This window comes from Bubalus kerabau, chromosome 5 (genome assembly GCF_029407905.1).
Source record: "Bubalus kerabau isolate K-KA32 ecotype Philippines breed swamp buffalo chromosome 5, PCC_UOA_SB_1v2, whole genome shotgun sequence".
NCBI lineage: Eukaryota > Metazoa > Chordata > Mammalia > Artiodactyla > Bovidae > Bubalus > Bubalus kerabau.
In genome coordinates, this window is record NC_073628.1 from 126,924,711 (window position 1) to 127,213,068 (window position 288,358).

The window sequence follows — 288,358 nt, forward strand, 5'->3', positions numbered from 1 at the left end:
CCCTAATACACTGGGACTGATGTCCACATCAGAGGAACGAGATGTCCAGGATGTGTTTTCACAGAGAACAGGCCATGGCAGGGTGCAGCGAGGAGATGAACATCTGCAGGTCAAAGAGAGAGGCCTCGGGAGGAATCAAACCAACTTTAATAACTCTAAGTCTTCTAATCCATGAGCGTGGTTGTCTTTCCATGTCATGCACATGAGTGCTCGTTCATTAAGTTGTGTCCAACTCTTATCGACTCCATGGACTGTAGCACACCAGGCTCCTCTGTTGGTGGGATTTTCCAGGCAAGAATACTGGAGCAGGTTGCCATGTTCTTCTCCAGGAGATCTTCTCAATCCAGAGGTTGAACCCACGTGTCCTGAGTCTCCTGCATTGACAGGCGGATTCTTTACCAGTGAGCCACCTGTGAAGCCATCCATGTTAATATTACAAAGAGAAATCATCAAATTTATCAAAGGTCTAGTTCTAGAAATTTTTCTTTGATTTTGCTCATTTTTAGAGTAAACATTTGTATATACCTAAATATAGATGCAAATACAAAATACATGTACCAAAAGATATACACACATATATATGTATATACACTTTTGTGTTTGTACACACACACATCTTTGTTTCAGCTTACTATTTCTTGAAACTTATTCCTCATGGATTCATTTTTCTTCTTTTTAGAATATGTCTTAATTTCAGAGGGGCTTCCCTGGTAGCTCAGATGGTAAAGAATCTGTATGCAATGCACGAGACCTGGGTTCAATCCCTGGGTTGGGAAGATCCGCTGGAGAAGGGAACAGCTGCCCACTCCAGTATGCTGGCCTGGAGAATTCCATGGACTATTTGAGAGAGAGTCTAGTTTGGCTGGACAAGGAATTCTAAGTTCTGTTATTTCCGCGTAACATCTTTTTTCGTCTTTGCAAACATCCTTGAAGGGAGGTACTGTTATCCCTACCCGACAGCTGTAGCTGCAGAGGCTTGGGTGAGCTAAGTAGTTTGCCCAAAGCCACATAGTTAAAGCAAGGCAACTGGGATTCAAACCCAACTCCTTCTTGTTCTAAGTTCACCTTTCAAAATACCAGGCGACCCTGTGAAAGTGGACAGAAGGCACTCAGCTGTTAACTTCCTTCTGTGCCATCTTCCTCCCGTCTCCAAAAATGGACAGAAATTTTTCTCCCCTCAGGTCAATCTATCAGCCAATGAATGAACTTTACTGTACTTAGACTTTTAAGAGTAGCAACAGGGGAAAGAGGAACTTTTCTCAGGAGAAAGTGGAAATGATGAATGGTCGTGAGTTCTGAGCCTGGAGATGGAAGACCCAAAGAGGGGCTGTTGGCTGTCTGGATTGCTGATTCTCTTGTCTGGCCCAGCATCTCCAGGGAGCTCCCTTTCGTCTGATCTCTGTTGCCAGTAACCCTGCACTCGTAGGATGTCTGATCTGGGACTGACCTGTGTCACAGAGCAAACCTGGCCGCCCCTGGCTCAGCCAGACACCCTCCATGAGGCCCTTGCAGCCTTACGAGCTGGTGGGTGCCTGGCAAAGCAACTAGAGCAGGCCCTGGGAGGTCAGCCGCTGGCAAGAACCCTGCAACCCTGCATGTGAGAAGGTAAGAAAGACTCCTGACTCCTGGGTACTTGGAGGTGGAACATTCTGCCTCACTAACTGTGATTTCCCTTCCCGCTTCCTTGGCAAAGTTAAATAATTAGGTGCATCTTGGCAGCAAAGTCAAAATTAATTTTACTTCCCTCAGCAGCGAGAAGTCCAGCTGAGTTGGGAAGGGAGGGGTCCTTGAAAGGTATTTCCACCTCGGCTTGATTTCTGAGTTTTGTAGAAATGGACTTTTTGTTCTTACTGGTAGGTTATTAAAAACCCTCAAGGAATGTGCAGAAGGCACATTGAGTTTGAGGAGCCCAGTAGGCCGAAGAGAAGCTGAATAAATAGTCTAGTTGTTTGGATAGCTGGAGAGTAGTTAAGAGGGAGCTTTAAACAGAGGGCTGCCCCAGGGCTGAGCATCCTGGCTCCCGGGGGGCGCCATCCTCAGAGGGTCTGCGGGCGGCATCTGCTCCCTGCTCAGCCCCCACATCTTCCTGGTGCCTAGCGGGCTCCTCGCCTACAGTCTGGAAGCCAGAGGGGTTCAGCTGGCCTCTCGACCCTTGGACGTGACCTCCACGGAAGTCTCTCCAGGCCGAGGAGTGCCCGAGGACCAGGAGGGGTGAGGCTGGGTGACGAGGGAGAGGGGAGAATGCCGGGGGCAGGCTCAGGGGCTTCCTGCAGCAGAGAGGTCTCAGCAGGGTGGTGGGAGGAGGCAGGGCCTCAACCTGTGTCTGTAAAGGGCTTGATTGAGCTGCTGACTCAGAAGCACAGGGCTGATTACCCATAATTACAGCCCCATGCAGTGTTGAGTCTTGTCAAAAAGCAGAGATCTCCTTAGTCCCAGAGCCCCTTGCTCCTTCTAAATGGAAGAGGCCTTTCTAGAAAGCAAATCCTCCTATCTCCCCACAAAGACAGGATTCAACTTTCTAGAAGGGGCGTTCTCCCCTCCTGGAGCCCAGGGCAGTTTTTCTAAACACTCTCGTGATCATGTCAGCGCTCCTCCAGATCTTTAGCAAGACCTGCAAGCCTGCCAGTCTGGCTCCTGCCCACCTCTCAGCCTCTTCTAGCACCTGTGACCTTCATACCTGGTCTCTAAATTAAGGCAACAAATAGCATCCAGTGCCTAGCATGAACTAGGCATTGCTCTAGGCTTTGAGCATATCCTTGTGAACCTTGCTTTCCTTGATTGTTTGAGCTGTGTGTGCAAAGGCCTAAAAGAAGACAAAGAAGGGACGTCAGACATACATGGAAGAAGGGCATGGAAGGAAGAGAGACTGGCAAGTGCAAATGTCCTGAGGCGGGACCACACTTTCCTTGCTCAAGGACAAGAAGGCCGGTGAGACTGGAACAGAATAGGAGCTAGAAGGTGGAAGCAAAGGAGCGCCAGAGCGTTTGCACTTTGACTTTTATTCTGAGTGACATGGAGTGTTTTGAGCTGAGTACTGTACTGTATGATCTGATTTCAGTTTTAAGCGGACGCTCTCACTACTTTCTTGAGAATAGAATGAAGGAGGGTGAGGACAAGATCAGTTAGGAAGTTGGAACCTTGACACCGTCCTAGAGCTGGAGGTGAGTGGTAGCCAGAGTCCAGACACACTTGACCGAGTTGTCAGGATTGTCTGACAGATTGGATGGGGTAGGAGAGAAACTGAGGAATCAGAGATGACTCCAAACTTTTGGCCCCAACAACTGAAAGGATGGATTTGCCACATAGAGAGATGGAAAGTACAGGAGAAACAGGTTTGGGGGCCCAGATCTGGAATTTGGTGTTGCGATATGTTGGACATTCCAGAGAAGGTATCAAATAGGTATTTGGGAGGAGGAGGTATTTGTAATTATTTACTTTAATTTATTTACTTTTCATTGGAGGATAATTGCTTTTCAACATTGTGTGGGTTTCTGCCGTACATCAGCATGCATCAGCCAAAGGCATACATGTGTCCTCACCCTCGTGAACCTGCCTCCCACCTCCCACCACCCCTCCCACCCCTCTAGGTCATCGCAGGGCACCAAGCTGAGCTTCCTGCATTACACAGCAACTTCCCATTAGCTATATTTTACACGTGGTAACGTACACATCTCAATGCTACTCTCTCAATTCGTCCCACCCTCTCCTTCCCCTGCTGTGTCCGTAAGTCTTTCTCTATGTCTCTTTTCCTGCCCTGCAAATAGGTACATCAGTACCATTTTTCTAGATTCCATATATATGTGTTAATATATAATATTTGTTTTTCTCTGTCTGACTTACTTCACTCTGTATAACAGGCTCTAGGTTCATCCACCTTGCAAGAACTGACTCAAATTTATTCCATTTTGTGGCTGAGTAATATCCATTGTATATATGCACCACAACTTCTTTATCCATTCCTCTGTCGATGGACATCCAGGTTGCTTCCATGCCCTAGCTATTGTAAATAGTGCTGCCGTGAACACTGGGGTACATGTGTCTTTTTCAATTATGATTATCTCAGGGTGTATGCCCAGTAGTGGCATTGCTGGGTCGCATATCAAACAGGTATTTTGATGTTCAAGTCTGGAATTCAGTGGAGTAATTCTGGCTGGAAAAAATAAATTTAGGAGTCGGCAGCTACAGGAGGTATTTAAAGCCATGAGCCTGGCTGAAAATCAGCCTAAATTAGAATCATGACCACAAATCTCAGTGGGCTCTTAAGGAGACAGAGGAGAGAAGGCCAAGGACAGAGCTCTGGGCCACTTCAGTGTTTGGGGTCAAGAGATGGAAAAGAACCAGTAAAAGACAGAGAGAAGGAGCAGCCAGTGAGGTAAGAGGGAGGTGGGGAGCACGTGGTGAGCTGGAGGCCACAGGGGAAAGCGTTTCAAGGAACGAATGCTCAGCGGGGTTAAAACGTCCTGAGAAGCCAAGTGAGATGGGAATTGAGACTCAGTTACCTGGCAAGGAATTGGCCACCTAGAGGTGTGTTTCGGGGAGAGGTGATGGGGACGAAGCCGATGAAAGAGGGATCAAGGGAGAGTGGAGGTTAGGAATCAAAGACAGTACAGGTGACTCTTCTGAAGAGTCTTGCTGTACAGTAAGGCAGAGAGATGGGGCGGCAGCTGGTAGGGTATGTGGGATTAGGAGAGAGCTGGGCTATTTTTGAAAGAGGAGAAATAGCAATATAGTCACAGGTTAACAGGAGTGATCTGGTAGAGGGCAAGAACTTGATGATGAAGGAGAGAGAAACTGTTGGAGTCCAAGGCCTTGGATAGATGAGAGAGGGTGGTTTCTAGTTTCCCCGGACTTTGGCTGCAGGCGGGAGCATAAACAGCTCATCCATAGCAATAGGAGGAAAAGCATAAAGGGGTCCAGACATGAGCCGGCAGACGTGGGGGGAGCACGTGGAAGTTTTCTTGTACTTTCTCAGTAAAATGGGAAGTGAAAGTGGCAGTTGAGAGTTGATGATAGAGAAGAAGGTGATGGAGGTTTTGGAAGAGAGGGGAACATAGAAAATAGTCCTCTTGAAGGATGGAAGAATGGATAGACCAGGGAAACGAGGTGGGAGTGCTCTGGAAGCAGCAAGCATCCACTTGACCTCAGTTGGCTGTGAATTTAAAGTAATGTCACTTATCAGCTGTTGGCAGGGCAGGTGTTGAAAAGATCGAGAGCTGGAATTAACCAAAGTTGGTGTTTTTCCGGAAGAGTACAGTGGAGGAAGAGAGGGGCAAGGGAGTTGAGGGTATATGCAAATGAGTGGTTATAACATTGAGTCGGTCATCTAAACTGGGTAAGAAGGGCATTGGAGAGATGAAAGAAAAAAGAAAGACGGGCAAGTCTCAGGAGACTGAAGCATTGTTGGAGGGACTTCCCTGGTGTCCAGTGATTAAGAATCTGCCTTCCAATGCAAGGGATATGGATTCTATCCCTGGTCAAGGAATTAGGATCCCACATGCTATGAGGCAAATAAGCCCATGCGCTGCAACAAAGAAGAGTGCCCGCCCTCTGCAATCAGAGAAAGCTTGCTCTCAGCAGTGAAGGCCCAGGGCAGCCAAAAAGAAATAACTAAAAAAAAAACAAAAAACAAAAAACCTTTGTGCTTGAAATACCTGGAAAAGTTTCTGGTTGCTTCCTTTCTTTGTTTTCTCTTTTTTCCTTTTCTTCTTCTTCTTTTTTTTTTTTTTTTTTTGTTGTTCTTTAATTCTTTAATTTACCAGATTCCTCTTACCAGAGGACTTTTGTACCTCTTGTCCCTCCTGTTTGAAATGCTCTGCCCAAATTTTCCACTTCTTACCCAGTTATACTTGAGCTCTGAGTCAACTGCTACTTCCTAATGGACATTGTTCCAATTATCTACTGCTGTATAACAAACGATCCCAAAATGTGATGTGAGCAGTCAACATTTTAGCAGGGTCAGGAATTTGGACAAGGCCGAGTGGGGATAATTGTCTCTGGTCCTCAGTCTGGAAGACTTGAACAGCTGGGGGGCGACTTGAATGGCTGAAGACTGGAATCGGCTGGAGACTTCCTTTTTGAAAAGTTACTTATTTTTAATTGGAGGATAATCGCTTTACAAAACTGCGTTGGCTTCTGCCATTCATCAACATGAATCAGCCATAGGTGTACATATAGCCTCTTCCTCTGAGACTTCTAAATGCATGTGTTTGTTGCCTGGACTAGAAAGGCTCACAAGCTGGGCTCAGCTGGGACTGTGGACCAGAGTGCCAACACACGGCCTCTTCCCATGGCTCAGGCTTCCTTATAGCATGGCGATGCCAGGGCAATTGGACTTCTTCCTTCCAGAGCTCAGGGCTCCAGAAGTGAGAGTTGCGGAGAATAAAGCAGAAGTGCCTGGGGCTTCCCTGGTGGCTCAGTGGCAAAGAATCTGCCTGCCAATGCAGGAGACACGGGTGTGATCCCTGGCCCAGGAAGATCTCATATGCCTTGGAGTAATTAAGTCCACGTGCCGCGGTGACTGAAGCCCGCTCCCTAGAGCCTGTGCTCCACTCCTTGCAAGAAGAAGCCTGAGTTTTGCAATGAAGAGGAGCCCCTGCTCCATGCAACTAGGGAAAAGCCTGTGCAGCCATGAAGCCCCAGCACAGCCAAAAATAAATAAGCAGGAGTGCATGGCCTTTTATGTTCTAACCTCTGAAGTCACACATCAATACTTCCACTGACTCTGTTGGCTAAAGCAGAGAGAAACCACTCAGATTCAAGGGAGGGACACAGACTTCACTTCTCCATGGATGGAATGTCACAGACTTAAAACAATCATCTCTTTCGGTATTGTTATCTTAGTTTCTATGTCCTCATTAGGCTGACAGCTTGAGTCTGGGCTTGCAAACTCAAATCAATGACTGCCACAGCCAGGCAAGGGAGTGAAGCTGGCCAGGAATCAGAGACCATAAGGGCTAGCAAACCAGAGAATAATCACTCTCTGAAGTAAGCAGCCACCTCTTGGCATGGCTAAGTGTTGTCCCAAGGAATGGCCTGCCCAGGACTGCCAGAGGCTTCCAATTTGTCAAGAAGTTCCAGAACTAAGGCTGTTTATGTAAAGCATTCCAATTTTTAAAAAACATTATGCAGACCAGCTGTCTGGCACACAGTAGGCTTAATAAATAATTGTGGAAGAAATAAAAATATTCCCAAAGTCTTTTCACGTGCTCAAACTGATGCCCACTGCCATTTATATCTTGGTGTCTGCTATCGAGGAGAAAAAGGAAAAAGACATCATAATGTGAGGCATGTGGGTGGGGCATTCCCGTCTCTGGTCAGGGTGCTGCAGGGGGTGAGACCAGAAAACTAGACCCCCACAGTGGGCCTGGCTGGATTCTAGCATGGTCCACACATTAGATTATCAGGCACATTGCTGTGCCCCTACTTTGCTTTATTTTTCTTCTAAATGCTTAAAATGATCCGAGATGCATAATTGACTGGCCCCTCCACACAAAAGATTAAGTCTCATTTGTCTCGTTTGCTCTGTGTCCAAGGCCTGGAGAAGTGCCTACCACAGAAGGGGCTCAGTGGATTCTTAAAGGAACGTCACATGGCCATTATGGGTGAGGCTGGGGGTGCTGAGCACCTGTGCCAGGGCCCACAGTCAGTGAGGCAGTTGGGTTTAAAATATACGTGCGCACACACACACATACACACACACAATTTGGTGCAAAAGTCTGACTACAGTTGATGCTTCGGTTCAGAAAATGTTCCTTGACATACTCTAGAGCCATATTTTTGAGAACGCTTGTGCAATTCAAAAATGCATTTGGCATAACCAGTTCCCCTATATGATATTATAAGAAAGAAGGGGATTAAGGGATTTTGCTAATCCCTGGGAGACATTACAAGCTTCATGATTCTCGGCTATTTCAGGCCAAACTGAATATTTAAGGATGTGATTTAAATGTAGATCCTGGGGATGGAGAGAGTGAGAAGCAGAGTTCTGGAAGCCAGGCAAGGATGGGGAAGGGCGGCTTGGCCTCCAGAACTTTGCCTGGAGGCTCATAGCCGCAGAGATTGTTCTTGCTTTTTTTCTGTTTTTGTTGTTTTAAAGACGTCTGGAAATGTTGATCTTCAGGCAGAGCTCACCTAGCTCAGCTAGCTGGGAAGTCGGAAGTTTCATAGCATAACCAAGGCGTGGAGTGTGGTGCCAGGAAGCACAGACAGAGCACAAAGGCACCTCTGCAAACGATGGTCTCAATGCCCAGTCACTCACTGGTGACCAGCCATCCTCCCAGCACTGCCCACGGATGTCAAAGATGCTGGGGACGCAGAGATGGCAGCCTACTGTGACACCATCACCAACGGCATGTTGATAAAAAGGTCTGGGGAGTGAAAGCAAGCCCTACCCAGAGAAGTGCGTATCCTTCCAGTCTTTCTTCCATGGAACTGAGGTTTGAACCAGAGTTGCCTGACCCCCAAACCCTTTCTCTCTCCATGGGTTTTGCAGATTACCCACACGTCTTTTTCTAGCCCCAGTTGGTACTGCCCCCTAGTAAATGTCATTCATTTCTCCAACATCAAGGAGTCAGGAGAGTTTCTGGTGGTCCTTCCCCACCATGCCACAATTCACACACACCGTGTCTTGCATTCGCTTGTCACCCAAGGCAGAATTCCAGCAGCCATTCTGGGCTGCAGCCTGTCGTCTTGATGCTGCCCATTAAGAGGGGAGCTTTCCCAGATGTATTTAACAGTGCTTGGCACACGGTGGACACCCAAGAAGTGGGCATTCATGAGAGTAGTAGCCATTACTAAAGACTTGTTAGGCACTGGGTGTAGCACTGGAGTCTCTGCAAACACAACCTCTTTAACCCTTACAACAACCCTAAGAGTTAGTCACTCAGCCATGTCTGACTCTTTGAGACTCAATGGACTGTAGCCCACCAGGCTCCTCTGTCCATGGGATTCTCCAGGCAAGAATACTGGAGTGGGTAGCCATTCCCTTCTCCAGGGGATCTTCCCCACCCAGGGATTGAATGCAGAGGTCTCCTGCATTGCAGGCAGATTCTTTACTGGCTGGGCCACTGGGAAAATCCCTTAAAACAACCCTAAGGGGCAGCAGCGATTCCCTCCCTACAGATGAAAGAAATAAGTAGACGCGTCCACGCTCACAGAGCTAGTTAGTGGTGGAGCTGGGATTTGCCTGGAATCAGTTGGCCTCCATTGCAGTTGCCGTGGTATCAGACGCTGCAGGGGTGTATGGGTGTGTGTACGTGTGTGTGGGTGTGGCAGTGTTTATGTTGCCTGTACCTGGTGCTGACGGCGTCCACATCAAACAGGTGTGCGTGTGCGTGGCACTTGAGAGGCAGCTCCCCATGACAGGGAGGTGTTTGGAGAAGCTATGAGGAGTGAGTGAGAGGAAGCAGGTTGGGGCGACAGATAGGGTGCACAACAGGCTGGGTGACAAGGGCAGGTGGGGTGACAAACTCCTCTGGGCCCCTCAGGCTCTGGCCAGGCAGGAGGGCAATGAGGGAGGGGCTGCTGGCAGAGGTCACAGAGCTCAGCCCAACCCGAGCAGTTGTTTTTAGCTGGACCAGCCAAACTCGCTCGCCCCAGCAGTTTCCTGGCTTTCTAAGACCTTCTCTTCCTTGTGCCTAAGTCACTGGGCTAAGAAAATACATTCTGTTTACCTGGCCAGCTTCCCAGATAAGCCTCATAAGGTTCTGACATGCAGAGAAGTGAAGGAGAAGAAAGGAATCATCTGGCTGGTAGGGTACCTAGCCCCTACGTACGCAAGGTACCATCATAGTTGCTTGGGATGTGGCGGAGAACTAAAAAGACGGAGAGCCTGCTCCCTGGCTGTTTCTGGTGGGCAATGAGGAGATTGTAGGTAATAACCGTGAGAAACAAGTCAACCAGGTCACAAAGGCTGTGACCAAAGACAAAAGGAAGCAGAAAAGGAGGGCCAGGAATGCATGTGTGACCGGGGCTGGGGTAGATCTGACTGCCATGGAAACGGGTGGCCAGCGAAGTAGAGAAGCTATCTCTTAGCTCCAGGGGAAGTGTGTTCCAGGCAGAGGGAACCACCAGGTTGAGCACTAAGGCAGGAGGCACAGGATTGTGTGTTTGAGCATCAGCAGGAGAGCAGGAGCTGGAGGTGGGGGGGTGATGGGCAGAATAGACAGAGATGAGGCAGGGACGGGGGATCCAGGGCTGGAAAGTGGAGGCCATTTCTGAGTAGAGAAGCGACCATCTCTCTATGTGACAAACTCCTCTGGGCCCCTCAGGCTCTGGACAGGCAGGAGGGCAACAAGGGAGGGGCCGCAGGCAGAGGTCACAGAGCTGATGTCTATGTATCAAAAGCCCTCTTTTTGGGAAAAAAAAAAAAAACTTTTTGTTTTATCTTGGGGTACAGCTGATCAACAATGTTGTGCCAGTTTCAGGTGAACAGTGAAGGGAATCAAGGGTACATATACAGGTATCCATTCTCCCCCAAACTCCCCTCCCATCCAGGCTGCCACATAACATCGAGTGGAGTTCCCGTGCTATAGTAGGTAAAAGACCCCCTCAATGTGGTGCAGGATGGAGGTGGAAACAGAGACCAGCTGTAACCTGGTGGGCTGTGCAGGTGAGAAATGAGAAGGGCTGGGAGATGGGCAGATGCCGTGGAGGTGGAGGAGAAGTTGATCCTTGATATAGCTAACAGAGGAGCCAATAGGACCTCCCAATAGATTGGATTGTAAGGAGAGTCACTTGGACAGCAAGGAGATCAAACCAGTCAATCCTAAAGGAAATCAGTCCTGAATATCCATTAGAAAGACTGATGCTGAAACTGAAGCTCCAATACTTTGGCCACCTGATGCGAAGAACTGACTCATTAGAAAAGACCCTGATGCTGGGCAAGATTGAGGGCAGGAGGAGAAGGGGACGACGGAGGACAAGATAGGTGGATGGCATTATCGAATCAATGGACTAGAGTTTGAGCAAACTCCGGGAGATGGTGAAGGACAGGGAAGCCAGGCGTGCTGCAGTCCAGTTCAGTTTGGTTCAGTCGCTCAGTTGTGTCCAACTCTTTGTGACCCCCTGGACTGCAGCACGCCAGGCTTCCCTGTTACAGTTCATGGGGTCACAGAGCGTTGGACACAACCGAGTGACTGAACAGCAACAGCAACTGTAGATTGGATTTAGGGAGTGAGAGAAAAACAGGAGGCAGAGAAAAACCTCAGGGCATTTACCTGAGCAATTGATGGAGCTTCCATCAACTGAGACAGGAAGATGAGGGAGGAGCAGGCTTGTTGGCAGGGGCAGGGAAGATAGGAGTCAATCTTAGAGATCCAGCCTAAGGGATATCTGTCACTCCTGCTGGACAAGGCAGACAGACAGTTGGGCTTAGGAGTCACGGCTGCAAATGCAAGTGTTGTCCCATAGATGGTGTTTAAAGCCATGAGCCTGAATGAGATCCTGGGGTGTGTGTGTGCAGACAGACAAAGAACAAGGGCTGACTCCAGTGCTGAGAAGCCCAGGAGAAGGGAACGAGCAACAGGAAAGTAGGAGGGAACCCAAGAAGACGGGTGTCCTTGAAGCCACGTGAAGAGAGAGCTTCAAGGCGGAGGGAGGGACCAGCTGTATCAAGTGGTGCTGAATCGAATCTCGCAGTTTTTGCTCTGCCCACAGCTGCCGTTCCCCTCCCTTGTAAGACAGGAGTTACAATGTCCACTCCCTAGGGGTGTGATGAAGATGAAATCATGTTCCGGCATCATAGGTACATTGAGAGCTCTTACCAAGGGGGAATTTCTTTTTGTGGGAGAGTTCATACACGTAATAATGATAATCTAAATAAAATAATAACATGATGATGATGCTGAAAAAAAAAATATCTAAGGCACGTCTTCCTTGTTGGGCAGCATCGCAGCATCTGGGGAGGATGCTTGTAGACCAACGGGCTTCCATCCATGCCTGCAGGGCACGGGCTGGAACTGAGGAGCCAGGGGACCAGTGAGGGCTTCCCAAGGTCGGAGGGTCCACAGAGGATGTGGAGAGTTAGATGGGCGGGAGGAACAGGACAATCCCATGAAGGGAAGGACGTCACAGAGGTCAGTGCACAGGGACCAATGGGACCAGCTTGATTAGAGAGCTGTGGACTGGGGTGTGGTTGGGGGCACAGGGACAGTGGGCAAGAGGTTGGCAAGATAGGTAGAGTGGGATCAGATTAAAACAGGAGGGAAGGGGGTAGGGCTCAACCGGTAAAAGCAAGACAGCCGGAGGACACGACATAAACTGATCAGAACCAGCTAGGTCCAAGAGGGCAGACGATTGATTTTCTCTAGACCTTGAACCTCAGTAAAACACACTGTAACTCATCGGCAAGCTAAAGGACGCTCTGATAGGTGCCATGACACTTCCAAGGCTGGCTATAAAGGTCCAAAAACTTTTAGACTCAGTGGGAGCAGGCGAGGGTGGGATGACATGAGAGAACAGCATTGAAACTTGTATATTACCGTATGTGAAATAGATGACCAGTGCAAGTTCGATGCATGAAGCAGGGCACCCAAAGCCGGTGCTCTGGGACAACCCAGAGGGATGGGGTGGGGAGGGAGGTGAGAGGGGGGTCAGGATGGGGGAACACATGTGCACCTGAGGCTGATTCATGTTGATGTATGGCAAAAACCATTGCAATATTGTAAAGTAATTGTCCTCCGATTAAAATGAATGAATTTTAAAAAATTGGGCAGTGGCCCAATTTCTGGAAATCTCTGCCCCCTTCCCCCAAATAGTTAGAATAACCCTCCCGCTCATTAGCTTATGAAATTACCCACCCTATAAAAACTGACCATCCTTTACCTCGGTGCTGCTCTCACCTTCTGAGATGGTCCGCACTCTGTCTGTGGGGGTGTTTCTAAGTAAATCCACTTCTTACCTACCACGCTGTGGCTCACTGAGTTCTTTCTGCAAGGAGACATCATGAACCTGAGCTTCATGAAGTCCTGAGACCAGATGTGTGATCTCGGTTAAAAGACCGTGCGTTTAAGTCCCAAATGGAGGAATGGAATGAATACGACGTGGACCCAGGTTTGACTGCTCTGAGAGCTGCCACGGGGTCCCTGGGGCCCATCATCTTGCAAACCCTGATTAGGAGCCTTGAGTCCAGGCTCCCAGGAGGTCCCACTGCTTTGAAGATCGGATTCCAGGCCCAGGCGGGGCGGGCCGGCTACAGGGTCCCACTCTAGGCACGCACCCAGGCGGCAGGTCCTTCACCCTCTCCTTGGGTCTCGGAATCCCTCCCGCTCTTTGGGCTCTGGCCCCTCTGAGGCTCAGATAAGGAACTATTTTTGCTCTCTACCCCTCCCCCACCTGCCCCTCCCATCCCCTAGCCTGAGGGTGGCTCTCTCAGCAAGGGACTCCTTAAAGGGCCAGTTGGAGGGGGCACCAGCTGCCAGGCCTGGAGAGGACAGAGGAGCCAGCGAGATGGAGCTGAGGGGCCGGAGGAGCAGGTGCGGGCAGGGGTGGAGGGGGGGTTGTGGGGTGCTGTGTGTCAGCAGGGCAAGACTGGACCTGCAGGGTCTGCGGGGGAGCTGGGCAGAGACAGGAGAAGAAGAGGCGAAGAGGGAGACAGCATGTGGGGCTGGCAGCAGCACCCCGGCTGAGCCCGGGACCCAGAAATCTGTGGGTGCCCAGCAAGTGCTCTTCTGATGCTCCCACTGACCCGGTGACGCGTCCAGAGGCGGCAGGGGGACGGGCCCAGCTAAAGGACGGGCCCAGCTAAAGGACTGTGCCCTTTAGCCCACCTGGGGAGCGGAGTTGGGTCTTCCCGCTCTGGATGTTCAGGGGTGTTGATGGGGCACAACAAGCAAGAAAGTTCTGGGCCAAGAGAGAAGGGGGAACAGAGGGACTCTGGGGTCCAGAAGGAGGCTGTGTAGAGGGTCAGGGCTGATCTTGACACAGGTGAACGTAGAGATCTTAAAAACTTCTGTGGTCCCCACTCATGGGAGCTCCTGAGTAGTAAACAACTTCTTCTACAGCATGTGCTCTGTGGGTTGGTCGAATTGTAGCTCATTTGTGAGCTGCTGACAGCAGAGGAAATCAGGGTGGGGGGGCGGGGTGAGGGTGTGAGTGTGTGAATGGGGGTGTGTGAGGGTGAAGCTGTGTGTGTGTGTGAGTGGTTGTGAGCCTGTGTTATTGTGTGTATGGCTGTGTGACTGTGTGTGTGAGGGTAATGCTGTGTGGGTGTGAGAGTTGAGGCTGTGTTATTGTGTGCATGTGAGGGTAAGGGTGTGAGTGTGTAAGGGTGACGGTGTGTGAATAAGTGGCTGTGTGTGCATGTGACTCCCTAGGGGAGCCATGGCAGGGATCCCCCATGCAGGGGCCCTAAGGCAGGATTTAGAGGTGTCTGGCTGGTGGCGCTGACCTATAGAAATTTTGCTCCGAGTTTCTGGAACCACTGTGGACAGGATTTACCCTAGCGAGGAGGCAGGGAAGGGGAGAAGTGACCTGCATCTCATCATAGAAGTGGACAGTGTAGTCTGATGCTATCTGAGCCCCAGAGGAAAAAAAACAAAAAACCAGGAAGACCATTTCTTTTTTTTTTAAACTTTAAACTTTTTATCTTATACTGGGGGTACAGCCCATTAACAGTGTTGTGAGAGTTTCAGGTACACAGCAAAGGAACTCAGCTATACATACACATGTATCCACTCTCCCCCAAACTCCTCTCCCATCCAGGCTGCCACATCACAATGAGCAGAGTTCCACATGCTATACAGTAGGTCCTTGCTGGTTATCCATTTAAAATGTTGCAGTGTGTACACAGGAAGACCATTTCCATGCAGACCCTGGCCCCTCCAATCAAGTGCAATTCCAAGGGGAGACATGTCCACCCTCACAGTCCAGATCCGCTGACACCCAAGCTCCAAGCAATAAGCAGCTGTGGCTGGTGACATCCAGCGGGGTACACTGGGGAGGCAGAAACCCTGGAGGAGGCATCCAGGGTCGGGGCAGGGGATGGGGGGTGTTGAGAGCTGGCAGGGGTTTGAGGCCTCGTGAAAGGAGGGGAGCGCAACAAGAGTGAGTCAGTGACATTATGGTCCACGTGCGCATGAAACACAGCGAGGACTGGGGGAAATTCAGGCACATAAAACAGCAACAATCAGCTTCCTGGTGGGCCAGTGGGTAAGAACCTGACTGTCAACGCAAGGGTCGCAGGTTTGATCTCTGGTCAGGGAACTCAGATCCCACATGTTTTGGGGCAACTAAGCAAAGCCCATGAACCGCAAGGAAGACCCAGCACAGCCAAAACAAAAAAAATAGGAAAGATCAAATACTGTCCTTCCTTTTCCTTAGACTAGCATTTGCTGAGCACACAATTGTTCATGGCAGACACTGGGGCCACTAAAATGAACTAAAACACAAGCCATAGGAATTCACCATTCCATGGGCAAGATGAACTTAGAAATGGGTCATCAGGTGCCATGTGCAGTAAATGATGACAAGGATAACGGCCAGCATGCTGAATGCTACAAGTCCTGGGCACCATTCTAGGCACTTTGCAGGTGCCAGCTCAGTGTTGGGATTGAGGGACTGATGGGGGCCTGGGAGACACCCACAGAAGGGCCCCTGTGCAGTCTGGGGCCCACAGGCAGGGTTCACTGTTCTCACTTTTGCCTCAGTCCTGCCAAGAAGCTCCCCAGAGAACAGTGTTCTCTGCAGGGTTCTAGGAAGGCTCAAGAAGGGCATTTGAGCTCCTAGCTGCCCTCATGTCTGCCTCCTGCTTGACCTGCCCTCCCTACTGGCCAGTGTCTGACCATCCCAGCTTGGGGCTGGCTGGATCAGACTTTTCTAGATCACAGCGAACACTAGCCCATCTCTCCAGCCCACCTCTGAGGTGGGTGCACTTCGGGCTTTCTTGAGCAAAGCAAACTTTGCGAAGATGGGGAGGCCACAGGGAAGTCAGCAGATGGAGCCTCAGGGGTGGTCGTGGGAAAGGAGGGAGGGGTCCTAGAGGACCCCCAGCAGAGGGAGGAGGAGCTGGCCAGCCCCTTTCTTCAGCCCCTCTGTGGGGCTCAGCTCTAGCAACCTAGAGGTGGGGGATGGGAAAGGCAGAGATGAGCGGTGTGCACTGGATTTTATGGGGCTCAGCGCGGAACAAAGTGTTCCCAGACTGCGGCCCACCTCCCTTCTCTTCCCTCTCCTGTCTCCATTTGTATCTCAAGGGGCCAGCAGTGGCCCTGGCACTGTAATAGGGAAGAACCTTTTGTATCCTACCCAGGAAAAACAGCTATCACAAACCTAGACAGCATATGAAAAAGCAGAGACATCACTTTGCCAACAAAGGTCCATATAGTCAAAGCTTCCCCACCTTCTGGCTGTGAGAACCTCCCTGGGTTTCATGTTCCTCGTCCACCTCGCGGGGCTGGTGGGAGGGTGAAGTGACAATGTGTCTGGTACAAGTGACAGCTGTTATTAGTGCCCCTGGCTGAGATCCCACAGCTAGAAGGTGACAGGCTGCCACTCACCCTCCAACCTCTGGGTCTGGGCTCCCAAGTCTTCTCAAGGACACTCAGCACCTGACTCAGATCCCAGCCGGCGAGGGCCCCTGGGCGGAGGCGCAGAGATGGCAGAAGGGACTGGGAGGGAAGTGGGTTCTGCTCTGGATATCCTGACTTCTCCAGCTGCTGGAGAGAGCGCACGGGAAGAACGGGGGAGGGGAGGAGCTGACACGTACTCTGCGCCTCGAGATGCCTGATATTTGTCATCTGATTTGCGTTGTTGTTGTGTAGGTCATTCAGTCGTGTCTGACTCTTTGTGACCCCCTGGACCGTAGTCCACCAGGCTCCTCTGTCCATGGAACTTTCCAGGTAAGAATACTGGAGTGGTTTGCCATTCCCTTCTCCAGTTATCTGATTTAATCCTCACTGAACATGGCATGTGGGTTTCCCTGGTGGCTCAGACGGTAAAGAATCCACCTGCAACACAGGAGACCCCAGGTTCGATCCCTGGGTGGGGAAGATCCCATGGAGAAGGGAATGGCAACCCGCTGCAGCATTCTTGCCTGGGAAATTCCATGGACAGAGGAGCCTGGCGGGCTTCGGTCCACGGGATCACAGAGTTGAACATGACTTGTCAACTAAACAACAACAACAGCAAATGAACCTGTGTAAAATGCTTCAATCAGTTCTGGGGGAAAGCAGGTGCTAAATAAGTACTAGTTATTACTATTGTTATCATTATTAATTCATTCAACAAAGATGCCCAAAGCTCTATTTTAGGCACGGGGACATGTCAGTAAACAAAACAGACTGGAAAGACCTGCTCTCGTGGAGCTTTCGTTCTGGAAGGAGGGCGGGGCCACCACTCCGTGTTCGGTGCAGTGGAGCCTGGCGGGCCACAGTCCAAAGGGTCGCAAAGAGCAGGATGCCGCTGAGGGCTCACACACACACACACACACACACACGCCTGCCGCTAATGATACTGCCACAGCAGCATAGGAGTTGCTGCTGCCACCGTCTGGACCCCTGCTCCTCCTGGCGCGGCTGTTTCTCACCTCCTTCGGGCCTCTGCTCACCTTCACCTTCCCACCTGGCCCTCCCTGACCACCACACCTAAGACAGAAAGCCTCCCCCAGGCCTGGGGGAACTCTCTGTTCCCCTTTTCTGCTGCTCTTTTCCCCTCAAAGCTCTTTCATCACCCAATTAAATAATGTGCTTCTTTTTGTCCCGCTCCTCTTCCAGAAGGTAAGCTCCATGAAAGCGGATCTTTCCAGTCTGTTTTATTGACATGTTCCCGTGCCTAAAAGAGAGCCTTGGGCATCTTTGTTGAATGAATTAATGATGATAACAAGAGTGACAACTAATACTTATTTAGCACCTACTTTGCCTCAGAGCACTCTACACAGGTTCATTTACATAGGCTGATCCTCACCACACCTCTGTGAGGTCCAGAACAGCAGAGGAGAGAGGGTAGGTAACTTGCCAAAGGTCGCACAGCTAGCAGGCAAAAGCTGCCATCTTGTCGATCTGGGTTCCCAGTGGACTGTCTTACACACTCCACAGGCGTCTTCTCTTCTCGTGCGTGTCATGCCCCACTCCTCAGTCACACTCTATTATGAGTGTCTCTTGGCCCATTTCTGGAGAAGGAAATGGCTACCCACTCCAGTACTCTTGACTGGAAAATTCTATGGATGGAGGAGCCTGATGGTCTACAGTCCATGGGGTCACAAAGAGTTGGACACGACTGAGCGACTTCACTTTCACCTTCACTTGCCCATTTACTGCTGATAATCTCTCTGAGGGCAGGAACCAGCATATTTCATCTTTATTTCTCAGCACCCTGTATGGTAGCCAGCCCACTGCAGGGCCTCCTCTCTGAGTCCCTGGTTGGCTTGTAAGACCACCCGGGGGAGGCGGGAAGCACCGGTGTGATCACAACCCAGTCCCATGTACCGGTGAGGGACCAAGCTCAGGGAAGAGACATGACGGGTTGCAGCTGGAGGAGCAGATGGTGACCAGACCCTCCTGAGTCAGCACTTTCTGGGCCACAGTGTGCCAGGGTGCAGACCCATGCTGTGTAACCCTCTGGGCTTACCCAAGGCTCTGGTGTGACCACCCCCCCCAACCTCTTAGAATGGAGCAAAGGGAAATACGAGCACAGGCTGGGGGTCAGGAGTGGACCCGAGGATCTCGTGGGCTCTTGCAGTGGAGGCCTGTGGGCTGCCTCTTGGAGCTGGAGTGGTGAGCGGGTGATGCGATTCCCAGCCTGTGATGCGTGTCTGCCAGGTGTGCTTCAAAGCAAACAGGATGCAAAACAGGGTATATTTAGCCTGTGGTTTCTGCTGCGGTAGCAATCGCTGCCCAGTCCCTCCTTGTGGGGGAACCCTTCAGAGCCTGTTCCTCGGGCTGGGGAATGTGTTCCTTGGGAGGATGGGGGAGATGCAAGGCTCAACCAAGAAAGGTCAGCAAGTTCCCATGAAGAAATAGACCTCAGCTGGAAGAGAAAGGCCTTTAAATCTGTCCTTCTCCTTGGCCCTTGAGGATGTTCTGTGGATAGATTCCTGCTAGGATCTGGGAATGGTGGGGAGAGACTATATTCATTCATTCATCACTCACTCACTCACTCATTCATTCATTTAACAAGTATTCATTACCCTTCTGCTGTGTACTACACACAGAGCTAAGAGTTGAGAATATACCAGGGAAAGCACAGTATCTGTCCTCATTGAACTTTCAGTTTCACAGGGGAGCCTTGCTTGTATTCAACTAGTTTTAGCTGTCAGTTCTCTGAAGGAGAACTACTGGATATCACAAGAGGGTTAAATAAGGAATTTCAGTCTGGGAAGTCTTCCTGGAGAAAGTGGTATTTAAGCTGAGTTTTGGAGGGTTCTGAGAGTTCCTTTGATGACTTGCTGGGAGTAGGGGATGAGACGGGCTGAGTGACAAGCATTCCAGGGCCAGGGAGTGGCACCTGCTAGATCTTGAGTTAGAAGGAGTGTGACTTTTGAAGATTATTGCATGGAAGACTCCAAAGGGGCTGGTGTCTGGATCCTAATCTGATCAAGAGACATGTCCCTGCCCACAGGCATCTTTTGTCTGATGGGCCAAACCATGGGAGTTCAACCATGAAGGCGGCATTGCACTGGGCAGAAGAGATGTGGAGGTCTGAAGTGGGATATTTGCCATGAAGGTACCAGTTAGTTCTGGGAGGCTTGCTGGAGAAAGTGTCTCAGGTTTCTAAGGTGGGAAGCATCCTGATTTGACAGAGGGTGTAGGAGTTTGAATTGCTGGATGCAAGGCTGGGGAAGTGGGACCAAGCCTGCTCTAGGCTGGAGTGGGAGGTGGGTGAAGGACTCCACCTGCATGCGAACCTTCTGTCTCTCCAGATACAGTCGACTCATAAACAATGTGGGAGTTAGAGGTGCCGACCCTCTGCGCATTTGAGCTAAAATTGAATATTACAGTTGGCACTCTGTAGCCCTGGTTCCTCTGTAGCCAAAGTTCTGCACCCACAGATTCAACCAACCATGGATTGTGCATGACTGTTGTGTTTACTATTGAAAAAACAATCTGCTCATTAGTGGATCCATGCAGTTCAAACCATGTTGTTCAGGGTCAACTGTAATTCAAATAACTACTATTTATTTCATGATAAATATATGCCTGCCCTTTGAGGTAGGTACGGCCACCCCATTTTTCAGAGGAGAAGAAGGAGACTCCGAGGATTAAATGACCTGCCTGCAATGACTCAGAGAAGAGGCAGTAGGACCAAGAGTGAATCAAAATGTGCCCGCTCTGCAGCTCTTCAACCTCCTATCACACCTTCCTCCCTGATGACCTGACGTGGTAGGGACTGTTCCTTCCTGATCTGGGGGTGTGACCCCACCTCACACCCCGGCTACAGCTGCCTCTAGCCATGTGCCAACACTGGCTGGTAACAACTGTTATCATCAGATCTCTTGGGACATGTCCCGTCCTCCTTTTCAGCCCACAGAGGAGCAGCTTCTGGTTCTCTATTGGAAAAGGTGTGGCCCAGGAGGATGTGAGGGCCCCCAGGATCTGTCTTTCCCCGTCACCACTGTCACAAGCCTTGATTAGTATCCCTAGAACTGGGATTTTTGTCAGTGTTACTGTTATATCCCCAGTCCCCAGAATAGTGCATAGTAGGCACCCCATACATTTGGTTGAAATAAATCTCTCTGTGGGTGGCACAGTGTTAAAGGGAATTTCACACATACCACCTCTGCCCTATAGCGGTGTAACTGAACATAATACACACACACACACATGCACACATTCACAGGAAACCAGTCTCTGACTCAGCCAAGACACTGGGGGAACACTTAGTCTCTCCCTGCGCCATAGATGATGAAATAGTGTCTATCTATTGTATAAAAAAAAATGGGCTTAGGTTTGACTTGAGACAACCAGTTAATTTTTCCCAACAGAAAATAATCAGAAACAAAGCCAAAAAAACAAACAAACAACAAAAAAAAACACCAAACTAAATCAAATCAAAATCATCCAGTATGCGTATTGCCTTCTTTTGGGGTGGTTGGTGGGTAGGTGGATAGACATAACCTATATAACAAGGTTTACAGGCCTCAAGTGTACAGCCAGATGGATTTTTAACATGTGTAATATATGTATATACTTGTGAAAACCAACCCAGATAAACATGGAGAGCATTTCCAGCACCCCCAGAAGCCTTCTCAAGAACTCTCCTAGAAAATACTCTTCTCCCAGGCAGAGGTTACAGCTATGTTTTATTTTGCCTGTTCCTGACCTTCACAGAAATGGAATCATATCACAAGCACTCTTTTATTTCTGGCTTCTGAGGTTTCATGTTTGTTGCCAAATGTAGCCGTTCATTTGCCCCCACTGCTCTACAGCATGTATTCAATTCATTTATCCATTCTCCTATTGATGGGCATCTGGGTTACTTTCAGTTTGGAGCTATTATGAAAAAAACTATGATGAGCACTCTTGTATATGTCTTTTAGTGAACATAAGTCCTAATTTCTGTTGATTATATACAAGAAATGACTTTGCTATGGTAGGCTTTTGTTTAGCTTTAGTAGATTTGTCAAAAAGATTTCCAGGTTCAACCCATTTATACCTCCACCAACAGTATGAGAGACTGGAGAGTTTTTAACAACAGGATTGATGCTTTATCCTCCTCCAACTTTCCTGGCCATTTCCCAGAAGATAGGACTGGAAATGTTGGGTATTTTTAAAATAACTTAAAAAAAAAGTATTTATTTATTTTGCTGCCTGCGTCTTGATTGTGGATGTTGGGATCTTTTTTAGTGTGGCATGCAAACTCTTAGTTGGGACATGTGGAATCTAGTTCCCTGACTAGGGGATCAAACCCAGGCCCTCTGCTTTTCAGAGTTCAGAGTTTTAGCCATGGACCACAAGGAAGTTCCTGTAAATATTGGGTATTCACCAAGGTCTCCATGTCTTGGTGAAACTCTGAACAAGAATCAAGGATTCCTTGTAGAGCCTGGAGGCCTGGGGGTGGGAGGCTGGGGGTTGCCAGTGGGCTGGGTGGGGGTCTGATGGACTGGCCTGTTGGAGAGCCCAGGTGCTCCTGAGACCCAGTGGGTTGTGCTGGTGTCAGGCTAACAGGTCCGATCTGCCTTGAAATAAAATGTGGGTAGAGTTATTTATTCTGGAATGAATTTATGTCTGGAAACCCACCTGCCACAGTAGAATCTGGTCTTGTTCCATCTTTCCTAATCCTCCTCTCAGCTCCTTACTTTTAGTACCTGCTAAATTGGTACCTGCTTTGAGCAGATGAGTCAAGCCCTGTGCTCCCAGGGAGAGGGGAGAGATGGGTGAGGTATTCCATAAAGTTCATTGCCCCATTGAAGAGGCTGAAGAGCTAAAAGTTTTAGACTCCTGGGAGAGGAAGCAGTAACCAGACAAGGAAGGTGGGGAGGGCTGAATGGAAGAGGGGACACTTGCCCTACTGTTGCCACTCACATGATGTGATGTTGTGAGGCCGAGATGGTGCCCACAGTCAAAAAAAGAAAAGGTCGGTATAAGTCCTTATTTGCTGGGCTCACTTCTGCCGCCATGATCTAGGAGCACCTGGGGAAAATGAGCCAAAGGGAGCCCAAAGTGGTCATTAGGGAGTCAGTCAAACCCCAGATTCTGGTTCCAGCTCACTCCTTTACTAACAGCAAAGCTTTGAGCAAGATTTCAGAACTTTCCAAGCCTTAATGTCCTTGTTCGTAAAATGTGACTGGTCACAGCACATACCTCCCAGGGATGTTCTGCTGATTAAACAGGTAAAGCACATAATGACATTAGCAAAGCTCAGTCCTGAGCACGTGACTTGCTTATGCTCTGCATGGGAGGATTCAGGTGTGGGCAGGCAGGTTTCCCTGGGATCCCCTGTCTGGGTTGATTCAGGAGTTGATCAGAGTGGGGCAAGAAGTCCACGTGCCTGATTTTATCAAGATCCCTTTCAGACTCAGCGTTCTCTTTCCTGAAAACAATGAGAAAAAAGAGACTTGTGGGATTTCCCTGGTGGACCAGTGGTTGAGAATCCACTTTCCAATGCAGGGTACGTGGGTTTGATCCTGGTCGAGGAATTGTGATCCCACAAGCCCGAGGGCAACTAAGCCCACACCATGACTAGGGAGCCCACAGCCCGCTCACTCTGGAGCCCGCACTCTGCAACTAGAGGCATGGCAGTGAATACTCAGCGCAGCATCCTCCCCCCCAGAAAGAAAAAAGGGGCTTGGACTGTAGCTGAAAGCACTACAGTGAGACATAAATCGAAGGCTGGACCCTGAGGTAGCTGCAGAGTCACTGTTCTAAAAGTCTTTGACACGGTGGAAAGATGCTTAACACTGCTAATCACCAGACAAACACAAATCAAAACCACAATGAGATATCACCTCACCCTTGTCAGAATGGCTATCATCAAAAAGACCACAAATAACAAGGGCTGGCAAGGATGTGGAGAAAATGAAACACTTGTACACCGTTGGTGGGAATGTAAATTGGTGCATTTACTGGGGAAAACAGTTCAGAGACTCCTCAAAAAATTAAAAATAGAACTATCATACTTTCCAGCAATTCCACTCCTGGGTATATATCAGAAGAAAATGAAAACACTAATATGAAAAAATTCATGCACCCCAGTGTTCATAGCAGCACTTTTTACAATAGCCAAGATAGGGAAGCAGCCTAAGTGCCCATTAACAGATGAGTGGATAAAGAAGATGTAGCATACAGATACAATGGAATACTGCATGTGTGCGGGCTTCTCTTGCGGCTCAGCTGGTAAAGAATCCCCCTGAAATGTGGGAGGCCTGGGTTCGATCCCTGGGTTAGGAAGATCCCCTGGAGAAGAGAAAGGCTACCCACTCCCGTATCCTGGCCTGGAGAATCCCATGGACTGTATATATAGTCCGTGGGGTCCCAAAGAGTTGGACACGACTGAGCAACCTTCACTTCACTTTCACTGCATGCATGCTCCGTTGCTTGGTCATGTCTGACCCTTTGTGACCCCATGATGGTAGCCCACTCAGCCATTAAAAAGACTACCATTTTGCTTTTTGGAACAACATGAATGGACCCTCGAGGGTCCTAGAGTGCTTAGTGAAGTCAGACAAAGACAAATACTACCTGTTATCACTCATATGTGGAACCTTAAAAATGAAACAAGGGAATGAGTATAACAGAAACAGAGTTACAGATTTAGGAAGCAAACTAGTGATTACCAGTGGGAAGAGGGAAGCAGGAAGGGGCAAGAGAGAGGTAGGGGATTAAGAGATACAAAGTGTTATGTTCATTTCTCAGTCTGTCCAACTCTTTGAAACCCCATGGACTTCAGCCTGCCAGGCTCTTCTGTCCGTGGGATTCTCCAGGCAAGAACACTGGAGTGGGTTGCCATTCCCTTCTCCAGGGGAGTTTTCCCAACTCAGGGATTGAACCTGATCTCCTGCATTGCAGGCAGATTCTCTACTGTCTGAGCCACAAGGGAAGCCCCAAGAGACACAAATTGCTATGTACAAAATAAATAAGCTACAAGGATGTATTGTACAGCATAGGAAACACAGCCAATATTTGATAATAACTGTAAATGGAGTATGCAGTCTATAAAAATATTGAATCACTATGATATACACCAGAAACTAATTTAATATTGTAAGTCCACTCTACTTCAATTTAAAAGTCCACTCTACCTCAATTTAAATAGACAAATAAGAGTCTGAATGGAGAAGAGAATTTCACCCTTTGGGGTTTGGGGATAGAGTACTACTTGGAGTCACAGGAATGATTCCCGAGGTGGAGTTGCTTACAGCCACCTGTCTCCTGACCCTGGAGGCCAGGCTGTGAAGCCATAGCCAGCGTGGCAGCTGCGGGTTCAATGGTTCATGAGCACTGGGTTCAAGGGCAGATCTAGTCCTCCTCTCAACTCCGTCTGGACTCTACAGCCTAGCCTCAGGCAGGCCCTGGGATCCTTTCCCCAAGGCGCCAGGCCTGGCATTCTCATTTATTCCCTACTCTGCATGGGCCTTGGTCTGCCCTTGGAATCCACCCTAAGTGGCTTCCTTCCCTCGGCTACGGAGCCTTTGAAACTGCTTGAAGTCTTTCCTGTCCTGGGCAGCGTCAGGCTAACAGGTCCTTAGGCTTCCTCCCTACCCCAGAGCTGTCGCCAGACCCAGTCTGAGTCTCAGCCAAACTTGGAAAGGCTGTGGTGTGAGGGCTCTTCTTCCAGTTCAGAGAAGAGGGTGGGGAGGAGGCAGGACAGGGGTCAGTCACGGACCAGGTGTGGGGGCAGAGGCACCTGCCCAGCCCGGTGGTTTGAGGACAGGGGCAGAGCTCCACTGCCGTCCCTTAAAAGCAGGCTGGGCCCCAGGCAGCTCACTAAAAGAACCTGTGCCTGTGAAACTACTCCAGGTAGCTGTTGAGTCACTAAGTTGTGTCCCACTCCTTGCGACCCCATGGACTGCAGCACACCAGGCTTCCCTGTCCTTCACTGTCTCCTGGAGCTTGCTCAGACTCATGGCCTTTGAGTCGATGATGCCATCCAACCATCTCATCCTTCTTCTCCTGCCTTCAATCTTTCCCAGCACCAGGGTCTTTTCCAATGAGTCGGCTCTTAGCATCGGGTGACCAAAGTGTTGGAGCTTCAGCATCAGTCCTTCCAAGGAATATTCAGGTGGCTTGAGGCAATTGTTTTACATTTAATTCTCCAAACGCTTAAGTTCTAAACTTGGCTGATTAGCTCAGCAGTTCAGGGATGATATCCAGCCCTCCTCCTCTCCTTGTCCAGTCCTCTCCTCCTCCTCCTTTTTTGACAACTAAACATTGTAAATATTTAAGGTGTACAAGGTTTATGCTGATATGTGTATATGCTGTGTAGCTATTATCACAATCCAACTTCACTCTGTTTCTTTTTTTTTTAATTAATTAATTCCTTTTTGGCTATGCTGAGTCTTGGTTTCTGCTCAGGCTTTTCTCTAGTTGGGGCAAGCAGGAGCCACTCTCTAGTCGTAGTATATGGGCTTACTATAGTGGTAGCTTCTCTTGCTTCCGAGCACAGGCTCTAGGAGCGTGTGGGCTTCAGCAGTTGTGGTGCAGAGTTGCCCCTGGTATGTGGAATCTTCCCAGATCAGGGATAAAACCTGTGTCCCCTGCATTGGCAGGTGGATTCTTAACCACTGGACCACCACTCTGCTTCTTTATCATGAACCCCACTCTCTGGGGTCCAGGGGCTTCCTCTTAATTATAAAATAGCAATAGCAGCAGTAATCATAATAAGAGGGGGTCTAGCCAGGTAAGAGGCAAAGCATACCCTTGCCAACCCCTACCTGGAGTTTTCGAACTTGAGCAAAGTCATGTACGGATGTGAGCATCGGACTGTAAAGATGGCTGAGCGCTGAAGAATTGATGCTTTTGAGCTGTGCTGTTGGAAGTCCCTTGGACTGTAAGGAGATCCAACCAGTCAATCCTAAAGGAAATCAGTCCTGAATTTCATTGGAAGGACTGATGCTGAAGCTGAAACTCCAATCCTTTGGCCACCTGATGCTAAGAATTGACTCATTGGAAAAGACCCTAATGCTGGGAAAGATCAAAGGCGGGAGGAGAAGGGGACGACAGAGGATGAGATGGTTGGATGGCATCATTGACTCAGTAGACATGACTTTGCGCAAATTCTGGGAGACAGTGAAGGACAGGGAAGCCTGGTGTGCTGCAGTCCATGGGGTTGCAAAGAGTCCAACACGACTGAGCAGCTGAACAACAAAGTGCCTGGCGGTCTGAAGCTAGGAATGGATTCCCCAGCAAGGCTCCTCCTCTCCTGCTCCATCCCATCACTGTTTTAGGGTCTGAACCCACAAAGAGGCCCCTCCTGAAGGTGCTACAGTCCAGGTGGCAAACACTGTGTTTCTCAAACTGCCAAAGGTCAGGTGTGGGGTGAGGATGAGGAACGGCTGGAGTTAGGGGTCGGGAGGGAGAGCAGAATAAAGGTCACTGAGGCTGTTAGGTGGGGAGGGTAAGAAAGCCTCTCTCTCCACGGTCTGAAGGGTGATGGGACCCTTGGGGCAGGAGGGGCACATTGAGGATGAATTGGTGGAAGATGTGCTGATTTGCATGCTATTTTTGCACCATATTTGCATGCTTTTCATGTACTGTCTAGAGTACGGCCCAGGGAGATTCCCCGCTGGGCCACACTCTCCCTGCCTGCCTTCTCGAGGTGCTGGGGCCCAAGAGCTCCAGTGTGGGGGTGGAGGGCACAGGGGGTGTGGGGAGGGGGCTGGGCTCCCCCTCCACCTCAGGCCTGCAGGGGTGAGGACCCTGTGTCCTGAGCCTGAGCAGAGAGTGGGCCCCCCCCCCCCACCCCACCCCCTGGTAGGGAAGCCAGGGGCCTGGTGGGAGAGGATGTATGGGGGAAAGGGAGGAGCCCCCCTGCTGGGAGGGTGGGGGGGTAGAGGAATGCAGGGTGTGCGGGGATGGGGAGCTTTATTCTAGACCAGGGCCCGGAAGGAAGGAAGCCAGATGAGGGGCCGGCCCCTGAATCCTTGTGAAGTTTTGTTTCCTGCTGCAAAGTAGGCTTTGACATCAAACGCCTTGCTTTGCCAGATGCCTTGCTCTTCCTGGCCCAGCCTTGCTCTGCTCCAGCCACAGCCCATCTCAGGGTTCATCTGGGGGGTCTCAGGGCAGGAGGGAGGGGGACCATCAAGGGTTGGGCCCAGGTCCCTTCCACAGCGATTCACAGGGGTTGCAGGGTTCCTGATCAAAAGAGAACGGGGCTCCTGAGTATGGGGGAGGAGGTGGGAGCTGACTGAAGCCCAGCTGGCTTCTGACTGGTCGAGAACACCCTGGGGCAGGACTCCCGGGAACCTGGAGAGCATTCAGCCCCACCCTGGCCTGTGGAGGTCCTACCTCTTTGCACTTCTTTCTTTCAGTTTTCTTTGTTCTCTTACCATCTTTTGTTGTTCAGTCGCCAGGTCCTGTCCGACTCTCTGACTCCATGGGCTGCAGCACATCAGTCCTCCCTGTCCTTCACTATTTCCCGGAGCCTGCTCAAATTCACATCCACTGAGTCAATGATGCCATCCAATTATCTCATCTGTTGTCCCCTTCTCCCACCTTCAATCTTTCCCAGCATCAGGGTCTTTTCTTGTGAGTCAGTTCTTGGGATCAGGTGGCCAAAGTATTCGAGCTTCAGCTTCAGCATCAGTCCTTCCAGTGAATATTCAGGGTTGATTTCCTTTAGGAAATCTATGTGACTTGTGCCCCCGAGCCCTGTTAGCATTTCCAGGGCAGTTTTCCACCAGCCTTCCCACTGCAGCTGACAGGCTCCCTGTCCTGGGTGCGGAGCGGTCAGTTTCGTGTTCTGCAGACAGAGACGCAGACTGCTGGGCGGTGGACAGCTGCAGGGGGTGGGGTGGGGGGAGCAGGAGGGCTGTGTGGGGCCTGGGAGGCCTGGCACGCTGGGGAGGCCTCTGCAGGGCCTGGAGAGCAGGACGGCCTGGCCGAACCTGGTGAGAGCAGCCCATGGCAGGATTCTTCTCCCCAGGAATGGCCAGAGTTCACCCCTCCTGGGGGCGGGTCAGTCTAGAAGGGGCAGGAGGCCATGTCAAGACAGACGCCAAATGCCCACAGGCCTGGCAGACTCAGGGGCTCTTGGCACACGCAGCCTGGAAAGCTCGGAGGCCCTGTGCACACTCCCTGAGACCCTAGATAGGTTCAAGTCCCAAGGTTGTTCGCCTTCAGGGTTGTAAGCTCCACCTTCTCCTAATCTGTATAATTACCCCACCACCACGCCACAGCCCACCTGGGGGTTCATATGATCCACCTCCCCACTCCCCGACCCCTGCTTTGCACTTGACCAAACTGAGACCCAGTGGGGTCAAATGTCTTATCTAGGATCACAATCTCATCTTTTGTGTGCAGAGTTTGAAATTTGAGATGACAGAGAAGTGGGCGACTTGAAGCCGGGAGCTGGCACAAATGGGAGAATGTCCTAAAGGCGTGAAAATGAAAGTCGCTCAGTTGTGTCCAACTCTTTGTGACCCCATAGACTATACAGTCCATGAAATTCTCCAGGCCAGGAGACTGGAGTAGGTAGCCTCTTCCTTCTCCAGTGGATCCTCCTGACCCAGAAATTGAACCGGGGTCTCCTGCATTGCAGGTGGATTCTTTAACAGCTGAGCCCTCCAGGAAGCAGTGAATTCCTGCCCAAACCGCGCCTCTTCCTTGAGCGTGTGTCCTTCGACAAGTTACTGAGCCTCTCTGAGCTCCAGCTGCCTTCTGCTTCAGGAAGGAGTGATTAAAACCACTCTGCAAGGTTGTAAGGCTTAGGAATGACACACGTTAGAGGCCTGGAGCACAGTCTAGGTACTTACCAAGTGGCTCTACATGTGAGATAAAACTCATATTTTATGGCAAAGACAAGAAAAATTTAAACAAAGAAAACTTCTCTGCTCTTTGCGCTCCCACCCGCAATGTGCACTGTGTTATCTGCATTACTCATGGACCAAACCACCCTATTGTCAGAAATATTGCTCAACCATATTGCTCAGCAAGATTCTCCCAGCATCACCAAGACAGCGTTTCAGCCTGCGCTTATAAGGGGTCACGTGACCCACCACGATGATGCTTAGATCCAGATTCTGTAAACTGTCAATAACACATCATTGGATGTACAGCCATCTGTCTCAAAAAACTTACCTAATGATGCCTTGTGGAGAAGGCAATGGCACCCCACTCCAGTACTCTTGCCTGGAAAATCTCATGAGAGGAGGAGCCTGGTAGGCTGCAGTCCACGGGGTCGTGAAGAGTCAGACACGACTGAGTGACTTCACTTTCACTTTTCACTTTCGTACATTGGAGAAGGAAATGGCAGCCCACTCCAGTGTTCTTGCCTGGAGAATCCCAGGGACGGGGGAGCCTGGTAGGCTAGCGTCTATGGGGTCGCACAGAGTCGGACATGACTGAAGCGACTTAGCAGCAGCAGCAGCAACGATGTCTTGACTTCTAATGGATGGAATATCTCTTAGAGCTTTCTGAGATGCTCTTCCCAGGTTATAATCCTCAAGTTTGGCTCACATAAAAATTTCCATTTCTCTCTTAGGTCGACTGATTGATTCTTTTTCAACATATAACTATCTGCTAAGGTGTTTAAGCAATGGACCACCGTGTTATTTGCTAATACCTACCGGGGGCCACACTCTGTGCTCGTTGCTGGGGAGACTAGGACAGACAGGGAGTCTGGGGAGGTGGAGGGTGGGATAAGGGCAGTCCTGCTGTGTCACGTGTCTGGTGTCACAGGGACACAGAGAGTCACTGACCCCAGGTGGTGGAGGGAGGTGGGGGTGGGGGGTGTGCTGGGGGCACTAGGGAAGACTGTCTTGAATTTGAAGGATGAATAAAACTTAACCAGGTGAAGAGGAAGGGTAAAGGAGATTCAAGCTGAGAGAAGAGCAAGGATAAAGACCCCAAGGTGAGGGAAAGTCTGACATGGTTGCTATGCATGGTTGCTAAGGATGACAGGAGGGGAGCCTGGGATGAGACGGGTGTGTAGAAAGGAGGGTTTGCTTAGACCTGAAGGGCTGGGATGGATCCTTTGAATACAGTCCTGCCAACACCCAAAGTTCTCAGCAGGAAAGCAAATTTAGAAAATAATGAACTTTGCTTCAGTTGACTCTTGTCCTCTCAAAAGTGTTGCTTCACTGTTTGCTAAAAAAACCTTTTACCTTTAATAAAGGTCACTGACAAATGCAAGTGTTGGCACAGATCTAGGCTCTCTGGTCTAAAGAACGATATTCAAACATATGTGAAAAATCTAAGTATCTATCTATTTACTGATGACTTCATTGACTTCTGCTTTAGGCCTTTAACTTGAAGGGTACCAGAGCCCCCAGCTAGAGATTCATGTTCATTATGTTATTAATGTACTTATACTGTAGTTGATAGTTGCCAAAGCTGGGTTTGTCTTGGTAAATGTCACACTGCACTTGAAAACATATGGTTTATTTTAAAATATCTTCAGATATTGATTTCTAACCGAATTACACAGTAATAAGAGCTGAGCTCCCTGTGGGAGCTTCCCACTAGCTATCTATTTTACACATGGTAGTGGATATATGTCAGCCCCAATCTCCCAATCTCCCTACCCTCCCCTTCCCCCTGTGTCCACACATCCACTGTTTTGAAGATTAAATGAAATGAAGGGATATGAAGAGCTTGGCACTAACATTGGTATGTAATAAAACTTCATCAATGATAACCACTGTATCTATGATTTGGGGGGACAAACTCAAAACTTAAGTGAGTGAATGGAAAAGAGATTTCAATATGGTGAAAATGTTGGTAATGAATTTAGGGGAAAATAGTCCAGATCACACTTCAAAACCACTGACAGGGAAGTTTCTCCAGGGCCAGGGTTGGGTTTCTTTCATTTTACCTCTCCAGTGTCTAAGCAGTAGACATTAATAATGAGCCCTGAGTGGTTCTTAGCCCTTAGCCAGGACCCAGGAGAGGGAGCTGGGTATCAAAACATTCCAGGGAGGCACGATTCCATGGGCTACTCTGGTCAAGCAAGGTCAGTAGAACCTGGGACATCCCCAAGAACTGGGCGGTTTGTGAAATAAGCAAACAGCATGGACGTCCAGCAACACATTTTTGGTAAGAGTTCAGAGAGAAAAGAGTTCAGGGGAGGGCAAGCCAGGGACAAGGAAGATAAAGGAAATGTTGGGGAAAGTGCCCTGGAGGGTCAGTGGCAAGAAGTATCTTTGTTTCCAGTTCACACCTTTGACCTTAATGTTCCTCATTGAATCTGCCTCACCATGGGCCAAGGCAGCTCATCATGCTTCCACTCTAACAGGGATGGGGGAGCTGGGGTTTTTCACTGAAGAATAGGAATCTGGAATACTTAGGATGGTCTATGATCTGACCAGGGAGGCGACAGCCAGGGTCACAACGAGAACATCCCAATGGCCAACCTAACAGAACCAAGAACATTCCCCAAACTGGGAAACTTTTTTCTTTGGCTTTGGTGGGGGTGAGGGGGGTGGGTGAGGTGAGGAGGATTCTGAGCTATTTGGGAAATACTTCATCCCCAAGCACAGAGCTTTGGTCCACCCTCATCAAACACTTGACCCTGGGTCCCAGAGGGGTCAGCGGTTTGATCCCTGAAGCACCATGAGTAAGATCAGAAGCCATCCCAGCTGGTGGTTCTGATGGGCCAGTGCACTCAGCCTGCAAATGACACAACGCTATCTCTGAGTTCCTGACTGAGACATCCTGACATCTCTTTTGGGACGTGTCAAATGTTCCTCCAGCTCAAGGTGTCTAAGACTGAGCACTTAAGTTTCTTCCCAGCCAGCTTTTCTTACAGCATTTCCTGGCTCGCTGACTGGTAGCTCTATCTGCCTAGCTGAGCCAGCCAGGACGAAATCCAGGAATCTCCCTTGGGACACACACACACACACACACACACACACACACACACACACTCTCTCTCTCTCTCTCTCTCTCTCTCTCTCTCTCTCTCTCTCTCTCCCCTCTGTATTTAGTTATCAAGTTCTGCTGATGTTACTTCCTAAATCCTTCTCCAGGGACTTCTCTGGAGGTCCAGTGATTGAGAATCCACCTTCCATTGCAGGATACGTGGGTTTGATACCCAGTCGGGGAACTAAGATCCCACATGCTGTGCAGAGAAACTAAACCCAAATGCCGTAACTACTGAGCTCGAGTGCCGCAGCTAGAGTCTGTGCTAGAAGACAATGAAAGATCCCGCGGGATGCAAGGAAACTCCTACGTGCTGCGACTAAGACCCAACGTGGCCACGTGAATATTAATTAATTAATAAATATTCAAAAATACATATTAATAAATATTAAAGAAATACTGCTCTGGTCTCCCCTCTTTACGCGTTTCCTTTTGCATTACCCTAGCACCCTGACCTTTTGCAACTTGATGATCACAACAGCCGTCTATCTGCTACACCTGAGCCCATTTTGGACCTGCCCAATCTCGTCCTCAGAGAAGGCAATGGCACCCCACTCCAGTACTCTTGCCTGGAAAATCCCATGGATGGAGGAGCCTGGTGGGCCGCAGCCCATGGGGTTGCTAAGAGTTGGACAAGACTCAGTGACTTCACTTTCACTTTTCACTTTCCTACATTGGAGAAGGCAATGGCAACCCGCTCCAGTGTTCTTGCCTGGAGAATCCCAGGGACAGGGGAGCTTCCTGGGCTGCTGTCTATGGGGTCGCACAGAGTCGGACATGACTGAAGCGACTTAGCAGCAGCAGCAGCAGCAATCTCGTCCTCACCAGGCCGTCGCACAGCCTTTCACAGAACACAGACAGACCTACTCATGTCACACACACCTGCTCGGGAAAAGTCCAGCAACTTCCCTTGGTTCTTAAAGATAAAGCTTATTGATGTGATTTTCAGGGTCCCACACCACCTGGCTCTGACTTCTCTCTGCTACCTATTCTGTGTCACGTGACACACCCTCTTGCTCCCTCCATTCCAGCCACACTGACTTTCACACACACTCGCCGCACTCTCTCCAGCTACGACACCCATCCTGTGCTGTTCCTCCTTGTGAAACTCTCGCCTCCCTCCCTTGGCCTGTCAACACCTTCCAGCCCAAAGCCTGCTTCCTCGGGAAAGCCTCCCTGAGGGGGTCCAATCCTCTCAAGGTATGTGCTTAGAGAGGCGGTCACAGCCCAAGTGTGGCACTTATTTGGCAAGTATTTGATGAATGGCTTTCCCTCACCCTCCGATAAGCTCCACAAGAAGAGAGACTATGTCTGGTTTTGCTCATCACACCCTGAGCATGTACATATTTCAGTGCCTGGCACACAGGAGGCACTGAAATATTTACAATTTCAGTTGAGTTCAGTTTAGTCGCTCAGTCGTGTCCAACTCTTTGCGACCCCATAGACTGCAGCACACCAGGCCTCCCAGTTCATCACCACTCCCAGAGTTTACTCAAATTCATGTCCATTGAGTTGGTGATGCCATCCAACCATCTCATCCTCTCTCATCCCCTTCTCCTCCTGCCTTCAGTCTTTCCCAGAACCAGGGTCTTTTCCAATGAGTCAGTTCTTAGCATCAGGTGGCCAAAGTATTGGAGTTTCAGCTTCAGTATCCGTCCTTCAGGACTGATTTCCTTTAGGATGGACCGGGTAGATCTCCTTGCAGCCCAAGGGACTCTCAAGAGTCTTCTCCAACACCACAGTTCAAAAGCATCAATTCTTCAGTGCTCAGCTTTCTTTATGGTCCAACTCTCACATCCATACATGACTACTGGAAAAACCAGAGCTTTGACTAGACGACCTTTGTTGGCAAAGTAATGTCTCTGCTTTTTAATATGCCATATAGGTTGGTCATAACTTTTCTTCCAAGGAGTAAGCGCCTTTTAATTTCATGGCTGCAGTCACCATCTGCAGTAATTTTGGAGCCCAAAAATATAGTCTCTCACTGTTTCCACTGTTTCCCCATCTAGGTGCCATGAAGTGATGAGACCAGATGCCATGATCTTAGTTTTCTAAATGTTGAACTCTAAGCCAACTTTTTCCTCTCTCCTCTTTCACATTCATCAAGAGGCTCTTGAGTTCTTCACTTTCTGCCATAAGGGTGGTGTCATCTGTATATCTGAGGTTATTGATATTCTCCCAGCAAACTTGATTCCAGCTTGTGCTTCCTCCAGCCCAGCGTTTCTCATGTACTCTGTATATAAGTTAAATAAGCAGGGTGACAATATACAGCCCTGATGTACTCCTTTCCCTATTTGGAACCAGTCTGTTGTTCCATGTCCAGTTCTAATTGTTGCTTCCTGACTTAGCAGCAGCAGCAGACCTGCATACAGGTTTTTCAAGAGGCAGGTCAGGTGGTCTGGTATTCCCATCTTTCAGAATTTTCCACAGTTTGTAGTGATCCACACAGTAAAAGCTTTGGCATAGTCAATAAAGCAGAAGTAGATGTTTTTCTGGACCTCTCTTGCTTTTTCGATGATCCAACGGATGTTGGTAATTTGATCTCTGGTTCCTCTGCCTTTCCTAAAACCAGCTTGAACATCTGGAAGTTCATGGTTCACATACTGTTGAAGCCTGGCTTGGAGAATTTTGAGCATTACTTTACTAGCATGTGAGATGAGTGCAATTGTGCAGTAGTTTGAGCATTCTTTGGCATTTACACTTTGGATGAGTGAATTAATGAATACTATTCCATCTGCAAGGCAAGAGACACGGGCTTGATCCCTGGGTTGAAAAGATCCCCTGAAGGAGGGAATAGTAGCCCACTCCTTTCTTTCCTGGAGAATCCCAAGGACAGAGGAGCCTGGTGAGCTACATGGGTTGCAAACAGTCAGACACAACTGAGCGATAATATTTGGATTTGAATTTTGTGGTTTTTAGACCTCTTTGAAGGTGACATGGTGGAAAAAAATCACCACTTTTTGTCCACAGAGGGCCTCCTGTGTCCCTTCCTGCAACAAAATGGGAGGCTAGGGGATAAGGTGTTTGTGGGTTCAGTCGCACCATGAAACTTGCCTCCTAGTGGTTTCTTTTTGTGTTCCTGAAGATCCCCATGTTCTGTTAGGTGAGGAGTGATATACTAAATAGACTAAAGTGATATGTGCAGTATGACCCTACTATCATTTTTAAACACTTAGAAAAAATAATAACAATGGCCTACAATGGACCATCCTTTTTTTTTTTTTTTTTGCTGTTGTTAAATTTTTCTTTATGAATATATATTGCTTGGTAGAGAAATCAAAAGTATAAGAACTCTTCTGAGTGTATACTTCACTCACACAAAGGTTTAAAAATGAAAGATCATGTGTTCAGAGACCCAGAAAGCAAACCATATTTTCTCGTAGCCTGGGACCTTTCTGAAGGTAGAAACCACTTCACTTCCTCTCTTCATTTTTCCCTACACCCTCCTCTCTTTCAGCTCCAAGTGACAGAAAATTCAACTTGAATTAACCAAAAGGAAACGTAGATGCTGGACAGTTTTAGGCTCGGTCGCTTTAGGACCTCAAGGGAATTAGTCTCTCTTGATTCCCTGCCTTGGCTCTCCTCCCATGGTGGCAAGATGCCCACCAGCGATCCCGGTTTCATAAGTCCTACCAGCAGATAGAGTTTTCCCCCTACTAGTTTCAGCAAAAACCTTGATGCCGATATCTGTGCTGATTGCTACAGCCGGTGGGGTGGAGGGGGTGGGGGATGTTACATCTGGTACTGGCCGGGCCTGTGCCATGTGCTTCCTCCCAGCAATGAGACTTACAGGAACCCTAACAGACTACAGGGAGTGAGTCAGAACTGGAATGCTTTTGCCAGAATTAAGGGGAAGGGATGATGGGCAGCAGCAGGAAAAGTGATTTCCACACACTGAGTACCCAGCTCTGCACACAGTAGGTGCCCAACCCCCTGAGCTGACTGGCTGACCACTGGCTGGAACTATCTGGGGAGCAAGGGGTGGGAAGAGCAAGGCAGCAGGACCTTGCTGGGTCCCCCATCAGCTGCAGGACCTCCACCTACTTCTGTCTATGCCAACAGGCTCACCGGAACATCCTGAGAGAGGGATTCTGGTCCACATACATCCCAGAAGGTGATGAGGAGGTGGACAGGGATGTTTGACCAGCTGCACGGAAGATGGCCATGTGCTTCACCCAGCACTGTGTGCCCAGGAGGCTGAGCTTGATAACTGGCACAAGGGGGGCCCAGACTGGCTTGGTGAGCCATTCAGGATGCTCGGGAGCACCTGGCACCCTGCCTGCTCTCCAGCAGGCCTGGCCCACGGACTGGCAGGTGCTCAGTGAGCACTGATCAAACTCCAAGGGCGGAGGGTGTGAGATGAAGAGGGAAGATGGCCTCACGTTTGGGAAATTCCCAGCCCGTTGGGAGAAACCTAACAAGACAAGGTCAAGTCTGTGCTCCGGGGCATCAGACTGATTGCCAGCCTCTGTCAGAGGAAGCCTGCTGACCACCCAGAAGCGCAGATGAGGCCAGCCTCCCCTGACTGTTCCCTTACCTCGGCCTTCCTGGTCCCAGCCCGTTTTGACCACGTGGCCTGGTCCACCACCCACTGTGCCCAGGGTCCCAGCCCAGAACCTGCACGGATGACTGGACCCCACCCTCTGGCCCCAGCCCAGCCCCTCATCTGCCTGGAAGGACCAACCATCAGGCCAGGCTGGTCCAGGCACTCTTGGTGGAGTCTCTGTCACAGGGAGAGGCCCCAGGAGAGTGGACCAGAAGTGAGGAGCCTGGGCCGGAAGTGAGGAGTAAGCTGGTTCCCTCTGGGCTTCTTGACGGTTTCTCGGCAGGCTTCTCCATTTCCAAACCCACCTTGCTGAGGCTGGGAGGAGACAGGTAAAGGAGAAAGTGATGATGAGGCTGGGGGTGAGAAAGTGAGAGCAAGTAGAGGCGGGGACAGAGAAGATGGTGCTGAGAGGTCTGAGAGCAGGCTGAGCAGACATGGGCAGTCACGTCACACCCAGCTAGACAATTCCCACAACCTGCTTGGGGCAACTGGGTGGGCCTTGCTGGAACCAGCAGCTCTACTGGGATTGGTGAGCTCACAGCTTCCTCCCCATCACCCGCCTCCTTCTTCCTCCAGCCTTGCAGACACTCCTCCCTGCTCCCTCCCCCTCCTCCTCCCTGAGAAGGCCTCCACAGGGTTTGAGGAAGGCTGGTGCTGAGTCTATATGCACACATGCCAGGGTTTGATTTTTTTTTTTAACTTTTTGTTTTATATTGGAATATAACTGAGAGTGGAAAAGCTGGCTCAAAACTCAACATTCGAAAAACTAAGATTGTGGCATCCAGTCCCATCACTTCATGGCAAAGAGATGGGGAAACAATGGAAACAGTAACAGATTTTATTTTCTTGGGCTCCAAAATCACATCAGATGGTGACTGCAGCCATGAAATTAAAAGATGCTTGCTCCTTGGAAGAAAAGCTATGACAAACCTAGACAGAGTATTAAAAAGCAGAGACGCTATTTTGCCAACAAAAGTCTGTATAAATCAAAGCAATGGTTTTTCCAGTAGTCATGTACAGATGTGAGAGTTGGACCATAAAGAAGGCTGAGCACTGAAGAATTGATGCTTTTGAACTGTGGGGCTGGAGAAGAGTCTTGAGAGTCCCTTAGACAGCAAGGAGAGCAAACCAGTCAATCATAAAATAAATCAACCCTGAATATTTATTGGAAAGGCTGATGCTGAAGCAGTAGCTCCAATACCTTGGCCACCTGATACAAAAAGTTGATTCATTGGAAAAGACCCTGATGCTGGGAAAGATTGAGGTCAGGAGGAGAAGGGGGCAACAGAGGATGAGATGGTTAGATAGCATCACAGACTCAATGGATATGAATTTGAGCAAGCTTCAGGAGATGGTGAAGGACAGGGAAGCCTGGCATGCTGCAGTCCACAGGGTCACAGACAGTTGGACACAACTTAGCGGCTGAGCAACAATAGCTGATTAACAATGTTTTGATAGTTTCAAGTAGATAGCAAAGGAACTCAGACATACATATACATGTATCCATTCTCTCCCAGACTCCCCTTCCAGGGTTTGGTGTTTAAGCTGCCACAGGCAGGGGGTTCCTCTAAATCTTTCTGCTGCCACTAGAAAGACTGATTTTCATGTTCCCAAAAAGTTCTTTTTTTTTTCGCTTTACTGTGAAGCATGTAGGATCTTTGTTCCCTGACCAGGGATCAAACCCGCACACCCTGCATTGGAAGCACAGATTCTTAACCACTGGACCACCAGGGAAGTTCAAGGCATTTTCTTAACAAACAATAAATGAACAGATTAATGAATGACATTGATTATCTGATTTGCACCCTATAGCAACCTTTGGAGGCAGACCAGACGGTTATCATTAATGGCATTTACAACTGGGAAAACTGAGGCACAGAAACTACACGTCATCACACAAGTTTGCAGCGACCAACCAGGGTCAGAGCCCTGTTCCCCCAGCCCCCCGACCCAGTGCTGCACCGACGCCCACTGCTTGCCCCTTTCACCCACCTGCACCCTCTCAGCTACCCCTTGGGGTTCAGCGGGTCAGACTGGGGGAAAGCACAGGGATCACATGGGCAGATTTGCCCCCCACAGGCTCAGGAGTGTGGGGACAGTCATGGGCTGGTCTGTCCGGTTGCTGCTGTGGCCTCGTCCCTGGGATCACAGCCTTCTGCGGGGCCTCTCCCATTTCACTCCACTCCACGCAGTGCAGGGACAGCACCAAGGGTCAGAAGTCACATCAGAGCCTCCACTGCAGGTAAGGTAAGACCTGTGGGACAGGCACAGTGACCTTTCACCTGCGGCAGGTTCAGTTCAGTTCAGTTCCGTCACTCAGTCGTGCCCGAATGTTTGTGACCCCATGGACTGTAGCATGCCAGGCTTCCCTGTCCATCACCAACTCCTGAAGCTTGCTCAAACTCATATCCACTGAGTCGGTGATGCCATCCAACCATCTCATCTTCTGTCGTCCCCTTCTCCTCCTGTCTTTAATACTTCCCAGCATCAGGGTCTTTTCCATTGAGACAGTTCTTGGTATCAGGTGGCCAAAGTATTGGAGTTTCAGCTTCAGCATCCGTCCTTCCAATGAATATTCAGGACTGATTTCCTTTAGGATGGACTAGTTGGATCTCCTTGCTGTCCAAAGGACTTGGACTGTGGGGGCAAATCTGCCCACGTGATCCCTGAGCTTTCCCCTGGTCTGACCCGTTGAACCCTAAGGGGCAGGTGAGTGGGCGTTGGTGGAGCACTGGAGTCGGGGAGCTGGGGGAACGGGCTGGCAGGTAGGGCCCACATTAAATGTTAAGTGCCCTCCTTGACCTCGTGACTGGGGAATTCGAGAAAGGACAATTCCCTGGGATTTGGAGATGGGATACACCGAAATTCTGAAGCATCTCCATTGATAGTCTGATGATCAGAATTGGGGGAGCTCTCCTGACACCCATGAAGGCTTTAACCTCAGGAGGGGTTTCAAAGCCTTGAGATACTGGGAGAGCGCCCTGCCCCCTGAACCCTACTACCAGTCTCTGTGCAGCTGTTGCTTTAGCGTGAAGTCCTGACCCCGAGGAGGAAGGGCAGTGCTCTTTTGTCGTATATTAGTTGTCGTTCAGTCGCTCAGTCACATCTGACTTTGCAACCCCATGGACTGCAGCATGCTAGGTTACCCTGTCCTTCACCATCTCTGGGAGCTTGCTCAAACTCATTTCCATTGAGCCGGTGATGCCATCCAACCATCTAATCCTCTGTCATCCCCTTCTCCTTCTGCCTTCAGTCTTTCCTAGCATCAGAGTCTTTTCAAATGAGTTGGCTCTTTGAATCAGGTGGCCAAAGTATTGGAGTTTCAGCTTCAGCATCAGTCCTTCTAATGAATATTCAGGGTTGATTTCCTTTAGGATGGACTGGCTTGATCTACTCGCAGTCCAAGGGACTCTCCAGAGTCTTCTCCAACACCACAGTTCAAAAGCATCAATTCTTCAGTGCTCAGCCTTATTTATGGTCCAACTCTCACATCTGTGCATGACTACTGGAAAAACCATAGCTTTGACAATACAGACCTTTGTCGGTAAAGTAATGTCTCATCTTTTTAATATGCTGTCTAGGTTTGTCATAGCTTCTCTTTCAAGGAGCAAGCATCTTTTAATTTTGTGGCTACAGTCACCATCTGCGGTGATTTTGGAGCCCAGATTTTTGGAGCCCACCAAAAAGAGGCTTGTAACCACATGTTAGTTACACACCTCTTATTATCCTTAATTTAACTGATCTTTCCCAGAACAATTTGTTTTTGGGGGAGGGGCTAATGGAGGAGTGATGGGGGCATGCCTAGAGCTACTAGCCACCTGTGGTTATTTAAATTTCAGTTCAGAGAATTCCCTGGAGATGCAGTGGTTAGGATCCCTCACTTCCATGGCTGGGGCCCCAGGTTCCATCCCTGGTTGGGGAGCTAAGTTCCCGCAAGTCACTGTTGTGGCCAAATAAATAAATTAAGGTTTATAAAAATAAGATGAAATTTAAAAATTCCTCAGTTTCACAAGTTAAATACTTGGAGTGCTCCCTAGCTACTGCATGGGGCCTCACAGATATGGGACATTTCCATCATCACAGAGAGTTCCACTTTCTGGAAGGCAAGAGGCTGACCTTCTCTACCTCCTGACCTCGGTGAAACTGGGCAGGTTCAGGACAGGAAATGGGCTGTGTGTGTGTGGGGGGGTGACTCTGAGGTGGCCCAGTCTTCTCAGTGGGGAGGGTTATGGTTTGGGGGAAGTTGTCACCTTCTCACTCACTCACATCTCACAGCATCGCAGGCCCTGCACCCAGGGCCCAAGGAGCCACAGACACATGGGAAGCATCTAGGGGTGAGGGGTGCAGAGGATGCTGGGGGCCCAGGGCAGTGAGCCAGTGGCTGGGGGGGAGGTCACTGTAGGGGGGACTGCAGAGGCCACAGTGACTTAACACCCAGCACCAGCACCCTGCCAGCACAGTGCAGAGTGGGGAGCTGCAGGGGGTGGCCTGTGCCCCTCTCCCTCCCCCACCCTGGGGTCACCTGGACTGGGGGCAGCGCCCCACTGCCTCTGCACCCACCTGCTCCATTAACCTGGTGGTTAATAATTAATTTCTCCTCCTGTCACACAGGATGCAGACAGGGAGGCAGCTGGGAGGTGCATCCAGCTGCTCCTTCTGCCAGGGTAGGTGAGGACAGGGCAGGGAAGGTCAGGGGTGCCCGCCTGGGTAGGGGTGGGTGTGTGGAATGGGAGGTGGGGGGATTGGGAGGATGGGAGGGATGGGGGTGGGGAGGGAACCATTCACTGCTGGATGCCTCATAGCACCTCCCTCCTGGGCGCCCTCCCAGCCTGGCATCCGGGTGCCACATGCTGGCCTCCTCTGTCCCGGAGCTCATCCAGGGCCCCCTCCCTATGCCAGACTCTGCAGGACACTTTCATGTAAATGACTGGTTTCACCCCAACCCCATTTTCCGGATGAACAAACTCAGTCTATCGGAGGTAAGGTGCCCCAGGCTCGCAGTACAGACGCAGGGCCAGGAACGAAACCCAGAACTTTCAGACACAAGCCCAGTGCGAATTTATTTCCCAACAACCGCCCAGCTCCGGAAATCCTTACACCCCAGTCTACCGGGTTAGCAGCTACCAGAGCAGAGGAAATACGGTGGGCACTACCCAGGCCTACAGGCTCTCTTCTCCACCCACTCACGAGTCATTATTGCAGCTTTAATCAGTTAGGAGATCCTGCCAAAGACCCATGCCAAGCTTCCAGGGATATTTATAGCTCGTGTCATAAAATGCTCCTTTGGGCTGAAAGCGATTGTTCAGTGAGGCATTTCATTTCAGAAGTCAGTCTCCCAACACCGGAGCCATCCCATGTGTGGCCGAGACTTCAGTTTGTGGGTTCGTGGGCTTTGGCCTTTGGCCTTTGGCCTTTGGAGAGTAGAAAGACCAAGGGAAAATTTTATTGACAAAAAATCAAGATGGAAGTAATTTGAAATGAAGTTGAAAGTTCCAAGAAACAAGATTAGGCCTCCCCGTCTCTAGGGTAAAATGAGGCATTCAGTGTCCAGCCGGCTCTGGAGCAAGGAGTGGGCCTACCGGCGTCTATGGGGCGGGCCTCACCATCCTGGACCCAAGGGCACTGCCGGGGCTGAGGTTCAGGGCAGGCAAGGTTCGTTCCCATCCTCACCACAAGATGTCGCTGCCGCTCAAATTAGAGGGCACTGGACTGGACCAGTCCATCCTAAAGGAGATCAGTCCTGCGTGTTCATTGGAGGGACTGATGTTGAAGCTGAAACTCCAATACTTTGGCCACCTGATGTGGAGAGCTGACTCATTTGAAAAGACCCTGATGCTGGGAAAGATTGAGGGTAGGAGGAGAAGGGGACGACAGAGGATGAGATGGCTGGATGGCATCAGTGACTGGATGGACATGAGTTTGGGTGAACTCCGGGATTTGGTGATGGACAGGGAGGCCTGGCGTGCTGCGGTTCATGGGGTCGCAAAGAGTCGGACACGACTGAGTGACTGAACTGAACTGAACTGGACTGGACCAGCTTTTGGTCCCAACGACAGAAGCTCTGGGGGTGGGCCCAGCAATCTGGGTTTTTGACAAGCCCTCTAGCGGATTCTGAGGCAAGCTAAGTTTGAGAACTGTCGGTATAGGTTCTGACCCTCTGCCAGCCAGCAGGGCTCCCCGCCCTGCGCCCCCCGCCAGCCCAACAAACGGTGCTCTTCCTTTAGTTTTTTTTTTTTTTTTTTTTTTACGACCCCATGCAGCCCTCCAGGCTCCTCTGTCCATGAGATTTCCCAGGCGATTCTGGGGATCTTCCCAACACAGGGATCAAATCTGCGTCTCTTACATTGGCAGGCAGATTCTTTACTGCTAAGCCACCAGGGAAGCCCTCTTTCTTTAGTTCTAATTCAGCTCTGACCTGAAGCTTCTGTTTACCTAAACAAGTGCCCCCCATGCCTTTCCTTGCAACTCCTATAGAGGTGTGTGAATTCCTGACATGCCCTGACTCCCCGCAAAGAGACTCACCCCTGCACCAACGATGCAGCTTTCCATCCTTTGCATGAATCTGTCCAGATTCAAAGTCCGTGGAAAGCGTATGTCCAATTGTCCAGCTGTGGTTTTGGGGACAGCCTTGGCTGGTGAAGAGCAGGATACCACATTGACTCTTGTCAATAATGACTGTATTCACAGGGGAAAGAGGTCATTGTCCAACAGAAGATAAATCCCAATTGATTTTTTTTTTAAGTACATCATGGAAGGAGGAGCATTTATACTTATTCATGAACTCTAAGCTCTGGTTGTGGCAGACAAGACTCCAGGTGGACCCCTGCCTTGTCCCCACCTCCTGTGTTCACACCTGGAGCCCCGAGGGGAGCGCTGTTTGTTTTGGGGGACACCCACCCTGAAGTACTTAAGGGTAACGGGGCATTTTTGTCTGAAGATTGTTCTCAAATGACATAGGAAAAAGACCAATGACAATGGATTATATGGAAAACTAGAAAAATGGAGAAAGTGAGCAAATGAAATGTTAGCAGTTGTGGAAATCTGGGTGAGAAGGAAGGATATGGAGTTCTTTTACCACTCTTGCAACTTTTCTTTAAATTTGAAATTATTTAAAAAAATTATGAGCAAAAGAAACCATATGCAAAAGAGAGCACACTGTATGATTTCATTTGTATCAGTTTCTAGAAGAGGCAGGACTAATCTATGGAGATAGAAATCGAAACAGTTGTTGCCTCTGGGGAGGGTGGGGAGTTAACTAGAAGAGGAAAGAGGGAACTTTCTGGGGTGATAAATGTTTCTATATATTGACTCAGAATGTTGGGCATACAGTGTAAATACAACTATTAAAACTCAGAGAATGGTACACTTAAAGTTTGTGCACTTTATTATGTATAAATTATGCTTTGATTAAAAAGGATGCAGGGAAAATACATATATGAGAGGACAAACAAATCTAGAAATTGGTCCTTGAAAAAACCAGTAAAAATGACAAACTTCTGTTGATGCCGATTAAGGTAAATAAGTCCAACCTCAAACTGACAGCCAATATCAAGAATGAAAAGGAGCATTCTTACAGATAAAGCTAACCTCAGATACGCAGATGATACCACACTTACGGCAGAAAGCGAAGAAGAACTAAAGAAGTCTTTTGATGAAAGTGAAAGAAGAAAGTGAAAAATTTGGCTTAAAATTCAACATTCAGAAAACTAAGATCATGGCATCCGGTCCCATCACTTCATGGCAAATAGATGGGGAAACAATGGAAACAGTAAGAGACTTTATTTTCTTGGGCTCCAAAATCACTGAAAATGGTGACTGCAGCCATGAAATTAAAAGATGCTTGCTCCTTGGAAGAAAAGCCATGACAAATCTAGACAGCATATTAAAAAGCAAAGACAAAATAAATAAATTTAAAAAGCAGAGACATTACTTTACCAACAAAGGTCCATCTAGTCAAAGCTATGGTTTTTCCAGTAGTCATGTATAGATGTGAGAGTTGGACTATAAAGAAAGCTGAGTGCCAAAGAACTGATGCTTTTGAACTGTGGTGTTGGAGAAGACTCTTAAGAGTCCCTTGAACTGCAAGGTGATCCAACCAGTTAATCCTAAAGGAAATCAACTGAGTGATGTTTTCGCTTTGGTCCTGTCTCTTCATTCTTTCTGGAATTATTTCTCTACCCTTCTCCAGTAACATATTGGGTACCTACTGACTTGGGGTGTTTGTCTTTCGGTGTCCTATCTTTTTGCCTTTTCATACTGTTCATGGGGCTCTCAAGGGAAGAATACTGAAGTGGCTTGCCATTCCTTTCTTCAATGGACCATGTTTTGTCAGAACTCTCCACCATGACCCGTCCGTCTTGGGTGGCCCTACACGGCATGGCTCATAGTTTCACTGAGTTAGACAAGGCTGTGGTCCATGTGATCAGATTGGTTAGTTTTCTGTGATTGTGGTAGTCATTCTGTCTGCCCTTTGATGGATGAGAGGCTTATGGAAGCTTCCTGATGGGAGAGACTGACTGTGGGGGAAACTGGGTCTTGTTCTGATGGGCGGGGCCATGCTCAATAAATCTTTAATCCAATTTTCTGTTGATGGGTGGGGTTGTATTCCCCACCTGTTGTTTGACCTGAGGCCAACTATGGTGGATGTAATGAGGATAATGGCCACCTCCTTCCAAAGGTCTCAGGCACGCACTGCTGCACTCAGTGCCCCCAGCCCTGCAGCAGGCCACTGCCAACCCACGCCTCTCCAGAGACTTCTGGACACTCACAGGCAAGTCTGGGTCACTCTCTTGCGGGGTCACTGCACCTTTCTCCTGGGTCCTGGTGCACACAAGGTTTTGTTTGTGCCCTCCAAGAGTCTGTTTCCCCAGTCCTGTGTAAGTTCTGGTGGCTCTATGGTGACCTCCTCCAAGAGGGCTTGTGCCATACCCAGGTCTACTGCACTCAGAGCCCCTGCCATTGGGGCAGGCCACTGCTGACCCGTACCTCTGCAGGAGACGCTCACACTCAAAGGCAGGTCTGGCTCAGACTCTGTGGCATCCCCTGATGAGCACAATGTTTTGCTTGAGCCCTCCGAGTGTCTCTGGCAGGTATGGGGTTTGATTCTAAACGTGATTTTGCCTCTCCTACCGTCTTGCTGGTCTTCTCCTTTGTCCCTGGACATGGGGTATCATTTTTTGTTGGGATCCAACATTCTCCTGTCAACAGTTGTTCAAAGCAAAAACAACACCCAGTTGTGGACGTGACTGGTGATAGAAGCAAGGTCTGATGCTGTAAAGAGCAATATTGCATAGGAACCTGAAATGTTAGGTCCATGAATCAAGGCAAATTGGAAGTGGTCAAACAGGAGATGGCAAGAGTGAACGTTGATGTTCTAGGCATCAGTGAACTAAAATGGACTAGAATGGGTGAATTTAACTCAGATGACCATTATATCTACTACTGTGGGCAAGAATCCCTTAGAAGAAATGGAGTAACCCTCAGAGTCAACAAAAGAGTCTGAAATGCAGTACTTGGGGTGCAATCTCAAAAATGACAGAATGATCTCTGTTCGTTTCCAAGGCAAACCATTCAATATCACAGTAATCCAAGTCTATGCCCCAAAAAGTAATGCTGAAGAAGCTGAAGTTGAATGGTTCTATGAAGACCTACAAGACCTTCTAGAACTAACACCCAAAAAAGATGTCCTTTTCATTATAGGGGACTGGAATGCAAAAGTAGGAAGTCAGGAATTGGACATGGAACAACAGACTGGTTCCAAATCAGGAAGTGAGTATGTCGAGGCTGCATATTGTCACCCTGCTTACCTAACTTATATGCAAAGTACATCATGAGAAATGCTGGGCTGGATGAAGCACAAGCTGGAATCAAGATTGCCAGGAGAAATATCAATAACCTCAGATATGCAGATGACACCACCCTTATGGCAGAAAGTGAAGAGGAACTAAACAGACTCTTGATGAAGGTGAAAGAGGAGAGTGAAAAGCTGGCCTAAAACTCAATATTCAGAAAACTAAGATCATGACATCCAGGTCCATCACTTCATGGCAAATAGATGGGGAATCAATGGAAACAGTGAGAGACTTTATTTTGGGGGGCTCCAAAATCACTGCAGATGGTGACTGCAGCCATGAAATTAAAAGACACTCACTCCTTGGAAGAAAAGTTATGACCAATCTAGAAAGCATATTAAAAAGAAAAGGCATTACTTTGCCAACAAAGGTCCATCTTGTCAAAGCTCTGGTTTTTCCAGTAGCCATGTATGGATGTGAGAGTTGAACTATAAAGAAAGCTGAGCACTGAAGAATTGATGCTTTTGAACTGTGGTGTGGGAGAAGACTCTTGAGAGTCCCTTGGACTGCAAGGAGATCCAACCAGTCCATTCTAAAGGAAATCAGTCCTGAATATTCATTGGAAGGACTGATGCTGAAGCTGAAACTCCAATCCTTTGGCCACCTGATACCAAAACGGACTCATTTGAAAACACCCTGATGCTGGGAAAGATTGAAGGCAGGAGGAGAAGGGGATGACAGAGGATGAGATGGTTGGATGGCATCACTGACTCGATGGACATGAATTTGAGTAAGCCCCATGAGTTGGTGATGGACAGGGAGGCCTGGTGTGATGCAGTCCATGGGTTCACAAAGAGTCGGACACTGAGCGACTGAACTGAACTGAGGGCAGAACAGCAGGACCAAAGAAGAAACAAAAGTAGGGGAAAAATAAAAGATAAAGCCAAGAGAGAGGATAGCTAGCAGAGCAAGAAAGCGTTTGTTGTTAAAAGTTGGTGTGCTGTTGGTTTGAGGCTGAAAAAGTTATATTTATTGTTTGTTCTGTGCCAGGCTCTTTGTGCTAATCTCTTTTAATTCTCATAGTAACCTACAAGGTAGGTAGTTTTATTATGATTTTGTTTTACAGATGAAGAAATTTAGGTTTATGGAATTCCCTACCATCCCAGTGGTTAGGGCCCTGCACGTCCCTCCTGGTCAGGGAACTAAGATCCTGAACGCCTTGGGGCACAGAAACATTGCCCCCGTCCCTGCTCCCCAGCCGCCACACCCCTCTCCCTGCCAAAAAAAAAAAAAAAAACCCAAACACCAAAAAAACCCAAAAAAACAAAAACGAAAGATCACAAAGGTAGGAAGAGACAGACCCGGGTTTCAAACAGTTGGGCTCAGAGCCTATGAAATAACCCCTAGGCCAAGTGTGCAGGGCTGAGAGGTGGCCCTGCCAGCGTTAGTGTGCTTCCAACGAGATACCATGACATCAGAAGCACTAGAATGGTACTACATTGATTAAGAGCTCATTCATTCAACAAATAATTATTGGAGGCTTGCATTGTGATGCATGCTCAGGGAAATAACCATGAAGGAGACAGATAAGGCTTGAGTTTGCATTCTAGTGGGACAAGTAGGGACAGATAATAGCAAAAAGAATACATAGCCGCTTCAGATGGTAGTGTTGTGACGAAAATAAAACATGGTCGTAGAGCTATCTTCGGAGGGGGCCACGACTGGGTACGTGCATTAGAGAGTGTCAGGGAGGAAGTGGCCTTGTTTTTCTTTTTGGAGCAGAGAAGCAAGATCAGCTGTGAACGTCTGGTGGAAGGATGCCCCAGGCTACAGGAAGAGAAAGGGTGGAGGCACACCCCAGGGGCAGGAGATAGAGGCTGGGGGGAGCCTCACTCAGCTTCCTCATCCCCACCCCCTCCTGCGGATTTTGGGATTCTCTACATTTCATGACTCTTTCCCCATCTTTCCCCAGTTTGTCCAGAAAAGCTACAAGTGAGTGGCCTTGGCAGTCTTGCCTTGGAGAAGGGGGAGGCGCTGCCCCATGTCACAGGCGCACGGTCTGTCCTGGTCTGGTCCAGCTGCTCATCTCCAGGCAGCCCCTGGCTTCTTCCTGTGTTCCTGTGAGGAACTATTCTGCTGCCTGTCTGTCTAGAGAGGCTGTGGCAGGTTGGCTAGCCTCCTGCAGGGAGGGGGAGACATAAGCATCGTCTCATCTCCTCCGCAGTTCCTGGGTCCAAGCCGCCATGGTCCTCAGTGTTCACCTAGCTGGGAATACGTGTACTGGGACAAGGGTAGGTGGGGGAAGGGGTGTGCTGCCTTCCCTACCTGTGGCCTGGGACTGAAATGGAAAACTGTACTAGTGTTCTTTTGCCGTGTAACAGTAGTACCACAAACTTAGCTGGGTCCTCAGCTTAGAATCTCCAGGCTACCATCCAGGTGTCAGCTGGGATGTGTTCTCATCTGAAAATGTGACTGGGGAAGACTCTGCTTCCAGGCTCAATCAAGTTGCTGACAGAAGCACTTCTTTGAGGTTCTGAGACTGAGGGCCCTGGTTTCTTGCTGGCTGGAGGCCCCCATCAGCTCCTAGAGGCTGCCAACATTTATGAGAGTCTGCCCACAGGTCCTTGCCATGTGCATCTCCCTAACATGGCTGGGTACTTCATAAAACCACTTAGATCCAACATTACCATCCAGTCTGTAGACCCTAGCCACCTTTGATTGTTTCCTTGCTATGTACTCTACAAAGTTCCGGTTTCATTTGTATGTTTCCTGTCCAGACCTTTACTTTGGTGGCTCAGATGGTAAAGAATCTGCCTGCAATGAGGGAGACCCAGGAGAAGGAAATGGCAACCAACTCCAGTATTCTTGCCTGGAGAATCCCATGGATGGAGGAGCCTGGTAGGCTACAGTCCACGGGGTTGCAAAGAGTCAGACACGACTGAACGACTTCACTTTCACTTTGCCCAGACCTGGAATCAGCTTCTTTCCAAGAAACCATTAGTTTCAAGGATAAATGTAATTTTAAGACCATGGTCTGGGTCTAAGAACTGTCCTTTTTTTTTTTTTTTTTTTTTTTGGCCACATCACACAGGTTGCAGTATCTTAGTTCCCCAAAGGGGTTAAACCCATGCCCCCTACAATGGAAGCCCAGAATCAACCACTGGACCACCAGGGAAGTCTCTAGTCTGGGTCTTAGTATCAATTTTTTTAAAATTTAGTTTGATTTTCTATTGCATATAATTATGAAAATGAAAGTGAAAGTTGCTCAGTCATGTCTGACTCTTTGCAACCCTATGGACTATACAGTTCATGGAATTCTCCAGGCCAGAATACTGGAGTGGGTAGCCTATCCCTTCTCCAATGAATCTTCCTGATCCAGGAATCGAACCAGGGTCTCCTGCATTGCAGGCTGATTCTTCACTGAGAATATCAGGGAAGCCATAATTAGATCAGATCAGATCAGATCAGTCGCTCAGTCGTGTCCGACTCTTTGCGACCCCATGAATCGCAGCACGCCAGGCCTCCCTGTCCATCACCGACTCCTGGAGTTCACTCAGACTCACGTCCATCGAGTCAGTGATGCCATCCAGCCATCTCATCCTCTGTCGTCCCCTTCTCCTCTTGCCCCCAATCCCTCCCAGCATCAGAGTCTTTTCCAATGAGTCAACTCTTCGCATGAGGTGGCCAAAGTACTGGAGTTTCAGCTTTAGCATCATTCCTTCCAAAGAAATCCCAGGGCTGATCTCCTTCAGAATGGACTGGTTGGATCTCCTTGCCGTCCAAGGGACTCTCAAGAGTCTTCTCCAACACCACAGTTCAAAAGCTATTAACCAATGTGTGTAGTGCCTACTATGTATGAGGCAGTCTTTGGCAGAGGATGCATTATCAACAAGCATCATTTTGATAGCACCAAATTTCAAGATCCCAAAGTGGGAAGCTGCCCTAGGACCCTGGGGTGCTGGGGCCTCAGTGAACCCCTGGGGACAGAGTGGCCCTGCGTGTGATGAGTACAATAGCCTGGTCACCCAGCTGGAGCCCGGGCTTGAGCGCCTCTGTGTTTGCTCAGCTGTGGGGGAGGGTGGTCTGAGTGCAGGATGATGCCAGGTAATGGGGGCAGGTGGCTCTGGTTGCCATATGCACTGGCTCAGATGCCCCGGGCACTGATGCAGGCCGGAGGAGCTCCGCTGAGCTCTCTGAGCAGCTTCTCAGGTGTGGCACCTGACTTCTGTGTTAACAGGTAGTAGTTGCCTCAGGGTTCAGCGGGGAATTCTGAGCACTGCAGTTCAGGGCATCCCTTTTCTGTTCCCTCAGACAAGGGAGCTGGGGGTGGTTGAGTTTGCCCCCGTGAATAAGGGTTGAGAAGAAGGAGGCAAGGAGGGTGACTGGGGCCAGCTTGCTGGACAGTTCTGTGGACCTGGGGCTCTGGGTGAGGTTGCATGGAGGCGGGGGGGATGGCGGTCATGTCTAGTGTTGGCTCCTTGTCTCACAAGTCATGAGAATGAGGCCCTGGCCACAGGTCCAGCCCCCTTAGGAACCAGGCTCCATCCCTGATCCTTCACCTCGAGCAGGCCTGTGGCTCAGTGCGGCCACTGCCGGAACCACGGGTCACAGCTCCAGCCCCTGGTGTAACACAAAGGCTCTGGCCTTCAGAGCTGGCCAGTTTCAGCTCTGAAACTTTCAACAGCCATCCTCTGAGCTTTCGTTTTCTCACTGGCAAAATGGGGAACAAAGAACACCATCGTGGGGCCACTGTGAGAATGAGGTTGCCTGAAACGTCCATGGCCTTGCAGAGGCCAGTCATGATAGTGATAAGAACAGAATGAAGGGACAAAATAGGTGATCCAGTAGTTCATCCCACCTGGAGATTCTAAGTAGAAAAATACGGGAGACCCCTGTAAGTTAATGATTACTTGAAAAAGCAGTCTTGTGTAGCAACAAAACCATGCAACAGAAGCACGGGACATGCCCCCCAAAAATAAAACAATAGTAGAAAATAAGGCCTACAACCTGCCAATGGTGTCATCAAGTAAATGACCCCCCAAAACGGGCTCTGTGCACACAAAAAGCAGTCACTTATGAAAAATGACTTTTCAAAATGAAAGTCCTTCATTATACTGAGACCCGAAAGTATTTTCCCCAAGTGCTATGACATTCTTGGCCTGACCATCTAGGGAGGGGTAAGTAAGCTTCCCTGCCCTTCCTGGTGGAGGAACTGATGGTGGAAACATGACGTCTCCTCAAGAAAGACAAGGAGGGTCTTCCCCCTCTGCACCCCCTACTTTTCCTTTGATTATAAAACTAGCCCACTAAGTTCTCAGGGCTTGGCATTTCTTACCCGTCCACTTGTAAGCCTCACAAGCATCCTACTCTAATAAATCACTTATCTACCTCTTTGCTCTTGTTGCATCTCCTCTGCTCTGAGACATAAAGGACCACGGTACTGGAGCTCTTCGGAGCTCCCCTGAAATGACACCAATTGGTTTCACTAGGGTCTCAAAAAGGGCCCGGCCCTTCCTCCTGTTATAGTGTTAAAGACACTGAGCATCATGTGAGCAGCCTTGGGTCTCTGCAGGAATTGTAAAGTCAGACAGCTCTGGGAGCAGGCAAATACCCCATGTGTGTGATGCAGCAGCCACAAGAAGGTGGGGGAACGGAGTGGTGGGAGCCTGACTAGAGGCATCCAGGATGTGGCTGCCAGTCGCACTTCATTGTAACGTCTGAGTTGGCACAAATAAACACCAGCCAGAGTGATGGTTCTCCAAGATTCAGGAGGACACTGAGCCTCCCCCTCCCCCGAGTCTCACAGAGCCCCTGGGCTTCCCTGGTGGCTCAGATGGTAAAGAATCTGCCTGCATTGCAGGAGACCTGGGTTCAATCCCTGGGTTGGGAAGATCCCCTGGAGAAGAAAATGGCAACCTGTTTCAGTACTATTGGCTGGAGAATTCCATGGACGCAGGAGCCTGGTGAGCTACAGTCCATGGGGTCTCAAAGAGTTGGACATGACTGACTAACACTTTCACTTTCCCAAATAAACACGGTCCAGAGATGAGTTTGAGTAAGCTCCAGGAGTTGGTGATGAACAGGGAAGCCTGGTGTGCTGCAGTCCATGGGGTTGCAAAGAGTCGGATATGACTGAGTGACTGAACTGAACTGAACTGAGAGTGATGGTTCCCAAGATTCAAGGAGGACTCTGAGCCTCCCCACCCCAAGTCTCACAGAGACCCTAGGTCAGGCCCTGAAAACAGCCCAGGGAGCAAAGCCTCTTTCTGTATATAGTCTGGGACCTCAGGGGTTGGCCTAGGAGTTTAGTGGGAGACAACGGGACCCTGGCTGAGTCCTCTCCAGCCAGAAGCTGCCCCTGGGGACAGGTCTGAGTTCTCTCCAGTGGCACCTCGCTGTCTCGAGGGCTCCGGCAGAGTCTGGGGAGGGGGCTGGGAACAAGGGAGCCAGTTCACTGCCCTGCTGCTCCCCCAGAACTAAGGTCTGTACTGTTGGGGTGTAAGTTGTTAGAGTTAAGGAGATGGGCTGAGGACTGCTCCTCAACATGCCAGTGCAGTGATGCAGAAACTGATCTGTGGCAGGCAGGACCTCCCCAACCAGGGATTGAACTCGTGCCCCTGAATTGCAAGTGTGGAGTCTTAATCTCTGGACCACCAGGGAAGTTCTAGCTGCTGTTTACTGAGGAGCTATTCTAGCAATGCAGAAGATGCTTTTCATACACATTTCCTTTTAATCCTCACAGCAGCTCTACAGGGAAAGTACCAATGATTCCCAATTCTAGTTGAGGCTCAGAGAAGTTGAGACACAAAGCTAGGCTCACACAGCCAACAAGTGCTCAGCCTTGGTTTGAACCTAGAGAGAAAGAGACTTTGAACAGGCCCCCATGGCTCACCGGAGGATATCCCAGGAGAATGAGAATGGTTCTGGGTGATTCATCCCAGACACCAGGGAGCAAATGGTTACTGAGACTTCTTAAACTCAGAGGGTGAGCCCTGAGAGTTCCTGATGGCTCCAGCACGCAGGACTCTGTCTGCCCTCCTCATCAGGCTCTGTGAGAGGGGAGCAGTATTTGTTAGTAAAATGAGACTGAGGACGGGGAAGTGTTTTGTAAATTTCCAGGTGCAATGCAAATTGCAAGATGATTGCAACTTATTTTCCCTCATGGGCATTATTACTCTAACAATGAATTATGAGATTGGATTTCTCTTTTTTAAATATTTATTTATTTACTTGGCTGCCTCCCGAACAGGGATCAAACCCACATTTCCTGTGTTGGGAGGTGGATTCCCAACCACTGGACTACCAGGGAAGTCCCTGAGGTTGGATGTCTATGTTTAGTCCTTCTTTGGTGAAGTCACAAAACAAATAAGTCCCGTAATCGTGGTCTTGTGCAATTTGTTTTCACCCTGTATAGTGTAGTCCAGATAGTTGGCAGTACACATTCCCCAAGAGAGGTTTCCTGAGTTTAAATACAGGAAGAGGCTTCAGTTCTTACCAGTTGAACGATTATGTGCATGTCCCTTTTCAGCCTGCTGAGAAAACCAAGAAAGGCAGGCAGTCTGAATTCAACTACCCTTTGAAGAAATGAGCAGGCTCAAAAGAAGCTCTTCAGTTTTCTCTGAGCTTCATGTATGTCAATAAAATAGGTGAACTCAGTGGAAACAGAGAAGCTACCGGCTAGGAAATAAATGGATAAAGTTCTTTTTTGCTTCAAGAGTCCTTTTTTATATAATACTCCGGGCCTGCAATTTGCATCTTCTGAAAAGAACTCCAGCACATGCGCAGTCCCTATCTTCACCCAGGCTAATAATGTAATTCCACCTTGACACGGGTGTCTCTTCCACGCTCTTTACCTCCTTGCTCCATCCCTGGGCATGCCCACCGTGATCAGGTCTGCTGTTTCTCACAGGGTGGGAACCTAGAAGCATGTTTTGTCATCATGACTATCATGACTGGATCAAGCCTGGAGTACGGAGGCACCTTAATTTGTATGTAGCCCCTGCCCCGGCAATTGTTGGACAGCTAGATTGCTTCCACTGCGGTCAATGCAAGAGTCTAAATCTTAACTTTTCCAATCCTTGTTTCCGGTTTCCTCTCCATGAAGTGTCCAGAGACTCTAGGCATCTGGCAGCTTCAACAAGGCCCTTGGCCTCCACCCAGAAGAGAAAGCGGCCTCTCAGCCCAGCGAGGAGCATGCTGGTGCCTCAACACACAGTTGCCGCTCACTTTGCTTCTCTTGGGGTGGATTGGGTGGCTCTGGTCTTTCTGCTTTCCTGACTGCTTGTTTGGCAGCAGGAGGTTAAAGCATCTTTGGCTTACCTTCTGGAAAAAGATCCCTGAGCACTGGAGAGCCTGCTGCTGCCTTCTGGCAACTTCCAGCAGCCAGCACCGGGTCTGCTACAAGACGGGTGCTCAGCCTCAGCTCACAGTGATACCACATGTCCTGGCTCCTTCATCAGCCCCAGATTTCAGGTTCTATCCCACCCCTCCCGTCTCTAGGGGCCCTCCTTCATCAGCCCAATGAGTAAATCTATAACTGGGAGATGGCTGAAATATTTCCTCTTCCAAGCAGGCTTCCAGGATTATGAGAAGAGTAAGTAACATGGATTTCCCTGGTGGCTCAGACAGTAAGGGAACTGCCTGCAATGTGGTAGACCCAGGTTCAATCCCTGAGTTGGGAAGATCCCCTGGAGTAGGGCATGGCAACCCTCTCCAGTATTCTTGCCTAGAGAACTCCCTGGACAGAGGAGCCTGGTGGGCTACAGTTCAGGGGGTCACAAAGAGTCAGACACGACTGAGCAACGAACATTTTCACGTAATATGGAATTCCAGTCCACACACATACCACCTCACCCTCTCTAGATAAACACACTTGTTACACACAGAAAATGAGACGCGTCCGGTGGCCATGGCTGAGGCTTAAGGTCTACATGCACACAGGCTTCTGCCTGATTTGTGGATACACCAAGGCGGCAGCGGGCAGGGCAATGGTTTGGAAGAGAAGAGCCTGGTTGTTTGCGGGATTTGCTTTGTTACTCACTTGCTGTGCTGTCTGAATTAGTCGCTTGCCCTTTCTGAACTCAGTAGGTGTGGGAGTAAAGGGCAGCCAAGCCCCCTGCTGCTCTGGGATTCTCAGGAGAGCAGCCCAGGCTCAAGAGTGAGGTGTGGATGATATGGGAGAGGCAAGGGAGCCGGGAAGCCAGGGGTTGCTCTAGGGGCAGGAGGTATATCTCTGAGTCTCTGCAGCACCCCAGCCCAGCAGCACATGGCCTGGCTCCCTTCTCTGGCTGGGGGCCCCTGAGGACACAGATGAGCCTGCCTACTGCACCTCCACCCTTGGCACCCAGCTCTGGTGCCAAGTCATCCTTTGTTGGGAAAGTGGATGAGGGCTGGGATGTGCAGGGAGGGGCAGAAGTGGTGAAGAAGAAACCGAGTGCTTGGAGTTCCTAGAGGGATTTCTAGCCATTTATGAGTCTATCGGAGAACATCTCGGGGGAAAGTCTTCCAGAGAGAACTATTCTCAGCCCTTCAAGAGCAATGGCAAGGCGTCCACTCTGATGGGCAGGGAAGATTGTATTAGATCAGCCTTAATCTTGTCCTTGGCATGTCTTCTCTATAAAAAGCTGCTGTGGGAGGAGACGCATCACTGATGTGGGAACCCCAGGAGGACAGGGTCACTCAGTGCCTCAAGCCTCACACTGGGCTTACCTCCCAGCATCCCTGGATATGTGAGCCCAGCCCTCCCAGAAGCGGCTCCTGAGAGAGGCAGCCTGGCCGTGTGGAGGTGGGGTGTCCAGGATTCGGAGACAGGATCCAGCAGAAAGGGGTGCACTGTTGGTGGCTGGAAAGACAGGCTGAGCAGAGTCAGTGTCCAAAGGAAACTGACAGAGTTTGCAGTGCAAGACACAATGAAAACTCCCTGATTCGTCTTGTCTATAGAATCTTCTATAAAGAAGACTATAAAGAGAGCAGTCCAGGCTCGATGCACGATACTGGATGCTTGGGGCTGGTGCACTGGGATGACCCAGAGGGATGGTATGGGGAGGGAGGAGGGAGGAGGGTTCAGGATGGGGAACACATGTATACCTGTGGCAGATTCATTTTGATATATGGCAAAACCAATACAATATTGTAAAGTTAAATAAAATAAAATTAAAAAAAAAGAAAATATTCTAAAACTGATTGTGGTGATAGTTACACAATCTTGTGAACACACTAAAACCATTAATTGTACACTTTTAATAGGTGAATCATGTGATATGTTAATTGTATCTCAATAAAGCTGTTAAAGAATTAAAAAAAAAAAAAAAGCTGAATGCCGAAGAAGTGATGCTTTTGAACTGTGGTGTTGGAGAAGACTCTTGCGAGTCCCTTGGACTTCAAGGAGATCCAACCAGTCCATCCTAAAGGAGATCGGTCCTGGGTGTTCATTGGAAGGACTTATGCTGAAGCTGAAACTCCAATGGCCAAAATACTTGGGCCACCTGATGCAAAGCACTGACTCATTTGAAAAGACCCTAATGCTGCAAAAGATTGAAGGTGGGAGGAGAAGGGGACGACAGAGGATGAGATGGTTGGATGGCATCACTGACTCGATGGACATGAGTTTGAGTAAACTCTGGGAGTTGGTGATGGACAGGGAGGCCCGGAGTGCTGCAGCCCATGGGGTTGCAAAGAGTCAAACATGACTGAGCCACTGAAGGAACTGATAGAATCTTCAGTAAACTCTGGTTTAGAAGTTTAGCTTCTTCCTGGAGACTGAGGGAGGCACTGAGCCCTGGGTTGAAGCTCTCACGGAGCAAGAACAGCCTCTGCACCCTGGGGTGGCAGCTCCGGGGGTACTGCTCCCAGCCCAGTGCTCCAATGGCAGCGTCCCCCAGTGACCTGTGCCACCTCCCTGCTGCTAATGCTTCTTCCTTGGCATCATTCTGCTTGAAGTCTTGGTGGCATTTAACGTCACAAACCACACCTCCATTCTTGGCTTTTCCTCTGGGGCCATCCTGGAAGCAGAGCCTGAGATCTGGGTGCAGAGCCCAGGATTTGGGAGGTGACTTGGGAAACAGGAGTGAGGAGGGCACAAGGAGAGTGAGACAGGAAGGCGGAGAAACCACCTAAGAGTGTGTTTTCAGGGCCAATCCTGAGGACAACAGGGTGCGAGCCCCAGGAAGACCCGGGACTTGGGACAGCCTGCCTTCCAAGGACCGTCCCCCTGGTGGGTGGGGATGTGGAATGTTTCTTTGCCCGCTTGCATCCCCACTGGTTGAAAATCATCCCCAGTGATACTGAGCGCCTCACACTTGGGAACAACACTTGTTGGTGGGCTCAGTGTGCTTCCCAGGCCTCAGGGGCTTGTGAGCCTGGGCTGGGGCCTTGTCAATTAAAGGAACCTCTGAGTTCAAACAGAACTGCCTGCCAGAACTGCCCTCTGAGTGGATGGGGCCCAGGGGGACGCAATGTGGATGCGGTCTGCAGAGGACCGACACTGACCTCGACCTCCCATCCTCAATCTCTCTGGGGTGTTTCCCCTGACCTCCTGTCAGTAGGCACCTGCTAACTCTGCATGATCAGCACTTTCTTTCTTTCCTTCTTCTTCTTCTCCTTTTATTTATTTTTTAAAATTATTTATTTATTTGGCTATATTGGGTCTTGGTTGTGACATGCGAGATCTTTGATATTCCTCGCAGCATGTGTGATCTTTAGTTGTGGCGTGTGGGATCTAATTCCTCGACTAGGGATTGAACCCAGGGCCCCTGCCTTGGGAGCGCAGAGTCTTAGTTGCTGGATCACTAGGGAAGTCCCCACACTTCTAAAAATCCACAGACTTCCTATCACTTGGGCCATCACAGGATCATGACTGGACACTAGGGAGACACATGGGAGAAGGCAATGGCACCCTACTCCAGTACTCTTGCCTGTAAAATCCCATGGATGGAGGAGACTGGTAGGCTGCAGTCCATGGGGTCACTAAGAGTCAGATACAACTGAGCGTCTTCACTTTCAATTTTTACTTTCATGCATTGGAGAAGGAAATGGCAACCCACTCCAGTGTTCTTGCCTGGAGAATCCCAGGGACGGGGGAGCCTGGTGAGCTGCCGTCTATGGGGTTGCACAGAGTCGGACACGACTGAAGTGACTTAGCAGCAGCAGCAGCAGCAGCAGCAGCAAGGAGACACATTACCAAACAATGCCCACTTAGCTCCCCTTGGCTCCTTAGAGCCGACTGCGGTGGGAATGCAGTGGAAACAAGTGCATAGGGTTAGGTTTAGGTTTCCAAGCCCTTCTCAGCCCGCCCCTCTGCTGGGCCTGTAAGTCAATCCCAGGCTCTCTTCCAGTCCCATGTGAGCTGAGTCAGTCCCCTGTGTCCAACATCGAACGTCTCCCTTGAGGCAGACGACCCCCAGATCTTTATCTTCAGCCAAACCCATCCTCCCTTGTGGCTCAGTTGGTAAAGAATCTGCCTGCAATGCAGGAGACTTGGGTTCGATCCCTGGGTTGGGAACTTCCTCCGGAGAAGGGAAAGGCTACCCATTCCAGTATTCTGGCCTGGAAAATTCCATGGACTGTATAGTCCAAGGGGTCTCAAAGAGTCGGACACGACTGAGCAACTTTCACTTTTTCACTAAACCCATCCTCCATGTGTGGGGCTGGTTAGTGGGTCTGTCCTCCTGGGAGTCATGAAGACACTTCGCCCTCCCCATCCACACCGCCAAGGGACCCCCAGTCAGTTTCCCCTCCTTTCTGCTCCTCCCCTAGGGTGTTGTGACTCCCCACCATCAAGTCAGGATTCCCAGACAATTCCACCCTCTCTGTCATCCTCCACACCAGTCAGGGCACTATCCCGGGAGCCAGGCAGTGTACTAAGTACCAAGCTGCTACTATTGGTCTGGACTCACCAGCATTCTTCTTTGGAAACTGATTTCAGAATCTACATTCAGATCCACATGTGACAATTTGTTTCACCCTGCGCATCACAGCTGCTCCTTGTCTTTCACTAACACCATCTCTTTTCCTTCCTGGGCCCGAGGAATCCCTTCAGGCCCCGAGTCAGTACCCACCCAGAGGGCCTGCACCAGCTCGTGCCATTTCAAGTTTTATCTCTCTAACGCAGGACACATCCTGGCTCCCCTCTCCTGTTGATTTGCTGGTACTCAGCCTCCTCCCAGAAGCATTTCCGGGTTGAGCAGAAGTGGCTTTCCTGCTTTCTTACCCTGGACCTGGACTGGCTTCCCACACTGTCGAGTGCCCAGGCTCCCAGACCACCCTCCCACAGCCCCCACATCACCTGCTTCCGCTGGCCTCTGCACATTCCCACCTGTGGGTGACCTCAGCCCCTCACAGTCCACTTCTGTCTACTTATGTCTGTGGTCTGTGGGTCCTCGAACCTGCGACAGCTCGTCTCAGGCTCAGGAGGACAGAGGCAGGTCCAGGGCGTTTGCTGGGTGCAGACAGCAGGCTCAGGGTGCTCTGGCTGCCACCTTCTCTAAATGCATTGACCTCTCACCACACGCTGGGGCTTGGGCTCCTAGCCCTCGAGCAGTCCTTATTCTGCAGGGAAGTTCAGCCAACAATGTGATGCTCCACTGATTCTCATTATTTGCAGTCGTCATGTTCTGAATGTCACTGCCAGCCCTGAACCACAGCTTCTAGGGGAAACACACGGTTAGGTTCCTGTGAGCCTCTGGTCAGGACATTTTCATCAGCCAGTCAGTACACAACCTTATCTTCTGTGTATTTCTGTTCAAAGACTCCTTATTTTTGTGCATTGTTGATTCATTAACATTGAACTCACAGCCAACAGCAATATAACTTGCAACTTAATGCCTAAATGAAGTGCATCTAAGCCATGCATTCTCTCCTTCTTGTACTTGGTAATGGCAGACAGCACTTCAGCACTGCACCTGGGGACCATTTTAGACAGTGAAATCACCAGCAAAAGGCACAAAGTGGACACTAAATAGGCCAGGGGAAGGATATTTATTGACCGTCTGAGAGCCAAAACAGGAAGACAGGAGATGGCCTCGTTTCACTTCAGTTGGGAATGTCGAATTTTTAACACTTTGCACATGTCCAGAATGGCCACAAAAGTGCCTCGAGTATTGATTTGGGGATTACAAATACATTTTAGTGAGTAGACAGGTTTGCAACTGTGAGTAATGAGGATTGATTGTATACACAGAGAGAAGAATGAAGCTTTGGAGACTGGAAAGGAGGGGGCAGCTGGGCAGACAAGAGGTTCACTGAGGCTCACCACTGGGGTAGATTTTCAGGGATGAGTAAGACAGCCCCCCGGACCCCCAGCGTTTGGAACAGAGTGTGCACTGTGCACAAAGGCATGAGACAAGATGGGGTAGAGTAATTGGTTCTTTGTGATGAAGATGGAGAAACCAGAGGGGACCCATCAAGAAGATCTCTGATGTCCAGGAACCAAGGAAGGCAGAAAGTTTCCACATCCATCTCTTCCTACAGGGTTTGCACTAATCATGAGAGGGCCAGTCACTGTGAGACAGAAACCCAAAGTCTTAGTGTTTGACCCGATACACTGTTTGCACATAGTAGAGCTCAACATGGATGACTGATGGGTGGCCTGCCACATAGTAATTTAGGGACCTGGGCTGTTTCAAAATTGGGGCTCTACCACCCTCCAGGGCCTCAGAGTCCTTAGCAACCATCAGCAAGTGGGAGAAAGAGGGGCGGTGGAAAATTGCACAGAGTGTTTCATAAGTCAGGCCTTCCATCCACATTTCATTGTCACATGGTCCTGTATGGATGTGCGGGAGGCTGGGTAATGGGGTCCCTGGTTGGATGGACAGCAGCTTCCCCAAAGCATGTCTCACTCTGGAAGAGGGGCATGAATCTTTGATGGACAGCCAGTTTTACCCAGGCTCTCAAGATCAGTCAAACCATAGGGCAGAACCTAAAAGAAGTCAGTGGTGAGTGAATTCCATAGAAATCGGGCATCAAGGTACTGTCTAGCACAGGGTAGATGGTCAACAGACACCTAGTGAATAAATGAATGAGAGATGTATTATGTCTCTCTCCTTAGTTCCCTTTCATTATTTTAGATAAATAGATGATACAGATTAAGGAAAAAAAAACAACAACAGTGTGAGGCTAGATGGAGAAGAGGGGCAAGAAGGAGAGAGTAAGGAAGCAGGGACTTAAGCAAGCCAGCTGGGAGAAGGTGAGGTTCTCATTTTCCTGTAGTCATCCACAATGCTTCCTCTGGCTGGAGAAGGAAATGTGGCCACAGGAGTGGAAAGAGGGCTGCCCAGAGGGAGGAAAGTGAAAGTGTTAGCTGCTCAGTTGTGTCCGACTCTGCGACCCCATGGACTGTAGCCCACCAGGCTCCTCTGTCCATGGGATTCTCCAGGCAGGAATACTGGAGTGGGTCGCCATTCCCAGGGAGGCACAGGTAAATGTGCGTCTGGTCTGTGCCTGTGACTACTATGTCACTTTTATCCCTCTGTTGGCTCTGAAAACCCAATGCGTGACAGAGCGCATAGAAATGGTTTGGACTGGCGCCCACCGCCTGGAAGGAAGCCAGGGAGGAGGGAATGAGAAGAGCAGCCCACGGCACAGCCTGACATCTGGGATCAGCGCTCTCCTCCAATCTCCTTGCAGGTTTTAATCCAGTCCTGCACCCAATGGCTTTGTAATTCCACATCTCCAATTTATTAATCAAGTGCCATCTGTGAGGCAATGTCACAGCCCCGCTGGTGTTTCTCCATTTCAATGGTTGCTGAATATTTAACTACACTTCAGCGACTTCGAGGGATGCCAAATGAGAAAAAAAACCACCACCACTTTCTCTCCCCAGTCAAACTCACACTCAGCGTGGATAATCACAAAGCCTCCACAGGCTAACGGGTGAAAAGAGATGAGCAGTCGGCACAAACACCAAGCTGTCTTTGAGTTATGGTGTCAGGGCGGTGGGCGAGGGACAGAAGTAGGAAAGCATAACCCCCCTCCTCTGGGCCTATGCCTATGTCACTGAGAAGTAGAGGGAAGCGGTCAGCTGTGTTGGGAGGGGAGGACGCTGAGAAACTAGTCATCTGTGTGTGCGTTCCCCAGCGTCACAGGTCGGGAGTCCTTAGCACACCGCTGCAGACGGATCTTCCTTTAATGGCTCAGAGCTGGCATGATCTCATTTACATTAATTGTGTGCATGTGTATATGTGTGTGTGTGTGTGAGGGTGAGGTTTTAAGCCTAATCCATGGGATGAATTTTTTCATTCAAATAGAATGGTCTTTAGTTGACCCAAGATTACACAGCAGGAAGAAAAAGGCATTTAGCGCCGAACTCTAATTCTGTCCCTGCTCTGCACTCTCCTGTAAGAATTCTATGTTCTTCTTCTTTTAAATAATTCTTTTTTTTTTTTTTTTTTTTTTTTTGGCTGTGCCTCAAGGCTTGAAGAATCTTAGTTCCCCAACTAGGGATTAAACACATGCCCTCAGCAGTGGAAGTGGAGAGTCCTAACAACCAGGGAAATCCCAAGAATTCCATTTTCTCCTCATCTGACCCAGCCTCAAGGGGCCTTGGCTGGGAAGTGTGGAGTGAGAGGGGTGAGGAAGGGAATTGTGAACCCTCAGCTAGCATCTGTATCCTGGCTGCATAGAAGAGTGCTCTGGACATCCATGCTGCATGAACGAATTTGTGACTTAGTCACTGGCCTCTTCTTACCACTTCTAGCAACTTTTCCGAAGAGAAAGCAGAGCCTTCTCATCCTGCTGGTCCCCTCCCCACCAGCATGGAAACGCCTTGGAATTTTTGCCCTTGTGTCAGCATAGTGGTGGGATGTTCAGAGGTGGGGACTCCTGGTTACCTGCCCCAGGTTGCTCTGGCTGTGGCTTATCCTGGGTGTGGAGGCCACCATGGATCTGTGAGTGTGAGGAGGTCAACTTAAGCTCCTCAAAGTGTGGGAGTGTCCTATCCCCAAGGGACCTTCCCCATCACTGGGACTGTTGTGCTGTGAACTGGTCAAGAGAGGTGTATGACCCAGCTCCTGACTCCAGAGCCCTGCTTGAGCAGCTGGAGAGAGGGGAAGGCAGATCTATCTAATGGATCCAGCCACAAAGGAAGAGCAAAGCAGCCTAGCACTCAGGGACACAGACAAAACACGCAGGCAGGCGAGTGGAGTGAGGTGATTCATCCGGCATGGCTTGGTTTCTTCTTGGTGACACTTTCTGCTTTATTTTCGATACACTCAGGACTAGACATATCCAGAAGTCACTCTACTGCCTGGTACCTGGTAGTACCTGGTACGGCATCACTTGAGATCTATTACAAGGCAGCTTAGTGCCCACTAGGGCACCCCGGACAGGGGGCGGGCATCGGTTTCTAATTCTGATGGGGGCAGGCTGGCCCACACAGGGACCATAGCTTGAAAAGTCTGCACGTGACAATGCGCAGGGCACAGAGACAGGCAGGAGGCCCAGAGGCGAGTGTGGGACTCGGAAGAATATCAACAGGAGGAATAGCAACAGGCCCACTCCTGCCAGCCCCCATCTTATCTCAAAGTCAATAATCACAGTCTACCCTCCCTCCTCTGCTGGGATTATTTCCTCAGCCTTGCCCCTCCTCCAGAGCATCAGAAGAAGAACTCTGTGTACTTGAGCTTGCCTTGAGGGAAGGAGAGAATTTTCATGAGCCAAGAGGGGGGCAGGTGAGGGGGTGGTGATTAAAGGTGAGAGTTCCTGCCCTCGGCACCTGAATCACTCCTCTGCTGGCAGAGGGAGTGGGTGGAAAGAGTGTGCTCTGGCCAGGAACCATCCAGCTGGTAGCTGGAAACATCTGCTCTGAGCAGGTCCTCCTAGGGCTCTACAGAGGGTGCAGCGAGCATGCCCTGGCTCCCCAGCTTGTGCCATCCTGAGTGCCAGCTGGGGGAGGCCGGGGCGGAGAAGGCCATCTGGACACAGGCCCGCTCTCACCCCCTGGGTCTTCTCAGGTGACTCTCAGGTCAGATAGACTCCCTCTTCAGATAATACAGCTCAGGTGGAAGAGGCTTAGGTGGGTCTCCACGGCAACCACCAATCAGGAGCTGGGTTGCCTTGGGGTTCATCTGAGGAGCTGTGTGGTTCCAGCCTCTGGAGACACACACACACACATATTGCAAACACCAGCCCAGGGTGGATCCCTCCTCTGATCAGCATTGTTTTCTCTCAGCACAACTTCTGAGAGATAGAGGAGGAAGAAGCACGAGGCAGCACAAGAGGAAGAGGAGGGAGGCTTTTGGATGTAGTTTCCCTTGACCCTGTCCTCCTGTGGCCGATGAACTTTCTGTCTTTCCCTGAAAGGATCCAGACGCTCTCGTCTCCCAGACAGGGAAGCAGAATCAGGACCCCCTGAGACCTTCACCTCCACAGAGCCTGATCTCAGAAAGCCAGGTAAGAGGGTCACCTCCCCAGGGGACAGAAGTTACAGCAGTGGCCGGCTGAGCTGAGCTGGGTAGATGGGGACAGTCCACCGCACTGTCTGAGCGTAGGACCCCAATGGCCACAGGGAAGCCCCGACTGTCTTCGTCTGTCCCACAAGAGGCGGCAGACTCTGCAGCATCCTCCGTGCCATGGCCTGGTCCCTGCTTCACAGACTCACAGGAAGTCATGGCTTCTGTCTACTCTGGAGGCAGCAAGCCTGTCAGGGAGGACCCAGCCCAAGGCTTTTCCCTTCTGCCTTTACGGAGAGGATCCACCTAGGGGGAAGCAAGTGTGTCAGTTGCTCAGTCGTGTCCGACTCTTTGCAACCCCTGGACTGTAGCCCACCAGGCTCCTCTGTCCATGGGACTCTCCAGCCAAGAATGCTGGAGTAGGATCTTCCCAACTCAGGGGGTCAAATGGGTCTCCTGCATTGCAGGAAGAGTCTTTACCATTTGAGCCACCAGAGAAGCTCAAGAGGGAAGCAAGGGGAAATGCAGATTAGAGTTTCTCTCCTTGATTTGAGCCTGTGACTTGAGAACCACAAAGTGTGAGGCTCGGAGCAGACTCTCAGGACACGACAGTGACCAAGGTGATGTGGGCGATGTGTGGGCCTCAGTTCCTTTGACTGCTGAGCTGCCCGTGAGTCCCCAAGATATGTTTGGGAGAACAGGCCTGGATGGGGCTTCAGGGACAGGATCAGGCTTGGGAAGGAGCATCCGCTATGGGACCAGCCCTCTCCTACGAGTTGGAGGGAGATTTCTATCATATAAAGAGCAGGGCCCTCCCCTCAGGCAGAGTCTGGGGAGCAGAGCGTCCCCCAAGACAGTGCCCAGGGCGTCTCCCCTGGGACAGTCACCAGGGTGACTCTTCACAGAAAAAGCAAAGGGCTTCTCTCCTAAGACAGGGACCAGGGCGTCTCCCTTCAGCCAGGGAGCAGAGTTACTTCTCTAAGAAAAAGACCTGGGTTCTCCCTTCAGATAGAGATCAGGGCAACTTGTCTCAGAAAAAGACCAGGGCATCTCCTCTCAGAAAGGGACCACAGTGACTTCTCTTAGAAAAAGGCCCGGACTGTCCCTTCAGACGGACACCAGAGTGTCTCCCCTCAGATAAGGACTGTGAATTCTCCTCTCAGACAGAGACCACAACAGCTTGTCTCAGAAGAAGACTAAGGTATCTCCTCTCAGACAAAGACCAGGGTACTACTATTATATAAAGACCAGGGCTTTCCCCTCAGACAGAGTCCAGGAACCTCCCCTAAGACTGAGAGAGCATGACGTCTCTCCTCAGAAAGGGACCAAGTCATCTCCCCTCAGATGGACACTAGAGCCCCTCCCCTCAGATGAGGACCATGGATGGCATATCCTCTCAGATAGAGACCAGGGCAGTTTCTCTCAGAAAGAGACCAGGGTGTTTCCCCTCTGACAAAGACCTCCAAGGGGCGAGCTGGACCTGAGCACTCATCCCTCTCCTGTTTTCACTCCTGCCTCAGTCTGAGGAGGACGGACTGCCTCATTCCTTCATTTGTTCATTCATTCACTCAGGAACCACTCATTAGGGCCTACTGCCTCCCAGAAGATTCAACAGACACAGCTCTTCTCCTCATAGAGCTCATAGCCGAGTCAGGGAACGAGAAATACAACCAAAGAAGAGAGACGTACATTTGTTAGAGATGCTGCGATGAGAGATCTGCTAGCCTCTGTGGGGCAGTGAGGGGCAGGCTGTAGCATCTTAAAAGATGAGCGGATGTTTCTCGGGTGGGCAGAGGCCCACAGGACTGGCTGAGTCCCGCCTGGCCTGGTGGATTACAGGCTATTTTTCTATGACGCCAAAGAGAAATAAGGTAATTTGTACTCTGTGAAGTTGGTCTTGGCAAAAATAAGGCTGGGAGGAAGGTGGGTCGGCAGAGGGAACACAGACTCTCTGCACGTGCTTCTTGGAGGCCTCTGCCCCACCCTCGGGGCCGGCTTCCACAGAGCCTTGCGGCCTACACTCTGGAGCTGCTGCTCTGGGCTCATGTTTTGGGGGGTGCACAGGGCAGCCCCTGCCCCAGCCAGCAGACGCCCAGCTCAGCTGTTAGGGCCCAGCTTTAGAGACGGGGCCTGGGTGGGCAGTTTTGTCCAGAGAAAACAGCTTCCCGGCAGAAAGTGCATGGTCCTTCCCTGGATGGTGAGAGCCTGGGGGCCTCGGTCCCCACCAGAGGCAGATGGTCTCTTACACCTCTGGTGGGGGGCGAGGGTGTGTCAGAGCCTTGCTCCCTGTTCCACGGGCACACCCCGCATTGTTCCCACCTCAGAGACACCCCTGGTCCCCTCCTGTGCTAACTGCCAGGAACCAGACTCCTCCTGCCCTCGAGGGATGGGGCTCCTTTCTCCAGCGTATCAACAAGCTACAGCTGGTGCCAGTGTCTCCCAGGGAGCCACGGAAAAGACATTATCCTCAGGGATGTTCAAAAATAGGCTGAAGGGAAGGCTCAGAGCTTGTGAGGTGGGAGGATAATGAAGCAGAAAGGAAGGGAAAGGAAGAGCAGAGAATGGAAGACAAAGGACTTGGGGAGCGCAGCCCCAGAACAGGTGAGAGGTTGCTGGGACACGAGACTCCACCCCTGAGTTCTCCCTTCAACAGCTCTCCCAGTGCCAAGGCCCAGCAAGTCAGGAGCTGGACTGGGGTCGGGTTTGCCCCAAGCCAAGGGTCCTTGACCCTTTGGAAGTGTGTGAAGCCTGTGGACGCACTCTCAGCGAAATGTACCTCAATGCATACAATTAAGTTCTCGCAATTACAAAAGAAACCGTTGTATTGAAATGCAGCTATTGAACATTTTTTCCCTGCAACCAGACTCCTATTGAAATATTTTTAAGCAATTTGAGATACAGTAATATATGTGCCTCTGTGAAAGTCACTCAGTCATGTCCAACTCTTTGAGACCCCATGGACTATACAGTCCATGGAATTCTTCAGGCCAGAATACTGGAGTAGGTAGCCTTTCCTTTCTCCAGGGCATCTTCCCAACCCAGGGATTGAACCCAGGTCTCCTGCATTGTGGGTGGATTCTTTACCAGCTGAGCCACCAGGGAAGCCCACAGATACTGGAGTGGGTAGCCTATCCCTTCTCCAGCGGATCTTCCTGACCCAGGAATCAAACCTGGGTCTCCTGCATTTCAGGCAGATTCTTTACCAACTGAGCTATCAGGGAAGCCCTGTAGCCACACGTAAAATAGTAAACTCTAGTGGCAGGGCTAATGAGTATGATTTCATAGCCCTGAAAAGCACAAACCATATTTCAAGAATAACAGCTTTAAAGTTTTATGAAAAAAGAATCTGGCCTCTGAGGGAGATAAAGCTGCCACAGGTGTACTGACGCTGCCGTACCGGGGGCCGGCATTCATAACTGACACAAATATCACATTTCAGTTAAAGATAGAGGAGATGAAGATTTTTTTTTTTCTATCCAAGTTTTGAAACTCTGACTTCTCCTGAAGCCCTTGCACCAAGGGACAGTCATAGACACAGACCAACCAACTTCTTGTTAGTTTACAAAGCACTTAAAGGGACACTACCTTGCTTTTTTTAATTGGTTGTGAGAACTTTTACATTTGTTTATTTTCGACGGCACTGGGCCTTTATTGTTGCACGCAGGCTTTCTCCAGTTGTGCCGAGCGGGGGCTACTCTTCATGGTGGGGGCTTCTCACGGCAGTGGCTTCTCTGGTCGCTGAGCCTGAGTTCTAGGTGTGTGAGTCTCAGCAGTTGTAGCACACGGGCTTAGTTGCTCCAAGGCATGTGGAATCTTCTGGACCAGGGATGGAACACACGTCCCCTGTCTTGGCAGGCAGGTTCTTATCCACTGTATCACCAGGGAAGTCCATATTACCTTATTTAGTCTTCACAGTAACTTGAAGTAGGTACCTTATTACCCCATCTTACAGATGGGGAAACTTGGAGCAATGAAGGTAACTTGGGAAGGCAGCATAGAGTGGGAGCGGAAGGGCATAGGAGTGGAATTTAGGATTTCTCTGCTAAAACCTTGGCTCTCCTCACTACACCAGCCTGCCTCACCTGAGCTGGGGAGGAACCAAAGGGCAGTGGCCTGTCCCTTACTGGATGGCAGCACCCTTCCAGACAGCACAGAGATGGCTTGTCTCCTTGGGCCCACTCCTGCCTTGAATGCACGCTCCTGGAGGGAGCCCCAGACCTGCATCGGGACAGGTACACTGCACGCACCCCCACCCGTGTTTACTGAGTGGCGAGCGCGTCATGAGTCAGAATTCAGGCCCGGGCTTTGGTCTCGCCCACCCAGAGCCTCCCAGTACATGCCACCGTTCACTACCTAACACCACCCCCAGCTGTGGAGAAACACCACAGCGCTACTCACGAGTCAGGTCTAAACTGTGGGCAGAGGTGCTGAGGGGCAAGTCAACCGCTAGATAGAATAGACTGAGAAGGCTTCCTGCAAGAAGTGAGCTTTGAGCCAGATGTATTCCAACTTGTAAATTATGAATTGCTCAAACACGCAATAATATCGGAATAATAGTGCAAAAAAACAGTCATAAATTCCCCCTGGACAGAGTGATTGTTAGTATTTTACCCTACCTGAATGCACGTGTGTACCTGGACATGTGGCATCCTCTGAATGACTGGAATGTGAGACCTTGTAGACAATCATTGACACTCAGCCAGGAACACTCCAGCATTGCCTCCCAAGATTGCACTATTTGTCAAGATTCCCCTAGAACCATAATTACCATTTTTTTTTCCTTCCTGCTGGGAGGTGCCATGTCATTTATCGAAAACAAAACAAAAACAAAACAGGGCAAACACATTTCTTAGTAAGTGCCGTTTGTTAAAAGTTCTGTTAAAACATATGGGTCAAGGGGAAGCAAAAATAATCAGAGGAGCACTGTAGGAAAAACCTTTAGGTCTGGCACTGGGAGACCTCTGGAGAGGAGCAGTGGGAGAAACTTCATGTTCTGAAGGGTCGGAGCCCCCCGTCTCCCTTCTTCCCTCTCACCTGCTTAATCCCACCAGAAACTACCAAAATGCCCGGAATAAAAGGTTTCAAGTTCAATAGTCACACTCTCTCCAAATACAAAAAGCAGGTACAATTCAACTCAACACAGAAGCTTGTGTGCAAAGTTGCAGGAAACTGAGACATTGTATAAAAAGTTAGGTTAAAGATGATTCTGTGGTTTTGTTTTGTGTGTGTTTTGAGGGTGTGGCTCTTCCTCTGTCACCTGAACTCAGCAAAGAAATGGTTATCCTGATGAAATATCAATAGCTGACCCACAGTAAAAACGGACAAGTTCTAAAAATAAAAATAAAAAAGCATAATTACCAAAAAAAATCTGTCACTGCTTCCTCTGTCTGCATTTTGCTTTTTAAAACTTGTGTTTTTTTAAGTTTTTGACTTTTTTTTTTTTAAATCCTGAAAAGTAGACAGTAAAACAGCTCCTGGAAGAATTTACAACCAACTGCATGAGAGTCTGGGAAGCTGAGGGGCTAATTACCATTTTTATACCCTAGAAAAGCAACACCCATTCCCTAACATACAGTTCATACTCAGATTTTCCCAGATGTCCTAATGTTTTTAAAACACAGATTCAAACAATGCTTGTGTGCTGGATGCAGATTGAAGGTGCTGTTGCCTGAACAGGAAGCAGATATTCCTCATGGGAAGGTTCTGGAGTCACTTGGCAGGATTTGAGCGGGAGCGAGGGCTTTAGCTGGGAGTTTGGCTCTGCCGTGTGGGTTAATCCAACGCAAGGGAGGGGCAGAATCCAACTGGGCAAGACCACCTAACAGCAGTTCTGATGAACCTTCTGGGTGTCTTTAGTCTTAATCCGACCACAACCTGCCGTCACAGACTCAGGTCCCGGGGAGGCCCGGGGATAAGCCAACCAGCCACCTCTGGCATTGTCTAGTCTGCCTGCCTCTCTGTTTCTGCATTCCCTCCTTCCCTCTACCTCTCCACCTCTCCCTTATGTCTTTCCTCCTTCCCTTCATCTCCCCCCCCCTCCATCCTCTGCCCTTAAGAGCTTAATCAGACCTGCTGGAGAGCCTCCAGGAGAACAGCTGGCATCAGTGACAGATATAGCTCCAGCAGAAGTCTTGTCTCTGTCGCAGCCTCCAGCCTGGGCTGGGAGGCAGGGACTGGGGGGAGGAGAAAATTCAAAACACCCCACCCCTCTCCACCCTCTGAGAGCCCAGACCCTGGGCCAGAGAAACTGAGAGCCCACCGAGCCTGGGACTCAGGCGGGATCCCCACCCAGGCTCTGCCATCTGCCGTGAGCTGAGCACCCCATCTCTGGCAGCCGACTCGAGTCAGGGGCACAGACTTCCACCCGGGAAGAGGGCACCCGCCCCATCCTGGTCTGCACTCTGGCTTCCCCAACCCAGGGCAAGGAGTCTGGGGGAGCCCAGAGATGTGCCCACCCTGAGGTCACATCCCCTCCAGGTCAGGCCTTAGGTGCTGAGATCCAGAAATCCTTGCCTGGACAGTCACCTGCCCACGTCCAGAGCTGGAGCAGGACCCCTCCCTGGTGGGAGCAATATCACCGTGGGAGCAACCCTAGGTCTGAGGGAGGCTAAGAGGCCCTGTTGGCAGGGATGTAGGTGGGCCTGGACATGAAGCTCGGCATCTCCCTGCATGTATGCAAGGCCCCTTGGGCTGAGACTAGAAAGAGGGGACCGGCTAAGGGCCAAGAACTGGCTCAACCCACATCTCCATGTACCAGTAAAGAACTCCACAGAGTCCAAGAATTCTCAGCTTGAATCAGACCCTCCCAGTTGTTATGAAGGTTTATTTGACAAGGAAGGAAGAGAATGTATTTTATTGAATAGTTCATTAGCTTAATTTGTAATTTGCGAATATTTAAACATATGGTATGCAAGCCTCTATCTGCAGCACTGCCCCAAGGCCATTGCACATGGGAGCCATGGGCCTACTGCTCAAGCCTGGTGCCCTTACCAGGCCTGGAGTAGATGTTAAGAGGCCAGTTTTCCTGGAGACATAAGTTATCTCCAGGGTTTTCTCACCTCCTCTTTCTGTATGCTTCTCCCTGCTGCAGGAAGACCTTCTAAGACCAAACCATTCTCCTTTCAACTTAAATGTAATTCCAGACTAAGAAGAAAAAAAAATGCCCTTAAGGACGGCAGTGCTTGACCCAAAAATGAATCCTTCAAAATGGGCCTTAGGAAGGGGGAGAAATTTTGGAATGGGAAGGGATTGTCTAGGTAGATTTCTAGCCCAGCTGCACACACACACACACACACACACACACACACACACACACACAGCAAGGACTAAAACCCCACAGGGCAACTCTATCCATTACTCTGGTATTTATTCAAACAAGTTAGAAAGCAAGTATCACTCCATTTATTATGGATGTCTGTTGAACACTGGGGCTTCCCAGTGCTACTGGCAAAGAACCCACCTGCTAATGCAGGACATGTGGGTTCGATCCCTGGGTCAGGAAGATCCCCTGGAGGAGGACATGGCAACCCACTCCAGTATTCCTGCCTGGAGAATTCCAAGGACAGAGGAGCCCGGCAGGCTCCAGTCCATGGAGCTGCAAAGAGTAGAAAAGGACCGAAGCGACTGAGCACACACTGAACACTTGCTACAGGCCAGACCCTGTGCCTGGCTCTGGGGCCTGGGTAAGATGATGCTCAAGACCTGGGTCCTCGCTCTGGCTGGAGAGGGACACAGAGGCCATCATGGTTCGCTGCACCGTGCTGGGCTATGCCATGACGGGGTAAGCACGGAATACTGGGAGCCTGGTCGGGGAGGATGGGGGAGGCTCCTAAAGGAAACAGAGTATGAGCTAAGAGCTGCGGTGGGGCTCATTCAGGAATTGAGGATGTGCAAAGCCCTAAAAGCAAGAGGCAGCAGGGTGCATTCAGTGAATGGAGGGTGGGGTTGGGGAGGGTGTTAGGGGAGCATAGGGGTAAGGAGAGGTTTGGTGAGTCATGAAGCTGAAGACGTAAATAGGAACCACCTGATAAAGGGCCTTGAAGCCACTTAAGGGGTCTGAATCTAATCTTGAGGATAATCAGGAATTGTTGAAAGCCTTTAAGCACCCCAGGGTTTAAATCTAGGATGATGCGAAGATCTTCAATCTAGACCCCTTTGCTATTGAAGGCCTCGCTCCACATCACCTCAAATATCATCAAATGAATTCACATTATAATTATTTTTTAATAAAAATGTGGAAAGGAGTTTCATTACTTAAATTTGAAATTTTTTTTAATTTCAATTTTGTAGATCTCTACTTACATTTTGAGGCCAGTGACATTTTGGGGGGATGGGGCAGACAGGTCCTCATACAGCTCAGAGACCCCATGCACGGGGTTATGGTATCTAATTGATCTCAGGTGGCCTCGGCCTGCAGTGACTTGAAGCAAGGCTTCGGCTCCTGGCCAGAGACTGAAGTCAGGCCGCAGAGATGAAAGCACCAAATTCTAGCCACTAGACTAGTGGTCAGTGACAAGGCCGTGGTTCTTCAGCTTTGCAGAAAAGAACTCCCTCAAAGATGGAAAGTAGTGTAATAAGTATTTATTAGGAGGAAAAGAGTATAGTACATATGTATAGACACAGGGACAGACTCAGAGAGAGTCACTGAGGCGCACCCTTGTGGTAGTTTCAACCACTTTTATGGGGCATTTCTTCCAAGTTTCCTTTGGCCAGTCATTTTGGTTTGCCTAGTTCAGAGTCCATATTTAGTATATCTCAGGATCCTCCCAACCAGGGATCAAAGCTATGCCCCCTGCAGTGAAGGCGCAGCCTCTTAATCACTGGACCATCAGGGAAGTCTTGCGTTCTTTTAAAAACACAAGCACTCCAGGAAAAAATTACACATTCAGTTACAACATCGCTGCCTGCCTGACCAGATCCCCTGGCAGAGATTCCTGGGGCCTCAGGGCTCTCAGGACAGAGCAGAACCCACCCCCATCTCTCAGCCCCTTCCCCACACTATTGCCCAACTACATGATTCTGGACATATAAAGCAGTGAAGACCAAGAAGAAAAAGTGCTAACTGCCCCTGATCCCAATAGCACAGTCTGATGGTCTCTTCTTCCCTCCCAGGCTCCCAGAAAGGCATCAGGATATGTAATCTGAGGCCTCCATGATGGTGATACACTCAGACTAAGTGGAGGATGAACACTATTATATTTCTTAATTACGATGGTTGCTGAGAGAAGTCGTTTTCTCCATGGGCAAATAGGAAGCTTGATTTGTGCCACTCTTGGAAGCTACTGATACCCCACAATAATTTTCCCATTTGTGTTTGATTCCCCAACGTCAACAATTCATTTCTTTGGGCTAACCCTCTCTGGTGCAGGGTGGCAGGAAGGCTGCCTAAAAAAAAAAGATGTGAGTCTTCAGGAGGTGACGCGTGCCTCATCACCATGTTGTTGTGAGTTCATTGAACCTCTTTTGTCTGCATCTAGAGGGTCTAGGCAGGAATAAGACCATTGCTGCATGCAAGGGGGAGCTCCTCGGAGGGGAGAAGGGCATAGGAAGGGGAGGTGAGCCTCCTCAAAGACCCAGTTCAGATTCTAGCCCAGGAATGGAGCTCACCTTCACTGTTGTCAGAGGCATGAACCCACTTCCAGCAGGCAGCAGGGCATGCCTGAGATGGCAGTCCATTCACTCATTCACGTGTTCATCCACCATTCACTTATCCATCCATCTAGTCATTCAGTCATTCACCACACCTATACTGAGCAAGACCCTGTGGGAATATGATGAGTTAGGATTCCCTGTCACACCTGATGCTTCTTGCACACATCTCACCTTGTACCATGGCAGGATCCTCTATCTGGGATATCTGCTCCATCAGTCCATGTGTCTGAAGGCTGCACTCACCATTCAGCATTCTCTCATCCACAAGGCTTTTCAAAACCCCTTTCATCATCCAGAGTCACTCCTTCCCCATCCCTACCCTAGCAATACTGACTCCATGCTTCACCAGTCACATTTACCTCTTTCCACTTAAATTATGACTTTTACTCATCAAGTCTTGTATCTGCTGGAGAGCAGGGTCCAGACATGCTATCGTGCTTGTGTTCCTCCGCAGATGTGTACACTGTGCTTGATTAATGCTTTTTCCTGATGAATGATGAATAAATGAATGAATGGTGGGTAAGTTGTATCATTTACAGGACAATATCAGTCCCATACAATCTTCAGCTTTTTTCAGCAACATATTGGGGGCATTTCCTGTTATGAAAACATCTGTTCTGAATGTGTGTGTTTATTTCCCCTTAAACTGTAGGGATAAGATTATGCTCAGCCATACAGCATTGTTAAAAGGTAAACTGAGGCATATTAATTTTTTTTTAAAGTTTATTTGAGCAAAAAAAAGTCTGTTCACATCTCGCAAATATCAAGGAGCTCTGAGGAGCTGTACAAAATGAAACACTTTTATAGTCAGAAGGGAGCGGGAACAAGGATGTTAAAGCAAAAAAAGCAAATTGGTTGCTGCAAAGTTATTATCCTTTAGGGCTGGCAGAGGGCTATCAGGCAGATTATTTAACTAGTGCTGATCAAGTGATTCCTGTGAGAGGTGAAACTAAGTCTTGGTTTGGTGACGTGGGGGTTAGCATAAGGACTCCATTTGGGGCCTGATGCCTTATTTTTAACAGTATGTTTCCATCTTTGTTTGGATTGACCAAGGATCTGGAAGCTCAATCATCTGGACGCTTTAGAGACTTTTATGGCCATGAGATTATCTTACTTTTATGCGGTGCTTGGAGCTTCCCAAGTTAATTCACAACTGCTTCTTACAACACCACGACTTTGTCTTACAGACTTAGAAACGATTGCTCAGAGAGGTTAAGCGTCTTACGTCTTACCCGAGGCCGCCCAGCTGTGAAGGGGGAGGTCTTCTCACTCGGGCATCAGCTCTCCCCGCCTCATCCCGTTCTCCCCACCTTGGCTGACAGAGGGGCTGAGGAAGACGCACTCCTGCCCCGCCCCGGCAGGGCCTGGGGGCCATGTCCCTGCTCCCGTGGCTCCGGGGGAACGAGGCGCCGCCACGGCCGTCGCCGCGGAGCCCGGCGGAGATGGTGCTGGAGACGCTCATGGTGGAGCTGGCGGGGCAGATGCGCGAGGCTGAGCGGCAGCAGCGGGAGCGCAGCCACGCGGTGAGGAAGGTCTGCACCCGCGTGGACTATAGCTGGCTGGCCAGCGCGCCGCGGCCCGCATACGACCTCAGCCCCGGAGAGAGGCTGCAGCTGGAGGACGTCTGCGCCAAGATCCACCCGGCCTACTGTGGGCCCGCCATCCTCAGGTAACTCCCGCCGTCCTCGGGAAACTCCCCACCATCCTCAGGTAACTCCAGACATCCTCAGGTAACTCAGGTAACTCCCTGCCGTCCTCAGGTAACTCCCACCACCCTCAGGCAACTCCAGACATCCTCAGGTAACTCAGGTAACTCCCCACCATCCTCGGGTAACTCCAGACATCCTCAGGTAACTCAGGTAACTCCCCACCATCCTCAGGTAACTCGCCAACATCCTCAGGTAACTCCCCTCAAGGCACCGGGCAGGGACACTCCCAGGCTCCGGAGGTGCGCGGCCTGGAGCCCCAGGAACTAATAATCGCACGGAAATGGAGCCCGGGGCCTGGATGAGCAGGGATCCGTTAGAAGGAGCAAGGCAGGAGGAAGAAAGAGGCCATGGTTGCCAGGTCAGTGCTAGAGGCTGAGGGAGGTAGGAGCAGCTCCCAGAGACACGTGAGCTTTTGAGGTGTTTTTCGGAAAAGAACCCACATTTATTTGCAATAGAAACCACGGTCTGGAAAAAAAAAAACAAAAAACTATTAGCAAATGTAGAGTCTGTGTTCTGTTCGGGGTCACACCAAGAAACCAGGTATTACATGAACTTGCTAGCGGTGGTTCTTTCTGGAGCTCCAAGCCAGAGACCTTGGAGACAGAGGAAACAGCTTGGGAACACACTCAGGAATCTCGGAGAACCTGGGGCCCTGGGGAACCGCACTCCTGGCTGCAGCGCAGACAGGAAGTAGCCAGGAGACTGATAAGCAGAACCAAACAGCTCGCACCCTCAGCCAGGAGGTGGCGGGGAGCTATGGAAGGACCATCACACGGCGGTGAAACCATCGGATGTACATTTCAGGAAGATCACGCTGGCCAGTGAGGCCAGAAAAACCCCAGTGGGCTCCTCTCACTACATCGATAACCCGAAGCAGCTACCAGTATCTTTCCCTATGTTAGTGCATTAATCTCACACACACACACAAAAAAGTAGCTGTGACCCCAGTTTACAGATGGGGAATCTGAGTCTCATGGAGGCCAGGAGTGGCAGAGGTGGACCTCAGTATGGGCTGGAGCGTTAGGAGGTGGGGTGGATTTCTGATTCAGAAGAAGTGGGCAAGTGGAGAAGCTGGGAATTTCCCACTGTGGGGGGTGGAGGGGGGCGCGCAAGGACGCCCTTGGGGTCGCGCGCTGCCGCACCCACCGCAACCCTGCCTTGTATTCCGGCCCCCCGCACCCAGGTTCCGGCAGCTGGTGGCGGAGCAGGAGCCTGAGGTGCAGGAGGTGTCCCGGCTCTTCCGCTCGGTGCTGCAGGAGGTCCTGGAGAGGATGGAGGAGGAGGAGGAGGCGCAACGGCTGACGCGCCAGTGGAGCCTGCGGGCCCCCCGAGGCACCCTGACCACCTTCAGGAGCCGTGCGCGCATCGCCCCCTTTGCCAGCGACATCCACACCATCTCTGAGGACGTGGAGCGGGACACGCCGCCGCCGCGGGCCTGGAGCTTGCCCGAGTTCCGGGCACGGAAGGAGGACTGATCCTGCCTCCCCTGTCCGGGGCGGGGCCCCCTCTGGGAGGGTATGATAGACCTGGACCATCCCGCGTCCTGGAACCTCCCCACTCTGCCCCGACCCCGACGTGGGGCCAAAATGACTGCCCATCCCAAGATATGCCTGTAAGACAGAGCAACCCCTCCCTGCCCGGCCTCTCCCACTGACCACTAGGCCTAGAGTCAGGGATTAGAGCTGCACCCAGAGCCCCCTGCTCCCCTGCGCAAGTCGGCTGGAGCAGCCCTTTCCCTGCCCCGCAGAGATTTTTGAGGGTCTCAGCAGACAGACCACCACCTCTTCCCCATCTCCTGTTTCTGTCTAGAACGGAAGAGTGGCCCTGCCTTTTGCCAAGTCATGAGTTCTCACTCCAATTTAAGGATGTCCCATCACCCCCACTCCCTGGATAGTGATGAGGGATGACCCGTTGGCTGGTGGTTATTCTCTGCTGGTGTCTGTCGTGCACCCCACCACAGCCAGTGGGTCCCAGCCTGGTGGGTGGGCAGAGCTGGAAGGGACCACCGGTCCACTCTCCTCAACTAGTGAGTGAGGAAACAGGCTCAGAAGCGGGCGGGATTCCGCCATCGTTAACTGCAGCCTGATCCCCTTGGGCCTTGAGCTTGCTCCCTTACACAGGTATCTCTGCCCCACATCTGTGAGTCCTGGGCTATAATGCGACAAGCCCAAAGGCTGATCTCAACCTGCCTGTGGTCTGACCCATCTCTTACCTTGGCACTGGTGTGGGAGTCTGAAGTAGCTGGGGGCAGAGGTGGGTTGCTATTACCCCACCCCACAGTGTCATCACGTGGGAGGGGCCAGTCCCCAGCAGAAACTTCTGGAAGCTAAGCTTCAAGGCCTTTGGACTTGCTGCTCCAGAATGTCAGGTGTTTGACTCCAGGGTCCCTTCTCTACCTGGCTTTGTCTGCTCTTTGACTTTCTTCAGAGAAGTGATGTCCAGACTTGTAACTGACCTCAAGGTACCCAAGTGAAATATTCCAGAACCTCCCCACAGGCTTCACTGTCCTTCCATTTCTAACCCAGTTAGATCTTGGTGATGGGCATATGATTATCCAGTGTGTGGATCAACAGTGGCAGACGTGGAAGTCCAGGCAGCCTCCCCACATACTCTGGGCTGAAGTTGGGTGGGTGGGGGATGGGTGGGGAACATGTCTGGCCCCAATTATCAGTGTGTGCTCAGAAAATCCAAGTGGGTTTTAATACTGTGTGCACTAAGTCACTGCAGTCGTGTCTGACTCTCTGCCACCTTATGGACTGCAGCCTGCTAGGCTCCTCTGACCAAGGGATTCTCCAGGCAAGAATACTGGAGTGCATTGCCATGCACTTCTACAGGGGATCTGCCTGACTCAGGGATTGAACCTGTGTCTCTTTTGTCTCCTGTAATGGCAGGCAGGTTCTTTACCACTAGTGCCAACTGGGAAGCCCAGGTCTAAATAAAATGCCAGAAGGAGACAATTCAACAGCAGGGGGAAATCTGTATATTCCCTGACCAAACTTAGTGGGAAAAAAGTTCTTTTTATGATCTGGTTTTGGATATTTTCACTCAGATCTGGACAAGAGAATTATAGGATGGTGGACAACCTCTCATCCAACGCTAATAGGATGAAAGAGTTAATTGACTTATGAACACAATTGGTGAAAGTTGAGAATCACTTAAATAACATACACATCTAAAATATCTTACATATTCTAAGACATAAAGATGTTCGTTCAATTGCTAAACTTTTAACGTAGACCGAAGCTGCATTCACTTTTTTGGTGACATGTGTGGGTTGTCTGATGGGAGTTCTGCACTTACGTTTTATTTTTTGTGTGTACTTTAATCATAACAACAAGAACAACTGGTATAAACAGATTTTGGCCTCTCATGAAAACCCTCCCTGCCCACCTCAATCAAGACAGACTGACCCCCACCAGCTTCAGACCCCAGTCACCTACTGGAGGAAGTCCCAGCTGGCAGCACTCAGACCCACAAGTTACTCCTCTGGATTCAGGTCATTAAATGGAGTAGTGAGACCTAAATTTCTGGTTTTATAAACCCAGTGACAACAAATGAAGGAACAAAATAGTTTGAGAATCTCCTTGTGAGTGTGGTATCCGGAGGAGATGGGTTGAGTCTGCTCCAGACTGGGTAGTTTCTTTGCACTCAGCTCAACACCACTGGCCACTAGAGGGAGTCAGTGGGTGTGGGAACCACTTCCTGATAACATTTTCTTTTGCTGAGCTGTTTGTTTCTGTTTTTCACTTGTTTCGCCTTATGAACATTTTCAGATACAGAAATGTAGAGAGGAAAGTGTATGGAGTTTCCATATGCCCATCACCAAGGCTTAAAAATTAATAACATGTTGCCATATTTGCTTTTCTACTTTTTGGTGAAGTATTTAAAAGTAAATCCTAGACATCATATTTTACCCCTGAATACTTCAGGATGCACTGCAAAGGAATAAGAAAAATTTCCTGTGTAACTACAGTAGAATACTATCACTCTTCCCCAGATTAACAGTAATTCTTTAGTATTATCTAATGCCCAAACCACATTGAAATTTCTCTAGCTTTTCCCAACCAATGATCTTTGCAGTTTATTTCTTTGAATGAGGATCTGATTTGTTTTATTCTTGGTCATTTAGTGTTTATTTAATTCCACAATAAAGTGTTGGTTAAAAAGAGTGCTTATGAAGCATGAGTGTTAGTGTGTGGTAAGTTAATGACGGCACATAAATGATAACAATTCTGCAAATTAGCCTAAGGATGCTCTTTACTCAGATCCTGTTTTATTCTTCTGATTAAAGTTCTTCCAGAGCAACCAAGATTTTCTAATATCTTGAAAAATAACATCAAAAATAATAATGACAATAATTTGTCAAAAGTAATTTGACTTTCATTTGGTGAAAATACTCTTCACATTTATGTATCTTATTTTTTGAGACATTCATGCAAATGGCAACTGTAAACCTTATCCTCTTTTCTTGCCATTTAGAAGCAAAACACTAAAATTTGTCAAAATAACTCGAGGGAAATCTCAAGAATTCTAATAATAGGTAATGAAAAAACTATCTTTTGATGCCATCAACACATAGTGAAATTCAGTCTGTCATTTTTTTTTTCAGGATAAAGAACTATTTGTATATTTATTTAAGAAATTCTTGTATAGCTAAATATTGTCAGTATATCTTATATTCGTGTGTTTCTCTAACAAAACACAATATGTTATTTGAAAATTCATTCAACCTAAATGACAAATCATTTTTAGACAGTTCTTTAAAATCAGTTTAACACCTTGCATCATTTGTTAAAATAGAGAAACTGGCATCTGTTTCCTTATGAGTATTATTACATATTATATCAAGTTTGCCTTATTATATTTAGTAAGATGCTAATCTAAAAATAAAAACCATGACTTTATCATAATCAAGGCAGAAATAGCAAGATTATTTTTTAAAGTTTCTAAAAATGTCCAACGGTTTTTTTTACAAAGAAAGGCATTCACGAGCTGACCAAAGTTGGGGAGTGTTCTCTAGCACATCTGATTGTGTTGCATTCCAGTTCCAGTTCCCTTGCTGGAACAAATGCAGCATTCCCAGAGCCCAGCAGTTGGCAGTCCTCCAGCCGTCTCCCCTCCCAGCTAGCATTTGGTGCGGGGAGGATTCCACTCCAGGAACAAGCCATTCCTCTCCACGTAGCCAGAATCCTGAGGCTAACAGTTTAGAACTGCTTTCGGCTTGGGCTTGCTGGTAGGGGGCTGGGGGCCTCTGAGAGGCTCTCACAAAGTATCCAGGATCCAGAACACAGGGCAGCGTGGATTGAGGTCAGCCTTTCCTGGGTAGAAAAGAAATCAAGCCAGTAGGCAAAGAAGCTGTTCCAACATGTGGCTTCATGGATGTGAGAAATACATCTTTTACCCAAATGAGCCAGTCCAACAATATTGCTATGAATAGAAATGGCTTCTTCATCAAGAAAATTCCTTTATTAACCTTTGAATAAAGGTTAATCCAGGGCTTCCCTGTAGCTCAGATGGTAAAGAATCTGCCTGAAACGCAGGAGACCCACGTTCCATCCCTGGGTTGGGAAGATCCCCTGGAGAAGGGAATGGCAACCTATCCAGTATTCTTGCCTGGAGAATCCCATGAACAGAGGAGCCTGGTGGGTACAGTCCATGGGGTCGCAAACAGTCAGACACGACTGCGACTAACACCACTACTACTAGTAAGCTTTGAATGGTTTACCTTTACCATTTACCCACCTTATCTCATTTGTCTGTGACCCTGAGAGGAAGAGTGTTATATTTTGTCGCAGGTTACAGGCAAGTGGCCCACCTGGAATGGAAGCCAGAGTCCTCAGGATTACAGATCCTATGTGCGCCTAGCTCCAGCTGATGGTATTATGGATGAGAAAACTAGAATGTTCCTTCAATTATCTAACCTTCTGTTGCCATATCAATATTTTGCCCTATATACACAGGAGAAAATAAAACAATAACCACTGCTCTTTGTCCCTAGTAGGAAGACAGCTCCTTGTTAATCTGCTTTCTGAGGAACTTTCCATTTTGGTTGGTTTTCTCTCCGTCACTTCATCTTCTCTTAAAATAAGATTTCCTACCTTTTACCCATGAACAGATTTTGCTGTGCCTCAGAGAGGACAAAGGCATTCAATAGTGCAAATGAACTCATTGGGACTTTTGGGCTGCTGGAAACTGGATGATGTTTCTCCCAAAGTGATTCTCCCATTTATGTCTTTGCAAATCCCTCAGCTCTCTGAGGCTCTTGTTTCTCATCTAAGCATGTTGTCCTGTCTGCTTCCCAGAATTGTGGCGAGGTTAAAATAAGATCAAATACTTTGCCAACTATAAAAGAACTTTCAAATGTAAGATCCGCCAGTTGCTCATGACAGTCCTCCCTTCAGTTAGCACAGATTCCAGACAGTTGATGGAACACACACCGAGGAGTGGTTGTCATCGTCCTTCCTCTGAAATAACCACACCCGGCCCTTTAATCATTGTTCCTGAGCCCGATTTCCCTATTCATCTAGATCTCTGGTTCTCAAGCTTGGCTGCACGTTAGCCCACTGCAAAAGCTTTTAAATATTCTGGCACCAGCTGCCCTCCAAGGCAAGTAAATCAGGAATTCGGGGTGAGACCCAGGCGTCCATCTAAAGCTCTCCAGGTGATTCCATCATGCAGCCAGAGCTGTGAACCCTGGCTGTTGTTAGGTTACTCTTTCTGGGGGTCTCAGGACATTCTCTGTTGTCACATCTTGAATCTATCTGAATCTACCACATGCCTGAATGGTTTCATCTCAACAGGAGATGGAGGCACTTTGGAGCAATTGTTATTGCTAAGACCACGTGTTATCTTATGTTTGAGACGGATGGTTGCAAGTTGCTTATCACATAGATGTCTCTCATCTTTGCTTAGTAGTATCAGGAGATACTTGGAGGTGAGATGAGATGTCTCTTGTACAGAGTGCTGCAAGTACCATTTTATCGCAGCTGGAAAGATGCAGAAGATGATGGAATCAGTGCTGTTTCTTACCAACCAGAAAGAATATAATCCTGTAGGATGACAATTATCTGGTGTCTGTTGTAGAAACTATTCATGAGGTTGTATGAGAGAGACACAGAGAGACAGGGTGACAGAGAGACAAAGAGTTAGAATCCACTGTGTGGAAGGGTGGTGGGGAGAGACGCTACTCACCCTTTCTTCCCTTCTTGTGCCTAGTGTCTTGACCATGAGGCAGCTGGCCAAGGTGAGCGAGCGGGGAGAGGTGCTGTCACCGGGTCACGCTTTCATCCCAGGGCCATCTTCGCACACAAGCCAGTGCTGGAAACCAAGCCCCTCATCTGCAGAAGGCCCCCTGGTGGTCACGGTGGGGCTCAGCTAGAGAGTCCATCAGCTGGCTGCAGGGTCCCCAGGGGTGAGCCCCGCAAAGGTCGTCCTCAGCCCCAAGCAGCCAGCACCCCCCACCCCCATTAGCAAGTCTGCTCGGAAGGACAGGAGGCCTGGGCAGCAGCTGCTGCAGCCCAGCTACCCAAGTGGGGCATCTGATCTGTCATCTACAAGCTGTGTGACCTTGGCCAGCTATTTAACCTTGTGGAGTCTGTTTTCTCATTTGAGTAGTAATATTTTCATGACGCTGGGGTGGCAGGGATGAGCTGGGACGAAGGCACGTGAATGAAGCACTGCAGCCCAAGGGCCTTATTTCCTGCCTCCCTCCCCACGTGTTCAGAGGCCTCTGGCTGGGGCAAGAGGCACGTGTGTTGCTCTGCACCTGCTCACCTGCCCTCTAGATGGCCAGGGGCCTGTCCCCTTGGCATCGGCTCTGTGCCCCAGGCTCTGTTCTGGGCACCTTCCCTTAAGAGCACATCACACTTCCTCCCTTCCGCCTGTTTTCTCACTTGACCTCCACACTAACCGTGGGAGGTAGATGAGGCAACAGCGCTGTGTCCAATGTACATCCAGGAGCTCAGTGACTTGGCCAACTTCACACGGCAAAGCACTGCCCAGAGCAGCGAGAAAACCACCTACCGTCTCGGAACACCCACACCGTGCACCAGGCCCTGGCAGCTCACTGACCCTCACAAACGATACAGCCAGGCAGGCACTTTTCTCCCCACTTCAGAGATAAGGAGGCAAAGGTCTAGATCATTCGTGGCTTTCCCCAGGTTGCACCAGAACTTGAGCCCCTCTCTCATCCGCTGCAGAGGCCGCCCTGCCTCTGTGACAGACTTGAACCTACTTCTCTGGATTTCTGGAAAACTGCTTTCTTCCCAGAACAGTCCTATCCACCAAGCACAGCCTAGCAAGCTCAGAGCCGCGGCCAGAAGCACAGCCCTGGACATTTCAGTAACGCCTTCTCTTTGTCTGGAGATTTTTCTGCCTAAGATAACGCATTGCCTGATGCCAAACAACCCAGTTTGGCATCAGGCTCATGATGCCTCATGACTCAGTCCTTTGATGGTCATAATCAGTTAATCATCAGAAAACTAGCAACCCAGCCATGTTTCCAAAGGAGTGCTTCAAGGGAGGAGAAACATAAGACTCCCTCTTCCCTTGACCCTTCCTCTTCATGTGTATAGTTATCAGCCCTGGAAATCTATATTTTTATGTGTTTTTCAAGTGGTTCTAATGCTCAGCCAGGATTTTCAGACTTCAGGACTATTGAGTGGTTCATGGAATCAATGTGTTAGATGGTGACCAGGAACTTTTAGAAGAAAAACAACTGAGCAGAAAATAGTATGCAGACACAACTGAGCACGCACACACACACACACAAATAAGAATTACTTCATGAAACTTTGGCCTTGATTATGCATCTGTGTATATATGTATATGCACATGTATATGTTTACTGGCCCACAACGTAAACTGTATTTCTGTGGGTCACCAAAGGCATTTGGAAAATTCCAGCTATTTGGTGTTCATAATCTGTTTGCCATTGGGATTGATTATATTAACAGTTCTCCTAGGACACTTTACACTGTTAAAAATCTATTAAAGAGCCCAAAGAGCTGTTTATGTGGATTATGTCTATCAATATTTACTTTATTCGATACTAAATGGAAAAAAAAAAACCTAATTCCTTTAAAATAACAACTAGAAATCCATTACATATTAGCATAATAAGTTTTTAATTACACGTTTTAAAAAGGAAGAAGAGTGCTATTATTTTTTATATGTCTGTACGTATCCTTAATGTCTGGGATGGTGGGCACACCCTGAGGTGACCCAAATGAATCAAATGAATGAGGGAGAAACTGTTACTTGCTGCTGCTTCTTTTTTTTTTAATTACGGTATAGTTGGACTTCTCTGGTGGCTCAGTGATCACCAGAGAACCTACCTGCCAGTCACAAGACACAAAAGATGTGAGTTTGATCCCTGGGTTGGGAAGATCCCCTGGAGTGGGAAATGGCAGCACACTCCAATATTCTTGCCTGGGAAATCCCATGGACAGAGGAGCCTGGCAGGCTACAGCCTGTGGGCTCGCATAGAGTCAGACACGAGTGCACACACAATGGGAAGCTAATACAGATTACTTCTTATACCAGCTTCTGCATTCACTCTGCTGTGGTAAGTTGTTTTCATTGAAGTATATGAAGAAAATCCATCCTCACACAGACATTTAGATAGAAAAAGGAACCATATTTTAATAGCTTCTTCAGATCCTCTCCTGTGGAAGAGGGGACTAGAGAATTATTTTTTCATGGGAACAGTTTCAGTATGAGATGACAAAAAAGTTCTGGAGATACAGAGTGGTGATAATTGCATAACTAATGTAAATGTACTTCATGCCACTCAACTACGCACTTAATAATGGTTAACAAATTTCATGTTGTGCATATTTTACCACAGTTAAAGATATAAATAAATTGCCCATGATTCAGAGACCAAAAAAGAGTTAGTTGCAATGTGGAATCTGAAATCTTTTCCATTTTCATATTCTGTCATGCTAAAATCCATTAGTCTATCTTGTACTTTAAATGGCTCTTTTGGGACTTCCCCAGTGGTCCAGTGGTTAAGAATCTGCCTTGCAATACAGGGGACTCGGATTCAACCTCTGGTCAGGGAACAGAGATCCCATGTGCCAAGGAGCAACTAAGCCCGTGTGCTGCAACTACTGAGCCCAGGCACATGCACTCTGGAGCCTTCGTGCCACAACTAGAGAGCCCGCCTGCTGCAACGAAGACCCAGAGCAGCCAAATAAACAAGCATTTAAATGGCTCTTTTACCCATGCATGACTTTGTAACATCACGAGTTGGTAATCTGAAAAGTACTAGTTTACTGAATCAGGCAGATCTTCAAAAAGTTAATTATACACTATAAAAAGCTCATATTTGTTAATATCACTAGTAATCTCATCAGGAAAGTCATTAAGTCTGGAGAAACTGTCAAACTCATAGTGTAAGAAAAAAACGAGGAAAATGAGTAGCGGATACAGGTTTTCCAAAATCCTCATTTTTTCCTGAGTACTCAAATTTTGTCATTGGCAACATTACAGTCAGATTATATCCTTGAAGTGACAAGCTCACTTCATTTATTTTAGAGAAAACATCCGCCAAATACTCAAGTCTGGATAATCATATTTGTCAGTCCTCTTTCTTCAAATAACAGTAGTGTTCTGTGAAAAAAAGCAGCTACTTCAGCTCAAAACTCCCAACAACCACATGGGGCTTTTCCCTGAAAAACTATTGTACTTCAGTACACAGTACACTGTGCGCAGTTCCTATTTTGTCACACAGAATACTAGAGATGAATACTCAAGGGTTGAGTTTAGTAAAATGAATGATTTTTACTGCCTCACCAAGAGCATTCTTTTTGAAACCGGCTGGCTTTTCTTCCTTCCTTTCTTCCTTCCGTCTTTTTCTTTTAGTGCATGACGGAGAACACATTAGAGCACTGTTTGGTGCCACTGCATTGATTCATGCTAAGGTATCAGCAGAAAACTGCTGGTAAATAAAAACCCACCATTACTTTTGTACCATCAGTGCAAATGTTAACACAGTGAAAAAGGAAAATAACCTTAGTATTTTTATGGAAGCATGTTTGATCTCTCAGACCCCCTGAAGATGCCTTGGGCCCTGGAAGTCCAGACCACACTGTATAGAGCTCAGCTTTTTTGCATGAACCACAGCTGTTCCTCCACCCCAGCAGCAGTGCCCACCCCCAGAGGAAGTGCTCCAAAAAGGGACCCATGCATTATGTTTCGCAGATTAACCTCTGATGGGGCTCTAGCAGCAAATATTCTTTAGCTATCTCTTGCCGTACTCTTTCTCTTGCAGTTCAGTTCAGTTGCTCAGTCATGACTGACTCTTTGAGACCCCATGGACTGCAGCATGCCAGGCTTCCCTGTCCATCACCAACAGCAACTCCTGGAGCTTACTCAAACTTATGTCCATCAAGTCAGTGATGCCATCCAATCTTCTCATCCTGTGTTATCCCCTTCTCTTCCCACCTTCAATCTTTCCCAGCATCAGGGTCTTTTCTAGTGAGTCAGTTCTTCGCATCAGGTGGCCAAAGTATTGGAGTTTTAGTTTCAGCATTGGTCCTTCCAATAAACCTTCAGGACTGACCTCTTTAGGATGGACTGGTTGGATCTCCTTGCAGTCCAAGGGACTCTCAAGAGTCTTCTCCAACACCACAGTTCAAAAGCATCAATTCTTCAGCACTCAGCTTTCTTTACAGTCCAATTCTCACATCCATACATGACTACTGGAAAAACCACAGCTTTGACTAGATGTAGATGGATCTTTGTTGGCAAAGTAATGTCTCTGCTTCTTAATATGCTATCTAGGTTGGTCATAGCTTTCCTTCCAAGGAGCAAGCATTTGAATTTCATGGCTGCAATCATCATCTACAGTGATTCTAGAGGCCCCCAAAATAAAGTCTATCACTGTTTCCATTGTTTCCGTACCTATTTGCCATGAAGTGATTGGACCGGATGCCATGATCTTAGTTTTCTGAATGTTGAGTTTTAAGCCAACTCTTGAGTACTCTTTCTAAAACATAGATTGGTTGTTCTCATGATTCAAAACCTCTAAACAGTGTAAGATAAAGAGGGCATCTTAAATCAACGGGAAAGGCTGGATTATTTGGTAAACAGGATACTTGGGTAAACATTTGGGAAAGTTTTAAAAAATTATCTTTCATATATATCAAAATAAGTCCAAACTGATTATTGCTCTAAATATTAAAAATTAAATCATAAACTAAGAAAAAAGATAATATGTATCTGAGCAGAGGATGCAAAATGTTTTTCTACCTAAATATACCCAAGTAGAATCCAATGGGAAGACGTAGCTTCCAAAGGCCATAGCCAAAGTCCATTGAGAAGAGGGTGAGGAAATGGGAGGGGCAAAAAAGTACTTTACCTTGTTACCCATCCCAAGTCCCCCAGGAATAAAAGGATAGAGCTGAGGGGGGCACCTCAACCTGACCATTAGTTTTCTTTGATGTCATAGACTTCGGTCTGCAAACATTCTCCTTTGTGGCCTTGGCTGGGTGCAGGCCATATTTCCTATTTGCTCTGCTGCTGGCTCTTAGCTCAAGTATGAAAGACCAATTCTTCAAACAAACAGTGATTAGGGCTGCATAACATGAAATGTCAGATCGTAGGAAAACTGAATGCTGCTATGCTCTAAGTTGCTAACAGTGACTGGTTTTTATTAGACAGTGAGATGCTTTTTATTTTCTATGCGTTTTTAAGTTGGTTAATCCATCACACATTTATTGAGGCCCCAATGGCACCCCCACTCCAGTACTCTTGCTTGAAAAATCCCATGGATGGAGGAGCCTGGTAGGCTGCAATCCATGGGGTCGCCAAGAGTCGGACACGACTGAGCGACTTCCCTTTCACTTTTTACTTTCACGCATTGGAGAAGGAAATGGCAACCCACTCCAGTGTTCTTGCCTGGAGAATCCCAGGGAAGGGGGAGCCTGGTGGGCTGCCGTCTCTGGGGTTGCACAGTCGGACACGACTGAAGCGACTTAGAGCAGAGCACTGTACCAGGTGCGCAGTCCCTGTGCCTATGACAGCATCTGAAAGTGAAAGTGAAGTCTCTCAGTCGTGTCCGACTCTTTGCAACCCCAAGGACTGTAGCCTGCCAGGCTCCTCTGTCCACGGGATTCTCCAGGCAAGAATACCGGAGTGGGTTGCCATTTCCTTCTCCAGGGGAACTTCCTGATCCAGGGATCGAACCTGGGTCTCCCGCATTGTAGGCAGACGCTTTACCATCTGAGCCATAAGGGAAGCCCAAGGAAGCATAAGCACATAGTAAAACTCAACATTCAAAAAACAAAACTGATTGCATTTGGTAACATCACTTCATGGCAAACAGGAGGGGAAAAAGAGGAAGCAGTGACCGATTTTCTTTTCTTGGGACTAGAGAATCACTACGGACAGTGACTGTAGTCATGAAATTAAAAGACGCTCATTCCTTGGAAGAAAAGCTATGACAAATATAGACAGTGTATTAAAAGCAGAGACATCATTTTGCTGACAAAGTTCTGTATAGTCAAAGCTATGGATTTTCCAGTACTTATGTACAGATGTGAGAGTTGGAGCATAAAGAAGACTGAGCACCAAAGAAATGATACTTTTGTACTGTGGTGTTGGAGAAGACTCTTGAGAGTCCCTTGGACTGCAAGGAGATACAACCAGTCCATCCTAAAGGAGATCAACTCTGAATATTCATTGGAAGAACTGATGCTGAAGCTGAAGCTCCAATACTTTGGCCACCTGATATGAAGAGCCAACTCACTAGAAAAGACCCTGATGCTGGGAAAGACTGAAGGCAGGAGGAGAAGGGGGCGACAGAGGCCAAGATGGTTGGATGGCATCACCAACTCAATGTACATGAGTTTGAGCAAACTCTGGGAGATGGTGAAGGACAGGGAAGTGCTCATGGGGTCGCAGAGAGTGGGACAGGACTTAGCAAATGAACTACAGTAACAGAGCACATGGTCAGTCAGTCAGTCAGTTCAGTTGCTCAGTCGTGTCCGACTCTTTGCGACCCCATGAGCTGCAGCACGCCAGGCCTCCCTGTCCAACACCAACTCCCAGAGCCCACCCAAACTCATGCCCATTGAAACGGTGATGCCATCCAACCATCTCATCCTCTCTCATCCCCTTCTCCTCCTGCCCTCAATCTTAACCAGCATCAGTGTCTTTACAAATGAGTCAGCCCTTAGCATCAGGTGGCCAAAGTATTGGAGTTTCAGCTTCAACATTAGACCTTCCAATGAACACCTAGGACTGATCTCCTTTAGGATGGACTGGTTGGATCTCCTTGCAGTCCAAGGGACTCTCAATAGTCTTCTCCAACACCACAGTTCAAAAGCATCAGATCAAAGGAGAAATAACATAAGAAAGAATGAAGGGATGGTGCCAAAGCAAAAACAACACTCGGTTGTGGATGTGACTGGTGATAGAAACAAGGTCCAATGCTGTAAAGAGCAATATTGCATAGGAACCTGGAATGTTAGGTCCATGAATCAAGGCAAATTGGAAGTGGTCAAACAGGAGATGGCAAGAGTGAACGTCGACATTCTAGGAATCAGTGAACTAAAATGGACTAGAATGGGTGAATTTAACTCAGATGACCATTTTATGTACTACTGTGGGCAGGAATCCCTTAGAAGAAATGGAGTAGCCATCATGGTCAACAAAAGAGTCCAAAATGCAGTCTAACGTCTAAGTCACTTCAGTCATGTCCAACTCTGTGCGACTCCATAGATGGCAGCCCACCAGGCTCCCCCATCCCTGAGATTCTCCAGGCAAGAACACTAGAGTGGGTTGCCATTTCCTTCTCCAATGCATGAAAGTGAAAAGTGAAAGTAAAATCGGTCAGTCGTATCTGACGCTTAGCGACCCCATGGACTGCAGCCTACCAGGCTCCTCCATCCATGGGATTTTCCAGGCAAGAGTACTGGAGTGGGGTGCCATGGCTTGGATGCAATCTCAAAAACGACAGAATGATTTCTGTTCATTTCCAAGGCAAACCATTCAATATAATGGTGATCCAAGCCTATGCCCCAACCAGTAATGCTGAAGAAGCTTAAGTTGAATGGTTCTATGAAGACCTACAAGACCTTTTAGAACCAACACCCAAAAAAGATGTCCTTTTCATTATAGGAGACTGGAATGCAAAAGTAGGAAGTCAGGAAACACCTGGAGTAACAGGCAAATTTGGCCTTGGGAGTACAGAATGAAGCAGAGCAAAGGCTAATACAGTTTTGCCAAGAAAACGCACTGGTCATAGCAAACACCCTCTTCCAACAACACAAGAGAAGACTCTACACATGGACATCACCAGATGGCCAACACGAAAATCAGACTGATTGTATTCTTTGCAGCCAAAGATGGAGAAGCTCTATACAGTCAGCAAAAACAAGACCGGGAGCTGACTGTGGCTCAGATCATGAACTCCTTATCGCCAAATTGAGACTTAAATTGAAGAAAGTGGGGTAAGCCACTAAACCATTCAGGTATGACCTAAATCAAATCCCTTCTGATTATACAGTGGAAGTGACAAATAGATTTAAGGGACTAGATCTGATAGACAGAGTGCCTGATGAACTATGGACAGAGGTTCATGACATTGTTATGAACAGGAGACAGGGATCAAGACCATCCCCAAGAAAAAGAAATGCAAAAAGGCAAATTGGCTGTCTGAGGAGGCCTTACAAATAGCTGTGAAAAGAAGGGAAGCGAAAAGCAAAGGAGAAAAGGCAAGATATACCCATTTGAATGCAGAGTTCCAAAGAACAGCAAGGAGAGACAGGAAAGCCTTTCTCAGCAATCAATGCAAAGGAATAGAGGAAAACAATAGAATGGGAAAGACTAGAGATCTCTTCAAGAAAATCAGAGATACCAAGGGAATATTTCATGCAAAGATGGGCACAATAAAGGACAGAAATGGTATGGACCTGACAGAAGAAGAAGATATTAAGAAGAGGTGGCAAGAATACACAGAAGAACTGTACAAAAAAGATCTTCACTACCCAGTTAATCACGATGGTGTGATCACTCACCTAGAGACAGACATCCTGGGATGTGAAGTCAAGTGGGCCTTAGAAAGCATCACTACAAACAAAGCTAGTGGAGGTGATGGAATTTCAGTTGAGCTGTTTCAAATCCTGAAAGATGATGCTGTAAAAGTGCTGCACTCAATATGCCAGCCAATTTGGAAAACTCAGCAGTGGCCACAGGACTGGAAAAGGTCAGTTTTCATTCCAATCCCAAAGAAAGGCAATGCCAAAGAATGCTCAAACTACCGCACAATTGCACTCATCTCACATGCTAGTAAAGTAATGCTCAAAATTCTCCAAGCACATGGTGGGGATGCAAAATATTACTAAGCTCAGAGTCTAGATGCCTGATAAAATGGAACACTCAAGGGTCTGCCTGAGGAGAAGCTCTGAAAAAGTTCTTAAAGGTCACATTTCCATAAACAGGGACCTTTTAGAATTCAGAAAAAATTCTCAGGAGAAGCAACTAAAGGGAGAAGGATCAGGATTTGTGAAAGAGGAAGGGGTGAGTCCAACAGCTTTGGAGCCAGCTACACAATGGATTCAGATTTCAACCCCAGGCAAACTGTTACCTAGAGCAAATTAAGTTTCCTATGCCTCAGTTTCCTCTTCCTCAGTTTCCATCGCATCCTATTTGCGATGATTAAAAAAAGAACGCCTGTTAAACACACAGATCAGTGGCTCTTAAGACATTCTTTTCGTTAATTGTTGCGATTATATAAAAAGGAAGGGGTTTTTTAGAGGGGCTCAGCGCTGAGAAGGCTGGTCCCTTGGTAACCGATTTAGTTAGAAAACGGGAAGATTTTGAAACACAAAGTAAGATCGCATTCCCCGGGGCAAGTAGGGGTAGAAGTGATGGTGGGAGCATTCCCACGCTGTATAAGCAGGACGAGGAAGGGCTGAGACGAGTGTGCACAAAGAACACACCCTCCAGAATACAAGTGAGAGGCTGGCGACCGTTTCAGATCACCGAAGAGCTCACGGAAAAGGACACAGCTTCTGGGGAAACCTCGAGGGCTGGGAGTGGCGGCAGACAGACCTGGAGGGGCCCAGACGCCAGGGAGGGACTTCACAGGGAGGTGATGGAGGGGGAACCTGCGGCCTCTTTCCCGCCGCAGCTCCGACTGGGACAGTCACGTACTGGAAACTGCAGGCGGCGGGAAACGACCTTTCCGGGCGGGAAGGGCGGCCGCGACGTAATAAAGCTGAGGAAGCAGGGCGGCGGCGCCGCGCCGTGCGAGGTGCGGCCCGCGGCGTCTGGGGCGCGCACGCGTCAGCCGGCAGGAAGCGCCCCGCCCACCACGCGGAGCGCGGCGGAGACAAAGGGCCTCTTCCGGCCTCTGGGCCCTCCGCGGGGGCTGCTCGCGGGCTGATGCAGACTGTTTGCCCAAGCGTCAGGAACCTCAAACCAGGGGCGGGTTCTGCCACAGGTTGTCACCAAACGGCAACGTTTCCCCGGAACTTGCTTGGGATTCCGTTTCAAATCTGTAATAGACTGTCGCCAGATGACAAAGTTTTCGGTAGATTTGCCCGGATACGGTACTTGTATAATATGGAGACGTACCATTGAGAAAGGTGGGGTTATTTCTCCGGGAATTCAAGGCTTCCCTTGTTATTCTGGTTAGTCTTAGTATGTTAGTCTTAGGTTTTGAAGAACTGATGTTTAAAGTCATCAAGATGTGACTTTTTAAGGGATACGTTTGGGTCCCCCCCCCCTTCCCAGGAAAGTACCCATTTCATCGGCATTTTCAAACAGTATTAAATTGTCTATGATATTAAAATTTTTGATCTCATATTGTTCTTAATTCATTCTTACATATTGAAGTCTTTTTTTCTTTATCAGGTTTATTGAATCAACTATTTTATTGATAACCTCTATCGTAGAATATTTTCCTCTTTCATTAATGTGCTTTCTTTAAGTTCTTCCATCTTATTTCTTTGGTTTATTTGGTTCTTTGTAGAAAGCTCATGTCTTTATAATGTTTAATATGAAATGTTACAAACATGTATAAAGTTACAGGGAATAATATAATGAACACTTATATACCAGCCACCTAACTACTGTATTTTAGCACTTTTCCATATTTGCTTCAGATTTTATATTACCTATTCAGTTAGAGCCTCCTGGGAACCTTTCTGCAATCTCATTCTCCCTTTCTTCCTCTCCAAAGGACTTGTATCTGTCATTCCCATGAAAGCTTATATTCATATATATGAATATAACATATAGTATTGTATGGGAAAAGCAAGAGAGTTCCAGAAAAGCATCTATTTCTGCTTTATTGACTATGCCAAAGCCTTTGACTGCGTGGATCACAATAAACTGTGGAAAATTCTGAAAGAGATGGGAATACCAGACCACCTGATCTGCCTCTTGAGAAATGTGTATGCAGGTCAGGAAGCAACAGTTAGAACTGGACCTGGAACAACAGACTGGTTCCAAATAGGAAAAGGAGTTCGTCAAGGCTGTATATTGTCACCCTGTTTATTTAACTTATATGCAGAGTACATCATGAGAAACGCTGGACTGGAAGAAACAAGCTGGAATCAAGATTGCCGGGAGAAATATCAATAACCTCAGATATGCAGATGACACCACCCTTATGGCAGAAAGTGAAGAGGAACTAAAAAGCCTCTTGATGAAAGTGAAAGTGGAGAGTGAAAAAGTTGGCTTAAAGCTCAACATTCAGAAAACGAAGATCATGGCATCCGGTCCCACCACTTCATGGGAAATAGATGGGGAAACAGTGGAAACAGTGTCAGACTTTATTTTTCTGGGCTCCAAAATCACTACAGATGGTGACTGCAGCCATGAAATTAAAAGACGCTTTCTCCTTGGAAGGAAAGTTATGACCAACCTATATGGCATATTGAAAAGCAGAGACATTACTTTGCCAACAAAGGTCCGTCTAGTCAAGGCTATGGTTTTTCCTGTGGTCACGTATGGATGTGAGAGTTGGACTATGAAGAAGGGTGAGTGCCGAAGAATTGATGCTTTTGAACTGTGGTGTTGGGGAAGACTCTTGAGAGCCCCTTGGACTGCAAGGAGATCCAACCAGTCCATTCTGAAGGAGATCAGCCCTGGGATTTCTTTGGAAGGAATGATGGTAAAGCTGAAACTCCAGTACTTTGGCCACCTCATACGAAGAGTTGACTCATTGGAAAAGACTCTGATGCTGGGAGGGATTGGGGGCAAGAGGAGAAGGGGATGGCAGAGGATGAGATGGCCGGATGGCATCACTGACTCGAATGTGAGTCTGGGTGAACTCCTGGAGTTGGTGATGGACAGGGAGGCCTGGCGTGCTGCGATTCATGGGGTCACAAAGACACGACTGAGCGACTGATCTGATCTAATCTGATCTGATTATTTCATATGTTTTTTAAACCTAACATAAATGATACCATTGTGTAAATTTTGTTACATTTGTGAAAGTTATTCATGTTGATTCATGTGTTCCTAGTTTTTTTTATCTTAAGTGCTGAGCATCATAGGACTATAAAGCAATTTATCCATTCTCCTGTTGCTAGTAATTTAATGATTCCTGATTTATGCCATTATGGTATGAATTAATGGCCATACTTGTACACATCTTACTGGGCCCATGGCAAGAATTTTTTGGTACATGTTTAGAAATGAAATTGTACAATTCAACTTTCTTTGCAATTGCCATATCGTTCTCCAGCACTAGCACCAGTTTACCCTTCCACCAGCCATGTGATGCTCCACGCCCACGGCATCCCTTGTTTGCTGGGAGCTTTACCTCCCCCTTGTTCTTTGCTATTATAGACAATCCTGGAGGAAACTCTTATATGTGGCTTCTGGGCTTGTGCAAGAGCATCTCTGAATATATGCCTAGTTGTTCTGCTTTGTTTTAGATGAATGTTTAAAAGCATATACCTGTGTCCCCCATGTTTGAGATATTTCCTCTTTTAATAGTAAAACTTCACTCGTTCTTATTTATGTGTTTGGGTTTAATTCTAACTTGTTTTTTCTGTGTATCATACTTCCTGTTGTGTTCATCTCTTCTGTGTTTGGTTTGATGTTTCTTTTTCCAGTTTTGTTTTGTTTTTTTTCTTTAATGGTTTGGAAGTTAAACATTCAGTCTTTATCCCAGTGGTTATTCTTATTATATTTTAACTCATTTAATTTTATATATTTTTAGAAGCATGTAGAGTTAATCAGTACCCATATGAGGCAGCCTTGCATAGTAAGAGTGGAGCCTCTGAAGTCAGACTGCCTGGATTCAGATCCTGGCTTTACCATTTGTTAGCTGTGTAAACTAGAGTTTATTACATAACTTCTCTGTGCCCATTGCCTCATCTGTAAGCAAGGATAAAATTGCATATACCCCATAAGATTGCTGAGAGGATTTGCATGTTAATACATATTGGGTGTGTAAAATTCTTAGGACAGTACATAGCACATAGCTCTCTCTAATCATCAGTTTTTTTCAACTATGAAATGGGCATTATACCTGCCTAACAGATTTGTTACAAAGATTCTGTGCATTAGTGTTTATGCACAATTCTGTGTAATACCCTGAGCACTTTTCATGCACTTGAAATAGACATGGTGTTTGCCTTCAAGGAGTTTGTGATCTAGGAAGGGCACAGACTTGTGAAAGGAACTGCGGTATGGTGTAACCTTAATACTTTCCCTGTGACCTCTGTGTCCCCTTCTTATCTGTGCTCTACACAGAGCAGTTTTTTAGAACATGTCAATCAGATCATGCCTTCCCCAGCCCAAATCAGGTCAACTTTCACTGCACTTCACATAAACCACAACCTCCTCACCATGACTTCAGCACTAGGTTCTGGGCCCTGCCTCCTCTTCTAACCTTGTCAGGTGTCACCCTTCCCTCTTCTAATGGGCTCCCACCACACTGGCCTCGTCTCAGCTCCTTAAAACAATTCTTTATTTATTCCTTGGTGCCCTCTGCCCTGAATTCTCATCCCATCTGCTCCCCCCAGGGCTCACTCATTTTTCAGGTCTCAGCTTGATTCAGTCAGGGTTAGTTACAAACCACAGGATCCATTCTGAACGTGACAGGGCCTTCCTTAACATTATGTTGCCCACAGAAGCTCCAGGAAGACCACAGAGGCCGGCTGTGAATATAGCACAGCCAGGTATGACACCAAGACACACAAGAGGCAATAGCAAAAGTCCATCACAGTGGCCACCGTCACTTGACAGCAACACCACAGCTTCTAGAAACACAACCTACAGAAGTAAGGACGAGCTTCCAGAAACTCTGCCTCCAGTCCACTCACCACTGGGAAGTCAGAGTCTGGCACGTTTCTTCTTCATCTTGCAAACCTTCTTAAAAAAAGAAGTTGAGTCTTTCCAACTTCATCTTTCAAGTTGAAGTTTTGCCTGACTGCCTGATGGCTGGGACCTGGGCCACATTCCTGCTGCAAAGGAGGTCAAGGAGGCCAGCTTCCTCACAGGAAATTGCTCAGATTTTATAAGGGTGTTCCACAGTGCTGAGCAGCCAGGAAACATGTCACCTGAGCACTGACTATCACCTTACCTTCCCTGACAACCCAGCGTGTGTACATATCCTCCCATCCAGCACATTACTCCTTCACTGTAGTCTGTCATTTTCTTGAAGGCATTTATCACAACTTGTATTGTTCTATACTTATCCTGGAGCCAGAGTCTTAAGGTCTAAGGAGTTGTATTCAAGCAAGTGTGACTCAAACAGCCAAAATAACTTAAACATGTATTTTCAGTTCAGTTCAGTTTAGTCACTCAGTCATGTCCGACTCTCTGCGACCCCATGAATTGCAGCATGCCAGGCCTCCCTGTCCATCACCAACTCCCAGAGTTCACTCAAACTCACGTCCATCGAGTCAGTGATGCCATCCAGCCATCTCATCCTCTGTCATCCCCTTCTCCTCCTGCCCCCAATCCCTCCCAGCATCAGAGTCTTAACATGTATTTTAGTCTTTTTTTTAAAGTTAAATTTTATTGGAGTATAGTTGCTTACAATGTGCTGTTAGTTTCTGCTTTATAGTAAAGTGACTCCATTATGTGTGTACACATATCCACTCTTTTCAGATTTCCTTCCTATTCAGGTCACCGCACTGAGTAGGGTTCCCTGTGCTCTACAGTAGGTTCTCATCGTGCTGTGCTTAGTTGCTCAGTCGTGTCTGACTCTTTGTGACCCTGTGGACTGTAGCCCGCCAGGCTCCTCTGTCCATGGGGATTCTCCAGGCAAGAATACTGGAGTGGGATGCCATGCCCTCCTCCAGGGGATTTTCCCAACCCAGGGATTGAACCCAGGCCTCTTGCAGGTGGATTCTTTATCCTCTGACCCACCAGGGAAACCCAGGTTCTCATCAGTTGTTTTATACATAGTAGTGTATATGTGTCAATCCCAATTTCCCAATTTGTCCCATCCCTCCTGTCCCCCTTTGTAACCATAAGTTTGTTCTCTACATCTGTGACTCTATTTCTGCTTTGCAAACAAGTTCATCAGTACCATCTTTCTAGATTCCACATATAAGCGATATTACACAATACTTGTTTTTCTCTTTCTGACTTACTTTACTCTGTATAACAATCTCTAGATCCATCCACACTGCAAATGGCACTATTTCATTGCTTTTTATGGCTAAGTAACATTCCATTGTATATATACCACATCTTCTTTATCCATTCCTCTGCTGATGGACATTTAGGTTGCTTCCATGCCCTTGCTATTGTAAATAGTGCTGTGATGAACACTGGGGTGCATGCATGTGTTTGAATAATGGTTTTCTCCAGATACACACCTAGAAGTGGGATTGCTAAGTCATATGGTAGTTCTATTTTTTTTTTTTCAGGTATCTCCATTCTGTTCTCCATAGTGGTTGTAACCAATTTATATTCCTGCTAACAGTGCAAGAGTGTTCCCTTTTCTCCACATCCTGTCCAGCATTTATTGTTTGTAGATTTTTTGATGATGGCCATTTTGACTGGTATGAGGTGATATATCATTGTAGTTTTGATTTGTATTTCTCTAATAATTAGTGATGTTGAACATCTTTTCATGTGTTTGTTGGCCATCTGTATGTCTTCTTTGGTGAAATGTCTATTTAGGTCTTGTACCCATTTTTGATTGGGTTGTTGTTTTGATATCGAGCTGCATGAGCTGCTTGTATGTTTTGGAGATTAATCACTTGTCAGTTGCTTCCTTTGCAAATATTTTCTCCCATTCTGAGGGTTGTCTTTTCGTTTTATGGTTTCCTTTGCTGTGCGAAAGCTTTTAAGTTTAATTAAGTCCGATTTGTTAATTTTTGTTTTTATTTTCATTATTGTAGAAGGTGGATTGGAAAAGGTCTTGCTATGATTTATGTCAAAGAGTGTTCTGCCTATATTTTCCTCTGAGAGTTTTTTAGTATCCAGCCTTACATTTTGGTCTTTAATCCATTTTGATAAACATGTATTCTAGTCTTTAACATGGGTCTCTTGGAAGAATAAAAGCATCAATTCCCATTGAACTGTTCTTTAATTCTCCCCAGTCCCACTTAAGTGGGCTGCTTTGGCTTTTCTTTATAAATTTCACCTTGGGCTCTCCCTTCAAGTGTTTTCTGCCTATTCTCTTATTTAGCATCATAAATATGCAGAATGGTCTGGCAGTGAGTGGAGGCGGGGGAGGTTAGGAGGCCAAGTCTGTCGGGACAACTGGGAACATGCACACAGCGGGCATTTCACTGCTGTGATGACGCCAGGTTATGTTTTATGAGGACAAGGACGACATCTGTTTTACTTGCAGCTAAAGTAAAATCTGACAAAAATATAGTCAGTTAACATTTGTTTTCTGGGAAAAAAGACAAGTACAGGAAGTGAGTTATAGACAAGGAGGTATACAGCTCAGAGCAAGGGCTCCTGGCCTAGTGGAGGGTAGGGGTTGAGTGCAAGGGAGTAAGGGCTAGTTTGAGAAGGCATCTTGGAGAGGTAAGGCCAAAGCAGAATCTTAAAGAGCAAGAATCCACCAGGCAATGGAGGAGGTGAGGATGGGAGAAGAATATTCTAGATAGAAATGAGCACAAGCACAGACAAATGTCAAAATGGCTTAGTATGCTGTTGCTAAATGCAAGGCAGAACGGTCAGGAGGTGAAGCTGGAGAGGCTGAAGCAGGTATGCAGGGCCTTGCCTGCCAGGCCAGGGAGGCTGGAGTCCTGTGGGTGATGGAGCCACAGTGGGTAGGTGAGGTGGGGAGTCACCCTTGAATTTTCATGTTAGAGATTATTGGGTGTCAATGTGAGGCTGGATCTGAAAGAGGCAAAAGTAAATATAGCGAGAACAGTTGTGAAGCAAAAACTGTAGGCCAGCAAACAGGGCAGTAGTAGACAGGAGGGATATGGAATAGTAGAAATAGTTTTAAGACATTGTTTGGAGGTTCAGTTGGCACACTGGCTGGGCGACTGGATGGGGAAAGTGAGGGGGAATCCACAGTGTCCAAGCTCTGGCATGGATGCTTACGTCACTCCCCAAGGGAGAACACACATGGGAGTCATGGGTTGGTGGTGGTGGAGAGTGTGGAGACCTCCCATTCAGTTTTGGTGAAGTGTACTTGAAGGTACCCGAGGGACTTCTGTGCTTAGATATTCAGCAGGTACTTGGACAGAGAAGTCTTAAGGGAGATGAGGAGTTCAAGGATGCTGTGGAGTGCCCTGGAAGCGACTGCTGTTCTCAGCGGGGATTTGGCCCTGCTGACATTCAGTTCTCTTCCCATCTCCCTTGGTATCTAACCTCTGATCTCTGACCTCTTCTCCAAGTGCTTGGCAGGCTGCTCTTCCTCCTCCCTAAAATGTGATGTTTCCAGGGAATTTCACCACCCAAGTCCTCTCTTCTGCATCCATCAAAGCTTTCTCAGAATTCTTATGTAAGGTGAAGGCCCATGTCTGCAACCACTTTCAAGAGAAAAGAGGTTGTTGCAGCGTGGACTGATTGTCCAAGGGCCTCCACAAAGGGTTCGTGGCACTCTGTCCCATTTGTGTGTGTTCAAGATAGGTGCTGGGAATGGACCCTGTGACTATTTCTTGTTTCTCTGAAATCATCACGTTTGGAGACCAAGCGTCAGAATTCAGATCTGTCGAGGTGTGTGAGTGTGTACTCCACCTCCATACCCTCCTTGAATCCTGCACGCACCTTTCTCAAAGTTGTTAACTCCCCGTTTATGCCTGCTGTGTCGTTTTCTTTTCATCAGAAACTGAATCAGGCCAAAGTAGAATAAATTTAAACCTTACAGATATAGAATAAAAATAACTGTTTGGATGATAAAAATGGAAAAATAATTTCTGTGGATCGATTTCCTTACAACAAAATTCACAACTCTTATTTTGTGAGAAAGAAGTGTTTTTTTATTATAGAATACCTTGTTCTGTGTTCACTGTTTGAATGATGAAGGGACTCTGAGATTATAAGCAAACCATGCCATAAGTTATACTTTTCATGTAGAGAAGTTGGTTAAAACACAAAATCAGTGTTTTGATAAATTCACTTTGAAATGTTTTTCACATCAAAGGCTTAAAACTAGTCACAACAGTGTGCTCTCCTGCTCCTCAGAACACAAGGATGACTTTGGACCAGATGAGAAACACTGCGGACCAGCACACAGAACCACCAGCATCCAGCTGTGTGGTCTAGAGAAAGACTTGCTGACTTTGCCTGAGAGGATGGGCTGACCGCCAGCTGCACCCGAGTTTACCAGCACCTGCAGGGTGGTTCTCTACCAGATTTCTTCTGTGAACTCAGGTCTTTGAATTTAACCCTTTGGGAAGATTTGTGTAGTATGAATCTTTGATATCTTGAAAATTTCACAGAGAGAGAGGAAGAAAGTTCCAACTATTCCAGAAGTCACTGGTATCAATCATGCTGCTTCTGTAAGGTCAACTGATCAAGATTTGTAACGTGTGTGCTTGCCCGTACATGCTCAAGGGAACCAGCCTAGTGTGGGTAGTGCTCAACGGCATAACAAGAGTGAGGGCCCAGGAAAACTGGGTAGTTTTGGGTTAAGCTCAGGCTTATCAAGAGTCTAGGCTTCCCTGGTTGCTCAGGCGGTAAAGAGTCTGCCTGCAGTGCGGGAGACCCAGGTTCGATCCCTGGTTCGGGAACAGCCCCTGAATAAAGGAATGGCAACCCACTCCAGTATGCTTGCCTAGAAAATCCCATGGATGGGAGCCTGGCAGGCTACGGTCCACGTGGTTGCAAAGGTCAGACATGACTGAGTGACTTCACTTCCGGCTTATCAAGAGTCAGGGCTTCCCTGGTGGCTCGGTCACTAAAGAATCCGCCTGCCAATGCAGGAGACGCTGATTTGATCCCTGGGTCAGGAAGATCCCCTGAAGAAGGAAATGGCAAGATACTCCAGTATTCTTGCCTGGGCAATCCCACGGACAGAGGAGCCTAGCAGACTCCGGTCCATGGAGTTGCAAGAGTTGGACACGACTAAACTACCACCACCATGTCAAGAGTCAGGAGGACTTTGTATAGACTTGTATTTACACTCTCAGACCCATACAGATAGATATAGAAGAACATGTTCTTTCTGTTCTTCACAAAGTACTCAGGACTTTGACAAGAAACATCATAAGTTTACATAAATGCCAATTTTCAAACCAATTTATGAACTCAAAATTCTACTCAAAAAGAAAAAGAGACACTCTTCTTAGCCATCAATTTCAGATGGGAGTTCTGATTTCCAGAGGAAATTTTAATGGTGTTCTCCCTAGGTTTTAATTCCTCTTATCCATATATGACACTTTCTCCATCATATACTAAATTCTGCCCATCCTAATATTAATTTGCTATAATTACCAAAATATCTGTAAACTATGTTTAAACATGTATGTATATATTAAGTTGAATCTTATGAAATTGCTAACATTTGATCATTTTGTTTGTAAATAGTTTTTTCATGTGGTTTGACCTAATAACTTTAGCTGGATGGCTGTATCTCCTTATATATATATACTATGCAGTGTTTTCTGCTTTACTTCAGCAGGAAGAATGAAAATACTTACTCTATTCACAAGTTCTTATGCAGCCTTGCAAAACTGTGCTTGTGACTACTGGTAAATTTCATGAAAATATTAAAAGTGTAGTAGCTTCCACAATACAGTTTTTAACCCCAAAAAGTCTGATCCAAACTGGGTATACTGACTTTGAAGTACACTACCCATCTACTTGGGCTTCCCTGGAGGCACAGGTAAAAAAATCTGCCTGCCAAGCAGGAGACACAGGTTCAATCCCTGTGTTGGGAAGATCGCCTGGAGGAGGAAATAGCAACCCATTCCAGTATTCTTGCCTGGAGAATTCCACAAACAGAGGACCCCAGTGGGCTGTAGTCCACAGGGTTGCAAAAAGTCGGACACGACATAGTGACTAAATAACAACAACCACCCTACTTAACTACTTAACTGAAATAGCCTACCCTAAAAGATAGCTTTTGTAGGCTTAAGGTCAGTTCTAGAATCCACAGGCCAAATATCAAAATACCAAAGCACTTTCGACTGAAGTTCTATTAGTCCATCTGTGTCCTCAAAGACATTTAATATTATAGAAGACTGAGACCCCGAGACCCCACACTAAGCACCAGTTCAAGAGGTATGCGTCACTCCTTACGTTTAAGGAAGTTAACGTCTTTCAAGAGATATAAAAATATAAATAATGAGAAGATAGTCTGAATATTATAAGTTTCAAACTGGGACAATAAAATGTAAAAAGAAGATAGCACTTGAGAAACCTTAAAATGACTTCATACGTTACGGACAAAAAGCCAAGTACAAATATGTACTGAGCCCAGATTCAGTCCCTACATTAACCACAGGTTCTGGATTCAAGGAGTCCTTTTATCCCTCCGGAAGCAATGATTAGAGATCCTCCAGGTCAGTTAAGTCCACAGCCACTTTCAAGAAGAGGGTATCATCCTTAATGTAGGTGTTCTTGGCATTCTCCAGAGTGGAATGAGCCACAAAGCGAGGACAGCCGGAGGCGATGTTCATCTCCCCGTCGGGTCTCTTAAAGCTGCTGCTGTTGGGGTCCGCCTTGAAGGTCTCCATAATGTGGTTCTTTTTGCCACTCTGGTCCAGAAGCATCAGAGTTACCCTCTGCCTGAACGGCCACTGCAACAGTGAGTCAAACTCCCCTCGCATCACCACAAAGTATAAAGACAGGTGCGTCCCCTTCCCAGACCCGTCCCCGTTCAGGTAGGCTCTAGCGCAGAGGCGGTAGCCACACCGGCTGGTGTAGAAGGGTTGGCTGAAGATGGATACTGTGTGTCCGTCCAGCGCCTCCTTCTTCTTCAGCTTGTAGTCTGTCACCTTCCAGATGAGCTTTCCGTTATAGCAGGCGCTTTCTAGCAGTTTAAATCGCTCTTCGTTTTTATTCAGCTGTGCTTTATGAATATTAATGTGGGCATCATGTTTGTTAGTCTCCCCTTCCAAAACAACTGGAAAGAAAAAAAGATTCTGAAGGCCTTAAAGCTGTCTTTCAAATATGCCCAAAATGAAATTTGGCTATCCAAAGAGAATCAATAGAATTCTGACATTCCCAAAACGAACTGAATTCAGTGTCCACCAATGTGACATCCATATTAATAATACCGACTCCATGATTCTCATGTCTTGGAAAGACTGGCCCCAAGAAAACCCCAATGCGTCCTCTTGAACTGAAGCTCCCTGAAGTGTAGAGAAGACCCACTCAGCACGCGTCTAGCAGACTTTGGCATGGTAAGCCCCACTACATTCCAACTGGGATGCTTCCAAATAGCCAAACGTGTCTCTGCTTTTCTATACTTGAAACAATGTTCCCCACCACATCTTTCCCCTAGCCTTTTCATTGTCTGCTCTCCTTAACAAACCATCATTCCCTATTCTTGGAATTTCCTGGCCTGTTTCCACCCTGTCCTTGTTCCAGTTCCCACTCAGGGCCCTTCATCATTTTTGTCTGAGTGCCCAGAACCTCATATTGTTCTGCTTCACAAATACCAGACTCAGCACTATTGACCCTGGACGGCTGTGCCTCTCCACTGGCCCATTTTCTTGTTTCCGTGAACACATGCAGAAGTCATGAAGCACCAGAAGAGAAGCAGAAGACATTAGACATACCTAGTCTTTGGTCATTGGTTTCCAACAGGGTGATTTTCTGTTTCACTGTATCAATTGCTTCCACCAAAGGCTTCAGATCAAATTTACTCTGTTGCTGGTTAGCCATTTGTAATAACTGACGCACCTGAACTTCTAGCCAAGCGGACTTGTCAATGTGACTGGCAAGAACCTTTCAGTACAAAATAGATCAACATGTCAAAAAAACATGAATGATTCTTTGAGATCACATTTTTTCAACTCAAACATTTCACCTTGAATTAACCAATTAATGCAGTGAAAAAAATGCACGGATTAGGAGAGACGATAGAATGTCAGAGAGATGAATCACCTAATACCTTCCTCCCCGCTCTGCAGTATCTTGGCTCCTGTTTCAAATCTTTGAACTGTTCTTCACCTGAGTCTTATTTCTCCCTTGGATTTTCCCCTCTTGGTTCTTTAGCCTATCTTTATATTTATGTTCTCCCTGTCTGTCCTCTTGCCTTATCACTTCCTTCTCTGTCACAACGCTTCTGATTCACTCCCGCTCTGCGAGAGGGCAGAGAATGTGCTGGAAGAAGGCCCATCTGTTCTGGTCTGGGCACGGCAGGTAGTACTCAGTGCCCCAAGATAAGGCCTGAACACTTGGTTTCTCTCTTTAGATGGAAGGGATTAAATAAAACTATATTTCTCCTGCCCTCAGTGTCTTCACTCTTGACTGGTTTTTGTGTTAGAAAAAGGTCAGAATTAAGATAACAACAATTGATGGATTTCCTTTTTGCTATACACAAACACACACATACACATCCATACAGTATGCGGACAAAGTATGGAAATGATATGGCCTACATTTTCTGGTATAATCCTCAAAAAGATTGCCCATATCACATTATGAAATATTTTGCACTATATATTTTATAATCACAATAAAGACATTATTCTTTAGAAATCTGTTTATGGTTACTTAACATTCATGATTTACAAAGTAATTTTTGCTCTATTTTAGTGATGTGTAAAGCATTTTCTTCCCAAGGGAATGAATAGTTTCACTTTGTTGACTGCAAAATGCAGAACTACAGATGCACTCCATAAATCTGAAGTCAAGTGACAAATATTGGGTCAATAGTGACAACCCTCATTGCCATAAATTGTGTAGAAGTACTGTACCAGTGCCAACGTGTACTGACATGGCTAAGTGTCCTGGGTTATATAAAAGATCTCTAGTCTTAGGAAATACATTGCGAAGCGTGTAGGGGTAAAGGGCTATAATAGACGGCTTACTCTCAAAGGGTTCAGAAAGAACACCCACAGAGAGAGAGAGAGACAGGGACAGGATGCGGGCTAAGGACAGGGTTGGGATGAGGCGGGGGAGACAGGATGAAGGAAGCAAACGGGACAGAACACTGTCCACGAGCGAATCTGGGTGCGGAACACACAGGTGTTCTTTGTACTGTCTTAGCTTTGCACCTTTGAAATTATCTCCGTTAAAAAAGTTAGTTTTTCCATTTAAAAAGTTAGTTAAAAAGCTAACTGGCTGTGAGGTTAAATCTTGGTCATGAATAGAAAGGCCATTTCTCACCTGCATATTTGAAAGGAAGCTTCCATTTTTGCCAAACAACTGCGCAAATTGCTTGAACTCCTTTTCGAATTTCTTTACCATTTCTGCTAGCTGCTGGATTTTGCTTTCTTTTTGTTCTAGGCTCTTATATAAGTCAGAAATCTAATAACAGGAATATGAATGAAGTAATTTAAATGCATGCAGACAAGTTAAAATAATTTGAACATAGTTCTAGGAAAAGACTACAGGTAAAGTATTTTAAGGAAAAATATATACACATATTTATAGAAAATATTTACAGGTAGATTACTATATAATTCTAAGAAAATGTTTGAAGGTACTTCAAAAAGAGATCCACAGATTTCTCGCCAGCCTTTGCTGTGTGTAACCCATTTTGAGGGATCATCTCATGCTAGTGACATCACTTGATTAAATTTGCTGAACTGGTTCTTGTCTTTCATTTAGTACGTACTTACTAAACACCTAGGACTTTCCTGTAGCTCAAATGGTAAAGAATCTGCCTGCAATGCAGGAGACCTGGGTTCAATCCCTGTGTTGGGGAGATCCTCCAGAGAAGGGAATGGCAACCCACTGCAGTATTCTTGCCTGGAGAATCCCACGGACAGGGGAGCCTGGTGAGCTACAGTCCATGGGGTTGCAAAGAGTCAGACATGACTGACTACTACCACTAAACAACCAGAGTTCGGATCACCACGCCACATTAGATGCTGTCTGCACCGTGTCAACAGTAATAGCTGCAATTTACTATCCAGTTATTATATTCATTAGCTCTTTTAATGCTCAAAGAACCCCATGAGTTGGATACAAGGGTCAGCCTCATTTCATAGATAAGGAAACAGAGGCAGAGAGTTTAACCTGCCTAGTATACTGCTGGCAAGTGGTAGGCAAAACACACCGCCTCTCAGAATTTGTAATCCCTTTGAGGGAAATAACTAAAAACCTCTGAGTGATCCTAGACAGCCTTCTCTTACCCCTACATCCATTCAATCAGCAATACCTGCCAACTTTAACTCCTAACACAAAACGAAACAACTCTTACAACCACTTCTCACTGTACCTGTTTCAGCCTGGACTGTTTCTCACCTGGGCTGCTATGATAGCCTCTTAGCCAGTCATACACTGTCCCTCACACACACACACCTGAAGAGAAGCTCTACGGAGCTGGACTGGCATGGGTCCTATAGTCCACTGGAACTCCAGCAACTGGTTTGGTGCCTGGCACCAGTAGGTGCTTGGTAAATATTTATTAAATGAATGAATAAACATTCCCCCCTGTCTTTAGCCTTGTTTGCCTCCAAATCATACTTCATACTGTGACCAGAAGAATACGAAGTGACAAATCTGGTCTTGTCATCCCTCCTACTTAAGCATCTCTAGTGGACTTCTTTACAGCCATACAGGGCCCTGTACAATCTGCCCAGGTCACCTTTTCAGCCTCATTCCCGTTCACATACTACACACCCTCTATTTCAGGCCGTGTGCTCAGTCACTTCCTCCTTCATCTAGAAACGACCACTTTTTAAGCACCACTCAAGGGGATAACCTCCCAGAAAGCATTTCCACACTAGTACCACCTACCTAGGCCACCTCTTAAGTTACATGACATCCTGACCATATTCTAGTATATAACTTACGCCTCATGATTCCTATTGCCTTTTTGGTTATTTTGGTCATTTTTTTCTCCACTAAATTGTGGAGGCTACATGTCACCAAAGCCCCTCACAGTGGCTGGCACACAGCAGGCATTTGATACGTGTTTTATAAATGAATGCACAAATGGCCACGACAGCCATCTGGTCTCTGGCTCCAGAGTCTTTTGCTTATAATCTCCGCCCTCATCCCATGCGCACCAGACCGTCCAGACCAGAAGCGAGCTCAGTGTCTCCTCCTCGCCTCTCCTCCCCTACTTCTAACCCACTCCTGTTTGTAGGGCCCATCTTGGTTAATAACACTGCTGCGTTCCCTGACTTAGCTACAGCACGTGACTCCAACCTGCGAATGTCTCTTAGCCCTCCCTCTCTCTACCCACTGACAGAGTTGTGGTCATGCCTTCACCTTCACCTTCACCCCCACCCACCACCACCTCCAGTACCTTGCTTCCACCTAATACTGAACTGCTTATTATGTGCCAGGCACTGTGCTAAGAGCATATAAATATATGTTCTTGTCCAAAAACATATATAATATATGTTACATGTTATATAACATATATATGTAATATATAATATAGCATATATTATATATATAAAATTTGATCCTCACTACAACCCCATTTTACAAATGAGGACACTGTGGAAGAGAGAGGTTAAGTACCTTGCCCAAACTCATATATGCTGAAGCAGGTCTCAAACCCAGGCATTCTGGCTCCAGGGCCCTCACTCAGCAATTGCCAGGCTCTTCTGCTACACCGTCTAGTTTACTGCAGCATCTTTCTGCCTGCTTCTCTGTCTTCATTCTCTTCTCTCCTTCTATCCATCTTCCTTGCTACCAGCAGCTGTCTTATTCTTAACCAAACAATTAACTGGCCAAGTATCTTCCTACTTAAAAATACCTGTTGACTCCTTATACTGGCAAACATTAGTTCCAACTCTGGCCCTTAAATCCTTTCTGAAATAGGGCAGAATATGAATAAATTTTTCAAACCATTGAATGTATAGTTTTCTAAACTTCTTGGCTTACGTGGAAGGCCATTTCAGTCTGGACCCAGCACACCCAGCCTCCAGCCCTTCCCTCTCTTACGCTCCGGTGTCTCTCCACCCCCTGAACCGCATTTCCTTGAACCATCATGTCTCTCTGCCTTCACATAAACTTTCCCCTTCTGGACTATCCACTTTCCACAACATTTTAACTGATAGACCTTCTCTTTCTTCAAGTCAGTACAGCTCGGATGTGTTACCTTGAAAAGCCTTCCACACTCCCACAGGGCAAACTGCTACAGCCTCTGTACCCCAACACAGGGCACCCCCATCGCATGTGCTATGGGGACAGCACCTTATACATTTACATTTTGGTGAGATCTTCAAGGGTAGGTGCTGGGTCTCCCCTGACCCAGTGTCCGCAGCAACTAGCCTTGTACCTGACACATGGCGCGTGTTTGTTGAATGAACGGATAGGTGAAGGAGGCACCTGTTACAGAAAGAACTTGGGAATGGCTCAAGGCAGCATGCCTTCTACCAAAGCTACAGTTTAATCAGGCTTTCTGTTTTTCTCCACCATCTGACTCTGAAACGCATATACCTACGTTAATATGGGATCAGATAACATAAAATAACCTGTAGCAATAAAATTCAGCGCCCTCTATGCAGATGGACGGTTTCCTTCCCTACCAGGGTTTTAAAAGTCTGATCCTCTGTGATGCCCTAACAAAATGATGAACTGTTGGAATAATTACTCAATTGAATCAGCATTGAATGTTGTCCACTATGAACATACCAGGGACTACAGCTGGCATTTGCATACATAATTTCACTTAATAATCATAATTCAGTGAAATAAATACGTACGTATGCATTGATTAGGTTGCAAAGTTAGTAAGTTAAGACTTATTACAAAATGTATAATATCCACAGTGCCCAGAACAGATAGTCAAACGTTGCTTCAGGGTAATACTGATTTCATTTAAAAATGCCAAACACCTACTAGGTTCCTACTAGGGAATAACCAAGAGGTGTGTGGGTAGGCTGCAGAGAGGCAGTGTGGAGTACCCCGGGGAACACTGGACTGACAATCAGGGGACATGGGTTTGAGATTGAATTCTGCCCCTTAAAGTCATAAACACATCAAAATTTCTTTGAATTTAGTTATTTCATCTGTTGGTTGAGGGGGCTGGACTCAAAGATCTAAGGCACTTTCCAGCTTGATGTGCTCTAATCCCAGGAGTCTGTCTGGTCATTTAGTAGAAAAACACCTACCTCCAGTGGACTTCCACTTAAACAGAGGAGACTATAAAAATGCCAACAAGTACAAATCCCAGCAATTCTGTTGCCTCCCTTTATAGTTGAACCCTTGATTACCTGCTCCTCTAATTGGAAGTTCTTTTCTAAAACCAGAAGCATGTGGTCCCGTAAGGCCGAACGCTCATGTTCCTGCAGGTTCCCCCGTTTATCCTTTAAGACAAAGAGAAACGTGAGTCAGGTGGTTGAAAGCCTTCCAACATGAGGGTGGTGGCAGGACATTCTGCTAAAGCAGAACTTTAACAACTTTGCTGACTTGTCTCAAGGTGGGTTTCAGGGAAAAGGATCCCTCCCAGGCCCCTTTTACATCTTTACGATTCTTTGGTACCCAGAAGACACAGAGAGTCAGGCCTCTATCAAAATTCTCAGTGCTGCTTTCCTTCCTTGCCCTGTGCTGTGTTCAGACATTCAGTCATGTCTGACTCTTTGTGACCTGATGGACTGTAGCCCGCCTGGCTCCTCTGTCCATGGAATTCTCCAGGCAAGAACACTGGAGTGGGTTGCCATTTCCTCCTCCAGGGATCTTCCCAACCCAGGAATTGAACCCAAGTCCTTGTATCTTCTGCGCTGGCAGGCAGATTCATTACACCAGTGCCACCTGGGAAGCCTTTCCTTGCTCTAGGAGCATATGATTGAGGGCTAAGGGTAGTTATCATCACCTCTCAACTATTCCCATATAAAACCTATCTCCTTGGTGGTGGGTTACCTACTGATCAGCCTACCGAGCAAACTTCTCTACCACTTTTTATCACTGTCTTGCTATTATGGGCAGAAGGTGAACTGAACTGTAGTTTCAGCCCATGCAAATTTGTTGCCCTCAAAATAAAATTATATGTTTGCAAGAACAAATGGTTACTTTTCCCCTGATCCTTAAAATTTCATTGCAGGTTGCCTCTATAACTAATAAAAGCAAATGGTATGGGTGACCCATAGAGTCTAAGTAAACATTTATCATCAATTTCCCTTCAGTTGAGGGTTGGCCCTCTTCCAGAGCACAACTCCCCCAGCCATCCCCAGCTCTGGCACTGAGGTAAGTCCTCAAATAGAATCCAAATGGGAGATTGACCCTAACTGTAGGGAAGAATCCTTTTAGAGCTGGAAAGCAATTCTGTGTTTCATGTGTGAGGAAGATAAACCCTACCCTTTCTGCAGCTGAGACAATTGTGGTTTGATATGTGACACATTTATGGACTCTTCACTGATTTTTTAAAGGTGTTTTTCAAATAGCTTTAAAAAAAATAAGAGAAACATATGCTGGGGTCAAGGGCTTCTCCAGTGGCTCTGTGGTAAAGAATCCACCTGCAGTGCAGGAGACACAGGAGTCATGGGTTCGTTCCCTGGGTTGGGAAGATACCCTAGAGGAAGGAGGGCATGGCAACCCACTCCAGTATTCTTGCCCGGAGAATCCCAGGGACAGAGGAGGCTGGCAGCTACAGTCCATGGGGTCACAAAGAGTTGGACAGGACTGAAGCTAATGAGCATGGTGCAGCATGCTTGTGTCAAACAACACAGCAAGCAGCAGAATGAAAAGTAGAAGTCCCCTTTTCTCTGTCCCCACATCCAGTTCCCTAGTCTCACTCACCAGAGTCAGCGAAGATACATATACATTTTCAACACAGTGAGGTCATAGTGTAAGTAATTTAAAAAATATATACCTCATGCTTTTTATCAGATGCATAGTATTCTAAAATATGAATATACATATATATATATATTTCACTTTTGTGGATTTTTTTTGCTAAATACAGTAGTTCCAGCTTAGCCACAGTTTTGATATCTGTGGTTTCAGTTACCCATGGTTAATCATGGTCCAAAAATATGAAATAGACAATTTTAGAAAATAATTCATACTTTAAATTGTGAGCTGTTCTGAGTAGCATGATGCAATCTTGTTTCTTCTTGCTGTATCCTGCCCCAGAGGTGAGTGATCCCACTGTCCAGGTATCCAAACTATACATACTACCCACCTATTAGTCACTTAGTCATCTCGGTTATCAGATTAACTGTTGCAGTATCAAAGTGCTGTGGTCAAGTAATCCTTATTTATTCAATAATGGCCCCAAATGATGCTGGCAATTCAGGTATCCTCTTGCTGTGCCTAATTTATAAATGTGTAACTTTATCATATGTATGTTATACGGAAAAAAACATAGTGTATATAAGGTTTGGTACTATGGTTTCAGACATCCATCGAGGCTCTTGGAATCTATCCTTCATAGACAAGATATATTTGTTGTGTATGTGTGTTTGTGTACGTGTGTGATCATTGCATACTTATGAAAGGATATCTGTGAAATAAATTCCTAGCAGTAAAATTGCAAGGTCAATGTGTCAGGTCATATTTTTATTTTCACAGATATAAGCAAACCTCAAAAAGTAGGTATTATAAATTTTATGTATATATAAACTAATTGTTGTGTTTCTCTGGAGAACCCTAATACAATTGCCAGTCTTTTTTTTTTATTCCATATATAGTTATTATAAAACATTGGCTATATTCCTTGTGTGCATTATATATATACTTGTAGCTTATTAATTTTATACATAGTAGCTTGTATTTCTTAATTCCCTACTCTCATCTTCCCTCTCCCTACTGGTAACCACTAGTTATTGCCAGTCTTACAGTTTCACAGACACTGAATGTCCTGCATCCTGAATGGAATCAGAGTAAAATGAACTCGACAAATGAATAATACAGCAGAAGGTAGACAGACACAGTCACTCCATACCTTTACAGCACAGCCATAGTTCTTAAAAGGACAGTCTTGTTCAGCTTCAGGACACACGGCCAGGTGTTCATCCACCTGTGAAATAGACAGCCTCAGGCTGTAGAAATGCATCCTGACTCTCCAGCTACCTGGTATAACTGCAGTCAGCAGGGAGCCAAGGGTAGCTTGAGGAGAAAACAGGAAACAGAAGGCAAAAAAGCCAAGCTGAGGCTGCGGCCAGGAGAGCTAACATGGAAACGGAGAATTCTCAGGGAGAAGAATCCTCAGGGAGAAGGTGAGGGAAGACAAAACCATGGTCATCACGAGGATAAGGTAAGCCTCGGGCCCCCACCTATGGGATTTTATCAAACACACACTGTAATGATTACTGAAACTTTATCTTACATAAAATCACTGAGAGAATTATTTACACTTACCTCAGTTCTTGGAATGGTCTGCAAACACTTGTTGGGACAAGATACTGGGTAGTCAGGACACAAGTTCTCCTCGTGATTCTGAAGCAATGAAAGGGTGCTGAAATAAAGCCAACCTGGCTTCGAAAGGCTCCCTGTATGCCCTCAGAGTGTGTGCACATATAACCCCTTGGGGACCTATGCAATGTGGCTCATCCTCTACAAGAAGGTACAGCCTAGCAGCAAAAAGGTTCCTGATGGTTGTTTTCTCAGTATAAATGAATTCAGTTTTCCAATTATTCCAAAGAAGGTCAGAGGTCATGGGGCTGACAGAGGACAGACGATGCACGTCACTGACATGGCTCCTTGGGCACATGTAAAAGGTACCCACACTTTCTTCTTACGCCTGCATCCTGCCTCGCCAGTTGTCAGAGCATCCTGAGGACAAAGAGTGTGGTCCCCTCCTTGTGACTCAGCTAATAGTGTCGCTCCTGGCCCACTCACACTCAGCAGGTAATCAAACAGCATTTTTGCCAATGATACATGAAAAGAGTCCTACCAAGAAGGCTTTCAGCTTTTTATAGAGCCCTCAGATAAGTTATTCTTTAGGCCTCTTTCTGCACAAAAATAAATTCAGAAAAGTGCTTCTGGTACCCCATCTGATTCACTGTGACCACTCAGGCAGATTTCAGTCCCATAAAGATGCCTTTTTTTTTTTTTACCTGTAGATTGATGACTACCACATCCTTTTTGCAATAAAGGCATTTTTCCTCTCGAAACTGGCAGTATGCGCTCAGATGCTCTTTCAGATCTTTGCGAAGGACTGGCTCCCGACAGTTTTCATTAGAGCACTGCACAGGCTGGAACAGGCAGTGCTGAAGGTGGTCCTGCAACAGGCAACCACAGGCCAGTGGGGCACTGAGCAGGGCACTGGGAAGGGGAGCAGCTGCGAGGCCTGGGGAGGGTGGAGGTGGGGAGGACCTCGGGGCAGCAGGAGGACAGCTGGGAGGGCTGGCGGGGGAACCACCTGCTGCCTCTGCTGAGGACAGGGCATGGAGAGGGCTGTCTGCATGGAGGCTGCGAAAGCCAGCCTGGTCTGGAGGACAGGGCTTCGAATACGGGTGATGAAGTAAGCATGCTGAGTTTATCTTAGATCATCTACTAACCTGCTCACGTTCTCAGGTTAGTCCTTGAACATCCTCCTTAGCGCTGCCAATTAATTTACCAGCTCCTCAAGGTCATTTCTTTTTTCGCCCTCCATGCCCACCCCCAGCACCAAGTCCAAATCTCTGCACTCTGTTGTTGTTTAGTCACTCAGTTGTGTCCAACTCTTTGCGACCCTGTGGCCTGTAGCCGGCCAGGCTCCTCTGCCCATGGGGATTCTCCAGGCAAGAACACTGGAGTGGGTTGCCATGCCCTTCTCCAGGGGATCTTCCCTATCCAGGGATCAAACCTGCATCCCGAGCATTGGTAGGTGTTTTCTTTACTGCTGAGCCAACAGGGAAGCACCGGGTGGTAAAAGCTGAAACAGAGGGCTGAGAGGGAAGAAGAGAAGGCCAGCTCCTAAGTAAGTGAAGGAAGGGGAAGGACTGGAGGAAGGAAAGAGAGGGACAGGGAGCTGTCCCAGAAGCAGTAAAGCAGAGCAGTGAGAGGAATTCAGGAATCAGAATCCCAGGCCCAGGAGAAGCTTGGGTCAGCCTTGTCAAGTGGGGAGACATTCTTAACCAGCACTTTAGAAAATGATGACATGGACAACGTTCGGTCCAGTGTTGTTCATGTTACAGACTTTTACAAGCAGGCAAGTCTTAACAAGACCTGGGGATAACACTGCAAGTTCCTGTGATGCTGACAAGGTGTGAAAATCCTAGTGGGCTTGTTCCCTATCACAAGATCCTTTAAAACAGGGCTGACAAGCTACAGCCCTTGGGCCAAACCTGGCCCACTACTTGTTTCTGTAAATAAGGTGTAACTGAGAACACCAACAAGTATTTCTTCCCATGTTGGCTATGGCTGCTTTCCCTCCAAGATGGGAGAGTCAGGCAGCTGTGACAGACACTGGCTGGCAAAGTTTAAAATATTTTCTATCTGGCTCCTGAGAGAAAGTTTGCTGACCCCTCTTCTGAAAGAAAAAAAAAGGGGGGGGGGCACATAGTTTTTCTACAGGAGGTAAATAAACATTATGGCTATTCTCCTTTGCCTCTAGTAATGACAGTGACAGCTGAACTCTACATCTTCTCCAAAATTCACGGGTGCTACCCCTCTGCTGTCACCAAAACAGTCAACATTCATCAAGACTCTGCACCCTGTGAAATCCTACAGCTTACCACACAGGTGACGGAGAACAGGGAGTAAAAGGAAATATTAATATGAAAGAAACAGGTGAAGAGAAACCATCCACTATTCTCCAGAAGGTGATGATCTGGTCACGAGAGCTGACCAATGGCCATTTGAGCCTCATTTCCTTCTCAGGCTTAATGACAACCAAGTTGGTCAAGGGACCCTACTATTGGACCTGACTATCAAAACAAGTGGTGAGGGACTGTCTCAGGAAAACGCAAAAACCTTTCGAGAACTTCCAAAGAAATTCTTGGGTTAACAGGGAAATCATCTACATATTTCTGAGCTCAGTGCCTGGGGGGTTGGAGGAATGCTGGGGAAAGGACTGAATCACTAGAAATACATTCCACAGCGTGGTATGGGAGGGTGGGAGGGGAAACTTGCCGCAGTCTCCAAGCAGTTCCCTGGAAGCTAGAGATGTCTGCCTCACATTCATTCATGGCGTGACGGAACCTGACCTGGGCCTGCTCTGGCAAAGCTGTGTTTCCTGCTTCCCGTTTAACGGCTTTCTGCTGATGGATGGGAGAGTAACAGAGGGCAGTTTCATCTGAAAGGAACTTGACAACCCGTCACCTCCCCTATACCTTGCTTGTCCACATCTCTTACCCACGCTTCACCTTCACACTGCATCCCAGCTCTGTTCTGGTCTGCGTCATCTTCCTTTAGATCATAACTTCTAAGAGAGCAGGGCCCATAGCAGCCAGGAAACACCCACCCCAGCACCTGCAATGCTTCCAGGCAGGGGACTCCTTACAACTATGTCTTTCTGCAGTCATGCCCTGGAATCCCAAGTCCTTCACAGTTTTCCAAAATGACGTGTCCTTGGCTTGACCATTTCTTTTGCCCAGCATGTGCAATTCTCTTTTGAATCAATGAACCCTGACCTGTAATTCAAGGTCTAGCACACATTGGTATGTTCTCCATGTGTTCCATACAAAATGAATCTCTTCTTGTAGCCCTTGGCATGCTACACTGTAGCCAACTGTATTGCTAGACAAAAATTTTCTGAGGGCCACCCACCAAAACCATGTACCACGCTTAGCCCAGGAACTGACACATAAAAATGTGTTCAGTACATGACACTGGAAAATGGCAGACACTGTTCATGAGTAATACCAACCTGGTATCGTCCCAGAATAATCTTGGCATTACATCTGGGAGCATTTTTGCAAAACACATACAAATTGAGGACTTCCCTTTTGCAGCAATTGTCTTTAAACACCTAAAAGATAAACATGATAGATTCACACACTCCAAAGCTTTAGAGCAACATGAAGGAATCTATTATTAATTTGGTCTTCAGTTCATCTCAAAAGTTGGGTGGAAACTTCCAGTCAGTGGTTGGAATGGAAATACCAGATTCGCCACCATATAAGAAAAGACCATCTCAGATACATCTGACAGGCCACCAGACATACAAGCCAGGTAATTCAATGCTTACTGCAGTAGGCTGAAGCTGGGGGAAATCTGGTGGTGAACTTGACCCCACATGCTCAAAGGTCAGGAGGTGGGGCTGTGGATGGGGGCGATGCTTTCCGCTTCCTGTCCCAGGGTAAACGTTGTATTAGTCATCAGGTGGTATCACTGAAGCTCTGCTGACTTATGTTTCAGCACAAGCCAGGGGCTGGCAAACTTTCTCCATAAAGGGTCAGGGAGTAAATTATTTTCAGCTTTGTCAGCCACATTGCGATGTCCTCTGTTGACACTATTCAGCCTGCTATACACAATACTTAAGTGAATGGGCATGCCTGTGTTCCGATAAGATGTTATTTACGGGCACAAATGTGAATTTCATATGATTTTCACATGTTACAGAACATTGTTCTTTTGATTTATAAATTTTTACTTTGAAATAGACTCACAAGAAGTTGCAAAAAATAGTACAGAGTTCCTGTGTACCTTTCTTTTGATTTTTTTCAATGATTTAAAAATATAAAAGCCATTCTTAGCTCACAGGCCATACAAAAACAGGTGGCAGGCTGGATCAGTCCCAACAAATCCCACATTGTAGTATGCCAAGCCCTGGCTAGTGGGTGAGGCAGACACAAGTACAGCTAGGCTTATGGAAAATGAATTATAAGAGCAAAGAGAAGGCACACATACCTTTACTAAAAAGACAAATAACCCACTTAAAAAAATGGGCAAAGGATTTGAATAGAAATCTCTACAAAGAAGTTATCCAATCAGCCAAGCACATGAAATAATGCTCCATGTCATCAAATACTAGAGCATCAAAACCACGAGGTATCTCTTCATAACCACTGCTGCTGCTGCTGCTGCTAAGTCGCTTCAGTCGTGTCCGACTCTGTGTGACCCCATAGACGGCAGCCCACCAGGCTTCCCTGACCCTGGGATTCTCCAGGCAAGAACACTGGAGTGGGCTGCCATTTCCTTCTCCTTATAACCACTAGGAAGGCTATAATAAAAAAGATGGATCACAACAAATTTTGTCAGGGATTTAGAGAAATTAGGAACTCTCACACCTTGCTGGAAAGAATACTGCTTTGGAAAACAACCTAGCAGTTCCTCAGAATGTTAAACATAGAGTTATCACGTGACCCAGTCATTCCGCTCCTAGGCACACACCCCAGAAACATGCACACTTTAAAGGCAAATTTTACGGCATATGCATTGTATCTCAATAAAGCTATTGTTACACTTAATAAAAGAAAGTTTGAGAGACTAAACAGATGAGAAAGTGAATTGCAGGAAATAGGATGTTTCATTTCTGCAAGCAACTCACAGTAACTGGAGCTCGGATAGAAAGAGGGTAAAGAGGATGTGGGTAAAAAGACCTGGGGATTCAGTAAGGACCCAAAACTCCTCTCTCGAACAGGGGTGGGAGTAGGGTCCAACCTGACCACACAACAGAAGAATCTGGACTCCAAGGAAGGGTCCCCCTCCTGCTCTCTTGCTCCAACTCCTCTGTCCAGTTCAACCCAGGACACTGACTACTCCATCCCAAACCAGGGATCGTCTTACCTCCTGAGACTTGATCACCTCCTTATCTACAGGGCAGAGTGGGACTGCGTCCAGTTCTCTGTAAAGAAAAGTCAAAATGAAGCCAGAGTTAAGGGTTGACCTCAACAACCTTTCTAAGAGCAGCCCCAGCACTCCAGCCACACTTGACCCCTTGAAGTTCCCCCTGAGCAGGCCAGGCCCCATCTTTACTCATGCTGTTCCCTCTTTCCAGAAGGGGCCCTCTAGTACCTCAACTTCAGCACCTCCTCAGTGAAAGTCCTGAAAGTCCCATTCATCCTGCAGGATGTGAGTCCAAGAGGGAGTCCCGCAGACAGTCAAGTGTTCTCTGCCAACGTTCCCTTGGCGGTCCTATGCTATCACACTGTACCACCACCTGTCTCCTCCACTAGAATAGAAGATTCTAGAGGGTCCTGTTTCACACTGAACCTCTAACTCTTCACCTCTGTGCCCTGCCTCAAGGCAGGGGAAGGTCAGGGCGCCTACAAGAAAGACCCTCTTGGGAGACAGGTCCTTCCCCGTGTAGACTGTGCACCGAGGTTGGCCCTCGCGTGCAAAACAGGTGTGGTCTGAATTTTAAGAAAAGGTGACGATCAATAGGATAGTGGGAGAAAATGAAGGTTATACTCCTCAGGCTCTCAGAGAAGGGCCCTGGGAAAGCCCGTCCCCATATTTGTGGTTCTGTGGGCAACCACAGCAATTCCCGAAACCCTGATCTTAGTTGAGTGGCCACAGATGGACACTCCTGGGAACACCCTGGCCGCTTCTGGCCGGAGCGGAGGCCCCGCCGGCTCACCTCAGGGACAGGATGCATTGGTGGCAGAAGCGGTGCCCACAGCCCGTCTGGTGGGGGTTGTGAAGCACTGAGTGGCAGAAGGCACACTTGTAGCGCTCTTCCAACCGCTCCACAAACTGGTACTCCGCGTCGGGCTCGAAGTCCAAGGAAATGGAGTTGCCAGAATTCTGGCGGGTGAAACCACAGGGCACTCCTCCTTGCTCCTCAAAATAGGCCATCCTGGGGGTCAGAAGAGAAGGAAAACTCAGTGTACGAGCCATCAAAACCACCAGAGCCATCGGGTGTTTTAATTATTTGTTCCCTAATTGGTGAACATCACCCACAGGGTCCTTCTGTCGTGACTGTGGAACAGTGACAACCTCCTGCCACTGGAGGGCTCCCACAGAAGGGAGCTAGATGGCTTTGGGGTGCTCGGGTGGGAGTCTAAACCAGATGACTTCGAGCAGGGTTGTAAGAGACTTCAGCTCTTTGTCCATCACAGAGCTAAATTATCCTTCCATGGGGCTACATGCTTGGACAAAATATAGCCAAGTGTTAACTACATTCTGAATAAACTCATTATGGATTTTGCTTCCACTCAGTTGAGAAAACTGAAACAAATGTTGTGTTAACAAGCAAGAACCTTGCATGCCAATATATTTCTTGCAAAATATATAGATATATCACCACCACCAAGCCATACCGTTTCTCACCTGAGCTGAATAAAAGCCCATTAACTGCTTTTCCTTCCAATCTATTCTCCATACTATAGCCAGGGTGATAGTTTCCCAAAAACACTATGAGGGAAGGTTATCTCTTTTCATCATTCTGTAGCTTCCCAGGGCTTTTACGTTAAAGCCCACAATGCAAAGCATACTCCTCACTCAGTAGCTTCCTGGGTGTTCCCTCCCCTTGCTTCATGACTCCAGCCACACAGGCTTTCTTTCTAATATATCATGCTGTCTCTAGGCCCAGGGCCTTTGCACAAGCTGTTGCCTCTGTGCGTCCCCCCATCCCCTTCCATTCCTCTTCACTTAGTTAACTCACATTCGTGTTTCAAATTTCATTTCAAGTTTCATATTCTCAGGTAAGCTTTCTCTTCTTCCCCTAATCTGTTAGGAGGCCAATTCACTAGGCTGTAAAACACTTAAAGCTTCCATGGAGTAGCTGGAGGTATGAGTAAAGGTATGTGTGAGGGGTGGAATTCTTGCTATATAATCCTACTGAATTTTTGAACATGAATATATTACCTATCCAAAAATTTAAAAATATACAAAACCAAAACGCTATTCACCCACTGTTGTATCTATCATAGAACTAGGTTCTTTCCCTTCAGAGCAATGCTTGATTTGAGACTGGATATGCATTTGTGTGGTTATTTTATTTATATCTATGGTCCTCTGTGACAAACAGATAGCATCTGGTCTTGCTCACTGTTGCATTTCCAGCCCATAGCACCAAGCCAGGCGTGGAGAACAACTCAGCTATTTGCTGAGTTAATATTATTGCATAGAATTTTTTTCAAAACCTTCAACAGGGCAGCTATAAGCAGTGTCGGCCTCTAACACAGTGATTCTTTTTTTTGGTGGGGTGGGGGAGTAATAGAGGAGGGAAATTAAGAGGTACAAACTTCCAGTTACAAAAATAAATGAGTCATATCACAGTGATTCTTAACCTTTTCTGAGCAAGGACTCCCCCCACCTTTGAAAATCTGATGAAAACTCTAGACCCTTCTACCTATGAAATAGCACAGACACCTCACACCTGGACCTTTAAGGACCCTGGGGACCCCCACTTGTGGTCCCCAGGTTGACAAGAGCTCTGCCTGCCCGGCATGCTGCTCCACTTGGCCCAGTGCCAGGAGTGATGCTCTCTGCGTCTGCAAATGGTGAGAGTACGGGTGGTCCTTGGTGAAAGGACAGGAGTGACGTCCTTCTGTGCGGTTGTGGTACAGGAAGGCCTGGCCTTCAGGCTTGCTTGCTTTGGCCTGTTCTCGGGATCCCTCATGAGTCTCCTTTAGCGGATGAGGTCAGCTGGGCCTGGGAGCAGCTGTGTGTGGCCTGACCACATCGGTGGGAGAGGAGCAGCCCTACTCAACCTTCAGCTCTGCCCAGGTCAGCCACGGGCCTGTCCCACAGCTGCCGTGGTCTGAAGTTGGGCTGTGGCCCCGCCAAATGGAGCAGAGAAAGCAACTGACCTCTTTCAGCAAATCAAGCTTTCTCTCTGGACAAGCTTGGCAGACCAGGGGATTTTTTTTTTTTTTCTCCCACTTATCCTGGGGTTTAAGACCAAAGTTCCACCTTTCTCCTCTCTGTATGTGTTTCCTACAGAACTTCAAGGGTGGCAGGTGAGCAGACCAAGATGTGGTTGTTCCCCTTTTAACGTGGTTTACTCTTGAGATTTAACAAAATTTTAGTTATGAAGATAAAGAAGCACAGACCTTGATCTACACACATGACCTGATAACCAAGACTGGAGAACCTATCCCAACTGCCCTGACCTGCCCTGGGTCATCTAGTCCCAAGCAGGAGGACAGCTCGCATTCTCTGCCCCTGGAGGACACTCTCTCAAGACCAGACTCATGTCTGAGTCACAAAGCATCTAAATTTGGGCCCTCACAGAGATACCCTAGAGCAGCAGGCCTGTTTAACTCCAGAACAAGGCAGGAGGATGTACAAAACACAGTTAGGGTTCCCCTCCACCACATTCTCTCCTCTTTCTTAGCACAAGAATCTAATGCACTCATCTGTGTGTCTGTCCATCTTTCTCTATTTTCCACTCAATTTTGTTAGGAACCCAAAGCCACTCCACAAAATAAAATCCCTTAAGAAATTTGAAGACACCAAAGAGATTTTGCTTATGTGGGTTATATATATTAATATTTACCATATTTGAGCTTAAAATTGAGAAACTAAAAAAAACTCTTTATTAATTAATTCACTTTAAGATAACACATGTATACCTGTGGCAGATTCATTTTGATATTTGGCAAAACTAATACAACTATGTAAAGTTTAAAAATAAAATAAAATTTAAAATTTAAAAAAATTAAAAAAAATAAAATAAAGACTGTGTTTTTTCCAAAAAAAAAAAAAAAAAGATAACAGTGGGATTTCCCTGTTGGCTCAGATGGTAAAGAATCCGCCTGCAATGCAGGAGACCTGGGTTCAATCCCTGGGTGGGGAAGATCCCCTGGAGAAGGGAATGGCTTCCCTGGTGGCTCAGTGGTATAGAACTTGCCTGCTAATGCAGGAGACATAAGAGATGTGGGTTTGATCCCTGGGTTGGGAAGATCCCCTGGAGGAGGGCATGGCAACCCACTCCAGTATTCTTGCCTTGAGAACCCCATGGACAGAGAGACCTGGCGGGCTGCAGTCCACAGGGTCACAAAGAGTTGGACACGACTGAAGTGACTTAGCACCCAAGCACACAAGATAATAATGAGCCAGCTACATGTTAACATAAATCATATTTTTATGAAAAATAATCATTTTCCAAAAGAAAAAAATTAGAAGAGTGGCATTTAAAAAAATATATTTTTGCACATCTCTGTTTGGGCTTAAGAGAAGATAGCTGGATATTCATATCTACTCTGCATTCAGTGTTGCATTATCACATGTCACGTAGCTTCTGCACACTCATAAAAGGAGAGTAAAAATGGAAAATGACATCTTAGTATTATTATGCAGACAATTTGCCTATGCAGATCCCCTGAAAGGGTCTCAGGGAGCTCCAGGCAATGGTGTAAATGCCAAACATCTGCTCTCCGTGGGGTAAAGTTGCAAGTGAAAGTTGTCAATTCTATGCCAAAACATACCTGAATGAGGTACGAGCCCATTGGCTGTAGGAAGCCCACGTCGTAGGAACAGCCGCTCCAGCACCCTCAGGGCCCCTGAAATCCACTTTGGGGACCACTGCTCTATCAGGCTGCCCGGTGGCCTGCCCCTTGTCAGTCTTTATTCCGACAGGCCCAGCATGTGACGCTCACAGATAGTCTCCTTCCACCTGCTGAATGGCCCACAGAGGACCACACTCACCCTACCACTGTGTGTCTGGCCCGGCCCTGGTCAGTATGCCTAGGTCATCCACTGACCTTGTTCACTTTCCAAGATGTTGTCTTGTCCAATATATGTCCTTAAGCAATCAAATTTTCATCTCATTAGACACACAAAAAAATAAGCACTTGTGTTCTGCTATACAATAAGGACTTGCGATGTTTCAGGGCAATGTTCTTAGCCAAGCAGAACCAAGCAGTAAATTTTCCCAGGGCAGGGTCTGTCTCCTTCCTCTGAAGCTCCATCAGGCCTGTGACTCAGCTCCAAAAATGGAACCGATGCACTGTGCTCGCTGACGTTAGAGAGCCCCAGTAATAGAACTATAAAGGCTGATGTTTCTTTGTCTAACAAATACATTTCTCTCACCACTTCAACATTTCCAGCTGGTACTCTGTTATTCCTAGGAGGTTATTTAGTGGAAATGAGTAAGAGCTCCGTTTTATTAAAATCTTTCCCCTCTGGGTATAATAGCTTATGTAACAGGAACAGCCAAAGATTTCAGTTCTTATAAATAAGAAAAAAAAATCATCAAAATTACTTTTAGAGCTTGTATATCTCCTTACTGCAGTAAACAGTGCCTTATTCCTGCCATCAATGGAATTATAATGGTCCTCCTACTAAAGAGTTATTAACTCAAACCAAAAAAGAGAAGCGAAAATGACACCCCATCTGCTCCCTAAGAACTCATACTGAGTTCCTTTTAAATGTTATTTTCAAGCTTCATAAACTGATGCATCTTTTAGATGAGAATTTTCTAGAAATTCCAAAGAACGTCTGTGATGTCGCTGTTTAAATTATTTCCTCCCTCTTCCCCTTCCTCCCTTCCCTCCTTTCTTCCTTTCTTAAAACACTTTGTCATGCACTTTAATATCTGGTAGATCCCGGGCCTCAACTTGACCCCACTGTTCTTCTTCACTTAGATATTTCTTCTTATTCATTTTTGGGGAACACATAATAAATAAACTAACATTCTGAAACAGCATTTGGCTTTTAGTTAGAATCAAAAGGGCACAAGTCTAGCAGAATTCAGTCTCCGGTGTAACAAAAAAATAGGAAGGCTGTGTCTGTCCACACTATCTCCACACTCTCCCAGCATATCATATAGATTAATGAAGGTTTGGAAAACTCAGGAATGCTTCTATATATCATGTTTTACTTCGTAATACATAAGCCCAGGAACTGTCTTCAGGGTTTTCAATTTCTGATCATTGAAAATTCAAGATCAAATCCCAGAGTGAAAAGGGCACTGGACCAGAGACCTGGGCTCAAGCCCTGCTCCGCCACTCACTTGCTGTGACACGCGGGGAGACATCCCAGGGCTTCCTTGTTTGTACATGCCTGCATGGACTCAGCACCTACGTGCCCCAGAACACGTAGACCTGTGACAACACGTCTGCCCTTGAGGGTCTCCAAGAGGAGCAGCGGAAATCAGACCCGGGAATGATACATGACAACACTTTGGAGGCAAGTCCCATCAAGAGAGATTTAAACAAGCTGCTGGAGCCCAGGTAAGGGGTAGCCCATGTGAGTGATGTGGCATCACACACCACTTTCTGAGGTGTGTGATGATTCCAGAGAGAAGAAAACATCCCCACTGGTCTTGCAGGAGGAGGAGGCATTTTCTAAAACGAAGTAGATAGAACCATTTCCCAGAGGGTATCACAAAGTTTTGGAGCAGTTTAATGATTAACTGTAGCTGAACTTGGAATCAGGGGAACACACCATTCACCTGCCTGTTGGCTCTCAGATCCACCCTCTGCCCTGGTCTGCACTGTGAAGAGAGCTGGCCCCCCAAAACACTGTTTGCAGGGTTCCCTGGCTTCTGGCTCGGTTCAGCCAAGGCGAGACACTGGCAGGAGACTGCAGGGTGGGAGGAATGGAGACGTAGACGGTTGTCCCCTCATGCCTCGGTGCTGGGCAGCATCTCAACAGTGACTGGGCTCCTCCGCGGCTTTCATCCCCACCAATGGCCGCCCTCTCTGTGGACGAGCTCCAGCAGGCAGGTCCCCAGCTCCTAAGCTCTGGAAACACCATCTCCTCTCTTCGTCCCGTCCGTTCTAGAGCGGGTGGGCAGCTTCCCGCCGTGAGTCCTCTTAGAGGGGCCTCACTCCAGGCTCCGTGTGGCTTCCCAGTTTCGCCGTCCTCCTTTGTGGAGCCGTTTCCTGTGTAACCAAATCCCCTTCCGGGAGCGCGTCGCGAGTCGCCTGTGAGAGGCGTGTGGTGAGGGGCCAGGGCACGCCGTGAAGGCTGAGGGCGTGCCGGTAAGGAGTCCGGGTTTTCACTCTTTGAGGCGATGACAGACACAGAAGACAGGCCCAGGCGGGGAGCTGAGGGGAAGAAGCACCACCACAAGCCAAAGGAGGATGACGATGGCCTGATCTAAGGCAGGGGCGGAGAGGAGCCATGTTCGTGAAGCGTTTCTGAGAGAAAATGCTAGATTCCGAAACGGGTCTGATGGAAGGGCTGCGGGAGAGGACACGGAGGAGGACCCGCGGGTTCCAGTGTGGAGGACCAAGTGACGAGGGCACCAATGAGACAGGATGCCGGACGGAAGCAGAGCAAGTGGAGAATGTGGGGAGAGGCAGAGCCAGGGCCAGCCTCAGGGCAACGGGGATGACTCAGACCAGCCGACCGCTAACGTCTCTTCCACCATCAACTACATGGTTCCGAGGAATGGCCACATTTTCTTTGGGCTAAGGATAATTGTTTTAGAATTGCACAAGGCTATATATATATATATATATATATATACACACACATACACCTTTGGTTTCTTTTTTTTTTTTTTTTTATCTTGGCTGTCATTTTTGTCATGACATTTGACATAACAGGTTTATAACTATGTCAGGAACACAGGATCTGGAGAGATAAGACATCCCAGAGCAATAGCCGTGGGGGAGCTCCAGGAAGCTAGTGCGGGAGTCTGCAGTCTGGTCCTGCCCAAGCACAGCCCCTGCTCCCTACTTGGGACCGTTTATTTATTATTCTTGGCTGTGCTGGGTCTTTGTCGCTGCATGGAGGTCTCTCTGCCCATGGAGGCAACTGCTCCATAAAGGGCTTTTCTTCTTCCTCTTTTGCCGCCTCCTCCTTCCTCCTCCTCTTCCTCTTCTTTTTCCTTTGGTTTTTAGTTCTTGTCGTTTAATTTCCCTGCTAGTCACTCTTCTTCCTGGAAGAGCAGCATCTCAGAACACAAGGGCCAGAAAGTGGGGCTACTCTTCAGTCGTGATGTGCGGGCTTCTCATTGCCAGGGCTCCTCTTGTCATGGAGCACAGGCTCTAGCTTGCGGCTCCCGGGCCCTCGAGCACAGGCTCAGTAGTTCGGGTGCACGGGCTTAGTTGCTCTGCGCCATGTGGGATCTTTCCAGATGGAGGATGGAACCTATGTCTCCGGCATTGGCAGGCAGATTCTTCACCACTGAGCCAGCAGGGAAGCCCCCTGTTTGAGATTTAATAGGTGCTGCTTCCCCCCAAGATAACCCCCATTCAGCTGGTGTGACCCCCCCCCCACCTCTCTTTGAGATCCCTAGAACCAATGACTGGATTTGACAACAATTCCCAGGGGCCAGGGATGGTTGTTAAATGTACCTCGGTGCCTCGGGGAGCGGGGTGGTCTGGGGAAGGTGGGAGAGGCCTGCAGCCCCTCCTGAGGCCCCTTTGTAAGACAGGGTTCTGAGAGTTGAGACACTGCTTCCTGTGGGAGGTGAGACCTGCAGGCCTGGGTGACAAGATGGGGGCACAAAGGCTGGCCAGGAGCCAGGGTGGTCCCTGAACCGTGGGCAGCAGATGGTAGCACCACACTAGCCCATGAAGCTGCCAGTCACAGGATGGGCTGCTGGACAGCAAACTGCCCGTTTCTCAGCTCTGCTCAGGCCTCCCCGTGACCATGAGAAGCCAACCCTCTGAGGGGCACATTTGGCAACAGGGGGCAGGTGCAAATAAATACCTTATTTCCCCAAACCCACCCGAGACCCAGCGACGGGTCCTGGGCTTAAGTTAAGGGAGGGGAGATGGCGGTTAGTGCTGAGGAAAAGTTAAAATGTGGACTCCCAAGATGGGGTGACTCAGGGACATGCCAGAACTTGTGCCCTGGACAGTGATCTAATAGAATATAGCCACAGCAGGGACAGCCAGACACCCACCCGTGGGAGGACAGGCGGTCCGCTTTCTCAACGCCACATCTGACCCTTGAATTCTGAGATACTGCTCTTCCAGGAAGAAGGGTGACAAGCAGGAAAATTAAAACAACAACAATAACTAAAAACCAAACAAAAAAGAAGAGGAAGAGGAGGAGGGAGGAGGAGGCGGCAAAAGAGGAAGACGAAAAAGAAAAGCCCTTATGGAGCATGCTGCCTCCACGGGGACGGAACCGAGATGGGCCCCAAGCTGTCCCCAAAGCCTCTGTCTGCAACGGCCCAGAAATCTGCTTCTTCTGAAGGCAAAAGCCCTCAAGACTACCGCCAGGTCTCTGCTCCAACCTGCCACCTTCTCTGCCTCTCCGCTGTTCCCACAACTTAACACAACTGCACCACCACCGTGTGACCTCTGGGACAGACTGGGTTTCTTTGTTTTTAAAGATTTATCTATTCATCTATTTATGGGTGTGCTGCATCTTCAATGTTATGTGCAGGCTTTTCTCTAGTTGCGGTGGGTGGGGGCTACTCTCTAGCTGTGGTGTGTGGGCTTCTCATTGTGGTGGCTTCTTTTGTGGAACTCAGGTTCTAGGGCTTGAGGGCTTCAGTAGTTGTAGCTTCCAGGGTCTAGAGCACAGGCTCAATAGTTGTGGCTCACGTATGAGCTTAGTTGCTCCCAGGCATGTGGGAATCTTCCTGGACCAGGGATGGAAGCCATGTCCCCTGCATTGGTAGGAAGACTCTTAACCACTGGACCACCAGGGAAGCCCAGACTGGGTTTATTTTCATTAACCTTGAACCATGAAGGTTAGACCCAGAAGAACAGCCTTGGAGAAATGCAGGCAAAGCGAGGTCTTTTTCCATCAGGTCTAACAGGATGGGAAACCACACAGGAGACCACATAGGAAGCAGGTGACTCCTGCCTGATGACACATGACAACTGGTCCCCAACCCGAGCCGTCCACCCACAGGATGGCCGGCTCTGATGTCACAGAGGCAGAAGGACAGTGTCTTTTCTTTTCCTTATACTTTTGCAGAAGAGGCTTTTCTTGGATGCAGGATGAAGGATGACGTGGGCACAGTTTTAATTCCTTTGAAGAGAAGTGTGATTTCTCTCCAAGTTGTCAGGAAACCTCTGGTTCCTTATTTTCCTGGCAGAGCAGCAGAGCACCGTTGGTGGAGAGAAGCGGGTGGTCAGGGGCTGAAGGGCACTCCCACCTGGCTCCTGGTTCTAAGGCAGCTGCTGCTTTCATATCAAGTCTCTCTCAGGGAAGCCTTGAAGGGAACTCTCTCTCCTGCTCAGAACCATCCAGAGTCTACCTGCTCCAGGTGATGCTGCAGGAGACCTTTGGGATGTGCTTGCTCAGAAGTTAGAACAAGAGGAGAAAGGACCGCTGATCTTCCCACAAGAGCTTCCTTTAGAAGAAACTTTGACTCAGGGATCCTCAGCTTCAGCTCCATGTCCATTGCTGTCCCCACTTCTAGGTCTGGGGTCCGCTTGATGAGCTGCTGGGGGAGGGGGCTGTCCTCATTAGTCTCCAGGCCCCAGAGTCAGCCAAGAGAGCACACAGAGCCCTCCATCAATGGTTCCTTTTCTGAAGGCACGCCTTCCTTCAGGTGAGAAGACAACTACCTCAGCCCATGGAGACTTGCCTAAATATTCCCCAAACCTTCCTATGTTCTTCTCCTCTTCTCACGTTTCCTTACTCACCTGTTTGCTGTGAATGGACTTGGCTTTTTCCCTTGTAGCTCAAGTCGGTAAAGAGTCTGCCTGCAATGCAGGAGACCCGGGTTCGATCCCTGGGTTGAGATGATCTCCTGGAGAAGGAAAGGCAATCCACTCCAGCATTCTTGCCTGGAGAATCCCATGGACAGAGGAGCCTGGCAGGCTACAGTTCATGGGGTTGCAAGAGTCGGACACAATTTAGCGATTCCACCACAAGTACCCACATTACTACCCCCATGCGCTCACCCAGAAGTGAAAGTGATTAGTATAAGTCTGACGACAGAGTCCTGTGAGCCCACCTCTCCCCCCATGTCCTCTACTCTCCCCCCACACCCCGCTTCAGTCAGCCCTCTTACTAAGACCTTGATAATCTTGTGGGTGGGCACAGCTCATTGCTGACTCACCTTCCCATGCATGCACCAAGGTGGGTTTTCCAGAGACCACACCCCCCCTCCCACCCCACAGGGTGCTGCCCCTTCTCCTCTGGGACCCTTGACTAAGCTCACTGCTTCTCCTCTACCCTTTCTGTTGCAATTTTCTCATGTCTCCATTTCATCCTCCAAACACATTTTCCTCCTCACTTCACCCAATGCACCCTTTTGAATTCCTGGTTACACTGGAAGATCTCCCACTAAACACGGTCAATCAGTCACTTGTAAATCATGCTTTTGCTGAGAAACCACTACATGCAGACACTGATGGGGAAAAAGAAATGTAGCATGGGGCGGGGAGGAATCCTCACACCAGCACCACCACCTCATGGCAGGGAGCGGTCTCCAGGCTACTCAGCAACCAGCCCAGCAACACCAGCACCAGCCACCTTCTCCCCTCCCTTCCCCTCCCAACTCCAGAGCCGTCCCTTCAGACCCGTGTCCCTCCTCAGACCTCATCCACCCACTACCCTCCCTCTGCTCTTGAACAAGCGGGGGGCCCAAATCACCCGGGTGTCGGGCCCTACTACGTAAGCGGTTTGGAAAAGCACGTTGTGTTCAGTTGGTGATCTAAACTCTAAACCATAACCACAGAATCAGACCTGCCACCTGGCCTCTCCCAACCTGGAGCCCTCTTGCCCTTTATGTGGCATTTGGCACTTCCTTCTCAGAACTCCCCTGGGGACACTGTATTTTTGCTTCCCCTCCCACCCCAGACCACACCTCCGGGTGGCTCCCTGCAGGGCTCACCCTCCGCCCTTAGTTCCTGCCACAACTCCCACCTCTCCTCATTTGAAAGGCTCCCCCATCCTCAGCCAGACTGTACTTCCGAGTGTGGGTGAGGGTCCCTGCTTCAGCGAGTCACTGGGCTACCATCTCAGACTTAGCTCTCTCTCTCTCCCTTCCTGATGGTCCTTTTTCTCCTAAAGACAGGCAGGCAGAGCACATGCTCTCAGAAAGTGATGGAGACTTCCAGCGGCCCCACGAGCGAAGCGACACGGGAGCTTGGGAACAAAGCCAAAGAAGAGCAGTTCAGATTTTAGCGTGGGACTTCAAAGCATGTTGAAGTGAGGACTGGGACAGGTCCTACCCTCCATGGCCTAAGGGTTCTCTAAGGAAAGAGGAGAGACTGGGACCACGGCTCGTCAGGCTACAGAACAGACATGCCAAGAAGGATCCAGAAACCCTGACCTGACCTTTCAGTGACTTTTAGCTACCAAAGGCCAACCTCATTTGAGCTGGGCCTCAGCTTCCCACAAAGCTCACGCACATCTGCCATTGTGTTCAGTTCGTATCTCCAAAGCTGACCACAGACCAGTGACATTCTGTCAGCTGCCAAAAGCGCCCAGAGCTCTGGGAGAGTCTGTGGCTGGGGCATGAGTCAATGGCCTGGGAGAGGCAGACAGGCAATCCCCGCCTGACCAGTGGTCTGGGGAGGAAGCAGATGGGACCAAAGGTGGTCCTCTTGGCCCAGCTCCAGGGAGAGAAGCTTCCCGAGGCCCACTACCCCAGGTGCTCAGCCCATACATGGGCAGGCAGCCTAGAGTCCCCTCAGTTCAATGCTTGATGTCAGGCTATTGGGACCTATGGGCTTGATCAGGACGACAGAGAGGGGAAGTGGGTGGGGAGCCTGGAAAGGGGACCCAAGAGAAGAAGACAGAATCTGAAGAGTGTCTTCCCACAACTGAGCCAGTCAGCTGTGGAGGGTACTTAAGGGTTATCAGATGAACAAAAGTGTCACAGTTTTTCAGAAACAGCGAACCTGTCGAACCAAATGTCAGGAAGAAACATCGATACATAAAGGATGGTATAGAGGAACTGGTCTGGTTAAACAAGGCATGTTGGGTTTCCTACAGTCTACACCCCTCTGACAGCTCTTTCTGTAATCAGTCGTAGGGGTTCCACAGTTTGATCTTTTTTTCAAGTTAATAATACCTTACCTGCACAAGGACTTTGCAGTTTGTACTTTCACAAACAAGATCACACCCAGTCCTCATACGAACCCCATGGGGGAAATCACAGTCATGTTTCTGATGAAGTACTTGAGGCCCCAAGTTGTGAAGTACCTATGCCCCCAAATTACACAGCCAACATGTGATGCAGTGAGAATCTGAATCTAGGCTTTCTGCCTCCAAATCCAGTGCTGTTTACTTCATGTCATGGCTGGAAGAAAAGGTATCACATCCCACCTGGTACCAAAAAGGAGGTGTGGAATGACAGGCAGTGCAGCCTGATGGTTAGAGACCAGCTCTGGAATCAGACCACTGGGGTCCAACCTCTTCTGCCATTCACTTACCTATGTCACCTTTTCTTCATCTAGAAAATAGGACACTAAAGGCACCTGCCGTTAAGGCTAACTCTAATCCTGAGTTAGGATTAGATGTGTTGATCCACATAAATTACCAGCACACAGTGTCTGGCACAAAAATAAACACTTCATATCCATGTCTGTCCATTCTTCACTCCTGGCCAGCATTTATTCAGTGCCTGCTGCATGCAGAGGTCTGAATCTCATTCTATTGTGGGGAAGGGTGCAGTGGGACAGGACCCCAAGTTCCTATTTCCAAGGGGTTTTCAATTCAGTGGGGAGCATACCTAGGTGCAAAGCATAGCAACAGTTTCCAGAGTGGCTCGGTCCCTGGATGCTCTGCTAAGAATGTGCCCTGGGACATGATCAAAATGTTGGCTTGGGGAATTCCCTGGTGGTCCTGTGGCTAAGACTCCGTGCTCCCAATGCAGAAGGCCTGGGTTCGATCCCCGGTCAGGGAACTAGATCCCACATGCTACAACTAAGACCCAGCACAACCAAATAAATAAAATATTAAAAAAAATACTGGCTTGGACACCATACCCCAGAGAAACAGACCTTTGTTTCGGGGGCCCATTTGTTACAATAATTTGTGCTGTGTTTAATCGCTCAGTCATGTCCAACTCTTTGCAATCCCACGGACTGTAGCCCACCAGGCTCCTCTGTCCACAGGGATTCTCCAGGCAAGAACAGGGTTGCCATGCCCTCCTCCAAGGAATCTTCCCAACCCAGGGATCAAGCCCAGGTCTCCCGCATTGCAGGCGGATTCTTTACTGTCTGAGCAGCCAGGGAAGCCCAAGAATACTGAAGTGGGATTCTCCAAGGGGAAATTCAGGGATTGAACCATCATCTCTTATGTCTCCTGCATTGGCAGGCAGGTTCTTTACCACTAGCGCCACCTAAGGAAATCCACAGTAGTTTAGAGTTCCCTAACATGTTTCAGAATCAGGATCCCTCCGTAGTACCCAGAAGTCTGTCTTTTTGACAAGTTCCCGGGCTCGATTCTAGCTCATTACAGTGTGACATGTGCCGGCTTCCAGATCACCTTCTCCTTGCTGGCCCTGCCTCACTGCCCCACCTCTCGGGCAGCTGGCCTGGTGCTGTCCCTCTCCATCTACACTGGTGCTCTTGTGAGCTCATCGGGGCTCAGAGGTCATCTAAGGCTGACAATTTCCTGGTTCCTATCTGCAGGCTGGGTCCCCGTCCTGAATATGAGTCATCCCGAATGCCTAGTCCAGAGCTCCACATTTATTCATTAAGCATCTCAAACGTGAGACATCTGGCCTTCCTCCGTCCCCATCCAGCTGGCTCCTCCCACTACCTTCCCCCAGCTCAGTACGGGCACCACCAATCCCCCTGAAGCTTGGACCAAGAGCTGTGAAGTCATCCTTGGCTCCTCCCACTCTCCATCCCACAACACCAAATCCTATTGGCTGTTCCTCCAAACGTATCTACCCATGTCGCATTACTGTCAGCATAACCATCCCGGTCTAAGTCACCGTCATCCCCACTGGATACAGCCCTTGTCCCCTGGCTGGTCTCTTCCTCTGCCTCTGTCCCTTCACAGTGTGTTCACAACCCAGCAGTCAGAGTCAGATATATGTCCCTCCTCTGCCCCAAGGACTCCATCTCACTCAGGGTGTGAGCCGGTGTCCTCAGAGTCCTGTGACCTGGTCTCCATTCTCCGTCTCCATTTCCCAGGACACACTCCAGTCGCATGAGCCTGGCTCTCTCTTGACTGGCAGATGCGCCTCCTGCATGCTATCCCCCTGCTGGAACACTTGCACCCCCGACCCCTGAATAGCGCATTCCTCACTTCCCTGCTCGAACATGAGCTCACAGGAAAGGACTTCGCAACCCACCTGGAATCATAACATCCCAGCAGCCCCCTAGCCTGCTGCATTCCTCCCCAAAGCACTTATTACCATGCAGCATGCCAGGTGCTTGCTCCTTTACTACCTTCCTGCCAGAATATAAGCTCTGTGAGGGCGGGAATGTTTCTTCTGCCTCCGGGAATGTTTCTTCTGCTTCTGAAGGTAAGCAATACTTAGAACAAGGCACATGTTGGGCGATCAGTAAGAACTCACGGGAAGACTGAACAACAGCCTCAAGAGTTTCTGGAGGAGGCAGGACAGGCTCTCTCCCACTGAGCATGCTTCCCAGGGCCTGACACTCCGTTCTGAGTCCTGGCAGTCTACCGGTCACAGCTGGAGAAGGCAAAGCTGGCCGATGATGGGCACTTGGTGGGCAGTGGGGTAGTGGGAATGAGGAGGTGGGTGGAAGATTAGAGCCTCAATGGTGCTCCTCGGTCCCACCAGCATGAAGCAGCCCCTGGGTAGGCAGACAGGTACGTGGGACGGAGGGAAAATGCTGAGAAGGACGTTCTTGTTTTTGTTTATTCAAAAAATAGGTATGGGGTCCTCACCGAGGCATCTCACAAGGTTCTAGAGATTCAAAATCACGTTGGCTTGAGTCCTTCACCAGAGACTTCTTTCAGGAGAACAGGTCACAGGGCTCTGGGCCAGCTTGCCTTTCAGCTCACTCTCTTGTTTCCAACATCTGTTGCAAACCTCTCTTCTCTCCAAAGACCTTGATCACATCTCCCTCCATCTCACCGGGAAACTTCCCTTCCTACTGCACAGAAAACAGACGTCTTCCGACCAGAGCTACCTCCACTTCCTGCCACTGAGCAGAGCCTGCACACTCTGTCCCCCTGTGTGGGTGGAGGGGGGCTGCTCCGCGGCCCACACACCCTCGCAGAGGCGGCGTCTGCACCAGGCTCTCCTCATGCCCGAGACTTCAGCCTCCTCCCTTCAGCCTCTCTTGTTCAGCTGCCTCCTTCCTTAGCACTCACACAAGCACAGGTCTCTTCTCAGAGGCAAGCCACCCTCCAAGTTCCCACTCTCACATTTGCCTAAGAAGCTCGAGCTTGCCTTCCCCTCCCAGCCAAACCTCCTGACACTGCCCCCGCCCACCCTACCTCATGCAGTGGAGTGACCATCCCCACTGGCCTCTGGTCAAACAGATCCATCCAATCCTCAGCCCACTCGGGCCTGGCTTACACCCCCACCAAGCACACCAAGCTGCTCTCACCCAGGGCCCAGGGACTTCCGGGTCACTTAAGCCAGTAGTCAATTTCCCATCTTTATCTCAGCTGGCTTCCCAGCTACATCAGATATTAGTGACCCCAACCCCCACCCTCACCCCAAATGCACACTTTAAAACACTCTTTCCCTTTAGCATCCCCGAAACCACAGTGTCCTGCCATCAAAGACCACAAACAAACTAACCACTCCCCAGTGTCCCCACTGCGTCTGGACCCACATGGGTTACTGCCCACCTGGCGTCTCCTTTGCAGTGTTTCACAGGCACCCCAGCGCCAACACACCTAAAATGGTACCGATGTCTCCTCTCTGCAGGGCTCCGTCTCCATGAAGGGCCACTTTTTATCCTGCTGTTGTGGCCAGACAACTGGAATCATCCCTGGCAGCGCCTTCTCTCCTCCTCCAACACCCAGTTCACACCACCCTCCCATCTGCACCGGTCTCCTGCTATGGGCCTCCCCTCGTAAAGCGGGTCTACCCTACTTACCGCTCCCCGCCCCCCGCCCCCAGGTATCCCCCACACAGCAGCCTGACTGGCCTTTGAAAAAGTCAAGGTGTTCTTACTCCCACAGACTTTCCACCGACTCCCATCACTCTCACGGTTCCAAACCCTTCATGGAGCTAACCACGGCCCCGCCCACTTCTCCAGGGCATCTCCCTCCCCACCCCTTATTCTCCAGCCTCTCTGGCTTTTTTTTTTTTTTTTTTGCCATTCCTCACAGGAGTGGAGACCCTTCTTTCCCCCAGCCCTCATCCTAAGACTGGTCTCCCTTCGCTCACGCTCTTGCCTCTGCTCTGGAAACATCCCTTCCCCGACCCCCACCTCTCACTGAACTCGAGTCATCCGAGCCCAGCTTAAGCCTCGCTATGCAGCGAAGCCTCACAGGCCCCTTCAGCCAGCTTGGCCCCCTTCTTCCTCAGCACAAGCCCATCATCACACTGTACTTCTCCTTCATAGCACTTCTGAGTATGCTCATTTTTAAGGTGATTATCTGTTCAATATCAGTTTGTATCCATACACGGAAAGCAGGGCTGGGACTGTGTCTCGAGCAAGCACTCGAATATCTGAGTAAATGAACAGCTGCCCCTTTGGGTGCCTGCAATGTGCTAGATACTGTGGCTAGCTGCTTCCTTTGGGTTGTTGCACGTACTCTGCACAGCAGCCCGGTGAAGGATAGGGCACTACTTTCATGACTCATGCTCACCTTTTACAGATCAGGTCCTGAAGCTCAGGGAGCTCGAAGAGCGTGATCAGGGTGACACAGCTGCCGACTGCCGGGCCGGGACTCAACCTCAGGCTTGTCTCCTATCAAAGCCACTGCTCCACGCTTCCCACCGTGGTCACTCACAGCCCTGGACATAGCAGGCGCTCAACCAAGCAGGGTGGATACCTACTAAGTCATCGCACTTGATGACACCCTCAGCAGAGGGAAAAGGCACCTGGGCACTCTCCACAGATCAAGGTCTGTGGAGAGAAGAGAGGTTTGCAACACTCACAGTCACCCTGGAAATCTACAAACAAGAACTACGACTCTCCTTTTCCAGATAGGAAAATGAAGTTTGCGGGATCCAAAGGGTCACCCAGCAGTAGGTGGCCATGTTGGGCTCAAACCCAGGTCTTCTGGCCCCTCACATAGGGGGATTCTCTCTGTAGCATAATTATAGTTAGGCACTGAGGTGGGATTAGTTAGGGACTGATGCTGAAGCTGAAACTCCAGAACTTTGGCCACCTAAAGCAAAGACCTGACTCCTTGGAAGAGACCCTGATGCTGGGAAATATTGAAGGCAGGAGGAGAAGCGGACAACAGAGGATGAGATGGTCAGATGGCATCACCTACTCAATGCACATGAATTTGAGTAAGCTTCGGGAGTTGGTGATGGACAGGGAAGCCTGGCATGCTACAGTCCATGGTATCGCAAAGAGTTGGACAAAACTAAGTGACTGAACTGACTGAGGTGGGATTGTGCAGGGAAGCTGGGCAGGAAGGGGTTAAGATAGTAGGGCTGCAACTGCCACCCCTAGAGAGCCCTTGCCTGATGTCTGGGAAGGTGGATTTGGGGTGGGCTCTCCGCACCCTGAGTTGCTCGTGGTACCTAAACTGTGCAAACAATATGGTTTGGGTTGAACATCTGCTGTTTTTGTTGCTGTGTTTTTTGTTTTTTCCTGGAAGTCTGGGATTTTCAGTGTATGCTATGCAGAAGGTGCCTATATGACCAGTCTCCAGTAAAATCGAGGGATGCTGAGTCTCCAATGAGCTTTCCCAATAGATGACATTTCACAGGTGTTACCACAATTCACAGTCCAGGATGAATTAAGCATGTCCTGTGTGACTTCACTGGGGGAGGACACTTGGAAGCACACACCTAGTCTTCTCCAGACTTTGTCCCAGGTGCCTTTTCCCTCTGCTGATTTTGTTTTGCATCCTTTCAATGTGAAAAGCCTTAGCTGTATGACTATTCGCTGAATCCTGTGAGTCCTCCTATTATATTATTGAACCTGGGCATGGTCTTGGGGGCCAGCCTTTCTAATGAGAAACAAATTTTGAGTTTTCTTTGAAAAGAGTGAAAGAGGCATGAAATAGTAGATTAAAACAGGAGGCATTCCAGGCAGGAGAAATGATATGAAGAAAGTTAGGAACAGATAAGTCAGGTATAGAAGGCTGTCAACTACAAACAGGTGCTTGCCAAGGGCATTTGCCATCTACCTCTGCGGAGTCTGAACCTTGTGCTGCTGCAGCTGTTGACCTTCACCACACCCTGAAGGCAGATCAGGGTGGAGAGTGAAGCACTCTGTGCTCCAGGGAAACTGGTGGAACAGATCTTTGGTTACTGTTCAGTCTCTAAAGTCCCATCTAACTCTTTGTGACCCCGTGGACTGTCGCATGCCAGGCTTCCCTGTCCTTCACTATCTCCCAGAGTTGGCTCAAATTTATATCTTTTGAGTCGGTGATGCTATCTAACCATCTCATCTTCTGCCGCCCCCTCCCTCCTCTTGCACTCAATCTTTCCCAGCATCAGGGTCTTTTCCAATGAGTCAGTTCTTCACATCAGGTGGCCACAGTACTGGAGTTTCAGCTTCAACATCAATCCTTCCAATGAATATTCAGGGTTGATTTTCTTTAGGATTGACTGATTTGATCTCCTGGTTGTCCAAGGGACTCTCAAGTGTCTTCACCAGCACCACAATTTGAAAGCATCAATTCTTTGGTGCTCAGCCTTCTTTATGGCCCAACTCTCACATCTGTACATGATAACTGGAAAAACCATACCTTTGACTAGATGGACCTTTGTTGGCAAAGTGATGACTTTGTTTTTTAATACATTGTCTACGTTTGTCATAGCTTTCCTTCCAAGGAGCAACTGTCTTTTAATTTTGTGGCTGCAGCCTCTGTCTGCAGTGATTTTGGAGCCCAAGAAAATAAAGTCTGTCCCTGTTTGCACTGTTTTCCCTTCTATTTGCCATGAAGTGATGGGACCAGATGTCATGATCTTAGTTTTTTTTTGATATTGAGTTTTAAGCCAGTTTTTTCACCCTTCTTTCTCACCTTCATCAAGAGGAACTAAAGTTCCTCTTCTCTTTCTACCATTAGAGTGGTATCATCTGCATATCTGAGGTTATTGATATTTCTCCTGGCAATCTTCATTCCAGCTTGTGATTCATCCAGCCCGGCATTTCGCATGATGTACTCTGCATATAAGTTAAATAAACAGGGTGACAATATACAGCCTTGACGTACTCCTTTCCCAATTTGGAACCAGTCCATTTGTCCCATGTCCAGATCTAACTGTTGCTTCTTGACCTACATTCAGGAGGCAGGTAAGGTGGTTTGGTATTCCCATCACTTTAAGAATTTTCCAGTTTGTTGTGATCCACACAGTCAAAGGCTTTAGTGTAGTCAATGAAGCAGAAGTACATGTTTTTCTGGGAATCCCTTGCTATCTACAATCCAACAGATGTTGGCAATTTGATCTCTGGTTCCTCTGCCTTTTCTAAACCCAGCTTGTACATCTAGAAGTTCTCTGTTCACATACTGTTGAAACCTAGCTTGAAGGATTTTGAGCATAACCTTACTAGCATGCAAAATGAGAGCAACTGTATGATACTTTGAACATTCTTTGGCATTGTCCTTCTTTGGAATTGGAATTAAAACCGACCTTTTCCAGTCTTGTGGCCACTGCTGACTATTCCAAATTTGCTGGCATATTGAGTGCAGTATTTCAACAGACTCATCTTTTAGGATTTTAAATAGCTCAGCTGGAATTCCATCACCTCCACTAGCTTTGTTTGTAGTAATGCTTCCTAAAGCCCACTTGACTTCACACTCCAGGACATCTGGCTCTAAGTGAGTGATCACACCATTGTGGTTATTCTGGTCATTAAGACCTTTTTCATATAGTTTTTCTGTGTATTCTTGCCACCTCTTCTTAATCTCTTCTGCTTATGTTAGGTTCTTATCATCTCTGTCCTTTATTGTGCCCATCCTTACATGAAATGTTCCCTTGATAGCTCTAATTTTCTTGAAGACATCTCGAGTCATTCCCATTCTATTGCTTTCCTCTATTTCTTTGTATTGTTCATTTGTGAAGGCTTTCTTATCTCTTCTTCCTATTGTCTGGAACTCTGCATTCAGTTGGGTATATCTTTCCCTTTCTCCCTTGCTTTTTGCTTCTCTTCTTTTCTCAGCTATTTGTAAAGCCTCCTCAGACAACCACTTTGCCTTCTTGCATTTCTTTTTCTTTGGGATGGTTTTGGGAACAGGTCTTTAGATAGTTAGATATTTTCAGGAACTGATTTCATAATCCCAAATCCTTGCCTCTCTTCATATCTAGAAAAGCACTAAATCCCTTCATGATGACAACTCCTTGTGACTAGCAGAAAGCCTCTTGTAAAGCAAACATTTGATTGCATTGAACTTCCCCTTCACCAAAATCTTATATATTGACCTTCCCCCACTACCTCTTTGCAGCAGTCTCTCAGAACTATCAGAGGTGCTGTCTCCCAGGCTGCAGTCCTCAATTTGCCCCAAATAAAAGGGAAGTCACAACTCTCAGCTTGTGCGTCTTTTTTTTTAGTCGACAAGGCCTTGCAGCTGTTCAACCCAGCATAACCAGAGTTGATGTAACCCAGCAATATAGTCACAAGGTGGACGAGATAGGGGCTATAGAAGTCACACTTGTTAGACAGATCCAGTGTCGGTCAGTGAACCACTGAACTCATATATATGGAATTTTTGTCAGCATCGAGGAAAGATTGAAAGAATGTACCATCTGCCCATCCAAAGCAAAGACATGGCACTGGACATTTTGGAGGAAGGTCTGTGGGAATGCTATGGAGAGGTTGAAGCAAATCCCAAATTATTGGGTGTTTTTCTATAACAACTAGCTCAATATCAATTCATTCTAGAATAATCTACTTTCCATCCATTAAGAACAACTATTCACCTGGCTCCCTAGGTGGCTTGGTGGTAAAGAATCTGCCTGCCAATGCAGCAGATGCAGGAAATGGAGACAAGGGTTTGATCCCTGGGTTGGGAAGATCCTCAGGAAGAGGAAATGGCAACTGACTCCAGTATTCTTGCCTGAGAAATACCATGGAGAGAGGAGCCTGGAGGGCTACAGTCCATGGGGTCGCAGAGAGTCAGATCCACGGAGCACACACACATTCCTTCCTTCGTATGTCCTGCAGAGACGCCTTTGCCCACAGCCCAGTATTCCCCAGCCTCCTCCCAACTCTCCGTCCTCCCATTCCTCAGGAGGGGCTTCCTGGAATGATCCCACCAGCTTGGTCATTTCTTTTACTCTGCATCTACTTAGCATTCAAGCCTTCACTTTTTTGCCTTTAACCCAGGGAAGCATGGGACGTTATCTTAGGTTGTATCAGGGATACCTGCCCAGTCTCTTCCTCAGAGTCCCCACATCCTGAAGGCAAAAGACAGACTTTCATGACTGGTTCAGCTTAACTCCATGCCCACCCCCACCTCCATCCTCCAGCATCAAGGGCTCCTCTAATGGAGGCTTAGGGCACAGATGGGGCTGTCCCGAGCCACCCCCTTAGGAAGGGAGCACAGAGAGGGCTCTGGCTGGCAGCTTGGCCCCAAGTCGACTCACTCCTCATTCTGCTCTGACCTCACAGTTGATTCCACCGAAATGACGGCTCTGTTTCTGGTGACCAAGCCAGTGCCTGTATTTGGCTTCCCAAATCCATTTTCTTTCTTCTGCTGGGTCCCCATGCTGCCTCGCTGCCCAGCACTATTATTCTTCCAAAGCTGCACTGCTCCGCCCACGAGTCTTCCTCAAGGACTGGAAATCTCCCTTTGACACCCACCCCCTGGAGCTGGGCCTCCTTTTATCTGGGATTGTTAGCCCCCCTCTCTGCCCTCTGCCTGCTGTGGGCTCAGCACAACTTATCTGCACCATGCCCTGCACTGTGCCAGTTCACCTACTCTGGCCCTTGAGGTTGGCCTGGTCTAGAGATTGCAGAGTGGAAGCAATAGGCTAGTTTAAATGATGGTCTACCCTGGTATGTGGCAGGTCTTGTGCTTGTCTGTTTTTAATTTAAATTTGAATGCTTTCAGGCTAGACAAACATTTTCCACCTCCCCAGAGACCCCACAAATCCCTATGCTGTCAAAAACATAAAAGAAGAAAGCCAGCTTTGTTGAATACTTGCCAGACACTAGGCTCTGTGTATATAGTTGGCTCATTTAATCCTTCCAGCAGCCCCAAGTGGGTGACATTACTATCTCTGTTCACCTGTGGGAATACAGAAACTCATGGAAGTTGGGCAACTTGCCCCAACCATACAACGACAACTGGCAAGTCATAAATAACAGATCTGAAGTCCACACTATTTCTACCACACCATGAGTGGAAGGAGTAGGTCTTGATTAGACTCTGCAGTAAGGAGGTCCCCCCTGCAGCAGTGTGGAGAGAAGAGAGACGAGCAGGGAAGTGAGTGAACACACAGCTCAGGGAGTACAGGAAGGAGGGGGCTGGATGGGGGAACTCAGGCAGCAGCCCCGGGGAAAGACAGCAGGTCAGGACCAGCTGAAGACGGGGCAGAGATGATGAGGACGCAGCAGGGATGTTTGTCAGTATCAGGGAGAACGCTTGGGTGAGTGTCTAAGGGGCTCCTATGAAAGTGAAAGTTGCTCAGTCGTGTCCAACTCTTTGCAACCCCGTGGACTACACAGTCCGTGGAATTCTCCAGGCCAGAATACTGGAGTGGGGAGCCTTTCCCTTCTACAGGGGATCTTCCCAACCCAGGGATCGAACCCAGATCTCCCACATTGCGGGCAGATTCTTTACCAGCTGAGCCACAAGGGAAGCCCAAGGGGCTCCTGAAACATCACAAATCAGACTGGCCAAGAAGAGAGCTGGTTGAGAGGCAGATACTTGATCAGCCTTTGCCTAGGAGTGCTGGTTAACCTTGGCTGCACCGCAGGGCTGCAGGGGAGCCCGAGGACACAGCCCTAGCCCTGCTCAGGGTGGGAAGAGGACGAGGAGCGCCAGGTCAAGGAAGGAAACATCAGTGGGGATGGTGTGGCCCCCTTCCAGGAGCCGAGCAGCAGCTGCAGAGCAGGCTGGCGACTGAGGATTAGCAGCCCTGGAAGCCTGCAAAGGGCAACACGGGCAGCGGGGCAGGTGCATGGAGCCGACGAGGAAGAGAACGCCAAGGGCAAGGGCGAGTGCCAGCTGCTCTTTCCAGAATCTGGTCGGTGAAAGGGTGAGGAAGCTGGGGTCTTGTTTAACAGAGATGGAGCATGTGGTGGAGGGGAAGGAGTCAGTGGCCAGGGAATTATGAAGGGAATGGGTCTGTCTCCAAGAGAGGAGAGGGCGGGATCGGGGGTGTAGATGGAGAAGGTGCCCTCCCGCTGGTCAAGAGAGCTCCTTTTCCTCGAGAGAGAGAGAAAAGCTGCAGAGGAGACCTCGGGGATGCTCTGGCTTGGAGAGGAGAAGTGATGATGGAGTGTGGGTCAAGGAAAAAGGTGTGAGGCTCTCCTGGAAGGAAGTGAGCTGGGTACTCCTTCCTGCAAACGCGAACCCTGGGGCGGGGCGCTCCCCGGGCTCCCTCAGTCACCCCCGGGGCCACAGGACTTGCGCCAACACTTGGCTGCATGCTGCTCTCTCTACAGCCCCGTCCCCGCCTGTATGTACCACTGCCTGCCTCCAGGTGCCAATGGGCAGAAAGGACTTATCACTGTCACCGCAAAGGGACTTTGAATTTTTCTATGAGGACCGCTGAGTGTTTTCACTTTTATTTTCCCCCTGGCCCTCCAGCCCACTTCCTCACAAAACAGGGCCTGCTGGGGACCCAAGGGGAACGGCTGCTGTCTGGCCCTCCAAATGCAGTTTCGCTCTGAGCAAAGCAGCAAACTCTGTAGCCTGGCTCTGTCCTCAGCAGCCCTGGGGGTGACTCTGCCCTGCAGCTTGTTCCCCGACACACACACACACACATATGCGCACACATACCCTACCTACAACACTACTGGGGTGAGAGCTCCTGCCCCAGAGGAACGTCGGGAAAAGTCACCATCTGAACAGGCATCGCTATTCAGAGGAGGCCTCAGCCGCTGCCTTCCTCTCCCTGGTCTCCTGACTCTCATTAAAGAATCCAGATGGGTGACAGAGGTGTCAGGCAACCTTTGATGAACGCCCTTCGGGTCCCCCCACCCTCCTGCCCAGAATCCTGATTTCCTCTAGCCACAAAACTATCAGAGCTCATGAACTGGAGTCAGAAGACATGCGCTGGGGTCCTGGCCAATCCCCACGCGCTGTGAGATATTTGAAGTCAAGTCTGAGGCCCAGCTTGCAGCCCAGTAATGTGCAAGAACAGCAGCTGCCTCTCCCTGCTCTCGGGGAGGCGGTGAGAAGTTCAGCAGATGAGACAGCTATTTGTCAACTGGACGGTGCTATGCTGACTTTGGGGTGCAGATGAGTCCTGCTGGCAGCGCAGTGTCTCCAGAGCCCCACCCAGGATGCGTTTCCCAGCCATCGGGCCCCGACCGCTCGAAGCCCAAGGGAGACACACTTCCAGTGAATTCAACACCAGCATCTGTTTAGTTCTCCTCCGTGCCAGACGCCAGGCTACAAACAAGACCAGATACCCTGATTCTCACCCTGAGTTTGCTAGCGGAGGTGGAACTAACACAGGGGGTGTCTGTTCATGCCGTGGCCAGAGTCTCCAGGAGAACTTGCTCTGTGTTACTGGGAACAGATCATCCAGGCATGATCAGAGTCTGAGTCCACTTGTTAGTTGCTCAGTCATGTCTGACTCCTTACCTGCCAGGCTCCTCTGTCCCTGGGATTCTCCAGGCAAGAATACTGGAGTGGGTTGCCATTCCCTTCTCCAGAATATCTTCCGAAACCAGAGATCGAACCTGAACCTCCTACACTGCAGGCAGATTCTTTGCCATCTGAGCCAACAGGGAAGCCCTGGTGGCCCAGCAGTAAAGAATCCACCTACAATGCAGGAGACTTGGGTAGATGTGGGTTTGATCCCTGGGTTGGGAAGATCCTCTGGAGGAGGAAATGTACTCCAGTATTCTTGCCTGGAGAATCCCATGGACAGAGGAGCCTGGCGGGCTACAGTCCATAGGCTATAATTGCAAAGAGTCGGAGGCAACCAAGCATGACAGGCATGCAGGCACCTCCCCTTGTTCACCCCTCGCTGAGCTTGAGGTGGGTGGATGTAGCCCTGAGAAACCAAGGTGAGGGGCCTGGGGCAAAGGAACCACAGTCCTTGGAGACCCAGGCCTGGCCCAGCAGTGGTGCCCAAAGGGTTATTTCACTCTCAGTGCTTCCCCCTCCCCATCTGGGCCATGTGGACAATAATCCTGCTTTGGGCTGACTCTCAAGGGTATCGTGGAGGACAAAATGAGAACAAAATGTCCAGAGTAATGGGAAAAATGCTTTGAAAGGGGAAGGGCTTTATGAACAAGGCTTTAATATTTTCTTCTTCAGGGTCCTCTCCAGTAAAGCTGAGATAATCACAGGAGGTCTGTTTCCCAGGCTAGCCTGATGGGACTGACTCAGAGACATCCAGCCCCCTCTCTCTGCAATTATTCCAGTGGCGACAGCGAGTACTTCCAGTGGATGGGACCCCATTGCCTTTCCATAGTTTTTCCACTACTCTGCCACCCAGGGCGGGTGGATGATGCTTGTGGATCAATGGAAACCCTGCTTGTCCTCAGACCTCAGCCCAGAGGACCCGAGAAAGTCTCCCCCTCCACCACCAACCCTCTGGCAGGGCTTCCACAGTTTGGCTCAGACAGAAGGCTTTCTTCTCCCAGTGTCTAGAACCCAGAGAGAGAGAGATTCCAGCATCTGAGGGTCAGCCCATTCCACTGAGTCCAAAACAAGAACCAAAACAGTAACAACAACAACCTTGATAAATAAAGGTTGGACATTTTCTGCCTCCAATGCACCTTCATCTCTTCAGAAGCAACGTCTGTCTTTCTTGTTTAAATTGAAGTTGGAGGTGAGAGTGTTCAGATGATAAGGTTTTCACCCAAACCATCAATCGCGCTAACACCCCTGTCTTCAGCTGTCTGTGGGAAAGGCAAGGCAGGCAGCTGCATGCTCCATTTGAGAGGTTCTAGCCCAGGCTTTCCCTGCCTAAAATTATCTCACCCCCCTCCCCCAGAACTGTTCTATACCCAGAAGCACTTCAACCAATTTTCATTTTATGTCTCCTTTTAAAATGCAAGTATCTCTGAAAGAAGGAAAGTATTCCACTGGCCCTTCCCCACTTCTCACCCAGCACTGGTGCCCAATAAATATTTACTGAATTCAGTTGGTTACTAGAGGCCTGTCCGGAAGGGACACGGGTCAGAGCCCAGGGCTGTGGAGGGTGGGGTGCGCAGGGGACAGTCCCGGCCGGGAGCCACGCCTCCTTTCACTAACCCCACCGCGAGCGCATAGCAGCCCTGCCTGTCACTGCGAGGTAACCGACTTCTTATGAAAGTAAATCTGAAATAGCCAAATATGGAAACTCTGCAGGAGGGGGCAGAAACAGCCCAGAAAGTCAGAGGAGACTCTGCCCGGGGGTTAGTAGCAAGAGCAGTGGCCCCAGAATTCACTGAGAATTCTCAGAACTGCCAAAACCCTGCAGAGCAGTAACAAGGGCGAGGCCATCTGCTGTGGAGAAGCCAGTTTCCACCAATTCTCTGGGTGTTCCCTGGACAACTCGTTCCTACCTGAGTCTTGGGCAAGACCCCTTTGAGCTCTCCTTGGCTGGGGGTGAGGGTGGTTCTAAATGAGGACGCCCAATCGAACGGCTCCCCTGAGGTTCCATGCATGCCAGTATTTAAGCTTTATTCTAGAATATTCTGGCTGGAAAGTCCTGCAAAAGTGTAAAGAGGGGATGCCTCACGGCGCGATGGGGAAAGACAGGGGTTTGCAGGCGCGCGTGCCAGGCACGCCTAAAGTCCTTCCCCGGCCCGCACACCCCGACCTGCCTCTGGTCCGCGGAGTGGACACCCTCGCCCTGGAGGCGCTCCCCAGCTCGGGACCCCCAGTCTCCATTCTCGGAATACCCCTTCTCTGCTCAGAAAACTAGCTCCGGGGCCCGGAACCCAACGGCCCCCCGCCCATACACACCGCACCCACTCGCCCGCATCAGGGGCCACCTGCCCCGCCGGCTTCTCCCGACCCGGGGTCCGGGCCCCGGGGCCTCCTCGCGTGCACCCCACTCTCCCACTCGCGGCCTTCGGGGACTCGCCGGGAGCGAGCGGGGAACAGGCGGCTGGGCCGGGCTGCGGGGAGGCAGCTGCGGGGCTCCTGCCGCCGACGTGTTTTCGGTTTCAAAGTCAACGCGACGCGCTGAGAAGCGGTGCTCGGTGCGCTCCCTCCGACCCCACGCGACGATCCACCCGGACTCACCTGGGCTCGGCGCGCTGGCGCTCGCAGGGCGCCTGGCTGCTCCGAGGCAGCGGCTGTGAAGCAGGGGCTCGGCTCTCAGCCGCGGGGCCCCTCCCGCCGAGGGAAGGGGGCGGGCCCGGCCCCGGAGAGGCGGGGCCTGGGAGGGGGCCAGGGAGCGAGCGCGGGGAGGGGCGCCGGGCCCCCAGCGAGGGCGGACGCGCCGGCAGGTGCTGGACGGGATGCTGAGAGACAGGTAGAAAACCGGGCAGTTGGAGACCTAACCGACCCTCCCTCGAATTTTGAGTATCTACAAAGAGAAATCATCCCTGATTTCCTTGGCTGCATTTGAACTGTACCCGTCTTACCCTTCAATCAGGGACAACTAGGCTCAGCCAGCCCTTTCATATTTTGACGCAATGGCAACCCACTCCAGTACTCTTGCCTGGAAAATTCCATGGACGGAGGAGCCCGGTAGGCTACAGCCCATGGGCTCGCAAAGAGTCGGACACGACTGAGTGACTTCTCTTTCCTTTCCTGAAGGTGTGTTAGTCGCTCAGTCGTGTCCCACTCTTTGAGACCCCACAAACTTTAGCCTGCCAGGCTCCTCTGTCCGTGGGATTTTCTAGGCAAGAATACTGGAGTGGGTTGCCATTCCCTTCTCCAAGGGAATCTTCCCAGCCTAGGGATCAAACCCGGGTCTCCTGCATTGCAGGCTGATTCTTTAACATCTCAGCCACCAGAGGTCTGGTTCAAATCAAGCCCTCCTGACCTTCCTTTACAGCAGGACCAATTTGCCAGCCCCCTCCTTGCTGGCCTAGCAATCCCTTCGAGTTGTAGGGCTTGCCATTGTACCTAGGACTCTCCAGACATCTCCTGTGATCTTAAAAACCTTGTGAAGTAGACCTGGGCATGCCCATTTTACACATGAGCCATCTGATGCCCAGAGAGGTGACATGAAATAATGTGCCCAAGGTGTAACACCCAGCAAGTGCCAGAACTTCCTCTTGAGTCCAGGTCTCCCTACTCCCAAATATCGGACTCTTTCTTACACCACTTCTCTCCATGAGTTTATGTTCTAACTGATATTTGTATTCCACATAAATCTCCTCTGTGAAGGTTGATGGAGCATGAAGATCATGGATTTTAGAATATAATGGGCCAAAATTCCAATTCTAGTTCCTTCACTTTCAGTTAGGCAACCTTGGGAAATTTACTCAACTGCCTGGGCTTCAATTACTCATCAGAGAGGGTTAATAATAACATGCACTATTCAGATATGCACAGGAGCCAGGCAGGAAACACACAGGAGAGGTGAAAGTTGTAGTCACGGGGAAGGGGAGGGATGCCGCTGCACTGAAGACCATGTGTAGAGTCCAGAGGAGCAGCCAGGCTCCCTGCCAGCCTGTCCTTATCTGATTGCTTCTTTTTCAACAAGAGCCAGAAATCCAGATTCAAACCTTTTGGTTGGCAAGTCAGATTAACGATTTCATGGAGAGACAGGGCCTGTGGTCACCTTCACTTACGCTTGCCTACACGCACCTCCTTTCTCATGGTCCACCCTTCACCCCCACACTCCCCAGGATGCTTACAAATCAATATGCTTTTGTAAGCTTATATCTCCTTTCACTGGCTAAAATCACAATGTCTTGAATGCATACATGCAGGTATGCTCAGGGCCCTGATACTGTTACTAAATATGATTCAATTGTCTCTCTCCATCCCTCTTGCCCATCAATCGAATAAAGCAGCCTATTTGTCTCAAGAATGATATCCAAGCTTTAAATATGATGAGATCAGATTGTGGGATAGAAAGTGAATCTTTTAGTGATGGGAAGGGGATGTCACATAACTCCAGGGCTGGGAGTCTCAGTGTGAAGATAGAGGAATTTCAGATAGGTGGTAGTCAAAACTCAAGGACATGTTCCCAGTTCCCCTTGTTGATCACATAGCCCTGGGCAAGGTGTCTGGGAGAAGAGAGAAAACCAATCCTGGGACATAGCTGATGAAGGAGACATTATCTCTCTCCTCAAGGACCTTGAAGATGGATGGGAAGAAGAGGACATAAATACACTTTAAATAGCAGAAACACACATTAAACATTAGAAGATGATAGCTCATATTAAGTTTTATTATACACCAGGTACTGTGCTCAGTATTTTATCTATATTTACCCATTTAATCATCAGCCCTATTTTACAGTTTGAAAAGCTCATCTCTTGAACACTTTGCCCCAAATTGTAAAATTCTTAGTTTTGGGGGAGGTGGGATTTGAATATGGGGAGTCTGGTTTTTGTGGGCTTTTGGCACAGATGGTAAAGAATCCATCTGCAATGCAGGAGACCTGGGTTCAATCCCTGGGTTGGGAAGATCCCCTGGCAAAGAGAACGGCTACCCACTCCAGTATTCTGGCCTGGAGAACTCCATGGACAGAGAAGCCTGTTAGGGTTGCAGTCGGACATGACTGAGTGACTTTCACTTCACTTCAGTCACTACACCACATTGCCCCTCAAAAAAATGGTTGATGTGACATCAGACAAAACAGCTGAGGAGATGAATTTTGGCGGTTTTAGTGTTCTCAAAATATTTGCAGTATTCTAAACAGAATCCAGTTTTCAAGCTAAATTCATCTACAAAAATAAGGGCAGGATTGGACTATACACTTAATTTTTGCACAGAAGGGATAAACTTTTAGTCTGGGTAGGTTCTAAACACCCTAAGATTACTTCCCTACTTCAGACCAGGCCTTCAGCTGTTTAATTTGCTGGGTAAATTGGTAAGGATACGAGATGGCAGCCTTGGCGGTCAGCGGAATGAGGATGGAGTGGAGAGGGCGCCACCTGCTGGAATGATGGATGGATGCATTATTTTCCTCAGGCTGCCCCTTTCTGCAGAGGGATCAATATTGTGGGTTAGTTCAGTTCAGTTCAGCTGAGTTCAGTCGCTCAGTCATGTCCGACTCTTTGCGACTCCATGAATCGCAGCACGCCAGGCCTCCCTGTCCATCTCCAACTCCCGGAGTTCACCCAGACTCACGTCCATCGAGTCAGTGATGTCATCCAGCCATCTCATCCTCTGTCGTCCCCTTCTCCTCCTGCCCCCAATCCCTCCCAGCATCAGAGTCTTTTCCAATGAGTCAACTCTTCGCATGAGGTGGCCAAAGTACTGGAGTTTCAGCTTTACCATCATTCCTTCCAAAGAAATCCCAGGGCTGATCTCCTTCAGAATGGACTGGTTGGATCTCCTTGCAGTCCAAGGGACTCTCAAGAGTCTTCTCCAACACCACAGTTCAAAAGCATCAATTCTTCGGTGCTCAGCCTTCTTCACAGTCCAACTCTCACATCCATACATGACCACAGGAAAACCCATAGCCTTGACTAGACGAACCTTCGTTGGCAAAGTAATGTCTCTGCCTCTGAATATGCTATCTAAGTTGCTCATAACTTTCCTTCCAAGGAGTAAGCGTCTTTTAATTTCATGGCTGATCACCATCTGCAGTGATTTTGGAGCCCCAAAAAATAAAGTCTGACACTGTTTCCACTGTTTCCCCATCTATTTCCCATGAAGTGATGGGACCCCATGCCATGATCTTCGTTTTCTGAATGTTGAGCTTTAAGCCAACTTTTTCACTCTCCAACTTTCACTTTCATCAAGAGGCTTTTTAGTTTCTCTTCACTTTCTGCCATAAGGGTGGTGTCATCTGCATATCTTGAGATTATTGATATTTCTCCCGGCAATCTTAATTCCAGCTTGTGCTTCTTCCAGTCCAGCGTTTCTCATGATGTACTCTGCATATAAGTTAAATAAGCAGGGTGACAATATACAGCCTTGATGTACTCCTTTTCCTATTTGGAACCAGTCTGTTGTTCCATGTCCAGTTCTAACTGTTGCTTCCTGACCTGCATACAAATTTCTCAAGAGGCAGATCAGGTGGTCTGGTATTCCCATCTCTTTCAGAATTTTCCACAGTTTATTGTGATCCACACAGTGAAAGGCTTTGGCATAGTCAATAAAGCAGAAATAGATGTTTTTCTGGAATTCTCTTGCTTTTTCCATGATCCAGCGGATGTTGGCAATTTGATCTCTGGTTCTTCTGCCTTTTCTAAAACCAGCTTGAACATCAGGAAGTTCACGGTTCACATATTGCTGAAGCCTGGCTTGGAGAATTTTGAGCATTACTTTACTAGCGTGTGAGATGAGTGCAATTGTGCTGTAGTTTGAGCATTCTTTGGCATTGCCTTTCTTTGGGATTGGAATGAAAACGGACCTTTTCCAGTCCTGTGGCCACTGCTGAGTTTTCCAAATTGGCTGGCATATTGAGTGCAGCACTTTCACAGCATCATCTTTCAGGATTTGAAATAGCTCAACTGGAATTCCATCACCTCCACTAGCTTTGTTTGTAGTGATGCTTTCTAAGGCCCACTTGACTTCACATTCCAGGATGTCTGGCTCTAGGTCAGTGATCACACCATCGTGATTATCTGGGTCGTGAAGATCTTTTTTGTACAGTTCTTCTGTGTATTCTTGCCATCTCTTCTTAATATCTTCTGCTTCTGTTAGGTCCATACCATTTCTGTCCTTTATCGAGCCCATCTTTGCGTGAAATGTTCCCTTGGTATCTCTAATTTTCTTGAAGAAAGCTCTAGTCTTTCCCATTCTGTTGTTTTCCTCTATTTCTTTGCATTGATCGCTGAAGAAGGCTTTCTTATCTCTCCTTGCTATTCTTTGGAACTCTGCATTCAGATGCTTATATCTTTCCTTTTCTCCTTTGCTTTTTGCTTCTCTTCTTTTCACAGCTATTTGTAAGGCCTCCCCAGACAGCCATTTTGCTTTTTTGCATTTCTTTTCCATAGGGATGGTCTTGATCCCTGTCTCCTGTACAATGTCACGAACCTGATTCTATAGTTTATCAGGCACTCTATCAGATCTAGTCCCTTAAATCTATTTCTCACTTCCACTGTATAATCAGAAGGGATTTGATTTAGGTCATACCTGAATGGTCTAGTGGTTTTCCCTACTTTCTTCAATTTAAGTCTGAATTTGGCAATAAGGAGTTCATGATCTGAGCCACAGTCAGCTCCTGGTCTTGTTTTTGCTGACTGTATAGAGCTTCTCCATCTTTGGCTGCAAAGAATATAATCAATCTGATTTTGGTGTTGGACATCTGGTGATGTCCATGTGTAGAGTCTTCTCTTGTGTTGTTGGAAGAGGGTGTTTGTTATGACCAGTGCATTTTCTTGGCAAAACTCTATTAGTCTTTGCCCTGCTTCATTCCGTATTCCAAGGCCAAATTTGCCTGTTACTCCAGGTGTTTCTTGACTTCCTACTTTTGCATTCCAGTCCCCTATAATGAAAAGGACATCTTTTTTGGGCGTTGGTTCTAAAAGGTCTTGTAGGTCTTCGTAGAACCATTCAACTTCAGCTTCTTCAGCATTGCTGGTTGGGGCCTAGACTTGGATTACTGTGATATTGAATGGTTTGTTTGCCTTGGAAACGAACAGAGATCATTCTGTTGTTTTTGAGATTGCATCCAAGTACTGCATTTCAGACTCTTTTGTTGACCATGATGGCTACTCCATTTCTTCTGAGGGATTCCTGCCCGCAGTAGTAGATATAATGGTCATCTGAGTTAAATTCACCCATTCCAGTCCATTTCAGTTCACTGATTCCTAGAATGTCGACATTCACTCTTGCCATCTCTTGTTTGACCACTTCTAATTTGCCTTGATTCATGGACCTGACATTCCAGGTTCCTATGCAATATTGCTCTTTACAGCATCAGACCTTGCTTCTATCACCAGTCACATCCACAGCTGGGTATTCTTTTTGCTTTGGCTCCATCCCTTCATTCTTTCTGGAGTTATTTCTCCACTGATCTCCAGTAGCATATTGGGCACCTACTGACCTGGGGAGTTCCTCTTTCAGTATCCTATCATTTTGCCTTTTCCTACTGTTCATGGGGTTCTCAAGGTGAGAATACTGAAGTGGTTTGCCATTCCCTTCTCCAGTGGACCACATTCTGTCAGATCTCTCCACCACGACCCACACATCTTGGGTTGCCCCATGGGCATGGCTTAGTTTCATTGAGTTAGACAAGGCTGTGGTCCTAGTGTGATTAGATTGACTAGTTTTCTGTGAGTATGGTTTCAGTGTGTCTGCCCTCTGATGCCCTCTTGCAACACCTACTGTCTTACTTGGGTTTCTCTTACCTTGGGCGTGGGGTATCTCTTCATGGCTGCTCCAGCAAAGCGCAGCCACTGCTCCTTACCTGGACGAGGGGTATCTCCTCACAGCCGCCCTTCCTGACCTTCAAAGTGGGATGGCTCCTCTAGGCCCTCCTGTACCTGTGCAGCACGGCTCCTTGGACGTGGGGTTGGGTTACTTAGAGTAGGGTAAAATGTCCTATCTTCTATCATGGAGAGATCGGTAAGATAAGATAAGGAGGAAAAATCCTCTCTTTGGGCCATAGATTGCACGTCTGACATCATTTGCAAGCTACAATGGAAAGTTCTTGCCCACAACGGAACCACATGTGGAAAGCGTGATACAGCAGCAAAACACCTCCCAGGCAAAGAGCAAAACCGCAGGGTCCTAAGCATATAGAATGCTTCCCTGCTCTTTAAACAAGTCCTGCCTTGAGACAATAAGTGAATGCATGCCTGTGGATTTTCTGTGTTTAATTTCTTGATCCAGTGATACGTGGTCCCTTTGCTTTCATCTGGAGAAGGCAATGGCAACCCACTCCAGTGCTCTTGCCTGGAAAATCCCATGGATGGAGGGGCCTGGTGGGCTGCAGTCCATGGGGTCACTAGGAGTTGGACACGACTGAGCAACTTCACTTTATTTTTTCACTTTCATGCATTGGAGAAGGAAATGGCAACCCACTCCAGTGTTCTTGCCTGGAGAATCCCAGGGGCGTGGGAGCCTGGTGGGCTGCCATCTCTGGGGTCACACAGAGTCGGACATGACTGAAGCGACTTAGCAGCAGCAGTTACTTTCATCAAATAAACTTTACCCACTGACTCTGCTTGTCAGTGTGCTGAGCACCACAGGGAGAGAGGCAGGGAGTGCTGGGGGTGGGGGCTTCAACCAGGACCAGTGTAATTGTTTTAAAAAACTCCTTTCCCAAATGTACATCCGTTGTCTGGATGTATCACAGTTTGTTTATTCATTCACTTACTGAAAGAACATCTTGGTTGCTCCCTGATATCTCAGTTGGTAAAGTATCTGCCTGCAGTGCAGGAGACCCCAATTCAATTCCTGGGTCAGGAAGATCTGCTGGAGAAGACAGCAGAAGACAGGCTACCCACGACAGTATTCTTGGGCTTTTCTTGTGGCTCAGCTGGTAAAGAATCTGCCCACCATGCAGGAGACCTGGGTTCGATCCCTGGGTTGGGAAGATCCCCCCAGAAATGATTTGATTTCCCAGTCCTGATGGTTGTTCCCAGGTTTGGGCAATTATGAATAAAAGCTGCTATAATAATTCATGTGCAGGTTTGGTATGAACACACATCTCCTAAATACATGCATCCAGCAGCTGCTCTTTTAGCTTAGTAGCTCAAGAAAGGCCCATACTTCTTTTGTTCTACTTGCTTCACTCAGTTCTCATCTAGGTTCACTACCAACTTAAGGAAAACAGACTTATACTGTACCTGTATGTTCTGTCTTTGTTCCAGGGGGTCTCCACTCAGTACACACACTGACCCACTCCCCTCTCTGTTCTGTAGGAGAAATGAGATTTTTATTATTTTAAAATTAGGCCTGCTGTCTTCATCATTGTTGTTTGCTGGTTAGTTGCTCGGTCGTGTCTGACTCTTTGCAACGCCATGGACTGCAGCTCGCCAGGCTTCTCTGTCCATGGGATTTCCCAGGCAAGAATACTGGAGTGGGTTGCCATTCCCTTCTCCAGTCTTCATCATATGCTTGGCTAAATGTGGATTCTGTCCATTTTGACAGTTCCTTTAATAAGATTCACACATACAAATTCCCATAAGTGCTTAGAAAGACATTTTAATGTATTAATTCTGCCTAATCCCTGTAAGACATTAAACTATAGGTTTTAAGGTTATTATTTAACACTTAGGAAGTATGAAGTAAGATCAGGGGTTTGATTGGCATGATTTGGTTTTGTTAGACTTTGTAATAAGTTAGTAACAAGGAAGACTTTTTTAAAACATATTTCTTCTTTCTGAGAATTGTGGCTACTCTATGTGAAGAGATTTTAAACAACACTTGTGTAAACTCTGTGACCATATCCTCTGTTTTATAGAAAACAGGACAGAAGAATTAATAAGGAAAGGCAGAAGCTGAGGAAGGGGGTTATCCTGGGAAAATTTGACAAAGTTCAAATATCTTTGATTCCAGCCACACCTCAGTATTCTGTGACCTGCCCCTGTGTCCTGAGAAATCCCATGCGATCTTCTGTGGGCCCGATGGGGCCTCTCACTATGGAAGCACTGGGATCCCTGCACATACTTTTGTTTTGTACTTTTCCCATTTTTAAACAACTTTACTGTTGTATTTTCAATATCATTCACCCAATGAATTTCATTAGTTGTATACAGTTATGCAATCATAACCATCATGAAATTTTAGAACAAATCCATCACCCCTGTGTCCTCTTGGGGGGTCAGTCCCTGCTCCCAGCCCTGGACTAAGGCAAGGAAAATCTGCTTCCTGTTTCTAGAGGTTTGTATTTTCCGGAAATTTTCTGTAAATAAACAGATTGCACTTTGTGCCAGCTGGCATCGTGTTTCTGAGGTTCATCATTTTGTCGCATTTATCAGTAGTTTCTTCATTTTAATTGTTGCGTAGTATGCCGTTGTAGAGATACACTGCATTTTGTTTATCCGTTCACCAACTGATTGATATTTGGATTATTTTCAGCTTTGTGCTATTATAAATAATGCTGCTATGAATAAAAGAAAAAAAAAGAATGCCACCGTGAATATTTGAATACTAGTTTTTGTGTGGACATAAATTTTCTTTCTCTTTAGGCAGACCTAGGAATAAAATTACTGGGTTGCATTGTACTTGAACATTTAATCTGTGGGAAATTGCCAAACAGTTTTGCAAAGTGGCTTATCACTGCAGCATATTACATTTCTACCAGCTCTGTGAGGGGGTTCCAGTTTCTCCACATCCGTGACAACAGTTGGTATCATCAGTCTTTTTAATGAGCCGTTCTCGTGGGTGTTATACGTACCTTGTGGCTTTACTTTGCATTTCCCTTGTGACTAACAACATCTTTGCAGGTGTTCATTTTCCATTTGCATATCTTCTTTGGCAAATGTCTATTCAAATCTTCTGCCTCTATTTTTTGTTCTCTTATTATTGACTTGTAAGAGTTATTATTGTTTAGTTCCGAGTTCATATGTATTCTAGGTACAAATCTTTTAAACTTTATGTTTTGTAAGTATTTTCTCGTGGTCAAATGACTTCCCTTTTTAATTTCTTAGTTGCATCCTTTGAAAAGATCTTTTAAAATCTTGAAGAATCCAGTTTGTCAGTTTTTTTTCTATTATAGATCATGCTTTTGGTTACATATTTTCTCCTAAAAGTTTATAGTTTTAGGCTATACACTCTGGCATATAATCAGTTTCAAGTTAATTTTTATGCACAACTTTTTTTTTTCTTTCCATACAGATATTCTACCCTTTCTGCCATTGAATTACCCTGGCACTTTCACTGAAAATCAACTGATCAAACATTTGTGAGTGATTTCTGGACTCTATTCTGTTCCATTGATCTATGTTTCCATCGTTATACCAATTTCACATTGTCTTCATTACTATAACTTTATAACAAGTATGGAAATCACTTAGGGTTAAGTCACTCCATTTTTTTCCTTGTTTTTCAAAAATTTTTCGGCTAGTCTAAGTTCCAGGTTGCCATTTCGTTTTGTAAATAAAGTTTCATTGACATATGGCAATACCTGTCCATTGTGAATTTTCTATGACTGTTTTTGAACTACATTGGTAAAGATGAATAGTTGCAACAAGGATAGTGGAGACTGAAAAGCCTAAAATATTTACTGTCTGGCCATTTAGAGAAAAAGTTTCCTGGCTCCTGGCTTAGCTCCTTGCATTACTATATAAATTTTGGAATTAGCTTATTAATTTGTACACAACAAGTCTACTACAATTTTGATAGGGATTGGGTTGAAGATATAAGTCAATTTGAGAAGAACGGCCACCTTAACAATATTAAGTCTTCCAATTCATGAATATGGTATGTGGTTCCCCCTCCCATTTATTTAGATCCTCTCTAATTTGACTCAGGACTACTTAATGTACTTCAGTGAACAGGTTGTTCCCATTTGTGGTAAAATTTATTCTTAGATATTTTATTCTTTTTAATCACTTCAGTTCAGTTGCTCAGTCGTGTCCGACTCTTTGTGACCCCATGGACTGCAGCATGCCAGGTCTCCCTGTTATTAATACTATTGTAAATAAAATTGTTTTCTTAATTCTATTTTCAGATCATTCATTGCTAGTACATAAAAATATAACTGATTTTCTATTAATCTTGTATCTTGTGACCTTCTTGAATTCATTATTCTTTAAGTGCTTTAGAGGTTTATTAGTATGTCATCTACATGTCGGATCCAGTACTCTTGCCTGGAGAATCCCATGGATGGAGGAGCCTGGTAGGCTGCAGTCCATGGGGTCGCGAAGAGTCAGACGCGACTGAGCAACTTCACTTTCACTTTTCACTTCATGCATTGGAGAAAGAAATGGCAACCCACTCCAGTGTTCTTGCCTGGGGAATCCCAAGGACGGCAGAGCCTGGTAGGCTGCTGTCTATGGGGTCGCACAGAGTCGGACACGACTGAAGCGACTTAGCAGCAGCAGCAGCATCTACATGTCATCATGTCATCTACAAATAAAGACAATTTTTGTTCTGCCTTTCCAATCTGTAAGCCTTTATTTTTCTTGCCTTATTGAATTGGCTTAACAGTAAAATGTTTATTAGAAATGATGAGAGCAGTCATCCTTAGCGGATTCCAATCCTAGGGTAAAGCATTCAGTTAAGTGTGCTATTACTTACAGGCTTCTTGTGGATTTTTCTTTTTTCTTTTTTTTTTTTAAATCAGGTTGAGAAGTTCTCTTGTATTTCTAGTTCTTTGGGAGCTAGTTCTTTTTTTTTTTTTTTTTTTATCATGAATGGGAGTTGGATTAGTCAAATGTCTTTTCTGTGTCCATTGTTATGATCATTTGCCTTTTCCCTTTATTATTATAATTTATCACAATGATTCTCAACTGAGGGGTTTGCTCCCAGAGACATTTGGTAATGGCTGGAGACATTCTGGTGGCTTCCCAGGGGTGCTAGTGGTAAAAAACCTGCCTGCCAATGCTGGAGATGTAAGAGGCGTGGGTTCTATCCCTGGGTCGGGAAGACCCCCCTGGAGGAGGACATGGCAGGCCACTCCCGTATTCTTGCCTGGAGAATCCCATGGACAGAGGAGCCTGGCAGGCTACGGTCCACAGGGTCACACAGAGTCGGACACAACTGAAGTGACTGAGCAGGAGCATTGTGATGTTTTCTGCCTTACCACAATTTTCTTCTTGATCTAATGCATTTTCTGTCTGAAGGATTTTTTATTTTGTTGATCTTTTCAAGAAGCAAGTACTGGTTTCAGGGATTTTTTTTTCTATTATTTTCCTGGTATTTATTTCATTTAACTATTTTTATTTCCTCTTTTGTGTTATATATACTCTTTTCTTTCTAGCTTTAAAAGAAGAAACTGTAGACGATTGACTTTTTCTTCCTGTATAATATAAACATTTAAAGTTATCAACTTCCTTCTAGGCACAACTTTGCTGTAGCCAATGATTTTTATATAGTTTTTACTCATATTCAAGATATCTCCTAATTTCTCTTGTAACTTATTTTCTGACCCATAACTTATTTAAAAATCAGTTAATTTCCAAAGATTTAAGATTTTCCAGATTTCTGTTGGTGATTTCCAGTTCCATTGTACCTAGAGAACATATTCTGGATAATTTGAACACTTTTTCATTTATTAAAACTTATTTATGGCACACAATATGGTCTGTTCTTGGAAATATTTCATGTGTACATGAACAGAATGTTTATTCTGGTGCTGTTGGGTGGAATATTCTATAAATTTCAATTTCATAAAAGTGGTTGATAGTGTTGTTCAAATCATCTATATTCTTACTCATTTTTGGTTTTCATGTTCAATCATCTCTTAAGAGATGGGTATTAAAGTCAAATCCATTGACTTTAACGGATTTGCCTTTTTCTTCTTGCAGTTCTATCAGGGATCCTCCTGATGAATTGGCATCTTTATCATTATTCAGTGAATATCTCTATCTTTGACAATGTTCTTTGCTTTGAAGTCTGACATTTAGTTACTCCAACTTTCTTTTCATCGTTAAGATGGTGTATCTTTGTCCATTGTATTAGTTTCTATTGCTGCATAGAAACAGAGTTTGTCTGGTAGCTCAGATAGTGAAGAATCTGCCTGCAATGCAGGAGACCCAGGTTCGATCTTTGGGTCGGAAAGATCCCCTGGAGAAGGACATGGCAACCCACTCCAGTATTCTTGCCTGGAGAATTCCATAGACAGAGGAGCCTGACAGGCTACAGACCAGGGGATAAAAAAGAGTCGGACACAACTGAAGTGACTTAGCCCCCACCCCCCCCCCCACACACACACAGCTGCATAAAAAATTACCCCCAAAGTTAGCAGCTCACAACACTTTACACTGTTGTCACAGTTTCTGTTAAGAAATTTAGACACAGCTTAGCTGAAGTTCTCTGCTTCAAGGCCTCTCAGACTGCAACCAAGGCGTTGGCTGAACTCTAGTTATCCCAAGGTCCAACTGGGGAAGGATCCACTTTTAAGTAGACATAATTGTTGGTAGGGTTCAGTTCCTGGCAGATTGTTATTCTGAGAGTTTTGTGCCATCTATTGGCACCAGGCTTGCCTCAGATCCTTGCCCCAAGGGCCTCTCCAACATGGAAGCTTGCTCCATCGAAGCATGCAGGCAGAGAAGTCTAACACAGAAGTCCCCGTTTTTTAGCCTAACCATCACTTTTGTTGTATTCTGTTGGTCGGAAGTTGAGTCACTAAGCCTGGTCCACACTGAGTCCAGCCCTGTCACAATGACATGAACACCAGGAAGTATGAATCCTTGGAGTCTGCTCTGTATATCTGCCTTGAACTTGAGGTATTTATGGATCCTTTTGGGAATGTCAGTGTTTTCCTGCTCTTTTGCCTTTGTGGAGCTGAGAGGTTCTTTGATTCTGTGAGATTTTGGTCTCCATCTGCTGGTGGCACCTTCTCTTGCTTCCTGGCACTGGTCATTTCACCAAAATTTAGGGAAGAAAATAACTAAACTGAGGCACAGAGGTGAAGTAACTTTCAGTGGAGTTGGAAAAAATGTCACCACGGTAGAGGGAGAAATCTTTTTATATGTAAGTGACAAATCCCTCAACAATTCTGATTGTTTTCAAATTCTCTTTTGGAAAGGCACAGCATGTGAACTGAAACAGTCTTGAGAATAAAGGCCTTTTTAAGTCAAATTCTGCCAATTATGAAAACTGCTCTGGACAGTGATAGATACCTTGTATTGTATTATTCAGATTTTCTTAGTTACTGGTAGTTGTACCTTATCTATTTAAGTAAGATTAAGTTAGACTTTAAACCTTTCTTAAAATGACTCAGAAAAAAAAATACATTATATAAAGCATTCTGAAGATTACCTTTATGCCATTTACAGTGTGAAGACCACTCCTAGGTATCTTCACTTTACTTTCCAACATCTTTTCCTGAGCCTACTCATTCAAATTCTAGCTTTAGGATTATAAAATTCCGATCATCACTCAGCAAAGATCCATTCCCTATCACTATCCTACTTTAAATCTGGCAACGACAATTTGCAAACATCTCAATCCAACACTAATTTCTGGTCTTCATCGTTTCTGCCTTAAATGTTCTTCTGAAAACATCAAAAGGGAAGATAATGCCACATGGCCTTTTAGACACAGCCCCAGTGGCTCAGTGGTAGAGTCCACCTGCAATGCAATGCAGGAGGAGCCACAGCAGACATGGGTTTGACCCCTGGGTTGGGAAGATCCCCTAAAGGAGGGCACAGCAACCCACTCCAGTATTCTTGCCTGGAGAATCCTATGGACAGAGGAGCCTGGTGGGCTACAATCCACAGGGTTGCCAAGACTTAAGACACGACTGAAGCGACTTAGCATGCATACGTATAGAAGCACTCCTCTTAATGTTTACCCCCAAACCAGTTACTAAAATTTACTGTTGCTGAACATCCCTTCACTAAGGCAACTAATCAAGATTTAAGCTGGTAGGAGTTACATGGACCAACTTTTTCCCTGAGAGCAGTGATGTACTACCACAAACACATTAAAAAATGAGGTAGTTTCTTGTAGACATTATATAATATAGCATGGTTTCACAAACTTTTCTGTATTCACTTACTCTGTAATCTTATGAATGATGTATCTATAATGAATGTCAAAGTTAAAAAATACACATTTTCTTGTGTTTCCTAGAATCAGAATGTATTTGTCGTTTATTTTGGGAAAGCAAAAAGAGAGAGATCCTCCTTTGAGTTCTAAGTCAGATTATTCTTTTTGAGAAGACGCTGCCACCCCGGTGTTAAAGTGATCAGCAATTAGTAATATTCATGGATAACATTCTTTTCATAGCAGGAAGAAACATTAAAAGAATACAATGTGTTTAATAACTAAACCTGGTACTTTAACCAAAGTACTTTCGAGATTCTTCATACAGCTGAAGATCACTACGGTCAGGGTTTTTTTTTTTTTTCGCTTATTCTCTGCATCTATTTCTAAAAAGAATGTAGGCCTATATTAAGACAAAATTTGACATTCTTTCATTTTTATTTTACATTATATTTTACTCACTTTATTGTAAGATTATTCAGAAAACGTTTCGATAGTAACCTATCTTTACCTCCATCAATATTACACTGGAATTAACTCATATAGAAAAAATATTTTTTCATGAATATTAACAGATGTGTCAACAGCATGATTTATTTTTAGTAGGTAATGAAAAAATACTTGGGTGTAGATTTTTTTTAAACTGATAAAACTTGAAATTAATGAAATGGTCATTAAAAGATTTTTAGGTTTTGCTTTTTTTTTTTTATAAAAATCAGTATTTAGAATTTCACAGTGAAGAGGTCCTAAATTTCTCATACAACATGAAATTATATAAAAATAGAAGACATAGACATCTTTAACTCTTTAATCCTTTGATTAAGCAGCAAGCATATCACTCTTCCAGGCCAAACACTGCTTAAACAAAAAAGAAAAATAAGGACGTGCAAAATATTTACAAAATATGCAAAGCACACAATAAAGACATCTCACTATATACATGTGTCATATTACTAATGAAGCTAAGAATTTTCTACTGTGTGCTCTAGTGTACGGAAATAAAATCACAGCACAGCCCTCAGATACAGCACCTTTGCTCATGGTTGGGATAGAACGGATTTTAAATGAACCACAATATACTCAACAGCTGGACAGATGCTGGTGCTGACCAACTTGACTCACATATCCCACACACCATATACTGAAGGTCTACTGACAAGAGACAAGACAATAGAAGCTGTATAGTATGCACATATGCAAGACAATCTAAATACTTTTAAAAATGCTTTAGATATTTTAAGATATATAACTGTCCCCATGGCTATTAAAGTAAAAATAAGTATAAATTCTTGAATATTAAGAATTTTAAATCAAGATGATCCAGTGAGAAAGAACACATCCTGAAAAAAGTTTTTAGATTATGCTAGAACTTAAAGTCCTTATGGAAATAAATGGTCTGAACTTCAAAAGGAAAACCAATTAAGGGATGTAAGTCAATAGTTCTTTAACGCTTTACAGCCAAAGGTAGGGACTATTTTTCTAACATCTGGAGAATATATCACATCTCAAAATATAAACTAGGGCCTCCGATGTTGATCATTTTGTGAAATAGCTCTAAATGTGAGACTGTGAATGTGCAAACATTTATCTTTAGTTCCACTAGTATAGCAATCTAAGCAATCTGTCCCTTTGCACAGGCAGGTCATGATTCCAATATGAAATCATTGTATCAAAAATATTAGTAATACATTGTTGAAATACTATCACTTGTAAAATATTCTTTGTAACTGCTTAATGATTATGTGTTGAATTGAGAAGACTTGAAATTTTTGTTTCTTTATAAAAAGGGTCTCAGCACTTTAACAGCACAATTGTGACAATATACTGATGTATCTTTGGATAACACAGAACAAATCCTTAAATTTATTTTATGAAATAATGATGATTTAACCCTAAACCAAACCCATGAGTACAGGTTGGCTGCAAGGAATACATAAATGTATCCAAATAGTACAATAGAGACTGATCAAGAAAACATCTTTTATATTAAATGCAGACCATATTAATAAGTATGAGGGCAATTTAAAGTTCATAACATAAACACAAAAAGGGTATAGTAAATAAATGCTTCCAGAACCACTATTTCCACATAACTGACAAAATATAATTCTCTTCTAAAGTCCCCAAATGGAGGCAACTACTAGTTAAAAGCTGATAGCATTTAGAAACATTAAAAAAAACCAACAAAAAAACTAACATTAACTCCATTTTTAAGGAACTTAAAGACACTGTACTTTAACAAATGAAGTCCTCATTGTAATTATTCCCATCCTCTTACTACTGAAAGATGGCAAGTCAATGACCTTTAAGCAAGGACTTTGCACTAGGACCCTAGACTGTATGTTAAAGGGTTAGCAGGTTCAGTACATTCTTTGTGGTTTCATATAATTGCTTTGCAATTGATAAAATTGCTTTCTTTTAAAGGAATATATTTAAATTCCTTTAGAAAAAAAAGCAAGTCTTTGAAAAAAGGGATATGCAGCTATAATTTCTTAAATATGCATTAAATGAACATACGTCAAAATCTGAAATGCAGGTTATCTATTCTTGCACTCCTAACATAGGAAAATGTTGTTAAAAATTAAATTAAAGAAAAAGAGAGAAATAGTTGAACATCCTTAACTTATGAAACTTAAGGAGTTTTCACAATTCCTAAGTCAATATTCCTGTACTAAGAGCCTTGACTATGAAGAGGCAGGAATATAAAGATTCTCAATAAAATAAATACAGTAAAAACAAAACAAAAAAACCTCGGTATATAGAATACTTAAATCTCTTTTCCTTTAACGAGATCATGTCGCTGAATGTATACTCTAGAAAGGAGGCTAACTGTAGGCCTTCTGTTGTATAACATTTTAGTTGTGTGAACTAAAAAATTCCTTAGACATCCACTTATGAGAGCCCACTGGCCACAGAACTAGTTTGCAGCCTCAGTATCGAGAAGGATTATTCTTCCCTCTTTTGTATCAACAGTCAGAGGAGCACTGGTGTGGTGATGGGGTGAAAAGTTACTGCAGCTCTGTCCAAGTTAACTTTAGTGCAGTGAGGACTGTGAATCTGTCTGGATTCCGATAAGTGATGGGGGCTGCTGGCCACCAACCGCGGACAACACTGGTCTTGGATTTAGACGGGGTGGCATGGAATTAGCGGGGCGGATGAGAGGTGGCGGAGGCTGATTTAAAGTTGGCCGGGGCTGGATGAACCGAGCCTGCTGCTGGAGTGGAGGAGGCTGCCGGTGAAGAGCCGGGGCAGCAGGCAGTGTTGGACGAAGAAGTGGTGGTGGCTGGTTCAGAGCGGCCATGGGGGCTGTTGGCGTTGGAGTGGATGATGGGGCAGGAGGTGATGGACCCAGAGTCCGAGGAGCCTGTGGGGTCTGTGCCTAGAGGTGAGGAAACAAAAATAAACGTATGAGATGACAGTTCCTAATGGACGTTAGTACAATATAGTTTGGGCTGTCACAGGAAAAACAAAACAAATCAAAACAAAACAAAAACATAACACCAGTGTTTTTTGGAAGCACAAGCTTCTTTTATTTTAAACAAAACAAACCAAAAAAAGCAACGAAGCTACCAAACAGGCATCTTTATTAGTAAACAGCTTAACACTGGAAATAAAAATAAATTTATGAAAGAACAATACACTCTCCATTCTTCTAGGATCAGAACTTAGCGTGTCATTATGACTTAAGAGTCACGAGAGAGGCACCACTGAGTAAGTGTATTGTCAACCTTTCATGCTCGTTTAGCTAGTCCTCTGACAAATTAGCCTTACAGAACACCACACGAAATGGTGATTCCTCAGCTCATATTAGCTCAAATTCCATACACAAACACACCTCCTCTTCTTCATCAGTGCTCTTCCCTGATGGCACATTAGAAGCACTTTTTGTCTCCTCCCCTAAAGTAGAAGCATCACCATTAGAAGCCTGGGTTCCTTGTTCTGCTTCCCACTCCTGCAATACCTCCTCTAAGTTAAACCGACGCCTGTAGTTTACAAAGAAGTTCTTCACTTGGCCAACAGTCTTGTTGCCAATTACATCTGCAATAGCTTGAAAATCTTTACCATATTTGCGGACACCTGGAAGGCAAAGTAAATAATACACCTGTGAAGGATCAGTAAGGAGAGCTGTGTGTACTATACATCACGCACACACACAACATACCAGCAATGAAAATCCTTTCCGATAAACTCGGCTCATGTCTCAATTCTGAGATAGAGACTAAGATATCAGGGTCACAGATGGAAACTATCAATTATGTCATTTCATCGAGCCAGCCACTTGCCTTCAACTGAACAATCAGAAACTTACCATTTTTTACATACTCAGTTATTTTCTCCAATCCTCTCTTGAACTCTCAAATACAGTCCATTTATTGTAAAGCATTGAATTCTTTGTTCCATCCTCAATTCCACATTCATTTATTTCCCTAGTAGCCAGTCACCTAAATTTGAGCAACATCGTTTGTAAACAAAACTGGATGGGAATGAGCCATCTCTTTTATCCCCTCAATGGACTGGGTGAGTCGTCTTAGGGTTCCCCCGTTAAGAAAAGCATTGTGATTTTGATCTTAATACCAACTTCTACATAGTTATTTGCCTATCCGTACCAGGTACCAACAAACAGAACCAAGATAAGAAATTAAACATAAAAAACAGGAGAAATACCACAATCTGATGGACGAAAAAAGGAAAGCTATTTTTCAGAGTTTGTTGGATTTTAACTCATCTAATAGTTCTAAGGTCTGTATATGTGACAGATTCCTAGTTATGCTCTGTAGCCTAAAGAATTATAGCGGTGACTACTTGTAGATACTGTGCTTATCATTGCTACCTTAAATTTAAGAAGGATTGTACATTCAGTTATATAAAAAGACCTAACATATAAAATTATGGAAGTTTCTTTAAATGTAGGATAATATTTGATTTATGAACTTGAGACAGTCAATTATGCTACAGAATTTAAAGTGACTACATAATCAGATGGATAATAATTTGCTCTTAGGGAGTTTTAAAGGAAATCCATCCTACTCATTCTAGAAAGAGATATACCTAGCTTAAAATATAAGAGCTGTCAAAATTTTGATTTTACAATTTGATAACTGCTTTTTAAAATACCAGAAAACAGTAACTCATTAATTAGAGATGAGAAAGGAGAATAAAAATACTGATGTCTATATGATAATTGAAGCAGCCAGAAATAGAGGGATTTAGATAAACTTAACATGTATACAATCACACATAAGAGGATAACATAAGGGCACATTAATACACCGGCAGAAATACAAGACATATTCTTACTGATACCTATTTGGATGCTATACCTATTATCTTAAAGAACCAGCATAAATACAATTCATATTTTTAAATTCTGCACTTATTTTATATTGAAAACTTGGGAATAAGTATCTCTTGCTGCATTCAATTTGCTAGACTTGACTCTATGGGGAGTTTCTTCCTCTTAGAACATTCTGGGTAGGAGGCCTGACATATTAAACTATAATCCCATTGTTAATAAAGAATTCGGGATTTGTAAACTATGCTCATTTGCTCCATTCTCAAAGAGAAAGACACGTGCATGACAACAGAGTAATAATGATACTTAAACTTTGTTTACAATATTTTATTTTATATTCATTTAAAACATAAATGAATTTATATTCTCTTAAATCCATGAGCTGATTTCCAGTTAGAACTTTATAACTGAGTATAAATTCTAATGGTGACTAGGCTCCAGTGAGGGTTTATCTGACAATAAGAACCCAAGGTCATTTCATATTAAAAGTACACATATACAAAAGCTACATATTCAAGTATTTCTCTACTATTTGTACTTTAGAAAACAGCAACTCAACTTGAGACAGTTGCACTGAGAAGCAAATACTAATTGGAAATCACACACAGTGTTCTATCAGTGTACTAATTTTCATAACAGATTTAATTTACATTCTAGAAACGACCAAAGCTACTAAATACATGAATTTAGAAATGAAAACTTAAATCTAGGATTAGGTCTATATTCTTAACAAGAAGTCATATTAAGAGTAACTCTGACTCTAAGTCTGCCAATATTACAACCCTCCAAACACTCATTTGTTCAGCAAAATATACTCCAAAACATACCACTTAGTTGCCCCCATGTCTAGCTCCATTATCTAACTGTCCCCTCTTCTGACCCTATGTTTTTTTTTTTTTGGCCTTCCACTTTATTTTCCCTTGCTCAGTGGACTTCACCTTGTCACTAATATTGTTGCATTTCCAGAATTACATGTCCCAAACCAAAACTACTTCCTATAGGAACTTTAGTTTATTCGGACACTTTGGATTTTCCTCAACTCACCTAGGTTCTGAGTCACCTAGGTAAGTTTATTATTAACTCGTGTATGCTTGTCCCATATCAACTACTTTGCGAAGTCTTAAGGTTCAGACCATAGTGCAGACTTCTGCAGTCTGGCTAAGGATCTCAATCACGTCCTGAGAATAAGCAGGCCTGGATATTAGTGCCCTTAATCTGCAGGATGCTTGCACTGTATGTGGAAGAGCTAGAGCGCCTTGGCAGACTCCTCTGGACAGACAGCAGCCTCATCTGTCTGTCTCAGTGTGCCATGAAAAATGTCACCATTTTCTCTGTATGCCATGGTGTGGCCCAGGTTGGAAAGGCCCTCCCTACAGAATGCAAAGTACCACCAGCATTACTACAATGCTGGGCACACAGGAGTACTTAGGGAATATGGCTGCTTTTGTTTCTCCATGGAGCTTCATTCTATTCTTCTTCCCCATGCTACAAGAGTCACACCTGGCTGACTTCCTTATCATTTTTACATTCCTAGTGATGTCACCAACAGCGTATTTTGGTGAGAAGGTGGAATTCTTAAGCTCTGTACTGTGGCTGATTAACAAGTCAAACTCTAGTGAAACACCAACTGAAGGCTTAATGGACTGACTCCACCTTCAGATGAATCCCCAACTAGGCTTTCGGAAGTCAACCTAGCAAGGTAGCAGTGCTGAGCAACTATGATTTCAATCTATGATTTCAGAGCTGCTTTAGTTACAACTTGGACCTGGGAGGAGGGTGGTCCATTCTTTTTTCAGTTTATTAAAAACAAGGTCCCTCATATATATATATATACATATATATATATATATATGAATTAGTGCTGAAATGACTTGGGAAGTTCTTACTAAAAAACTTTAAATTTCTCCTTCATTTTCACCAATAAATACTATAGGTATTAGAATTTTGCTATGCTTTAAAAAATGTTCAACTTGATATAAATTCTAGGCAAAAGAAACACACAGAATGTGAACGCTAATATTAATGACCTGAAAACCCTGATCTTAGTATGCTAACGATGGATCAACTTGTAGATTTCTTCAATAAACAGATTTTTATGATCTGAATTATATCCTACATCACAGGCTGAATAAAGAAAGTAAAACTGTGAGACAATATGACAATACATCTATTCCTAATTAGTAACTCTATTTCCTTATGTGAAGTACTGTCTCTATCACTTTTAAGTGACAATTCACTACAGGTATCAAAAAGTAAATAAGTCAAAATCATCTAGGAACTCATTATGAATTAACAAGTAAATATAGAATATTTTTCAAATTTCTAAAAAAAAAGGAAAAAGAGATTAAATCTCCCTCTCCTCCTTAAGATGTAAAAGGCTTAGGTCTATCTGAACCATTTTTTTAAACTAAACTTGTGACCTTTGGGCTTCCCAGGTGGCTGAGCTGGTAAAGAATCCGCCTGCAATGTGGGAGACCTGGGTTTGATCCCTGGGTTGGGAAGATCCCCTGGAGAAGGAAACGGCTACCCACTCCAGTATTCTAGCCTGGAGAATGGACCGTATAGTCCATGGGGTGGCAAAGACTCAGACACCACTGAGCAACTTTCACTTTCACTTTTTAGGGCAAGAGGTCAGTTTCCAAAATTTAGTGGGGAAAAAAACTTGAGAGAACCCTGGAAGAGGGAAATTAAGTATTTCCCAAGGAGAGGAGAAAATTGTTTTCAGTCAAATTTCTAAATTTGATTGGAAAGTTACAGTGAAACAACATGGCTCCAGATGATATTATATAATCTTTATAATACAAACTTTTAAAGTTTTGTTTGGGAATTAACATAAAAATATAACTCATTAGGATACTGTGTTATCATGACATTTCATTTTCCAACCAATGTTCTTCTATATTATCCAACCAAGAAAAAAAAAAATGTATATATTTAGAGCTTTGACTAGCAAGACAGTAACTTTAGGAGTTAGGAGCATTTGAAATATGCTGTTTCCCAAATCTGGACGTGGTATTTAGACTTTTTTTCTTTAGATAGAAAGGATATCATAAATCTGCTTTCAGTGTGTTTAAAAAGTTATTTTTAAAATCTTTAGGACTTTAAAAAAAAAAGCACTAACATTACAATAACAAGCTATTTTTAGGTCTAGGTAATGAAAATTTGGGGGATATTTTTCCCTGCTTCTTAAAGTGAGCATGTACTTAGTATAATTAGGAAATATTAATTTTTCAAAAATCTATTTTTTGAAATAACAATTACATTTAGAAACTCCAGGGATGTGAGGTCTTTCTTATCAATAAGAGATTAATTTTAAACTCAAACCATTCAAGAACACGCATTTCTTTTCATCTGTAAATCTCGTCAAGAATTCCTATTAAAAAAGGTAAAAAACGTATCAACAGCAGTGGGACAGTGACTGGTGCATCTGGGCAACAAGCTAAAAGTCAAAATCATACATTCTCTTTTGAATCTTCCCACCTTTCTTGCTACAAGTTTAAACTCCATCCCAAAATGCTGGCAATTGGGAATCATTAGCTATCTTAAGCAAGCGCATCAGAGGACTGACAATCACACTTCTGAGTCTCCATTCTTGTGATATCATCTACAACAGAAGAAACTCTAGTACAAACAGGTATCTTTTAGAGGAAAAATATGAATCTATCTCCACCTCCTGTTGATCATTCAAGTGCTAAGCATCATGTAAGGATCATTACAACCCTTACGTCTTAATCAAAGGCTGAATCTCCCCCACCCCCTTAGCACTTTAGGGACCATTCTAGCTTTTTTTTTTTTTAAAGTAGGAGATAAAATTAGAATGAAGACAATTTCTAAACTTGCAACATCATTTCTCCTAAAAAGGAATGAATATATAAACTATAGGGAGAGAAGGTAACATTTAACAGTAGGCATAACTCATTTGAACATAGTTCTGTCATTTCCTGTTTCATATGAGAAAGCAGGAAATATGAGAAAAAAAGAAACACTAAAAATTAAATTTGACTTCTTGATAAAATTAGAGAAAAAAAATGTTACGCTATTTATCCTAATATAGCACAATATTTTAGTTTGGGAGCATTTTTTTTTTTTTAACCACTAATGACTATGAAATGAATATATTTAAGAGGAAACCTAAAAGAAACATGTCAAATATTGTATCCTATGCTTCTGCTCCTATATACTTTAAAGAGTAGATGTTTTGCACTATCATTGCTATTTTTTGAAAACAGCTAATAAATGTTTTATTTTATATGAAAAAAAATACAACCAGAATCAAATTCCTTTCTTAATTCTTGCTTAATAAGGAATGTTTATTATATGAATATCAAGATTCATCTTAGGATAATTTCTAAAGCACCACAGATTAGGAAAAATATGGCACAAGCTACAAAAAGGGATAGTTCCCTATTAAAACAAATATGTGAAGACTGTAATTGGTCTTAATGTTAACTAATTTGTTATAATAGAAAATTTAGATACTCAAAGCTGAAACAGATTACATAAATTGTAGAAATACCATTCTTGGTAAGTATTTTAAGAGGATTAAATTAAAGCAGCATTTATAATATCCCATTTGGGGATTCCTGAAGAATGTTACTGAAGTCATAACATAGCTAGGACTAAAATTAACATAATAAAGTGACAGATACACAAGTAAAGGCAGACATTCCTATCTGGTCTAAGCATGATTTTTCCCCTTCCAAATAAGGGAGAAAGAAGGGAAAACAGCTTATTTATTTATTTAAATATTTACTGTTAAAAAAACATTTATTTAAATATTTATTTACTATTTAAATGATTAGTACTTAGTTAACAACAACATGAGCAGATGGGAAGTAAAACAGGAAATATGTATTTAAGCTCTAGGAAATGAACTTAATACACTTCTTTGATTTTAAGAATTACAACACAAAGTTTATTTAATAGTGGAGCTCACTAGTGACAAAAGAGCCAACATTTCTCTCTCTAGGTCACTTTAATAGTCAAGTATGAGCAAGATAAAATAAAGCATTTAACAAATCAAAGTTAAATCAGAATCTGTATGTAAAATGTCTTGAATAAAAAGTTCTATATAAATTAAAACATGTTAATATCAAAACACTGAAGTGGCCATAGGAATAATATCATATAAAGGTTTAGCATAAATAAAGATTAAAAAGAAGAAGAAAAAACTAAAAACATTTGCCTGCTAAGGCAAGTACTTCTGGATTACAGATGTTAAAATAAGAACTGCAGTTATGTACTTTACCCACACCAAGACTCAGGTACAGGGGATATTACTATACGATTATAAGATAGACTTTTGAGCATTATATAAATATATGGGCACATGAGGCAAAAATGGCACTTTTTAAGCCTCCCTAAAGAGAAGGCAATGGCACCCCACTCCAGTACTCTTGCCTGGAAAATCCCATGAATGGAGGAGACTGAGAGTTGGACACGACTCAGTGACTTCACTTTCACTTTTCACTTTCATGCATTGGAGAAGGAAATGGCAGCCCACTCCAGTGTTCTTGCCTGGAGAATCCCAGGGACAGGGGAGCCTGGTGGGCTGCCGTCTATGGGGTCGCACAGAGTCGGACATAACTGAAGCGACTTAGCAGCAGCAAAGTAACTATGTCAGACCTTTAAGTTGCTTTACTTTATGTAACAAAAACAAAACCAAACAAAAAACACAAGACAAAACCAAAAAACCTAAACTCAAAGTAAAAATTTCACAGTCAAAATAAATAAATAAAAAACAGACATAAACATACTACGAGAGTGCTTTCAAAATCTTAAGAACATGAATCTTTCCATACAAATTGCTGCATGAGTATAATTTATTTAAGGATTACTTTTTAAATGAACATAACAATATAACACTGAATATCCTCAGGAGAGAGGATATGTTTGATTATTTCTAGAAATACTCCATTCTTTTAATATTTATAAGCTGAAATAATGTCTGCATATATAGCTCAACTCTTAATCTTGCTATTGTCTTTCTCTTGAATGCAGCTTTTCATAATATCCAGTATCCAACCCAGTCATAAGATTTGATGGATCCTACCACTTAAAGTAGTACTGTAGAACAGTATCAAATCTTTTCTCTGTACCTACAGAGAAAGATTAATCCAGACTTCCTAGGCGATTCTCTGCAGAAAATGCTTTCACTGTGATCATTTCTTATATGAGAGTATAGGATTAGTATACTAACCTTTAAGAAAATAAATACTGGAAAATGGAGTTAAATTCTATAGGCTACCATCATGAAGGGAAACAGGCTTTAACATCAGTCAAAGGAATACCTACTCAAAAAACTATGTTAGAACTATAAGTCATAATTCTAAATAAATATGAGACAATTGTTGAAAATAATTTTTAATAAAAACTTTTAAGTTGTCCATTGCAAAGAGCTATTACTGAACATTATAAACTAATTCAACTAATTCAACTAATTTTGTTCTGACTCGTTCAGAAACTTAGTTCTACGATTACAGATGTGCTAACTGGCCAGCACTCTGCCTGTACAGGATACAGTATTTCTGTTTATGAAATGACTGTGCCGTGTTGTACAAGCCAAAGGGAAGGCTGACATTATCCTACTGGCACCCTGCTGTACATCTGCAAATCACACCAGGGGCGTAATCCTTACTTTAATTCAAACTGCAAAGTCTTAATCTTTAACTATATTATTCTCATATCTGAATGACACCTGCACATTTTTTGAGTTAAATATGTTCTCTATGTTTGAATACTCCGAACTGTTTTTAAAGATGTATGTTTCACTGGGGCCCAACTCTCTTATAGTAGTTAACTTAGATTAAAAAGTCAAGGATACTCAACACAGAGGGCTCAGCCAAGAAGAAACAAATTGTAGACCAAACTTAAACTATACTATCAGTCCTGTAGACAGTTCATCTTAAAAGGAAAACAAACCTACAATACTGAATTGCAACATACAATTTGCCCTTAAGTAATTCAAACACAAGAAAATCCAAGTTTATAGTGCTTCCAATTTGCCCGTGGGTATTCACAGTACAAAAAGTTTTCTGCCATACAATTCAACCAAGCATTCTTACAAATAATTGCGTTTAAAACTGCACATGTATATATATCTATATATAAAGTCTCTCTTTTGTATAAATAGATATATTTAAAGTCAGGTTTTGTAGCATTCAGTGGCATATCTCTTAAGTAAGTTATGGTACACTGAAAGTTAAGCATATCATGAATATTTTCAGTACCTGACAATTATCAACTACAGAGTAATCAGGGAAACCAGAAACACAGTAGTTTATGTTTGTGATAAAGAGTTATTGACTGATACAGTAAGAATGAACCCAACAGCAGGAATACTGAAGCAGAGGCACCCAGAGACCATCTGACTTGTTCAAGCCTGTCATCACCATCATTCATTTAGTGCTGGGAAGGCATCACATGCTGTTCAGGACCCAAAATGCACACAGGCTCAGTGTATCACATCCACAAGTACAGACCAGAGTTCATGGTCAGCAACACTGTGTGGTAAACATAAGACCCCTTTCTTGATCCACTTCTAAAGGAAGGGGAGAACTATGGTAGTCACCTTTCATGACAAATTAAATAATTATTAACAACAATAACTGCTTATCTTTAATATACCTTGCACTGCTAGAAGCTGCTCCTCTGTGGTCCAACGGGCATTAATTTTCTGATTTGACTACAAAATTAAAGAGAAGTTTCCTAATGAGGATATGAAGACAGACATTTTTCCAAAGTGCTTATTTTTTAAAAACTTTTCACCAAATCATAGATAAGAGATTACTAAAACTCTGATTCATGAGGACTTCATTTTTATAAGACTTAAAAAATATATTTTGAATTACCTTTTACCAACACAAAAAAATAATGAAAGGGAAATGTACCAATTTGGGAGAAAGAAAAACATTCACACTTACACCCTAGTCAGAGATATCAAAACTGAGAAAATCTATTAATCACTCATTTTCCAACTACAATGGTCCTATCATACACTGCACATGTTAATTTTAGCCTACTTTTAACATTTAAGAGACTTTGTTTTCTTTACAGAAGGGTGACTCTCAAATTTCTTTTCTTCATATTTAGACTAAACCTATTCTTACTCCATCAAAAACAGTGTTGTATAAATTAATGTACAACTGTAGATAAGGCCTGTGCCCTAAATTAATATTTCTTTAAATTTCTAAAGCAGAGAGTGACCAAGTATATGAATAGATTTTCCCCCAACACTTCCTACATTCATCCCAGTATTTTTGTTTAAAAAATTTCTCAGTTTAAGATTTTGACTATGGCAGTATTACAGCATTAAACATCTGCCCAAATTTCACTAGTATACACCCACTTCTTAGTGATCAAGAGCCTCTGGCAGTAGAGGGACGGACAGAAATAAGCATTCCAGCCTACAGGTTTATAGTAGAAACTGCCCAGATAGAATGGCCAATGTAATACACACACATGCTGGGCAAAACAGAAAGTAGGGTTTCCTCTAAGAAGGGGTGTTGAGGTCTTATCTCATTTGTAGTCTTAGCAATAAGAATCTCCACCGTACAGAGGTGCTGGGTAATATCAACTTTTTCACCACGAGTGAAGACATATAAGCAAGCATTTGGAAGAAAGAATGAAACATAAATGCAAAAAAAAGTTATGAAAGAAGAAAGAAAAAAGTAAAAAAAAAAAAAAAAAAAAGACCTTGAGTAAAGGAGGGAAAAATAAAAAATACAAAGCACTGAGCTCCAAATGATAAGATTTTAAAAAGGACAGCAAGGCAGACCAGGCAATGTGGACAAGCCTCCAGGTTAGGATACTTGTGAGGAGGCAAAGGAATAACAGGAAACAGGCAAAGAGAAAGAGGGGAAACAGGACATACAGGAGTAGTAAGGGTGAACCAAGGCTAAAAGAGTGCAAAGAAAAAAAGCGAGAAGACAGGGAAAACCAGCAACTTTAAACATATGGTCTCCCAAGAGGAATAGTACGAATGGAGTAGGAGGTAATATCTGAGTTAATACCCAGGCAATGTGATGCGGCCTTGGCCATGAAAGGTAGTCAGAAGAGGTCCTTAGTACCCAAGGATAACTGGTATTGGAACCTATTTAAAACAGGTCCAGATATTTCATGGTAAATGGTTAAAAAAATAAAAGGCTGAATGTAACTTAATCTGAAATATGAAACTAAAACTTAGGAAAATTAGTTCATTAAAAGATAGTTACTGATTCCGCTTGGAAGCTTTAATTTTATTTCTTGGCATACCTTTAGTGATTATACACTGGTATAACACTCTCTAGCTTTGAAATTTACAACATGAGTGCAGAATATGGGTCATTTTTGTTTTGAAGATGTTAATGATTTTCTCAAATTTCTCTTCTCTTTATTGTTACTCAAATTATTCTTCTTTTAAATGCCTGAGTCACTATCTTTTTTTTTTCCATCATTAATTCGGTTACATACCCCTCTGTCAACAATTTTGCAAGTGACTAAAGCCATTCTGTACCTTCACAGACTTCATGAAGTTTCACATCTTTTGCAAGGCTTACAATTTCATTTTGTATTTGCACTGTATTAGCAAGAGAATAACAGAGGAAGATGTTGCTGTCATGGATGGGAAGGGTAAGAGCTAGAGTTAATTAGGAAGCATTAGTGAAGACAGCCTAACTTTGTAAGTGCTCAATTCACTAGTGAATAGTTTCTTGTTTGGCAACCTTTGCTTCTCCATCTATCCCTTAGATTAATGAGCATTTGGATCCTGAACATCTCTTGTGATACTACATTGCAAGTGGTTCTTAGGATTAAAGTTAGCATATATGTGGAATATATATAAGGACATGAGTAACCTGGTGGCTCTAGTAAAGAATCCACCCGCCAATGTGGGAAATGCGGATTCGATTCCTGGGTCAGGAAGATCCCCTGGAGAAGGAAATGGCAACCCGTCCAATATTCTTGCCTAGGAAATCCCATGGACAGAGGAGACTGGCAAGCTACAGTCTATGGGGTAGCAAAGACTTGGACATGACTTAGTGACTAAACGACAACAATAAACAATAACAAAAACATCAAGCATGATGCCTGAACAAACATAAATTAAACTTGATCAATCAATGTTTGTTAAACCTGAAAGGCAGAAAATGGAAGAAAAGGTATCATTAATGAAAAGGGAACAAAAAGTGAAAAAGGAATAACAAGCCCTATGAAGACTTATTTTTGGCTTACAAGCAAATCAGGAGATGGGATAAACACAAGTAACTACTATTGAAAACAGTATACTGGGGATTCAAAGATGAGAGGGAAAACTCAAAATGCTTACACTGGGGAAAAAGGAAAGTTGAAGGGACTGCAGTCAGAGATGGATTTAAGAACATAAGTTCCTAAAAGGCAAAAATGAGGAGAAGGCATACCATGTTCAGGGAACAAGAGGATTTTTGTTAGAAAGCAGTGACAAATAAGCCTGGAAGGTTGGTGATACTTAACTAAACCAAAATATGGTGAGGTCCAGTTCTGCAAGGGCTGAAAACACCAAGGCTGACGAGTTCATACTAGATATAATGAGCAATGTGGGGGAAGCTGGGAGCAAAGAGAGAAGGGTAGGATTATGAACAGAATAAGACTTTTAAGCCTAGAAAGCTGGGAGAGGGTGATGCTTTTAAGGACTTAGGATTTGGGAGATGTGGTAAGGCAAGGCTAAGAGGAGGAATTTAACTTGGGATACACTGAAAATAAGGTATTAGGCAGGAGGCTAAAAGATTCATCTATTCAAATACATTTTTTTAAGGTGTTTGGAAAATGCTTATGAGGGAAAACAATGGAATCAGCTTACTCAGATGAGAGAGTCTAAAATCAGACTCTGAATTTTTAAAAGTTTTTTTTCTTCCAAAATTACCCTTGAAACGTTCTTACAAAGGTAGCCATGGAGATAGGCAGTCTCGCAGAAAGTCCACACTGGCAGTTATTTCTCCAGTACTGGAAAGGGCCACTAGTTTCTCAGTTATACCCCAGATGAAGCCTTTGGCTCGAATTTAGAACAGTAGTAAATGAAAAATATAAATAGTTATGTAAATACTAGAACATCGTTCAGTTCGAAGAAATGCACAGGAGGATGTGAAAGCTACAACTGACTAAAGGAATGCTGGATACGCTGATCCTAGCTCGTAGCTGCTCCCTCGGGGCCATACACTCCATGAACGGGGTTCAGGCAGGACTGCCAGCGCTGCTGCACTTGCTGTCACTGAACATACTCTCTCTCTTTTATTTGGTTGAATTTATGTTATTTAAATGTATATATGATATGACTTTAATACAGCAAAGTGATGAGGTTGTATCAGATTTCCAAAGCAGAAGAGAAATGCATCCTGAGGATAAAAACTTGGAGAATGTCTTTATTTACATAGAGTAAGAAAAATTATAGCTGAGAAGGGAAAATAATAGTTATAAACATAAAAGTTAAAGTAAGAAGGAGGTCATCATTATGTGAAAGGCTCAGAAAGAGGCAAGGGAAATGAGTTAGAGCTGTGGAATTTGGCCATTAAGACCAATGTTAAGGTTTAAGAAGACACTTCAGTGGAAAAATGCAGAGGAGAACTTGAAACTGTATGGAATTAAACAGTCTTATGTGCTACAAAATGGAAACAGTGGAAGAGAGGAAAGGCTGTAGGAGTAAGAGGGTCAACATTTTAAAAACATATAGAATTCCTTTAAGTTACTGATTTTTATATTTTAGAGCTAAGAAAGTTTGGTAGAGATGTGTTTAACTTAAGGAAAGGACAACTAGACTATATCCAGGAATCTAAAATTCTGTGGTAGTTATAGCTAGCTATGAGGTAGCACTGAGAACATTCTTTTCCTTAAAAATAATAGAACAGCAATGTAAAACAATCCAGTATACAATAGCAACAATAATGTAAAAGACCCCATGAGCCGTCTAGAACAGTCTGCGGCCGCCTGAGCGAGTTCAGCATCCTTACCGCATCCTTCCCCTGGCGAAAATGCTTCAGAGCTTTCCCATTTTTGTCAGTGGTAGTTTCATACTACCTCTGACTTGGACGAGTTAAAAAAGGTTACCAGGCTACCCAGTGCTGAAAAGTCAACCCAACACCCATAAAAAAGGATGTCACACACCTATGCATGAAAATATCCATAGATTTGGAAACTTCTAGCTTCAAAAAGCATCCCTTTCTCAGATTCTTCCTTTTGGATTCACCAATCTCCTTGCCCCTTACCTAAACTCCACCCGAAACAAATCAAAGCATAATCAAACGTAACACCACTCCTTGCAACACCCTCATATACTTTCAAGGAGACACATAAACATCTACTTTGCAAATGTTCTCTAGGTTTATCACTTGCTCTCCATTCTTACAACCAATACCTGACACTACCCAATACCTCTTTACCACTTATTTTCTCTCTCACATACCTGGTATTTCAGCAGCTCTAAAGTTTCTAATTTATCTTGTATAACATGGCCAGGATAACTCTCCTAAAACACAAATTTCTCATTATATCCTTCCTAAATTGAAAAAACTGTAGGATCTTTTCATTTGCCTTTAATTTAAAAGGCAAACTTCTTTTCTTAGCTTTCACAAAAGCTTTTCCTAGCTTTCACAGTGGTCTTGCCCACTGATTTATAAAACAAAGAAGTCCCTGTTAAACTCAACCTTATTAATACCTCTCATACATCCTGTGCATTCATCCTCTGCAACCAAGTGTGCCTTCCCAAGTAGACAACATGCTTCCTTAGAAAACAGTTTTTATACTTCCACTGAACTCTCAGTAGTGATCAGCACAATAATGAGCACATAATACATGCTCAGGGAATATCCAGTGTTTGATTTTCCCCTCTGGATTTATATTTTGAATGCACTGTTCAACATGAAACCACTGTTAACATTATTCCTTCCATCTGCCCTTTTAGTATATGCAAATATCCTACTCACCCTTCAGCTGAAACTCCCCCCTCTAGGAAACTTCAGCTGAAACGTCCCCCTTTAGGAAATGCTCTCTGATGACCCTACTTGAACAATAGCCACTTGTTTTATTAATATCTTCACTTATAAATCTATAAATTTAATGTTTGTCTTCTAATATCTAGACTATAAATTCTTTTTTAAAAAGTAGATGGAAAAATCTATGCTTCCTCTTTTTTAGGTGTCGCCCCTGCCCCCCGCCCCCACCCCACACACACAGCCTAATGCAGTGTCTTATAAAAAACAAGAGATCGACAAATACTTAGGCAAGTGAATTAACTTTCTTCACCAATTTTTCCCTAGATGAAAATAACAAATACAACCAAATGAATAAGTAAAGCATCTTAGTAACTGTTTAGTTCCAGCTGAGTTACATCATTTAGTAGCTTGTTGTTTAAAAGGTTAATAAAATTCTTTTATTAGGTATTACAGAGAACTTTTTTAGGTTGGGTATCAGCTAACCTAAAAAGGTAAGAGGATAAGGTACATGATTTTTCAAGGTTTTTACTATAACTGTTAATCTAGTGTTTTGAAATATATCTACTCAGGCTGTTCTCCCCTATAAAGCAATAGGAACAATATGATACCTACAAATATATCCTGGGCATTTTCTAGATGATAAAACATATATACATTTTTCAAGTGCATATGAGTTCAAAATCAACCTTAAAGTATGATACAAATTTCAATGTATGGACCACAGTGCATTAAGGTTTTGGTTGTTTCATTTTGATCATTATTTTTTACAATAAACCAAGAGATGTAATAAATGGTAACTTCTAACCAATAACTACATTTATATGTGGGAACCTAATATACACTTTTACTATTATATGAAAACTTCCAGAAGAGGGAGCATCACATTAATCCAGGACTCCAACTGGACTCTAAGAATCTAAAACACAGCCAGAGGATCACTATTTACTATGATGTGTGATCTTGATCAAGTCACTTATTCCTAGGCCCAGCTCCCTCATGCAAAATAATAGCATTTACTTCATCTACTTCTTTGGACTTAAGTGAGCATCAAAAGAGGCAGCATATAGGAAAGTTATAAATGCTATTACACCTTCACATCTTACTTTATATAATGTTAATGAATGAGACTATTCTGCAATTTTCTGAAAAATTTGCAATTGGGATTTTATTTCCTTGAAAATTTGGTAGGCTTTTTCTATAAAGTTGTCTTGGCCTGCTGTTTTGGTTATACATTATTCAGTTTTCATTCTTTTTAAGATAATTTTGGTAAACCATATATTCCTAGGAATTTCTAAGTTTTGTGTAAATTTTCAAACTTATTGGCATAAAGTTCTTTAAGCTATTCCAGTAAGTTTTTCAATATCTGCTATATTCTTTAATTTTTAAATTATAAACTCATAGTAATATACAAACATTTTAAGTTTTTTGCTTTTATGCATTTTATAACGGTTGGATGCCATCACTGACTCAATGGCCAAGAGTTTGAGCAAACTCAGGGAGATAGTGAAGGACAGGGAAGCCTGGCATGCTGCAGTTCACAGGGTCGAAAAGAGAACAACAACAATGTAATTAATTAAATATTAAATTAATTTCAATACAAAATTTAAAATGAATTTTTGATGTAATAATTTAATATAAAATAAAGCAGTACTCTTTGTATTACACTATATTTAAATATCACTAGACTGTCAGTTTACTTCTGGGTTTGCAATGAGATACTAGTCTACATATATTTCATTCTTTTCCATTGCCTAACCTTCTTGAAAGAGACTATTCAAAACACAAAAACATCTTCCTTCATAATGATTCTTCCTTTCTAGAAGATTCTAGAGAGTAAGATGGCATATGAAGTACTACTTTTCTGCCTGCACCCCACCCCCCCCCCCATACATAATTCATTTGTAGATATTTCAGTCAATCTGCTATCTGGAGGGAAAAAAAAATCCCATTAGGACCAAATAGGATCATTTGATTATTATATACATAGAAAAGTAAGGCCAGGATATGAAGCATAACATAGGAGTCTTAAAAAAAAGAGAAAGAGAAAAGATTTTGTAATAGAAGCTTCCATAAAAAGGTATGATTGGACAATAAGCATTTAAGTACACCCTTAGACATCACCAATATAAAAAAACATATTAAGTTTAACAGAAGTACAAGTAAGACTTGAGAAAACAGCCAATCTATATCTCGTATGTGGATTTCGTATTTTCCAGGATATAAATACTACACTAAAATCCTAACTGGAAACCTGAGCCAATAAACAAATATCCAAAACTAAAGTAAAATTTGTTAAAACTGTTAAAATGAGCTCCTTGTGATCTTTTTCTTCCTGTTACCAATTTACACAGGTAGGAAACAGCTTTGAACAAACATTGCTATAGACCCCAAAATGCACTTCTTCATCAATGACCTTCCAGTTTCACATGCACTGGGCCTACAATTATAGCTATTTTCTGTGCTTGATAGCAAGTGCTAAAGACAGTAATGGAATGATTTAACTTAAATCATTAGCCAAGTCTCAAGAGACTACCTATCTAAATAACAAAATAGAGACATAATAAATTATCTATATAATAAAACCTTCAAAGCGCACATGTAACCAAAATATAGTAGTTGAACACTGAATAATTCAAAGAACAAGGCTTCACCATAGTCACATACACTCTTCAATAACATACCTCAGGAGGTTTGAATTCTTCAATTCCACCTTCCATTTTCTGTTTAAGTGCACTGTTTACTTGCTTAGCATTCTGAACCTTCAACAAAATAGCCAAAAATATGAATCAGATCCTGTACCTAGGTGAATTTTTGAGTATTAATAACTGAAAAGGATATATATTAAAAACCCTGTTACCCAGGGGGATAGAACACTTATCACACTTAGGGTGGAATATACCACTCATTCAAGTAGCATACACATCAACTATATACATACCTAACAGACTGACACAGTTCATAAAAAATCATTTAATTCTCACAACTATGCTGTGAAGTAAGTATAATCAGTTCTGTTATAACCTGACATATGCATTCTCAAAAGCCACAGTACTATGCAAACTGCACAGTAAAAACCACAGGGCTTATGGGGAAAAAGAGCTTGAGACACAACACTCAAAAACTTCATCAATGACACACAGCACAGTTCTAAACAGTAAAGAAATTCACAAGTGATGAATAAAGATGATGCTTTACCTTAAAAGGTTGCTTACATAAGTGGGTGCCAAAATAACTACAACTTGTGAATTGTTGGGAAGTCGTAGAAGAGTTATTTGAAATCAGATGTAAAGTTTTAACACCAGATGTGGGTGTGTATGGCAAGTAACACAGTATATGCCCACACAGTTCAAATGGGAACTATGTGGGCATATACTCAGCTAGCTGTAGTTTTTCACTAACAAAAATCACATGTAAGCAAATGCAAAAGTCACATTATGTTCAAATTGTCCCCATGTATATCAATGATGTTGGAACAGATTCATGATTTCAAAACAAGCACTAGAGCAAAACTGGACTTCGATTTAAACAGTAGAAATGAAGGAGTGGTGGTGGTACAAGAGATGGGTCAAATAAATAACTTGGAAACAAAATTAAGACATCTTTGTAAACAACTGATTGTGGAGAATTAGGGAGAAGGAGGAATCAAGGATAACTCTTTTGTCACTGGCTGGAGTAACTGAGTATACATGGTGTTATTCAACCAGACAGGGACTGCAAAAAGGGGACCAGATTACTCGTGGACATGGAAGAAATCAGCCTGGACACTGCTTATGAGATGCTTGGGATAATAAATGGTAGAATTTGTAAATCTAAGAATGCAAATCTTCACTATGCTACACATCAAATGAATATCCAAGAAAGGGACTTAAAGCTTTAAAAAAGTTCTTTCACAAGAATCAACAAAGGACGTTCCTGGTGGTCCAGTGGCTAAGAATCCACAGAGGACACAGGTTCAATCCCTGGTCCAGGAAGATTCATATGCCATAGAGCAACTAAGCCTGTGAACCACAACTACTGAAGCCTGTGCTTGGCAAGGAGGGAAACCACTACAATAAGAAGTCCGCGTGCCAGAACGAAGAGCAGCCCCTGCTCACAGCAACCAGAGAAAGCCCTCATGCAGCCCAGAGACTCAACACAGCCAAAAATAAATAAATAAATAATTTTTTAAAAAATCAATAAAAATGGCTTACAAGTGAAGTAATAGTGGAGTAGTAGTACTGATGACTAAGTATGATTTACAGGTGGCTGAGAACATTTTATTCATTATTTAAAAAAAATTCTGAGCACTTTAGAAAATATCACAGGCAAAGTGTTTTAGAAGTTCTCTAAAGAGAAGCGGTGCTGTGGGTTGGAAGATGGGAGTCTTACACACATTTATGGTTTGACTAAAGGTAAAGCATTCAAATCAAATATATACTATATATACTTGAAAATCCAGCACTGTAAGTCAAAAGAAAGGAATTCTAAGGAGGAGGAGGTGGCTTTCAAAAGAGTTAAGAACCAAGAAGAGGGCACTCGACTGGGGAACTTGTTCATAAACAATCTTAAGACAGCTTATTCAGTGGCAGAACTGGGATGGGGTGTGGGACAGAAACTAGATTGGGAAGCCTCTGAAAATAAGTGGTAAGAAAGCAGAGGAAACTAATGTGGTAGATTTTGATATTTATTCTGGAACTTTGCTGGAGAAGAAAACAGAAATATAAAAGCAGTTTGGGTAAGTAACCAGGGTCAAGGGGTAGAGAAATCTGAATGTTTAGGATACAGAAAAACCATCTCGGTCCCATACTACCCTGTTGCAAAGTTCTTACATTATATGGAAGTGGTAATAATACTAACTCTAACGGTGCATACTGTGACATCTAAACAAGGATGCACTGTAAGCTAAGGGTGCATGTTGTAATCCCTAAAGCAACTACAAAAAAAAAAAAGAGATATAGCTGAAAAATATAAATATGACCATGTTACACCTCTTTTAAATCCTTCAGTAGTTTCCTCACTCATGATGAATTTTAAATTTAACATGCCCTTCCTATAAATTTCTGTCTAGCTCTGCAAATAACCTGCTAAAGGCCAAGTAGGAATTAATGAAGCATTTTAAAATGAGTGATGTTGATTACACCAGTATTTTAAAAGAATAACATTGATAAAATGTGTAACATGGGACTGAGAAGAGGTAGATAGCAAGGAGAATCAACATGATAGTTATAGTCAGAAAAGAGGTGATAAGGGCCATAACTAGGGTAGTAGGAATGAGATTAAAAAGCTGGGGATTGATTTAAAGGCAATTTCAGAGATAAAATAATCTACCACTTGAGTTTGTGTGTGTTGAGAGAGTAACACAGGCAAGGGATGAATAAAAGATAAATTCAGATGTTTCAACAAACAAGGAACAGAAAAAAAAAATCTTTTGGGAGTTAGATGAAATGTCATGGAGAAGGCAATGGCACCCCACTCCAGTACTCTTGCCTGGAAAATCCCATGGACGGAGGAGCCTGGTAGGCTGCAGTCCAGGGGGTCGCTAAGAGTCGGACACGACTGAGCAACTTCATTTCACTTCACTTGAAAGGTTGGTTAATTTATACCAAGAAAGCCCAGACTTAAAACTTAAAACAACAACAGAAATAAATAAATAAAGGAAAAACCAGAGAAAGACTGGAGAACTAATAACAACCATTAATGAGTATGTATTATGTGCAAGGTACTCATCTTTTAAGCATTTACCCTATATTACCTTGTTAATTCCTCCCAACCAAAATATCATTATCCTCATTTTAAGACAGAGAAACTGAAGTTGAGAGAAGTTAAACAGCTCCCCTAGGGTTGTGCAGGAAGTAGACAGTGTAGCTAGGTTTAGAACTTAGGATCACTGACTCTAAAACCTTACCCACTACCTGATTATGCTCAAGAAACTTTTAAATACTGCTGCTGCTACTACTGGTGCTAATGATGACAATCCAGATGTATTATCTCAATTCTCAACCATCTGCAAGAGAAGTAAGATTATCATCTCCAATTTTACAAATAAAAAATGGAAGCTTAGATTCTATTATTTCCCAACATCACAGAGCTAACAGTAGCAATGCTGGGATTCAAATCTAAAATACTCAGTGGCACCTTCTAATTTGAAAACAAGGTAAATAAGAAAGATAAAGATTATGTAACTGAGTGGTGGAGAAAATCTGTACAAAAAACTGAGTTTACAGGGATAAAGTAAATAAGCAAAATGGACAGAATCATCAAAAATAATGATTTTTATAAAATACCTGACGTTTTAAAGAGATCAACTCCATGTCCAGTTGCCTCAGGATGGTGTTGGCTGCATTGGGGCTACAGGAAACAGCTACCACGTCTTCTTGGGTTAAATACATGCCCTTAGGTGGACGGCACTTAGAACGCTGAGAATGATGGCGGTGTTGTAAACTCTGATATTCTCTCCTCCCAAGTCCAATCTTGCTAGTTTGGACAGGCTGGTCAGTATTACCCTGGAAGAAAAAATTATAATAGGTCATCTGGGCTTGTATACAGGTATAAGTTGAAAACAGTCTATTACTAATAGATTACTAATAGAAGTATCTGTTACATTAAGTGCACCTACTAAATACTTCTAACCAATTATATTACATATGAGTCCAAACACACACACTCACAACAACTAGTAATTAGGGGGAAATGAGCATACAACATAACATATGTTTCATTAATCCACTCAATAAAATGTTAGGTTTCTATGCCCAGAAGACTCTGAACAAATGAAAAAATAAGGTGGATTTTACATTATTTTAGTTTGCTTCACGATTTCAAGATGGGATATACTTTCTCTCAGCAATAAGAGGGGGTGGTAAGCTACAACTTACTAAGTGAAAAGTTTTAAAGAAAGTAAAAAAAGGGGCAAATTACGAATCATGACAATTGGTAGCTCAGAAAACTGGTAAAAAAGAGATAACATTTTATTCTCACTTCCGAGTTGTTGAAAGAGAACTATGCCTCTAAAAATTAAAAAGAGCACAAGATTATTTTAATACTAACAACATTTCTAAACTCCAAGTCTATTTACCTGTGAATAAAGTAACACTGAAATTTTCACTTTGGAAGAGGTTTAAAAAGCTCTAATAATGACCACCATGAACTCTTAAGTAGGATTTCATTATTATATTTGCAATATTCTTAAAAAGTGTGATGTAAAAATACAATGTTATTCTGTGCTTCTAAGAGAGGAATCCATTAGAAATTGTGTCCCATTAGGCTGAAGACAATATACTGAATAGATTTAATAATTCCTTAAAAAAGGAACTCTGCATAAAAGTCATAATATAATTATATAGTACCCAGTACTGTAACTCAATCTGTTCCTTAAAACTCAATTCAAAGCAACACATGAAAGATTTGATGTTCAGGGAAAATCCTCCCAGTATAGCACTCCTAAAATTGCTAGATCAAGTATTTTAAAAAATCTTTTAAAATTCATTTCTGAGCTGGCAGAGACGTGAAGAAATCCCTCCGAGACCAGAAATAATGAGAAAGCAGGAATCTAGAGAGATAAGCAAGGATGCAGGAGCTGACATGTGCCTAAAGAACAATGGACAACAGGTGAAGAGCACAAGAGTGAAAGCCAGAACTCTGGAAGGGGAGGGGGCTCCAACATCGTGCAAAGTAGGAAAAATGACCCTGGGAGGATGATTTAAAGAAAGTCAAGACTACTTCAACCTTGGCTCAAAGGAAAGCAAAGAAACCAAAAAGAGTCTTTCCTGAGAATCCCTAGCCACAGGCCTATATTCAGACAGGTTTGGAGACTAAATTTATATGAACTGTCTGGCCTGAAAAACCTCAAATCAAAAATTTACTTTAGAGTGTCTCAGGTTGGTAGGGCTTTCAGTTAGCAGAAGTAAATGCAAGCTGTCTTTAGAAGAATGCACTGTAAACGCACGTCTTGAAAATTTTCAACAAACATGTTCCAAGGAAAATGAGCTCACAACTACAAACTGCCAAACAAGCCTCCTGAGTAAAACACTGCAGAAGGCAAACAACAGAATTATATCTGTAGAGATCACAACTATTATAATTACTGGATAAAGAGAATACAATAAAGATGTTATACATGTACAAAGAAAGAAAGAATTGAAAATATGGAATATTCTTATAAGAAATGAGTCCATCAAAACTGACCAAGCAGACAGGCAAAAAAAACCAAACAGAACATCTGGAAATAAAAAATATTATAAATCAGATTAGAAATTCAATGGATGGGTTACTCAGCAGACTAGACAGAGCTCAAAAGAAAATTAGTGACTCTGAAATCACCTACCCAGCAGACTAGACAGAGCTCAAAAGAAAATTAGTGACTCTGAAATCACCTATGAGAAAAATGCCCAAAACATAGCATGGAAGTATGGAAAGACATGGAATGCATGAGTGATTGAGATGTGTGAAAAGTCCATTACATTTCTAAAAGAATTCTCAAAAGACAGCATAGAGAGAATGAAGGAGACTTTAGATTCAAAGATTCAACAAATGAGAATTTTACAGAACTTAAGATAGGATTTAGAAAATACAAAGGAATCCAAAACAAGTTTCAAAAAAAAGAAATCCATAGCTATATACTTCAAAATGAAACTACGAACATTAAAGACAAAGAAGAGATCATAAAAGCAGACAAAGAGAAAAGTTAAATTACCTCCAAAGAAGGGTGTGGAGAAGAGCACCCTCTTGCACTGTTGGCAGACATTATGGAGATTCCTTAAAAAAACTAGGAACAGAACTACCATATGACCCAACAATCCCACTAATCGGCATGTAACCTAAGAAAACCATAACTAAAAAGAGATGTTGCAGCACTATTGAAAATAACTAGGAAGCAATCCAGATGTCCATTGACAGATGAATGGATAAAGAAGCTGTGGTACATACATACAATGGAATATTACTTGGCCACAAAAAAAAACATTTGAGTCAGCCCTAATGAGGTAGATGAACCTAAAGCCTGTTATACAGAGTGAATTAAGTCAGAAAGAGAAAAACAAATATCGTACACTAACATACATACATATATATATATATATATATATATGAGAAGGCAATGGCACCCCACTCCAGTACTCTTGCCTGAAAAATCCCATGGATGGAGGAGCCTGGTGGGCTACAGTCCGTGGGGTCGCTAAGGGCCGGACATGACTGAGTGACTTCACTTTCACTTTCATGCATTTGAGAAGGCAATGGCAACCCATGCCAGTGTTCTTGCCTGGAGAATCCCAGGGACAGGGGAACCTGGTGGGCTGCCATCTATGGGGTCACACAGAGTGGGACATGACTGAAGTGACTTAGCAGTAGCAGTTAGCACATATATATATATATATACACACACACACACACACACACACACACATATATATATAAAATCTAGAAAGATGGTACTGATGAGCCTGTTTGCAGGGCAGCAATGGAGATGCAGACAGAGAGAACAGACTTGTGGACACAGTTGGGGAAGGAGAGGGTGGGGCCAACTGAGAGAGCAGCATGGAAACATAAATTACCATATGTAAAACAGAGAGCCAGAGGAAATTTGCTATATGATGCAAGGAGCTCAAATCAGGTGCTCTGTGACAGCCTAGAGGGCGGGGATGGGGTGGGAGGTGGGACGGAGGTCCAAGGGGGAGGAGACATATGTATACCTATGGCTGATTCATGTTGATGTATGGCAGAAACCAACACAATATTGTAAAGCAATAAAAAAAAATTTAAAAATTACCTCCAAAGGAATGAAAGCAGACTGCCTGACAACAGACTTCTCTAAAGCAATGATAGAAATCAGAAAGCAGCAGAATATCTTCAAATAATATCGGTCAACCTAGGAGTCTAACCCCAGAAAAACTAAGGGTTTAAGAAATAGGCATTTTGGACATTCCAAAACTGACTGTGTTCATAATCAATAGAGTCTCATTAAATTAATCTGTAAAAGATACACTTAGGAAAAAAGAAAAATTATTTTCAAAGAAAGTTCTAAGATTCAAGAACGAAAGGTAAGCAAAATTAAGTATTTTAAGTATTAAAAATTGGGTAAATTTCTTGTTAGCTTAGTAAATCTAACACTGACTATATGTCTAATGCAATATATTAAAAAATAAGATGTTAACTAAAACTGGAAAAAAAATAGCATATAAAACAAGAAGGTAGTGGCTGAAGTCAAAGCATCTTGGACTTAACCAGAAACTCATTAAAAGCACCAAAATTAGACTTTAAAAGTTAAATATGCAGGATAAAACTTCCAGAGTATACAGTAAGAATAGAAATATAGAAACATTCCTAACGAGTAGACAGTAAAATAAAAAAATCAAACAAGAGATGAATTCTTGATCCAAAAAGAAAGTAAGTCATATAGAAGATAAAAATAAGAAATAACAAAGATACAAATATCAATCATAACTGGTATAAAGGGGCTAAATTCTCTAGATAAAATAAAAAATAGCACATATCTGTTCCTGTAAGACATGTACTTAAAATATGAGGACACAGAAATGTTGAAAGTAAGGAATAACGATACCAGTCAAACACAACAAAAGAAAGATGACAGAGCTATCAGTTCAGCTTAGTCACTCAGTCATGTCCAATTCTTTGCAACCCCACGGACTGCAACAGGCCAGGCTTCCCTGTCCACCACCAACTACTCCTGGAGCTTGCTCAAACTCATGTCCATTGAGTCGGTGATGTCATCCAACCACCTCATCCTCTGTCATCCCCTTCTCCTGCCTTCAATCTTTCCCAGCATCAGGGTCTTTTCTAATGAGTCAGTTCTTCGCATCAGGTGGCCCAAGTATTCGAGCTTCAGCTTCAGCATTTGTCCTTCCAATGGATATTCAGGACTGATTTCCTTTAGGATTGACTAGTTTGATCTTGCAGTCCAAGGGACTCTCAAGAGTCTTCTCCAACACCATAGTTCAAAAACATCAATTCTTTGGTGCTCAGCTTTCTTTATGGTCCAACTCTCACTTTCATACATGACTACTGGAAAAACCACAGCTTTGACTAGACGGACCTTTGTTGGCAAAGTAATGTCTCTGCTTTTTAATATGTTGTCTAGGTTGGTCACAACCTAGGTGGTGACTAAACCACCACCTAGGCTGGTCATAGCTTTTCTTCCAAGGAGCAATTGTCTTTTAATTTCACGGCTGCAATTACTATCACCATCTGCAATGATTCTGGAATCCAAGAAAATAAAGGCTGTCACTGTTTCCATTGTTTTCTCATCTATTTGCCATTAAGTGATGGAACCGGATGCCAAGATCTTCATTTTTCAAATGCTGAGTTTTAAGCCAGCTTTAGGTTCTCTTTCACTTTCATCAAGAGGCTCTTTAGTTCTTCATCGCCTTCTGCCATAAGGGTGGTGTCATCTGCATATCTGAGGTTATTCATATTTCTGCCGCCAATTTTGATTCCAGCTTGTGCTTTACCAGCCCAGCATTTCACATGATGTACTCTGCATATAAATTAAATAAGCAGGGTGACAATATACAACAGCCTTGACATACTCCTCTCCTTTCCCAATTTGGAACCAGTCCATTGTTTCATGTCCGGTTCTAACTGTTGCTTCTTGACCTGAATACAGATTTCTCAGGAGGCAGATAGAGCTATACCAGACAAATAATCTTTAAAAGTAGAAGATAAAAGTTTCAAATTCAACAAAACCATTTCTACACATTTAATAAATAATAGCTTCGAAATACAGTTATTTCTCAATAATCCATCAGAAAAGCACATAAACACCTACAAAACCAATACTAGCAAGTAGGCAAGCAGTAACAGAATATCGATTTCAACTGTATTAACTGATAAGCTTCAATTAAGACACATTAAAAAAAACCCTATAACCAATAACTAAAAATATTACACTCAAGCACACATGGAAAAACATTCATGAAAATTCAACATTCTAGATTTGGAGGTTTTAAAACATATCCCCAAATTCCTCAGCATTCCAACCACAGAGAAGAGAGACTCTCTATCCTATTCTCCTTGATTCTGGACCAAGTTCAGTAGCTCACTTATAACCAACAGAATGTAACACGTGTGACACTGAGTAACTTGCAAGGCTAGGCCAGAAATGGCTAGGTACCTTCTCTCTCTGCTTTGGGGATGATTACTTTGGAGGAAACCAGCCATGGTAAGAAGCCAGATTACTAGGGGACCACCAGGTTATAGAGGAATGCTAGCTGACAGTCAGGTAAGCAAGTCCAAAACCTTCAAAAACATCCCACTTGATGCTGAAACCTAAAATTATTCTCTCTAAAGTCAGGAATAAAATAAAAATATTTGCTATTATAACTTCTCTCCAACATTATACTGGTGATTCTAACCAGTTCAGTAAGGGCAGAAATAAAAAGTATTATAAGGATTGAAAAGAAATAAAATTGCTATTATTTTCAGATAATATAAACCTCTATATAGGAAATGCAAATGAATCTACAAACAGGTAACAAAGATTTCATTTCTCTCCAGTTTACATATAGATTCAATGGAATATCAAGTAGGGCTCTCCTACTTTGAAGTTTGAGATAAAGGTCCAAAAATAGCCAAGAAAGCCTTAAGAAGCACTACCAAGTAAGGGGAATCATCCCAGCAGCTATCAAGGTTTATTATAAAGTTATACTAGTTAAGACATGCGACTGACAGGAGAAGGAGACTAGAAAGCCAGTGAAAGTGCAAATGTTAATTTGAGTCTCTGCAACCCCATAGACAGTAGCCTGCCGGGCTCCTCTGACCATTTCTGACCATGGAATTTTCCAGGCAAGAATACTGGAGTGGGTTGTCATTCCCTTCTCCAAGGGATCTTCCCAACCCAGGGATTGAACTCGGGTCTCCTGCACTGCAGGTGGATTCTTTAACATCTGAGCCAGCAGGGAAGCCCCTAGAGAGCCATACTTATATAGAAACCTCATCCATGATAAAGCTGATTTGGCAGACCAGTTGAAAGAGATGAACTCATTTTCATATTAGAAAACAAAACAAAAAAACAAATGGGTCTTTATCTGACAACATAAACCAAACCTAATTACTGACAGATAAAGGACATAAGTGTAAAAAGCAAAATTTTTAAATTTACGGAAAAAAATATAGAATATTGAAATTTGAATATTTACGTACTTTTGATGAAACAGCTGTTCATCAAAGCATGTAAAGAGAGTAAAAAAAGATAAACCAAGAACTGCTAAAAGCTCTCTGCAACACACTTAACCAAAAAATTAGTATCTAGCAAATACAAGGAATTCAGTAAGAAAAAAATTCACACATTCTCTTTAAGAAAAAGACAAAACCAAACCAAAAGATAAAAAACAAACACAAATAAGCACTTTAAAAAAGACATAATAATATATAATAAACAGATGGAAAAATAATCAGCCTCATTAGTAATCTGATGAACGAACTGAGAACACAATGAGATACCATTTCAGATTATCAGATTGCTAACATCTTGCAAGTCTTATCATATAAAGTACTGGCAGTGAATGCTGCATACTCAGTCGTGTCTGACTCTTTGCAACCCCATGGAGTGTAGCCCGCCAGTTTCCTTTGTCCTTGAAATTCTCCAGCCAGGAATACTGGAGTGGGTTGCCATTTCCTTCTCCAGGGAATCTTCTTGATCCAGGGACTGAACCTATGTCTCCTGCATTGGCACACGGATTCTTTACCTCTGAGCCACCTGGGAAGTCCTCAACTATTGGCAAGGAAGTTGGGTAATGAGTACTCTCATAGCCAATAGAAGTACATCAAATGTAGAAAATGATTTGCCATTATCTAGGAAAGTCAAACACAGTTATAGTCTAAAATAGACTGGGGCTAATGATAAAGAACCCGCCTGCAATGTAGGAGATGTGGGTTTGATGCCAGGGTCAGGAAGATCCCCTGGAGGAGGGGATGGAACCCACTCCAGTATTCTTGCCTGGAGAATCCCATGAACAGAGGAGCCTAGTGGGCTACAGATCACAGGGTCACAAAGCGTCGGACACGACAGAAGTGATTTAGCTCGCGCACACCCAGGAAAAGTTAAACATGGTTACAGTCTAAATAGAGTAATGCCGCTCCAAACAATTGTAGGGTATTACTACTCACTAAGTCGTAGTTGGCATTTTGGTGGAATAATCTGCACTGCGTACTTCAGGAGAGCTGGCATCCGTTTCCCACTATATGCTAAGAGTGTCCATCAACCAGAAACACCTCCATAATTTTTACATGTCCCTTATGCAGGTAATACTAAACCTTGCTGAGAACTGCTATCGCACAGGAGCTGTTGTATATGTATGTATCCAGGATATGCTCTTATCAGTATTGTTCGTAAGAAGAAGCAGCTAGAAAGAATGTCCATTAAGTGGAGTAGGTAAGTGGTGGCACATCATGCAATGGATGTTTACGATTTCCTTCCAGGTTCCCACTGCAAAGACAGGAGCGGGGTGCAATAAAGAAAACAAAGGACTTCTGTTTCTTCTTAAGCTCAGTGATGGACACACTGGTGTTTATTACTATTCTTCAAATTGTACATAGTCTATGGTATGTATAGTTTCATAATTTTTAAAAGTTAAAAATAAAAACCTTTCCATATAATGCGTCATTAACTTGCAGAAGCAGGTCTGTGTTAAAGGCAATGTTACAGCACCATTCCCTGCCCGGTGCCCCTATCATCTGGGAAAGAGCAGGCAACTGAACGAAACTGCTGACACACAGGCCAGCCCTGGACCACGGCCCTGCAGCATGTTTTTAGCACTTTTAAAATTTTCTCCCCTCACTGTCTTTTGCTAATGGAATGAGATCACTGGCAAACAAAAGACCAAATGTTTAAGGATCACCTCGCATGGTTGGGCAAAACAGTATTCCACATACACACATTTCCTAGGTAACTAAACCCAAATCCCTAATCTCTCATATTGGTACAGCAATTAAGAGTTTATAGAATATATTCTTATCTGTTAATATATTTGACTGACTGCATACTATGTACCAGGCCCTGCAGTTGAGACTCATTTCTTGCTCCTTAAGAGCTTATACCACTCAAGGAAAGGCAGGCAGGTGAGGGGAGATCAGATGTACACAAGTTCCACTCAGCTCAGTGAGGACTGCAGTGGATTTAAAGAAAAACAAGGAAGCAATCAATTCAACATTAAGGCAAGGGGAGTTCATAGACAAGCTACATATTGCAGAGTTACAAGGAATTTGCCAGGCATATTTGGGAAGAAAGGGAATACTAGAAAAAACAGACCAACAAAGAGCAAAAGCCAGGGCACGAAAACACTTACCTGAAACTCTCTTAGCAATGTGAAATAACAGGGTGGGGTGGAGAATGTCTAACTAGAAAGGTTGTGTTTTATCCTATGGACAAAGCCATGGAGGAACTGCAAGCAGTACATTTGGTTTTAAAAGGCTGTCTTGGCAGCAGTGTAGAGAATGGTCTTGGAAGGTGTGGTGCAATGTCTGGAGATAAGGTAAATTAAGATAGGATAGAAAATGTCAGTAATTCAGAGAAGAGATGAGATGAGAACCTAAAAATAAGGCAGTCACCTAAAAGACCAAAGAGAAAAGAATAAACTTTACAGTTATCTGAGAGAGAAAATTAGAAACAGTAATCACACAATGAACAGAGTAATTGAGAAAGAGAAAAAGAAGTCACTAAAACCGAGACACAATGGTTAAAAGTGGCTTCCACGCCGGCTCAGGGGTAAAGAATCTGCCTGCCAATGCAAAAGACACAGGTTTGATCTCTGGTCAAGATCATCCCCGGGAGAAGGAAACTCGCCAGTCTTCTTGCCTGCAGAATTCCACAGACAGAGGAGCCTGGCGGGCTACAGTCCTTGCAGTCACAAAGAGTTGGGCACAACTGAGCGACTAAATAACACGTTAAAAAGGTAGATGGGAATCAGAGAATGGTGTTATAAAAGTCAAAACCAGATTTTCAGAACAAGGGAGGGGTCAATAACTTGAAATAATACAGGAAGCACAAGGAGAAAGCACTGAGTAACCAGTCACTGGATGTGGCAGTTAGGAAGGAGGTCACTGCTGACCTGTCAGCAGTTTGAGAGAAGTAAAGGGGCAGCAAGCTGAATGAAGCAAACTCAAAGAGTGAAGTAATGCCAAGATAGATAGTGATGCTTGTAAATGAAAGACTGGAGCACACTTCTGGGCTGCAGAGAAAAGGCTGAAAGTATGGCAAAGAAACTGATGGAAAAGGTCCTAAAGGCAATATGCAGGGACAGGTAGGATCAAACCAGCAATGAAACTATACAGAACAAGGGGCGGGACCTTTCTTACTGTCAAAGAGAGGCATGCAGCACAGACTGCTCATTATTTCATATTACTGCATTTGTGGCATTTTAAAAGTCTGATCCTATCAAGCACCAGCAAGGAAGCGGGAAGTGAGTACTGTGTAAAGTGCTGGGGGGGGGTACCAGACGTTCCAGGGTTACGGAAGCCCTGACTTCAAAGAGTTAACAGCTTAACGGGCAAAAGACAGTAATTTTAATATAATGTCCTATGTGTAAATATACTCAGATAAAAAGGGTAGTGTGGTAGCACAGAGGTTAGGGGAGGGGCTGGAATTTAAGGGTATTCCTGCTTGATATTTTCTTCTTGAAGTAGAAAGTGAAGTTATCTGCTGAGTTTTTCAGGGGCGAGGGGAGGTGGTAGGTGATGTGTAGAAAAGGATGACTGTTCAAATACTTGCTTACACAATAAATTCTATTCAAGATTTATTATGTTCTGGGTACTATAATAAATGCTTTTATATATATTACCTAGTTGATTGTCAGAACAAACCTATTATTTTAATTTTACCAATGCAAAAAACTGAAAATTACAGGTTAAAAATTGAGAGATGCTAAGGGTTACGCTGAGATTGAAAACTATTTTTTGCAAGTAGCAACAATGTACATGATTGTGTAATCTTCTCTTGTAACCCCAGACCAAGAATAGCAATTTATCCAGCATTGTGGGTTTACAGGGTTAGAGAAGGAATAGCACAAGAGTGGGAGAAATGGGGAGTTACAAACACTAGGAAGAGAGCAACTTAAGGAAATGGCCATTTGGTCTAAGGTTCAGGGAGACAAGGAGGCTTGGGAAAAAATGAAGGATTCAGGGAATCTGAGACCATTTAGCAGTAGTAAGAAAATCAGTAAAGTATCAAGCTGAGTAGAAGTTTTCAAATTTCATTGATGAAAGATGACAAGTGCCAGAACAGGCCATGGCATTGAGTTCCTTAAGAGGAGGAATGCGGGTCATTAAACTGGATGAAGTCACATTTGTGTCTCCAATTTTCAATGTTATTTTCACAAGTTGCCTATACATCACAAGCCTTTACCCACTGACATCTGGTCTATATATTTTTTACAATTACGTAATTCCTTGCCTTAATAAATGAACATGTATATCAATTTAAAACTTTTCAAGATTTTAAGTCATCAGCACTGTCATTAAATTGAGGAGTGTGACTGCATTTCTAGTTGGGAATTCTTCCACCTCTTCCTTTGAAGCAGCTTTCAGTTTTCACTGGTGTCAGTATGCTGCTGCTGCTGCTGCTAAGTCGCTTCAGTCGTGTCCGACTCTGTGCGACCCCATAGGGCAGCCCACCAGGCTCCCCCGTCCCTGGGATTCTCCAGGCAAGAACACTGGAGTGGGTTGCCATTTCCTTCTCCAACGCATGAAAGGGAAAAGTGAAAGTGAAGTCGCTCAGTTGTGTCCGACTCTTCGCGACCCCGTGGACTGCAGCCTATCAGGCTCCTCCGTCCATGGGATTTTCCAGGCAAGAGTACTGGAGTGGGGTGCCATCGCCATACCTGGTACTAATTTCTAATTTGTTATAAAATGGAATAAACTAAATGTTCTCCAAAAAAATATTCTACACTTAATATTGTCTCATCTAAGAGTGATTTTACTTCTTTTTTATGGATTAAAGAACAGGTGTTGTGGGTCGTCTCCTGGAGGCTCAGTGGGTAGGGTTCCCGGTTCTCACTGCTGTGGCCCAGGTCCAATCCCTGGTCAGGGAACTGAGATCCTACAAGTCGTGCAGAGTGGCCAGGAAAAAAAAGAACAGGCATCATGGGAGGGCTTTTATACCTCTGAATGGATGAGATAATCCCCAAATTACTTAAGCTACTGGCTAATTGGAATTCTTGATGTTTTTGCTTTTCCAAAAAACTTCAATTAACATTGACATTTACTACCTTCTAATCCATTATATAAAAATACTTTTCTTAATATAAAGTACTGCTCATTTTTTTGGAGTGAATTTGTAGAACAATTACAAGCACTCTAATGATCATCATTACCTCTTTCTTGGCTTCTTTTTTGGGATCATAATCACTATCGTTTCCATCCACTGGGTGTGTTTCTTCCACGTCATCATCACTGAAAAGAAACAAAGATTAATAAATTTAATTCACTTCTTTTTATTCTATTGCAGTGTTCTTATCAAACTGTAATATACCTACCTAGTAATTTTACTAAATATTCCCCAGGAGTTATCCTTAGGAACACAAGTTTTCATAATTTAGATTCCTCTAGTGTTTAGAAACATTTATCCTTTTAGGTATATAGAATCATTTAAGCAAATATTTCCAGCTAAAAAACAGAGACTTAATAGGAAAGATATTTAGAAAGAAATATAATTTGGGAGAAAGAACATATATATTAATTTGATGTAATATTTATTATTTCAGTTCTCCAATTGGAGGATAAAGACAGACAAAAACCAGAAAGCAAAACGATCTTTTATACTATCAGAAAGACACAGCTATAATAATGTGGACTTCAGTTATTCAGATAACTGTGGAAAGACCATCTTCCAGAGAATGTATTTCTTTTTTTTTTCCCTTACTTTTTCACTGCACAGCTTGGCATGTGGGATCTTAGTTCCCCAACCATGCATCAAACCATGCTCCCTGCAGCGGAAGCAGGGAGACTTAACCACTGAACCACCAGGGAAGTCCCGAATATATTTGTTAATATAGTCTAAATATATGTACTGAATATATCAATACTAAAGGGAAGCATTTGTGATTAAATACAATTCAAATATTACTCAGTACAAAGGTTTGCTGACTATGATTAACAGTTAAAGAGTTGAAGAAAGTTCTTACTATGAAAATTTCTGATCACTCAGTTCTTCCTGTCAGAGCAGAAATAGGAATAGAAGGATAAGAAGCATTTACAATGTACTGTGATCACTGTTCTACCTTAGGAAATACAAGCAATACCTGTAACTATATAAAGGCATCCAACCTACCTGTCACCCTGATTATGTCTATTGGCTAGTTTACGAGCCTGGCGATCCATTAAGCTTGTCCTAGATCGAGTTTTTTTCCAGGAATAGTAATATTTCACAAGGCTAGCAATTGTCTTATCTGGAAGCTTGAAAAAAATATGTTAATATCAGCAAGTTTTTTCATAAACTCTGATTAACAGAATGAATAACATCTCTGATACTATTCTTTGATACTTAGCAAACAAAAGCATAGACGAACAAAATTTTCCAAGGTAGCTTTATGAATTATAGCATTAAAAAGTGCAGCTACAGTCATAGACCCCCACCATGCCTATGCCACTGATATTTGTAAATAAATATTCCTATTTATTCTGAGCAGAGAAAGGAGAGAAGGATGTCACAAACTAATATGATGTGAATGGCCCCAGAGGTCCACAGCAAAATGGTAATATTCCACATTTGTTTTCTTAGAGTTACTCCACTCTTTCCACCCCCTCTGTAAACTGGATTTTTATAAACTGATTTATAATTCATATATCATAAAATTCACCAATTTAAAGTGTACAATTCAGAGGTTTTTAGCTTACCCACTAAGTTGTGCAACTACCACTATTTAATTTCAGACATTTTCATAACCTCAAGAAGAAACCTTAAACTTATTAACAGTCACTCCCTATTCTCCCTTTAACCCAGACCCTGGCAACTACTAATCTACTTTCTGTCTCTACAGATTTGCCTATTCTGGATATTTAGTATAAGTGCAATCATACAATATGTGGCCTTTTATGTTTGGCTTCTGTTGCTTAGCATAATGTTTTAAAGAAAAGCGATTCAATATCATTTTGTTTTAAATCCAGGCTTTAAGATGATAAATAATGCAAACAGACTTGGATATTAAAAGGACTAACGATCATGCACTACTTTGTCATATATTGACAAATAAGGATACACTCTTCCAATTAAAAATGTTGTTTTTGATTATGGAAGACACTTAGATATATTTGCAAACATTTCTAATTTCCAAAATTCAACTTAAAAGAGTTTAATGCAACAACTTCTCAGAGTTATACAATTTTGACTAGAAACACAAAAAATTTAAGAACTAGAAATAAAGAGCAGTTTTGCTTTCAAAAAAAAAAAAAAAGGAACAGCCCCTGAACAACGTTGAAATGATACAGAATTTCTATCAACAGTTTTCATATCCAAAGGAATATAAATTTGAAAATAAAATCCTGTTAAAAATGAAACATTTAATAAAACTGAAATTATGATTTTTCCTGAAATGATAAACTTATTTAGTAAGTCTATTAAACATATACTTATCACAATCTTAATTTATTACAATGAAATGGAACATAATGATCACGTATTAAGAGTAGTTGTAGAAAGTAAGACTATAGGCAAATATACCTATTTCAAAATATTTTTAACAATTAGATTGGAAAACTTTTTGTATTTAATAATTAGGAAGTGTTTAACAACAGAATTAGGTATCACTCAGGTATGAACCACAGTAAAAGCAAAATTACCATACCATTTGCTGAATCCTGTGAAAGCTCTTCCCATGAAAACTAAAGGCTTGTTCAAATAGGACTTTATCTTCCACTGTCCACTCATCCGGAAAGGGAGTGAAATTAGGGAGATCAGCAAGGGACTTCTCAATGTTATGTTTATGCCAGAACAACATGCCAAGTGCCTTTGAAGAGAAATCATTCCCCTTTGGTTTTAATGGGCTTATGTTCCATCACACTTGAGAGAGTTAAACACAAATCAGGTTAAAGTCTTAAGCCTATGACTTCAACTGAAGATACGTTCAGTTTGGGGCTTTTAATCTGGGTGCCCAGGTAACAGAGCTCATTTCTTTCTTTCAAATCAGGGCCTCAGAATAGTAAATGTTCTTACATACCACATCTGCTGTAGAATCTAGGAAAAAGTGAGCTGAGGAGAGTGGCTATAATTACTAAAGCAGGTCTGTAGGCTCATATCAAGACTTTCACTCACATTTATTCATTTGTCAAGTGTAGGGAAAAATATGCTAAAAGGAAAAATAACTTGTAAGTCAATACTTGAATGAAACTATCAATTATAACACAAAACTAGAAGTGCTCAGACAAGACTCAGTAGAGAAATATTTATGTTTTAATCTGTTAGAAGTATCCTGGGCTAAACACTTCTAAGAAGTAAGAGTACCTCAAATGCAACTTTAACACTATTTTACCACATGTATTTCTAAAGTTCTTTATTATCATAATGTACACAAAGAATTACTATAAGGCATATTAATAATTTCAATGACTTTATTACCAAATCATAGGAAAACCTGAAATGGATTATTTCTGACAATTCAACAACTTTTCCTTCTGTTGTAAGAGGTATAACTTTATTTTTACTGTAAGGTACTGATACTTTGGCCACCTGATGCGAAGAGCTGACTCATTGGAAAAGACCCTGATGCTGGGAAAGATTGAGGGCAGGAGGAGAAGGGGAGGACAGAGGATGAGATGGTTGGATGGCATCACCGACTCAATGGACATGGCTTTGGGTGGACTCTGGGAATTGGTGATGGACAGGGAGGCCTGGCGTGCTGTGGTTCATGGGGTCACAAAGAGTCAGACACGACTGAGCGACTGAACTGACTGACTGAATATCATTTAGGGGATAAAGGTTTATTTTTTAAGAGGAGAGATAGCAACTTTTTAAACAGCATTAATTTCTCACTTTGGTAATACTTTGGTACTCTGGTAGTACTCCTTGAAAATGAACATGAAAATGAACACATATACAGTCACATTTCAAAGAATTAACCTTATCAAATAGTAAAAAGAAAGTCAAGTCTTAAAAACAAAATACATAAGCAAAGTTTTCAAAACCCACAGAAAAGTTAACTATATTTAGATTAACATCTCAATCTCACCAAAATGATTTTCTATAATTTAACCATGTTGCTAACTATAAAATTAGCTCTTAATAATGCAGGTAACAGAAAGTTCACTTATTTTACTATTAATTCTGACAGAGGTTGATTTTATACTTAGTTGAAATGAAATTTAAGAATGTCTACTTTACTTTCACTTTCCATGTTCTACATTCCCATTTTACCAGGGATAATGGACCATATGTCATATATGCATGTGTTCATGCTCAGTTGCTCAGTCCTGTTTGCGATGCCAAGGACTATAGCCTGTCAGGCTCCTCTGTCCATGGAATTTTCCAGGCAAGAATACTGGAGTGGGTTGCCATTTCCTCCTCTAGGGGATCTTCCTGACCCAGGGATCAAAGCTTTGTCTCTTGCACTGGTAGGTGGATTCTTTACCACTGCACCACCTGGGCAGTCCCATACCACATATATCTCCTTTTAAAGTTATCTATTTTTTTTTAAGCCCTTTGTGAATTATTTCCTTCAAAATTTAAAAATCTTAAAATATTTCTTTAAATAAAGAGTTTAGTTTCTAGGTCTTTTAGGTTAAAAAGTCAGAGAATTGCCTCTACTTAAAAAAATTTTCCCTTTTGGTAAGTATTTGCTAGAGTAATCCTAAGGCTTTCAGATCTTTAAGAGCTCAAAAAAAACAAAAACAAAAAAAACAAACCAGAGGTACTGAGAGACAAATGTTCAAAAAATGTTCTCAAAAGCCCTTGAGATAAATAATGTTTATAAAAACAAAATCTTTAATGATGAAAGGTCAGACTTTGCTACAACCTCCCAGGTAGCTCAAACAGTAAAGAAACTGCCCGCAATTCAGGAGACCTGTGTTCAATCCCTGGGTTGGGAAGATCCCCTGGAGAAGGAAATAGCAACCCACTCCTGCCTGGAGAATCCCACAGAAAAGCCAGATGGGCTACAGTCCATGGGGTCGCAAAGAGTCAGACACGACTGAGCAACTAACATTTTCACTTTCATAAAGTTGGCTGAACTTAAGCACTTTCTTAAGACAGAAACTATCATGAGATGTTCTTTGGATTTGATAATTACTGAGGCAAACCTCAATATTAAAATGTTTCTGTACATACCTGTTCCACATTGTAGCCATGTTTCTCCTTTGCAATTGCAATATATTCATCCACTGTAACGAAACAGTGTTATATAATTAATTATTCTTATTTACTTCTTCTGCCCAGGTTGACTTTGCTTTTTTAACAAAGCAAAATTTAAAAACAATTATACTCTAGGGATAAAAAAAAAGCCAAAGTCATTTTCCATAAAACATCATAAAAAAGACCTTCACTTCTACATACAGGATCAGAAGCTCACTTGGTTTAAAATTTTACTTAGTATGCCTTATCTCCATGACCATACAGCATATACTTATTAAATTCACTGACATGACTAATTATTTTTGTATTATAAAAAGACCAATCTGTGGTCAGTCAACAGAGCCTAATTATAGTGTAAAATATTAGGTAGCTTCTATTGCAATATTTATTTAGCGAGACTTAGCTATTTAAGACCTCATCTCATGTTTAGAGTTTTCCCAAAGCTTTTACCTTCCCATATTTGATTACTGTATAAAGGATGGTTTATAGTTTTGCCAGTATAGTAACAATTTAAACATGCTTTAGTATGCCTAAAATTTTCTTCAGCTCCTCCTGCTAGCTATACAAAAGGTACTTATATATTCCATTTTCTTTCATCCTCAATTATTATAATCAAGCAAATAGTTGTTTAAATAAGCACAGCTTCTATGATGACATATATATACAGGCTATTTCAAGGCCTTATTGCTGAGAAATCTGCATTTCACATTTAGGACTCATTTTTATGCAAAGTCTTTCTTAATCCTATACAATATAAATATATAAATTCTTTAAGCACATTTTTGAGAAGCAGTGGTTAAGAATTCTGATCCGAGAACAGCTAGCTCATCTACCAAGACTTGATTCCCAGCCCTGTCACTTGTTTTTGGACTTTAAGCAATTAACTTGACCTTTTTGTATCTTAGTTTCTTCACTATAGTGATAAAAATAGTACTATTTTCAGTACTATTCTTCCTAGGATTAAATGAGCTAGTGTATGTTAAGTGCTTGAAGCAGCATCTGGCCCATTTTAAGTACTTTCTAAGAGTTTGCTGTTATTAACAGTACAGTACAGTTTAATATATAAATATGCTATTATAACAATAATGCTGTTGTACTAACAACTAATTTTTATGGGTGTTACTGTATCTCCCTAAGATTGCAAGCTTTGGAGAAAATCCAAATACTATTTTCTATTTAGAACTCATAGTATTTAATATGACAGGTCTACATACATGCTGATTTACAAAAATGTTTTGTAGTCCTATAAATAGAAGGCTAAATAAAACCAATCAACCTGTGGTTCCCAACCTTGGTTATGCATTAGGATCAGCAGAAGAGTTCTAAAATAGCAAGTCCTGGCTCCTCCCTCTAAACTTTCTGATTTAATTAGTTTGAGTGGAGGCCAGACATCAATAGAAGTTTTTTTTTAGTTCCCCTAAGCAAGTCCAAAGCACAGCCAGGGATGAAAACCACTGCCCTAGACCTTCACTGGGATATTCCAGGTGGACACACCACTGCAGGACATGTTGGCTTTCTGAATTTTGTTTTCCACTTTGCTAAGAAATACATCATTATATAAAACAGTGCTAAAAAGGCAAAAGCCAATGACACACTAATGGTCAGTTTATGAATGAAAGCATCTGCCTATAAGGAAGACTAAACTGAAAAAACCTGACAATCTCTTTCAGGTTCCTCAGTACACAAAACGTACAATTTTGTGTTTTCAGTTAAAAATACCTCAAGGGCATTAATTCCTAGATTACCAGCTAGACTTTTTGCTGGTATTCTGAAGCTTGTAAATAGGAAGAATTATCAGGTATGCAAAATAACACTCAGTTTTCAATTTTTAGTTCTCTTACTGCATTAACAAGTATGACTAGACATACTGTGCATATGATATACAGGACATCGTTAATTTTCATGGGACTAAATAAACCAGCATGGGACATCTTTTGATATTTGGTAAATATTTTAAAAAGACAAACTTATTTTACAGCTACTAAAATAGCTGTTCAGTGCTTTTTGTTTTAATAAATCAAATGATAATTGAGTGGAGGGGTGGGGATCTTAGTTTTGTTACCTGCACGTTTCCTATATCTGATGTGCCGCAAAGGATCAGGTCCGCTACATCACACTGAAGTCTAAAGCCACACCATGATTCAAGAAGTGCATAGTCAATGATCCAGAAGGTCTCCGTCCAGAAATGGAGAGCACAAAGATGACCTGATCGATGGCTTGCTGAAGTCAGTTCTTTCCCCTTTCCTCTTTAAAATGGGAATGATAGTGGGCTCTTGGAAGTTTGAAGGCATTTCTTTACAGCTTCATATACTGAGGAATAGCCTGTGCAGATGTCTACATTGTAACTCCCTCCCCTGCTTCAGGATTTAAGCAGCAATGCCATCAGATCCTAGGTTTTTTCAGTCTTCCTGGGCCTGACACAAATTGGAATGATCAACCCACTATCTTTCAAAAGGAAAAACATTCTAACATAGCAAGCTCCATCAAAAAAAACAAAATAAAACAAAGGCAAACTATTTCTTATGAGATCTAAGAGATCCAAAAACAAATATAAGTTGCATTCTGAATTGGTTGATTGATTCCCTACTTACATAGACATCCAGTTTCAGAAAACTTACATTTGGTATCTGGGATACTGTGATATGGAGACCACACAAGCATTCCTCCATTGTCTTTATCTGTGTACTTTGTAGCACCTGGGGAAAAAAATTATTTTGAATACGATGAACTTTATTCACATTCAAAATAAGCAAAATAAGCTTTATTTCTATTTTAGTACAGTACCTGCAAAAGATGACAAAGAAACAAAGTACAGGAAAACAAATAAAAACAGATTTACACTAAATATAGTAAATATATCATTCGTGGATATGAACAAAATTTTAGAAACACTGAAGCTTACCCTCTTTAAATTAAAAAAAAAAAAAAAGACTTTATTATAAAGTACATTTTATATCCCTATTTCTCGACAGGTAATAAATCTGATTTAACCTTTTATATGTTACTTGTTGTTTAGTTGCTACGTTATGTCCAACTCTTTTGTGACCCCATGGACTGTAGCCCACCAGGCTCCTCTGTCCATGGGATTCTCCAGGCAAGAATACTGGAGTGGGTTGCCATTTCCTTCTCCAGGAGATCTTCCTGATCCAGGGATCGAATCCACATCTCCTACATTTGCGGGATTCTTTACCGCTGAGCCACCAGAGAAGCCTATGTTACTTAAGAATTATTAAAAATTCCAGAGAAGCCCATATCTTACTTAGGAGTTATTAAAAACTCTTGACTTAAAAGCACATACCTCAGGTGATAATTGTTTTGCCCCATATCTAAATGGGCCAAGATCATTATAATTTTTAAACACTTGTATCTGCTTTTTATGGTTTTATTTAATCTTACTCCCTTGCTAGGAGTCTGCCAGTTACTCCTTTTTAGAGTTAATTACTTCTTATATTTACAAACATTTGTACTCTGTGTAAGAGAAAAACAAAGTCAAAACATGTAAAGTTAATAATGCTATTTCTTCTTAATGTAATCTGAGAGTCTACAGCTACCTAACCCAGAAGCATACTACTGCTATTTATAATTTATTTGTTATAATCTAAAGAGTCAGGAAAATCAAACACTATTGAAACTGCATGTAAATTAAGAAAAGACAGAATGAACAAAAGGCCTAACACAGTTATCCCCGAGCCAAGTCCATGCCAGTAGGTTCTGTCTTTAAATTCTTGGTGGTCTTTTTCTGGCTTCTTCCTAATTCTTTGTTGCATTCAAGTTAATTAAAGAGTATGAGCTGTTGGTAGCCATCAGTAATTAATGACTAGAATTTCAAAATTACTCACAGAAAACATTAATAGAAATCTGAAGTTAAACTGTAATCATTTATGAAGTTATAAATAATAAATTCAGAATAAAAACCATTCATTTCCAAGGGTAAATGTAACTATTACTATACTCCCAACTAGAGACTTCATCTATCAAGCAATAAGATCATTCAGTGGTTCTTTATTTAAGTTAAACATTGTTATGTATGTTTACTATAAATAAAAATTAGGGATGGAGAAAAAAGAAATGAGAGAATACTGTAACTGCTAAGTCACTTCAGTCGTGTCCAACTCTGTGTGACGCCAAAGATGGCAGCCCACCAGGCTCCCCCGTCCCTGGGATTCTCCAGGCAAGAACACTGGAGTGGGTTGCCATTTCCTTCTCCAAAGCATGAAAGTGAAAAGTGAAAGTGAAGTTGCTCAGTCGTGTCCGACTCTTAGCGACCCCATGGACTGTAGCCTACCAGGCTCCTCTGCCCATGGGATTTTCCAGGCAAGAGTACTGGAGTGGGGTGTCATTAAGTATTAAAAAAATCATAATTACAATACAAATCTAAAAGAAAACCTACTGCATTTTGTCATAAGTATCTTTAATGAAAGGATGAAAACAGGAATTGAGAATTTAAGGAAATCAAGTTTGAAGAATATTATCTAAAATTTATATTCACTGAAAATAAATTTTAAGCTATCTTTTTAAAACTCCAATATTAAGATATATATTTAATTTTTAACCTCATAAAACAAAAACACAAAAGCAGAATAGTTAAACCACTTAGGAGAAATAGACAACTTGTCTAAGTTGGTCAGAAGTCCTTATTTAATAAAACCTTATTGCTATTTCTGGGCCTCTCTGGTGGCTCAGTGGGTAAAGAATCTGCATGCAATGCAGACCTGGGTTTGATCTCTGGGTTGGGAAGATCCCCTGGAGAAGGGAATGGCAACCCATTTCAGTATTCTTGCCTAGAGAATTCCATGGACAAAGGGGCCTGGCAGACTACAGTCCGTGGGATCGCAAAGAGTTGGACACAACTGAGCAACTAACACTTACTGCTATTTCTAGTAAGTATCCTAAATTTCAATTCTTTAATATGGGACTGATTCTTTTTCACAATGGATTGTGATGATAATTTAAATACCACTTAATAGAATATGGAATGTAACAAAGAAAGGTTTCCATTAAGTCTTGAGTCTAACCAGCATACATGCTTAATATTTAGATATATTTCCTTGCATCTGATCCTTGTATTACAAAAAGCTTGAATTAAAATATTTTCATTAAATATCTCTTCTTAAGCTGATATAAACTATTTTTCGTACTCTTGCTCATGAAGAACAGTTAAGTTTCCTCATAAATTCTTATCTCTGTAATTAAGAGCCGGATCCTCTGACAGAAACTGGCATCCAACTGTGGGGACTAATAGCTCTTCTAATGTGGGTGTATGGTGTGTGTGTGGCAATCGCGTCTGGTGGCAGAGAACGGTTACTTGCTGCTGCTGCTGCTAAGTCGCTTCAGTCGTATTCGACTCTGTGCGACCCCATAGACAGCAGCCCACCAGGCTCCCCGTCCCTGGGATTCTCCAGGCAAGAACACTGGAGTGGGTTGCCATTTCCTTCTCCAAAGCATGAAAGTGAAAAGTGAAAGTGAAGTCGCTCAGTCCTATCCGACTCCTAGCGACCCCATGGACTGCAGCCTACCAGGCCCCTCCACCCATGGGATTTTCCAGGCAAGAGTACTGCAGTGGGTTGCCATTGCCTTCTCCAGAATGGTTACTTAGGCATTTTATAATGTTTTTGCCCTTGCCAATCATATATGTGCCCAAGTAGGACCAAAAGATGACTGATTTCTACAGGAAACCAGAGATATTTTAGCACAATGGTTAACAGAGTAATCACTATAGAGTCAAACTCCAGGTGTAAATCTCAGCTCTGCCACTTCCTAGCTTTGACATCTGAACAAATTTACTTAACTTTCTGTGCCTCAGTTTAACCTATCTTTAAAAACAGGGATAATGAGAGCACCTTCTTCACAGAGTAGTTAAAAAATGAAGTGAATTCATATATGTAAAGGACTTGGCATATGGTAAGCACTACCTAAGACTTATTGTCATTACTACTATATACTTACTGAAGATAGTTCTTTAAGTTCCATTCTTAGTCTATGCTGGAAAGGCTTCTTCTTATCAATCAAAAATATAAATGAGTAAAATCTCATGGGGCTCTAACTCAAACAGCTGATGACCTCTCTTACCAACCCTTTGAAAATGAGACTGAATAGCTAAAATGACTTATTTTATTGACAACTCAGCCTGATTCCTCTCCTATAAAGAGTAACAGAAAGTAACTTGCATGATTAAAAACAATTTACCTCTCAGGATGACTTGCATTCAGTAAAGCTTTACCCTTTTCATCATAAAAGTTGAAGTAAACCAAAATACTTAAAGGACATAAACCAAATGTTTATTTTGCTTTTATTTGTAAAAATGTTTATGATTATACCTCAAGGGCCAACAAAGGTCCATCTATTCAAAGCTATAGTTTTTCCAGTAGTCATAGATGGATGTGAGATAGTTGGATTATATTATAGTTGGATTATAAAGAAAGCTGAGCACAGAAGAATTGATGCTTTCGAACTGTGGTGTTGGGAGAAGACTCTTGAGAGTCCCTTGGACTGCAAGGAGATCCAACCAGTCCATCCTAAAGGAGATCAGTCCTGAATATTCATTGGAAAGACTGATACTGAAGCTGAAATTACAATACTTTGGACACCTGATGCAAATAACTGACTCATTGGAAAAGACCCTGATGCTGGGAAAGACTGAAGGCAGGAGAAGGGGACGACAGAGGATGAGATGGTTGGATGGCATCACTGACTCTATGGACATGAGTCTGAGTAAGCTCCGGGAGTTGGTGATGGACAGGGAAGCCTGGAGTGCTGCAGTCCATGGCGTTGCCATAAATGAGTGACTGAATAACCAAAGAAGCTCAATTCTCCTGAAATCTTTCAGAGCCCCTTAACTACAGTTGGTAAAGTACATGTATGAGACCAATTTGGGGAACACCAACAACAAAAAACATTTTGATTAGGATTTCTATACCAATAGCACGTTTCAAAGAAAGTACAAAAATATAAATCTATTTCTTTTCAGATTTCCTTTAACACAGTCAAACTAAGGATTTTGATGGAAATCATGGAACAAATATTCCATATTAAGAACTTAAATACAGAGATCAGTAAGACACTCCAAAATTTTTAAGTTCTATTTATAAACTAGGCTCAGAACTATATATACTTAATTCATCGATTTCAAACTGAGGTAAACAACAACTTTCCAAGGGGTACGCAATCAAGAATAAGTTTTCTGAGAACCAATTTTCAGAACATAAACTTCCCTGTTTTCTTTTCCAAGACAATCTGCCTGAGAAGTCACCTGCAGTCTAAGCTATACACTTAAGCTACTTCTGACTTTCTTCACAAATTTCCTTCCCTCACTCAAAAAAGAAAAAGAAAAATGGCAGGTCTTTCATACAACCCAAATCTTACAAGAGTACATTGCCTAAAATTTAAAAACCACTATGATGCCAAACAAATATCAGTAAAGCTCTCCTTTACTCAAGGTACCATGACTATTACAATCTGAATTAATTATGCATTAATCGTAATAACTCCAGACAGAAGAATTAAACATTTAGAACCTCATGTTCACAAGAGTATATATTATGATAGTACAGAAACTGGACAGGTGATGAATAAAACACTTTCGAGAAAAAAAAAAGTTTTATAAAATTCTGTGAGGAACATGCATGGCAGTTACAAAAATTTATACATTTTATAAAACAGATACTACCACATTGCTAAGTATTTACATTTAATTGGATGTGTTTAAAATAAGTTTATAACAACTCTATTTCAAAGTGTTAACATTTTCAATACACTGGAAATTATCTTTCAACTAATAAACTCAATGACAAATAACAGATATCAACTTAAAAATATGTGAATCTGTTTTTCAAATTTCTTTTATGAGTAAGCAACAAAATATGTTGAAGGTCACTGCCTTATACACATTGAGTTCAGCTCAGTTGTGTCCGACTCTTTGTGACCCCATGGACTGCAGCACGCCAGGCTTACCTGTCTATCACCAAATCCCACTCAAATTCATGTCCATCAAGTTGGTGATACACACTAATTTTTACTTAATCTTATCATATAGTTAATATCATCTCCCTTTTACAAATAAGAAAGCTAAGGCCTGGACACATTCAGTTCATCCAAGGTCACGATGCCATGGTGGCTAAAAGGCATATGATAAGAGCTAAGACTCTTAATCACCACGCAAAACTGCTCCTCATGACGTAAGTGTAGTCAGAAGGCGCTACAGAAAAGTTGGGCTGGCCTAGCAAAGAACCAAAAGGAAGAGAGTCACAAAAAAGAGTCAAAAATCTGCTTAGTAAATTTTTATAAAGGCAGTTAGCAATGGTCCATTAACTAACATAAACTGTTTCTAACCTAACAACAGTAATTCCAATTTAAGTCTCAGTTCACTCATGTTTTCTAAAACACTCATTTTAGTAATTCTTTCTGTGTTTAATTTCTATCATCATCACTATCATCTCCTCCAGTAAAAATATCCTCCACGAAAAAAATCCTTTTTAATTTTCCTATATTCTGATCATACTAATCTTGATACCGAAGAAATTTTTCTTCCAAATGACTTGGATGGCTATGGGTGAACAATCATGAAGACAGATTGAGTGGTTTATAAGACTAAAGACAATAGTATGTAAAAGAGAAAAGGAGAGGAGCTGACCATTTCTCAATTTCTATCATTAATTAATAAACATCTTTTCTTTTTTCTTCTCTTCCAAAGAAATATGTTGAAGTTATGACCCAATGGTATTGAATTGATATGGAGTAAAAACTTCACACAACAGCACAACACTTACAATAAGATAAAGCAGTGTTCTACGTTGAACAGCACAGAGACTCAAAATTTCCTTGTAAAAAGTGTTTAATAATGACAGTCTACATTTGCTTGACAAAATTTGCCTGTAACTACAGAAAAGCCCACCTAAGTTTAGATAACTGGTTTTAATTGTACCCTTGGGTTCAATATTCTGCAGATTATTGAGGATAAAATGAATACAAGCATACCTCATTTTATTGTGCTTCACAGCCATTGTGAATTTTTTTTTTTAACAAATTGAAGGTTTACAGCAAGCCTGTGTCAATCAAGTTTATCAGCACCACTTTCCAATAGCATTTGCTCATTTCTTGTCTGTGTCACATTTTGGTAATTCTTACAATATTTCAAACTTTTTCATTATTATTATACTGTTATGATGATCTGTGATCTTGGATGCTATTACTGCAAAAAAAACTACAACTCCCTAGAAGCTCAGATGATGGCTAGCATATTTTAGCAATAAAGCATTTCTTAATTTAGGCATGTACATTGCATTTCTGGACCTAATGTCATTGTACACTTCTATACTGGGAAAACAAAAAATTCATGTAACTTGCTTTATTGTGACATTCGCTTTATTGCAGTAGTCTAGAATCAAACTCACAATTATCTCCGAGGCATGTCTATAGATGAATTTAAAGAATATGACATCTATCCTTATTCTAATAAAAAGCATCAGTGATAGTCTGAGTAAACCTAATGAAAATGTAACTTTAAAAATTGCAATATTCGTGATTTTTCCCTCAAATATTCCACTTAGGCAAAATATGCAAAAATATGATGATCAAGGAAATTGGGTAATACAAATAGTGGCCATGTGAAACCACATAAAAAGTACTCTGCACTTTAAATGAGCTATTTTTCTAACTTTAAAATTGGCTCTAGTATTCCTTTGCTTGAAATCTGTTCCCAAAATTGCTACAGGGATCAGGTCATGGCCTGCACACATCTGTTTTAGCATGAAGTCCAGCTCTTTAACACAAGACCCCTCATCAACTTGTGTCTATTTGTTGTTTATGAAATATAAACCTACCTAATGGGACAAAAAGGCATGTTTATTATGCTGCTGAGTTCTAACTGGGAAATAAGTTTATCAATTCCTAAAAAAGCGGTAAGCCAAGGAAAGCCCCAAATCAGAAAGATATAAAGATATGCAGAAGTATTCCTCACGATTATGAGGAATGATAATTTAATAATGATAATTTAAATTTAACCTCCAAAGAGTAACTGCCATTTGCCCACTCATATAACCTTAGCAAGAATTCCCTATTTTTATTTCCATTTTACAGCTAGGGAAACTGAGGCTTAGGGAGGGCCAGTGACTTGCTCAGAGCACAAAAATAAGACCTGAGTGATTAATTCAGTCTGTCTTAAGCCAGAGTAAGCTTCCAAATGCCAAGCTAAAACCCGAGGCAGAAGTCATGTGGAAGTGCTATTCACCTACTAGCTACATTAATAAAGAAAATTTGTTTCGCAACATTTAAAATTATTTGAAGCCCTCCAGCACACACACTGATAGCTTTTGAATAAAATTTATGAGGAGTCATGTCATTCAGAAGGCAACTCTGACTAGTAAGCACTCCTGAATCATTGTTTTTACCTACTGAAAAATAACCTGCACTGACAATCCTATTTTACCCTCTCCTTTAGAAGAGCTGCCTAAACCCTAAACATCTTTAAACGGTTGGTAAATATCACTCTGCATCGCAGCAATGGGCAGAAGAATGAAAATACCCACGGATAAACTATAAGCAAAGAAACATGCTCTCTTCCCTAAGAAAATACAAGTAAGCCCCATTAATATCTAAAACAGAATTCAAGAGTTCGACACAGACACGACATTACTATAAGTGGGCAATGGGCAAGGAACTGACCAAGTGCAAGGGGTAGGGGGGAGGGGTAGGGGGAACAAGACCCTTCCAAGTCTGCCCAAAGCCTGAACTGAAGAGGGTCTGGGGTGGGGTGGGGAGGAGACACGCTCCACTCCAAGAGGCTCCAACAAGGGCGCCTCCATATGCGGAACTCTCGCCCAATCCCCGACCAGGCTGAGATCCCGTGACCGCCAGGGAGCCTGTTTGGAGAAAAGTAGACAGGGAGCCCGCAAGCCGGGCTGGCAGAGGACGCTGGAACCTGGCTGCTCGGGGAGAAAATGTCTCCTTGGCAGCTGCGGTCACTTGTCCTGTGGTCTCACTTCCCCGGGGCTGGCTCTGGAGCGAGGTGTGCCTCTGGCTTCTCCCCACCCTCTTCCCCCAATCCCTTTCGCTCCGCGGCTCCTACTCCGCAAAGCGGTCGCCACCAAAGCTACACCACCTAGCCAAAAAAGAAAGGGGAAAAAAAAAAAAAAAAGAAAATCCCGTGTGTGCGCCCGCGGGTCAGGCAGGGCTCGCCCTCGGCTTCGGCCGGTGACAGCCGCCCGGGGATCGCAGCCAGGGCGGAGCGCGGCCCTGGGCTCCCAGGGGCTGGGTCGGGTGGCCACTGACATCTGCACGGTTCTTCAACGCACAGCCCGCACACCCTCTCCTCCAGCTCTGGGGCCCGCAGCCGCTCCACCCCGGCCTCCGACCCCCCGATTTCACCGAGGGCCGTCTCCCTCCGCTCACTCCAGGATCAAGGCGAGTGGAAAGGTGAATGCCACCAGCGGGCAAGTGGCCTCCAGGGGAACCATATTAACCTTGCAAGGCACGCATCTGCCCACACGCCCTGTGTCACAGCCCTGCCAAGCGTGACATGACAGCCTCCCGCCAGAGATGCCTGCCCATCCCAGCCCCGCATCTCCTCCCAACCGCACACCCGGACCCCAACCCCGCCCGTCCGCCCTCTACCCCTTTCCACCCTAAACCAGTCCCAGTAAAGGAGATGGGGGGGGGCGGGGGGAAGAAGGCAGGATTTTGCTTAAGCAAACAGATTTACCTGGATCAAATTCGGGGATCCGAGCTTGATATTCAGCTCCGACTCTCATCCCAACATCTGCAAAGCAATGTCAAGAAGGGAAAAAAGAGAAGAAGAGAGAAAGACCGGGAGGGGGGAAAAAAGAAAAAGCAAAGCAAAGAAAGAGAGAAAGGAAGAGATACTTAATAAAATATGAAAATAGCAGGAGGGGAGGAAAAGGAGCGGCGGGTGGATGGGAAGATATTAACTCCGGGCACTCCGGGAGATGGCAGCGGATGGGGGCGGGGAGCTGGAGGTGCGGTGGGGCGGGGGGGTGCGGGCGAGGGCGGAGGATTGGTGGAGGGCGGAGGGACGGGGGTCGCGGGGGTGCGGGGAGGGGGGGGTGCTGCTGCACTGCACCGGGAGTTCGAGGCTACCGCAGCGCCCGGGCTCCGAGGGGGAGGGCGGGCGGGAGCTCGACTAGGGGAGGGGAGGGGGCTGGGGGAGGGGAGGAGAGAGGGACGGGGCGGGGGGGGGGGGGGGCAGGCGGGCCGGCGGGGAGGAGTTCGAGGCTACCACCGTGCTCGTCGTCGCTGCTGCAGCCGCTCTCGGGCTCCGAGAAGTGCAGCCCGCCGTTCGTGGACGAGGCGCCGCCGCCGCCGCCGCCGCCGCCCACCGGGCTCTTGGCGCTGCCGTTGGCCGATCGGTTCTTCCCCAGTAACTCAGGCCCTTTCTCCATCATGCCGGGCATGGTAGAAGAGGGGAGGGGGAAAGGTGAGGGGGGAAGAGGTAGGCGTCAGGGGGAAGGGGGAGAAGGGGGAGATGGCTTCCGAGCGCGGGCGGGAGTGGAGAGGAGGAGGAGGAGGAGGAGACGGCGGCGCCGGCGGAGGAGGAGGAGGAGGAGGAGGAGGAGGGTGTTAATATGGAGCCGCCATAACCGCCCCGGTCCGGCAGTAGCGCAGTCGCCTCACAACAACCCGCCCGGGCCCCGCCTCTCTCCCCTCCTCCTCCGCCTGCCGCCCCTCTCGGCCGCGCCGCGCTCTACGCCGCCGCCGGTATCACTCCGCCCCGCAGGGAGGTTCCGGCCGCCGGGCGGGGGAGGGCGGAGGGGAGGGCGGGATGCGCTGGAGAGAGGGGGAGGGGTGGGGAAGCCCCGCTCGCCGACGGGCCGGGCAACCCCAACCGAGCGCTAATAAAATCGCCGCAGAGGCGCGGCCGCCTCGCAGGCTTCCTTCCTAGGGGGCGCTGCGGAGCGCGGGCGGAGACGCGCGCGCCAGGCCTCGGGACTCTTTTGCCCTCTCTGGGCGGAAGGAACGCTATCGGCCAGCGGGAAGGGTCCTTGCCTATCCGAGGCCTCAGAGTCCCGGGAGCGGCCCCCACCCCCTTTAATCTTTTCTGAGGGGGGCGTCGCGGCAGCGCGGCCCTTTTGAGATGCCGCGGAGGGTCGGCCGCCGGGTTTCAGGGCTCCCCCCGCCTGCGTCGAGGTGGGGAAGCGCGCTTGCTCGCGGTGGAGTCGGGCGGAGGAGCCGGGCGGCCTTGGGGACCCGAGGCCCGGGCGGCCGAAGGAGTGGGCCCGGTCCTTACCATCTGGACGCGGCATTTTGTGTGGTCTGCACCTCAGAACTGGGGCCTGATTTCCTGGAGAGGCTGAGGCTGCCGAGATGAGCTTCCAGTACCGAGCAATGCAGCTGTATATCACCAAACAGTGTTTTGTTTTTAAAAACCCTTTTCCTCAGTCGGCCTTGTCTCATCTTTTCCTTTCTTTTGTTCGTTTTTTTCTGTTTCATTACTTAGGGGAGTGGGCGTTGTCCGTGGTGAAATAAAAACTGGGAAGGGTATCTTCGTCCAGTTGGCGCTTTCTCAGCGCGCTGACCTGTGGTCGAGGCTTGGAGCCGAGCTCTGGAGAGGGCAGAGGCCCCGAGCGGAGGTGAGCGCAGAGCTGCAGTCTAGCGGGGTTTCCAGCCTGGCAGGCGATTTGCTCTGTAATGCTTTCCTGAATTGCGTTAGGCATGAGGAATAGGAATTGCATTTTTCGTTCACCAGATTTGAGGACATCTGCTGTGTGCCAGGTTGCCTGGCCTTGGGAGGCTACTTAGGATTTTCTTCATTTTAAAAAATTGGGTGGTTTTTTTGGGGGGGGCTCACCAGTAAGTAGAAATGAGGATTTCTTGTGAACATTTAGTACGCAGATGTATGCAGATCGGTGTTTGGGGTCCACAGTAAGGTATTTGTCAAACACTTAAAATTGTCCTGGAAGATTTCTTTTATAGATCAATACAGAATGGATCAAATCGGAAAGAAGCCTCTCTGGCCAGAAAAAGAAGAAATAACATCCCTAAAGGAGGAACGTGTAAATCAGGAATTGAGCCAAGAAAAGCACGGGAGGTAAATATTTGTCAGGGTCCCTAGTCTAAAGGGGAAAGTCTCCTGAGCAGATACAAAAGCCTGTCTGGTTCTGGAGGTAGAGGTAGTTTCATCTCCCTTATCAAAACCTGATATGATTCCATTAAATATTTGAAGCTTACAACTAAACCTTTTATTCTAGTTCCTTTCTTAACAAATACAGTTGTAAATGTTATTTTAATTCCCATATAATTTTCTCTGCAGGGAGAGAACATTTTGGCCAAATGAAATGAATATCATTTCCCTTGACAGTTACATTTTTTCATTGTGAATTAGCACATAGGTATTTTGGTTTTCATATACAAGTTCTAATGATCATGATTCAGCATCTCTGGTCCTGTAACACAAAGGCCAGACCCTAAACTGAGTGAATTCACAAAGATAAATATCACTCTGAAGCTGCTTGGCCAGCCAGCTTTCTGACACCCCAGCATTCCAATACCTTTCAGCCACTTTTCCTCAGAAAGGCGTTTCTGTCTAGATCAAGGACTAAAATACTGTGAAGATTTGGGAACTTCTGTAACTCACTTCTATTTATTAAAACCCTTAAAGTGGGAAGATTTCACAGTTTCTTCGAGTGCAGCAGGGAATACTGCATTTCTCTGGGGAGAAGAATGGGTGTTTGAGTATGGCATTTAAAAGAAGGAAAAACAAGTTTCTCTTTTGCCCCTGAAGAGAAGAGTTCTGGAGAAGAATCATAGGCCTTAAAATGATATCCCAGCAGTTAACAAAGACAGTATAGACAGAGAAAAGGCCTAAGAAAATTTGAGGAATGTCTAAAAAGGGGGTTAGAGGCCGAAAAAAATCTGGGCAAGGAAGAAATAAGCATTAAGAAGGGATCATAAACAATGTCAAAGGATGCAGAGTCACGAGAGAAATTTAAGAAAAGGCCTTTGGATTTGTTAACTAGAAGGCCATTGATTATTTTGTTTGCTTTTTTTACTATATTAAAATTTTTTAATATTATGTACATTATATTTTAACCTTGGAACAGATATTACATTTTCATAGTTACAAATTCAAAACGTCGAAAGAGATATAATTCACTGTTGTACTGGCATCCCAGTGACTGTAAAAAGGCAAGGTAATATAAGGATTAGAAAGAAATACATAAACCTGCTGTTTGGAAAAAAGCACAATAGTCTATATAAAATTTATAAGCTGTTAGTATTAATGAATTTAGCAAGTTTATACAGTCAGTATATAAAGGTTAATTTTATATACCACTGCTAAACAATTAGGAAATTAAATTTTTTAAGTTTTACCATATATGAATGCACAAAATATATTGAATAACTAGTACGTTAGTTTCCAGTGGCAGCTGTGACAAATGACCACAAGCATGGTAGCTTAAAATGCATCCATCCTCTCCCAGTTCTAGAAACGGAAAGTCTGAAGTTGAGGTGTCAGCAGGCCGAGCTCCCTCATGCGGCTTGAGGGGAGAATCCGCTCCTGGCCTTTTCCAGTCTCTGTTGTCTGCTGGCTTTCCTAGGCTTGAAGCCGCAGTCACTGCAACCTCTGTGTCCATCTTCACGTTGCCTTCTCTTTGTGTGTCTAGAATTTTCCTCTTGTCTGTTGTATAGGGGGCTTCCTAGGTGGTGCTAGTGGGAAAGAGCCCGCCTGCAAGTGAGAAGACAAAAAGAGATGTGGGTTAGATCACCGGGTTGGGAAGATCCCTTGGAGAAGGGAATGGCAACCCACTTCAGTAATCTTACCTGGAGAATTCCATGGACAGAGGACCCTGGTGGGCTACAGTCTATAGGGCCGCAAAGAGTCAGACATGACTGACGTGATTTAGCATGCAGGCATGCTGTTATATAGAGACCGCTAGCATGTATCACCCACCTGAATAATCCAGAATTATCTGCTCTCTCAAGATCCTTAATCATATCTACAAAGATGCTTTTTCTAAATAAACATTTTACAGTTTCCAAGGATTAGGCCCTAATGTCTTTGGGGCACCATCCAGCCCACTGCACCTAGGAATAAATTTTAATGAGAGAGGTATAAGAAGTCTGTACTGAAAATTGTGTTACTGATAGAAATTAGAGAAGACCCAAGTATTAGTAGCTGGACAGATAACTGTGCTCATGGATCAGAAGACTTAATTTTGTAAAGGTGTCAGTTTTCCCCAAATGATCTATATAGATTTAGTCTAATCCCTACTAGAATCCCAGCAGATGGTGTGTGTGAGTGAATTGACAAGCTGAGCCTTAAATGTATATGGAAATTCTAAAGATCAAAAACAGCCAAGACAATCTGGAACGAGAATGAAGTTGGGGGATTTATACTATCAGATATTAAAAAGTAGACCAATGGAACTGAATAGGATTCCCAAACAGATGATTATGTGAACATTTTAATTTTGCAAAGGTGATGCTGTAGTGATGAGAAAAAAAATGGATGTTTGAATAAATGGTGCTGGGTCATTTGAACATACTTGGTGCCTTCTCAACTCTGAATATTCATTGGAAGGACTGATGCTGAAGCTCCAGTACTTTGGCCACCTGATGCAAAGAGCCAACTCATTGGAAAAGACCCCGAAGCTGGGAAAGGTTGAGGGCAGGAGAAGGGGTAACAAGACGAGATGGTTGGATGGCATCACCAACTCAGTGAACATTGGTTTGAGCAAATTCTAGGAAATGGTGAAGCACAGGAAGCCTGGTGTGCTGCAGTCCATGGGGTTGCAAAGAGTCGGACACAACTTAGCAACTGAACAACAAAATAGCTTGTGGACCTAAATGTAAAAGATAATAGTGCTTCTAGAAAATACTTACGAATATATGTATATGTATATATATATATGTGTGTGTGTATATATATATATATATATATATAGCTGCCTTTACATGTTCGCTTTCCTAGGGCCCAGTGGTAAAGAATCCACCTGCAATGTGTAATACAGGAGATGTGGGTTCAATCCCTGGGTTGGGAAGATTCCCTGGAGAAGGAAATGGCAACCCACTCTAGTGTTCTTGGTTGGGAAATCCCATGGACAGAGGAGCCTGGCAGGCTACAGTCCATGGCATCACAAGAGAGTTGGACCCAACTTAGCCAACTTTACAACAACATGCATGTTCAGCTTATTTCTCAAGAGTGCTTGAAAACTGTTTATCTCAAGAGATGGGGGTGTCAGACTCTGAGATGAAAGGGAGACTTTATCTCTTGTGTGTTCTATTCAAAATTGGACTCCTGCCATATGTGTGTATTACTGTTTCGAGGAAATAAATATTTTAAAAATCACTTAATAGACAAAGCACAGGTAATTATAATTACAGAACAGTAATTTGAAGACAGTGTATCAAGGGAAATGAAGTAAAGTTACAGCTGTTAGAAGTTGGAGAACAGAATGGAAGAGGAAAGATGGAAAGGGGATAAGGGTGTTACCCTCATTTCATAAAAGGAAAAAAAAATTAAGCAGGGTGGTGGTTGTGGGCTACATCTTGATTAACCAACTACACTAGGCACACAGGCAGGATCTCCACAGAGGTCCTGGTTTATTCATTTCCAGGCTCATGATTGTCTTTATGACAACAATTTTGCTGAAGAGTTTATTGATTTGCTCTTTGGTTCTTTATTTTTTGGAGAAGGAAATGGCAACCCACTCCAGTATTCTCACCTGGAAAATCCCATGGACAGAGGAGCCTGGCAGGCTATCGTCCGTGGGGTCGCAAAGAGTCGAACACAACTGAGTGACAACACTTCCCACTTATTTATTTTTACTTTAGAGGTGCCTGTCTTGGAATAAATTTAACTCCAAGATAGAGTCAGGCAGCATAGCCAGAAGACTGCCCACCACTGTGCTACTCAGTGTCAGGCTGAGTCTAGTGGGCATACTCCAGATATGTTTTCAACAGGAAGAAGGAGATGTGTTTTTTTGGTTTTGTTTTTTAGAGCCACTGATCATCCCCAAGTGAGAAGTTGGGGGGAAATCATATAATCTTAAGAGCTGACAGGAAGTTTAGAGGTCTGGTATCCCACTTTTTCTTTACCCCCTGGAATGTTTACCACTTCTGATGTTTGTCTTACAGCCTCCATTTAAACAGGTACAGAGATAGGTAACCATCACAAAGCGGATCATTTCATTTTTTAAAGATGTCTGGGTCTTAGAAAATATCCTTTTTTTTGGTACCCAAAGTTCAACTACATGTAAGACAAACCCCAAATAACAGTGTCTTAAACAAAATGAAAATTTATTTCTTTTCATGTAAAAATATCCAGAAGTAGAAAGTCCTGGGCTGAAGTGACAACTGCCATGAAGTTGTCCGGCACCCAGGCTCCTTTCCCATGGCTTCACTGTTCTAGTTTGTCACTTTTGCCCTTGTGATCCAAAGTAGCTGCTGGATGGCCAGTCATCAGGATGACACTCCTCACAGCAGGACAGGAAGAAAGGCAGAAGGACATACCCCTTCTCTTGAAGGAGATTTTCTGAAAGTCACTTTTGTTGATTTATCAATAGTCAGAATTTAGTTATATGGCCACTAACCTCAAGGAGGCTGGGGACCATCAAAATGCTCTGCTAAAAATCAGGGCTCTATAGATAAGGATGAAGGAAACAATGAGTGTTGAAAGAGTAGCTAGCAATTTCTGTCACACAGGTCCTTTAAATATTTGAAAACAATCCTGTCCCGCTTTGGCTTTTCTTTTAGGGTAAACATCATCATTCTGTAACAAGTCTTCAGTGGTATGTTTCCAGATTCTTCACCTTTTCCATTGTCCTGTTCACATGCTCTAGTTTGTACTTAAGACACCTGGGACACTGTGAGGGCTACTTGCTGCAAAGTCAATTGGAAACACTTGGACCCCTTTGCACCTTATTTTTATGAATCCATCCTAAAATTAGCTTTCTTGGGAACATGGTTACTAAATCTGGAATCAAATGCATTCTCGTGGCTTTTACATTTGTTATTGTTTAGCCTGGTCTCTCCCTACTTAGACTCATGTAGATTTTTTATTTTCCTTTTTCCCCCTCTCCTCCCCACCGCCCACCCCCCCTTCAGTAAATGAATTTGACTCTATCGCCATTTAATTTCACCTGACTTGTTTTAGTTTACCTGAACCTTTTGAGAGCTTTTTGAATTCTCACTTTTTTACCTAACATATTATATGACTTGACTGTGGACATTTGTACCTTTGTTAAGTGGAATTTCTCTTTAAGGGCAGTAACAATGTCTTAATTTATATTCTCAGCATTGGGTACGATACCTGTGCACAGTGCATGTTTGTTTAATGAATGAATTTTGCAGTTAGCTATAGTGAGCATTTTCTAGAAGAATATTTTAGTTCTGGAATTGTTTACGGAAGGAGACTATGAAATTTCCATGTCTTTAAAAATAGATTGCTGTCTGTCTAGGAAAATTACATTTAAATGTGTATACAGTCTTTAAAAGTAGGTGATTTAAACAGTTTTGCCAAATGTCTAAATCATACAAACATTTTTAATGATTTGTTTGGCTAAATTTAAATAAGAAAAAAATACTAGACAATTTAAAGTTTACATTTTAACTCTGTCCCATGTAACTCACTCAGAAAAGAATCTGCCTGCAGTGCAGGAGACCCAGGTTCTATCCCTGAGTTGGGAAGATCCCCTGGAGAAGGAAATGGCAACCCACTCCAGTATCCTTGCCTGGAAAATCCCATGGACAGAGAGCCTGGTGGGCTGCAGTCCAAGGAATCACAAACAGTAGGGCCGACTCAGTGACTGACACACTTCCCTGATACAGAGTATCCTTTACTAAGCCATTCACTTTCTCTTGGTTTCACAAATTATAAAAGAGAATTCACAAATCAATTTTTCTTATTTAAAAAAGGTGTTTGAAAGAACACTCATTAAAATCAGTCTATAGGGAACACTAGGATCCAAGTTGTGAGGTAATCTGTGGATCCACAGATTAGATTATAAGTGTCAACCTCTGAAATGGATACAAACTAACACTAGACTGATTTGTGGAAATTTAAAAAGTAACTTGAAAATGTTTCAGTACAAAGTACAAAGAAACAGGTTCCCCAAAGAATTTCAATTTATTAGGATGTAAACAAGATTTTTAAAAGGTAGCTGTCAAAAAGTCTCCCTTCTGCTTACATGTTTTTTTTCCCCTATTGATACATCTTGATCTAACTCCATTACTTTCTGTTATAGAGTAATTTGATTCTATTTAGTGTAGGCCAAATTGTGGGGTTTGCAATAGGTATGGGACTTTCCCCTCCTCCTTCCCCAGACCTTTGAAGTGAGTCCAGGGAGAAAGAAGAAGAAGGAAGGCAGATTGTCTTCTTACTTCACTTCTTAGGGTGATAACCTTCACTCTTTGGTTACTGTAGCTTCTACAACACTTGCTGGTTATACCAGCTCCAAATGCTGGGGATGTTTTTGTTGGTCTTCAAGAGGTCTTTCTATACCTCCTCTACTGTCCCTGACTGTGGGTGACTCACCCCATAGTTCTTACTCATGTAACCCTCATCTGGTAGGTAGCCACCTTAATGTGGAGTACTGAAAACATGTTAAGTATAAAATTTATAATAATGGGAGCTGAGACAGTTATTAGAAATTATTCTCATTACTTCTGGGCCATGAATTGTGTTTTGAAACTAAAGTGTACTAATTATAAAATATTTGAAGCCTCTGTGAAGCCTTTATGATTTTATAGATTGAGATGTAATGATAATGGGTAGGATAGGAAGGTACTCTAGGTTGAATTAAATTGTAAAGAAACATCTGTCTTTGTTTCCAGTATTTAATTTTATATGTGATTTAAACTAAGAACACTACAAAGCGATGGATTGTAAACAGAATGGATATATGCCAGTGTGAGAACCAGGGCTTCATAGTATTAATAAATGGATCAGACAGTAAAGAATCTACCTGCAATACAGGAGACCTGGGTTTGATCCTTGGGTTGGGAAGATCCCCTGGGGAAGGGAATGGCAACCCACTCCAATATCTTTGCCTGGAGAATTCCATTGACAGAGGAGCCTGGTGGGCTGCAGTCCATGGGGTCACAAAGAGACACAACTGAATGAGTAACACACACATTGTATTGATTAGAACTTGAGAAAAGTTGCTCAAAAGAAAAAGCAACAGGAAACAGCCAATTTTGTATTGAAACCTCAATATAAAATAAATGCTTGTTGCTATTAAGCCTCTGTCTCTCCCCACACCCACTACACACACTTGATTTCTCATCTCTCAGCTCTATTTTCTGTTTACCTTCATTTTTTATTACTGCAAGCAGCCACTCCCAGACAGGAACTTCCTTTAAGTTCATTAAATAGCAAGGAATACAAGAGAAACATGGTGCTTTTCTAGACCAGTGGCTTTCACACCTTTTGTTACCCACTGCAATATACATTATGTTGTTAACCCAATACAGACATATAAATGTGTATCAGTCAGCTGTTTCTTTATAATAAAACAGCCAGAACATCTTAGGAATATAAAGGCAAGCATTTCTCTCACTCGATTTTTGTGTGTTGGTTAGGGTCAGCTGATCTATGCTGGACTCAGCTGGGTGTGATGGCTGGTCTTGGCAGGGCTTGCCTGTGGGTCTGTGAGTTGGTTGGTGGTTAGCTGATACAGACTGATGCTGGCTGGGGGGATCTAGCTTGGGTGACTCTGCCCCATGTGTCTCTCCTATTATTGATACTTGTGGACCTGCCTGAGCATATTTTTCTTAGGAAAATGGCAGAGATACAAAATAGCCCAGTTGCACAAAAATTCTTCAAACCTTTGGTCATGTCACATTTAACAGTCCATTGGCTAGAGCAAGTCAATGGCAAGTCCCAAGTCAAAAGTATACTCACAGAGATAAGGTAATAGTTTTGAATAATTATCAGAAATATGCAAATATAACATGCACATATGTGTAATCTAGAAGAATAATGTAGATGAACCTATTTGCATGATACGAATAGAAACACAGATTGGATGTGGACATGGGTGGTAGGGGGAAAAGAAGGGGTTGAATAAACTGGGAGATTCAGTTCAGTCACCCAGTCATGTCTGCAACCCCATAGACTGCAGCGCTCCAGGCTTCCCTGTCCATCACCAACTCCCGGAGCTTGCTCAAACTTTGTCCATCAAGTCAGTAATGCCATCTGACCATCTCATCCTCTGTCACCCCCTTCTCCTGCCTTCACTCTTTCCCCACATCAGGGTCTTTTCCAGTGAGTCAGTTATTCGCATCTGGTGGCCAAAGTAAAACTTCAGCTTCAGCATCAGTCCTTCCAATGAATATTCAGGACTGATTTCCTTTAGGAAGTCTTGCAGTCCAAGGAACTCTCAAGAGTCTTTGATCTTGCAATCTAAGGAACTCTCAAGAGTCTTCTCCACAATTTAAAAGCATCAATTCTTAAGCGCTTAGCTTTCTTGATGCTCTTAACTCTCAACATCCTTAAATGACTACTGGAAAAACCAGAACTTTGACTAGGCAAACCTTTGTCGGCAAAGTAATGTCTCTGCTTTTTAATATGCTGTCTAGATTGGTCATAGCTTTTCTTCTAAGGAGCAAGCGTTTTTTGATTTCATGGCTGCAGTCACCATCTGCAGTGATTTTGGAGCCTGAGAAAATAAAAGTCTCTCACTGTTTCCATTGTTTCCCCATCTATTTGCCATGAAGTGGTGGGACCAGATGCCATGATCTTAGTTGTTTGAATGTTGAGTTTAAGCCAGGTTTTTCACTCTCCTCTTTCACTTTCATCAAGAGGCTCTTTAGTTGCTCTTTGCTTTCTGCCATAAGGGTGGTGTCATCTGCATATGTGAGGTTATTCATATTTCTCCCAGCAATCTTGATTCCAGCTTGTGCTTCATCCAGCCCGGCATTTTGCATGATGTATTCTGCATATACGTTAAATTAGCAGGGTGACAATATACAGCCTTGACGTACTCCTTTTCCAATTTGGAACCAGTCTATTGTTTCATGTCGAGTTCTCACTGTTGCTTCTTGACCTGCATACAGATTTCTCAAGAGGCAGGTCAGGTGGTCTGGTATTTCCATCTCTTTGAGAATTTTCCACAGTTTATTGTGATCTATATAGTCGAAAGCTGTAATCAGAAAGCAGAAGTAGATGTTTTTCTGGAATTCTTTTGCTTTTTCAGTGGTCCAGTGGATGTTGGCAATTTGATCTCTGGTTCCTTTGCCTTTTCTAAATCCAGCTTGAACATCTGGAAGTTCACGGTTCACGTACTGTTAAAGCCTTGCTTGAAGAGTTTTGAGCGTTACTTTGCTACCGTGTGAGATGAGTGCAGTAGTGTGGTAGTTTGAACATTCTTTGAGGCATTGCCCATCTTTGGGATTGGAATGAAAACTTACTTTGCTACCGTGTGAGATGAGTGCAGTAGTGTGGTAGTTTGAACATTCTTTGAGGCATTGCCCATCTTTGGGATTGGAATGAAAACTAACCTTTTCCAGTCCTGTGGCCATGGCTGAGTTTTCCAAATTTGTTGGCATACTTAACGCAACACTTTAACAGCATCATCTTTTAGGATTTTAAATAGCTCAGCTGGAATTCCATCATCTCCACTAGCTTTGTAGTGATACTTCCTAAGGTCCACTTGATTTCGCATTCCAGGATGTCTGGCTTTAGGTGAGTGATCACACCATCGTGGTTATCTGGATCATGAAGATCTTTTTTGTACAGTTCTGTGTTTTCTTGCCACCTCCTCTCAATATCTTCAGCTTCTGTTAGGTCCATACCATTTCTGTCCTTTATTGTGCCCATCTTTGCATGAAATGTTCCCTCTGTATCTCTGATTTTCTTGAAGAGATCTCTAGTCTTTCACATTCTGTTGTTTTTCTCTGTTTCTTTGCATTGATCACTGAGGAAAGCTTTCTTATCTCTTCTTGCTGTTCTTTGGAACTCTGCATTCAAATGGGTATATCTTTCCTTTTCTACTATGCCTTTAGACTCTCTTCTTTTCTCAACTATTTGTAAGGCGTCCTTAGACAACCATTTTGCCTTTTTGCATTTCTTTTTCTTGGGGATCGTCTTGATCCCTGCCTCCTGTACAATTTCACAAACCTCCATCCATAGTTCTTCAGGCACTCTATCAGTTCTAATACCTGGAATCTATTTCTCAGTTCCACTGTATAATTATAAGGGATTTGATTTAGGTCATACCTGAATGGTCTATTGGTTTTCCCTACTTTCTTCAATTTAAGTCTGCATTTTGCAATGAGGAGTTCATGATATGAGCCACAGTCAGCTCCTGGTCTTGTTTTTGCTAACTGTAGAGAGCTTCTTCTTCATCTTTGGCTGCAAAGAATGTAATCAATCTGATTTCGGTGTTGACCATCTGGTGATGTCCATGTGTAGAGTGCTGTGTTGTTGGAAGAAGGTATTTGCTATGACCAGTGCGTTCTCTTGGCAAAACTCTGTTAGCCTTTGTCTTGCTTTGTTTTGTACTCCAAGGCCAAATTTGCCTGTTACTCCATGTATCTCTTGACCTCCTACTTTTCCCTTCTTGGCCTTTTGGCTAAGGTCACTTCTCGGCCTTTTGGCTAAGATCAAGTGTACTGGGAGATTAGGTTTGACATATATATGCTACCATGTGTGAACCAGCTAGCGGGAAGCTATTGTGTAGTGCAGGGGGCTGAACTCGGTGCTCTGTGATGACCCAGACAGGTGAGATGGGATGGGGCGGTGAGGGGAGGTTCAGGAGGGATGTAGGTATACATAAAGCTGATTCACTTCAGTGTACAGCAGAAACTAACACAACTTTGTAAGAAACTATGCCTCAATTTAAAAAATTTAAAAAGTTCCACAAAACAATTCTTACCAAGAAGTTTGGGTCAAGATCTGTAGTCTGATAAACATTGTTCTAGACCAGACCAAGGATCCTCAGCCTCTGGGATCTAATGCCTGATGATCTAAGGTGGAGCTGATTTAATAATAATAGAAGTATAGTGCACAATAAATGCAATGCAGTTGAATCATCCCCAAACCATCCCTGCCTTTCCCCCCTCAAGGTCTGTGGAAAAACTGTCTTCCACAAAATTGGTCACTGGTGCCAAAAGGGTTGGGGCCACTGCTCTAGACAGATATTGATTCAAACATACATGACCTATGTCTTAGAAGCATAATCTGAACACCAAACTGAGCTAATTCTGACGGTTCTCTCTCCAGCCTTAGTGGAGAGATTTGCATTACTGTCACTCCAATCCGTGTTACTTGATGTGTAGTCCACAAACAAACTAGTCTCCTGACTGGTGCCAGTCCACACGCTGTTCATGACCAGATCATAGCCATAATGAGGTAAGGTGCTAGAATATACACGAACACACTGTTTCTTTCATTGAGAAAGTCTTACTTAAAAAATAAAAGAAGTCAGCTGAATGAAACTGCATGCTTATTAAGGTATTGGGTTGGCCAAAAAGTTCATTCAGGTTTTTCTGCAAGATCTTGTGGAAGAACCTGAACGTTTTGGCCAACCCAGTAGTTGCTTTACACTGTGATGAAAGTTCCTTATCTCAATCTCTGATCAGTAATAAGCATTTCACAGACCAGCATTACCCAAGGAAGACCTAGCATCTTCTAAACAGAAGTGAAGTGAAAGTCACTCAGTCGTGTCTGACTCTGTGACCCCATGGACTGACTATACAGTCCATGGAATTCTCCAGGCCAGAATACTGGAGTGGGTAGCCTTTCCCTTCTCCAGAGGATCTTCCCAACCTAGGAATCGAACCCAGGTCTCCCACATTGCAGGCAGATTCTTTACTGGCTGACTCACAAGGGAAGCCCAATATTCTTCTAAATAGAAATCTCTGTAAAATATTAATAGTCATCTTATGTATCTGAGACAAAGGGGATGTTTTTGAGAAGTAGATTTCTTAAGCATTTTATACATACTGTAGGGGAAGAAACCATTAATGAGAAAGGAGCAGAAGAAACAAAAGCAGAGAGGGATTAACTGATGGAGCAAGACTTTGGAGATGGAGCAACAAGGACAAGATGGCTGGATTGGTCTTGACCAAGAGGTGGTACTCCTCATCCTCTGAGGCTAGAGAAAGCTAAAATGGAGATACTTGTACAGCAAGTTTGCAGGAGTGGTGGTTGGACATTTGGGGTATTTCATAAAGGTATTATTCTTACCTGTGAAATAAGGGTCAAGGTCATCTGCTGAGATGGCATCTTGTTACTGCTGTTTTGGAATTGGGGTATTTGAATTAAACTCAGTTTGTTTAAAATCCTAGTAAGAATTTTGTTCTACTTTATTCTATTTACTTTATAAACATTCTACTTTCCACAACCTATGCATTTTAAATTATTTTCATCAATGTTTTGTTATGAAAATTATCAAGCATACAGAGAAGTGGAAAGAATTATACAAGGAGAATTAATTTACCTACCTCTTGGATTCTACAATTTATTTTTATGCCATGTCAATTTCAGTTTGAGGCCAGTCTGGAAATGGTATAGTTATTATTTTGATTACTTAAGTTAGTATTAATAAATACTTGTGAAGACTTAGGAAGAGAATCATTTCAAATTCAACAGGTCAGTATATATGTTCTTGGCTTCTGTTTTAATCAGGATTCTTCCAAGAAGAAACAGATGGATCAATCTATCTATCTAGGCTTCCCTGGTGGCTCAGTTGGTAAAGAATCTGCCTTCAGTGCAGGATTCCACCTGCAATGCAGGAGACCCAGGTTCAGTTCCGGGTCAGGAAGATCCCCTGGAGAAGGAAATGGCAACCCACTCCAGTATTCTTTCCTGGGAAATCCCATGGACAGAGGAGCCTAGTGCACTACAGTCCATGGCATCACAAGAGTTGGACACAACTTAGTGACCATACCACCATCTATCTATCTACACAGGCTCCTGTGATAATAGAAGCTGGAAAGTCCCAAGATCTGGAGGGTGAGTTGGCAAGCTGGAGACCCAGGAAGGTAAGTGGTCTAGTTCTAGTCCAAAGAGCCAATGATTCAGCTCAAGTCTGAAGGCAGGAAAAAGGCTAATGTCCCATTTCAAAGACCATCAGGCAGGAGGAATTCTCTCACTTGGGAGAGGTTCAGCATTTTTGTTGTATTCAGGTCTTCAGCAGGTTGGGTGAGACCCCCTCACATTAGGGAGAACAACCTACTCAGGCTAAGGATTTAAGTGTTAATCTCATCCAAAAACACCTTCACAGTAACACCCAAATAATGGTTGACCAAGTATCTGGGTACCCCCTGGACCAGTCGACACATGAAAAATCATCACCATCTCTCTATGCTGTGTATTCCTAAGAGTACCATAATCAACCCCAACCTACCTCTCAGGTTGCTCCTTCCCCACACTCCCTGAAGAAAAATCATTGTAGCACTCTCATTTCTGGAAGATATGGCGTATTTGCTTTGTAAGTTTTACGAACTCACCACTGAATAGCCTTAGGAGTTTAACACCTCACTGTGAATAATACTATTTTAAACAACAGTTTTATGTAATTGTATACTTTTTTTCTATATACACACATAAAACTATTCCTAATTTCTATGGAAGAGAATAAACTAAATATACATACAATTATATTAACCAGCCAAATGTTTTAAATTTTTAACTTTCTTATAAGTCAAAAGTTGTGTTTTAAGGTCTTAAGTTGTTAGGTTTTCAGACTAACTCAGTCTTCATATTTTTCTTCCTATTTATTAATAAAGCAGATGGCTTTCCTGGTTCTTAAATTTTTTTTCTACTTTTTCAGTTTCTTAGTTTGAACTAGCAAGTAAGTCACAAAGTACGTTCAATAAATTTGGAGGCTTTAAAATGTATTCCATCATAATTCCACAAACATTTATGATCATAATTTTGAGCTATTTGAAACACAAAGATGAATAATGCATAATCTATGGTCTTAAGAGGCTCGTAATCTTGTAAGAGAAAGAGACTTAACCAAAAACATAATTCTGGAATGTCAGGGGTTAGAAGGTCTCTGTCTAGTCACAATCCCCTTTGCCTCTCCATTGGAGAAGTGGACACAAAAATCCGTAACCAGTTGAACAAATTATAATAAATGGTGTAACCAGTAAGAAAAAAACCCACAAAGGTGACCCTCATCCTTGTGAATCTCTACCTGGGTCTGAGCCCAGTTCCAAATAATTATGCCACTGGGCAAACTGCTACCCTAGAGACTGACTGGCACCAGCCTCAGTAGGACCCTCCACACCTCCTATAACAACCCTGTTTTTTAAAGTCTTCTCATTTTCAACAAGAGCTATTTCAAATTTTCTCCATTATCTTCACTTCTCCAACTCCATTACTAGGCTCTTTTTATTCTTCATAGATGACCTTTCTCTTGACCTCAACCCCATCCTCAGCCACAAGCCATCAAACACACTGCCACCAGTTGTAACCCAAGCCTCCATCACCCCTTCTTTGGCAAGAGGTCAGTGTAGGGATCGTGGGGAAGATTCAGTCTCATACTTCCCCTAAGCTGCCCACTCAGTATCTCCTAGGCTCCCATCCTTTCCTCTGATCAGCTGTGTGTAACTGTTCTTTGCACTGCTGATCACTGGGAGAGTATCCAGGACACTGTGTCCTTCAGAGAAGAGGGATTGAAGTAGACTACCACTGCAGTTTGCCCAAGATCACAGACTGAAGATATGTGAATCTCTTTACTGATGGGTTGAACTGATTTTAAAAGTGGAATTACAACATTGGAGTGTGAAAGTCGCTCAGTTGTGCCCACCTCTTTGGTACTCCATGGACTATACAGTTCATGGAAGTCTCCAGGCTAGACTACTAGAGTGGGTTGCCATTTCCTTCTCCAGGAGATCTTCCCAACCCAGGGATCAAACCCAGATCTCCCACATTGCAGGCAGATTCTTCACCAGCTGAGCCACAAGACAACATTGGAGAGTAAAGACCAAAAGCCCTGCACTGTATAAGACTCTCCATGAATCCAAAGGAAAACTACTTGTAGCAAACATTGTTAGTATCCTACCTCACAACCCCTTGGCTCTCCTCAGTGCAGCACAAATATGGTTTCCACACACTGAGAGTTTCTTACTTCCAGCTCCATGTCTCTCTTCTTTGCCTGAAATCTCTCTTTGGCCCCATGGGAGCTTGTTCTGTTATAGGCAGGTGCAGCACACAAGTGTGGCGGGGGAGTTACCCCTGGTCACAACCTTTAACCAGATGTGGATAGAGTGGGTGAATTAATGCCCCAGCCTCCTCACCACCAGAGGGACAATATTTAGATGTGTTCCACATGGTTTCTCAGAGGATTCTCAGTGGGGTTGAACCCTCAGTGAGGCTATTAACAGGAGAACCCACTCATTACTAACCTACTTATTAACCCTGCTCGGTAAAGCACACTTCCTGACTTTTCTCCGTCCCCTGTCTCACCTTTCACATTTCCTCATCTGTGCTTCTTAGGGTCACCTCTGCACCCACATCCTCAGCTTATCATGGCTCAGACAGTAAAGCGTCTGACTACAATGTGGGAGACCCAGGTTTGATCCCTGGGTCAGGAAGTTCCCCTGGAGAAAGGAAATGGCAACCCACTCCAGTATTCTTGCCTGGAAAATCCCAGGAACGGAGGAGCCTGATAGGTTACAGTCCATGGGGTCGCAAAGAGTCGGACATGACTGAGCAAATTCACTTCACTTCGCTTCACTTTAGCCAATACTGTAACAGCAGCCTTGTGAGAGACCCTGACCCAGAGGGCCCAGCTAAGCCACTCTCTGATTCCTAACCCATGTGAACTGTGTGATAATACATATTATATGAAATAATCTATTGCTGAAAAACATTAACTCTCTGGAACAGTAAATCTTAAAGCCTTAAAGAAAAAGGGCATAATTTAGGATTTGAGGTAGGCTACCTAGGATTTGAAGTGGGCTACCTTCCATAACCCACCCTTCTAGGAATCAGTCATTTTAAATTGTAGAACATTTAGTTCCTTTTATACTTTCTCTTTGGGAGCGTGCAGAGTTCCTATCTTAGTTAAACAGAGACCACAAAAATGATGGTTTTAAGTAGTTTCTTTCAAAGAAGACTTATCCTGTTTTTATGGTTGTGTGATCACCTCTTCCTCTCCTTAAAATATTCATTCATTTATTTAACAATTGTTAAATGAGAACCTGCTACTGTGTGCATTATATCCTCTGCCTGAGATTGAGGTTACAAGGATCAACTAGACCTGGTCTTTAGTGATAGTATCTGTAAGTGCCCAAAGCCATTAAATACAGGCCACCCTAGGATGTGTCTCAGTAGCTATGGAAACACGGAGGGGGATCCTGTAAGACTTTCTGTAGGACCTGATTTCTGAATTGAGTCCTGAAGAACAAGCAGTACACACCCAGATGGCATAAATAGGGAGTCCTGGGCAAGAGAGGAACAGCATGTGCCCAGGCCCAGAACCTCCATCTGTGGGTTATTCTAGTTCATCTTTTCTGTGTTTTTAATGTCTCTTTTTCCATTTGGCCCCTTCTATAAACACCTACTGTTTCTTATATTCAAGAACAATGCAAAAAATAATACCTCCCTCAGCATTGTGTCCTCAGGCTACTCCTCTGTCTTCCTCCTTCTCAATGTAGTTTTGCTCCTTGAGAGAATATAGGACCTACATCAAGTCCTGAAATACCAGGCTAGATGAATCACAAGCTGGAAACAAGATTTCTGGGAGAAATACCAACAACCACAGATATGCAAACACTCTAATATCAGAAAGTAAAGAGGAACTAAAGAGCCTCTTGATGAGGGTAAAAAAGGAGAGTGAAAAAGCTGGCTTAAAACTCAACTTTCAAATAACCAATACCATGGCATCCAGTCCCATCACCATGGCAAATAGAAGCAGTGACAGATTTTATTTTCTTGGGCTCTAAAACCACTGTGGATGGTGACTGCAGCCATGAAATTAAAAGCCACTTGCTCCTTGAAAGGAAAGCTATGATAAACTTAGCACATTAAAAAGCAGAGGCATCACTTTGCCAACAAAGATCTATGTAGTCAAAGCTATGATTTTTCCAGTAGTCATGTACAGATGTGAGAGTTGGACCATAAGGAAGGCTGAGTGCCAAAGAATTGATGTTTTAGTATTGTGCTGGAGAAGATGCTTGAGAGACCTTTGGACAGCAAGGAGATCAAACCAGTCAATCCTAAAGGAAATTACCCCTGAATATTCATTGGAAGGACTGATGCTGAAGTTGAAGCTCCAATACTTTGGCCACCAGATGTGAAGACCTGATTCACTGGAAAAGACTCATGCTGGGAAAGATTGAAAGCAAAAAGAAGAGGGAGGCAGAGGATGAGATGGTTAGATAACATCACCAACTCAATAGACATGATTTGAGCAAACTCCGGGAGTTAGTGGAGGACAGAGGAGCTTGGTATGCTGCAGTCCATGGGGTCTCAAAGAGTTGGACTTGACTTAGCAACTGAACTACAAGTCCCTCGACCTCCCATTCCATCCTTAAGCTGAGGACCCAGGGGACCTTCATGGGAAAGGGGTTACAAGTGAAAAAATAACATGGTAATTCTGGAAGGTAAAGGATAATGGGAACACAAAAACTCACCCTATATGGGTTCAAATGAAAGTTCTGAGAGCTTTGATAATGAACAAAGAAGACTTTTGATGTGTTCCAGGCATTTGGGATAAAGAAATGGATTTTGATGAAGTTTTTAAATAAGTATTTCACCTTGGGGATTTTTTCAGAGAGTATAGTAAAGATCTGAATCTCTATTTGAACTACTTCTGGTTGCTGGATTTGTGATTCTTTTAATGCCAGGACTGAACTGCATGTCTGCCTTGTATTCTGTGGATTACATTTCACTTTTAAGCTAGTAAATGCAATATCAGTTTCTTTTTTTTTTTTAATTTTAGTGTTTCATATACTATGATATTTTAAGGTCCAGAAGATCAGTATTTTTTGTTGGAATAAAACCATTATTCTAAAAATTTCTATGATTTGAGTTATTTACATATTAAATTGCATTACAGTTTCTAATCAAACTGTTTTACTTGCTTAGATGAACTTCTTCTCTGTCTCCATAATTCTTAAGAGGAAGAATTAATGAGAATTGAAAGGAGAAGCTTCTGCTGGAAGAATAGTGCTTGAGTTCCAGGCACTTCTGAACCAATAGAATATGAAAATGCCAGTGCCGAAACTAATGCAGGAAACTGTGTGGAAGCTCCCCATGAGACTAAAGAAGCCAAAAGAGACGTGTGGTATCTCTCCTGAAAGAATGAGAGCACAGCTTGATGTCAATAAAAAGATTGCAACCCATGGAGAAAATAGTTATTAAAAATGTGTCCTCAAAGTAAGCGAGAGACAGAGACAGAGATCATTTGAAGATGGAGTAAAAAGGAAATGTTTGAAGTTAGCTAATAGCAATGATATCATCTTCCAACTAGTTTAGAATCAGAGCTTTTTCAGCAGCTGAAAAAATGTACACAAAAATCAGTTCACTATCTAATAAAGACCAATTGACACACATAAAGAGACATCTTTCTTTTAAATTACATGTCATCTTCTATTTATCATCATTAGTTACATTTTCTTTATTTCATATAGTGTTTATGTTAGTTTGTAACACTTTGTTTTACCTGCCAGCAACTGATATTAGTAATGATTTATATTTAAATTTTTGTAATTTTTCATTTTCCTTAATGTATGATTTTAAAATTTAAAATGCATCAAATACCTAGTCTTACATTTTAATTTTATGGATTAAAAAGTTTCAAAATAGAAAATACTAGTACTTTAGTTACAGTTTGAATCAAATATTCTAATTCTCCTGTTATTCCTGTCCTCTGGCGTTGTGATGATTTTTTCTTTAAGATGCAGTTCTCTCATAAGACCATCTCTGATTCCACCCCAGGGAAATTGAGTTTATTTCCCGTAGTAGACTGTGCAGACTTGGTGATAACAATCAGAACATTTTACTGTAATGATGTATTTGTCTCTCTCCTTTTATTGTGTCACAAAATCCTTGAATATTTATAAAACAGGAAGCAATTTTATTAACTATAATGGAAGAATACTCCTTTCAGGCTTGCCAAGGGGTTTGTTTAGTGTGGGGAAGAACTTGAAAGCTGCACCAGCTCTGGATATTACAATGAAATTGAGTTGTGGACACTTCCAGGGACAGATTGTGCTTCCTGAAGGTGCAGCCAGTCAGCTAGCTCTGCCGTATTTCCCCTTAACTATAACCATGTCTAAAACTGAGGACCATCTGTGCTTTGTAATAAAAAGCTAAAGTCTTTATGCCTTGATAATAATTTTGAAATGTAATATATCTGGTCTATACTTATAAAAATTATTTAAAATTATGTTTAAAACTCATTTAAAATGGAAAAACTCATTTTGATTATTTTCTTATTATCTAACTTGTTAACCAGGTTAGTCACAAACAAGAGGATGTATCTGAAAACAAAATGTAAATTGTAGGATGCTGCACAAAATAATCTTAAGAGCTAGAGTTAAAGACAAGAAACGTTCTCTTCTCTTCCCCAGAGGGGATCATCCTAAATTTGTGAACCTTTCTTGATAGGTTTTCATTTCCAACCACATAAATTCTTAATACTGTTTTTTGAAACCCCATTAAACTGCAGGCGGAAATATCCTACACTGACCCTTTATGACCAACCTAGATAGCATATTAAAAAGCAGAGACATTACTTTGCCAACAAAGGTCCGTCTAGTCAAGGCTATGGTTTTTACAGTAGTCATGTATGGATGCGAGAGTTGGACTGTGAAGAAAGCTGAGAGCCAAAGAATTGATGCTTTTGAGCTGTGATGTTGGAGAAGACTCTTGAGAGTCCCTTGGACTGCAAGAAGATCCAACCAGTCCGTCCTAAAGGAAATCACTCCTGAATATTCATTGGATGGACTGATGCTGAAGCTGAAACTCCAGTACTTTGGCCACCTCATGCGAAGAGTTGACTCATTAGAAAAGACCCTGATGCTGGGAGGGATTGGGGGCAGGAAGAGAAGGGGATGACAGAGGATGAGATGGCTGGATGGCATCACCGACTTGATGGACGTGAGTTTGAGTGAACTCTGGGAGTTGGTGATGGACAGGGAGGCCTCAGTTCAGTTCAGTCTCTCAGTCGTGTCTGACTCTTTGCGACCCCATGAATCGCAGCACGCCAGGCCTCCCTGTCCATCACCAACTCCCGGAGTTTACTCAAACTCATGTCCATCCAGATGGTGATACCATCCAGCCATCTCATCCACTGTTGTCCCCTTCTCCTCCTGCCCCCAATCCCTCCCAGCATCAAGGTCTTTTCCAATGACTCAACTCTTTGCATGAGGTGGCCAAAGTATTGGAGTTTCAGCTTTAGCATCATTCCTTTCAAAGAACACCCAGGACTGATCTCCTTTAGAATGGGCTGGTTGGATCTCCTTGCAGTCCAAGGGACTCTCAAGAGTCTTCTCCAACACCACAGTTCAAAAGCATCAATTCTTTGGCACTCAGCCTTCTTCACAGTCCAACTCTCACATCCATACATGATTACTGGGGGAGGCCTGGCGTGCTGCAATTCATGGGGTCGCAAAGAGTTGGACACGGCTGAGAGACTGAACTGAACGGAACTGAACTGACCCTTTAGATAACACTTGTCCTCATACCAGACAGGACACACTGCGGAGGCCTGCTTCAGGCTGCCTTGTGCCTGACTAGTCTTTAGAGAGGTGGAGCATTCTTTTGCTCATTTGCATTTTCCACATTGTAGCATTAGGCTCAAGCTTGCAACTTTCTCTGTAACTTTTCTCTGAAATCACCAAAAAAGTTAGCTTCAAAGTTGTTTAAATAATAGTGGCTTATCTAGCCCTTTCCTCTCACCACCAAAAGAAACTTGGAAAGTTTTAAAGTTAGGAGAAGCTATATTTCCTTCATGTGAATGATTGTCTTACTACTCAGCAGGAATAATTAGTTCTCAGAGAAGTCCACTATCTACAGACTTGTAATTAGCTTATTTGTATTAGGACCTTAAAGAGGTTGTTATACTTAGTTACTTCAAAATTTCTTTCCTGTAGCAGATGCTACTAAATTGGCACCATTATTGCATCCAATCTTGGAGCATCCCACTTAATAGTGATTTACTGTATTCTTGTTCCACTCACTCTCACTACACCATCTTGGAGAATAATAACATTTTTCTGAATAATGAACAGTTGAGGGGAGTAGCATTTGTGTGAATAATAACTGAATAAAGAATAACTGAAGGAGAGTTTTTATTTTTGCATCATGCTAAATATTGGGGAGAGAGTTTACGCTGATCACTTGAGCTCTATATAAATGACTAATTCAAATTCATGTTGATGAAATCCCTTGCTTAAAGTTTTTCCATGATAAATTTGGATTGTATTATAGGTTATTCATTTAATAGCAAATATGTATTGAATGCTTACTATGTGCAAGATACGGTTCTTAGTATATATCCCTGTTCTAGTGGAGCTTACATTTTAGAAAGGAGATACAGTGAACAATAAGCAAATTAATATATATGTGCAAAATACTACATATAGTATATACATATATATGTTATATGCATATGTATACACATTATAGTGTATTATGTTGCAAAACATAGTGTTGTTTTATATTGCATTAGACGGTGATAAGTGCTGTAGAAGACATTTTTAAAGTATGGCCATGATAAGGGGCGTTGAGAGTTCTAGAAGTGAGTAGTTTGCAGTTTTAAGTAGGATATTCACAGTGGGTCTAGAGAATTCATTGAATTTTAGAAGATCTAAAGGAGTGAGCCAAGAAAGAACATTTCTAGCAGAGGAAACAGCCTTTAGAAAAAATAAACTGTGGAAAATTCTGAAAGAGATGGGAATACCAGATCACCTGACCTGCCTCTTGAGAAACCTATATGTGGGTCAGGAAACAACAGTTAGAACTGCACATGGAACAACAGACTGGCTCCAAATAGGAAAAGGAGTACGTCAAGGCTGTATATTGTCACTCTGCTTATTTAACTTCTAGGCAGAGTACATCATGAGAAACGCTGGTCTGGAAGAAGCACAAGCTGGAATCAAGATTGCCGGGAGAAATATCAATAACCTCAGATATGCAGATGACACCACCCTTATGGCAGAAAGTGAAGAGGAACTAAAAAGCCTCTTGATGAAAGTGAAAGAGGAGAGTGAAAAAGCTGGCTTAAAGCTCAACATTCAGAAAACGAAGATCATGGCATCTGGTCCCATCACTTCATGGCAGATAGATGGGGAAACAGTGGAAACAGTGTCAGACTTTATTTTTTTCAGCTCCAAAATCACTGCAGATGGTGATGGCAGCCATGAAATTAAAAGACCCTTACTCCTTGGAAGGAAAGTTATGACCAACCTAGATAGCATATTAAAAAGCAGAGATACTACTTTGCCAACAAAGGTCCATCTAGTCAAGGCTATGGTTTTTCCAGTAGTCATGTATGGATGTGAGAGTTGGACTGTGAAGAAAGCTGAGAGCCAAAGAATTGATGCTTTTGAACTGTGGTGTTGGAGAAGACTCTTGAGAGTCCCTTGGACTGCAAGGAGATCCAACCAGTCCATCCTAAGGGTGATCAGTCCTGGGTGTTCTTTGGAAGGACTGATGCTGAAGCTGAAACTCCAATACTTTGGCCACCTCATGCGAAGAGTTGAGTCATTGGAAAAGACCCTGATGCTGGGAGGGATTGGGGGCAGGAGGAGAAGGGGACGACAGAGGATGAGATGGCTGGATGGTATCACCGTCTGGATGGACATGAGTTTGAGTAAACTCCGGGAGTTGGTGATGGACAGGGAGGCCTGGCGTGCTGCGATTCATGGGGTCACAAAGAGTTGGACATGACTGAGCGACTGAACTGAACTGAAGATGACGGCATTTTCAAGGGAGAGCAAGAGATCCAAAATGGCTCGAGTGGAGAGTGAGAAGCAGATAATAGGAGAGGAGGTCAAAGAATAGGGTAAGGAATAGTGCTGGCAGTGGAACAAGGTCATGGAGAAATGTGTATATGTGGGGTGGGGCGAGGGAGGTGGTTTGATAAAGACTTTGTCCTTTTTACTCTGGTTGAAATAGGGAAGCATTGGAGGATTTTGATTGAAGGAGGGATGTGAGCAGGCCTCTATTTAAAAAGTCCATAGTGGTTTCTGTGTTGAGCATAGACTATAGGCCTGTAGGAAGCTCCTGCAGTGATCCAAGGAAAAGCTGGCTGTGGCTCAGATCAGGATGGCAGCAGTGGAGGTGGTGAACAACGGTTAGATGCTGAAAATGTCTTGACAGAGACAACATGATTGGCTGATGGATTGGTTGTGGAACATGACAGAGGCAGCAGAATCAAAAATAATTCCAAAGTGTTTATCTGAGCAAATGAAAACATGAAGATGTTTCTAACTGAGTCTGGACAGGCTAGAGGTGATGCAGGTTTGAGGAAGAAAATTCAAGTGTTCAGTTTTGTTCTTACTAAGTGTGACTATCTATTAGATACTCAGGTTGAGATGTTAGGTGTACAAGTCTAGAGAGATGGCTAGTCTGGATATATAAATTTGAGAGGAGGACATACATTTAATTTACAGGGCTCAAGGCAAAATGAAAGGGAGAGCCTTTTGTTAAATAATTACTAAGAATTTTCAAAATTGTGACAACAGAACATTAGCCGAGTGTGGCGTCCTCCTGAGGGGGGCACAGGCTGCAAGTCCATAGAACTGGCCTTGTTTGGGCATCATAGGCATATGTACATTATAATTAAAGCCATGAGTTTGGATGAGATCATCAAAGAAACATGATGGAGAAGAGGACCAGACACTGACTCCTGGGGCATCCTGGAATGAAGAGATTCAAGAAACGAGGAGGAGCCAGCCAAGGAAACTGAGAGGTAGGAGGAGAGCCTGGATGTGTCCTGTCCTAGAAGCCAAGAGAGCAGATGAGGAGGGGGTGACCAGCTGCATTAAATGCTGCTGGACAGTTGAATGACATGAGGACAGGGAACCAATCACTGGATTTAGCAACTTAAAAACTCAGCAACAATACATATTAATTTTTTTTTTTTAATAAACTAGGCTTCTCAGGTGGCTCAGTGGTAAAGAATCCATCTGCCAAAGCAGGAGACTTAGGAGTTGTGGGTTCAATCTGGAAGATCCTCTGGAGGAGGAAATGGCAACCCACTCCAGTATTCTTGCCTGGAAAATTCCATGGACAAAGGAGCCTGATAGGCTGCAGTCCGTGGGGTCACTAAGAGTTGGAAACAACTGAGCAATTTCACTTTCACTCTTTACTTTCATGCATTGGAGAAGGAAATGGCAACCCACTCCAGTGTTCTTGCTTGGAGAATCCCAGGGACAGGGGAGCCTGGTGGGCTGCCGTCTATGGGGTCGCACAGAGTCAGACACGGCTGAAGCAACTTAGCAGCAGCAGCAGGCTTCTCAGGTGGCTCAGTGGTAAAGAATCCGCCTGCCAAAGCAGGAGACTCACGAGATGTGGGTTCAATCTGGAAGATCCTCTGGAGGAGGAAATGGCAACCCACTCCAGTATTCTTGCCTGGAAAATTCCATGGACAAAGGAATCTGGTGGGCTACAGTTCATGGGCTTGCAAAGAGTTGGACATGACTGAGTGACTGAGCACACACACAGGCAAAACCTTGAGGCAGTATTACGAATCACAAAATTGTAATTATTGAAAACAATTTCTTTATGTTACATGGCAACAGACATTGGGCCTATTCCACATTTGTAAAAACTCCTCCAAAGTAGAACACATTCCTATACTACTGTTGTATAAGCAAATTCATTTGGTAGGTTTGGGGCATATAAAATAATAATACATGTTAAATGAGGTCAGAAAAGGATTTTCTGAAGTTTCCCCAGTTTGGTGTTGGGGGAGGGGGCAAATAACTATTTTGAACAAGAATCAAATGCTTATAAGACCCTGATAATTTGTCTTAAAATAATTTTATTAAAAATGTTAGGTTCCTTAAAAAGAGTAATTGCTTTTGAAATACTGATTATACCCCCTTTCTTAGTTTCTCTTGCATGTGTCATCATATTAATTATCTCAAGAAGTGTTGGTAAGAGGCTGATATGGAAGAGCCTTGAAACAAGAAGAAAATTCTTCCCAGCCTTGAACTTAATATAATTTTCAGTATTAGATCTGCAGGCAGACAGGGAGTTGTTCAAGAACTAAGCTTCACCTGTTGCCTGTTATGCATTTTAATGTACTGTGTGCTAAGACTAAGGAGAAAAAGATTTACTTTGATTAAAACTCTTTTGCAGAGTTTTTCATAAAAACAACTTATAACCCAGGGAGTTAAGTAAGGCTTTTGTTTTATTTTGTTTTAAATAATGACCCAGTCTTTGAAAAAGTACTCTTCCAGAAATTGTAAGCTTTGCTGACTTCTTTCAGGTTTTGATATATTTCTGTGGTTAACAGGAAACCACAGTAGGGAGCATCAAAGAGATAAGTTTACGCATAGAAAGTAATTCTATTTTTGCATTGAGAATAGAATTTGCCTTTATAGATAGAATAAATTTACACTTCAAAAAGCAAGGGAAATTCTACAAAGGACCTCTACAACATCCAGACCCAAGTTATCTCTCGTCTGTCACCTTCAGTGACTTCTTTGCTAATTATCATGAATCCCTAGAGAAATTCTTCTATATGGATTTTTAAGCACCATGAGGAATGCATGATTAATTCTTACAGATAATCAGTCTAGAATATAAGAACTGTAAGCTATACATCCAAATGTCTTTTTCTGAAGGGCTCAGACTGATCATTATGATGAAAAATCTGAGTAAACAGCTATGAGAACTGCTGCTGGGGGTGATAGGAGCTCCAGCTGCTGCTGCTGCTATGAGGAGCGCCTGGGGTGCTAGAAGGCGCCACCCTCTAGCCAAGTAAACCAGGTGCCTGTCATCCTAAAAGAAACTTAGAATTAAATTCACCTTGCTGCTCATCCCTGTTCTCATTAATCAATGCCTAACCTGTCCTTGGCACAGTCTTAAATACTACTTCCTTCTCCCCAAATCATTTCACTGCATCTTTAGGAACTCCTAGTCCACCAATTAAACAAACCATGATTACCTCACACTACGACTGGGATCTTATCTCTAAGTCTTGCCTTAACTAAAATCTGGCTGTCCCCTGGAGATATATATTCTCCTCTCTGTATATAGTGGACATTTCCAGTAGTGGCTCTTCTTACACCCAGATGTAGAGGAAAACATTTTATCAGCCCATACATGATACCTCCACCTTCTTGTAGGTACTTGCAGGTCTCCTCTTCCTGCCGTGCTTCTCTTAGCATGCATAACTTGACCCTGCTCAGCACCATCTTTGAGGCTCTGCTAGTCCACCAGAGGGCACGTTCTCTTCTTTTTCTCTTGACTGCCAGGATCACAGAGAAAGCAAGGGAATTTCAGAAAAACATCTGCTTCATTGACCACGCTAAAGCCTTTGCTGTGTGGATCACAACAAACTGGAAAAATTCTTAAAAGACATGGGAATACCAGACCACCTTACCTGTCTCTTGAAAAATCTGTTAGGCAAGTCAAGAAGCAACAGTTAGAACCTTACATGGAACGACTGGTTCAAAATTGGGGAAAGTGTATGACAGGGTTGTATATTGTCACCTTGTTTGTTTAACTTATATGCAGACTACATCATGTGAAATGCCAGGCTGCATGAATCACAAGGTGGAATCAAGATTGCTGGGAGAAATATAAACAACCTTAGATAAGCAGATGATACCAATCTAATGGCAGAAAGTGAAGAGAAACTAAAGAGCCTCTTGATGAAGGTAAAAGAGGAGGGTGGAAAAGCTGGCTTAAAACTCAACATTCAAAAAAATTAGATCATGGCATCTGGTCCCATCACCTCACTGCAAATGGGTGGGGAAAAGGTGGAAACAGTGAAAGATTTTATTTTCCTGGGCTCCAAAATCACGACTGCAGACATGAAATTAAAAGATGCTTGCTCCTTGGAAGGAAAGCTATGACAAACCTAGACAGAGTTCAGTTCAGTTCAGTTGCTCAGTTGTGTCTGACTCTTTGTAACCCCATGAATCGCAGCATGCCAGGCCTCCCTGTCCATCACCATCTCCCAGAGTTCACTCAAACTCATGTCCATCGACTTGGCAATGCCATCCAGCCATCTCATCCTCTGTCGTCCCCTTCTCCTCCTGCCCCCAATCCCTCCCAGCATCAGGGTCTTTTCCAATGACTCAACTCTTCGCATGAGGTGGCCAAAGTATTGGAGTTTCAGCTTCAGCATCAGTCCCTCCAATGAACACCCAGGACTAATCTCCTTTAGAATGGACTGGTTGGATCTCCTTGCAGTCCAAGGGACTCTCAAGAGTCTTCTCCAACACCACAGTTCAAAAGCATCAATTCTTTGGCTCTCAGCTTTCTTCACAGTCCAACTCTCACATCCATACATGACTACTGGAAAAACCATAGCCTTGACTAGATGGACCTTTGTTGGCAAAGTAGTATCTCTGCTTTTTAATATGCTATCTAGGTTGGTCATAACTTTCCTTCCAAGGAGTAAGGGTCTTTTAATTTCATGGCTGCCATCACCATCTGCAGTGATTTTGGAGCTGAAAAAAATAAAGTCTGACACTGTTTCCACTGTTTCCCCATCTATCTGCCATGAAGTGATGGGACCAGATGCCATGATCTTCGTTTTCTGAATGTTGAGCTTTAAGCCAGCTTTTTCACTCTCCTCTTTCACTTTCATCAAGAGGCTTTTTAGTTCCTCTTCACTTTCTGCCATAAGGGTGGTGTCATCTGCATATCTGAGGTTATTGATATTTCTCCCGGCAATCTTGATTCCAGCTTGTGCTTCTTCCAGACCAGCGTTTCTCATGATGTACTCTGCCTAGAAGTTAAATAAGCAGAGTGACAATATACAGCCTTGACGTACTCCTTTTCCTATTTGGAAACAGTCTGTTGTTCCGTGTCGAGTTCTAACTGTTGCTTCCTGACCCACATATAGGTTTCTCAAGAGGCAGGTCAGGTGATCTAGTATTCCCATCTCTTTCAGAATTTTCCACAGTTTATTGTGGTCCACACAGTCAAAGGTTTTGGCATAGTCAATAAAGCAGAAATAGATGTTTTTATGGAACTCTCTTGCTTTTTCCATGATCCAGCGGATGTTGGCAATTTGATCTCTGGTTCCTCTGCCTTTTCTAAAACCAGCTTGAACATCTGGAAGTTCACAGTTCATGTACTGCTGAAGCCTGGCTTGCAGAATTTTGAGCATTACTTTTTGATCAATACTAGACAGAGTATTGGAGAAGGAAATGGCACCCCACTCCAGTACTCTTGCCTGGAAAATCCCATGGATGGAGAAGCCTGGTAGGGGGCAGTCCATGGGGTTGCTAGGAGTCAGACATGACTGACTTCACTTTCACTTTTCACTTTCATGCATTGGAGAAGGAAATGGCAATGCACTCCAGTGTTCTTGCCTGGAGAATCCCAGGGACAGGGGAGCCTGCTGGGCTGCTGTCTCTGGGGTCGCACAGAGTCGGACACGACTGAAGCGACTTAGCAGCAGCAGCAGCAGCAGACAGAGTATTAAAAAGCAAAGACATCACTTTGCCGACAAAGGTCCATATAATTCAAGATATGGTTTTTCCAGGGGTTATGTACAGTTCTGAGTGTTGGTCAGTCCATAATGAAGGCTGAGCACTGAACGATTGATACTTCTGGATTGTGGTGCTGAAGAAGACTCTTCAGAGTTCCTTGGACTGCAAGGAGGTCAAATCAGTCAATCCTAAAGGAAATGAGTCCTGATGATTCATTGGAAGGACTGGTGCTGAAGCTGGAGCTCCAGTTTTTTGGCAATCTGATATGAACAGCCAAATCATTGGAAAAGCCCCTGATCCTGGGAAAAATTGAAGGCAAATGAAAAAGAGGGAGGCAGAGGATGAAATGGTTAGATGCCATCACGGACTACATGTACATAAATTTGTGCAAACTCCAGGGAATAGTCAGGGAAGCCTGGTGCGCTGCAGTCCATGGAGTCACAGAGAGTCGGACATGACTTAGCGACGGACACAACAACAAGAGGCACACATCCTTACTGGGTACATTTAATAGGTAAAGTTTATAGTGAGTTTAATGATAAAAGTTCATATTTTGATTTCCACACCACATTTCATTTTTGAAAATAAAAATTTCTTCTTTATATTAAACTTTTGAGTATATAGAAGAAAGCAACCAATTACAAATTTTGCCTTTTTGTATGCTAATCAACTACCTTAAGGATTTGCGAGGAGTTGGGGAGGATTATCGGAGAAGGCAATGGCACCCCACTCCAGTACTCTTGCCTGGAAAATCCCAGGGACGGGGGAGCCTGGTGGGCTGCAGTCTATGGGGTCGCACAGAGTCGGACATGACTGAAGCGACTTAGCAGCAGCAGCAGCAGAGGAGGACTTTATTTTTCACCTGGAGTTAATTTAACTACTTTCTCAAGTACTATTCAGTGAAGCCAAATACATTTATTGGGTCGATTTAGACTATCTTTTCTAAGTTTTGCTCCCTAAATCAATCTTGATCCCCTTGAGTTGTCACACTACCATGCTGATGTGACAGTCACTTAGAAAATCATTCTCAAGTGCTTGGAGGGATTCTGATCAATGGCTTTTTCTGAAACCTGGTAAAAGCATTCTATTTCCTTAGGCAGCCACGGCATGTATTGTTTCTAATATTTTTGGAAGATTACTTGAGTGGAAGCTATCCTCAACATTTCCATAGGGAAGGGGCTTGGGGCAGTCAACATTCTGCTACTGCCATGTTGCAGACCCTTACTTTTCTTATTGTTATGTGCTAATACTTCTTTCTTTGGAATTCTTACCATCTGACTTCATCACTGACCTTTCTATCAGGTTACTCTCCTCTTTCAGGAGAAGGCAATGGCAACCCACCCCAGTACTCTTTCCTGGAAAATCCCACACACACAGAGGAGCTTGGTAGGCTGCAGTCATGGGGTCGCTAAGAGTTGGACATGACTGAGTGACTTCACTTTCACTTTTCACTTCCCTGCATTGGAAAAGGAAATGGCAACCCACTCCATTGTTCTTGCCTGGTGAATCCCAGGGATGGGGGAGCCTGGTGGGCTGCCATCTATGGGGTCACACAGAGTCGGACATGACTGAAGCAACTTAGCAGCAGCAGCAGCTCCTCTTTCAATGAAGACTTTGACTTCTGCCTCACAGCCTTTTCACTCCAAAGTCTGCCAACATCCCAGGTACTCTATCCAACATCAAAGCCTAAGTTCTTTAGCCCCATTAAGCCGCCCCTACACTTTATTTTTGCAAATTCCTTGCCCCTTGAAATGGTCCACATTAATCACAGTCCTAGGGGAGAAGGAGAGTTAGTAGACTGGAACTTTGGTGGGCCTCTGTGAACCGTGCTGGTGTTCACACCCTTGTATATCTCCTTGCCTCAAATCTGAACTGACCAGGTGACCTGCGTGGAACAGATGCTCTCGTTCCAGTCCTGAAGCTTATGATGTACTGAAAGATTCTACTTTTGCACTCCTGGAGTAGTTCATATGCCATCCTGTAAGTAGCCCAAGCCACCCTCTTGGACAGGCCATGTGGAGCAGGATCAAGGGCCTGGGAAAGAGCCCCAGCTGAGCTAACAGGCAGCACCAACTCGCCAGTCATGTGACCTATTTGGACCTTTCAGCACCCAGCACTACAGGAGACACAAATTAAGTGGAATAACCATTTAGTCAACCCACAGAGTGTGAGAAATAATAATTTGTTCCTGTTTTAAGTCTCCAGTTTGGAGAAGTATCTTGTTATGTAGCACTAGGTAATGGAAACACGAAGCATCTTCTCTCTCCACATTCTCATTTTGGGTCAGAGAGGACAAACATATATCACCTTTCTATTACTCCCTCAGGGGAAACTCCCTCAGAGTAGCTCATATAATTGAGAAGAATTTTACTATAGTGGGTTGATTAGCATCCCTCCCCTAGATTCGTGTCCACCTGTAACCTCAGAATGTGACTTTGTTTGAACGTTGGGTTATTAGTTAGAGATCTTGAAATGAAATCTTCCTGAATATAGACTGGATTCTAAATCCAATGACTAGTGTTTTTATAGAAGAGAGGGACGGGAGATTTGGACACACAGAGACACAGTAGAGAAGATAATGTAAAAATGGAGACAGATGAGAATGATGGGTGTACAGCCAATGACTGCTAGGAGCCACCAGAAGCTGGAAGCCGTGAAGAAGAATTGTCCTCTAGAGATCTTGGCACACTGACTTCAGATTTCTGGCCTCCAGGTCTGTGAGAGAATAAATTTATGTTGTTGTTGTTTGTTCTAATTTTAAAAGGGATTTTCCAGTTTTTTTTAAAGATATAATTGATATACAGCGTTGTAAGTGAAGTGAAAGTAGTGAAAGTGTTAGTCACTTGGTCATGTGTGACTCTTTCCAGCCCCATGGAGTGTAGCCTGCCAGACATCTCTGTCCATGGGATTCTCCAGGCAAGAGTACTGGAGTGGGTGGCCGTTCTCTTCTCCAGGGGATCTTCCCAACTCAGGGATCAAACCCAGGTGTCCTGTATTGCAGGCAGATTCTTTACCATCTGAACCACCAGGGAAGTAACCCCAAATCTAATCTCTTTTCCTGTGAGTCTGACTTTTCTTTCTTTTTTCCGAATCCATATACAAGTGAGATCATATAGTATTTGTCTTTGTCTGACTCACGTCTCTTACCATATTGCCTTCTGGGTTCATCCATGTTGTCAAAAATGGCAGGGTTTCCTCCTTTTTTTGGCTGAATAATAGATATCTGTTGTTAAAGCCACCAAATTTGTGATAGCTTATTTTTGGCAACTCTAGGAAGCAGCACTAGGAGAAGGCAATGGCACCCCACTCCAGTACTCCTGCCTGGAAAATCCCATGGACATAGGAGCCTGGTAGGCTGCGGTCCATGGGGTCGCTAAGAGTTGGACACGACTGAGTGACTTCACTTTCACTTTTCACTTTCCTGCATCGGAGAAGGAAATGGCACCCCACTCCAGTGTTCTTGCCTGGAGAATCCCAGGGATGGGGGAGCCTGGTGGGCTGCCGTCTATGGGGTCGCACAGAGTCGGACACGACCAAGGCGACTCAGCAGCAGCAGCAGCAGGAAGCAGCACACTGACATTTACTTCTGGATGAAGTCATTGCCTTGAAAGACAATGGACGCCCACAGTTCTTGGGTCCATCTGTACCTGGATGGGTCGGGTAGGACTGAAGTCCTAGTCCATGGGGCTGATTAGAAAAGTGGATTTAGAGTCTACTCTGCAAACCCTATCATCTTATGACTCTTTGGAACTTTCTCCCATAGACTGACTCCCACTTCAGGTGCTAAAGTGTATCTACCTGGCCTCTCTCAATCCAGGATCCTCCTACCTTTCCATGTATAGGGTAGTTCAGTCCAACTGTAGTGTCTCCAATTAGCATCACAAACTTAACGAAAACATGCTTTTAAGAAATGTTTATGCTGCTCTTATCAATTATGACAAGGAACATAATTTAGGAGTTTGGAGAGCACACTGAGCAGGATAAATCCAACATAATATTTGTATTCGCCTCCATACCAAATGACTTGCTTTGCCAATGCACTATGAGTTAAAGTAACATGTGCCCCTCAGCAGGAATTTTGAGAGCTGCATGTGATTCACCACAATGTCTTTTCCTCACTGCACCTGTCATGGAATCGTGTATAACGATGACCTGCATTAATCTGAGTCCTTGAGTGCCTACAATGGGAAAGTTTTCCTTGGTGATCTACCGTGGGTATGTATTGTGAACACAAAGTAAGCAATCAGGATTGGCAGTTGTTTGTTGCCACAGCATAAACCAGCCTGCCTATTTTTAAAAATTTTATTTTATTCAAGTGTAGTTGACCTACAATGTTGTGGTAATTTCTACTGTATGGCAAAGCGATTAGGTACACGTGTGTATACATTCTTTTCTGTATTCTTTTCCATTATGGTGTATCGCAGGATATTGACTATAGTTTCCTGTGCTATACAGTAGGGCCTTGTTGCTTATCCATTATATATATAATAGTTTGTGTCTGCTAACCCCAAATTCCCAATCCATCCTGCCCCTACCCCCTTATCCCTTGGCAACCACAAGTCTATTCTCTATGTTTTGTAGATAAGTTGGAAGAGTTCCCTTTTCTCCACAGCCACTCCAGCATGTATTTGTATCCTGTGTATTTGCTATCAATATCAATATATGCAAGAATATCAATCTAAAAATGGAACCAGTGGATATAAAATGCAAAGTCTCATTCATGTGCCCTCAGAAAAACAAAAGGAATGAAAAACTGATTTCCTAATTTATAGAAAACTGATTTATATTGGAATTTTCTTAAATGATAGGGAGTTAAACAGGGTTTGCCTCATATCAACTTTGGAAAGTTTTTGCTTATGATTTCCAGAGGCATGAATGGGAAATGACTCAGGTTGAATTGGTCTTGCCAAGTGAGCTGAATTGAGCTTTGTTTGTATGACTGAACTGGTTTTGTCTGCTCGAGGAATTTGCAAAGCTAGTCTGTCTGTTTTGATTTTAACAAACTCCAACAAAACTCTCCCCTCTTTGCATTCCCTTTCCATAAATACAGCCTATCCCAAGCCCTCAGCAGACTCATCATCTGTAGCTTGCTATAGTTTGTATGTCCTGAATTGCAACTCCTCTGCTATTCCCAAATAGACTCATTTCTTTGAAATTATCTTAGTTTACTTCTTTATTTAGGTTGACTAGTAAATTCGTTGAGCGTCTAAGATTATACCCTTCCTGTCTTGTTCTAATATCTTCAGAATTCATTTTCACATTTACTCTCCAGCCTTTTGCTAGCATAAATTAGCAAAATACTGAAATTGTTAAGAATAGTTATCCTTCTCTTTTTGTTTTAAATTTGTGATTATCAAACAACAAGTTCCAAACGTATAGCATAAGAACTATATTCAATATCCTGAGATAAGCCATAATGAAAAGAATATTAAAAAAACATATATATATGTGTGACTGAGTCACTGTTGTGTCACAGTAATTAACGCAACATGGTAAATTCAGTATATTTCAGTTAAAAAATTGTAATTATCTCTTGGGATTTCTGGCATTGCCAGATATTGTCTGATGCTAACTCAGTATCATCCCTGTCCTTCTAAGAGCTCCCTTACAGTATAGTGGCCAGAATCTGGAAATATTACCCAGAATCTCTTACCAGCAGGGTTGTGGTTTTGATTCTTCCAATAAGAGTTATTCATGTTAGCTTTTGTAAGGTGGAAGACAACAGAAATCATTATTGTTCAACCTCAGCAAGCAGGCATGTGGTCTTCAATAGACATCAGATGTGAGATTTTGCAGTGACTTCTAGGCTTTCTGCTGAGCACCATCTGCTTTGGTGCAATAGGCTATTGAGATCATTAGTGGCTGTTACCTGTGATTCCTGCAATTTTCTGATTTCTGAAGATAACTGATGACTTTCATTGTCTGTTGTCCTCCTTGGTGCTTTCAAAAGTTTTATAAACACCTAATTCCTTTTACTAAATGCTCTCCTGCCTGAAATGCCTAGAGAGGTTTCTTTTTCCTGACTACAGGCTGATAGATAGACTATGGTCTAACTCTATAGTTATTAATGACTACTTAGATATGGTCACCATTCAATCAGAGGAAATGCTAAGTTAATCAAAATAGATTCCAGTGTGAGCAACCAGTATAACTTCTCTGAAGGTATTAGCTGAGGGTCAGCTCTGGTTATGAAACTGAAGCATTGAGATATATATAAGATAGGCATGAAGGACATTGTTTTTCCTCTGGGCAAGGTCTAATAATAGCCTCATCTGATAAATAAGAGGTAGCTTATACTAGAATGGTATAAGAAATATATGTGTTTTTTGTCCCCAGCGAAAACATTTGGAATTTCCTGACCAATAGAAGTGTCTTTTGTCATTTATTAACTATCTCTTTTGAGTGTGCCTGAGTTTATGCTAATGGGATGACTTAGGGTGGGGTCCCTAGAGAGGTTTGAGATAGGACTGGTCACCAGAAAGACAAGTGATTAGATGGCTGAAATTTTTAGAGCCACCTGTTAACCTCTGGGAAGAGGAAGAGAAGGGCAGCTCTAGATTAAGCTCTATCAAAACTCTTCAACAAAAAGAGTTGAGGTTTTGGGCTGGTAAACACTTGGCAATGGGAGCAGAGTGGTATGTTGAGAGCATGGAAGCTCTGTTCCCCTTTCCACATACCTTGCCTTATGTATCTCTTTCATCTGGCTGTTACTGAATTATGTCCTTTTATAATAAACTGATAATCTAGTAAGAGAAATGCTAGGCTTCCCAGGTGGCTCAGTGGTAAAGAATCCACCTGCCAAGCAGGAGATGTGGGTTCGATCCCTGGGTCAGGAAGATCCCCAGGAGAAGGAAATGGCAACCCATTCCAGTATTCTTTCTGGGAAATCCCACGGACAGAGGAGCCTGGTGGGTTACATACAGTCCATAAGATTGCAAAGACTCAGACACAACTTAGCAACTAAATAGCAACAACAAAAATTATGTTTCTCTCTCTTCCTGTGCTGCTTTTATGACTTCTTTCCTTTTTTCTTTGACTTTTAACAGTTTTATTATGATATGTCTGGTTATGGTTTTCTTTGTAGTTGTTTTGCTTGAAGTTTTTAGAGCTCTTCAAATCTGTGACTTACTGTCTTTCACCAATTTTGGAAAATTCTCAGACATCTCTTCAAACTGAATTTTTGCTCATTTTCTTTCTCCTCTCCCTTTGGGACTACATATGTTGATATTTTTATGATGTTTTATGAGTCTTATAATTTTGTGTTTTCCAATCTTTTTATTTCTGTTATAATCTGTATAATTTCTTATGTCATATTATCCAGCTCACTAATCATCTCTGTTTTTTCTAATTTGTTGTTAATTTTATTCACTGAGTATTTATTTCTGAATTTTATTCTTAATTTCTAAGATTGCTATTTGATTTACTTTTATATATCTCAGATCTCAATAAAATTCTCCATATTTCCATCTATTTTCTGTATTACTCCCTTTATATTATTGAGCATATTAATCAAGTTATTTTAAATTATATTTCTAATAACTGTGAAATTTGGGTGTTCTGAGTATCTGGTTCTACTGTCTGTTTTTATTTTGCTTTTCAGTCATTCAGCCCACTACATTTTTGATTGAATGCAGGACATTGTGTATGAAATTATTTAGAGACACTGGATGATGTTATCTTCCTCCAAAGAAGACTAGACACAGTTTATGTTAATTCCCATTAGGCTTTGAGATGATTGGAGACTGTTTAAAACTTTGTGTGGGATTACATATTACTCTTGTAGCCTTTAACCTAGGGAATAGTAATTCAAAGGTCTTGGTTTGAAAACTGGCCTATTGTCTAGGATTCCTACTCCACTTCAGGCTCTGAACTCCTGCTTTTTTATGTTGAGCTCCAAGAGACTGCCCAAACCTCTATTGATCTTTTAAACATCTTAAAATAACTGTGAGGTTTTTTTTTTTTTAAGTTTTTACTTTGTATTGGGGTATAACTGATTACCAATGTTGTGATAGTTTCAGATGAACAGCAAAAGGACTCAGCCATACATATACATATACCCATTCTTCCGTAAACTCCCCTCCCATCCAGCCTACCACATAACACTGAGCAGTTCCACATGTTTGTTATTGTTTTTACTGCAACTATTCCTCTTTCTTCTCTCATTCTCAGAGACTTAGGATTCCGAACATTCATTGAGGTAAAATCCTTGCAGAATGTCATACCCATTTCTCAATGATTATCTTCTCTCTGGGATCCTGGCTGTTCAAGTCTTGGTGGCTCTACTTGTCCAAATTCCAACTTTGGTCTTTCCATCCCCATGAGATTGCTAAAAGCTCTTGGCCACTGCCATTTGCTGTACCTCCATCTCCTAGCTATAAAATGGAAAATGCCCTCAGAGGAGAAATTGGTGGAGAACATCTTATTTATTCCATTTTGTTTCCCTTTCCTCATATTTCATCATATTATATATCTATCTCTTCTATTGCGTCTGTCCCAGTAGAAGAGTCTTTGAATAGCAATAAAGTGAAAGCTACCAAATTAGTAGAGAGAGAGAAATACAGTGCTTTATTAAGTAAATTATGCTGAATCAAAGTCTTGCTTTTTCCCATTTAGAATCAGGGCAGTGGCCTACAGTAGTGCATTTTAATTCTTGAAGTAAATAACTTTCTCTGGTTCTACTTTCTCTAGCCCTCAGATAGTGGCTTACCGTAATAGTGACTTTTCAAAAATGCAACTGATACCTCTTTTCATTTGCCACTGGAATATATTCACCATAATTTTAAAATCTTTTTGTGATTTGGCATCCATATGGTTATTGATGATTCCTTGATTGAGTGCCTATCTTGTTGCAGGCATTGGGCATACAATGGTAAACAGACACATGGCTGTTCTAGTTTGTGATGAAAACAACATGCCTCATGGGGATGAGGCAGGCAGAACCAAACCATTCTTTTCCCTGAATGCTAGCAGACTGCTGCACTGTCTTAGTTGGCCTGTCTTCTCTCACTGATGTTTTTTGAAATCGTGTGGTTTGTGGGGTTTTTTCCACACTGCATGCTGTTATTCTCTTTTTGTTGGTGATAATGTTTTTTTCCTTTCTTATTGCATCTGTCTTCTCCATGGTAACTTCTCAAAGTTGCCAGAACAATGTAACTTTTTTTCTCTTCTTTTTTGTTCAGCCACTTCTTCACAGCTGCTAATGGAAACCAGATAAGTAAGTATTAAGTGTAATATTAATTTAAATATCTGGCTAGAGATAAAGTATATGGGTGCATGACTTTTATGACATCTATTTCAAACTAGCTTCAGGCACTTTCTGCACTTACTTTAAGCCTTTTATCAGGCTCACAGGTGTTCCAGAGTGGGGGTTCCTAGTAGTCTAAGTACTGGATAAACAGGGTGATATCTATGTAGAGAAAGTCCAGACAATGTTGCTGGGGAACCTAGGGGGAGGTTAAGCACTTTGGTATATTTTAGATGGCCTTAACTAAAAAAATACTGTAATGCGAATGAATAAGGACAAACCTAAGAGTATTTTTCAACTCATTCTTGGCAGTTTCTGCTTTTAGTTCCTAAATAATAAAGAACAAGTGGAAAAGGAATACCAATCACTGGATAAAGTCAGCAGAGTTCATGCTGTTCAACTTTTCAATGAGCTGATCAGTCCACCTTCAACTTCCTGAATTCCCACCGACCTTAGTTCTGTAGTTTTTATTGGCTCTCTCACCTTGTGACAGTTATTAACTAGTTGATTCTCCAGACTCACCATTCTATTCTCTGTTTTGTTTTCCTGCAGTTTTTCCTTTACCAGCTGATTCAGTCCACCCTAGGCTTTGATAACAGGGGATGCTAGAGGGACGCTAGACATCTGGAGGAAAAAGAAACTTGCCCCTTCCTGTTAACTATCATTGTCTCCAAGCAGTGATTCTTCACCTTAAAAGTGACAGTTGATTTGCTGTAGTACTATTTGGTTTCCATTTGCAGTTTTTCCGTAATACCAGTACCAGCCTTACTGCAAACTCAGAGATACTAATCAGCTGACAATGTCCTTCTCAAAGGACTAAGTCCCAGCTCTGTGGGGCTCTTCATCTAAACCTCTGTATTCCAGTGTCTTCTTTTTGTTTCCTTATCCCAAGAGTAGTACTTCCCTTTGCTTCCCTTAACTATTATCTTTGTAAAACCCTAGCTTCCATGTTTGCCTTTTCAGTTTCCTACAAATGACTAACAACTATTTAAGTTACATTCTCTCCATTGAATAGTTTGTGTAGTTTCTCTCTTTTGAATTGGACCCTCATTGATGCATTGTGTGCCATCTTATTTCTTCCATAAGCAGTACCAAGGTTTACCTCACACTAAAAGTATGCAGAGGATGGCTGCTAGTGATATCAATGGGGCTCCAAACCTCCTGGATCCCAGGTGAGGAGCACGTGCTGCAACATAAGGCTTCCCTGTTCAAACAGGAACAAGGTAGTATATAATCACTGGTTTCTTTTTTTTTTAGGTTTTTTTTTAATTTATTTATGTATTTGGCTCTGCTGGAACTTTGTCACTGTTCATGGGCTTTCTCTAGTTGCAGAGAGCTGGGGCTACTAGCTCTAGTTGTGGTTGCGCGAGTTTCTCACTGTGGTGGCGTCTCTTGTTGCAGAGCACAGGCTCTGGGGGCACAAGCTTCAGCAGTTGTGATACATGGGCTTAGTTGCCCCACAGCACGAGGGATCTTCCTGGACCAGGGATCAAGCCCTCATGTCCCCATCTGCATTGGCAGGCAGATTCTTAACCACTGGAACACTAGGGATGTCCCCCCTGAATTCTAAAGGACGGAAATTTCTCGTAATAAATTCAGCCCAATGCCCAAAACTGATGCTAGCATGGGGAATGAGGTTTGTTACAACTCCTTGAGCTTTCGTTTTTGGTACTTGAAGATAAGGGAACACTCCAAATGGATGAAGCATGGGAACTCAGCTGAAGTCCCCTGCAGCTCTGGCTTTCACGCTAACTCAGGCTTAGCGCTTATCATAATGTGTTATTACATAATTATCTGAGAAATTTTAAAATGTTTATTTATCCCACTGGACTGCTTCTTAAGGGCAAGAACTACCAATGTTTTGTTCCTTTTCATATTTCAAATTCACTTCCTTTGAAGTGCTCTGCGTCTGGAAATTCTTTTCCAACCCACGATCAACTGCCTCAACACTGGTTATTATATGTATTACATCTGTATACATTACAACCCCCCAAAGATAAGGCTATAGTTTTTGCTTTAAACAATCATATTCATTTTCAGTAAAATATAGGGAAAATAGTCATATAAATTTATCAGGTATTTACCATTCCTGCTGGTGCTAATTCATTCCTGAAGATCTAAGCTTTACTTTGGTGTCATTTCTGTTTAATCTGATGATTTCCCTTTAGCATTTCTTCTAGTATACCTCCAGTGGTAGTGAAATATCTTAGTTTTTTTATTTGAATTTTTTTGTTATTGTTTTTAGTTTTCTTTAATTCTCATATGGGCTTCCCTGGTGGCTCAGATGGTAAAGAATCCACCTGCAATGCAGGAGACCTTTGCAGGTTCAATCCCTGGGTTGGGAAGATCCCCTGGAGGATGGCATGGCAACCCACTCCAGTATTCTTGCCTGGAGAATTCCACGGACAGAAGAGCTGGCGGGCTACAGTCCATGGGGTCACAAAGAGTTGGACATGACTGAGTGACTAAGCATGGCACAATTCTCATATGAGATTTTTGCTAGATGCAGCGTGATAAATTGATAATTTCATTCTTTAAGTACTTGAAAAATACTGCTCACTGTTTTCTGATCCCCATACTTTCTGAAAAAGTCCAGAGTTATTGAATACTTTTCTTCCTGTGTGTAATGTATTTGTTTTTTGTTTGTTTTCTGGTTGCTTCTACAATTTCCTCTCTATCTTTGATTTCAGCAGCATATTGGTTATCTATGATTTGCCCTGTAGCAAATCATTTCATAACTTACCAGTTAAAATGATACAGATCTATTATCACATAGTTTCTATGGATCAGGAACCCAGAATTTGGGCACAACTTTCCAAGTCTCTCAGTCTTAGAAGACACACTTCAATCTTCCCAGGTTTGACTGTGAGGACCCTGAACATACTTCACTCATGTGATAGTCGCCACCATTCTGTTCCCTATGAGCTGTTAGCCAGATGTCTTGGTTTCTCGTGAACTATCAACCACAGGCTTCCCTCAGTTCTTTGTCACATGATCCTCTCACATGTCACATGATCCTCTCATAGAGCATCTCACAACATGGCATTTTGTCTCATGAAAGCAAACAAGCAGTTGGTGAGGGTGGTGCAGAGAGACACAGAGAGAGGACTGCCAAGGGCCGCAGTTTTTGTTACCTAATTACAGAAGTGACATCCCATAGCTTTTTTGTTTTCTGTCCATCAAAAGCAAGTCCTAAGATTCAGCTCACATTCAAGGGGAGGGATTACACAGAAGAATAAATACTAGGATGTTTTGGTCATTGGGAACCCTGATGGAAACTGTGTATCATTATCCTGACTGGGTTTGCCAGCTTCTAGAATCTGTGGAGCCTGGTGGGCTGCAGTCCATGGGGTCGCTAAGAGTCGGACACGACTGAGCGACTTCACTTTCACTTTTCACTTTCATGCATTGGAGAAGGCAATGGCACCCCACTCCAGTACTCTTGCCTGGAAAATCCCATGGACTGAGGAGCCTGGTGGGCTACAGTCCATGGGGTTGCTAAGAGTTGGACATGACTGAAGTGACTTAGCAGTAGCAGCAGAATCTGTAAAAGTATGTTTTGACCAAATTTGGAAAGTTTGTTGTCATTATTTCTTCACATATTTTTCCTACCCAAGTCTCTCTCTCTTTTTGAAATTCCAGTTGCCTATGTGTTAGATCTTTTGGTTTTGTCCCTCAGGTTCTAAGGCTCTGCTAATTTTTTTTTGATAATTTTTCCTTCCATTTTCAGATTGGATATTTTCTATTGATCTAACTTGAAATTAGCCAACTCTTTCTATTCTCATGTTTGTTCTGCTATTAAGCTCACCCAGTGAATTTTAAAATTTCAGATATTTTTCAGTTCTAAAATTCCCCCCAAAATGTGCAACAGTGCTGCAACCCTTGTTAGGCATTCCTTCATTTAATAGTAGCCTCAAAAGATGGAAGTTGTCAGACCTTCCACAACCTCCGGAAAGATTGCCGTTTAGAAGATACTCAACAAATGTTTGCTGATTTGAATTTAATTATAACAAAGCAAGTGAAAGCAACATCAAGCCATAGAAAGTCCAGGAAGAAAGCAAGAAACACAAGATAACATTACTGACTTGTTTTGGTAAGTCAGGTAATGGAGTATGAAAAAAAGAGTGTACATCTTAACTCATAGACAAAGAAGGTTTTAAATCTGTGTGGTAGACAGACTGTAAGGTCACTCCTTGACTTCTGTCTCCATTTGCACCTTTGTGTAATCCCTTCCCCTTGGGTGTAGACAGTACTTATGACTTGCTTCTAACAAATAAAATATGACAGTGGTCACGAGATGCTACACCCGTGACTACTCCTATAACTATGCTAGCAGGCACTTTTGCTGGCTTGAGGAAGTAAATGGCAGTGTTGGGGAAACCTACTTGGCAAGAAACTACAGGTAGCCTCCAGCTAGTAAGAATCCGGGCTTTTAGTCTTATAGCCACAACACACTGCATTCTTTTTTTAATGCTTGCTTGTGTTTATCTGGCTGCACTGGCTCTCAGTTGCAGCATGGAACTGTGGCTGCAGCACGAAAAGTCTTGGTTGCAGCATGTGGGATCTTAGTTCCAAGACCAGGGATTGAACCCACCCCCTCTGCATTGGGAGTGAGAAATCTTAGCCACTGGACACCAGGAAAGTCCCCACAACACTCTGAATTCTGCCGGCAGTTCCAATGACCTTTAAAGCAGATTTTCCCTGAATTGACCTTCCAATGAGAACACAGCCCAGCTAACACCTTGATTGCTGCCTTGCAGAGGACCCAGCTAAGCCATTTATAAACTCCAATAAGCTGCTCAGTTTGTGGTTATCTCTTAGGTAGCAATAAAAAATGAACACTGCATTGTTACAGAATTTTGCTACTTTTTATTTTGTTGATGTTGAGTTTCCTAAGGGATTTTCATACTTAATATGCTGCTTGAGTCTTCAAAAATGAAATATTTTGGAAGCAGAAATTTTATAATGTAAGTGCAGCAATGTTAGAACTCTGGGGAACCCACAAGAAAAGCATTTTTTTTTTTTTAATGATCTGGTGTCAGAAATTCCACTCTTGGGAATTTGTCCATAGAAACAAATGTTTAATAGCTATTGGTAAATTACTCTCCAAAAAGACTACTATATTTCACATTTCCACACCAATGTGTAAGTATTCTTTTTCCTATGTCCCTGTAATGAATTATTCCTATAAATCTCTTTTAGTTTGCTAGGGCTGTCATAACAAAGTACCAGAGACTGGAGGGCTTAACAGCTGATGTTTATTTTCTATACATTTCTGGAGATTGGAAGTCTGATATCAAGTTCTTGACAGGATTGCTCTCTTCTGAGGCCTCTCTCCTTGGCGGGTGGAGGACTGTCTTTCTCCTGTGTCGTCACATGGTCTTTACTCTGTGTTTATATCCAAGTTTCCCCTTCATGTAAGGATACCAGTTACACTGGATTAGGGCCACTCCAGTGACCTCATTTTAACTAAATTATCCCTTTAATAAAGACCCTATCTCCAAATGTAGATAGAGACCCTATCTCCAAATGTAGGCACATTCTGAGATACTGAAGGTTGGGACTTCCACACATGAATTTTGGGGAGGAGACACAGTTTAGTCCACTCAGCTTAAATAGCACTTCTTCAGGGAAGCATTTCCTGATTCTGAGAGAGATTTGCATCTGTGGTGTTGGAGAAGACTCTTGAGAGTCCCTTGGACTGCAAGGAGATCCAACCAGTCCATTCTGAAGGAGATCAGTCCTGGGTGTTCTTTGGAAGGACTGGTGCTAATGCTGAAACTCCAATACTTTGGCCACCTCATGCGAAGAGTTGACTCATTGGAAAAGACTCAGATGCTGGGAGGGATTGGGGACAGGAGGAGAAGGGGATGACAGAGGATGAGATGGCTGGATGGCATCACTGACTCAATGGACAAGAGTTTGGATGAACTCCGGGAGTTGGTGATGGACAGGGAGGCCTGGCGTGCTGCAATTCATGGGGTCGCAAAGAGTCGGACACGACTGAGAGACTGAACTGAACTGAACTGACCTAGCTATCTATATGGCTTCCTAGATGGCGCTAGTGGTCAAGAACCTGCCTGCCAATGCAGGCGACATAAGAAATGTGGTTTTGATCCTGGGTTGGGAAGATCCCCTGGAGGAGGGCATGGCAACCCACTCCAGTATTCTTGCCTGGAGATTCCCATGGACAGAGGAGCCTGGTGGGCTACAGTCCATGGGGTCACAAAGAGTGGGACGTGACAGAAGCGACTTAGCATGCATATATGTGTGTGTATGTATTCCTATACTTCCTCATTCTTCCCGGGGTTGGGAAGATCTCCTGGAGAAGGAAATGGCAACCCACTCCAGTATTCTTGCTTGGAAAATTCCATGGATGGAAGAGCCTGATAGGCCACAGTCTATGGGGTCACAGAGAGCCGGACATGACTGAGCGACTTCACTTCATTTCATTTCATACTTCCTCATGACATATCACACTTGTAATATTATCTTATTTTTGTAAAACAAACCATTATATCCTCCCTTATATAAATGTTTGTATATTTGTGTGTAACAGTATGAAAATGGAGAAAGGTATAGAAAGATACAATTTAGACTGGTAACATTGGTTACATGGGGACTGGAAGGGATGATCCAGTAAGAAGAGTGGGAGAGATATAGTAAGCAAGCAAGCAAACAAACAAAACCCCAAATCAACAACAAGAACCTGAAAAAATATGATGTCCATGTATGCATGGATAACATTATACAATTTAGTATTAAAATTGTTTTCATTGCCTATCTCCTGTTGTATGGACAAAGAATTGCAAACTCTTATTGATACTGGGCAATAGGCATTCGTTTACCTTTCTTATCTGTGGCTTGACTGGGCTGGGAGGAAAGGCATCACTCAGTGTGGCTCTCTCTGAGTTAATCATTCTGATCTAATCTACAAATGTTAATATACACTTAGAGTTACACATTTTTATGTGTGCATAAAGAGTTTTATGAAAGGATAGACCCCAAATTAATAGGATTTTTGTGAACAGGGTAGATTTTGAAATTGTTTTTACTTTTTGTCCTTTTTACTTATGTATTGTTTAAATTTTTGCCCTGTATACCATTGCTTTGTATAACCTTAAAATAAAAATAAGATTATTGAGAGTGTAGCATTAAACATATACATTACCATATGTAAAATTAGACAGTCAGTGTAAATTTGCTGTATGACTCAGAGAGCAAAAATCAGGTGCTCTGTGACAACCTAGAGGGGTGGGAGGGAGGCTCAGGAGGAAGGAGACATGCCTGTACCTATGGCTGATGCATGTTGATGTATGGCAGAAACCAGTACAATATTGTAAAGCAATTATCCTCCAATTGAAAATAAACTCTAAAAAAGAAGATATTTTATTGAGGAGTAAAACTAATTTTTTTTCAGTTGAGGGGCTGGTGAGGAGACGGAAGAACAGCGTAAGCAGAGAAGGCCCTCCGAAGTCAGGCCAGCTTGACACACAGTCTTGAATTATAAATAACTTAAGCAAAATAGTTTCTGTCATCTTGCAAAACCACTGAGTTGAGTCATGTAGATACTCAGCCAGAACTTGATATATTATTATTATAACTTAATTTAATGATTATTTTATTCCCTTATAGCTCAGTCGGTAAAGAATCTGCCTACAATGCAGGAGACCTAGGTTCGTTTCTGGGAGGGAAAGGTGCGCTGGAGAAGGAAATGGCAACCCACTCCAGTATTTTTGCCTGGAGAATCCCATGGACAGAGATGCCCAGCAGACTACAGTCCATGAGCTCGCAAAAGCTGAACTTATTGAGTGGTTTAGTTTAGTGACTAAACCACCACCACCCTAAGAAAATACACTCAAGCAGTGGATCCCCAGAATCTAACAGATGTCTAATCCCTCAGAAAGCTTTTCAAATTATATAAATTTCAAAGCCTTGTTGCTAACTCAAGTTCATGACATGGAGTTTAGAAATCAGCACTTTCACCAAGCTCCCAACTAATTCTAATGGTTACCACATTTGAAAACCCTTGGATAAAGCTAGTTTTATAGCGGTTTTCCTGCATTCCCTCTTTCACAGAGATGGAAAAAACAAGGAAGAAACTAATGTCCAAAATTTGGGGGATAGGGAAGACGGAAAAGGTTGAGAATGCTTGGATATGCAAGAAGAGAGAAAAGTAGAGGAAAACCAAGGAAGACACAGCCCCTCTAACAAGATTGTCAAATTTGTCTCAATGTGGGGGAGCCAAACCAAACTGATAGACATTTAACAATCTGGACCAGTTTTCAAAATTTCTCTGTACTACAGCCAAAGGAACTTGAAATTTACAACCATAAAGTAATTTCCTTCTCGTTATTTCACATGGCTAAAATGTGCTGAGAAAAGTAAACTTAAACTAAAAGTACCAAAATACGTATTTCTTGTGCTCTTGCACTTCTTAAGGGCTGGAAAATTACATTTCTACCCATTTCATCTTAAACATCTCACTTGCTCAATTTTGGATGGAGTCTTAAACTCCAGGCTATGAAAGATAAACACAGAGTCCTGTCAGGTACAAGGCATCCCAATTTTTAGCCACAAATGTGACCAATTCATCCCTAGTGTCAATAATTGAGTGCCAAGAAGAAAGTGCAGAGCAAATAAAAAATGTGATTAGGATTACAACTGAAAACACAAGTTATCAAATTCAGACTAGAGTCTGGTTCTATTGAAATGTGCTGACTCTGGTCTGGGGAATGCCACTGTGCTGCAGCTAGACCCAGGGAATTCCAACATTGCCCCGTCTCTCCATCAACTTTTCCATCCATTATTCTTCCCTAACAGCATGACATTCAGCACTCTAGTAAAGATGGTAATGTCTTTAAAAGAAAACAAAAGCGAAACAAAACTTCCAGTTCTGCTGGAGACACTCTGTAAAATACTCAAGGTAAAAGTGCTACCTTCCCTTATCAAGGGGCAGAAACTTAACCACATGAATATCACTTCTCTTTAGGTTGTACTGGGGCTTCCCTTGTGGCTCAGCTGGTAAAGAATCCACCTGCAATGTGGGAGACCTGGGTTTGATCCCTGGGTTGGGAAGATCCTGTGGAGAAGGGAAAGGCTACCCACTTCAGTATTCTGGCCTAGAGAATTCCATGGACTATAGAGTCGGACATGACTGAGTGACTTTCACTTAGGTTGTACTGAGAGTATTTTTGTAGACCAAATTGACTCAGTTTTATACAAACAGCTACAGACTTCCAATTTGAACTAATGAAGTACTTTTAAAATCCTTTAAATTTATTTGAAGTGAAATTAAACACAGTACTCAAATTCAGTAAATGTGTGCAATTTGTTTTCAGATTTCAATTGTTTCTGTTTTGTTCCAGTGTCAGGCGAGGCTGCCACAATTAAAACAGTCTTAGAAATAAAAGGATGAATCCAGTTAAATAAATATTTTTGTGTTATATTTGGTCTCACTGAGAGAAGAATTTTTTTCTTCTGATAAAGTAAGAGCAGGTTGGAAAGTACCATATCAATGATGCTTAAGAAGATGTTACTTATGAACATGCTTGAAAAGATGTTACCACAGTCTATTATCCGAGGCTTTGAAATGGGGGTGGGAAAAGGAAACAGAATGCTTTAGGTGATTATCTTAACAATATGTTAAACCATATTCTTATTCCTGTTTCCAAGATAGTGACCCAGAAAGAGAAAAGAAAGAAAGGAAAGATTCAGCCAAATAACTATTTGAGAATGTTTGACAACTGAGTTAGATGACAACATCCCTCCCATTGCTCTTCCTAAATTCAAGTCCTCAAATGCATTTTGTTTCTCAAAAAAAACAAAGTTTATTTTTCCTTAAGGGAATTCCAAGTTTATTTTTTAAACACTGAGAACTTAACCAAAACTCTGATCAAAGTAGCAGAACAATTCAGATAGTTTTCATTGTTTTAAGGAGACCAGTGAGAGTACTAGGACGTGAATGCCTGTCCCTCCAAAATACCTAACGTGATGGTATTTGGAGGTGGGGTCTTTGAGAGGTAATTGGTTTTAGATGATGTGTGTTCAGTCACTTCAGTCGTGTCCGACTCTTTGTGATGCTATGGACTATAGCCCGCCAAGCTCCTTTGTCCATGGGACTCTCCAGGCAAGAATACTAGAGTGGGTTGCTATGCCCTTCTCCAGGGGATCTTCCCAACACAGGGATGGAACCTGCGTCTCCTATGTCTCCTGCATTGGCAGGCGGGTTCTTTACCACTAGAGCCACGTGGTTTTAGATTAGATCATGCAAAATCTAGTGTGGTGGGATTAGTGTCTTTATAAGAAGAGGGAGAGACACTAGAGTTCTTTTTCTCTCCACCATCAGAGCAAGAAGATAACCATCTATAAGCAGGAAGAGGGTCCTCACCAGTAATTCAATCTGCCAGCACCTTGATCTTGGACTTCCCAGACTCTGGAACTCTGATAAAAAAAATGTCTGTTGTTTAAGCCACCAAGTAAGTCCATGGTATTTGGTTATAACAGCCTGAGCTGATTAATACAGATAGGTTCAAGAGAGTAGTAGTCATGGGATGTACAAGACAATCTTAAAAGTATGTGATGGGACAGGTAGCCAGAGCATAGAGAAATAAAGGTAGAAATGGTACAAGTTGATCAGCTGGTCTTGTGAAAACCAGACTTAAAAGGAATGTATAAAACTTTGACTTCCAATCATCACTGCAATAATTGTTCTTGAATTTCCACCTACAATAAGAAAACCAGACAAAACATACATTTTAAAGGTATTTCTTTATTTTTGGTTTACAGTAGTTTGATCCTGATATTCTAACTAGCTGTGGTTTTCACTGTATTTATCCTGATGAGGTTTGCTGAGTTTACTGGATCTGCAAGTTAATATTTTCCACCAAATTTGGGAAATTTTCAACTATTATTCATCAAATATTTTTCCTATCCCATCCTCTCTCATCTCTTATTCTGGGATGCCAAGTACATTGTCCCATAGGTTTTTGAAATGGTTCAATCTTTTTTACTATTTGTTTTTCATATTGGATAATTTCTTTTAATCTTTTTAGAGTTTACTGATTCTTTCTTCTGCCATCTCAGATGTGATGTTGAATCCATCTAGTAAACTTTCCATTTCTATCATTCTACTCTTTATTTCTATTTGTTCTTTAAAAAAAAAAAATTCCACATGTCTGTTGAGGTTCTCTATCTGTTCACACATCAAGACCACATTTTCCTTTAATTCTTTGAACACATATTATTTTAATTCTTTACAGTATTTGCTTTGGTATCTTTGATTTTTATATATAACATTCAGGCCCACTTGGGATCATTGTCTAAATGACTTCTCCTGAGTGGGTCCTCCTTTCCTGTTTCTTTGTACAGCTAGTAATTTTTGGTTGAAAACTGAATATTATAGATAATACAGTATAGCAACACTACTCTTTTTGTTTATTTTAGTTTTTATTTTGTTTTTAAAACAGGATACTCTTATAGTTTTCTAAGGATTGTTGGGGTTTTGTTTTAATAGGCAGTTAACTTGACTGGGCCAAAACAGTTATCATCCTGTTGGTATCTTCTGTGCACTCCTACATTAGTGGGTGCCCAGGAATATGGGCAGATTAACATTCCTGCCCATATTTTGACACTTTTTCACTTCTAGGATTGTGTTCCTAAACTTCTAGCTGTTCTTTCATCCTTGAACTCTATCCTCTGTCACAATGAATGAGTAATGCTTCAGTTTTCTGCTTCTGGAATGATAGAGTTTAGGGGAATATTTTAAGGCAAAAACACCAGAAACTCGTTTTCTTGCTCATTTCACTTGTGGATTTTCAAGTATAAATTCTCATCTGGTTTCTTTTGAATGTCTTTAAATAATGGCTTTTAAAAAACATTTCATCCAGACTTCATAATTATTATATGTGGAAGAATTTGCTTGAACACGTCATCCCATAAATACGAGAAACCAGAGTTTCACTCTTATTTTTTAAAAGTATTCTTGCTGCACTTAGAATTCTTTACTAACAGATTTTCTTGTTTCTTTTTTTAAATATAAATTTATTTATTTTAATTGGAGGCTAATTACTTTACAATATTGTATTGGTTTTGCCATACATCAACATGAATCCGCCACGGGTGTACCCATGTTCCCCATCCTGAACCCCCCTCCCACCTCTCTCCCCGTACCATCCCTCTGGGTCATCCCAGTGCACTAGCCCCGAGCATCCTGTATCATGCATCGAACCTGGACTGGTGATTCGTTTCACATATGATATTGTACATGTTTCAATGCCATTCTCCCAAATCATCCCACCCTCGCCCTCTTCCACAGAGTCCAAAAGACTGTTCTATACATCTGTGTCTCTTTTGCTGTCTCGCATACAGGGTTATCATTACCATTTTTCTAAATTCCATATTTTCTTGTTTCTTTTCAGCACTTTAAGATGTGTTAACTGTCTTCTGGCCTTCATTATTTCTAATAAGAATTTAGGTGATTTGATGGTTCTTGTTATTGTTCCCCTTTATGTAATGTATCTCTTTTTCTCCAACTAGATGTGTGTGTGTGTGTGTGTGTGTGTGTTGAATTTGTCTAACTTGGAGTTAACTAAGCTCCTTAGGTAAATATGTGTCTCAAAACATGTTTTTTTTCACAGAATTTGTGGACCTTGTAGCCATTATTTCTTCAAATGTATTCTCTGCCTCATTCATTGTCTTCTGGGACTCCAATTACACACATTAGGCTGCTTACTTTATTTTAAAAAGCATATTATTTTAAGCAAAAATAGTAACATTGCATACTGGAATTTATAACATATAGCAATAAAATACATCACAAAATGGCACAAAATATGGAGGGATAAGAAAGAAATCATACTGTATACTCTTCTTATATTGTATAATGTTGACCTTAATGAGGCTGTAGTAAGTTAAAGTTATACAGTGTAATTCCTAGAATAATGGCGGAAAATAACTCAAAGATATGTACCTAAAATCAAAGAAACAAAAAAATGGAATAATTGAAATATAATATTAAAAATACTTGAGTGTTGTTAATATTATTCAGTCACTCAGTCCTGTCTGACTCTTTGCAACCCCATGGACTGCAGTATGCCAGGCTTCCTTGTCCTTCACCATGTCCTGGAGTTTGCTCAAACCCATGTCCATTGAGTCAATGAAGCCATCTAACAATTTCATCCTCTGTCATCCCCTTTACCTCCTGCCCTCAATCCTTCCCAGCATCAGGGTCTTTTCCATTGAGTTGGCTTTTTGCATCAAGTGGCTGGAGTAAGACAAAAAAAAAGGATGGAGACATGAAATAATAGATGGGCCATATAGAAAACTAAAAGCAAGATGTTTAACTCAATCCCAACTGTCATATCAATAATTATATTCATTATAAGTGGATTAAGCACTTCAATTAAAAGGAAAAGGTTGTCACAATGGATTAAAAAAAGATCCATCTGTCTACAAGGGAATTTACTGTAAATATAAACACACCCAACTCTTTGCAACTCCATGGATTGTAGCCTACCAGGATCCTCTCTCCATGGGATTCTTCAGGCAAGAATACTGGAATGGGTTGCCATTTCCTTCTTCAGAGGACATTCCTGACCAGGGATCAAACCCACGTCTCCTGCAAGTCTCCTACTTTGCAGGCAGATTCTTTACCACTGTGCCACCAGAGAAGCCCAAATACAAACATACAGATAAGTTCAAAGTAAATGCTTGGGGCTGGTGCACTGGGATGACCCAGAGGGATAGTATGGGGAGGGAGGAGGGAGGAGGGAGGAGGGAGGAGGGTTCAGGATGGGGAACACATGTATACCTGTGGCAGTTTCATTTTGATATATGGCAAAACCAATACAATATTGTAAAGTTAAATAAAATAAAATTTAAAAAAGAAAAAAAAAAGAATGAGAAAAGTTACACCATGCAAATAATAAGTATAATAAAACAGTTGTGTTTATACTGATATCAAAGTAGACTTAAAGATAAGGAATATCACTGTAGATAAAGAGAAACATTTTTTAAACTGTAGTTCATTTCCAATGTTGTATTAGTTTCTGATGCACAACAAAGCGATTCAATTTTATATACATATATATAAAATTTTTTCAGATTCTTTTCTGTTATAGGTTATTACAAGATATTGAATATATAATATTCCCTGTGCTGTAATATAAACCCTTGTCATTTATCTATTTTTGTATGTAGACATGTGTATCTATTAACCCCAAGCTCCTAATTTGTCTCCCTTCCTCTTTCCTCTTTGTTAACCATAAGTTTATTTTCTATGTCTGTGAGTATGTTTCTGTTTTATAAGCATAAATTTCATTTGTATCATTTTTTTAGCTCCCATATATAAGTGATATCATATGATATTTGTATTTCTTTGACTCACTTCATTTATATGATATGCTCTAGGTCTATCCATGTTACTGCAAATGGCATTATTTTATTTTTTAATGGCTGAATAATCCTCCATTACATTATCCATATCTGTTGATGGGCACATAGGTTTTGTCTATGCCATGGCTATTGTGAACAGTGCTACTATGAACATTGGGGTACATGTATCTTTTCAAATTAGAGTTTTCTTCTTTTCTGGATATATGCCCAGGAGTGGGATTTCTGGGTTATTTGTAAAGAAGAAACATTTTAGAATGATAAAAGGATCAATTAATTAGTAAGACGTATCTATCTTAAGTATCTATCAACCTAATAACAGAACTTCCAAATATGAGAAGCAAAACTGGCAGAAGAAAAGGGAGAAATATGTGAATCCACAATTTTTAACACCCCTCTCTGTAAGTAAGTGGATAAAGCAAGAAGTCAAAAGTCTATAAGGACATAGAAGACAAATGAACCAACTTGATTGAAATTTTTTATAGATCGTTTCACCCAATGACTGCAGAATATGAATTTCTTCTAAGTGAACATGGAATGGTTGCCATGTTGAACTATATGTTGGATCATAAAAGAATTCTAAGCATAGAATTCTAAGATTGAAATATTACAGAGTATATTCTCAGAACATTATGGAATTGAATTAAAAATTAATTACAAATAAAATATCTAAAGAAACTCCAGATATTTAGAAATTAGCACACTTTTCTGTAACCGTTGTTTCAAAGAAAATAATCAACAGGGAACTAGTCAAACCGAACAATAATAAAAAATAACACGTTAAAGTTACAAAAAATGTTTAAAAGGTAGTTTATTTTTTTAATGCTTTTGCTAGAAAATGGCAAAGTTTTCAAGTCAATAGACCTTCCCTGGTGGCTCAGACGGTAAAGGAACTGCCTGCAATATAGGATACCAGGGTTCAGTCCCTGGGTAGGGAAGATCCTCTGGAAAAGGGCATGGCAACCCACTCCAGTATTCTTGCCTGGAGAATTCCAAGGACAGAGGAGCCTGGTGGACTACAGTCCATGGGGTCGAAAAGACTTTTTCTCAAGTCTATGATCACATTTTCTACCTTAGGAAGCTAAAACATCAAGAACAAATTAAAGCCAAAAAAAGTACAAGAGAAAAATACAGTAAAGAGTAGAAATCAATAAAATATAAAAAGTGCAAGCAATAAGGAATAATTAATAGTTGAAAGTTGGTGTTTTGAAAGAAGTAATAAAATTGACTAACAAAAAGAAAGAAACCAAAGTTCTAAAATCAGGAATGGAAGAGGGCATATCACTATGTAGATTCTACATGTTCATGAACTATCTGGGGTATAATTATTGTTATTTTTGTTACACAGTGTGTACATTTCACTGTAAGTTTTACCTTGCATTAAAAAATTGAATTTAATGTGTCATGCTTTCAATTGCCTTCTTTATTTCCTTCTGTGTGTGTGTGAGTGTGCTTAGTCGTGAGAGAGTCATTTCCTAGGCAGGTTGATAGGAAACCTAGGGGTCCCCAAGGAGAGAGGGGTCTCCAAATGGAGGAAATAGCCTGCAAGTGTCAGACATTTTTATCTCTCTTAAGCGGCAGGAGGAAACTAACTAGCAATATTTTTTTTCCTTCTCTATACAAATTTAAAGGGAGGTTTCTCTTAAAATACTGTGTTGCCATAATGACACCTGGTTTCACCTGAAATTAGCTATTCTTGAGCCTAGAGATAACCAATGCCTTTTTCTTATGGAAATGTTTGTCTTAAGCTATGCTAATGTACTATGTCTTTACCCCAAACTCTGTCTCCAAGTCGGTTCGCCTCTTGGCCCAGAACCTACTTGACAAACCAGTATGTTATACTCAGATATTGTTCCCCTAATCTATGTAAATGAAACTATTTGTATGGTGGTCTGCCCTTCTTTAAGATTCAAGTTAATCATTTTATGGCCCAGGATAAAACATTTGGCGCCATTCTGAATTTTAAGACATTCCTTTCTTTCATTAACAGACTGCTAGTAACTATATAACAGTCAGCTGAAGACTAGCAGGGGGGTACTCTTTCTGCCCCCTTCTGATGCCTATGTCAGAAGCTTTCTCTATCTCCTTTATACTTTAATAAAACTTTATTACACAAAACCTCTGAGCGATCAAGCCTTGTCTCTGACCCCGGATTGAATTCTTCTCCTCCGGGGGCCAAGAATCCCGGTGTATTCGCGTGATTCAACAACAACCTTTCAGTCGTCAGTTTGTTTGAGTCTTTGTGACTCCATGGGCTGTAGCCAGCCAGGTTCCTCTATCCATGGGATTCTCCAGGCAAGAAAACTGGAGTGGGGTGCCATTTCCTTTTCCAGGGGATCTTCTCTGACCCAGCAATTGAACCCAGGTCTCCCACATTGCAGGCAGATTCTTTACCATCTGAGCCACCAGTCAGGGAAGAACTCCTTTTGTCCATCAGTTCAGTTCAGTTCAGTTGCTCAGTCGTGTCCGACTCTTTGTGACCCCATGAATCGCAGCACGCCAGGCCTCCCTGTCCATCACCAACTCCCGGAGTTCACTCAGACTCACGTCCATCGAGTCAGTGATGCCATCCAGCCATCTCATCCTCTGTCGTCCCCTTCTCCTCCTGCCCCCAATCCCTCCCAGCATCAGAGTCTTTTCCAATGAGTCAACTCTTCACATGAGGTGGCCAAAGTACTGGAGTTTCAGCTTTAGCATCATTCCTTCCAAAGAAATCCCAGGGCTGATCTCCTTCAGAATGGACTGGTTGGAACTCCTTGCAGCCCAAGGGACTCTCAAGAGTCTTCTCCAGCACCACAGTTCAAAAGCATCAATTCTTCGGTGCTCAGCCTTCTTCACAGTCCAACTCTCCAGGAAAAACCATAGCCTTGACTAGAGGGACCTTTGTTGGCAAAGTAATGTCTCTGCTTTTCAATATGCTATCTAGGTTGGTCATAACTTTCCTTCCAAGGAGTAAGCGTCTTTTAATTTCATGGCTACAGTCACCATCTGCAATGATTTTGGAGCCCCCCAAAATAAGTCTGACACTGTTTCCATTGTTTCCTCATCCATTTCCCATGAAGTGATGGGACCAGATGCCATGATCTTCATTTTCTGAATGTTGAGCTTTAAGCCAACTTTTCCACTCTCCACTTTCACTTTCATCAAGAGGCTTTTTAGTTCCTCTTCACTTTCTGCCATAAGGGTGGTGTCATCTGCATATCTGAGGTTATTGATATTTCTCCCGGCAATCTTGATTCCAGCTTGTGTTTCTTCCAGCCCAGCGTTTCTCATGATGTACTCTGCATATAAGTTAAATAAGCAGGGTCACAATATACAGCCTTGATGTACTCCTTTTACAAACCCAGGCTTAGATAACACTTAAATTTGTCCAACCAACTCTTTAACTTGAAGATACAGTCTTTGACCTATTCATTTGGTAGTTCCTATAATTGTATGTTTTTATTTCCTTTCTTCCTAGATTATAAGGTTTTTTAAGGACTGCCTTCTCTGTACACCGTGTTCCAAGAACCTCATATGGTATCGTGAACCTTGTGGGTGCTTGACAAATATCTGAATTATTTCTTGACTCTCAGCTTTTGATCATAATTAAAGCAAGCAGAGCTAAACCAAGATAGGGTCAAAAATCAGGCATTTAAGAGGGTGAATTAGAGCATAGCTGCAAGTGTTTACATGAGCATTTGTGTATATATAGTTCTCTGTTCCAAAACAGATGAACAACAATTTGAATTCATTTCACATTAGCTATTTCTTTTCTCTTCCTTACTAGGCATGATTAACACTTTCTTTTTTTAATGGGTCTACAAAGTCACCTCAAGAGTGTTCATTGTCCTTTTTGTTGTTTAGTCACTAAGTCATGCCCAACTCTTTTGCGACCCCATGGACTGTAGCCCACCAGGCTCCTCTGTCCATGAGATATCCTGGGCAATACTGGAGTGGGGTGCCATTCCCTTCTCCAGGGGATCTTCCCCACCCAGGGATTGAACCTGGGTGTCCTGCATTAGCAGGTAGATTCTTTACCGCTGAGTCACCAGGGAAGAATGTTACTGTGTTGTAAAAGCATCTTAACAAAATTAAGGATTATTGACTCACTTCTTTGTCAGAAACTTCATGAACAGAAATGAAATCAGGAAAAGAAATCACATAGGATGCAGAGGAAAAATTACCTAATGTCAGTTTAATAGTTAAATCTGTACATAAGTATATACAATACTCTCAAAGTAACTATTAATTAAAAGAACATCAAATGGGAGGAAAAATATCAAGTGTGCATTGGAGTCAAACCTAAGGGAGCGGATAAGATTAACTTCTAAGAATATGTCTTTATGGGGACAAGATGAATTAAGAGGGCAGATAGAAAGAGAAAGACGTGGAGGGGAAAATCAGGGTGAGAAGGATTTATTTTTAAGGTGTCAGAAGCTTGAGCTCATTATTTTAGGGGCCGTATGCTCCTTTCTTTCATCTTCAATAGGTTTGTTTTTGGTTTTGGCCACATCATGTGACCTGTGGAATCTTAGTTCCGCAATCAGGGATTGAACCCAGTCCCTAGGCAGTGAAAGTGCTGAGTCCTAACCACTAGACTGCCAGGGAATTCCCAGTGTTTTTTTGTGTATTGATTTTGTACCAGATGCTCTGCACGACTCCAGGACTAATGAGACAGCCTCTGCCCTTGGGGGTAGCCTTGGGCTCATGGGGATACTGCAGGTATGTAGGTACAAAGTGCTTCATCCTTCTGGACATTGGGTCAACTTCTGTCTTACTATGTTTTTTCATTATGAATCCTAGTACTCTCCCCCTCCATAGTTAGATTTCAGACTCTTATGAAGAAATATGTCATGTCTTACAATTTCATTTTTTATTTTACACAGCACTTACTGCACTGTAGGCAGTATAGCATCACTGTCCTTAGACTCCCGCAAAGGAGACTCGGCCATGGACCCTCTGCTTCAAAGGGTTCCAGTTATCACACACACAAAAATATACATGCGTTAAATAACCCATGGGAAGTATGTATTGTGATTTTTTTCTGAGCTGTGGCAGAGCATGACCTATAACCCAAACAGCACTCGCCCCCCCCACCACGCAAGACTAACTAACTTGCTTAATGTCCTCAAAATAAAAGGGGACCATATCTGAGAGCGGTGAAGGTGACAGGTGGTGCTACTGCTGATTTCAGCATCAAACATTATTTCTGAGAGAACGATTTGAACAGTAAAAGTAGGAGCTAAGAGAAAAAAAATCAACTCTCAGATGATAGGAATACCATACAATTTTGTATAATAAATTGTCATATCCCAATACTGGTAGGCTGCAGTCCATGGGGTCGCTAGAGTCGGACATGACTGAGTGACTTCTCTTTCACTTTTCACTTTCATGCATTGGAGAAAAAATGGCAACCCACTCCAGTGTTCTTGTCTGGAGAATCCCAGGGACGGGAAGCCTGGTGGGCTGCCGTTTATGGGGTCACACAGAGTCGGACACGACTAAAGCGATGCAGCAGCAGCAGCAGCAATACTGCCTATCATCCACTTTCTTGCTCACAACAATTGAACATGGCATCTGAGAAACATTTTGTAATATTAATGATTCACATGATGAGACTTCCCTGGTGGCCCAGTGGCTGACTCCACGCTCCTAACACAGGGGGCCTGGGTTTGATGCCTGATCAGGGAACTAGCTCTCACATGCGACAATGAAGACTAAAGCTCCTGTGCGCCACAGCCAAGACCTGGCACAGCCAGATAAATAATAAAAATTTTAAAATGATCCATATTATTCTTAAACTGATATATATGTAAGTCTAGATATAACATATCTTTGCATAAAGGCTTGGATATAGATGTTGATTTTTAAGAGATGGTAAAATATGATAATTTATATGATGAAATTAAATTACCTTATAATATTTAGAATTATAATAATTTGTCCTATAAATTTTTAATACATTTATTTATATCTATATTAAAAGTTTGTCATGTTTGAACCTGATATATAAAGTTCCTGATTGGTTTCTGAATCTAAATAATGCTTTAGAGATTTTATTTCAGGTGCTGTTACCTCAGCAAAGTTTCTCCAAATTGGAATTAGTAAAGAAGAAACAAAACCCAAAACTTATATAAGAATTTCTGTTGTTCAAGAGAGATCATCTAACTTGGAATAATGTAGAATAGAAACAAATTATGTGAAAATCTTGGTCATAACCCCATAATTAGTGATTTTGCTAGAATAAAAACTAGAAAAGTAAATTTCATACAACAATGTAATTAATGAATTGTGTATGCCTTTGCTTTGTTTCATTGGTAATCACTGGCTCATCAACACCCAGACATGTCCAGCAGTAATTAAATTCGGTTGCTTTAGATATTTAGCTGACTTTTGATCATATGAAAACATAGTTTTAGACATTAAGCATTTTTTTGTTATCATGAAAAGTAATTTGTCAAGATGAGAGGATAGAACATATTTTAGCTGAAAGTTTGTTAATGTGGTTTATAACTTTCGAATGTTTTCTCTATTGGTATGTGAGTCTCCATTTGTACTCTTCCCATTGTTCCACTGTGCTGCCACTTCAGTCCTGCCTGACTCTGTGACCCTATGGACTGTAGCCTGCCAGGCTACTATGTCCATGGGATTCTCCAGGCAAGAATACTGGAGTGGGTTGCCATTTCTTCCTCCAGGGGATCTTCTGGACCCAGGGATCAAACACATGTCTCTCGTGTCTCCTGCATTGGCAAGAGGGTTCTTTAGCACTAGCGCCACCTGGGAAGCCCCTGTACACTTGCAGGGACTCCTCTTAAACTGCTGCTGCTGCTGCTAAGTCGTTTCAGTCGTGTCTCTGTGCAACCCCAGAGACGGCAGCTGCTAGAAAGATACTAAGCAATTCAAAGCAATGTTTGTTGTTTGGTTTTTAATGAAAACAGTTATAACCATAAAAAGATTGTTTATTTTGCATGAAGATTTTATGTCAACCAATGTTTTAAAAATGTATCATACATGATTTTTTGGAACTCCCCCTAATACTTGTGAATACTCTTGCCAGGGATCATGCAAATATCAATCATATGTGACTGATACATTTTTAAAACATTGGTTGACATAAAATAGTCACAGGAAATAAACATTTTCTTCACGGTTATAACTCTTTTCAAAAAAAAAAAACCATTGCTTTGAATTGCTTAATATCTTTTCGTACCAGTTTTAAACGAACGTTTCTAGTGATTTCCTTTTCTTCTGAACAATTTCCGTGTATTTAAATAGCATTTGAAAATGTATCAATTGGTTTCCCTTCTGTTCGCTGAAGAGATCGGCTGTAAAACCATGAGGTGCTGCAGAACGAAGAGGCGCAGGGCATGGGTGGGAGGGTGGAACCAGAGCCCATTTAGCAGCTCTGGACTTGATCCCCAAGGGATCCAGAGCGCCGTAAGAGCTCTTTATGTTTGGGAGCCGCGCTGTGTTACAGCTGATCTGGGTGAGGGGGGCGTTCATGTGCAGGGCATCCCAGAGGGGAGTGTGGGAGTCGGGCAGGGTGAGAAGGGCCCAGTGTAGCGCAGCCTGGCAAGACGTTCCAGAGCCTGAGCAGAATAAAGAGGGCGTTAGGCAGGGGAGACCGGGCCGCAGAAATGGGGGATGTATTACAAACAGGTGCTGTGTGCTGTGCTTAGTCGTTCAGTCCTGGCCGACTCTTTGCAACCCTAACTTCAATGGGGATTGTCCAGGCAAGAATACTGGAGTGGGTTGCCATGCCTTCCTCCAGGGACTCATCCCAACCCATGGATCGAACCTGCTGCTGCTGCTAAGTCACTTCAGTCGTGTCCGACTCTGTGCGACCCCATAGACGGCAGCCCACCAGGCTCCCCAGTCCCTGGGATTCTCAAGGCAAGAACACTGGAGTGGGTTGCCATTTCCTTCTCCTGGGTCTCCCTCATTGCAGGCAGATTCTTTACCATCTGAGCCACCAGGGAAGCCCTAGAATACAGGAGTGGGTAGCCTATCCCTTCTCTAGGAGATCTTCCCACCCAGGAATGGAACCGAGCCAGGGTCTCTTGCATTGCAGGTGGATTCTTTACCCACTGAGCTACCAGGGAAGCCCATTAAAACAGTGGGACTGATTGAAAAAGTAAAGATATCTGGCAAACACAGGAGTCAGGATTTTCAGTGTTTAATGGGAAGGGAGAAAACTAGATTGAATGGCTATGGTTGTAAATGTGTGAACTCATGGATTTCAATAGATATAATAAATTTATTAAATAAATATATAATTAAATGTAGATATAAGTATTGTGTGTTCACCTTGTAGTTGTACCTGCTTCCTTTCATCCCCAATGTTGAACACCCTTTTCACCCAGGTTTCTAAATACCCTTTTCTACTGTAAAAATTCAGGACTTCTTGGAGGTGACTGATTTCAGGGCCCTGTCAAAAATTATGGGACGTCCTATTAAGCCAGAGAGTAAGAGGTCCTGGAATGATGGGACTGTGTCAAAAGAACACAGAAGCCAGCTTAAAGGAGATCCCACTGATTAATTTGACCATCAAAAAGATAATGACATCTGTTCTCTACGTATCCACTGAATATAATAGGTAGTCATGAACCCATGCTAATGTAAATTCCTAAATGGAAAGTCTGATGAAGAATGGGATATTTGCAAATGTCCATTGACAGATGGAATATTCCTCAGCCTTTAAAAAGAATGAAATAATGCCACTTGCAGCAACATGGATAGACTTGAAGATTATCATATTAAATGAAGACAGTCAGACAGAGAAAGACAAATATGATATCACTTATATGTGGAATCTAAAAATAATGATATAAGCAAACTTATTTACAAAACAGAAACAGACTCACAGGCTTAGAGAATGAACTTATGGTTCCCGGGGGGTAGATCGGGAGTTTGGAATTGACTTGTACACACTTCCATATTTAAAATAGATAACTAACAAGGACTTACTGTATAGTACAGGGGACTCTGCTCAATACTCTGTAATAACCTAAATGAGAAAAGAATTTAAAAAAGAATAGATATATAACTGAATCACTCTGCTATACACCTAAAACTAATACAACATTGTTAATCGACTATAATATAAAATAAATATAAAAAAATACTAAGTTACTTCATGTCTTTAAATCAATGTGATCTATAGAACATTGCAAATGATTTTTAAAAAGTAATGTGAAACTATTACAGCCTAGATGGATTCTTAATGTCACAGGTGTTTGATGATGAAACTTTGATTTAATTTGGGGCACTTTTTTTTGTGTGTGTGTGTAATAAAGTTTTATTAAAGTATAAAGGAGATAGAGAAAGCTTCTGACATAGGCATCAGAAGGGGGCAGAAAGAGTACCCCCCTGCTAGTCTTCAGCTGGATGTTACATAGTCACTGCTACTGCTGCTGCTGCTAAGTCACTTCAGTCATGTCCGACTCTTAGCAACCCCATGGACTGCAGTCTACCAGGCTCCTCCATCCATGGGATTTTCCAGGCAAGAGTACTGGAGTGGGGTGCCATTGCCTTCTCCTTTGGGGCACTTTTTAAAGGGTACTTTTTGTGTTATAATCTTTGAAGAGCTTAGAAATAAAAGTTCAGCTTAATTTAAAAAAGCAGGTTTAATGAAATAAAAACTTTTGATAAAATTTGAAGAGAAAGAATGCCTCTATGGGAACTCTTCATTGATTAGAAAAAGAAGAGTAAGTTTACAGCGGAGAAGTCTGGCAGACATCACAATCAAATGGTTAAGACTGACTTTCTCAGTAAAAGTAAAGATTGTACCCCCTGATAGAATGCAGTCAGAAGACCACAGCATTGTTTGGTGATATTGCTGCCACAGAGGCATTACCAGAGTTTGATCATGAGCAAACACCAGACAACTGTAGTTGGGAGACATTCTGTAGAATAACTGGCCTGTAACCTTCATGCGTGTCAAGGCCGTGAAAGAAAAGGCTGAAGCACTGTTCTAGGCTGAAGGAGATTAGAGAAGAGACAACTAAATGCAGTTCCTAATGGTGAACTACACCTACGAAGGACATAAATTGGACAGTTGGGGTCTGGAGATTAAATGCACGTGTAATGTCTGTTAACTTTCTGTGATAGATATTGTGGGTCTGTAGGAGACTGTTCTTGTTTGTAGGAAATAAACACTGAAGTATTGGGTGGGGGGTGATGTGGCAGCAGATTGGCAACATATTCTCAAATGGTTCAGGGAGAAAAGGCCTTTTTTTGTTCCAAGACAGAAAATTTATATTCAAAAATAAAAATAATCCTTCAAATTCGTTAATAATATTCAGAAGATGAATGGAATAAAACAAATCAGTTTTAGCCAACTAACCTAAAGACATTTCAAGAGCACAGTTAGAGTGGGACAGTTCAGGTTGTTCTAATGAAATGGGAGATAAAATGCAAGAAACTTGTGTACCTCCTAAGTGATAAATAATCACAAAATGCTACATAGCAAGAAGAAATGCCTACATTTCATAGGAAAACTGAGTACTCATTATCAGGGTCTAAAGTAGGCAGCTGAATATAGAGCACACTTCTACACTGGTAGAGTAGAAAATAGCATGTGTTCCTGTCTGCTAAGATGTGCTAAGTCACTTCAGTCGTGTCTGACTCTGCAACTCTATGGACTGTAGCCTGCCAGGGCAATCAATCCTCTGTCCGTGGGATTCTTCTGGTAAGAATACTGGAGTGGGCTGCATGCCCTCCTCCAGGGGATCTTCCTGACATAGGGTTCAAACTGGTGTCTCTTATGTCTCCTGCATTGGCAGATAGATTCTTTACCACTGGTGCCGCCTGGAAGCATCACAAGTGGCTTCATTGTTAATTAACTGATTGATTCATCCTGGCATTGCCGTTTACTAGCTGTAAGCCCTCAATGAGTCACTTACTCTCTCCGCACCTCAGTGTCTTCCTATGTAAAATAAGGATAAGAACAGTGCTACCTTATAGGTACTCACAGAATGAACCTTATATGAGTTAGTGTGTGTACAATGCTTAGAACAATGCCTGGTACAAAACAAGTGTGACATTCAAGTACTAACTGTTGTTATTGTTATTAACTCATTCATCAACAATACAATGTGCAGCCTTCCATATTAATAACAATGCCTCCATGGTGCATCTCACTCCCAGGAGCTGAGGGACACTTTCCCTACCCTGGAAATTGCTTATCCCCATCCCTTAGCCTGTGTCCACTCCAGTATTCTGGCCTGGAGAAGTCCATGGACTGTGTAGTCCATGGAGTTGCAACAAATCAGATAATGACTGAGAGACTTTCACTTTCACCTTAGCCTGTGTCCCTCAGGTCCCTCCTTAACGGCAGACCAGTCAGTACCCAACATGGCCTGACCCCAGCTTTTAGTTCTGGTCCTAAGACCCCACTGGCTGAGCTGGAAGCCCTTGGCCAGCATAATGAGGATGTATCTGATATTTTCTGGCAAATGGCTCATTGTTTTTTCTTCATTTGACTCTGCCTTTAGGATGTTGGCCTCTTCTTTACCTCTTTTTATTTTTTAAAAAGTTAAAAAAATTTTTTTAACATTTATTGATTTATTTGATTGCACTAGGTCTTAGCTATGGTGCTTGGGCCCTTCGATCTTCACTGTGGTGTGTGGGGTCTTGACTTGCAGCAAGGGAACTTTTAGTTGCATCATATGGGATCTAGTTTCCTGACCAGGGATCAAACCTGGGTCTCCCGCATTAGGAGTGCAGTCTTCGTCACTGGACCACCAAGGAAGTCCCTTTACCTCCTTTTAGAGCTAATCAAGCTGTCTGGGAGTACTGCCCAAACTCCACCTCCCGCATCCCAGAAAACTTGTTAGCTTCAGTTCAGTTCAGTTCAGTCGCTCAGTCGTGTCCAACTCTTTTTGACCCCATGAATCGCAGCACATCAGGCCTCCCTGTCCATCACAACTCCTGGAGTTCACCCAAACTCATTTGCATCAAGTTGGTGATGCCATTCAGCCATCTCATCCTCTGTCGTCCCCTTCTCCTCCTGCCCCCAATCCCTCCCAGCACTGGAAAACTCCATTTTCCAATGAGTCAACTCTTTGCATGAGGTGGCCAAAGTACTGGAGTTTCAGCCTCAGCATCAGCTTACCTTACTCCATTTTGTCTTAAATACATTTGAAACTTAAATTCGTTGTCGTTTAGTTGCTAAGTGGTGTCTGATTTTTTTTTTTTTTCGACCCTATGGATTGTAACCCACCAGGTTCCTCTGTCCATGGAATTTTTTCAGGCAAGAATACTGGAGTGGTTTGCCATTTCCTTCTCCAGGGGATCTTCCCAACTCAGGGATAGAACCCATGTCTCTCTCGTTGGCAGGTGGGTTCTTTACCACTGAGCTACTTGGGAAGCCTGAAACTTAAATACTTTTGCATTTTTCTTTGATGTTTTATATTTTCCAATACCCATTCAAAGACTTATGCCTCAAAAGTCTAGGATTATGAGCACATGGAACACTGACAGAGGAGGGCTTATGTCATTTTCTTGGGATCCTATGCAAAATTCTGAGCTTTAATTACTGTTATCAGTAGCTAGATTTCAATTCTTGTTTGTTTGCATCTGTTTAATGGGACTCGTTCAGGCTATTCTTTTATGGTCTATAAGTCACTTATTTATTCATTTAATGCTGTGTCACTTTGTAGAGCAGATGGCATAAAATACATTTTGACTTGATTTAAGGACTTGAATTTCCCTTGCATTTATGGATTGCCATTTTTAATGCTGCCTTCTCTTTGAAAGTTGCTTACTTATAAACATCTGAGATTATACAGTAAAAATCTGTGTCCCTTATCTCATCTAAGCACTTACGCCTAAACGTATACACCCATGGATAGAATATGAACTTCGGCAGCAGTCACAGCTGTGTTTACCACCTGGCTCTTGGAGAAAGTTCATAATAGCTGCTCGAGTTTGAACAAATGTCTTCATCAAAGTAATATTGACTGTTGACTCTCCAGAAGTCCACCAGGAAAAACAAACAACTATGGATCAAAACAAATCTATGCATATTGGATTTACTGTGGTAAGGGTGAACATCACCTTGACAGAGACTTAGCAATATCTCAGAGGGGAGAGGTCCAGGAAGGATATTTAAAGGATTTAGAGTTAGCCTGGATGATTTTTAAGGTAGAGAATTGGTTGAGGATGGGCAGAAATTATGACATAATAGCTTTGAATTGTGGCCCCAGTGGGGCAGGAGTTTTTCATCTTGGAATTAACCTATTTTAGTTAGTTCATAGTCTTATTTTCGTGAATCAAGTAGTTAGGCTGTTTTTTCCTCTTTTCTGTACTGGCTATCATGGGGACTGGAAAATGTCTAGTTTCAGGGCTGTTTAATATGGGTTTAGGAAATGTTCTCAGTGATCAAATTATGCCATTGGATTGTTGTATTAAATAGGAATACTCTTGAGAAACCTATATGCAGGTCAGGAAGCAACAGTTAGAACTGGACATGGAACAACAGACTGATTCTAAATAGGAAAAGGAGTACATCAAAGCTGTATATTGTCACCCTTCTTATTTAACTTCTATGCAGAGTACATCATGAGAAATGCTGGGCTGGAAGAAGCACAAGCTGGAATCAAGATTGCCAGGAGAAATATCAATAACCTCAGATACGCAGATGACACCACCCTTATGGCAGAAAGTGAAGAGAAACTCAAAAGGCTCTTGATGAAAGTGAAAGAGGAGAGTGAAAAAGTTGGCTTAAAGCTCAACATTCAGAAAACGAAGATCATGGCATCTGGTCCCATTGCTTCATGGGAAATAGATGGGGAAACTGTGGAAACAGTGTCAGACTTTATTTTTGGGGGCTCTAAAATCACTGCAGATGGTGATTGCAGCCATGAAATGAAAAGACGCTTACTCCTTGGAAGGAAAGTTATGACCAACCTAGATAGCATATTGAAAAGCAGAGACATTACTTTGCCAACAAAGGTCCGTCTAGTCAAGGCTATGGTTTTTCCAGTAGTCATGTATGGATGTGAGAGTTGGACTGTGAAGAAAGCTGAGTGCCGAAGAATTGATGCTTTTGAACTGTGGTGTTGGAGAAGACTCTTGAGAGTCCCTTGGACTGCAAGGAGATCCAATCAGTCCATTCTAAAGGAGATCAGTCCTGGGTGTTCTTTGGAAGGAATGATGCTAAAGCTGAAACTCCAGTACTTTGGCCACCTCATGTGAAGAGTTGACTCATTGCAAAAGACTCTGATGCTTGGGGGGATTGGGGGCAGGAGGAGAAGGAGATGACAGAGGATGAGATGGCTGGATGGCATCACTGACTCGATGCAAATGAGTTTGGGTGAACTCTGGGAGTTGGTGATGGACAAGGAGGCCTGGTGTACTGCAATTCATGGGGTCACAAAGAGTCGGACACGACTGAGTGACTGAACTAAACTGAACTGTATATAAATGAAGCTGGCACTAAATGCTCATTAAAATATTAGTTTTTCTCTCTCTAACCCCAGCTACTCCTCTCTGCTTACATGAGGGTCTCATCTTCATATTAATAACATCTAAATCAGTGGGATCCCAAGTATTGATACTCAAAAAGTATGTTGAATGAGTAAATGAAAATCAAAAGATAAAATTAAGAAAACCAAATGCAAAGTAGTTTGTAGCCTTTTAATACTAATTTAAGCCCATGAGACTTGGTTTTTCCAAACATAGTTAATTTATTATCTTACCAAATGTAATTTTCTCATTAATGTACCAAAGTTCTGAAAACTTGAAAACCTAAGGGAAAGAGCTTAAACTTCGATCCCAAATATTTAGGTAAATTATTTCAACTTTGTTAGCTCTTCTGGGGGAAAAAAAATTATCCAAATTAGTTGAGTCATTATTTCCCTGGTGGCTCAGTCAGTAAAGAGTCTGCCTGCAATGCAGGAGACCTGTGTTGGGTCTCTGGGTTGGGAAGATCCCCTGCAGAAGGAAATGGCAACCCACTCCAGCATTCTTGCCTGGGAAATCCCATGGACAGAGGAGCCTGGAAGGCTACAGTCCATAGGGTCGCAAAGAGTTGAACATGACTTAATGACTAAACTAAACCAAAACCAGATACTACTTCATGAGAATAAAGTGGGAGGTCTGACGATCAGGTTCTTTCTTAAGCAGTTTCTTCTCTCTTTGAATGTAGTCTTTGTTTTTGATCCCTCTCATTAGAAAACCATTTTGGTAACTGCTCATTCACTTTATATCTACTTTCATTGATCAAGTCTCTCACATCCCAACATGTTCTACTTTCCCACAGCACTCATCTGCTTTCTCCTTCACCCCACCCCCACACAAAAGGAGGATCCAACCATTAGATGGGAATGACATTAGATCTGCCGTTCCCTGATCATTAGAGCCTCTCAGAACTTTAAAAGTACATCTATCAGAGTCCCATTCTCTCCTCACCAACCCCTAGATTCTGATTCAGTTAAGTCTAAACCACGCATTTAGGAATCTGTTCTTTTAAGAAGCTCCTCAGGAAATACCGAGGCTATCAAGCAGGTTTGAGAATCACCCTCTGAAGATAGAGGTCTTAAGTGCATGTGCAACCCAGGACTTCTATGATTTCAGAAGAGCCCGGTGTCCTCTAAGAATCATTCCCACACATCAGGTGCATTTGCTTGGATGTTTTTATTTTCTACCAGCATCCCAGTTTCAGTGGAGGCAAGCAGGACACATCTGGTTACAGGCATGCTTTGTTAGCTACGAGGATAATACAACTGCAGCTTTTTCTTTTTTCAGGGACAGCAGGAGGGTGAGAGGAATAGGAAAAGGAAATTGAATACAGTACAATGCTGCTCTTTTAAGAATTGTAACCACCTTTATTCATTCGTGGGCACTAGATATGAGTGGAGGTGTCAGCTGACAACAGATTATGAAAACCTCACCAAGAAATGTCTGGGTTTCTGTAGAATTTAAAGCCCCAGACTAATCTATTTTAGTTTCAAGGCAGGTGTTAATTTTTGTGGCTACTGCGGGCTCTTTCACTGTCTCCTGTAACATTGGACTAATAATAGTTACCATTTATTGGCAGCTGCTATGTTCTGACAACAAGTTAAGCACTTTCTCTACTTTGTCTCTCATCCTCATGAAAACAATGAGACCTGTTATTCTTATATTACATAAGAAGAAACTGTGGCTTGGAGAGATTAAATAACATCCCAGGTTAGACAACCTGTAAACTGCATAACCAGCACTGAGACCCAGGTTGTTTTTTTTTTTGTTTATTTGTTTTTTTAACCTCTAAGACCTGAATCCTCAAGGATTCACAGATTAGAGGTTAAGACTACGGGCTTTGAGTCCACCTGCCTGGTTCAGCCCAGACTGTGTTGTTGTTGTTGTTTAGTTGCTAAGTCATGTCCGACTCTGCAAACTCATGGACTGTAACATATCAGGCTCCTCTGTCCTCCACTGTCTCCTGGGGTTTCCTCAAATTCATGTCCATTGAATTAGTGATGCCATCCAACCTTCTCATCCTCTGCCGCCCTCTTCTCCTGTTGCCTTCAATCTTTTCCAGCATCAGGGTCTTTTCCAATGAGGCAACTCTTCGTATTATATGGTTAAAGTATTAGAGCTTCCGCTTCAGCAACAGTCCTCCAATTAATATTAGGGATCGATTTCCTTTAAGATTGACTGGTTTGATCTCCTTGCTGTCCAAGGGACTCTCAAGAGTCTTCTCCAGCACCACAGTTTGAAAGCATCAATTCTTCAGTGCTTAGTTTTTTTTTTTTTTTTTTTAATGGTCCAACTGTCACTTCTGTACATGACTACAGGAAAAACTATGTGCATTGCTTAGTCACTCAGTTGTGTTCAACTTTGCAACCCCCAGTCACGGACTGTAGCCCACCAGGCTTCTCTGTCCATGGATATTCTCCAGGCAAGAATACTGGAGTGGGTTGCCATGTCCTCCTCCAGGAGATCTTCCTGACCCAGGAACTGAACTGGAGTCTCCTGTGTTGCTGGCAGACTCTTTACCAGTTGAGCTAGCAGGGAAGCCCATAGCTTTGACTATATGGATCTTTGTTGGCAAAGTGATGTCTCTACTGTTTAATATGCTGTCTAGTTTTGTCATAGCTTTCCTTCCAAGGAGCAAGTGTCTTCTAATTTCATGGCTGCAGTGGCTGTCTGCAGTGATTTTGAAGCCCAAGAAAATAAAATCTGTCACTGCTTCTAATTTTTCCCCTTCTATTTGCTGCAAAGTATGGCACTGGGTACCATGATCTTAGTTTTTTGAATGTTGAGTTTTAAGCCAACTTTTTCACTATTCTCTTTCACTCTCATCAAGAAGCTCTTTACTTCTTTTTTACTTTCTGCCACTAGAGTGGTATCATCTGCATATCTGAGGTTGTTGATATTTCTCTCAGTAATCTTGATTCCACCAACCTGGCATTTAACATGATGTACTCTGCAAAGAAGTTAAATAAGCAGGGTGACAATATACAGCCATGTCATACTCCTTTCCCAATTTTGAACCAGTCAGTTGTTCCATGTCCGGTTCTAACTGTTTCTTCTTGACCTACATACATACAGGTTTCTCAGGCAACAGGTAAGGTGGTCTGGTACTCCATTTCTTTAAGAATTTTCCCATCTCTTTAAAAATTTTCCACAGTTTGTTGTGATCCACACAGTAAAAGGCTTTAGCATAGTCAATGAAGCAGAAGTAGATGTTTTTCTGGAACTCCCTTGCTTTTTTCTATGATCCAATGAATGTTGGCAATTTGATCTCTTATTCTTCTGGCTCTTTGAAACCCAGCTTGTACATCTGAAAATTCTTGGTTAAGGTACTGCTGAAGCCTAGCTTGAAGGATTTTGAGCATAACCTTGCTAACATGTGAAATGAGTGCAATTGTGCAGTAGTTTGAACATTCTTTGGCATTATCCTTCTTTGAGACTGGAAAGAAAACTGACCTTTTCCAGTCCTGTGGCCACTGCCAAGTTCTCCAAATTTGCTGGCGTATTGAATGCAGCACTTTTACAGCATCATCTTTTAGGATTTGAAATAGCTCAGCTGGAGTTCTGTCACCTCCAGTAGCTTTGTTTGTAGTAATGCTTCCTAAGGCCCACTTGACTTCACACTCCAGGATGTCTAGCTCTAGGTGAGTGACCACACACCATCGTGGTTGTTTGGGTCATTATATAGTTCTGTGCATTCTTGCCACCTCTTCTTAATCTCTTTTGCTTCTGTTAGGTCCTTATCATTTTTGTCCTTTGTCTTACCCATCCCTGCATGGCATGTTCCCTTGATACCACCAGTTTTCTTGAAG

The 288,358-nt window shown here is 43.9% G+C and overlaps 3 protein-coding genes, 1 long non-coding RNA gene and 1 other non-coding gene across 14 annotated transcripts; 2 read left to right on the top strand and 3 right to left on the bottom strand.

Annotated features, from left to right (window-relative positions):
* Positions 1 to 68,312: 68,312 nt before the first annotated feature.
* On the bottom strand, positions 68,313 to 68,385 carry TRNAF-GAA (transfer RNA phenylalanine (anticodon GAA)). The gene has a single exon. It is a non-coding gene; the product is annotated as a tRNA-Phe (tRNA).
* Positions 68,386 to 75,591: 7,206 nt separating this feature from the next.
* RD3 (RD3 regulator of GUCY2D) lies at positions 75,592 to 80,692 on the top strand. The gene is made up of 2 exons (XM_055583673.1): positions 75,592 to 76,484; positions 77,708 to 80,692. The coding sequence occupies exons 1-2, from the start codon at positions 76,189 to 76,191 to the stop codon at positions 77,997 to 77,999; spliced, it is 588 nt and encodes a 195-aa protein (XP_055439648.1). The 5' UTR covers positions 75,592 to 76,188; the 3' UTR covers positions 78,000 to 80,692.
* A 20,976-nt stretch (positions 80,693 to 101,668) lies between these two features.
* Positions 101,669 to 148,077, bottom strand: TRAF5 (TNF receptor associated factor 5). 5 transcript variants are annotated; one of them, XM_055583039.1, is made up of 11 exons: positions 148,000 to 148,077; positions 120,386 to 120,604; positions 119,593 to 119,650; positions 117,731 to 117,832; positions 114,996 to 115,160; positions 114,298 to 114,375; positions 113,882 to 113,956; positions 111,213 to 111,305; positions 107,200 to 107,340; positions 105,645 to 105,813; positions 101,670 to 104,986 (listed from the first exon to the last, which is right to left on the bottom strand). In XM_055583039.1, exons 2-11 carry the CDS (start codon positions 120,601 to 120,603, stop codon positions 104,409 to 104,411), a joined length of 1,677 nt encoding a protein of 558 aa, XP_055439014.1. In that variant the 5' UTR covers position 120,604; positions 148,000 to 148,077; the 3' UTR covers positions 101,670 to 104,408. The 5 variants fall into 5 exon arrangements, with proteins under 5 accessions (XP_055439016.1, XP_055439015.1, XP_055439018.1 ...); XM_055583041.1 differs by lacking the exon at positions 114,996 to 115,160 and having other exon boundaries at positions 101,669 to 104,986; XM_055583040.1 differs by lacking the exon at positions 113,882 to 113,956 and having other exon boundaries at positions 101,669 to 104,986.
* Positions 148,078 to 163,230: 15,153 nt separating this feature from the next.
* RCOR3 (REST corepressor 3) lies at positions 163,231 to 216,591 on the bottom strand. 5 transcript variants are annotated; one of them, XM_055583048.1, is made up of 12 exons: positions 216,162 to 216,591; positions 215,628 to 215,684; positions 206,551 to 206,628; positions 203,909 to 203,961; positions 201,435 to 201,596; positions 199,922 to 200,046; positions 198,966 to 199,044; positions 186,933 to 187,151; positions 183,351 to 183,428; positions 175,358 to 175,415; positions 166,274 to 166,335; positions 163,231 to 165,817 (listed from the first exon to the last, which is right to left on the bottom strand). In XM_055583048.1, the coding sequence occupies exons 1-12, from the start codon at positions 216,334 to 216,336 to the stop codon at positions 165,473 to 165,475; spliced, it is 1,491 nt and encodes a 496-aa protein (XP_055439023.1). In that variant the 5' UTR covers positions 216,337 to 216,591; the 3' UTR covers positions 163,231 to 165,472. The 5 variants fall into 5 exon arrangements, with proteins under 5 accessions (XP_055439023.1, XP_055439019.1, XP_055439021.1 ...); XM_055583044.1 differs by having other exon boundaries at positions 166,274 to 166,515; positions 216,162 to 216,588; XM_055583046.1 differs by having other exon boundaries at positions 166,274 to 166,515; positions 216,165 to 216,587.
* A 169-nt stretch (positions 216,592 to 216,760) lies between these two features.
* Positions 216,761 to 237,182, top strand: LOC129653407 (uncharacterized). 2 transcript variants are annotated; one of them, XR_008715104.1, is made up of 5 exons: positions 216,761 to 217,275; positions 217,380 to 217,512; positions 217,843 to 217,970; positions 230,798 to 230,869; positions 235,929 to 237,182. It is a non-coding gene; the product is annotated as an uncharacterized LOC129653407 (long non-coding RNA). The 2 variants fall into 2 exon arrangements; XR_008715103.1 differs by having other exon boundaries at positions 216,764 to 217,512.
* The last annotated feature ends 51,176 nt before the right edge of the window (positions 237,183 to 288,358 follow it).

Coding starts and splice junctions, on each gene's coding strand:
- RD3 (XM_055583673.1), top strand. CDS start 76,189: ATGTCCCTGCTCCCGTGGCTCCGGGGGAACGAGGCGCCGCCACGGCCG. Junction 76,485..77,707: donor TGTGGGCCCGCCATCCTCAG/GTAACTCCCGCC, acceptor CCCCGCACCCAG/GTTCCGGCAGCTGGTGGCGG.
- TRAF5 (XM_055583039.1), bottom strand. CDS start 120,603: ATGGCCTATTTTGAGGAGCAAGGAGGAGTGCCCTGTGGTTTCACCCGC. Junction 115,161..117,730: donor TTATTCTGGGACGATACCAG/GTTGGTATTACT, acceptor TGCCTGTTGCAG/GACCACCTTCAGCACTGCCT. Junction 113,957..114,297: donor AGACCATTCCAAGAACTGAG/GTAAGTGTAAAT, acceptor TCTATTTCACAG/GTGGATGAACACCTGGCCGT.
- RCOR3 (XM_055583044.1), bottom strand. CDS start 216,336: ATGCCCGGCATGATGGAGAAAGGGCCTGAGTTACTGGGGAAGAACCGA. Junction 199,045..199,921: donor AGACATAATCAGGGTGACAG/GTAGGTTGGATG, acceptor GTTTCTTTTCAG/TGATGATGACGTGGAAGAAA. Junction 166,516..175,357: donor GCAGCTTCTAGCAGTGCAAG/GTATATTAAAGA, acceptor TTTGCCTTCCAG/GTGTCCGCAAATATGGTAAA.